The sequence below is a fragment of the Pieris napi genome, chromosome 11, assembly GCF_905475465.1.
Source record: "Pieris napi chromosome 11, ilPieNapi1.2, whole genome shotgun sequence".
In the NCBI taxonomy this organism is placed as follows: Eukaryota; Metazoa; Arthropoda; class Insecta; order Lepidoptera; family Pieridae; genus Pieris; species Pieris napi.
The window spans coordinates 12,046,449-12,301,231 of NC_062244.1; the positions used below are offsets into that span (position 1 = coordinate 12,046,449).

The window sequence follows — 254,783 nt, forward strand, 5'->3', positions numbered from 1 at the left end:
CATTCTCAACACGCCATTCTAGTAGTCTGCATTGTACTTGATAAACTACCTAATGAGTGTGGGAATAGCAGGTGTTTCTATTGTATTTTTCAGGTTTAAGAAAAGACCTGATTAATCTAGTAAAATGTTTAGTAATAATAAAAGCCTGTTTATTTTCCAATTAACAAAACTAGAATATACAGCTTAGATTTGTTAAGCACTTTTTTTATCCAAAATCCTAGCTTTCTTCAGTACCATTTATCGGAACCCCTTCATGGGTAAACCCTCTTCCAGCATTCTCAGTCCATGGCTATCTTTCTCCTATTGTTTCCTGCTGACTCTTCTATTTCTTCTATCCACCTTTTAGGGCGCCATCTTCTTCTTCTTCCGCTTTGTCCTTTTCAAATATGTAGTTTTTTAGAGTATAGTAACTTTAAAGTATAGTAACTTCTGATAACTAATCCTGAAACTGATAATTATTTTGATCGCATTATGGGATTGTGATTGGATTACTATGTCCATTACGTAATTCTTTCATAGTTTTGACGTTTCTTTTTGTTAAATTCACGATCCAAATACATCTACTTAAAACGGGTTCGGTTTATGAAATTACACATTTATCAGATGCTTATTATTAGTATCAGAATAAAACTACATACGTACAAATATACAGCATTTTTAATTAAGAATATTAACCAGTAGCAAGTAATTATTATAATTAAAAAAAAAATGAAATTTAAAAAGTTGGGTCCCTGTGGCAGCGTAAGGTACACTGATAAGGCGGAATTTTATTGCGATACTATGGAGCGAGGAAAGCACCAGCTCTGGGGTCACCGGTATTCTCTACCAGGCTTTTTTCTTCTTTAATTAGCGCTTGTGCACTCGAATCCCACGGCCCAAGAGTCTACTACTCCAAAGGGAACAAAATCAAACTTTGAGGAAAGATATATTTGTGCCGTTTATTATCTTCCGCCTGCTCTCCGGCCGCGCCAGCATTTTTGCTTTTCCAAGGGAGGTAACACACATACAAACCTTTACGTGAAGTCCTTATATTATTGCATATTTCATTGTGCATTTTCTTTATACGCGAGTTGATTAGACTTTCAGCCAATTGAACATATAATAGAAAAACTGTGGAATGTTTCACTAGAAGTACCAAGTTAGTAGATTATGCATATGAATGTTATCGCAAAAAAATAATAATAATAATAAGCCTTTATTCATCCACATCTTATTAACATACATTTAACAAAAATAGACATAAATAAAATCGTTACTATTCTAAGATGCGACCCCTGTTCGGGAGAAAGCCTCCTTTAACTTTCCACCCTGTTTTATTTCTTGCCATCGTCATCCAATTTATTCCAGCTCGATCCCGTCAGACCACTCGTATTGGTCTGCCCTTGTTCAACTTTTGGACCAGTCCATTCGGTTACTATTTTAGACCATCTGTCATCTGTATAATATGGACAGGATGCCCATCTCCATTTAAGTTGAGAAAAACAATATTTATTTTTTATCTGCGAATTTGTTGTCGCGTAATTGTATTCCAAGAAACTTTCTATCGCACGCTGAGAAAAAACGTATTTTATTTCTAAGACTATATAAAGCGAATAGCTTTATATGAAAATGAAGTAAACGTTTACTGTAAATACTGGCGATACAGGGTGTTCGGGCGATTAGGCCGACCACAATATTATTACGTGACTCGTTCCCGAAATGGACAGGCTGGCAATCTCTATAAAGAGGTGTTTGGGACCCTAATTTACACCCCCTTCCGTAATATTCGTTTATGAAGGTCCGGTATTGGACTTTGGACCCTCTTAAGCTGAAATTGTGTATTCGAAAGTACATCGTAACGAAGTATAGAGACTATTCAATACTCTTTCTTTTCGATAAACGTATATTGGTTTTAGAGAAATATTTGAAAGTTTTGAAAGCTTTTTAGAAAACTTTATTTGATCTATCTGTTATAAGCCTTGAAGTACTAGGGGATTCCCAAATGATGAGGATTTTCAAGTAACGAAAGTTCAACCAATATTAACTGAGCTAGGGTATGTGGGTAGGGTTACTGCATGTCCCACATTATATGTGGAGCGCAGTAGCACCAGAGTAGTGCACCCCTAAGTAAAGAAAAGGGGGGATGAGAATGTAACACAAAAAATTAAACAAAGTTGCGTTTCGTTTAATTGTGATTGGACGTATCGTTTGTCAATGATTTACAACTGTTTCGTCTTTTGTTTTACATTAGCCACCAAAGAACGATTGTTTGCGAAACGGATACAATATAAATAAATTATTACAATTAAACAAATGATAAAATGATGATGATGATGATGATGATGTTGATGAATAAAATGAATGCAAAATTACAAAAACCTAATAATTTATGTATACTGTAGTATTTATTACACTATCAAGCAGTGGCATAGTGCAGACAGGAATGACGGGATTAGGAGGAGGAAAAGTGTCTGAAATATAACGCTATTATTATTATTACTTTTACCATGTCATTTTACTTGTAATTCCGACATCGAATGAATTTACTTTCGAGTTTTCGTACCACGTAATTTGCGACAGCATCGCTACGGATATTGAAGAAACTTCGCATTTATAGAACAAGAGGCAGGAGTATCACCTGGTGTTAAGTGAGTCAGTGTCAGCTCATGAGTGCGTTGCTTACCGTTGAAGAATTGGTTCGTTCTTTTCTTGAAAGACCTAAAGTAGAATCGTTTCGGAAGTACTTCAGTGGGTAGCTGATTCCACATAGTGGTAGTTCGCGGTAAAAACATATATATATACAAAAATAAATAAAGCTCAGTTGTGGAACGACAGGCGTCGAGGTGATACGTGTGGTTCTTAATCTGCCTCGACGTAGACGGTAGAAGATGCAGAAAGATCCTACAAAACGCCAAAGGATCATGCCACTTGGAAAGTGATCGGTCGTCGATGATACCAACCGCTCTTCGTTGAATACGTTCAATTAACAGGAGCTGGTACTCGAAAGGCTCCCGTCCAGAGGTTAGAACAGCCTTGCGATTCTGTAACTCACTTTTCAAACTCGCACAGCGGTTTTCGCAGCGGCGGTCGCGCTCAAATCAGTCGTGAAGCAGTCGTTTTACGATTTGGCATTCGACATCATAGGGTGAAAGATTATATCGTGACGAAAGCGGCATGTCTTTTACCCTAAATGTCTACGTACAGGCCTATTATGATTTTTTTTTTCTCAAACACAAATCTGAGGCCAAGGCCGAGATTGTAGCGCATCTCGGTATTTGTAGAGTAGCCGGACAGTCCTTATCCTCCTCCTCCGTCCATGTCCTCCAAATATATTATGTATCTATGCGTGTGTAATGTTGACAGATGAGTCTGCGGATATTGAGATTCGCCACCGGATATTAAGAGAACATGATGTATGTAAGCTAAATGCCTAATACACGTAATACGATTCCAGTAATTTCCTTTTAATATGTCGGAACTTTATTGGAATTAGAACTTCACTCAAACTCAAAATAACTTTATTTATATAGGTAACCAAGTACAGTTATGAACGTCAACAGAAAAGATGTTAAATTTATTCTAAATTTACATTCACTACAAGTTCGCATGTCAAGGGCGTAGAGTGGGCAAAAAGAACTGGCAAGAAACGCTCCACCACTCTTTTTGATCGCCAAGTTATGAGTCATACCAATTGTTTGTAAGGCAGCCATAAATATTTGAACTGGAGAAAATCAATCCCTAGGATTAGGATCATTTAAATTGTCACCAAATTTATAAAAATAGCTTTATTGATTAATTTACGTTTACGTATTAAAGCTTCGTCTAAGGGTTCGTATCTTTGGGTCTACGACTAGTATCCTCACAATGTTCCCATTAAATGTAGGAGAGAGTCGCTCGTAGAAAAAAATGCAGTGTATGCATCCCGCGCTTAAACTAACCCACTCATTAACGCCCGAACCCAATAACCTACCTCAATCCATTTTTGACCATCTGAGATAATAATCTTAACCCAAATGTTGTAACAAGTGCGCCAATAACCAATCGACGGATTGTAATAGCCATCTGTCGATACAAGGTATCCATGGGAGGATCGGTGTCTTTGTATGAAAATGACAGTTGACGAAAGCTCGATTCCAACAGTTAATTATTTTAACAGATTTTATCTTACACCAGTTTTTTAAATAATTTAAAAAACTGTTTGTTATATTTTAAACATAGACATGTAAATTTTAATGTTATTTGTACGGTTTTATTTGGTTTACATTGATTATCAAATATGAGTGTAAACTCGGTAAAATGGAACGACAAAGAGCATTTTATCCGTCGCCAAAAATGGATTGTCTTCGTAGGGTTTGGTTTAAGGATGCAGATAGGAGATCGATCGACTGTCACGGTCTAATCTTAGTTTGTTTTCAATCTGAGATTGTGGATTAATTATTGGGTTTGGGCGTAAAACAGTCCACCATTCGCAGATACGATTTATTACACATTTTATTATTTGCTATTAAAAAATGTTAACACAGAAATATGACATCGACTTGGCACCAATTTCGATCTTAAATCTTTCACCGTTATTTGTCTTTTGACATTTATGTTTTAATGTGTTATTTTATTCAAAAATATAGGCCGCTAACATTTTTATTATGACATAAGCTTTCTTATCAGTAGCCATTATTATACGTAGATATAGATGAGAAATGACTGATAACGACACAGCATCCGTGGAGACCTCATTTCATTGATTTATGGCTTTCTTTCCGACAGCTATGCAAAACTGGATTATTTTTGCGTTTTTTCGGATTTCAGTTATATTGCTATAAGTAAGTATGCTATAGTAATTAGTACTATCATAGCGTAATAGGTTTTGGGGATAAAGGTGCCAATTCAATTGTGCGCATCATGACGGGTGTGCCACAAAGTTAAAGCAATCAACGCCAGCGCAGCGTAGTTAGTTATGCATATATATTATATATAAATCCCTTTACATATAATAATATTTACACACATAATAATATATATAAAGGTTGTCAAAAAATAAATAAATTAGTGGCGCTACAACCATTTTATGTTATTTTTTTCTCTCTCTCTCTTTTTTTTCTTTATCTATTTCATGATCATTTGTCGATCTAATGTGCAAGTAGGTGATTAGCATCCTGTGCCACAAACGCCGCAGACTTTTTGGGTCTAATGTTTTCTGTCACCGTTCGAGCGAATGTTAAATACGCTCTCGTCCATTGGTGCACGGGTAGCCGGGGACCGAACCTACGACCTCAGAGATGAGAATCGCACGCTAAAGCCACTAGGCCAACACTGCTCTTAATGTTTTTAAAGATCACTTTATTCAAAAATTAATAGTAGGCCAGCTATTTATTAATGTTTAATTTTATTAATTTACAATTTTCTTAACCTACAAAGTAATAATGGAAATAATTAAAAATTTCACAAATTTTACACACATACACATCAATTATATAAGAACTTAAAAATTTCAAAGTAGGAAGGAAAATTAAACAAGCAACCACAAAAAAAAAAAAAAACTAAATAGAAAATTAAACCTCATTCAGAGCGTGATACACAAAGTTACGATAAGTATGAATATTGTAAAATATATCGATATCTTCATCAATGTTAGTAATTAAGTTGTAAGACCAAGACAGCCTATTCACTGGACCATTAAGGCTCGATCCTAGTTCTAAAACTCTTGGGTTATCCAAGAGTTTTAGAAAAAAATTTGTGTGTTATAGTGCAAAAAGGAAAATTTTGCACTATAACACACCGTTCTTAAACTTCTGATTTACCAAATCTTTACTTTGATTAATCAAAATTAAGCTCAAAATTAATAATTTACTCGTGTAGGAACGTTCTCATACAATTTCGCTTAACACAAATAACAAGTTCTCAGCCAGAACCAAAACATACTTGCCTGTATTTAAGTTCACGAAACATTGAAACAACACGCCGTGTTGAACATAATAGACGAACCGTACCGATAAGTAGGTTACCAAAATATGAATTATCTTACTAAATTATTAATGAAATTCCTTCGTAATTTTTTGCGTAGAAATACTAAATGTGAATACTAGGATAGAGTAGAGTGTAGACTGTTCGGCCTGGCCAGCGTTTCACTTGAACTAATTGTTAAAGGTTGGTGGACTCATTTCCGCACTTGAAACAGCTCCTTCCAAAAGTCTCGTGGGCACTTCGCAGGCACGGAGCGATCTCACTGTTCCAAGGATTTCTGTACGTTGTTTAACCACAGCCACGCATTCCAGGACTACGTGGGTGAGTGATTCCTCTGCGCTGAAACAGCCTCTGACTGAAAGGTAAGAAAGATAAAGATATTATAATCATATATATTTACATATTCGGTAGTGCACTGATCAATTAAAAAAAAAAACATTGTTAACCGTCTATCTGATACCTAATCCCCTCTCTTACTAGTAAAATCTAAAATTGGAAGTGTAATAATAAATATTTTTATTGTATTTTTACTTTTTATAACATTCCTATTTACCATTATTTTCATGTATTTTAAAAATGATATCTTGTAAAATATACAGATATATATTTATTTATGATGTGGTGAACCTTAAAAAATCAATAAAATCTTATATATTCATTATAACCGCGAACGTAACAAAAGTAGAATGAAAAGATGGCTGAAAGACCCTACCAATTTTTTGGCTGTTTCTACTATTCTTCAACATTCCTAAAATGTTACCACCTAATTCATATAAATAAAAAAATATAATCATATATTTAAAAACACGCAAATTTATAAAATAATTCGCGACCTTCTATTCTGTTTACGGTTCTGTTTACGGTTTTGTAAAGGGAGAGAACAATGCTTTTGTTAAAATGTAATTAGAGTGATTTGGTTTTGGGGTGTTGTTTTATTCACGTACAATTTTTTAATTTTATTACTTAGACATAACAACTCCAAACACCGAGTTTAGAGCAAAGGAACTTTTGTAGCGCAAAATGAAATTTTCACTACATATTGTAAGCCGGTCTGAAGTGTTTTGCGAAGTTTAAGCTGCATGTAGTGAAATTCTGGAGAGAACTTTAAATGAAGTCAGTAACACATTTAAAAGAACTGATTCTGTTCTTTCCAGCACTTTAGGAATTCCGAATTCTTTTCTTCTGTTTTATTTATTTTGCGTCGAACGATGGTTTATTTGCCAACTTTTTTATTAACTATCGTACGATATATATTGTACGCGGAAAATATCTTAAAATATTCTGTATGGTTGGCATAAAATAATTTTTATGTAAAAGGTTTTAATAATAGATTAAAAAAACCAGTCGCGCTACAAGTACCTTGTTAGGCCTGGTATTATTTCTGTATCTGTTTCATGATATGATGATGTTAAATGATGTCAATATAATAGGCAAGTAGGTGATCAGCCTCCTGTGCCCGACACTCGCCGTCGATTTGGGTCTAAGTCAAGTCAGTTTCCTACCGACGACAGAATGTTAAATGCGCACCTAGACAGAAAGCTCATTTGTGCACTGCCGGGGATCGAACCTACGACCTTAGGGATGAGAGTCGCACGTTGAAGCCAATTGGCCAACACTGCTCTTAAAGGTTTTCAAAGCTCACTTTACCATTTATAATAATATTTTTCTTCCGATATAATAGTGTAATTATTCTTTAGGAAGCATCTCATTTCTGTCTTGGATGGATTTTTTGTATACGTACAACCTTTATCACAGGCACATGACAGGATTTAATAATATAAATGAGATTGACAGATTGCAATATTTCTATCATAATTTATATAAAATAAAAATATTTTCTTTCTTACCGAGATTTTACGAAATTTTTTTTTAGATGTAACGGGACCCTATGATGGAATTTGTTTCGTTTTGGACAGTAATATTTCTCTTCATTTGCATTAAAACTTTTAATTTAACTATACTATAACCTTTAATATAACAACCGATTTTTATGAATACCATTTTTGTGTATTAGCAAGTCTGATAAAATAGCGTAAACGCTTTACGCCTAAATTTCAAGGGTGAAATGCTGAAAACATTTAAGATTTACAAAACCTTACTGATAGGATAGATACACTGCCACAGGGACCAAACTTTTTCAAGTTATTCTTATTTTCAATTATTATTATTTTTATTATTATGTAGGTATGTTCTTAACAACCGCATTAAGAATATTTTAAATACTGTATAATTGTGTCGGAAATTAATATCTTTTTACCCGATATTCTAGGGTTTGTTGATCATCGACAATAAACATCTACTACATGAGGCCTTTTAAATCTGAACGTATTAATACAAATCCAGTTATCAACCGCATTAAAATTATATTAATAAAAAACTAATAAATAATACCCAAAACGTAACACCCAGTTAACCGTCAAATTAACTTAATTGCACTTGTAATTGCTTCCAGCCGAGACACGCAATAAAAAGAAAATATTGTCAGTCTCTCCGCCTAAATATCGGCTACAGCAGTGATTCCCAAAGTGGTCTATATCGACCCCTAGGGGTCTATGACAACCCTGCAAGGGGTCTACGTCAGCGAAAAAAAAATTTGGGGGTCCATGAAATGAAAATGAATTCAACACATACACTGATAGTACCTATTTACTTACATCATACTATCTTATAATATCAAAACATATACATTATATTGACTTATTGCTTATGTTATTTTATTTATAGTTTATTTAATGCTACGTATATTTTACATAACAGATACAAAATTTTATTTTGAGTAGTTTTAATTTAAATTCAATTAATAAATGTATAAATTAACATGTGTTTTACTTTAAGTTTTTAACACTAAACTTCACTACAGTTAGAAATTTACAGGAAATCAATATCAGGTAAGTACCCCCTACTTACCTGATATTGATTGATTCTACCCAACACGGAAAAACATGGCAAGGAGTCTACGACACCAAAAAGTTTGGGGAACTCTGGGCTACAGTATTGGAGTCCTAATATACGATTCCCTAATAATAGTACGCGATAATGAACTATATATCTTTAAAAATAGGGGCGATAGTTTGGGAACGAATTAATAAAGTTGTTCAAGTGATAGTGATTATTATTATGCTATTAATTTAGTTAAAAGCTCATATATTTCCAATTAATCAACCTTACATATAACTAGATAAGAGATAACTGTGTAGGTAAGAAAGCTGTAGATCGATAAATACAGTTTTATAGGAGTGTTAGCCTAGCTCCAGCGTGCTACTCTCATCCCTGAGATCGTAGGTTCGATCCCTGTCTATGTGCGCGTTAAGCACTCGCTCGTACGGTAAAACAAAATATCTTGAGGAAAAGGCATACCTTAGACCTAAAAAGTCGACGGCGTGTGTCAGGCACAGGTGGCTGCTGTCATAATTTTTAAGTAAAATTTTATTGTAAGTGAAAAACTTTAGTTCAAATTATGTATTGTTGTTGATTTGTTTATTGCTATTTTTAATATGACCATTATAGACCTCTGGGGGTCAGGTGCTGTATTAACTAATTAGTTACATCAAAAAAACAAAACAAAATTTTGCCGTATTGTCCCGAATAAAATTAAGCAATTACAATACAAAGATGTAAGTGTTAGATTTTTACTAAAATATAATATGTATTTAAATTATTAGTATGACTAAGCAGGCTGACTCTGTAATATCAATAGCTATACAACCGTATTACAATGTTGTGACGTTGTACCATGTAATTCCTATATAGAAATAATAAAAGTAATTAAAAATTAAAACAAATTTAAAAAGTTTGGTCTCTGTGGCATACCTTTAACGCTGGCTGGAAAAGCACCAGCTGTGGGGTCACCGGTATTCTCGACCAGGCGCCAACTTAATTCGTAGAAATTTCGTTAGGAATTTTATTAATAAGTATCAATTCAATCAAAAACCCAGCTGTTAAACCTCAACCCTGTCTTGGACCCTTGGTTTTTTGTCTTTGTATTAAAACAATATAAGAACTGGGCTGACTGATTAAATTAATGGAGTCTGAAATAAAAGAAAATATTATCGTTGGCTGAACAATATTGTCCGTGTTAATAGGCTATCTGAGCATTCTTAGTGATGTGCTGCTTAGAAGTATCGATACTATAAAATCTATGGTGACTTCTTAAGATTTTTTTTATAGAGCAAAACAGATGTTTAGTGATACCTGCCGCTCATGAACTGTCAATGTCAGAGGGCTAGCGAGGTAAGAATTGATATACTATTTTCTTGAAGGAATTGGTTCAGTCGAATTGGTTCGGAAACACTTCAGTGGGCAGCTGGTTCCACACAGTGGTGGTGCGTGGCCAATACTTCCTTAAAAAAACGCTCAGTTGTGAAAAATTGGAGGAATCCCGGACAGATATTGTTATCATATATGATATTATTATTATGTATTTTTGTACAATAAATGTCCTGTGCCAGATGCAGCAACAACAAAATTCTCGCGTACAAGAAATATAAAGTACCCTCATTTCGTATATTTAAAAACTACCCGCCTATTTTACTTTAGAGATATAGATGTTGTGAAATGCGGACTACAGACAGTCGAAAATGGCTCCGCTAGTAGTTAACCCAATAATGACTAAGTAACTTCTAAGCCTAAACAGAACTACACTCAAAATCTCGACATCGAAGGGACTACTCATATTTGGTCGTAAAAACCGATAGTCGTAACAGCCGATTACTTTGTTATTAAGAACCTAATACAATAGAATTCAGCCGGGAGCGTTGATTGTAGTCAATATAACCGGTATGTTGTTCTAAACGATGTCGTCGTAAGCGGTTTTCAAGGAATCAGTCACCCATGTAGTCCTAGAATGCGAGGCTGTGGCTAAACATGCATCTTCGGAGCAGTGAGGTGCCCAGGAGACTTCTGTGCTTCTAGAAGGCTGGCTTTGTTACCAGGACTGTACGCACAATGAACCGAGTACGAGTCTAAGAGCGGAAACTGAGTCCACCAACTATAAACAGCAAGCATTGTACTATTGAGTTCCAAAAAGGTGAATAGCGACTGTGGAAAATTGAATTGTCCCATCCCTAGATAATTCTATCAAGACATTATTTCGTTAAATTACCAGATTAGACATAGATTGAACGCTCGTATAAATGATTTCAAAATTCGTGCTTTGGGGGATCCAAATTGTTATAAATAAATTATAAATATTAATTAAAAACGTATGTTTGTAGATGTTTAACACACAGGCCCGGTCTGTGCAATAAAAAAAAGGAAATCATTCAGTTGGCTTAAACATTTTGCGCGAAAATCTAATAGCTTACAGCTATAACACATACAAAGCATGAAATATAAGCCTATAATACACAATATTTTTAATTCAAATAATATTTATCAAATACATTAACCTGCTTTCCACACACATTCGTTTGCACTACACGATTTGTATAGTCGTTTCTTGTAAAAACAGGGGTGGAACTCCTTCAATCTTCCCAAAGAGATTCATGCTTTCATTCAAGCGGCAGCTAAATAGGCATCTCCTGGACAGGCGTGCACTCCAATAGGCCGCATCTCACTTTTTGATTTACACATCAGGTGGAATTGCCGCCAGACCAGTTCTGTATAAAAAAGGCAAAATTTGTATTTTTTTTTCAAGAAAAGAGTGTACCAATTCTTAAGAGCAGAAACTCGCGAACAGCCCTGCGATTCTGTAACTCACTTTTCGAACTCACACAGCGGTTTTCGCATCGGCGGTATCAATAAAAAACAGATGAGCCTCCTGACTGTTTGGACTCTGTTCTATAAAAATATATATATATGTATATATAGTTTTGATATGAATCCTACATATTTACAACGTATTTAAACTAAATCGTAAATCGCCTTCTCACATAACTCACCTAACTTTTATTCGTATGAAATGATCACTTACAGAAATCTTGAAGAACGTGCCCAGTCTAAAACAACCAAGAAACCAAAACCTACTTTAGATTCGAGACTTCCGAGTAAGTCTTAAAATTTCGACGCAATCTCAAATTCACTAAAGATATGTTTTATGGCAAAGTTCACGAGATAAAAGTCCAGTGAGCTCTGTATTTCATGTTATCACGAAGTTTTTACGAGTTTTATGGATATTTCAGGCTTATTTTGACCTTAATAATTTGAGTTTCTGCTGTATTTACAAAAGACGATCCCGCATGCAACGCAATCCTTTTGGGATTTAGATATCTCATCGAATTGTTTCTTTCTTGAGGTGTTAATTTCAAAGCCACATTTGCGAAGTAGTCGATATTTGAGTTTCCATTTGCATTAAAGTTTAGTACATATTTTGTTAACTTACTTTTACATAATTTGCACTATCTGGGGGCTCGGCAAGCCCGACCAAAGCCGCCTCGTCAAGCAAAAAAGAACGGCCGTATCATTCTTTCTCGAAGTACTTCAGGCCATTTTCGACCTCTGTAACTACGTTGTGGATAAAATTAGAAGCCTGAACTTTTAGTTACTCAATATTGTATAAACAGATTGTTTAGTGCGATTGCTAAGTCAATGTATGTATTTGAAATATAAAAGAGTTGTAATATTGACATGGTCACTATAAGATGTTGTAAGGTTAGCTAATTACGTCATAACTTGAGACACTTAAGTAGGGACTGAAAAAAATTCCGACTCGGATCTCACAAGACCGTAGAACTTGATTTTTTACAAGGTATGTTTTTGATAGTATAGTACTTATTTTCATTCCTTACTAGGAATAAATAAGTGTCAATAAATATCTGAACGAGTCATAGTTGGTATGAAAAAATAAACGGCTGTGGTGCTATGAAAGATTTACAACAAGTACCAAAACGAATTTGTTTCGTATTTTGTCCAACCCAACTATCATGACGTAATACCGGTATTACTGATTTGCAAAACCCTAAATTTGTACAGTGCCGCTTTTTTCATTTATACAAATCGGGGGTTTTTCGTTACAAATGGAGTAAAGTCCTTTCTAGAAAAATATTTTGATGTTTTTGAAGTACGAAATTACAGCGTTTTATGGGTTAATTTTTTTAACAATAACTTTACGGAATTCGGAATTCAAATCAAACAAGACAGTTTTAACTAAAAATAATATAAGTAAAAACGTTTATTCTCTTATTATAAATACAATTTATCGTATATTAACTATTTGAATTTCATTTCAACATGTTAACCAAGTTTGATTGATATAGGTAACATTGTGCTATACACGATAATCTAGAACGCAGGACACAAAACATAATATATATACTTCCGTATGCTCTGTTATTGATATGATAAACAAGTAAAATAATAAAAGAGCCTTTTTATTTTTTGTATAAGAACAATGTAAACTTCATCCTATTATAAAGTTTGTATATATTTTTTATGAAAATAAATTACACTATTTTTATATCTATTTCCTAATTTTGCAACCACTCTTCCACATGTGAAGGCCTCCTCCAAGGATCTCCAGGATTTGGGTGAGTTGCATCCAGCTCGAACCGCCCCATCTCGTGAGCTGTCTTCCTCTGTTTCGTTTCCCAATAGGGCCTCCCCACTGGGTCACCCTTATGGTCCATCAATCGTCAGACAGTCTTGCTACATGCCCTGCCCATCTCCATTTTAGCTTTGCAAAGTTTAGGGCATCAGTAGCTTTGATATGATAACAAAATCAAAATATCATTATACCTTCACAATATTAACTTTGTAAGAGAATTCACATAATTTTATTGCCTATCCATTTAATTCACTTGACTCTTTACGAACTGAATTGCTCAGAATTCCAACGGACTCACCTTGCTTTGTCCGTGATGCAAATCAATTGAGAATGCCTTCATAAAGCTCCAATACGTTTTGAATCCGTACTTTCCTTTATTTGCAAGCTATTATGCGATTGAAGATTCTCTAGGCATTAGCTTTTTAACTATCAATTTACGTAAATTGAACTTTTATAATTCGCAAAATATGAATACTAATGTCTAGGATATATGGATGTATATTTCCTTAAAACAGCCCTGTAAAGAAAAAAAAGCTACTGACATTTTTTTAGGGAAATTTTTGAAATCCGAAAAAGTGAGAACCCGAGTTTCACATATTCTACCCACATTTAATGTACTTTTTAATATTTATTGTATTACGTAGTATATACGTTGGTAATTCAAATTGTATGATATGACGAGATGATATATTAAATTCATTACAATTTCCATGATTGTTTGAGACACACAGCAAAGTTAAGGTCAGACAAAATATCTCATATTCAAACGCACATTTCATTAGTTATAATAGTAATATTGTATAACAATAATGAGACATTATTCAGTATCCTCATCCCGTAAAAGAATTTCACTATTCACAAGTCGCAACCATGTAATTTCTTTTTCGCAATTTCATCACAGAATTCGGAATAATTTATCAAATTGTGCGCTCGGAATGCACATGTAGCCGTGTTGCTCAGCTGCGCTCGGTCACAGTCGCAAAGTAATTTTTTATCTCCCCTTTCCTACGTCAGCATTGCGGATCCTTAGGGAGCATATCACGAGGGACGCAACGTATCAATCTAAAGCGTGGTAGACGGCAATTTGGAATGCTTAGAACGGTCTAATTTATGTGGTTGCTTATGAAAGACTATGTTTGAGGAAAATTTTGTGAATTTGTGCGAAGTAATTTATAGAACTATTAAAGCGTTTTAGAGCAGTGTTGGCCTAGTGGCTTCAGCATGCAACTCTCATACCTGAGGTCGTAGGTTCGATCCCCTGCTGTACACCAATGGACTTTCTTTCTATGTGCGCATTTAACATTTGCTCGAACGGTGAAGGAAAACATCGTGAGGAAACCGACATGTCTTAGACCCAAAATGTCGACGACGTGTGTCAGGCACTGGAGGCTGATCACCTACTTGCCTATTAGATTGAAAAATGATCATGAAACAGATTCAGAAATCTGAGGCCAAGACCTAAAGAGGTTGTAGCGCCATAGATTTTTTTATGACAGCGTTTAAACATTAGTTATCAAAGAGACCGTGGTGATTTTAGTGTTCCCGAATCCATTCTAAAAAAAATCTTAATGTCATAAGATAGGAATTTGATTTGTTACATTCGGGCGGCGAACGGGCATTGTTTTCGGTGTTTAAAACACGTTTTATTTATTTCTACCGAATTATAAAGACTACTCCGCCAAGTATGTACATAGGCGGAGTATTCTTTATAATAATGCAGAGGTGGTCCCTAAAGCTTAGTGGCTGATAAGAGTTTAATACCCTGATTCAAGGCATTTCGTCATTGGACTGGTTTTTTCCGGAAATTGTAGTAATTTAACTGTAATTTGTAATAATTGTAATTTGATATACTCAAATGTTTCTGAAGAATAGAGGACGTTTAGTAGTGAGAAACGGCCCGTTGCAAGATGTATTTTTTTAAGTTCATTCCTAATTCTTCATTGTGTTATAAAGTTTAAAAAAAATATAAATGTTGATAAGTTTGGTACGTAGCAGAAATTACCACCGGAGTAATTAAAAATATTACACGGTATTTATTACTGATGAAATTAACACTAATTTAATTAATTAACGCTTATTATAAAAACAATTTCACCCGGTGATTTCCGTTAGATCCGCTAGGGAAATCGAGAGGAAATCCAGATGGTGAAAAACGTATAAAAACTCCAATTAATTTTCTCAATTATAGCGAAAATATACGGAGTCTGATAGGAAAAAAAACAGCTATTGATTTTCTAATTGTTTACCTCACTGTTTTCCTATTAAGAAAATTCCTTTTTCTTATTTCTATTAAAATGGACTTCCAGTAATCCTTTAATGGTATTTTTAAAAACGTTCGTATTTCAACACAACTTGTATACAACACAAAATATAGACAATGAATATTTATCTCAAGTTTTGATCAGTTCTCTAGATAAGTAGTGTTGGTCAAGTGACTGGAACGTGCTACTCTCATACATGAGGTCGTAGGTTCGATCCCCGGCTGTGCGCCAATAGCTTTCTTTCTATGTGTGCATTTAACCACTCGAACGGTGAAGGAAAACATCGTGAGGAAACCGGCTTGCTTTAGACCCGTGGACGGAGTGTGTCAGGCACAGGAGGTTGATCACCTACTTGTCTGTGAGATTGACTCCAGAAAATCTGATGTCCAGATCTAAAAAGTTTGTAGCGCCACTGATTTATTTATCTCAGGTTTTGGATTGGGATTTAAGTTATTGCTTCCTATTTTCTGTCATAAAATATATTTACAAAAAGATTCTTAAAAATCTTATTAAAATAAGCAAAACTCAATAAAGTAAATCAACTTTAAATATATGTATGTATTTGTATAATATGTGCTGTGGTGAAAAATAATTTTTAGAGAATTTCTGAGTCATTTTGTTAATTAGGAGGGCAATTAGTTTGGTTTAACATTTACAAATAATTTTGGTTCGTAAATGGGTACCAATTTTGAATTTACTCATTCGCGTCATTCAATGCCTAACTTTAGTGGAAATCGAAGTACGTAAAAGCGTTTCCAGCGAACCACTCGTAGTTTCACGGTTGAAAATACTACGAATAGTAACGTATCACGATTCATTTTCCCTTTAATTGAATACTCACAAAAAGAGCCAAGCAAAAATGATTTTTTCAACTAGCTTCAGTTTTGCTTCATTTTTATAGTTACAAATATTTATTCAGGATCCCTTTTTTACGTTTGTGACGGGATTAAAGTATTCGGGATTTTAATTTGTGCAACGTTTCTATTTCCATTAAATGATGCATGTCAATTTGGAGGAAATTTTTACTTTTCAGTGAATTTTTCGAGTCAGTTAGCAGTCCTAGGAGCGCGACAATCAAACCCGAGTTCCTATTCGAGCGATATCAATAAATTTTCTTTATTTAATTAATTGCTCGTATAAATAAATAAAGGTGAAAAGGTCAAAATACCTCGATAAAGACCCAAAAGTGACTGTTCCCGTGTTGTTAAAGAAAAATGATTAAAAAACTCACAGGCTTTATATTTGTTAATCGAGCTGTGTAATATGTAATGTGACAATGGGCTGTTTGACAATATGAAAAATAATATGTTATTGAATGTAATCTATATAAAAAAGGTTGTAAAAGCTTGATACGTCAGTCTTGTGACAAAACGGTGCGTTTATTCATAATGAGTATGCATTACAATGTGTAAGATTTTGGAACACTTTTAAGTCCCTGTGTGGTTCCTAGCTCATCCATAACAATTAATATAATATGAATCATAAAAAGGCCGGCAACGCACATGCGAGCCTTCTCGCAATGTGAGTGTCCTGGTCACTTAACATCAAGTGAGCTACCTGCTCGTTTCTGCCTATTACATAAAAAAAAATTACGTATAGTTTTCAGTATATTTTTAAAAACTGTTTTTCTTCTCCTATTTTTTAACAGCTTAAAGGCTCGTAACACGTATGAGTGTGTGGTTACATATGAGTGAATATGTATGAATCAACTAGATTAGGTCTCAGCAGCTTCTCCACTTCTGTGTAAGGTGTGTACAGAAGCCAGTCCTTTATATATATTTAACTTATGGTAGACATGTTTACTGTCACTCCCTAAAGTTGCGAAGTCATGATTTTTTCCTTCTACCAACACCTTGTTTGCCCCGTATTTTACCCATTAAAAATAATTGAAGGAGGTGGTTGCGGTCGTAGTTCGGAGTTTTGTGTAGATATGTATAGTGGTTTAATATACAACGTCAACGGTGTTTCTAGACACAGAAACGCACTATCATCTTTATTCAATCCGGCTAAATTCGCTTATCTCAGAATAGGAACTTATTTGGATATAACATTGATCTTCTTAAAGAAAGTATTTTAGTACGGCAACGCAGTTGCGAGCCCTCTGGCAATGTGAGTGTCTATGGGCAGCCCGTTTCTTTCGTTTTATAAAAAAATATAATAATATTAAATTTATATATATATAATATATTATTTAATCAATTACCCTCTAAAATTCGTAATATTAGCGTGTTAAACCAATTCAAAAGGGCATTATACATATTAGAATGAGCCTAATAGACTAAAATGGGTATAGCTGATGGCGACGCGTATCTCGTTCGTTTATTATATTAAGTTTCTCATTATAAAAATACATTTTTTGTAATGAGAAATAAAGTTCTTTAAACATTTTCATTTATAATTTCTCTTGAGATGCTTACTTTACGTAATACAAAAAACGCGAGCTATATTTATCTCTTTATTGGACTTTGTGTATTTTTTTTATTTCAAACCTTTGCTTAATACCATCCCAGCGATTGCATCAATGACGTGAAATGGCACTACGTACTTCCGCTTAGCTTACCATTGATCGTCGTATGAAACTTTGTAAGCGTATTTCCCGGAAACGAAATAATTTTTATTCGTTTTACAAAATGCGTTTGTGAATACATAAATTAAGCAAAATACTTTAAAATCTATTAATAAAATATTTGGTTAAATGTATTATGTATACAAATAAAAATCCCGTTTCACGGTGAAACGCACTCCTTTGAAACAGGGTGACTGATTTTAATAAAAAAGTGCGTGCGTGCAAAGTACACATGTGAGAAGTGAAACTTCTTTGGCAAACTAAATCTTGTTCATATTTATACAAATCTAAAACTTTAGATTTCCGAGACTTAGAGGGAGGGAAAAAGGAAGATATGTTAGGAATTTATTAAATTTAACTGTCATTAAGCGTCGAAAATGAATATAAATTATAAAAAAAAAAATTTAATTTATTTCTTCGATAATAAAAACACGTGGTATTTTAATTAACATTTCGTCATTTGAGATTTCAATATTCGCCCCTCTCACTGTCTCTCAATCGGTCTCAATCGCTCTCTCCCTTTTCTTCGACAAAAACGCTGCACATCTTCGTGACGTTTCCGTAAAAATTACCCTCATGCGAGTAAAGAAGTTTCACTTCAAACATTTTGAAGGGCACAGCTAGTTGTTCATAAGTTTCTTATTGAGTTAACTGGCTCGCGTTAATAACAGCGATAACATTTTTTATTTGTGCTGTTAAACATGCTAAAATAAGCAAAATTAAATACGTATGATAATTTGCTATAAAAGGATATACACGTGTGAAAACGACATGAGAACTTAAGAAGGCCCAGCACTAACCAGCCTTGCGATTCTGTAACTCACTTTTCGAACTCACACAGCGGTTTTCGCAGCGGCGGTCGCGCTCAAATCAGTCGTAAAGCAGTCATTTTACGATTTGGCATTCTGATAAGGAGGGAGATTGTAGTTTATTGTTTGTGAGTTACAGTGAGTTACAGAATCGCAAGGCAGGTCCAAGCAATTTCCTCATAATCGAGTAGCACGCAACTCCCAAGGGGACTCTTTGTATCGAAGAAGTGGCATGGGTGTGCTGCATCGGCGAATTAAAATGTAAATACTAATTGACTGTAAGGGGCCATTCAAGTATTACGTAAGCAGATTGACTGCAATATATCCCCCTCCCCTTCCCCTTGTCAGCAAAAGTAAGCAAAGCTCTCAAAAATAATAATACATAAATGTATTAGTTTTTTGTAAGAATCCTCGAAAATCTTCGTTTTCAAACATAAACAATGTGTGGGTAATATGTGTAAGAAAATCAAAGACCCCCTTCTCCCCCTACAGTGCTTACGTAATAATTGACTAAATGTAATTTTTATTTTTAAATTATATCTAAGTATAAAGTGTACTAAAGCATAAAAATGAATTATTTTTTTCGTATTTTACAACGTGTCAAACAAAAAGACATTGTATACGAATCTTTCATTTTATTAGCGAGTTTTACGAGTGCTCCTAGATAAAAGAATCTTCATATGGTCCTTTTGTCATTTTACGGTGGACGAAAGCTTTTACGATACACGCGCCGGACGTTATCCGTGATACCTGAGCGGAAAGAACAATGAATTTCACCTTTTTCGATTAAACCGAAACCATTTTTGATTTTTTGGTTAGTAATTTGCGAAACGTAATAAAATTCGAAAAATGGACAATAGCTTGCGTTTTTCTAGTGTTAACTTTTTAAATCTAATTTAACTGTTATCCCGCCTAAATCTATTTGGGCTCTAGCATAAAGTGATTAAAGCCTAATATAATATAAAATAATGTATTGTACTTAATTTAAAGCCCACTAACAAGTATATTTATAGAACTGTCTTATAAACCTAGCACTTATGTTCAGAAGCACTTAAGCTTTTCACTCTTTACACTACGTATAGTTACTAAAACCTACCTAAAGTTACTAAGATACCTGATAGTATGATACCCTCCGCTATCATAATTCGACGTATGCTTAAAATATCTTGGACAGACCGCATACGAAATACAACCGTGCTGGACAGAATGCAGAAGAACAAAGAAGTGCTTATGACGGTTAAGAAAAGGAAACTTGAGTATTTCGGACACGTTTTACGCAACTCCAAAAAATATGAGCTCCTTCAACTAATCTTACAAGGCAAAGTGGCAGGTAGAAGGAGACCTGGCCGCAGACGCACGTCCTGGTTAAAAAACTTGAGACAATGGTTTGGTCAAAGCACCAAGTCATTGTTTAGAAGCGCGGCATCCAAAATTAAAATAGCCATGATGATCGCCAACCTTCGGAAGGAGATGGCACTATAAGAAGAAGAAGATCATAATTCCTTGGCTTATATTAGTCTTAAATTCGATGCCCGGATGCAATTATTTTGTTGGCTTGTAGCTTGTAGAATTAAATCAACGCAAAAATCCCTTTGAAGCTTCAGTTTCATTATGTTATACTTAGAATAGAATATTATGATTTTTATGATTATGAACGAAGGTATAATTTTTTTTTTTTTTTTTTTTTTTTATAAAACAGGGGGCAAACGGGCAGGAGGCTCACCTGATGTTAAGTGATACCGCCGCCCATGGACACTCTCAATGCCAGAGGGCTCGCGAGTGCGTTGCCGGCCTTTCAGGAATCGGTACGCTCTTTTCTTGAAGGACCCTAAGTCGAAATGGTTCGGAAATACCTCAATGGGCAGCTGGTTCCACAAAGTGGTGGTGCGCGGCAAAAACTGCCTTGAAAAACGCTCAGTTGTGGAACGGCGGACGTCGAGGTGATACGGGTGGAATTTCGTACTCTGCCTCGACGTCCGATGACGAAACTCAGCTGCAGGTATTAATCCGAACAACTCCTCTGAACACTCTCCATGGTAAATGCGGTAGAAGATGCAGAGAGACCCCACATCTCTACGCAACGCCAAAGGATCAAGCCGCTCGGAAAGGGATTGGTCGTCGACGATTCGAACCGCTCTGCGTTGAATACGGTCAAGTGGAAGGACCTGGTACTGGGGAGCCCCCGCCCAGAGGTGAGAGCAGTACTCCATGTGGGGCCGAATTTGCGCTTTATATAGTTGCATGCGGTGGCCCGGAGTGAAGTACCGTCTCGCCTTGCTGAGCACACCAAGCTTTTTGGAGGCTAATTTAGCCTTTCCCTCCAAGTGACCGCGAAACTTAACGTCGTTCGATATGTCAACGCCAAGTATTCCAATGCTGGCTGTGGCTTTAAGAAGAGTGTTTTCGAAAAGAGGAGTAGCGACAAAGGGTGTTTTTTTAGCGGAAAACGCGCAAACTTGTGTCTTCTTGGGGTTAAATTGGACTAGGTTTAGTCTGCCCCAGTCTGAGACTCCACGTAGAAGAGTTTCGACTTCAGACACAAGTTTGTTCCGGCTCATCGACAACTGCCCGAGAAATACCTGCCCGGCCAGTGTAAAAAGTATCCCCAGTGCTGTCATCCGCATAGCAATGAATGTTGCTAAGTTGCAACATATCATTGATATGCAGAAGAAACAAGGTCGGGGATAGAACACAGCCTTGTGGGACCCCCGCGTTCACGGGTTTAAGGTCGGAGCATGCTCCGTCGATGACGACCTTGATGCTCCGATCAGCCAGAAAGCTGGAGATCCAATCGCATAATTTCTCGGGTAGCCCATAGGCTGGAAGCTTCGAGAGCAGTGCTCTGTGCCACACCCGATCGAAGGCTTTCGCTATGTCCAAACTAACCGCCAGCGCCTCCCCCTTGGACTCAATTGCCTCTGCCCATCTATGTGTAAGGTATACAAGAAGGTCACCAGCCGAACGACCACGACGAAAGCCGTACTGATAATCGCTAATCAGCTGAGATAAAACTTTCAGCTGAAAAATCTCAAGTGATGCGTAGGAGTGAGGGATAACTGATTCGAAGCTATTAAAGATTAGGGTAAAAAACCGCCTTCACCGTGGAAGGCGTGGACCTTTGTTTCGTAAATCGCTCACTCCAGTGAGCTTCAGTCCTACATTTCAGGTGATTAACCACTCGGCGACGGCTCAAGCCGAGGTTCGAGTCTCGCAGAAGACGCCCTTGCTCTTGTCGTGGGAAAACGCCAATTCCGGCCGAGCTACGATCGCCAAAACATTCAGAGCTGATCCGTCAAGGCCCTTGAGGCCAACAGCGAGATAGACGAGATAGTGTTTGTGTTGTTTGTAAATTAATATATATAGTGTGGTTAATTTCATGTAATCTTATTTGTGTTTTTTAGTAATTTTAATTGTTAATTGCTAACTCGTTATGCCTAAATGGACATAATCTGTGAATCAAACAGACCAGGTTACGCGCACTGATACAACCAAGTCTAAACCAGATACAATAAACTTAAAAAACTTCTACTACTTTTACTATTCATGAAAACTTAGGTAAGAGTCGAGACTGACTACCTTGACTAGCTCTCTTTGTGTTAGTTGAGATTTAACAAGTATAATATTGTCTGAAGCCATCGATATTCTCCTTATTTCTTAAAAATTCAATCTGTCTGATTGCACCGCTTTCACTAAAGTCACTCTTCTGTCTTCATTAAACAAAAATTAAACAGAGACAAAAGAGTAAAATTTAGTACTAAACATTGCAATGACAGTTCGAATTGTGCCTGTTGATAAACTGTCATTTGTAACCTTTATATAAAACCACATATTTTTGGTGTATTTCAATTAATAATTCTTTATTCAAAACAAATCTGTGACAAAATTTACTAATGCTAGTCCCTACACTAGGAAGCCCTTGTGTTGTGGGTGACCATGTTACAGTTATCCCGTGTTTGTTGCATGTTTTAAACCAAAGGAATATCAGCTATGTATAAAAGTATTTTTTAAGAAAAAGTAGTTTTAATGTTAAATCTAACCAAACAGATAATTTTCTAAGACGTTAAGTATGTGTGAGTGTACGAGTATTGAGTATATGAATGTGAGTGTGTGCGTGTCTGATTTTTGTAACCTCTGAGTTATGCCAAAACATGTAGTAACGCTTCTGTATGTGTGGCTAGCATAGTTTTTATATATTTTGTGGGTTCATATCTGGATAGTTGGATTTTCTGAGAATCTGTAGATAGCGAGGTTTTATTATAAAGAGATTTAAAAAAGCGTTGGCCAAACACAGTCCGTCGTTTTAGCGTTGGGAATAATAATCGTCAATCAATATACAATTGTACTGTTTGATACTTTTGTAAGCGAACTTTGTTAATCCACCATAATGAGACAACCAACAAGTAATGTCTAGAGAAGAAGTATCTGATCTAAAATAACATCGCAAATACCTATTCAATGATAATAAAGATGTTTTCCGAAGTTTTGTCCAACTTCAATCGCTAACTTGGTAGAAGACAAACAAATTTGAGGACGTGCCCCTCTTCGATTATTGAATGCTCGAAAGTTTTGTACAAAACAAAAATTTAAATATATCTTACTTGTAAAGAATAATGTAAACAATATACTTACTATTTAATGAGATCTATAATATTGGTTAAATCCAGTATTTATAAGTTTTTTTAATAATTACAGAAATACAAACATTATCTTTACAGGCCATGCCAATAAAATATCGAGAAACAATAAAATATGATATTCTATATATATAAAAATGAATCCCTATTTCCCTTGGTCACGTGAACGGCTGGACCGATTTCGCTAATTCTTTTTTTGTCGTGTTTGTTACTGTCAGGAGAAGATTCTTATGGGAGAAAAAAATTAAGATAATTGCTCGGAAACTTAGAAAATTTAAGAAAACTTTACCACCATATTAAGTAATCCTGACTTTTGTTACGATAGCAAATATTTTTTTTAGTGAATAGCGCTTTTACAATTCAAACTTTTTTGATGTAACCTTATGGCTACATCAAATGCTGCGATCGGAGTTATTAATTATTGTACCAATTCGAAATCAATATTCATAGTTAAGACAGGACAACGTCTGTCGGCCCAGCTAGTTCATAATAAATTATATAATATTAAACAGATAATATACATACATATGTTATGTGATACCGCCGCTCGTGGGCACTCTCAATGCCGGAGGGCTCGCAAGTGCGTTGCCGGCCTTTTAAGAATTGATACGCTTGTTTCTTGAAGGACCCTAAGTCGAATTGGTTCGGAAATATTTCAGTGGGCAGCTGGTTCCAATTATTAAAATATTGGCAATACACTTGCGAGCCCTCTGGCATATGAGTGTCTATGGGCGGCGGAGCGGTGATCACTTAAGATCAGATGAGCCTCCTGCCCCTTTGGCCCCTGTTCTACGAAAACAATTATAAAAATCAGCTTTGGTTACATCTACTTTCATAGTGGTTTGTCGTTCTTTGTAGTTTTCGTTTATTGTACAAATTCGCAAAAATTTAAACCAGTTTTTAATCAAATTTATTTATTATTAGTCAACAAAGAAAAATTACCAAAAGAAAATTTTAAGTATAAGATATACGTATGGATGTGTCCTGTGCTCACACACACACACACACACACACACACACATGCAAACGTTTACGTACATGTTATACGAAAGTGCGCACAAATTTGTTTTAGTACTGTATCTTCGTAGACTTACGCACCATATTCCTACAAAATAATCAGTCAATAACAATAATAGTTATTAAAAACAAACGTACCCATAATAGGCCTGTGCACCAGCACCTCATACTGCGTTTTATGTTATTAAAGTAAAGTAAATATATACTTAACTTTAAGATATCTAAGTTCTTAATAAAGTAATCGAGTATAAAATAGGACCCTCCAAACTTGCGACTACTTAGAATTCAAAGCCTGTACTCCATTCAATTTACATTCAGCGGACTAAACTAGTTATTTCAATTGAAATCTATTTATTTACGAATAATTATTCCTTTAAATATAAACTAGCTGAATATATAACAGTTTGGTAAATAGAACAAATACTTGCCATACTAATAAATTCAGGTCATATTAAGTAACTTATTGTAGCAACATAAAAAACAAGTAGAAGAATTATTATATTTATTGGTCGCGCTACTAACAATACTGCTATTGTTTAACCAATAGATGTCGCTTTGTTACCTTGCATCGCTGTATTGTTCAAAGGATTTTTTTATATTATATTATCTCAGCCATACACGCGGTGTAAATTAGTACAGCTATATATACAAAGCTATTGTATAAGTTCAAACAGTGCTAACCCGTAAAAAATAGTTGAAATAAAATAAAAACTTCTATAAAAGATATTAGATTTTTTTATATAACATTTTTTAGGCTCATGCTTATCTGATGGTGATATCACCCATGGATACTCTTTATGCCAGAGGTGAGAAGGCTTTAATTGGTATGCTGTTTTCTTGCAGTTAAGTCGAATTGGTTCCGAAATACTTCAGTGGGCAACTGGTTCCAGAAATGTTGGTGCGCGGCAAAATCTACCTTAATCATTGAAGATGCTAATAAATACTAAATAATTTTGCCAGCATACTTACTCAGAGATGGATCCTGAATAATTTTATTAACTGATTTCCAAAATAATCAAAGGTTATCATTTCGACGTAGTTTTTCTGTATGCAAGCTCTTCCGTCCATCGACCGATTTGGATATTCAATGTGTTATATGATTCAGCTTTACAGCGAACAGATCTCATAGTTAAATCCGACTTTTAAGATATCCATAATAAAAATATAGTTATTTGCTGCATTGTTTTGCAACACCATGCGCCTATTTAATTTTAGTATTTAATTTTTTTTTCTACATGGTCTGCACATAAGTATAATTATCAAATTAATGTACATTTACAAAATATTGTAAGAGCTATTTTAAAAGAGTATATACTGTTTCTTGCACATTCTTAGCCGCATGAAACTACATTTAGGAAGTGGCAACTAAAGTATTTGTTTTTAATATTTTTGACTTTCCGAAGTGCTTTTTTAATGGGCCTAATAGAAATAATTTTTTTTAATATGATTGGACAATTCACACCAATTGACCTAGTCCCATGCTAAGCTGGTGAAGCTTGTGTTATGTTGTAAATGACTTGACTATGACTTTGATTTAATTCTGTACTACATTTAATACAAGGTCAATCAATAAAAATAATTAATATTATTTTCTAATTCCGATTATTTTTAATTATTCCGATATTGTTATTGAATTAATACCATATTATCGTTTCTGGATGAGAAAGGTGAACACGGAAAACATGGAGTTACGTACACTTGCGGGAATGGGGGAGGAAAATTTCGATAAGAACCTTACTGATAATAATTTATTGGCAAATATTTTTACCATCAATTTCTCAGTCAAATAAATTTTATAGTTTTACTACTAAATAACCCTGCCCTCGTAAAGAATTGCTAATTTATTATACAACCTCATATTAATAATCTGAAATATAGTTACTAGCAAATAGCCGCAGTTCACCTGTTTTGTTAAATTAATATTAGCTTATGACTTTGACATTATTATTAGATTAACAAATATACATTGTTTTGTAAGGCGCTCGAACACTGCGTACTTTTAAATATCCAATTTAATTATACAAATATTATATAGAGGATCTTTTTATTTTTGTATATTTTTAACGAATAAGCTGCATTATCCCTGAGTAACATAGACTATGTGTACTATATATGGTATTTATAACATATTTGACGCTTTGTAGCGCTATCGATATTTTTTTTAACAATTATTTTTTTATAGGATAACGCAACGAGACTACGGGACTTGGGACTGTCAAATCTCCCAGGGAAGAATTTACTCCCATCGAGAGTAAATTCCACACTACGCTAGTTTCCAAAAGAAAATGTCTTATGAAGCGGACTGTGGAGACTTCCAGGCATCAAACCGATGCTGATTAAATTTTAAATTAATACACTATTGGCCATAATAAAATGTTATTATCTCGGTTTTACATGTGCCCGAAGGCCCAATAAATCAAGTTCGAACATTCCCGAGGATTTTCCTACATAAAATTCTTATCGTATCATATTTTTCAAAGTGCTTGGACCTCCTAGAGCAGAGTTGGCTTAGAGGCTTCAACGTGCGACGCTCGTCCCTGAGGTTGTACGTTCGATCCCCGTCTGAGCACCAATGGACTTCTTTCTAGGTGAGCATTTAACATTCGCTCGAACGGTAAAGGAAAACACTGTTAGGAAACCGGCTAGCCTTAGACCCAAAATGTCGACCGCGTGCGTCGGGCACAGGAGGCTCACCTACTTGCCTATTTGATTGACAAATGGTCATGAAACAGATACAGAAATCTGAGGCTCAGACCTAAAAAGGATGTAGTTTGGACTTGCTAGATTGCTTGATACTATAATTCGATGAGATCGCTAATCATAATAAATTTTATCGTGTGTACGGTGAACATAACAAACCATTGTGCTTACTTAATAATTATTATTTACAGTGAGACTATTCAGTCCGAATAGCTAATATTGCGGCATAAAGCTTTTATATAAATTGGTTTATAGCGGTATGTTTGTTTTTAGAAAATGATTTCAAAATTTAACAAATACCGATAATTTAAATCAAATCAAAATTTATTTGATAAAGAAGTCTTGCACAAGGCAAATTGACTAATTTGATGTACTGGATAATTGTAGGATAAGCATGAAGATGTTTACGAGCCAAGGCTGTTTTGCTCACTCAGGCTCAGGGTCAGATTTAGAGGTCTGGAGGCATAGGGGCAACAAAGAAATGGAGGTTCGCTTATTTTCAAAGCCACTTTTCAATTTTCTTTAAACACTTCAAACATTTTAAATTAAGAATGTGTATCAAAAAAACTATTTTTTATTACATGACGTCATTTCCTGAAACGCGCTAACGCCTTTGCGCCAGTCTGTGTTAAGACTGGCCGAGGATCCTCCCTTAAGTTGAAATATTGACCTCACAAATTTTATCAAAATCAAATTAAGAATATAATACTGTATAAAAAATATACATTAACGGTGATACAATTGATACACTGGACACCCTAATAAATCCGCAGCTCTTCATTAATTTAAGCCGTCAAGTATCTAAAATTATTGATGTTTTGCGCATGTTTGGGCCAGAACTTATTGAACCAAATCACTCCCGGGTTTAAGGGTAGATTGATGTAATCCGAGTCGTGATTACCTAATTGTGATGGAATATTCAATAGATATCACAAGTTCTTTGTATAAGGGTAAAAAAGGAGATCTTCATTTGTTTGCATCTTCCTCAAACATGTGGCGGTGATTTCATTAGTCTTTAGAATTAAGAATTAATTATCCATGGCAGTTAAATGGCTGCCAAACTGAGTTGGATATGAATTGCTTTAACTGGTGGTGTATGGCGTTGGATGATCCATTACCACGCACCACCAGACATTCAGGCGTGAGGAAACCTTGACTTAATGTTAAAAAAAAAGCGTACCAATTCTTAAAAGGCCGGCAACGCACTCGCGTGTCCTCTGCAATTGAGAGTGTCCATGGGCAGCGGTATCACTTAACATCAGATGAGCCTACTGCCCGTTTGCCTCCTGTTTAAATAATCTTAGATGCGGCAGAGTCTCCGTCGCGTTCGGTCCTGAGCTCCCACTCTTTCCGACTCTCTTTGGCTCATCTTAAACCACGTTTGCTTGGTACGGCCATGCTTCTGCTTTACTTACAGGTTCCAAGCAAGCGCCAGATTGAGGACATGATTGGAATCTCTTTGGAGTGTATGGCCTATCCATTTTCACTTGCGTCGCTTGATCTGCTGGCTAATTGGGGTTTATTTCGCTCCCAAAGTTGCTTGTTAGAGAGAGATCTCTAACGTGAGGACAAGTTTTAATAAAATTAATTTTGGTAGATAACTTTCGAACATAATTTATTCAGTAGAAATATTTTATAATAAATTATAATAATTATTAGAATAATGTAAGTAAACAAAAAAGAGAGAAAAATGAAAAATTATGATTGCATATAGTGATTTTAAGAGACCGTTTTAGACAGAATCAAATTCACTAAAGGTTTTTCTTTAAAAATTTATGAAAATTTCCGGTCATAGAATAACAGACGCAATAAAAACTTTTCAAGAAAAATATCTCGAAGGACTGTCGAGGGCGGAAAGTAAGAGGAAACTAGTTTTATTAATTTCGGATACAGAAGAGGAAAATATTTTTTTTATTTTTAACGGGATCCACGAAAAGAGGTTATAAGTTTGAACTTATATGTGATATTATTGGATATTTGAGTATGATGATATATTTTCAAGCATGTGTTTCGACTTGAATGTGTTTACTCGTCACAAATAGGTTTCATCAAATAAGTTGGAAGGTTTTTCAAATTTCCACGAATTTCTAGGAAAAAAAAAATTTAGTGTTGATTATACTTTTATCATTTTTAATTGAAAATGGACATGCGAAAATAATGTTATTGAAATATATTCATTTAAAAATCTTATTAATATGTACGACGACAATATTTTTTATATTTTTCTGTAGTTATAGTATCTTATGTATTTCATATAGTCGGGAGCGGTGCCAGAGGTCGTACGTTTGAGTCCTGCTTTGTACATTTTTAACACACAGGAGCCATTCTTAGAAATAGTCTTTGCTCTGATGACCCTCTGAGACCGCATTACATTTAATTCTATTGACTCTGTGTACGACGATGTGATTATACAAAATAACTGGAACTTTTTGATCAGCACAGTAAAATGCAGGAATTCAAATTAAACGTGTAACTTTGTTCGCTGTCAGGATTATTTGTGTAATATCAGTTGGCTGATTTAGCGTTTCAATTCTGAAACTCGTTTTAAACTAAATGTATTTGTTAAATGAATGATTTCTGCCATTTTTAAACGGAATATATGAATGAGGGTTTCTCGGCTGTACGCTGTTCAGTTCAATAATATTAGACTAATATAATCACTCTACCAGATTATTGTATCTATAAATTATAAATGTTCTAGTTCGTTTTATAATGATTTATATGAAGTAACATTTTAATATATTGTTTGAATATAAATGTTTTTCGTAACATTTGACCCATGATAATATATTATTTCCCACCTGGTAACCCTACTCAGATAGGATGTGGTTTCGCGATTGAATCGCCTAGCGACAATGTTCGGTTGGCCTCAAATTACATCAATGGCTTTTCGATATACCGCCCATTCGGTTCTCTTAAGGTCGACTTCTAACCGCTGTAATCACTGTATTAGAGACAAAACCTTTATCAGATAAACGAATTGTCCCAGGGGATGTTTACATCTTTAATACTTATTTCAACAGTACTTTAAGAGTAATAAAATTAAATGTATTGATTTTTTATAATTTATTTACTTTTACACAAGACTTAATTACTTACACTGCTTACTTTTACTATTTTTTTTCTACTAAGTATTAGTATTATTACATTTCCTAGTGGGAGTGCCATGCTGTTGCCTTCGGGCTTCAGCCAAATGGGCAGGCACGACCGGGGCAGTACCACTGTCTCTCAGAAAACCGGCGTGAAGTGATGCAATAAGTTTGCCTTATTGTACTCGCGTTTCGTGCGGTGAGAGAGACTCCCGGAGCCCATTTCCCCCCCCCCCCCCCTCTACAAGAAATATGAAGGTGCAGAAAAAAAGACAGAATCTACCCCAGGGGGGTACCACACGCGCTCGCGGTGGAGAATCCCCCTCTGGGCGTCCAACACCGGGACACTCTGCGCCCGGTGGTGGACGCACAGGCTGCCCTTCGTATTCTGGGGGGGGCAATTCTGCGCTCGGAAAAAATAACATAATTCGTTCTCGGGGCAAACGGAGCAAACCTACAAAGGCACCCCCGTTCACACTCGCCGTGGACTTCACAAATGTTAGGGGGCTCAATACCAATATCAACGCAGTCCACTACCATTTAGAGACTGCGAAGCCGGCCTTGCTCTTTCTTACCGAGACTCAGATTTCCTCCCCGGCTGATACTTCCTACCTCTCCTACCCGGGGTACAAATTGGAACATTCATTTGTGCCGCGGGCGGGAGTTTGCGTGTACGTCAGAGAGGATATCTGTTCTCGTCGCCTCGGGACGCTTGAAGGAAGGGACCTATCTAACCTCTGGCTGCGCGTAGACTGCGATGACCATCCGCGATTCTACGCATGCCTGTATAGGTCCCATAGCGGAAATATCGAAACTGACCGACCCATTGAGCACATCCAAATGGCTACAGATTCCCTGCTCGAAAGGGTTCCTACCGCTGAAATCGTGATACTTGGCGTTTTTAACGCCCACCATGCCGATTGGCTCGGCTCTGAAACTACCGATCACGCGGGAAGATCCTTTCACGACTTTGCTTTAGCCTACGACCTGACACAAATGGTCCCTGCGATTACGCGAATACCAGATGTGGATGGTCATAAACCCTCTTTGTTGGACCTTCTGCTGACTTCACATCCGGAGAACTATCAAGTCTCTGTTGACTCGCCATTGGGTTCATCAGATCATTGTGTGGTCCGGAGTACTGTGCCATCTACGCGCCCTTCACGGCCCCGCTTTATGGGTTGTCGCCGTATTTGGCACTATAAGTCAGCAGATTGGGACGGGATGCGGTCTTTCTTTGCGTCCTACCCTTGGGGGCCTATGTGCTTTTCGCCGGAAGCTCCAGATTCCGTCGCCGCCTCTGTCGCCGAAGTGGTTCTGCAGGGCATGGAACTCTTTATTCCATTTTCTGCGGTGCCGATCGGTGGCAAGTCTCAGCCCTGGTTTAAACGTTCTTGCAAGGCGGCCTCGCGTCGAAAGCGAGAATGCTTTAAGGCATGGGCGGAAGCGGCGAAATCTCGTGATGCCAATACCAGCGAACTTAAAACAGCATATAACTCAGCCTCCAGGTCCTTCAAACGAGAAATCACTAAGGCAAAGTCAGAGCACATTGCCAGATTTGGCGAGAGATTGGCCCAACTCCCTTCAGGGACTCGAGCCTTCTGGTCTCTCGCCAAAGCTGTCCAGGGGAATTTTTGTCAGCCCTCCATTCCGCCACTGCACAGGGAGGATGACTCTCTGGCCCACACTGCGAAGGAGAAGGCCGACCTTTTGGGCTGTCTCTTCGCGTCCAACTCGACTTTGGATGACCGAGGGAGATCACCACCGACCATTTCGCGGTGTGATTCCTCGATGCCGGAAATCACATTCCGGCAACGTGCTGTCCGCAAAGCACTGTCTTCCTTGGACATTCATAAGTCGAGCGGGCCGGATGGTATCCCCCCAATTGTGCTGCGTACTTGTGCTCCTGAGTTGGCTCCGGTCTTAACGCGCCTTTTCCGGTACCTGTACTCGCTCGGCACTGTCCCGAAGTGCTGGAAGACCGCTTCGATACATCCGATCCCAAAAAAAGGCGATCGCTCTGATCCGTCCAACTATCGACCAATAGCTATAACCTCCTTGTTCTCCAAAATAATGGAAACCATTATTAATTGCCAGCTCTTGAGTTATCTAGAAGGTCACCAGTTGATTAGCGATTCTCAGTACGGCTTTCGTCGTGGTCGCTCAGCTGGTGACCTCCTTGTATACCTTACCCATAGGTGGGCGGAAGCAATTGAGTCCAAGGGGGAGGCGCTGGCGGTAAGTTTGGACATAGCGAAAGCCTTCGATCGGGTGTGGCACAGAGCACTGCTCTCGAAGCTTCCAGCCTATGGGCTTCCCGAGAAATTATGCGATTGGATCTCCAGCTTTCTGGCCGATCGGAGCATCAAGGTCGTCATCGACGGAGCATGTTCCGACCTTAAACCCGTGAACGCTGGGGTCCCACAAGGCTGTGTTCTATCCCCGACCCTATTTCTTCTGCATATCAATGATATGTTGCAACTTAGCAACATTCACTGCTATGCGGATGACAGCACTGGGGATATTCTTTACACTGGCCGGGCAGGTATTTCTCGGGCAGTTGTTGATGAGTACCGGAACAAACTTGTGTCTGAAGTCGAAACTCTACTACGTGGAGTCTCAGACTGGGGCAGACAAAACCTAGTCCAATTTAACCCCAAGAAGACACAAGTTTGCGCGTTTTCCGCTAAAAAAACACCCTTTGTCGCTACTCCTCTTTTCGAAAACACTCTTCTTAAAGCCACAGCCAGCATTGGAATACTTGGCGTTGACATATCGAACGACGTTCAGTTTCGCGGTCACTTGGAGGGAAAGGCTAAATTAGCCTCCAAAAAGCTTGGTGTGCTCAGCAAGGCGAGGCGGTACTTCACTCCGGGCCACCGCATGCAACTATATAAAGCGCAAATTCGGCCCCACATGGAGTACTGCTCTCACCTCTGGGCGGGGGCTCCCCAGTACCAGCTCCTTCCACTTGACCGTATACAACGCAGAGCGGTTCGAATCGTCGACGACCAATCCCTCTCCGAGCGGCTTGATCCTTTGGCGTTGCGTAGAGATGTGGGGTCACTCTGCATCTTCTACCGCATTTACCATGGAGAGTGTTCAGAGGAGTTGTTCGGATTAATACCTGCAGCTGAATTTCATCATCGGACGTCGAGACAGAATACGAAATTCCACCCGTATCACCTCGACGTCCGCCGTTCCACAACTGAGCGTTTTTCAAGGCAGTTTTTGCCGCGCACAACCACTATGTGGAACCAGCTGCCCACTGAAGTATTTCCGAACCAATTCGACTTAGGGTCCTTCAAGAAAAGAGCGTACCTATTCTTAAAAGGCCGGCAACGCACTCGCGAGCCCTCTGGCATTGAGAGTGTCCATGGGCGGCGGTATCACTTAACATCAGGTGAGCCTCCTGCCCGTTTGCCCCCCGTTCTATAAAAAAAAAAAAAAAAAAAACATTCTTTTTCAACTTTGCGACTGAGGCGCAAACTAGCTGCTGTGGTCTCTGGCTGAATGACCAGCGCTGTGGAACAGTCTGGTCCTCAGCATATTGCTGAGCCAGGGCCAGTTACAACCAAAACACACACTCATTACACACTTGAAACGTACCTTGTTCTTTAAAAGAACAAAAATTATTTTCTCTTATTCTTGTTTATTATTGTTATTTCGTGTGTTTCTGTGTGTGCGTTTTGTTAGTAATAAATGTTACGTCTATGTCTAAATAATTTTATACCTAAGACTGATGTCACATGTCTTTCATTTTTGTCATAAACATTCCGGTTTCTTTACTATGTTAAGTTTTACTGTTAAAGTAATTTATAGATATAGAAATAAAAATCTATTTGTGAACCGGGATTTGATCCTACGACCTCAGGGTTAGGTTACACACTACAGGCCAACACAAGTTTGGTAGATACGTAAATAAAACGAAAGTTTAAACTAATAAATTTTTCAAATGGTTGCAGCTCCTTACAAACATTTTATAAAACACCTGGCGATTAAAACCTCTTTTTAAGGAGAGTTTATTGCCAGTCTTCTCGACCGTTCTTCGCCCTTGATTTTAGAACTGGCAGTTAATGTAAAATAAGAAGCATTTAATATGTATTTCTTTAACGACGTTCATAAGTGTACATTGTGTTACCTTAATGAATAAATGATTTTGAATTTTGACATTTGAACATTGTAAGCTTACAACAATAGGAAATCGTAAAACGAGCTTCTTTAAATCATCGACCGGAACTGTAAGGAAAACTAACACGTTTTATACGCACCGGATGATAAAAATGTGTAAATACCGCCCTAAAATAGAATAATAGGAGAATAGGAGGATTTCAGTTTACTGACATCGTAACAGCTTATGACGCTTTTAATGATCCCTTCGCTCCTAAGGTGAGACTAGTGATGTAGCAGTGATTTAATTATTGCTATTCACGTGTTTAAATAGCAGTTAGCAACGTCTTGTTGCTATTGCGATTGACGGAGGACATATACACGAAAGGAAGTGAGCATTCCCATTGAAGGCATTGAGCTTATTCTCTTGTGTATGTGCTAAAGAATATGTTGTATGATGTTTTGACGTAACAATATATAATAGTGTGATACAAGTTGATTAAAATATTAATTTATTAGTTATACATTTCGCTGTAATATAATATTAAATTTATAGAACTGGGGGTAAACTCGCAGGAGGATCACCTGATGTTAATTTTACCGCCCATGGACACTCTTAATGCCTGAGGACTCGCGAGTGCGTTGCCGGCCATTTATGAATTAGAACGCTGTATTTTTGAAGGTCCCTAATTCGAATTGGTTTATAACTGAAGATACACTCGCGATACAACAGTTTACGCTTGTTTTTACCAGTTACCGGTTCCTGCAAGTTTGTTTACTGAATGCTAGAGTAGTCATTTTAGGAAACTGAATTTTTTATTTTTACTAAGCATACTTTGAAACAACAGCAGCATCCCTGAGGTCGTAGGTTCGATCCCCGGCCATGCACCAATGGACTTTCTTTCTATGTGCGCATTTAACATTCGCTCGAACGGTGAAGGAAAACATCTTGAGGAAACCGGCTTGCCGTAGACCCAAAAAGGCGACGGCGGCAGACACAGGATACAGGATACCTACTTGCCCATTAGATTGACAAATGATCATGACAGAAATCTGAGGCCCAGAGCGTAAAAGGTTTTACCGTTACTGTTGTTTCTTTTATCCTTTGAAACAAGCATATAAACAGTGTGTATTTCTGTAGCAAGCATTGTACGAGTTAATTCACTGATATATTTCCATAAAAAACTGTGATAGCAACAGTCTCTAAGCACATCCCTTGAGTCGTTAATTAAGGTTATTAATCCGAAGGCACATCTACCTTGTTTTCCCTAATTGGTAGCAATTTTATTTCAGTCAGCGAAACCCAAGCCTCAGTTTTCATAATGAAAGATTAAATTATAAAAAATATACGCAATGTAAGGTTCATAATTAGATGAGAATTTCTTTAGACCAATTTTTGAAAAGCATTTTTCCAAGAAATGTAGGAATTTTGTAGAAATTCAACTTTTTATTTAGAAATGAAGCTTTTTTGTATAACAATTAGGTGACTTCCCTATGTAGGTAACCTTATTATAGGCACAGACTACTTCGTTTTTATGTTAAATTATCTTTTTAATAAATTTTATAAATTTGAGGACTACTTAAATGATCCTAAATCCTTGGGATTGAATTGCTCCAGTTCAAACAATTTGTATGACAATACTTGGCAATTAAAAAGAGTGACGGAAAGTTTCTTGCCAGTTCTTCTTACCCGCTCTACGCCCTTGACTTGCGAACTGGTAGTAAATGTAAATTTACGATTTATTTAACTCGACGATTCAAAAGTGTACTTGGTTACCTACTTGAATAAAGATATTTTGAGTTTGAGTTTAATTTCAGCAAGAATTTCCGGTAGTATGTCTTCTGTCGTTCGTTAAAAAATATTTCGCTGTTGTATGATAGAAAACTATAACCAGACATGATTTACGATATTCCTAAAGTTTTAAAGTGGATTTTTAAAAATGGAACATTTTATTCCAACTTTAAAATATCATACAATTCTAAAATAAACCGAGCGTATTTATTGAAAGGAAAAGGGGGCGGAAGGAGATCGTAAGATAATAGAATTATTTTTCCGAGCATCCGGCGCGGGGTCGTTATTCAATTACAAGAGAGCGAAAATGCGGAGCGATGTTTACCTGCGTTGCCGTGGGCCATGCAAAATCTTTTTCTCGTAATTACCTTTATCTATTTCTATATTGAACTGACGGACAATGGCAAAGAATTGATTCTGACGAAGGTATTCATTTGCTGCCTTATTATTCCAATATTGTTGTTCGATTTGAATATTTGTAGACTGTTCGTCCTTAAGTATATTAGTGCTACTAAATTAAAAATAGTTCTTAGTTATTGGAATATTCCTTACTACAGTAGCTTACTACTTACATGGCACCAATTAAATATACACGATTACAAGATTCAGTATGCGACGGTTTTGTAAAATATCGTAACGTATTTTACGCCAATCTAAGTTTTTTACAGCTATGTATCGTTTATACAAAGTTTATTCGAACGTTATAAAAATATACACGTCAAATTCTAACTCATCTCTTGATTTTGAAGTCATTATATCATCATGCCAAACCATAATTATAATATTTACACTAAATTATTAAGTTCGTGCTACGGGTACCTCACTGCACCTTTGGTCAATACGATCTAAATTCAGCTTTCTCTCCCTTATTTATAAAAACGAAATCAGTATCATTGCATCGTTTTTGCTAAAGTTCTTTTCTTCATCACAGACATACAAATACAATTTGACGGAAATAGACAAAACTTTAGTTAAAAGACTCAACAAAGTTAAGTACTTTAAACACACATAGACTCTATCTTTTTTTTTTTTTTTTTTTTTTTTATATACATGTGTCTTTACTAAGACATCATGGAACATTACAATCTAGCCTAACTTGAGACTAATAAGTAATTTAAGTCTAACCTAATTTATTACAAAGGATATTTAACATAAGAAAGTGTCCAATAACACTACTTACAGTCTCTATTAAAGGGAAGACACTTTGTTCTTGTGTTCTATTTTTTTTCAATCACTGTTTAGCACTTAATACTAACGTGCACTAACACTAATTCACTAGTTCAAACGGTTTTGTCCTTTTCAATCTTCTCACTAGGCCCGTGGTGTCAAGGAGTTGAATAGCCTCGACATTCACGTGATGGTGGAGCCTATGTTCGTGGGCTCCGGCAGTCTTTTTTATTACTGTGGCGACGTACTCTACATTAAGGTCCCGATGGAGGTCGTTATTGCGAATATACCAGGGAGCATTGACTATTCCCCTGAGCACTTTGTTTTGGAATCGTTGGATTACTTGGATGTTACTATTACTGGTACAGCCCCACAGCTGGCAACCATAAGTCCATACAGGTGTCAGGACTTGTTTGTAAATCAATAATTTATTTTGAACTGATAGCGCGGAATGCCTGCCGAGCAACCAGTACAATTTAGTGTAACGGAGATCCAACTCTTCACGCTTCTTTTTAACATGGACCTTCCATCGGAGTTTGGTATCCAGCGTCATACCTAGGTACTTAGCTGAATTTTGGAACGGCACTTTGACGTTATCAATATATACTGGCTGGTAATTTGATGTTTTGTTGGTAAAGTTTATGTGAACTGATTTAATCGTATCCGCCATTTTTTGGTCCACACGGCAACAGTATTTATGGCTTTTTGTAGTTTTACTACCGCTTCCTTTTCAGTATCTGCCGTAGACATGATAGCAGTATCATCGGCAAAGGTAGCGATTACGTTATCTTCTAATTCAGGAATATCGCATGTGTATAAAAGATACAGGACCGGACCTAATACACTCCCTTGCGGCACCCCAGCTTTTATTTCTTTCAGTTCTGAATAATCATCTTCTTGTCGTACCCTAAACATTCTTTGTGTTAAGTATGACTCAAGGATATTTGAAAATTGACGAGGCAGTAGTTTCTTTAATTTATAAACAAGTCCTCGGTGCCACACTTTGTCAAATGCCTGAGCTACATCCAGAAAGACCGTGGAGCAGACTTTTTGTTCTTCTAGTGCTTTTTCTATATTATTTGTAATTCTATGAACCTGCTCTATGGTAGAATGTTTTTCTCTGAAACCAAATTGGTAATCCGGTATGAGCTGCTTTTTGGCAATAATAGGGTTAAGACGTTTGAGAAATAGTTTCTCAAATAGTTTCGCTATAACAGGTAACAGTGAGATTGGTCTGTAAGACGTTACTTCGTGTGGTGGTTTTCCTGGCTTGGGAATCATTATAACTTCTGCAACTTTCCACATATTGGGAACATATTGAAGTCGAAATGAGGCATTAATTAAGGTTGTCATTTTAACTACGGCTTTACGGGGAAGGTGCTATAATACCTCACCCGTAATTAAATCAAAACCTGGCGCCTTTTTTTTAGTCAAACGTTTAATTTCACTGAAAACTTCTTTTGGTGTGACTAGCCGGATGTTTAGCTCTTCTGGCGATATTTCCCCGAAGTCAAGTAAATCTTCTTCATCGATTTGAAATATATTTTCTAGATGTTCAGCAAACCTCCTAACTTTTTGTATGTTACTTGCAGCCCAATTCCCATCAGACTCTCGCAAGGGAGGAATATGTTTAGTAGGTTTTTTGATATTTTTTATCGCTTTCCAGATGGAGTAATTGGTGGAACCGTCAGAAGTTAATTGGTTTAGGTATCTCTTTATTGAAGTATCTTTATGTTTTGTAATCTCCCTCCTCAGTTGTTTAGTGAGGTTATTCAGACGTTTTTTGTCTTCAGGACATCTTGTGGAATGCCACCTTTTTCTTTGAGCTCGTTTTGTCTTTATCAGATTTTTAATCTCTTCTGACTCTATCTTAAAAAATAAATTAGAACCTCTAGGTCTGGGCCTCGGATTTTTGAATCTGTTTCATGATAACTTTCAATCTAAGAGGCAAGTAGGTGACCAGCCTCCAGTGCCTGACACACGCCGTCGACTTTTTGGATCCAAGACATGTGGGTTTCCTCACGATGTTTTCCTTCACCGTTCAAGCGAATGTTAAATGCGCACATAGAAAGAAAGTCCATTGGTGCACATCCGGGGATCGAACCTACGACCTCAGGGATGAGAGTCGCACGCTGAAGCCACTAGGCTGACACTGCTCCCAGTATTTTCTCTTAATTATTCTTAAATAAAAATACCCAAATGTGTATCCAGAACTCAACAGGTGGGAACAAACGAATATACGTGATAAAAGGATTCCCTGATAGGAATTAAAGATGAGGTAAACGGGAATGGCTTCTAAAAGGTGATTTACTGTTGCGAATGGACGTCGGATTTCGGTTTATCGTAACAATTTTTGTCATTTATTCGAAATAATCCAATATGGGAGCGCCCGCGCGTGATCTCATTGACGCTAAGCCGTGGCTCCATTATTCATGGTCCGAAATCATTTGCTTTTGAATTTCTGCAATGATAGCGATACTTTTGTGATGCTAATAATGTGTACAATGCGGTGGCTTACCATTTTATGAAGATGAAAATTCTTTTGAACGAATACTTTGCGAGGGATAAGTTTGTTTAAGCGCTTTGTTTGTTGCGCGTTTAGATTTTGCTATACTGAACAGTGTAACCATGTAAACATTGCTTCTCTTCATATAATACAATATACATATCTTTTAAATATATTAGATTTAAGAATCTTTATCACAAGCTCTGAAATTAAAATGGCAATGGGCTGGTCATGTAACATGATACCTGGACAATGGAACGGAAAAGAAGATTGGGCAGGCCAAAAAGACGGTGGGCTGATGACTTAATAGAAATAGCGGCAAAGAGACTATTGGCAAAGATAGAGCCATCTGGAAAGGGTTGGACCTTCACAAAAGAGGGGTCCATATCCACTGGCGACTAACATTTAGCTAATAGGCAATACTAACAACAATAAAACAAGGCTTTATTATTATTATATAGGTAAAGAACCAGTTAACCCACCATTATTTTACGCTGTTTATTGACTAAATTTATATAATAATCTTAATTTATTTATACCCATCATATATTAATCTGCAGTCATAGCTGCTTAACGTCATTGATCGATTGATAACGGTATAAACGTATCGACCAAAATTAATATTATAACAGGACATTAATCCAAATAGTGTTATAAATGATACGATCGCATGTTGACAGTCGCGTGAAACTTCCATTTTTCCACAATAACGAAAAATGAAAGTACGATATATTACGCTCCTCGTTCTCATTAATTTTAAGTTCATTCACAATACATTTTATCAAGTAAAACAGAATATAAATAATAGTTAATGCATAAATAATTTTTTAAGTTTCTTTTTTATAGTTTAGTAAATTTTAGATTAGTTAAAGATTAATTTAAGGATCATTATGTATAGAAACCATAATTTTGATTAAAGGGTTTATCTTTGAACCGTAAATCATTATCGACTCTGAGTAACATTTAAAAATATGTACAGTCGCGGTCCACCGCGTTATAGGAAATCGCTTTCTAGGCGTATTCTCGTGAACATATTTTTTTGAACAATTAAAAAACTAGGAATATGAATTTAATAAAGTTATTTATTTTAGTTTTATAACAACACAATTAAAATTAGTGCAAATCTACGCAAAACTAATTATGGACTTGACAAATCATTAGAAATTTCACACTTTATAATTTGTGCGTTGCGTATCTGTTTCATGAACATTTGTCAATCTAATAGGCAAGTTGGTGATCAGCCTCCTGTGTCTTACAGACGCCGTCCATTTTTCGGTTTAACGGTTTCTCCACGATGTTTTCCTTCACCGTTCGAGCGAATGTTAAATGCGCACATAGAAAGAAAGTCCTTTGGTGCACTGCCTGGGATTGAACTTACGGCCTCAGGCATGAGATCCGCACGCTGAAGCCACTAGATCAACACTGCTCAATATACCGCGTTATATGCAGGAGGAATATAGCGTTATACGTAGACGTGTTATATGGGTACCGCGTTATAGGGGGGATTACTATAATATATTTAACTACAGCTGTAACTTATTTTGTAGACGGTACAGTAATCAATATTTCATCGAACTTTAAAGTTCATCACACCATAACGCATTGGGGCGTTTTAAAAGTCGATAAAATACGGATTTTAGGTTTCATAGCAGGAAGTTGTCTGTTCACGTCTGCGGTAAACTAGCGCGTCGCAGACAACGCTCAACTTATTTGCCGAATTTTGCATTCACAATTTTCATAGCGTCAAGCCAAACAATTTGAAACTCGCCGTATATTCAGTCCAAATATTTACACTGTACTATCGTTAGGACTGCAATTTTAGATATTCTGAATGCCGATTGCGTTTAATTAAATGTCGATGCTGAAAACAAATATCGATACGTACTTTCAGTTCATCAATACAAATGTTAAGAATAAATGATGCGGTAATTTTTGTTGGTGAGACATTGATGCCTTCAAAAGACAGCAGCCTTGCGATTCTGTAACTCAGGAAACAACAAACTACAATCCTTATCAGAATGCCAAATCGTAAAATGACTGCTTTACAACTGATTTGAGCGCGACCACCGCTGTGAAAACCGCTGTGTGAGTTCGAAAAGTGAGTTATAGAATCGCAAGGCAGTGGTAGTTGTATCAGCGAAGACAAAGAAAAGTAGACCTAAGGGCAAGTGGAATGTGGCGTAATATGGAAACACCACTCACCGATAATCCTCCGTATCTTCACCAGTCTCCGTAGGAGAAGAACACAAATAAAAGTGTAAGCACAAGTGTAGGCGTGACCTCGCATCGGCGGTTGTAAGTCTTCTCTGCTCCTCGTTGTCTCGTCTCTCTTGCCATAGCCAAGACTCGGACTCTTTGGCTGTTGGGCTGTTGTTGGCGAACGTAGATCGGCCGGAATAGGCGTCTTTCCGCGACTAGCGCAAGTCTCGGTATTCGGACCTCGGCTTGGGCCGTCGTGGGGTGCCCAATCGCCTGAAGGGTAGGACAAAAGCTCCAGTGAGCGAAGTACGAAGTAAAAGCCAACACCATCCCCGGTGAAGGTGGTTCCTAATCTGATTTTGACATATCTTTTCCGCGCCGGCTTTTAATTTGTCGTTAGCTATCGTGAATGGATTATCCGGATCCGAGACACCGAGTGGTGTTTGGGGAATGGGTGCGATAAGGACAGAAAACGAGAACAGAGAGGACTATAGGTACTGGATGGCGTGAACGGTAGTTTTGTACTTTGCAAAAAACTGCCACCTAAAGAAATTTACGTTCTATGGTCGCAGTTCAGTCTGTCGTAGTCTGAATACATATAATCGTGTAAATTAATACGCGAGTAGTGAACTCTGGTAATTTTTATGTTTCTCATGTTTTTTTTAAACCGATCCACGGCCAAATAATAAGAAACAATTTAATGTGTTTAATATTGTGTAACCCCGTTAAGAGACACAATTCCACAAGGCTTTAATTAACGGTTTTACTCTTCAATTAACAACTAATTTTTATATTTAGTGCAAAATGAAGTTTGATACAATGTTTACGTAATGTTTTCGTTCATAACTCGTTGGCATTGGATGCGCAAAAATCCAAAAGTGTGTGCAGCAGTATTCTTCGTGATATACTATATATATATATATATAAACTCCGAACTTAGCGCTTAGTATTAATTAATTAATTAGAATCGAGATTGACTCGTTATACGTCCGCCGTTCCACAACTGAGCGTTTTTGCCGCGCACCACCAACTATGTGGAACCTAGCTGCCTACTGAAGACGTATTTCCGAACCAATTCGACTTAGGGTCCTTCAAGAAAGGATCTTACCAATATCTGAAAAGGCCGACAACGCACTCGGGAGCCCTTTGGGATTGAGAGTGTCCATGGGCGGCGGTTTCACTTAACATCAGATGAGCCTCCTGCTCGTTTACCCCTGTTCTATAAATCAAAAATATTAATAATATTATATTCGCAGCGTAATTCTATAAATCGATGAAACGTAATAAATAATGCAAGTGAGTTGACTCATTCATGTATTCCAAACGTTGATTAAATGTTGAAATTGATTCGAGATATTGATTTTTACAATTTTAAAAGATATTGGTCCTATAAATTCGAGTTCATTATGTTTAAATATTACAGAACTTAATTGGTTCATAAGATTTGCACTTAAAAAGGCTTTTAATAAAAGCTTTTACTAAATTAGTTTAAGCCATTTCAATTCGAAATATTTTCAATGACCTAATGCTGGATTGAATACAGGTTTCCGAATTACAGAAATGTGAGGGCAAAGAAATATTCAGTTTAGGTTATTACTTCTGAGTAAATATTAAATCGAAAATCCGCCTCAAATTTTAAACTTGAAATAGATTAAAGTGACAAATTTCACATAATATATAATGCATCAATGCATTAGAATTAAATTATATGGTATTACTAGTTGACCGGGCAAACGTTGTTTTGCCATGTATGTATTATTTCTAGGAAACTTTTTTTTAGTTCAATAAAAAAACCTATCTACTGTAATAAAAAAAAGAGGGTTGGTCGTAGAGGGTTGAAAGTTAAGGGATGTATGTATTTTTGTGTCATAAAAAAACAAAAATTTTTGTCTAAAAAATAAAAAAAAAGTTTTTGGGGTGAACACCCCATATCACTAAAGGGATTGAAAGACATATAGTAGCCGATTCTCAGACTTACTGTGCATGCATAAAAAAATTAATAAGAATCGGTCGAACCGTTCGGAGGAGTATGGGAACGAACATTGTGACAGAGAATTTTATATATATAGAGATAAGTAAATTGTATGGTATTTCCACTAAAGGCCGATTTACATTATCTTAGTGTTTAGGAGAGTGCTTTAGGATAGTACTTTAGTTGAAACATGTAAACGCTACTTGCTTTAGTAAACGCTACGCTAAAGAACTTGCCTTTCAAGTTGTACTAAAGCACTCTCCTAAACACTAAGATAATGTAAATCGGCCTTAATGCGGTGTTAATTCTGCGAGCGTCGCAAATACCACTCAATGGCCTGTTGCCATTCGGTAATGTCGTTCCCTTGTCAAAACATTCCTGAATCCTGTCTGCATTTAAAAATTTGTCATAGCCGCCTCATTGATGATGTCATGACGACTCATTGGTCTAGTGGTTAGTACCCCTGACTGCGAATCCATGGGTCCCGGGTTCGATCCCCGGCTGAGACGAACATCGATGTGATGAGCATTTGGTGTTGTGCTTAGGTCTTGGGTGTTTAAAATATGTATTTATATGTCTATCTATCTATAATATGTATGTATACCCTTTGCCTAGTACCCATAACACAAGTTTCACCAGCTTAGCATGGGATTAGGTCAATTGGTGTGAATTGTCTTTAAAAAAAAAATGATGTACCTTAAAATTATGATGCATAAAATCATGGCTCTAATGTAGATTAAACTAATAATAAATACTATGTAGAATATGTCAGATTTACAAATAAAATATTCTTACTTGTTCATTAGAGTCGAATTATTAAAAACCTGTGCATTAAAAGTCTGCTGTTTTCCATTTGAGCACTCACAGCATCTGTTTGTTTATTCTTAAGAACATCTTTTTATTGTTTTTAAAATTCTATCGAGAGAGCTTTCTTTCTAGCACTCAAATTATTTTTTTAGACATTTGATCTTTATAAACCACTTTGTTAATGTGAAATTACAAAATTATAGAGTAATGAAGTGTGTTATTGTTTGATAACTTATGACAATGACAATTAACATTTCACCCTCAATATCTCAATTTGCTTGAGTTGAGATTTTGAGTTACGATTTGTGGGTCGCAGTCTGAGTATCGTTTAAAAATCAATGCAGCCCTGCGATTCTGTAACTCACTTTTCGAACTCACACAGCGGTTTTCGCATCGGCGGTCGCTCTCAAATCAGTCATTTTATGATTTGGCATTCTGATAAACAATAAACTACAAGCTCCCACCTTTTCAGAATGCCAAATCATAAAATGACTGCTTCACGACTGATTTGAGAGCGACCGCCGATGCGAAAACCGCTGTGCGAGTTCGAAAAGTGAGTTACAGAATCGCAAGGCTGTACTTCCCATATTTATAAACAAAGCTACGCTTGAGCGTAATTATGGAAAATGTTCCTCAGTTTGCTTTGGTGTTTCCTTCACCGAACGTGGGAAATGTGCATATAGATTTGTCTATTGGTGGTTTACCGTGATTCGACCATGACCCATGCATTGAAAGTCACCTTTAACCCATTAAGACTTCTAAGTATATATAACAAATATTTCGTAAAAAATATGTAAAAGGCGTAAATGATTTCCAGCGGATCTCTCGTATTTACTTAGCTCCGAATAAATCCACGTGGGTTAATTGGATAGAAAGAGCGCGCCTACTAACGAACTTTGCTGATTATAATTAAGCTAAAGCCTTTAAACGAATGAGTTTTTAAATTTATAAAGTCCTACATTTAGTACAAACTTTTATATGACATGCGCATTAAACCATGTTATCGTTTGATATTAAAAACGGAAACTGTAATATTTTTGATGCACAAATCTTTATCGACATTGAATGATACAGAACATTTGGTTCCCAATATATATATAATGAAATAAGTTTTGGTGGGTTATCAGTTAGCCACTAAATGGTTCATCTGCTATTAAGGAGGGCGTAGTAAAACTACACTATTACATCAAAGACTTTTGTTGAAGATTTTGGTGGTATTGTGTTTGTGACAGTTGTTTCGGGTGAGGTAAAGCGTATTATTATATGTATTCAGCCTACATACTGTTTTATTACACCATACCAATGGCGCTACAACTTTTTAGGTCTGGGCCTCAGATTTCTGTATCTGTTCCCTGACCATTTCTAATAGGCAAGACCGTCGACTTTTTGCATCTAAAGCCGGCTTCCTCACGATGTTTTCCTTCACCGTACGAACAAGTGTTAAATACTTCAGCTGCCCTCTGAAGTCTTTCCGAACCAAATCGACTTAGGGTCCTTCAGGAAATGAGCGTCTTTCTTAAAAGGCCGGCAACGCACTTGCGAGCCCTCTGGCATTGAGAGTGTCCATGAGCGGCGGTATCACTTAACATCAGGTGAGCCTCCTGCCTGTTTGCCCCATGTTCTATAAAAAATGCGCACATTGACAGAAGGTTCAATGGTACACAACAACAACCTAGGATCCAACTTACGACCCCAGGGATGAGTCGCTCGATGAAACCATTAGGCCAACACTGCTCATCATTAGTACGTACAAGTTTATTACAAAATATTATTTAATCGTCAAAACTTTAGTTAAAGTGTACGCTCCGACTGGAATTCGAATCCGTTCGAACCGTGTTAGAGCGTTCTACGCCTTCCATCTGAAACAAATACCTATTATTTCACAAATCCAAGACCTCAATTAGAACGGGCATGTATTACCAATGAAAAACATAAAGTTTTAATCACCCGCTTATGGAATGAAAATCCAGATTAAAAATTATCAATTTAAAAAGCTTTTGCCATTTTCCACGTCCTTCAACGATATTTAACAAAGGCAACCTACACAAAGCGTATCGTGTTATGGCGACACTCGTTAAAATTTAAATCTTTCTCGATATAATTGGGAGTTTTAAATATATAAAGTGTTAATAGGATTGGTAGGATATTTAGTCGTATGCAGTGGTATCCTTCTGTGAGCATGTTATGCTACAGAAGGAGAGAACAGGCTACTTTGGGACGAATCTTAGGAGTAGAACGGGGAGTAAACAGGAGAAGATATGCCCATCTCCTACCTCGTTTTTGAGTATAACATGCCATTGAGGTCCCGGCTTGTAGGAACTACTCGAGATGGTTTTAGTGGGTATTGCTCACCCAGTCTCTGAATAGCTGAGGTTTTAGCGTGGGGCGAGTCCCACATACCCATGCAACTTTTGAGGGCAAGGGATGCGCAAATGCATTTCCACCTCGGATATTAAAAAAAAGGATATTTAGTCGTATTTACCCAAAATGTATATACATATATATAATATATGTGTATATATATAATATATATTCTTCATCCTATAATGTAAACTTAAGCGAATGTCCGCCTTTTGTACTTACACGAAACATGTTTCGGGAATAAACCAAAGACCCATGGGTTTTTGTCATGTAATCATCTGCTACCTGTTCTGTGTCAATTATATTCATGTGTTAAGTTACAAATAAACCGTCTCAATGAGCATAATTAATTTGATTTTGTAACATAATTATAATAGCGCACTGTATAGTTTAAATATCAAATTGTATAGTTTACGAAACAACGTTTCCATGTAAATTCAATATTGTGCCAGTACAAAAACAATGGTATTATTTTTAAACCCACTACTATTTCGGTAACATGCAAATGGATGTAAACAATATCTCAATTTTCGTGTTTTCCCTGTGAATTTTCTACATTTTGTAAAGCCCGGTGCTTCAAAAATATAAAGACGTACTAAACGTGTCCAACATTTGTTTATTATCTAATATAAAATTCTCGTGTCACAATGTTCGCTCCCATACTCCTCCGAAACGGCTTGACTCATTCTTATGAAATGTTTTATGCATATTCAGTAATCTTTCAAACCCCTAAATGTTAAGGGTAACATTTTAATTTATATTTTGCAAATTATGAATGTTGGAATCTCAATGATAAACCAAAGCAACAATAAATATTCAATCAATTGACTTAATCGTAACATCATATTAATTGATAATCAAAACATTCCTTGACATTGACACATGCCCCTATTTGCTGTCGTTAATTCCTCTAAGAATCCCTCTACCGTATGCGACATGATACTCACAATCCAAGTGTTCCATTCGCCTTGTACAAATACGAATACTGCATAATTCGCCAATGTTTCGGGTTCTATCTGACTATGATACTAATTATGAGGATGTTGTTATATTCCACCTCACCAAAGAGGATGTAAAGAAATTTTTGATGAGGCGGGAATTTCACTTTGTTTAGCAGTAACAATGAAGTTTCTTCTCTGCAATATTAAGTATTTACTGTCATTTGTTTAATATTAAAGTTTAGTTTACTTTGATTTTTTTGAAGTTATAGGTACTTCATTAGGCGCTTGAGGGTAAAATTTTTACGGAACGTCACCAAGATGTGCAGCGTTTTTGCCGAAGAAAAGGGAGAGAGCGATGTAGACCGAAGGCTCACTCTCTCTCTGTCTCTCAAATATTCACGAATTTCCTAATAGAAATTCTATTTTTAAAATTAAAATTTCGTAAAGAGAATTTATGAAATATCAGTATTTTATATTTTATTTTATTGAAATCTCAAACGACGAAATTGAGAACGAAGCCACGTGTTTTTATTATCGAAGATATAAATTTAAAAAATTAAATTTATTTTTATTATTTGTATTTATTTTCGACACTTAATATTTAAATGGAAATTAAATTCCTAACATATCTTCCTTTTTCCCTCGCTCTAAGTTTCGGAAATCAAAAGTTTTAGAATTGTATAAATATGATCAAGACTTAAAATTAGTATGTTATAGTATATTTCATTACGAGTGCGGAAAGCTTGTCATTGCAAAGAGTTCCGACAAATGTCTACCCGAGCCGAGGCGCAGCCGAAGGTGAGGGTTGACAGTCGGAACAAGTTGCAATGATGGTTCCGCACGTGTACTGAACGACTATTTTTAATACAGTTGCGAAAAAATTAAGCAATTTAATAAAATATTAAAACACAATAACCTCAACTAACTAATCAATTATTTCTTATAAAAGGTATAATTCACATATTCATCGAAATTACAGTTTTTTTACTAACTGGGGAAGTTTTAGGTTTCATATTTACTGTTTGAGACAAACTATTATTAATTTCGTATGATTGTTCATGTATATTTAATATATAATATAACAAACAACTAAACTAGCAAAGAACATTTTTTGAAAATGGCGCCAACTGTAAAAGAATATGAGCAGAGATTTTTTTTTTCTTCACCCATTCTGGGTAGGCAAAGGGAACTATGCCCATACAGCCAAATCTTCAGTAGAATTTTTTTATTGATATGAAATTTAATGAGATGAAATGAAATGAAACCTAACCTAAAACTCATTGAATCAAATCATTAAATCTGATATTAAAACAAATGAGTAGCTTCTTTTTTGAAATATTTGCATGAATTATAAAAACTTATATGATTTTTTTTAGTAAAAACTTCGTGGTTGTTTTTTTCTTTTTAATAGACATTATCTTGACAGTTGGGAAAGAAAACGCACTAGTTCGGAAAAGGTAAAGAAAAAGCACGAGTGTGTAATAGCCCACATCCCGAACGCTATACGTCCCTGCAATACGCCACTTTTTGAGCAACTGTATTAAAAAAGAAGTTTCACTTCTGACATGTGTACTTTGTACGCACGGACTTTTTTTTCTTATGTTTTCTGTTTCATATATATTGTTTATCTATGATTCTTTTTTGTCTGTGCATATTCTCTAAGTGTCTGGTGTTATAATATGTATGTTAGCTGTAACATTATAAATAAATATTTTAAACATAAATATCACCTAGTTATTTATATGTGAAACAACACGGGATAAGCTTAAAATGATCCGCTTGTTATAACAAATTGCAGACGTGGGAATCGCTACGATGCAAGCGTTGCTTCCACAACATCACCTCCGTCTATATAGCCTTTGTTTCATCTCAGTTCACACAATATAACAAGATACCTTCAAATATCAAATAGATGACATCAATCGATATTCTAACTGCCTTATTCTTACACAGAACTCTGCGATATTCTTACTTAGAACTCAAGCCTTTAAACAGATTCAAAACACACATAAAAGTTTTTATCCACCCAAAAAACAAAAACAAAAAAATATCTTCTTATCTACAATTATTCTTATTTTTGACTTTTAATTTTATTTTATTTATTTTACATCGTTACACACGATCTTCATTACTCACACTTCTAACTTTAATTTATTATTATTATTTTCTACTTGGTATTATTATTATTTATTTTATTTTATTAGAGGTGCAAACTAGCTGCTGTGGTCTCTGGCTGAATGACCAGCGCTGTGGAACTTTTTGCTCCTCAGCATAATGCTGAGCCAGGGCCAATTACAACCACAGTACACACACATTGCACACTGGAAGCGAACCGAATGGCAAAAGGGAATTTTTTAATTTTAATTTTTATTGTTTTTGATGTCTTATTTTATTTTTTTCTTTAAGTATTGTTATTTTGTGTGTTTATGTGTGTGTGTTTTCGTTTGTAATAAATGTTATGTCTATGTCTAAAAAAAACAATTAAGTGTCATGGTTACTTTTTGTTTGTTATATAAACAGTTAGTTGGAACTTTGTCTTCTTATTAAGCTCCAGATTTCCATTATGAAAAGAATTACAATGAAGGTTCTTAGCTCCCCTAATAATATGTTTTTTAAATTCTATAATAACTAATAATAATATTTAAGCCTCATTTATTCCTTGAACATTTACATAATATACAGACACTTAAAATAAATAAATAATATATTTTTTTAAAGGCCTCTTAGAGTATAGGCCTCCTCCAATTGGCTCCATCTCTCTCTGTCATGAGCAGTTTTCTCCTAATCTTCTCCACCAACTTCCTTGAGCCCACCGTGCAAAAGTGCGACCTCACTGTCTTTTTCCTAATCGCCCTTTCCACTTTTTTTTACAAAATTTACTTAATAACTTTCCGTAATTTTTATTAATAAAACCATCAGTTCTTGCCTGGTTAAATATCATAAAAGAGTACGAACAGTAATGAATTCCTTTGTTCATAATATTATGCTGAAACTTCAATTGCTGACTTTTTCAATTCACACCAATTAGTGGAACACGTGGCTTATTATCTTAAGATTAACACTAATTAAGGCTTCGACGCAGGCTTACGGGGACCTCAAAGCAAGTGCTTGCTTTGATATCGTCGCTACTTAATTAATAGTGACGTTTAGTGCATTTTAAGTTTAAGATGTTTTAAAACAAATGTCTCAGTAACTATGGAAAAGTCGTTTTTAAATCGGAATACTGTTTTTACATTTATACGGAAAATAATTAAAACATGTTAGTAATAACGGTTAAAGTAAATTTATAAAGAATAATATTAAACTAGCTGACCCGGCGTTTTGCCATGCATATTATTTCTAGGAAACATTTTTTTAGTTCAATAAAAATAAATATCTACAATATTAAAAAATAGGGGTTGATCGTAGAGGGGTGACAATTAAGTTGTATGTATTAATTGAGTTGTATATACTCTAGTAACAAAGTAGTGTATACTAGTGTATTTTTATTTGATTTTATACACTTAGATACGACTGTTTTCAGTAGTGTTGTTTGACACTTTATTAGATACGTTGTTATTTTTGATTAAATAAGGTTAGATTTAAATTACTTATTAGTCTTGTGCAGAGACAATTTATAAAAACAAAAAAATATCCAAATCAGCCATTCTCGAGTTTTATCGAGACAAACGAACAGCAATTCATTTTTAAGTATATGGAAAAATAAAATCCAAATGTTTTAATGAAAGAACATGTTTGCCTTTTTATTTTATTATACAATAGAAAACTAACGTAAAACATAATATAAACATAACAAATAAAAACATAAAAACCTAAACCATTATTGATTCATTGGTTGTTGAAGCAAGTTTATCTAATTTTCTAATTTCGATTCGTACGAAGGCTGAAAACTTATCACAAACAGTGATCGCGGAATTGTAATTGTTCTATTTCACATGGATACTGGAACCTTAATATTAAAATACCGAAAACACAAATTAAACTACACGATGTTTGAGAACGTAAGGGTGCGTCCACATCACGCCACCGTTTGGTATGATTGATCAACAGTTGCTCTAGTCTAGTATGCCATGATACGCGACACGATACATCATAAGTTATCCCATTGAACAATCTTATTAGATAATAATTATCACTGAATAAATTCATAACTCTCTTTAAACGTAAATAAATAAAGCTTATTATAAATTTTACGATTATTTAAATGATCCTAATCCTTGGGATTGATTTGCTCCAGTTTGTTTGACTCAAAACGTGACGATTAAAAAGAGTGGCGGAGAGTTTTTTGGCAGTTCTTTTTGCCCGCTCTACGCCCTGGAATTGCGAAATGCAAATTTAGAATCAATTTAACATCTTTTCTGTTGACGTTCATAAGTGTACTTCATAAGTGACCTACATGAGTAAAGTTTTTGATGTGAAACATCTATAGCCGTACGTAAAACCGATTTCTGGCGTGGCGACGCATGCCGTGGCGAAGCATCGCCACGCTATATGATGGTATAAATATACAGTCTATGTGCAGTAGTGTGTACGGTGTGTGTATTTCGAAGTCACTGATTAAACGAATTAAGAAGTCACGACTTGAAATAAATTCGAAAATTTTTGTATTTAATGAAAATGTTTATTCAATAAATAGTCATCGTTATCTCGAAAAAAAATCGTGATATTTTATTTTATCATTTTGACATATTTAGTTCCTATCACAATCTGTTATTTTCTGCATATTACTTTTACAAAATAATGTCGATGTTTGACATCTGCCAGGCGTCCCGTGACGGCTCACATTGTTTTTCCTTTTACATTCTCATCATCGTAATGATAATAAAACTCCTTTCACGAAAACGATAATTAAAAATAGCATTAACGTGAACACACTCGCATTATATGACTTTTCTCATTAATCGTAACGATCGAGATACTCAGCACTCAGTATAGAGGAAATTACATCTGTAATCTGCTTATTCCAAACGAGTTGCGTCTTGAATCGATGTAAAGTCGCTCTCCTTGGTAACGTATAAAATGTTTTAAGTCGTGGAAATATTGACGTTCGTGGCTGCAATTTATTACTGATATGAAGATTTCATTGGTTTATGTACTGTACTAGATACAAATAAAAGTAATTTAAACGCGGAATTATTTATGTAATTCGGTGTTTATCGTGTTTTGCAAGTGGTCAGTGAGAATTCTTTTTTTAAGTAATAGGAGGCAAACGGGCAGGAAGCTCACCTGATGATAAGTGATACCGCCGCCCATGGACACTCTCATTGCCAGAAGTCTCCCAAGTGCGTTGCCGGCCTTTTAAGAACTGGTACGCTGTTTTTTTGAAGGATCTCAGTCAAAAAGTTGAACAGATTTTTAATTTTTTTTTGTCACTATGTAACATAAGATATATTTATGTATAATTTTATATTCATTCAATAGTTATATTCATGGCTTTGCGTGGGATATGCTAGAGCAGAAGCTCTCACACAGCCTTGGCGTTGCGTAGAGATGTGGGGTCTCTGTATCTTCTACCACATTTACCACGGAGATTGTTCAGAGGAGTTGTTCGGAATAATACCTGCAGCTGAGTTTCATCATCGGACGTCAAGACAGAATACAAAATACCATCCTTATCACCTCGTCATCCATCGTTCCACAACTGAGCGTTATGTAAGGCAAACCACCACTATGTGGAACAATTGAACTTAGGGTCCTTCAAGAAAAGAGCGTACCAATTCTTAAAAGGCCGGCAGCCTTTTGGCAGTGTGAGTGTCCATGGGCGGTGGTATCACTAAACATCAGGTGAGCCTCCTGCCCGTTTGCTTCTTGTATCATAAAAAAAATATTTTGTAGGTAAGGCACAAAACACTGTGGGACCTCCCACAGTTGTGTGCCTGGTACACGATTTTTGGGTAGAAGACTCCTCACTCATCCAACGATGTTTTCCTTTACCGTACAGTGTAATTACGCACATAGAAACTAAAAACTCATTAGTGTATAGGGTTCGAACGCCCGACACACCGCTAAACTACGCTGGTATTATTCTGAATTTTTATTTATCTATAAATATAATACTGCTAATGCATGAATTATTAAATTTACCCATATTTCTTCAATGAAAAGAATTACGTTACTGTGTCGAATAAATTGCTCGAAAAAGTTAAATCGCAAATAAATCCTTAATGTAGGCAATACGGAGTATATTAGCATAAAACTGATTTGAAAGCGAATAAAAGCCCTGAATCCATTTATACAGCTTTGAATCACTGAATTACCTACGATTTAAGCTAGACTAACTCAATTTTATTAAGCGCAACCTAGTTTTCAACTGATGTACCTAAATTCCAAGAGATTCGAGTGAATGAAAATTTACTAGAAATCGGATTAACAAGATACTTGTTTATTATACAGGGAATTAAATATATACAGCGAATTCTTTGCGATTATAGCGCATAAAAGAGTACTTATTCGAGCTGGATATAATCTGTATTGGGCTGATCAATTTTAAAGAAAGCATTGTTTATTGCCTATCTCATACCTAATCCGCTGTTTTGCTGGTATTTTTGCTCATTGTTAAGTAAAAAAATACTAGTATATTTATTATATAATATATTACATTTTTTGTAACATTTATGTTAACTAAAATTGTCATTTATTTTAGAAAAGGTAGCTTTTAACATATACAGTAGATATAGCATTATGTATGATGTGGTAAACATCAATAAATAAATATATAATAATAATAAAAGCCTTAATTGCTGTAATTACTTATACCTATTAGTACAAAATACAAAAGTGAAATACAAAAAATTAACAATAAAATTATAAATACTAATAATTAATCGGCAAGCCGGTTAGTTGGTTTCTGTTCTACAGCTTTTGCTTGGACATAGCCCTCCTCTAAGGGCTTCCTCTCTTCTCTGATTCTAAAATAAATATATAACGGCGCAAACGGGCAGGAGGCTCATCTGATGTAAAGTGATACCGCCCACAGGCCATGGACACTCAATGCCAGAATGCCGAATGCGTTGTTTTAAGAATTGGTACGTTTTTTACTTGAAGAACCCTAATCTATCGTGGTGATGCTAGTGAGTTTCGTAGTGTAACGGTGTGATATTTTTTTGCGACGGCGGAAGGCAGTTACAATTAAGTGCGTACTACAGTCCATGAATATCAGCTTCCGGAAGGCTTTTAAGCGCATTGCTGGCTGTTAAGGATATGCTACATATTTTCTTGCAAAGATGATGTATGTGCGAGCTTTTTTTAATGTAATTGTAATGCAATGAACATGCGTAACTTTTATTCATAAGTTTTGTTATGTTTAGTATTTTTCTTTATTCCAGACACTCCTGTTAACAAGTAGTACTACTTGGATATGTATTTATTTACAAATGCATGCCTATACTGATACATTGGTACTTAAGAAAATAAAATACAAGATTTAATGTGACAAACACAGGCAAACATACCAAACACGAAGAGATAATAAAAAAAACTAAAGGAAAATTGATTTCAAAGTGTGAGTTTCAAACTATGGATATCCAGACCTAGCTTGTTTATTAGAATGTTTAATCTGGATATCGGTGAGTTTTGGCCAAAACGCGTTCATCTGAAAGGCGGGACAAATTGAATGGCTGGGGTATCTAAAAGGGTGCACGAAATTTAAAACGACAATATATCAATTAATTTTTTACCATTCTCTAATGACAACATCTTAAAATGAGCTTAGCCTTATTTCGGTATAAATACAAATAATTTAATGTAGAGGAATACTTTAAAGCTTGATGGAATGAAATGTATTTTGCGGCGAGGCCTCCGTTGCGATTTAGCTAATGTAATTGCTACAAGATTTAAAAAGCCTGAAAGTAAGTGATAAGTAAATGGTCAAACGCATTGCACGATGTCTAGTCCGAAGCTGCATTTGATGTTTCTAAAAACGACACTGCTTGTTATCAACGTCGATATACATTTAAACATTTGTGCGTGCGTAGAAAGTACACAGAAGTGATACTTCTTTGTAAATTAATTATTACTAAGGTAAAAGCCCCAATAGATGATCAAGTACCAATATGATCACTCCGTGTATTTGTATATCTATATTCACACTGTTTACACACTGTATACGTGCTACTGATTATATAAATAAATACAAAATTTGCGTTTACTGCACAAGACGTTATGCGACAGAATTGCCATCTAAAATTCTAATATGTAACTACTAAACGAATACATCAATCAATAGCATGTATTTTTTCTCGATCTCCCTTACTCTCTCCCACCTCTCGCTCCATGGCACTGTGATGAGACGTTCGCTCTATCTCACTCTCTCTCTTGATCTTTCTCACTTGCTTGCTCCCTACTCTCGCTCCAAGGTTATGTTCTTCATGCTGCGTTCGCCCATTCTCACTCTTTCTCAATCGGTGTCGCTCTCTCCCTTTCCTTCGACAAAAACGCTGCACATCTTCGTGACGCTAATATACATATTAGGATAAATTATTGCATTTCATCCGTTAAAAAATTACCCTTATGCGCCTAAAGAAGTTTCACTTCAAAAATGTTTTTTGACATAACCTTACTTTCCGTCTGTTACGCATTGGAAGACAGGTGTTGACACTGTTCGCAAAGCAAAGGGTAGAGGGAGCAGCCCTCACCCCTTTCGAATTATTAAAAGCCTACGCAATCGCCGCGTAACCTTTAGGTCTTAGCTTTTAAAAGCTCATGTTACATTATTTCTTTAAGCCTACCTCGTAATGGCTTCGTTGCTTGAACTTTTGAAGGCCTTTTTGCCTTAAAATTTATGTGTCATAAGGCTGTGTTTTAGGTTATTATTTTACTTTTCTTCTTGTTTCTATAAATAGCTGCCCAATTTTGGAAGTAGTTTCTGGTTCCACATAGTGGTGGTGCGCGAAAAAACTGCCGAATCGCTCAGTTGTGGAACGACGGACGTCGAGGTGATATTATTAATGCTAAGAGACTTCAACTGTATAATATTACGCATAGATTAGTATTTTTTGTACATTGTGTTACCTTAATGAATAAATGATTTTGACTTTTTGACTAAGTGTAAGTGTTTGTGAAGTAACGTTTAAACGTAGTTTCCGCTATTTAAAATAATACGATAGCGCGTTTAATAAGTCCGTCAGCGCCACCTAGTGGTGCATTTGAACTGATTTAAGTCAGTTTCTTGGTAGTGTTTATTTAGGATAGCATTCACTCGTTTTATTTGATACAGATTCTTGTTTTTGTGCCCAGCATTTCGATCTGTATAGTTTCAAACGGATTGGACTACACTGAAACAATAAGCTGATATGGAAAACACGGTGATGAGCGCTGGTTCTAACAAACTATCTTCATATTCAATTTGCCCGGTTCTATCGGGACTGGAATTTTTCATCGGCTTGTAATCCGGCGCCCAACGGATCTACGGACGGGTCGTGTTCGATTCACAAAGCCTTTGGCACAGGCTGAATATGACAGTTGGGAGACAAAAACGTTCCTCAAAAATTATTTTGATAAGAATAAATTGAATGAACTTCGACACGTTTCTTTATGTTTGATAATAATAAAGCCTTTTTTATTCAGATTAGAGCAGTGTTGGCCTAGTTGCTTCAACGTGCGACTCTCGTCCATGAGGTCGTAGGTTCGACCTCCAGCTGTGCACTTGACTTTCTGTCTATGTGCGCATTTAACATTCGAACGGTGCAGGAAAACATTGTGAGGAACCTGGCTTTCCTTAGACCCAAAAAGTTGACGGAGTATGTCAGGCACAGGAGGCTGATCACCTACTTGCCTATTAGATTAACAAACGAACATGAAACAGATACAAAAATCTGAGGCCCAGACCTAAACAGGTTGTAGCGCCACTGATTTTCTCCTCCAGCTTTTTCCAACTGATTCTGTCTATGGCTTTCTTTCTCCATTAGTTTCCTGCTACCGCTTATATTTCTTCTATCCACCTTTTTAAGGTACATAAACATAAATTATCATGTCTTTTTGTGTGCGTCTCGTGTTGGTTGATTTTTTCCATTACTCTGTCGATTTAACATTGAGGCATTGTTTTACATTTGAAGTATTCAGGAAAATATATAAATGGTTTCATTTATTATACACCTTGGTATATAAAAATATCAAAATCTTTTTCGTTGTGTGTGCGTTTCATCGGCATTTTTATTGTCTCGAATTAATATATTTTTTTTATATTATCCAGGCAGTCTAGTTAACTCTTTATAATTTCAAGATGCTATGTTCACGTGGTATATTACACTAGATTCGGTTTTTTTACAGAACAGGGAGTATACCACCGGCAGCAGTGGTGCGCGGCAATAACGGTAGAAGATTCAGAGAACATCACATCTCTACGCAACGCCAAGGGTTGAAGGTGAAGATGTAACTTTTATTATTGTTCTTTATGCATAGTGAAAGATAAAGTGTCAATCTGAAAATATATCTTTTACTTATTATATTATAACTGAAATTAAAAGGTAAATTCCTTTAAAATAGTTGCACACTTTGAAATCAATTTTTTTTTAGTTTTTTTAATTTATGAATCAATGTATTTTTCTTTGTTTGCCAATGTTTATCATATTAAATCTTGTATTTTATTATTCTTGTATCAAATTCGCTCAATGTATCATACGTTGGCAAGCTTTTGTAAATAAATAAATCCTAAACATAGATAACATTCTACAGCTTACATTAAAACAAGTTTATCTACGTTTAATACGTAAAAAGGTTACTGTTCAAAAGTATTCTGTACATCTGATGCACAATCGAATCGAATGGACGTGCTTTGAACGCATGAAATTTACCATAGATTTGTCAGTGGGAACCGTAGCTTTTTCACTAAGTAATGACAACTTCCAAAAGAATTGCTTAGTGTTAAAGTTTACTTGGCTTCATTTGTTAAACCTTAAAAAATGGCAATAATGTTTTGTTTAATTGAATATAATTTTTACGTAAATTTGTTGTACAATGTTAATATAAATAATTGTTAATACACTTTTACAAGTTTTTTACAAATTTATGTTAACAGATTAACTTATTTCATTAAATTCTAATTTACTTCGTGTAGTCCTACCGCCAACATAAATTATATATAAGAAAAAACAATTATACTTAACATAATATTATAGCCAAAGTGGAATACATAATATATAAAAAGGTAATTTACGAAAGGAAAAAATAAATATAAATTATTAAATACATTTAACTAAGTAATACCTGATTCGGCTGTGTTGTGTGATAGTGATACATAACTTTCAACTAAAAACAAAATTAATAATAAAACATGTACGAAATTGTATCTATCAAAAATCTATGAAAAACTCTTTGGGAGCATTACACTCTTAAAATAAAAGCTTGATAAAATAAATTAAATTTATATTAAAATCTCTGCATACAAATATATAAAATGTTTACGTGGCTCAATTCAATAAGGTTCCCATTGATATGTCGTAATTTAAAAAATAATCTTCATGAAAGGGCAACCCTACCCGTACGACGAAATATCTTCGTAAATTTCATTAAGGACAACGCTCTACGGTAGGGTATTAAAAAAGATACTGACCGGGGAAGATACTGGAAAAGCTCTGATTACCGCGTACAAGAAAATTATGTAAGGACGTTCTTATTAACGTGAGAGCCTCACAATTTTTCTGAGGACGTGAGCCTTTTCAGAGAGCTTTAGAAAATGTACGTATATTTTACTAATTATCCTATATGCGTATAATTGAGCGTTTGCTAGTCACTTTAGAAATTGTGTTTTCATTAAAAATTTAATTTTAGCTCTCATTAGCTGGAAGTCGTGTACTTGTTATTTAATTAAAAATAAACTTTTATGACTTGATCGTATTCTTAGGAACAAAATAATTATTGGAAGTTTTTTCCAATAATGGAGTAGTGTTGGCCTTCAGCGTGCGACGCTCATCCCTGATGTCGTAGGTTCGATTCCCGGCCTTACTCCAATGGACGTTCTTTCTATGTGCGCATTTAACATTCGCTCGAACAGACCCTATATTTATCCAATTTCGTTAACTTCAGTCTCAAGTCTCCACGTTGTGTTATATCCAGCCGATTTCGATTGCCCCCCTTAACTATTAAATTACCCCCCTGTGGGGCGTGGGGTCTACGTTGGGAAACGATGGTCTACACGAATTTTAATAGCAGTCCTATAGTCGTTTATATACATAAAAAAGTTTTAAAAGTATGTTATTTACACTAAGTGACGTCAAGAATAGATTTGGGATTAAATTGGGACATTATCTTGTTAAATCCGCCATTTACCCCAACAAAAATACTATTTTTAAACACAGACAAAGTTATAGTTGCAGTGCAGCCCTGCGATTCTGTAACTCACTTTTCGAACTCACACAGCGGTTTTCGCATCGGCGATCGCTCTCAAATCAGTCGTGAAGCAGTCATTTTATAATTTGGCATTCTGATAAACATTAACTACAAGCAAAAGTGAGTTACAGAATCGCAGGGCAGAGATCTTTCAATCGCTTGTTTTAAAAGTTAAAGTGTCTATCTCTCAACTGAAAGACTTGCAGAAAACTAGGTTAGGAACCTGATTTTAAAGATTTAATGATTATTTTTCGTTTTTTTTTACAGACGTTTGGCCACAATAGTTCCTTATGTTAAGTGAGATGTGGCCTATTGTAGGGCCTATTGTCCAAGAGATGCCTCTTCAAACGCCGCTTATTTGAACCCATATTGTTTTTATAAGAAACGAAGAACCAAATTGTGCAGTGGGGATGTCGACAACAAAGGGATAAAACTCTTGCGTGGGTTTAGATGAGCGTTGTTTGAAAGGGGATGACCGAATAATATTGTGTAGTTCTATGGAACATTAGTTCTCCATATTTTAATTAATTTTGTATAAAAATCGTAATCGGTTCGCAAAATACATTTCGTCGCTGTAGAATGATAACTTCGTATGTCCAGAGAACCAAACATTACAGGAAACGAAAAAACTTTCTTTCATCAATGTTCGTTAAATAATAATGCGTCCATAGTTATGGATGGTAAAAAGGACTTATTTATTAATAACACAAATAAATACTTCATGATTATACCAATTAAATGTTAAATGACATAAGAGTCTAAGAATAAAAAAAAATGTTTTTTTGTCATACGAGGTTATGATTCTACAGAGACTATTTGCTTGCTGATTTGTTCTTGCTTTTACTTCAAAATTGGAATAACAAGACTGTGTCATACAGAGAGACACACAAACATTACGAAACGAATCTATAAACGTTTTTTTGTCAGCTACCTTAAAAGCAAAATCTTAGATGTATATAACCTTACTTCGTCGGTTAAAACAAACGTATATTATACTTCAATAAAACATTAATAGCGGCCCGCCTAAGTGTGGATCCTGTACGCCCCATAAACTTCAAGTTCGCTGAATGAGAAATAATCAAAGTATTATTGAGTTATAAATCTTTATCACTGCTCTGAACGATGCCACAACGACCGAATATGTGAATATTTAGATAACTTTTCTATTGGCTTATAGGAAGTTTAATAATCAAGATCACAAATATTACGCTATCATGAGTTTTTACGAGCGCCACCTAACAAGGGAGATATGGGGTGTAATATGCGTTATATTGTACTCATTTTAGTGCGCAGTTTAGTGGGTGGCAACTATAGACAGTACTGGTTCTTATCCCGGATGGGTTTGAGAGATTTTGAGGGATTTGATTGAATTTTAAATGTATAAGTGTCATTATCAGTTGCCTATTTAAAACGGTTAAGCATTTTACTTTAAACAAATGTTGCTACAAACTCTTGTAAATAGATCGTATGTTGTTAAACTATTGTGTATTTCTTATAAGGCGTTTTTTAATCAATGTTAATTAAAAGAAAATAAAACAGTTATTATAACTATATTATATTTCATCAAATTTGTTGCATATTTCAGAACAACACGTTTTGGCCAAAAGTAACCGATGTCCATATTGAGCATTCTGATACGAGCTGGGTCTGAATATTCATAGTTGCTCCCTTCACACTTTGAAATCAATGTTCCTGTAGCTATTTTGTTTTTTTTATCTCTTCGTGTTTGCTTGCTTATAAGTGTCACATTAAATCCTGTATTTTATTTTTCTTGTACCAATGTATCAGTGTGCCGTTTGCTAGCTTTTATAAAGAAATAAATAAACTTTTACGTTAGATTTGCTTAGAAGATATAGGCCGATCGTATGGGGGAATTGAGTTTTTATCTATGTAACTAGTTTTTAAGCACTTTGTTAATAATCTTTCTTGCGTAAAGAATTTTTCTATCTATTTCTAAAATTAGAATTTGTGCTGCGCCTGATATTGGTAGCATGTTTGCTAGACCTCACCTTTCTTCACAAGTGCAAGCATTATAATACTAAAAGTCTTAATAGAGTTTAGCAGACAGATCGGTCTTACTAACTTTCTGAGTGAAGTAAGTAGGAAATTTCTTTTAACTTTTTGAGTTCTTAATATACCAGCGACCGAAGATCAATAATCACCAATTGTAAATTATAATATCATGTCAAAGCTAACAAAACTTAAAATTGAAACATAGTTGCTAGGGCGAACTAATCTTGACATGACAGGTAAATAAAGCGCCTACTATAAATTTCATAGCAAAGTCAATTCAATTTAAACAGAATTAAATTAATTAATTTAAAACTTCGTTGCAAATTCAGTACAACTTATAATAAAGAAATTATTAATTTAATATAACATTAAAATTGAAATATATACGAACTAGACCCTAAACGGCATATTAAAATGTATGCATTTTAATCATTGTTTTTTATTATTCTAGAACAGATACAGAGATACCGCCGTTCATGGACACTCTCAATATCAGGCTCGCGAGTGCGTTGCCGGCCTTTTAAGAATTGGTACGCTTTTTTCTTGAAGTCGAATTGGTTCGTAAAAACTTCAGTGTGCCAGCTGCACATAGTCGTGGTACCAACACATTTTATAATTACAAAAGTCACGAAAACACATGGAAAGGACATAGTTACGAGGTGTTTATATAGAAGTATCTTACCATGTATGATAAAGTTGTTACGTGGAAAGGAAAACAATCCTGAGGCATCAGGGTGCCTGTTATCTTAGGAGGCGACATCGACCGCCGTTACTATTCGAACCCTCATTCACCTCTCGAAAAGGGCACACATGACACAATGTATGGAAATAACGAACTGCATAGATTAACAGACATAGGGTCTGTTTCACAATGTACGGATAAGTTCTACATAAGTTCCAAATTAGCTATTTATTACTTATAGGTAGGATAAACACTATTGTTGCGTTTCACGACTGTCAGATAGCGCTATTCGTCACATAAAGTCCATCATAAGCTATGAGTCCGATGAATGTCAAATAGCACAATTTATCTTCCACATAATTTATGTGTTGCATAGCTATTTGGTACTTTATCCATACATTGTGAAACAGACCCATAATATTTTTAATTGTCCGTTGAGTGAACTAACTGAATGTTAGTTCAAAAGGTTTGATACATGTCAGTATTTTATTTTGTTGTTAAATAAATAAAGACTTTTAAAAAACATAAAATGGGATCAGCGAGTGTATTCCATAGCTTTATGGCAAAGATACTAAAAGAATTGCCTACGAAGGATGAGCTGTGAGAAGGAATTTCTAAGATACATATAACAGAGAAACGTAATATATTGTCAAGGACTAAAAAAATCAATTCCTTTTTAAGATAAGAATTATTTTATAATTTTCTTATTTCAGTAGTCATTATTTGTATATATTTAAGTAAAAGTAAAAAGTTTCCAGTAAAAGGGGCAAAAAGGAATCAAAAGACTTTTAAGTAATAACTACTAACATGCATTATAGTAAAACTAATTAGCCCATAAATGATTTAAAATAAACACCATACACAAAATGTATGTAGCATTTAAAATAAATTAGCCATAAAAATACACAACTCAACGTTAAAGTTAACTAAATTAATGTTTAATTGAGCCATAATTAAAACGTAGTATTTGTGTTTTATCTAAATTGAAACGTGTAATTAATGTCTGATTATGTTAATTTAATTTTCTTGTGTTATTCTCGTTTTATTAAATGTTAGGCGAAATATGTAAATGATAATTAATTGTCCCAATTGACAGGTCTATAAAAATGGAAAATAAAATGGAAATCCGACTCGACTGGAATCCTCAAGACACGTTGCCGTCCAGACCTGGCAACGAAACATAGTCCAGTCAGTCAAGACAATTAATTCATTATAATTCCAAAAGTTTTCAAATTTTGATGTAAGGTCGGGAGTGGTATTAAAACAAACTATAAAATTTTGCAACCTGCTCTGCGGTCCGGAACATTGTTAAAAATAAGTTTTGGTCGTGAAAAAAATTCCAAAAGTTCTGCAAACTTGGGGAAGTTTTCGATATAATATTTCATATCACGAATAAAATTTGCAACCAACCTAAGTGTACGGAACATTTTTTGTTATTAAAATTAATGTTTTTCTTTATTAAACTGAAGGAAAACGTTCCAAAAGTTCTGCAAATTTGACAGATATATCGAAAATAAAATAAATAACAAAAAATGTTCCGTACACTTAGGTTGATTGCAAATTTTATACGTGATATGAAATATTATATCGAAAACTTCCCCAAGTTTGCAGAACTTTTGGAATTTTTTTCACGACCATACAGCAAAAATTAATTTAATTGCAATTTTAACAATGTTCCGGACTGCGGACAAGGTTGCAAAATGAGATTTATTGTCGTCCCAATGTACCATTCACTTGACCGAAGTTTGAAAACTTTTGGAATTATTATCAAATTTTCGATTTCGAATGTCTATAATGACTGGTCTAACAATCATTGCAGAGGCGAGGGAAGCTGGAATGACGTAGAGTCAAGAGAGCCTAGGACTGATCAGTCTAGTTTTCTACGCTGGATACCTTCTGCCCCACTTCGGCGATATAGAAGAACTCTTTCTTTGCGATGTTTATCTTTATATGAGCAATTTGTCAATATAAGACTCTATTAGTACACAGCCGTAGTCCTCAGAGTTGAGTTTCCCATCTAGCAGTTCAGAGATGGGGATTCAGTTTCTAGTCAAAGTGAAGTCAAGTCAAAAATCATTTATTCATTCATATAGGTTACACAATGTACACTTATAAACGTCAAAAAAGAAATATACATTAAATGCTTCTAATTTTACAATTTACATTTACTGCTAGTTCTCAAATCAAAGGCGTAGAACGGAATAAACTCTCCGCCACTCTTTTTAATCCCCAAGTTCTTTGTTTTTTCACAACGTTTGTAAGGAGCTGCAATCGTTACACCATGTTCCACGCGACATCTAAAGTAATATATTATCATAAAATAAATTTAAAACAAAGATTTGTCCTCGAACAGCAGGAGGAATGGTGAAATAGGAGCACGCACTTACATTCTCGTGGGACATAGCAACCCACAGGACTTGAGTGGGTGACACCTACTCCCGGAAATCCAATATTTTTATTGAATGAAAATTGTACAATTTATTAGGTTATTAATTTTTTTTTAAATATTATGTTGTGCAAATAACTGTAGGTAAATAACTTCAAAGGTTAATAACCTCAGATTTATTGACAAATAAACGAATAAATTTATTATGATTTAAATAGGAGTCGTAATATTAACATGATTCAATTGGTCGTTTATTGCTAGCTGCCTGACCCACCGTTAGGGCTGACGAACTATGTTTGAAAGTGTTCTTTCATAAAAGGTATTCAAAGCTATCTGGCTATAGTAAAAAATAATGTCTAACATTTGATGATTTAGTACGTTTATAATAAAATAAATTGTATTCTAATTCACAAGAGTTAGATATATTTTTTACTGGTTGGCCGATGTAGGTAGATACTATGTATTTATATGAAATAAATATATCACTGTCCCAATTCTTTCAATTCTTTCAGCTTAATATTTTTTTAAAGGACAATTATTGAATCTGATAACACACCAATATACTGTATTTACAATTTTCTTAACATACATAGTAATAATAATAATTAAAAGTCAATAGTAAATTAAAACAAATTTAAAAAGTTTGGTCCCTCTGGCGTGTATCTTTTACGCTGGAAACATTTCCTCGCTGTATTATTTAGTTGTTGATGTTTCATGTTTTACAAAATGATTTCACATATCAATATTGTGTTCAGGTGAAATCGAATTTCATAATGAAAATGCCATTAGTTTATTAATTTAATTTTATATAATATAAGATTAAGACCTCCGATATTCTTTGAATTAAGTCAAGGTAAGTAAGAACGGACAGCCCTCACATGTAATGAAAATTTTATTACGACGTATTTGCACTTGAATTGATGCAATGGCCCCTTATATACCATTCGATCAAATTACTTTTTATACTTTACATATAGTAATAAAATTTCTTTTTTAAATTGTAATTTCGTTAATGATGACATTCCATGGCTCAGTTGATCGCACTCGGACTTTTTAATGCGTTTAGCGACACGATTCGATTTTTTATTAATGTTATAGGAGGCAAACGGGCAAAAGGCTCACCTGGTGTTATGTATGATGTATACGGCCGCCCATGGACACTCACATTGCCAGAAGGCTCGCAAGTGCGTTGCCGGCCTTTTAATACGATCAAGCGGAAGGAGCTGGAATACATACAAACAAGGAATAGCGATAGAGGAAACGACGTCCCATTATGTTTGATTGTGATTGGTCAAAAGGTTCACACGTATTGACACGAGAGCTTCTCAGTAAAGTCGGTCCAGATGCCTGCGAACCAACTTGAAGAAATTGAGAACGAGTTGATGTTTTGGCCTTGTAGAAAGAAGAGTGATAGAGAAGCGGCTTGTAGGATATACAAGGCAACCTTGGATGATGAGGTCAAGTCGGGTAGGCCATGTCGCAGAACCTGGACCAGGACTTTACTAGAGAAAGGACAAGTCTAAAGTACCCATAACCGACAAGCATTGAATATCATGAAAGTGGATATATCGAGAGAGGTATGTCAGGCAATTGGAGGTCCATGGTATTTGCATACCCCTTCGGGAAAAAGGAGTGTACAAACAAATAAATAAATATTCTAACGATAAAAATATAACAAATTATTCATTATTATTATTATTATCATATCTTATATTAGTCTGAGTATACAAAAATACATTTATTATTATAACACAAGGAACAACACAAAAAAGAACAATAACTAACCTTAAAATATAATAACTAAAATATGTTATTAAAAGGAGTCCCTTTAGGCAAGGTTCCGAAGATACTGGCAGCGTTCCCCCTTGGAATAGCTAGACTAAATCTTTGTCCGAGGTAGCTGCCAGCTCTTCGGTCCCCTGTGATGTCGACTAACATTTTTGCTATTTTCTTAAAAAGCCTCATAGCGCTAGGATCAATGGTCTCGACACCGTACAAAATCATATTCGGAGCCTAGAATCCTGTAATGTAGGCTTTAGCTTTTTCAGCTGCATCACAAGCCGCACCAGCTCTGTATTATAATTATTATTATATCTAAAAAGTTAAACTAGGTGAAACTACTGTTTAAGTTTTCTATTAGTTCTACATTTTAGCTCATATTGCTTCCCAGTACTGTGAAAGGCTCGTGAATAATCACATCGAATATTAATCACAGCAGTGGCATATAATACAAACAACAAGCATTGTTAGCACCGAACTAAGCAGTTCGGAGAAAGCGCGTTGATGTAAACACAGCCGTAGTTTATCTGCATAGACTTAGATATCTAGAAAGTAACTTAAAATTAGATTAGACTTTATTGGAATAGAATAATTCAAATCTTATATTACACAGTTAAAATCACCATAGATTTAAAGATTTATTACTAAATAACACCTTTTTTGTTTAACCTAATACTTTGATTGTACCTACTTATAAGTTTCTTTAGAGATTTATGCTAAATCTATGAAACTATTAATAAAACTAAATATCTTTCTTATAAAGCTACCTAATTAGAGAGAAATTAAAAGAGATAGCTAAGTAGCTATCTCTTTAATAATATAATATATATTTCTTTATAAATAAAGCCTTGTGCACTTTTAGAGATCATTTCCTTATTTATTATTTTATCAGGAAACACACAGATACATCACAATAATAGAAACAGAAAAAGGTCATATAAAATATAAAGTTATAATAATCGTTCTACCATATAACAGTTACACAGAAACAAAAAGATTTTTTTTAAATTATATACAGACATGACAGCAGGACGGTGATAGGAGACACAAGACGACAAAAATACGAATCACTATTAATAATGCCACACATAATTTTAGTATAAAACGTCCATTCCAGTGAAAGTTATTCAATGTCCCGTCTTCGCCGGTCCAATAATTGATGACCTGCAATAATTCATCGTTTGCACCGATCTCACGGTCCAACTGGACGTGGGCTCGCCTCTTTTCCGAGTGACAAACACGTACGTATTAAGGATATTTATATCCTCGATATTCTTTAAAATAAATTCAGGATATGGTGTAAGCATATTTTATATTACATGCGATTTGTAAAGATGGACCTACTAGTTTAAGGAAGGTTTTTGAGAGCGTTTTTGCGCCGTATAATCATTGAATATTCAAAATTGAGCAGTGTTGGCCTAGATTTCAGTGCGATTCTCATCCCTGATCGTAGGTTCGAGCCCCGGCTGTGCACCAATGAACTTTCGGTCTATGTGCGCATATAACATTCGCTCGAACGGTGAAGGAAAACATCGTGAGGAAACCGGCTTGCCTTAGATCCAAAAATTCGACGGCGTGTGTCAGGCACAGGATGCTGATTACCTACTCGCCTATTAGATTGACAAATGATCATAAAACAGATACAGAAATTTGAGGCCCAGACCTAAAAAGGTTGTAGCGCCACAATTTTTTGTTAGGTTTTAATAAACGATTATAATAATTAATAATTGTTACGTAATAAATTATGCTCTATCCAGTTCACATTGGTTCGTTGTAATATTTCTCTCGCGTTCAACCAGTGTTATTATAGGACATGTCAAAGTAAATACAGCCAAATTGCAATGCGCAATTTAATTAAAACTGATAAAATAAATAGTATGTCGATATTCAGTTATTTTTAACGTATTGCATTTTTAAATTTTAATTAAATGTAGCGAACGTCATAATATTTCTTTTTACGCTCACAAATAACTGTGTCATCAAGAATAGTGTCAACAGTTGGTATATTCCGTATATAATTAAAGGTGTATTCAATCAGACTGTTGTCCGTATTCTGGGGGAGGGAAACTCTGCGCATCAAGAAAAGAGCGTACCAGTTCTTAAAAGACCAGCAACGCACTCGCGTCATTTAAAGTGTCAATGAGCGGCGGTATCACTTAACATTAGGCACACCTCGTGCCCTTTTGCTCCTGTTCTTAAAAAACCCAGACTAGTATATAAACTAGGCGTTCATCATTGTTACGCCCCGAAAGTAGAATTATTTTTCAGCATTCAAATTAGCATTCATAATCCCAGGTTTTGCGTTGGTTATTATCTAGCATCGTCTACTATTCGTGATAATTTGTTTCTTCTAATAGGCAAGTCAATCAGTCTTCCGTCTTTGACACGCGCTGTAGAATTTTCTATAGAATGCCGGTTGCTTCGCATTTATTTCCTTCAGAGCTAAATGCGGACAGACAGAAAGTAGAATCTACTAGGTTTGAACCTACGAACTCAGGAATGAGTAGCACTGATGCCACTGGGCCAATACTGCAACACAAACTCCACAGAAATAGTATAGTTTAAATAAATATTCGTCCATTACCAGAAAAGCCTGGCTAAAAACTGCCAATAAATTCAAATTGCATTTCACGAAGATTAAAGTTGTAAGCGTGTTAAATCCATTTTATAGTTGTTAACTGTTAGATTTAGTGCGAGAGATATTTTTAAAACAATGGACGCGTGAAATGGACTCTCCATGTGCGAACTATTTAAAGGCGAATAAAAAACGATTTTTACTATAGAGCAAAGATCAATGGTGCGTAATGTTAAATTAAATTGAAGTAATTGGAAGTGTACAAGCTATTTCAAAGTCAAATTCAAAATAATTTTTCATTTAGGTACCACAATATACACTTATGAACTTCAATAAAGAAATAGATATTCAATGCTAAATGCTTCTAATTTTAAAACGCCTAGAACGGACGAGAAGAACTGGCAATAAACTATCCACCACTCTTTTTAATCGCCAAGTTATTTGTTTTACACAATATTTGTAAGGAGCTGCAACCATTGCACCATGTTGCACATGACATCTTAAGTAATCAATAGTTAATTAATCATAATAAAATAAATTAAAAACAAAGATTTGTCCTCTATCAGCAGGAGGCATGGTGAAATAGGAGCACGTACTTACATTCTCGTGAGAACAACACGTAAATACATAGTCGAAATAACTACCATCACCGCGTACACGAATTCAAGTACGACCAGTCACCACAAGTTAATTGCTTTAGTACATAAGGAAATCATTAAATTTTTCTTCTTTTACAAATCATGTATGTTTTGTGGTTCTATAGAATATAATTCTTTTTTGATACGCGTCACATTTCTGTACCAAAAGTTTAGGTTTTATGGTAATCTATTATTGTACTATATTAGTCTAGTCGACAAGTTGAAAATGGAACAAAATAGAGATACTACTCCTAAAATTATGTGCGATAGCTCATTGGATCCGGAATGACGTCTAGAAAAATGTGCTAAAAGCGTGTATTAGCACATAAAAAATTGCAAAAGTTATAGACCATTAAAGATGAAAAAATAATGGCATTTAGTTTTTTGCCAATATTTAATAAACTATTAATATTTAAGAAATTTCAAATAAAGATTCTGAAAGAAGAGGAAATTTCCAACAAAAAACTCTTGACTCCCGGAACTCTATCTCCATTATTTATAATGTTAATTTAACGCTAAAAATAGGTCTGCGGGTGACATTTTTAGGATTCGCGCGTGGCGTCAAAAGCGACTACGGCACATTAATTAATTTATTTAAGGTATTGAATATTTTTTTTTAAATTTGAAAAAATTATGGTGTGTTCTGAACACTATAATTAATTTATTCCCGTTGAAAATTTTACTGAAAGTTAATTTTTCAACAAGTTAAATAATTGTTAACTAACGAAATTTTCTCGAACGACCGTCTTAATTGTAAGTGAAAAAAAATGTTTAAATAATGGTCGTAAAAATATTTCGCTTCGTAGAGCCTTTCTTACATACATACTTAACAAGATCGTACCATAAAAGTTAAAAAAATATTTATACTTTGTTTATAACAATTTTTTTACTTAAACAAAAACTTAAAAATCCATGTAATGATGTTAAAAAAAATTTTTTTTTTCTCAATCATTATATAATCGTTTTTTTATTAATACAAGATATTTATTGATTTGCAAAAAAAAAATTCCCGCCATTTGTTGATAATTTTTTTTTAAACAAATTGATTAAATCAATATTTTAAAAAAAATTTTTAACACAACTTTATTACATTAAAATTTTTATGATTTTTAAAAAAAAAAAATTTCCTTAATAACAATTTTTAATTGTTTATAATCGTTTTTTTTAATTTTCTATTGTTTAAATAATTAGTTAAGAAATTTTTTTTTTCCTAAAAATCATAATTGACAGTCTTCTATAAAGTAACAGAAAATTTTTTTTTTTAATCAACAATTCTATTGTTTATTAATTTACCAATTTGTTATAAACAAATATTCAACTTTTGTTTATTTTTTTTCTAAAACTTCTAAAATTAACAAAAACAACCATATATAACAAAGTAAAGAAAAACAATTTTTTAATTTTAAATAAAAGTAATATTCATGATAATCAAAAAATTTACAAAAAAATTTTTTCTATACTTTGTTATATATGGTTGTTTTTGTTAATTTTAGAAGTTTTAGAAAAAAAATAAACAAAAGTTGAATATTTGTTTATAACAAATTGGTAAGTTAATAAACAATAGAATTGTTGATTAAAAAAAAATTTTTTCTGTTTCTTTATAGAAGACTGTCAATTATGATTTTTAGGAAAAAAAAAATTTCTTAACTAATTATTTAAACAATAGAAAATTAAAAAAAACGATTATAAACAATTAAAAATTGTTATTAAGGAAAATTTTTTTTTTTAAAAATCATAAAAATTTTAATGTAATAAAGTTGTGTTAAAAATTTTTTTAAAAATATTGATTTAATCAATTTGTTTAAAAAAAAATTATCAACAAATGGCGGGAATTTTTTTTTTTGCAAATCAATAAATATCTTCTATTAATAAAAAAACGATTATATAATGATTGAGAAAAAAAAAAATTTTTTTAACATCATTACATGGATTTTTAAGTTTTTGTTTAAGTAAAAAAATTGTTATAAACAAAGTATAAATATTTTTTTAACTTTTATGGTACGATCTTGTTAAGTATGTATGTAAGAAAGGCTCTACGAAGCGAAATATTTTTACGACCATTATTTAAACATTTTTTTTCACTTACAATTAAGACGGTCGTTCGAGAAAATTTCGTTAGTTAACAATTATTTAACTTGTTGAAAAATTAACTTTCAGTAAAATTTTCAACGGGAATAAATTAATTATAGTGTTCAGAACACACCATAATTTTTTCAAATTTGAAAAAAAATATTTAATACCTTAAATAAATTAATTAATGTGCCGTAGTCGCTTTTGACGCCACGCGCGAATCCTAAAAATGTCACCCGCAGACCTATTTTTAGCGTTAAATTAACATTATAAATAATGGAGATAGAGTTCCGGGAGTCCGGAGTTTTTTGTTGGATATTTCCTCCTCTTTCAGAATCTTTATTTGAAATTTCTTAAATATTAATAGTTTATTAAATATTGGCCAAAAACTAAATGCCATTATTTTTTCATCTTTAATGGTCTATAACTTTTGCAATTTTTTATGTGCTAATACACGCTTTTAGCACATTTTTCTAGACGTCATTCCGGATCCAATGAGCTATCGCACATAATTTTAGGAGTAGTATCTCTATTTTGTTCCATTTTCAACTTGTCGACTAGACTATATTGACGTAAAAGTGTTGTTTTACACAAAAAATAGTTTACACAGTCGCGACCTCAAATGGGATGTGATGAAGGTTTCTCTTTCCGCACAGATGCAAACATTCACAAAAAACTATTTTTTAAAACACATTTTATAATATGCGTTTATATTAGGCGTGGGTAAAGTGCGAGCACAAAAGACACGAATAATTATCGTACAATATTTAATTTAGATTGCTTCCTTTTAGCTGCACTGAATACTCAATCAGAACTACGCGGCCTTCCCTGAACGCAGGTCGTAACAATATTCGTACTTTTATCGTTAAGTTATGATTCTAAATTACGAAACAGTTAAATAATAACAAAACAAATCTAATCAAATTAAATTATTACTCTTAAAAGTAGAAGGAATCTCAATTATTAACCTAAGTAACAATAATAATCAACGGTCATTTGACTCGATCCGAACATTCCCCGACATATTTAACACTATGCAAAATAATAATAGTTATACTTAAGATAAAATATAGTCCTGTATATTCGCAATAATGCACAGATTAATATTTCATGTCATATGAATGTGTAATATAAGTGTCAGCGGTTGACACGTTGGTCATAGACTGCGCTATATGGCTGATGCACTTAACCCCTGTCGCCTTGGGACTCTTGACATGCATTAAAGATGCATGCAGCATTAGCGTTCTTGCGTTCCAATAACGAAACGGGGTAATAACTTATTTAAAATTAGACCAAGTAGACTTTTGAGGTTATCATACTAACCCATTTTGTCCAATGTCATCTTGATTGTCATGATTGTTAGTAAGAGATTTTTGAAGTGAAATTTTCAGAGAGTAAAATTTTTACGGAACGTCACGAAGATGTGCAGCGTTTTTGTAGAAGAAAATGGAGAGAGCGATTCAGACCTATTGAGAGAGAGTGAGAAGGGCGTTTTCCTTATAGTAATTCTATTTTTAAAATTAAACATTCCCGTTGGTGCACAGCTGGGGAACGAACCTATGACCTCAGGGTTAAGAGTCGCATGCCACTAACACTGCTAACACAAGCATTACGCAACACCTGAAAGTCATGATTCATGATTACTCATTCTCAGTACATTTTTTAAAGATAATTAATGGGAAATCGTTATGTTGGGTTCGTTTCGTGTTACACTGTTTGGCAGTACATTGCGAATTCCAGACAAACATAGTCGTGACGTGGAGAAAGGTCTCCGTAACTGGCTCATATTCCTAACACCATAAATCCAATTTAAGCATTTTGTTATTACAAATAACGGCAAGGCTTCCTATAGATAAAAAAAAATAAAAAACAAAATAAAAAAAATAAAAATTAATTAATTAATTAAATTAAATATAAAATCGTGTATAATAAATATATGCGTCTTGGTAGTGAAGGTTAAAAAACGTTTTTAGAACGTTTTAAAATATCTTCGCTGAAATTAGTGGAACCAGCTGCCCACTAAAGTATTTCTGAACCGATTCAACTTAGTGTCCTTCAAGAAAAAAACGTAAAAGTTCTTAACAGCCCGGCAACACACTTGCGAGCCTTCTGGCAATGCGAGTGTCCGTGGCGGCCGTATCACTTAAAATCAGGTGCCTATTTGTCAAAATATTTAATAGTTTTTGATTTATGGATTTACTTTAAAATAAATCAAAGCACAGGGAACTAATTGCGTCACCATGAAACTGAGGAAAACAACAAAAGTTATTCGAAATCAACTTTTATTTATCATATTTGCTTCTTAATATTATTTTGTAATTAATACTATGTGTAAATGTAAATATGTTAAATTCTCATTGTTTCACTTATAATCATAACACTTTTCCCCCTTAGAACAATTTGATTGAATTTTGAGTAGTCAAATTTTCCAAAAATTTATCGGGAAACATAAAATAACTCATAGAATATAAAATGGATATACAAAAATGGTAAGTCAGATAAATCCTTGGGAACACACAGACCTAATTAACTGCGAGCTTTATCTCCCAAACACATCGAAGACCCAATAAATAATAAGATAGCATCATTTTAAAATAGGTATGCAAAATGCTGATATGAAAAAGTTGCACCGCAAAGGAGCTTGGGTCAACAAAGATATTTTGCCACAATAAATCGGTTGAGCGAGCGACGCGTAATTACAGCTAGTATCTGTTTACAGAAGATATTTTCAGGCTTGTGACCCTAAACATTATGAAACAGTCTCTTCAAGAAAAGAGCGTACCAATTCTTAAAAGGCCGGCAACGCACTCGCGAGCCCTCTGGCATTAGTATCCATGGGCGGCGGTATCACTTAGGCGAGCCTCCTGCCCAATTGTCCTCTGTTTTATAAAAAAAAAGTGGCCTTTTATTTAACTAGAATACAAAGACAGTTTCAGTGTAATGTTATTAAATACTTTTATTTCGTGTACTATGAATAATAATGAAATCCGTAAAACAAAATGAAGATTTAAACCGCGTCAAGCAATTGTTTGGATGATGGGTAAAATACAAGGGCGTGTTGGTAGAAGGTAGAAATCGTGGCTTCGCAATGTTAGTGGACGAGTGTTGCGACTGTGGAAGAGTTGCTGCATCTGGCACAAGAGACGCTTCAAGAGATTGTCGGCCAACCTCTAGTAATAAAGAGGCTAAAAGAAGAAGAAGCCATTGTTTCTGTAATTAAAGTGTAACGTTTAGTATGAAGAGTGTTCTGAAGAGTTTTTTTTTAAGTTGATCCAGCCTCGTTTCATCACCGTACGAGCCGTACTAACTTAAGATTTCATCTGCATCACCTTGATGGCTGGAAATCTTCCACGGTCTGCTTCACTAGACATTTTCTTTTGCAAAAAGCGAACTGTGGAATCGACTCCCCTTCTTTGGGAGAAACGACCTCCAACTGTTTAAGGAGCATACTCCTCCCTCAAAGGCCGGCAACGCAATCAATAAAATGGGTGTCTATGGGCTGGTATTGCTGCGTTTTTGCGCGATCCGTTGGGTCTTTTGCCCCCCTATGCTATAAAAAAGTAATTGAACGGGGAATGAAAACTTAGTATGGAAAGTTCTTAGGTCAATGAACCAAGTGTAAGTTATACAACTTTTGCACATCATCTGCCAAACCAAGGACTTCATATTTAACTCTTTTAAGTGTTTTTAGCACGCAGACAAAGACCATTTGCTAGGAATATTTTTTCATTAGGCAGAAAAATATAACGCATTAATTAAATCTACGATATCAGAATTTTAAATTACTGCATATAATTTAATGAATTGAAAGTAATGCGAACAATAGTAATCTACATAACCATTCCATTAATGTAGGGAATATAGTAAAAGAAACGTCATTATGTCGTCTAATTTTAGGAGCTTTTCAATTTCGACGTAACGTAAAGCGCATTTGTTAGGGTTGTCACAATGCTATGTAAATCACTTAAACTTTCTATGCTTATTTATTAAAGTTCACCACAATATATAATGCCATATCTACAGTATATGTTACAAAATATAATTTCTAAAATACACGCCACTTATGGTAAACATAAATGTTACAAAAATCAATAATAAAACCATTGCAACCTCGGATTTTACTAATAATTTTTGCTTATTGTTAAATAACCTTAGCAAAACAGCGGATTATGTATAAGATAAGCACTTAATGATTTTTTTTACATCAATACTTATATAACATAACCGACGTGGCGCGACAGACAGCCCCACGTGCAGATACTGTTTCAATGCAGAGGAATCAGTCAATCACGTAGTCCTGGAATGCGGCTGTGGCTAATGACCGTACAGAAATCCTCGGAGCAGTGAGGTTGCTCCGTGAAGCCTTCGAAGTATTTGAATGATTTTTGAATTTGAATTTGAATTTGAAAAGGAATTTACGCACAACGGACCTAGTGAGAGTTAAGTAAAGTCAAATAAAGTGCGAAATATTTTTTTATAAAGTAAAAGTCTTCGTTTGATTTATTTCTTTCAAAGGCCGTCTTTTCGACTTTTGACGTATACTGGGTCAGCTGAGCAATGCTTACCACATTATGGGGGCAGACCAGAGTACCAGCGCACAAATGAAACAAGAATTTTACTCCATTTTATGCGTAGTAATTTCCTTACGTCTTCATTTCTTTGAAGATGGAAATGTCAAACTTCTATGTTGTATGATATACATTTACCCTAATATCAATTATATTAAATGAAAACATAATTTCACATAAACGTCATAGCTTTTTCTATCAATAGTTTCAGACTCAAATACACAATAAATGTAATTGTTTTAATATATATTTATTAATATTAATATATTTTTTGTTCAACCCTCACGTGCGGTCTACTAATGCTAATTCTCGATACCAGACAAAGCGTTGCGAAGCTCATTGATATACGCTTCCAGTAATTGCAATTGGACATTCCCCTATTTTAACTGCAAAGTAGCCTTTATTAGGAGACTTGTTTTTGTAGACGGCGTTGCTCATATACCCAATAAATACATTTTTTAGGACACAAAATCAACGTGACGTAATCAATATTTTATTTTGTTTAAATTTGTCTCATAAATATATAGTCATACCATAGCAACATAGACTTCTTTAAGAAAAGAGCATTCCAATTCTTAAAAGGCCGTCAACGCACTTTCAAAGAGAGTTTAAGGCTTTAAAAGTGTCACTTAACATCAGGCGAGCTTCCTGCCCATTTGCCCCCTGTTCTATAAAAAAAATATAATAGCGAAAGCTAGACGCCATCATTTGAAATCGGATACTTTTAGAGGTTTTTTATTAAACAATACTTACTTTTTTAATAAACATCGAAAGACTGCAGCAATCAGTATCATTTACTCATAGTCTTTTTCTTTAGAGTTCTTCATTACTCTATTTCCCTAGTCTTCGGTAAGCACTTCTGATTCAGTGAGAAGGGGAACGTCCTTGGGGTTTCGTGCTACTCTACCGGTTACCACAAGCTTCTCTAAGTTGTCGGGACCATTGCGTGCTATATGTCCAAAGAACCTCAAGATCCTTTGGTAACAATGAAGAAAGATCGGTTGGTACTTGTAGTTGTCTGAGAATTGACAAATAAGAACTTATCACTGTCCAGTCCTGAGCGACTGACTCCAGCACCACATTTCAAGGGCATCTAACCTTCTGCTTTCGCATGGCACAATCCCAGTTTCAGCGCCGTATAATCTGATAAAAGCCATGATTGCAGATGGTTTAAAAAAAAAAGCGCCGTATAAGAAAAAAGGGTCTTCTCTCTAAACTATAGTGTCTCAAGCAATCTTCTTTTAGTTTCTACCAATATAGTGCGATCTTCTCATATTCGCAATAGTTTTATCATGGCGTCTTTTGTTATTTGTGTTCATTTTTGCTGAATTTCCATAGCCTCCTTGTTCAATAATTTTCGCCAGTGCGTGTAAGTTGGTCTTGATCTATTTATCATTAAGTTGAAATCAATGTATTAACTGTAATCTCTAATGTAATAGAATTTTTGATACTCTTTATTGAATCGCCTTTACTCGGGTTTAAAGTATGAAAAGAGTTATTGAAAACTGGAATTTCAAAGAGTAATGGATGTGATGTTATGGACATCGGTGATCGAGCAGCGTCAATGAAACCGAGTGATGCATCATAATCGCTTAGCAAGTGCCTGCTTAAATAGTATATTAGAGGAAATATTTATAAAGATATTTATTATGATATTATTATATTCTGAAGGACTATACGAAGTACCTACTACAGATCTTTTTTTATAGAACAAGATGCAAACGGGCTCACCTCATGTTAAGTCCACCGCCCATGGACACTCTCAATGCCAGAGGGCTCGCGAGTGCGTTGCCGGCCTTTTCAGAATTGTTATGCTCTTTTCTTGCAGGACCCTAAGGCGTTGTATTTGCTATGGCCCAGTTTGCTTTGTCTTTATGACATTAAAAAAAACCTCCTGACTGAAACTCCATATACCTTAGATATAAGTCGAGCTCAGTCATTAAATTTATGTAAGAATCTTCTTTTTGAGTATTTATCTTCTGCTAGATACTTATTTATAAAAATAACAATAAGATAAGCTTTTTAATTATATTATTGTTACTATTATTACTTTATTTTAGATTAGTTTAGTTTTAGTATTGTGTTGCGAGTAATTTTGTTTTTTTTAATTATTTATGCACTCCTTGTATTTTACCCTCAGTTAGTGTTTCTTTTTTATTTTTCCATACTAAGGTTGCTGGAAGAAATTAGCGATAAGCCGCCCGTTGACTATTAACTTATGTAACCTGTTTTATATGTATATAACAAATTGTAAATAAACATATAAACGTATTGAACTTATGAGTTCTTCTTGTTTCATATCCAATGTACGTATTTATAAAGTAATTAATTTCACAAGGGCCTAAAAGTTTAACAATTATTAAAGTTACATAATATAATTTACCATTTATTTATGTACTAACATTGAAAAAAATTCAGAGGTGCTACAACCTTTTAAGTTCTGGACCTGTTCTGGTTCTAGGTTATACACGTTGATGACTTTATGGATTTAGGGCATACGGATTTCCTTACGATGTTTTCCATAACCTTACGAGCGGGTATTAAATTACCACATAGATGGAAAGTTAATTGATCCTCAGTCGGGGACCGAACCTAAAACCTCAGGGATAACATTCGCATGTTGAAGCCACTAGGCCAATTCTGCTCTATAAATATAAAATTAAACAATAGAAAACAAATTTATGTACTTCTATAATTACACGGTACGAAAATAATATCGAAATCATATTCGCCATTGAATTCACGTTATAGGCTTGCTAAAAGAGCCGTTCAAATTGACGTAACAAAAAGATTGTTCCGCCCACACATTAACTTAATGGGCGCTAGGACTAAGTGCGCCCTTGACTTAACGATGCGGCGAAGGCACGAAATAAATTTAAATTGCTTGACCAATCAAGTGCAAGGGTTAACGGACGTCGGTTGTGTTCTGTTGATACCGTTGCATACATTGGAGATCGTTAAAACGTCGTTAAGTAACGAAAATATTTAGTCCCTTAAAACACAAAGAAATTACTACTTCAATGGTCTTGTGATAAACAAAAAATTATTTTATTGTTAATATTAATCATTTAAAAAACAATACTAGAAATCTCTGATGGATTAAACATAATAAGCGACATTACTGATTATTTCATTACTTCAAATATCTAATTATTAATAATCATGACGATTTTGATACAAATGGTGACTTTCACCAGTATAATACTCGATACAGAACTAATTTAAGCGTACGACCAATCAGACTCCAGAACATAAACCACTCTTGGTATGGAAATTGTATTCGTTTTTACAACAAACTCCCAAGCGAAATAAGAGAATTATCACTAAATAAATTCAAAGCTCTCGTTAAATGTAATTTAATCAATAAAGCTTTTTATAAATATTTAAATTATCCTAATCCTTGGGATTGATTTCATCCAGTTCAAACAATTTGTATGACTTAAAACTTAGCGATTAAAAACAGTGGTGGAGAATTTCGTGCCAGTTCTACTTGCCCGCTCCACGCCCTTGACTAGCGAACTGGTAGTAAATGAAAATTAAGAATTAATTTAACTTCTTTTCTGACCTTCATAAGTGTACTTCTTTACCTATTTCGACTTTGAATTTGTTATGAAACATGAACAGAAAACTGAGACCCAGACCGAAAAAGGTTGTAGAGCCATTGATTTAATTTTTTATGCGTTTAATTTTACATGGATTTAATCAACTGGTGCTTGCCACTGTAGACTTTGGATATCTTGAAGTTTTAAGACAGAAACATCAACTTATTATTACACGTTAGTCCACGGTTCGGGTACTGTTGCCTACAATGGGTATCAACAAAATAAAATAGTCATCTATAGTCAAGAAGCCTTATAGGGGATAATAGCCCCATTATATGATATATATCATGATATATATTTATAGAAACATGGAAATAAATTTTGTAATAATATAGGGCTTAAAGAAGTGGAAGAGAAGAAAGAGATGGAGCCAATTGGAGAATGCCTATACTCTATAAGAGGTCCTTAAAAATATATATATTAGGTCCTTACATATGAAATTGGCGTTTTGTCGTACTGGCTACTGTGACTTCAATATTTATTTAATTCTTGAGTTGAATATTTAGAAGTTACCCAAGAGATATTCAAATAACTTGCAAGATAGATAATCTTACTTAAACGGTATTTTATTTATAATTATTTCTGTATAACATTTTAAATGTGCGTATATTTTGTAAAGTTGAATGTGTCAAGGAATAAATAAGGCTTAGTTACTATTATTATTATTAATTAGCAAGTGAGCGTTCGTAACAAATTCAAATATCCACCAAAGACAAAGACAATATAATTATGTTTATTCATTATTAAAAATACATTAAAATGTGTAAGATTTGCGAAGTAATAATACCAATATTACAATAGGAATTCGTTCATCGGCCAGTTACAATTGAATATACAAACACCAGAGCTTATGTTTGTCCTAGATTGATTGCATCTACTCTTTTCACAACATAATGGCTATGTAAATTTCCAACAAGCCTTTTCGATCACACGGATGCGTCCAATTCGCTGGAATGGAACTGAAATTGGAAAATTGCTTGGAGCGTGTATTTTTAGTTCGTAGCGTCTTTACCTAGTTGAATTTGTAATGAATTTAGTGTCAAAAGACAAATTATTTGTAGTTTCAAACGTCCTTTTTGTATGATGTAAATTTTCCAACAATTTACATAAATATATAATCAAGCATCGCTTTGTAGTCTTTTGGGTTCTTAATTTATTTAATAAAAGCCCGGCAACGCATTTACGAGCCCTTGGAAATCTTTGATAAGTTTTATTTTAAATGATGGCTAGTGATTGACATGTCGTAATTTTTTTGGTAAAAGGTGTCCATATAATAAAATTCCTTGATACAAAGTCGGGATTTAAACTTCCGGGCTCCAAGTTTAGTCAAACTTACCACGAGGGTACTCGCATTGACTCCCTACTGTTACGCATACCTATAATGGATTCAAACTTTATCTTATATTAATATTGTTAACAATAATCATAATCATACATATACTTGGGCCGTGGGGTTCAAGTGCAATTTTATTACTTACACACACTAATAAGTTATAATTTTTCAACCAGTTTTAAAAAAAAATCTCAAGCTTCAGTACCAGGCCAAAAATCATGAAAATTAATTTATTATATTATTAATTTAATTGTATATATAAGGTATTCATCTTATACGTATAATTAGAAATTTATACGTATAAGATAAATACCTAGTACGTAGACGACCTACAATGTCTATGGATGAGACGTTATTCCCTCGTATCTCGTAAAAATACGACAATCAATTTTCCCAGCAGTTTTTATGTTACACATCGCCGACGGAAGTTTATTTTCTATCACATGCATCCATATAGGAACATAGACCTCGCCTAGTACGAGGTCCCGTCAAATAAACGTCATACCGCTATGTACAAAATATTATGCGCTATACAGGTGTAAATACTTACATACATCGTTCGACAGAAATGTTCGTTAACAAAACAAATTGTTTGGACAATCTGTGACATACTTGACGTATCGTAAAATTCATACAAAACAGCATAGCCAGTCATAGCATTCGCCTTCCTACTTAAAAGACGAATCGTCGACGACGTGTCACTTTACGAGCGGCTTGATCGCATGGCGTTGCGTAGAGATGTGGTGTCACTCTGCATCTTCTACCGTATTTACTATGGAGATGATCAGACGAATTGTTCGGAATAATACCTGCAGCTGAGTTTCATCATCCGACGTCAAGGCAGAACATAAAATACCATCCGAATCACCTCGACGTCCGTCGTTCTATAACTGAGCATTTCTTAACGCAGTTTTTGCCGCACACCACTACTGTGAAGAACTAGCCACTGAAGAACACAATTTATTATTAAAAGGCCGGCAACGTGAACCTTGCGGCAATGTAAGTGTCCATGGGCGGCATTAGGACTTCAGGAGAACCTCCTGCATGTTTGCCCCATTGCGTACAAAAAGTAAGAAAGCATCTGTATAAAACTATATCATTTTCGATAGTTATATTCCGTTCATACGATGAATCGTTTGCTATCTCAGCTTGTACTAGGCCATCGGACAACTGAAGCATAAACCGTGTTGAACTAATATCGAATGTCAGCCGATATTTAGATTTCCTCTATGTAAAAAATCTAAAATAAGCTAGTAACCCTTGGCTGGTCTTTGTTACTATAAAATTGATATTACTATATACTCACTCCCAGTCCCTATTCGCTTAGCTCCTTCTCTATTTTCCTTTGAATTTCTTCTTTACAAACATTACCTGTCCACATCGTATCCCTAACTTTAATAATAGGTACCTACCAACTGTCGTGAGACTGATCTTAATTTAGGAAATTGAAAATGATTCATGTGCACTTTTTATTATTATTATTATTTTCATGTATTCTTTATTAGTTTAGTTTGTTTTTTGTTCCTGATAAGTTTCTTTTCCTAAACAACTAAATGTAATACATGTATTTTTGCACTTCTTGCCTTTCTTATGTAATTTAATACTTTTTTTTTCTCACAGTGGTTGCCTGGAAGAGATCGCTCGAAAGCGATAAGGCCGCCAGTTGCTCTTCTTTTTATATAATTATGTCAATTGTACTATATTAATGTATATGCAACGAAGTGTTAATAAATAAATAGTTTGATTTCATATGTGTGAGTCCAAATTTTGTAAAGTATAAAAATACGTTCAAAGATGCTGTAGTTCCTGGGTCATCTGTGCTTTAAATTATTAAGGATTTTATTTTAACTCTATATTAACCACTCGCGTACAGCAAAAGAATATAAGCGAAATAATGAAATGTTAGTTGCTATGTACCGAATGAATGCAATGTAACTGTTGAAGACATACGTCTGGCTATTCTCTCGGGACGTAACTCCGACGATTTAGGAAATCGGCTCAAGTCACGCACAGTCAAGTGGAAGGAGCTGGTACTAGGGATCCCCCATCCAGAGGTGCGAACAGTACTCCATGTGGGGCCGAATTTGCGCTTTATACAGTTGCAAGCAGTGGCCCGGAGTGAAGTACCGTCTTGCCTTGCTGAGCACAGCAAGCTTTTTGGAGGATAATTTAGCCTTTCCCTCCAAATTTGTGTCGTTTACCCTGCCCATTTCCATTCAAGTTTATTTATTTTTATAGTAACATTTGCTATTGGTTCTTTTTAAAGATGTAGGTAGGTACTCATTATTTTATCTTTTCATTTTCTTCCCTATCATACATCGTTCCATCGATTTTTGACATACCAGTAGCTTTGTATACTGCGCTTGAGTGAGGCTTTTATAATGTATTAAAACCATCTAAATAAATTGGAATATCATAAAATTAACCTTATACACTTCACTAGTTCAAGTCAGTAAGCCGCGTAGGGGGTTATTTTTCAAAGCCCATTCAATGAAGCCAGTTATGAGGGGTTAAGTCACTAGTTAGTCAAGTGTGAACCCATATGAATGCAGGGGTTATTCATTGAATTATTATAACAAGAGAAATAATTTAATTAGCTATAAATCGTTTCTAGCTAAGAAGCCCAGTGTTAAGGATAAAAAGCATACCGTAGGTTAATTGCCCCAGATCTATTACATTTTAAGTTTGTTAGGTAAATCTTTTCTTGTAACTGATGTTCGCTCAACAGTGGATTCGGAAATCCTGTAATATGAATTTTCCTTTCCTTGTAATCCTAGAGTTACTAGAACTAGAAGTCTTCTATACTTCTCGCTCTTACAACTTAATTACTAACATTGATGAAAATATTAATATATTTTAACTTCAAACATACCCTAACTTATCATGCTTTTAATGAGGTTAAAGTTTTAGATTTTTTTTGTTATGTTGTGGTTGCTTGTTTAATTTTTTCCTAGCTTAGGCTAGCTTAAGGAGAGGTCGCTAGTAATACATAAAAATACGAAATAAGTGCAAAAGAGACGTCTAAGTATTTGACGATTTCTACTTGAAAATGTTCAGTATTAATCCAGCTCTCCCGTACTTAAAGTAAAAGCTCAAACTTTGAGCTCGTGGTATTAGTTAGAAACTTAGTTGTGGTAGTGTTTATTGAATTTTACAATTACGTTTAAAAGGAAAAAGTAATTTAAACTCATTTCAAACTCGCATCCGCACCTCGGCGTCGTGTAGTATTAATCTTGTTGCATGTCCAATTTTAATCATGGTTAGAATATGCAGGGCGTAGAGTGTTGCTTGCGACTTTCTGTATAGTAGAAAATTTGCTTGGTGTAAAGCACAATTTAGCATGAATTAAAAATTATGTGAAACTGTAATATTTAAGTCAAAATAACTTTATTCATATAGGTAAGTACACTTAAGAAGTTAAATTAATTCTAAATTTACATTTACTACCAGCCTCCAAGTCAAGGGCGTATAAAATGGCTTTTTATACAAATTGGATTTGATCTGAATTATCAATGTATTACCTTATTGTATGGTATATTTTTATAGTGCTAGAAAGGAAATTATAATTGTGTAATGTATCTTTTTTGTGTAACAGGGGCAAACGGGCAGGTGGCTTATCTGATGTTAATTGATACCGCCGTCCATAGACACTCACATTACCAGAGCGCTCGCAAGCGCGTTGCCGGCCTTATAAGAACCGGTTTCAATCGATTTGGTTGCTTTCTATTTATCGTTCATACAGAAAAATCCGGCCAGACCTTCATTTCATAATATTAAAAAATATACCTGTGCATAATGTTAAAAAAAATTTCTATTAACAGTGTGAGGTCACGGTCCAAATCTATAATATTTTGATATCAGGTAAACACGTTGAAATGGCAACGATCTAATATTCATTTAATGTAGAAAGGGTCTCATAACGGCAATTTGCTGAGGCACACGGTTGTCGTAAAATAAATTTCATTTTATTTAGGCATCGCTTCCTATTGGCACCGACTCGGCGCTTCCGGTATCGTTCAGTTAGAGCTATTGATGGTATTGACTTATCGGGTTATTTTTAATAGATAGAACCTAATTTACAGGATTAAAAAATACATTTTCCACGAAGTCCAAAAATTCTCGAACTTTCTTAGTCAAAGAGCAAAATTGCACGATGTATGATACAAAGGTATGATACAGATTGGGTTCCAAATGCGTTATCTTGTCCCAATATACGTAAAAAAAACTATTAAATAATATATTCGTTTCTTAATGTTTCAATTCCCGTTCAAGTGATATGACATTAATTATCCATATAAAAACGAATAAAAATTATATATATCTTATAGAGTAGAGTTGGTCTAGTGGCTTCAGCGTGTGACTCTTATCCCTGAGGTCGTAGGTTCGAACCCCGGCTGTGCACCAATGGAATTTCTATGTATGTGCGCATTTGACATTCGCTCGAACGGTGTAGGAAAACATCGTGAGGAAACCGGCTTGCTTTAGACCCAAAAAGTCGACGGCTTGTGTCAGGCCCATGAGGCTGATCACCTACTTACCTATTAGATTGACAAATGATTATGAAACAGATACAGAAATCTGAGGTCCAGACCCAAAAAAGTTGTAGTACCACTGATTTATTTATTTAATAGGACTATTCTATTACTAAATATTAGAACAAAAGGTGGGAAATCTCACTTGGTTCACTGCTGGCAGAGCCATTTTGGACTGTTTGCAGACCGCACTATGCGACCATTGTTGTTGCTGGAGTTCAGCGGATCTTTGGCGAATCCAGGTTCGCACCAGCGAGAAGGGCAAGGGGAGGAGCGGATACGGGCCAGCAGGCATCATTCCGGAGCCTCTTCTCGCAAGTTCGTCAGCAGCATCATTGCCGAGAGATGCACTGTGCCCCTTTACAAGGTAACCCTATTGGTTCGGGTTATGGCCTCCAGTGCTTCATGACACTCCAGTATTAGTTTGCTGTTGGTTTTTTTGTTTCCAAGCGCCATCAGCACGGATGCACTGTCGGATACGAATTTAATGCAAAAGTCATTAATCCCCCGACGTTGTACGGCTCTGAAAACGTTAACCAGCCCTTGTCTCAGAGCAGTAGGGAGGAGACCAATAAGTGTCATAATTTGGTCAGACCATTGGGTTATCGATAATACTTCTCCAGCCATCACTCTTCCCTACCATTACTAGTTTCCCGAGAATTTCTCTGGCAATATGGCTAAAGTAGTTTAGCACTCGTTTATAATAGAATAACAGGACTAAATGACATTTATAATTTGTCCGTTCGCACCGGATATTTAAAATTAATTCGCGCTAAAACTAGCTAGTAGTCAATTCTAATAACTCGTTACTTTAAATGTCTACTAATTTACCGCGCTAATTACGCGTGAAGAAGACGTCGCATGCGCAACACACGGATGCATTATGAGAGCATATATTTCACTGTCATTTTAGAATTGATGTTTTTTAATTATGGAATTAGGTTTAGAGCTCACTATGTTGCAAGACAAAAATAATTGGAAAAATAATAATAATAATAAACGGTTCAAATATAAGAGTCTTTCCTCCAACTTCGATTTTGTTCCCGTTGGAGAAGAGACTTTTGGGCCGTGTGGTTTAAGTACATAGGCGCTTATTAAAGATTTAAGTTGGCGCCTGGTAGATAGTACCGGTGACCCCAGAGCTGGTGTGCCTTCCTCGCCCAACAAATAAGTATCTCAATACAGCGAGGAAATTCTGCCAGCGTTAAAGGTACACTGCCACAGGGACCAAAATTTTAAATTTATACATACAACAATTGTTTGTGTAAAACTAAACAAATGTTGTATGTTATTAATAAAGCTTTAATATTTTTTATTTATTTATTATAATAATAATCATAATGACGTATGACGCGTTAATAATGAATTATGTTTTTCATTAATCTAGATGTAATTTTTATAATATCAAGTTTTATTATATTATTAATTATTACTTCATCTAACTTTTTGATTCATATGATATGTGGCAAGATACGCCAACGAATTTTAAATCAAAATTCTAAAGTTTAAAAACGAAAAATTTACATCGACTAATAGGTTATCACATAATATACAAGAACAGTATTGACTGAGAATGGGAACACTTTGAAACACTACGGGAATAAAATGATACCCTATAATAAAAAAAATATCACATTTTTAATACGAGTATATACGTAATGCCCTTGGAGTTTGTTTGGTTTTAAAATTACTAATTATTTTTGGGTAAATTACACATTACAACAAAATAATTAATTCAGAATGTTTTGTTTACGTAGATGAACATTTAAAAATAAATGCATCTACAAACACAAAACTAAATAAACTCGTGTAATGTCTTAATTTTTAAAGGAAGTATACGCCAACCTCTAATTATGTGATGCGTAACACGACAGGGCGGGCGGCATGGGCGGGCGGCCACACGCCGACGTGTCTAGCAAGGCAAGGATATAAATATCTTTGTCATTAGACTTCTTGTGAAAATGAAACGTTAATTTCATTGAAGTTTTCGTTATTTAAATCAATGAAAAAGAAAAATAATAACCACCGTCTTTATGTATATTTTTACGGGTTATACTCTGTTTACTGATATTTGTGCTTCTCTTCTGTGTTCTTCTTCATTCATACTATCAAAGTTTCAATACAGTCTACTCTTCCTTTACTTCGGCTACATACCAGATTACTGTTATACTGTTACTGTCAGGGAAGAGGTCTTGAAGCAAAAGTAATAAATATTTTTAAGTCCACGGGAATGTACAACTGCGTTGTAGACATGAAGAGAAATTGGTTATACCAAAATATAATCTGGAATTGTATAGGAATATCACTTTTTGTATAACAACAATAATTAAAGAAAACATTCAAAGACTTTCCTACTAGAGTTTTTAAAAATCGACTATACTACTTTTGGAAAAATATGTTATTCTAATAATTATTATTTGAGGAAAACATTATAATTAATATTAATTTGATAATGTAAATATATATATGTATTAATAAAGTGATAATGCAGTGATAAAATAATATAAACTTAAGAATTGACTATGATGATATGATTCTAACTTATGCGAATATGCAAAGTTTAGATTGTACCACCATGTTATTTTTGAACCATATTAATTATTATTGTTATTGATAACGTATGAAGACTTGCACAATGCTACACAATTGTGGTTTAATAACTTTTCCAGATTTATATTTATACAAACGTGTTCATAATTTAACGATGTTTTAAAGCTTTACGTCAATCCACATGATTGAATGGTAAAAAAATATTTCAATCTATATTAAATCCCCTAGTATTTTAAAACAAAATTCCAGGAAATATTTGCGCGAGTATTTAAATGAAACAAAGAGTTTTACGTTTAATACATATAAAATCTCCAATATAGGTAATACACAATACTAAATAAATATACAATATAAATAACCGAACTTTTTTCCCCCATACCGCACCGGCTCAGTAGTTGCACGTGGCGTATATCCTAGTTGGCTCCCGCTAAAACAATATTTATTTGGTCCTCACGAAAGAAAGTCTATGAAATTTGATTGCATGAGATCTATCCTATTTGAAGGCTACGTGTAATACTGTACTTATTTGAAGGAAGTAAGATGGAGAAGTATGTTGTCTAGACCAGTGTTTCCTAATCTTTTTTGTGTCATGACCAACCTTACCCAACCTAAAATTCTTAAGCCCCCCTATGTAACATACATAATTTTTTATACAAAAAAATTGAATAGTTTAATTTTAAGAAATTTAAATGACTTGTTTTAGGAAGAAATCGCTAGGAAATTATTAACGAAAATTAAGAAGATTTGCGCTTGATGCTTGCTGCACAGAGATTTTATGTTGGATTCCAATTTGGTTAGGTTCAGTCTCAAGTCTTCACGTTCTGTTATATCCAGCTGATTTCGATGGCCCGCCTTAACAATCAAATTGCTCCTTGTAGGGCGTGGGCCCCAAAAAAAACACTGGTCAAGGCCAACGCGTTAACAAAACCAGCGGTCATAAACATTTTTGAGACTGAGACTTCACGTTTGTCGAGTCTGCTTTTAATCATATTAAAAATATATTTCGTTGTCGATTAACTTTTTGCCTAATATGTATCGCCGTCGTGTATCGGCGCAATATCTAAGTGGCGGTGGACAGGCCACATAGCTCGCATGGCGGCCGCGCACCAACGCGAAGTGGACTGAAGACATCGTCAAGGAGGTTGGCTCCCAGTGGATGCGGAGAGGAGTGCGTTGCGTTGCGTTGCTGGAGGAAAATGGAAAGGAGACCTACGTCCAGAATGGACCAAAAATATATACTTAAGTTATTTTCTTAAAAGAAAAACGCTTTTTACCGGATTAAAGTTATGTATTATTATAAATTTACAACCTTCACCTTCGCTGAAACAAAGGCTCTCGCGGAGCTAAAGGCGAACGAAGATTTGGTAGTACTCCGAGCTGACAAAGGGAATGCAACCGTTGTTATGGATACGTCGGAATACGAAAGCAAGATGGCTCTCCTCTTAAACGATGTCAATACCTACAAAAAAGTCGATAAAGATCCCACAAACAAGGTAATAAAACAAACATCTAGCCTCCTTACTAAATATTCTGAAACACTGTCATTAGACGTCAAATCTTTAACAACAGCCTGCGTAAAACCTCCAAAAATGTATGGATTGCCAAAAATACACAAACACAACAATCCTTTAAGACCCATAGTCAGTCATATCGACTCACCCACATACAAATTAGCCAAACACTTAGTGTCAATATTATCCCCTCTCAGGGGGCACACTAGTGCTCATGTTAAGGACTCTTACCATTTTGTGGAAACATTGAGAGATCTCAAATTACTCCACAATGAAACCATGGTGAGTTTTGACATTGAGTCACTATTTACAAACTTACCACTAAATGACTGCCTAGATATCATTGCAAAAAGACTTAGGGAACAGAACATGTCACCAGATTATGTAGATATTGTAAAACACTGTCTCACATCAGGATACTTAATGTGGAAAGATGAGTTCTATGTGCAGGTTGATGGAGTAGCCATGGGTTCTCCAGTGTCACCTATAGTCGCTGACATCTTCATGGAGGACTTTGAGGAGAGAGCTCTGGCCAATACCCCGGTTAAACCTCGACTGTACAAGAGATATGTCGATGACACATTTGTAGTACTCCCCAATGACAAAATATCTGCATTTCTAGCACATTTAAATTCAATACACAAGAACATTAAATTTACTGTTGAACAAGAAAACAACAACTGTCTGCCCTTTTTAGACATTTTAATTATACGCAAAGCAGATGGCACACTAGGTCACACAATACACAGGAAGGCAACCCACACAGATAGGTACCTCAATGGTGAATCCCACCACCACCCTTCACAACTGCTTTCTGTCGGTAAATGTTTGTTTCAGAGAGCCCAACGTCTTTGTGATGATGCCCACCTCGAGGAGGAACTACAGCATGTCAAACAGGTGCTACACCGAAACAAGCTGCGCATCCCCCGGCTACATCACAAAAACAAAAACAAGACACAAACAGTTCCCCGCCAGCCAGCCTACTTGCCATATGTAAAGGGAGTTACAGATAGAATTAGCCGGATCCTAAAACGAGCTTCTATTCATACAATTTTCAAGCCGCACAAGAAGATTCAGCAATTCCTAAGACCAATCAAAAGTAACACCCCATTGCAAGATGCAGGTATATACAAACTGGATTGCGACTGTGGCCTGTCTTACATAGGGCAAACTAAACGCAATATGTCCAGCAGACTCAAAGAACACATTGCAGACATAAGACATAGACGACACACAAAATCAGCAGTCTGTGAACACATACTAGATAGGCCTAATCACTACATACGCTTTGACCAACCGAAAGTACTTGCGAAAGAGAAAAGATTCTTCCCAAGATTGGTACGCGAAGCCATTGAAATCAAAAAACACCCCAATTTCAATAGAGAAGACGGCCTAAAATTGTCAAACACCTGGGATCCAATAATATCCAAATTAAAATCTCAAAAAGAAAAACAATCCGCGAAAATAGAGGACACCGTGAGCCATTTTTGCCAAAACCCTCCATCTTTTAGTCGATACCAACTCCGGGGAAATAAATACAGATAATGCAACTTTCTCTGCAGCTGTGATACTTTTTGACATTCAACATCTTTTGTCTTCAGTCACCGTGACCACGCACGCTGTAAAGCACGCGAAACGTCGGATAAATTTAAAATTATGTCAAATAGTTGTAAATTTATAATAATACATAACTTTAATCCGGTAAAAAGCGTTTTTCTTTTAATGTTATGAGTTATGTTAATCAAAGACAATACTAAGTTATTTTCTATTATGTTCAAGTTCATGTTAATATTAATTTAATAATAAAAAATATATTTTAATAATCTGATGAAGTAGTGATAAAAATATTATAATATAAGTATTGACTATAATGATATTAATCATAATGTTGTTGTAACTTCTATTCTACCTTTTAAGACAAATTTGCACGCCATTATGTGTGGCAGAATATGCGAATTTTAGATTGTACCACCATAACATTTTTTACCATTTCTTGCAAATAAATTATTATAATACAAACCTTCGAAATCGGATTCCTCGGTCGGTCTTTGAAATACAGTTTTTGTCAGACACGATCAATCAATAAAAAAGATAAATATTTTGTTTACAAAGAAGCTTTTATCTGTATAGTCCATTATGAAAATCCTTAGAGCATCCAGACAGTCTAGACAATTTAAAAACTATCTTTCAATAGCAGAGATATATAACATTTTATTCTCCATTAATAAACATCCGTTGACGTATTTTAGTGGAATTGCCGAACGCATGTGATATTTTTCTCACATTCTATAAAAGTTTATACTTATATTACAGAGCCTTAATAATTAGTTAATAAAAATAAATCAGTGGCGCGTATGTGATTTCTGTAACTGTTTCATGATCATTTGTCAATCTAATAGGCATCACCTGATTAGCCTGCTGTTTGACAAACGCAGTCGACTTTTTGGGTCTAAGGCAAGCCAGTTTTTGACGTTATCCTTCACCGTTCGAGCGAATGTTATATGCCCACATAGAAAGAAAGTCCATTGGTGCACAGCCGGGGATCGAACCTACGACCTCAGGGATGAGAGAATCGCACGCTAAAGCCAGTCCAACACTGCTCTAATTGGTTATTTCATTACATAATACTAAAAACTTTATAGTATATAAACAGTTGAACCTTTTTTGAATCTATACAATATTTCAATATTCTATATTAATTACTGTACTGTTTGCTACACGATGGTTTCGAACGTTAAGTAACTTTTGCGTGACAAGAATCTTGATGGGTAACTTATGAGTTTACGATATTTAAAGTTCTGAAACCCTTCAATATATTTACCTTAGATTCATGAATCATTTTAAGGTTACAAACAATACCAACTATTTTGACGAGAATTGTATCTAGGATTCTACTATGTAATGCGTAAACCATCAGGCGTAAAGCATAAAAAGCTCTATATAAATTTAAATTACTTGAAATCATTAAAACTTATTCTGGTAAGAGGGTAGAACTTTTTCATACTTCGATACGCACTCGACCGTTTTCATTATTATGACCCTGCGTCCTTTAACAATTGGATAAAAGAGCTTCTTGAGCGGAATCCTTTTCAGACCTTTCTTTTCGACTTTGAGAACGACACTCAAATGTAAAAGTATGTTCCATGCCCTGAATATTAAAAAGCGTGACTTGTTTCATGTGGTAAAATATAATTATACAGTGTAGCTATCAGTAGAATATTTCGCCTTTTTGACTGGCATTGGGCACTTATCCAACGTGTGGCAAAAGCTGTCTTATACCACGGTTTTAAGGTGGTAAATCGTTTGAACGTTTCACTTGTTATGATTGCTAAGGGTAAAAAGCAATAGAGCTAAGTGTCGGAAAATGAGGTGCGACGTTTGGGAACGAGGAGTGACGATACAGACCACAGCTTGACCTAAATTTTGCCGTCGACTTTTATGTTGAAGAAGTGGATTTCGTAAAAGTACAAAGGAAATGCCTTCGTAATGAAAGTCCGCTACTTGATGAATTATTTAATTTAGGAATATTTTTTGTATACAATAATTGCCTCGTTTTCATTGCTTTTACTGACCCGTAAATTTAATAATATAAATGTATTATTGGCAAGTTAATTAAAGAGCATATAGGTCTGCTCTTGTTTATTATATTATATAGAATTTATTCACAATGGAAGTTTTATAGAAAAATTTATTGAAACGTTTAGATAAGTGTATCGGACCTAATTAAAGATTTAAGTTAGCTGGTAGATAGTACCAGTGACCATAGAGCTGGTGCTTTCTTCGCTCAACGAATAAGTATATTATTAAGCATATCAGTAATACAGCGAGGAAATGCCAACATTAAAGGTACACAGGGACCAAACTTTTTAAATTTGTTTTAATTTTCTTTTTATTAATTATTATTTTTTTATTATTTTTATTATTGCTATGTCGGCTAAGAAAATTGTAAATATTCTATATTTAATTATAATGATTACTAATAAACGTTATTTATTAAAAAGATGTTGTATTTTTCACTCATTAAACATAGGTACACAGAATTAAACCGAGTTTAATAAAGACAATATCACAAATATTTCAATTTTAAATTGTAGTCTGAGGTTTCTCTAAGAATTGTGTTAAATTAATTAACTTAATTTATTATTAAAATAAATAATTGCGAATTTATTGACTACCCAAACACCTTTAATCCACTAAGTCTATAGATAATACGATTATCATTTATACCAAATTTGGGAGTTCCTTTAATTATTACTCTGAGATGTTCAAGACCCTTGTTCAATTCTTGTAACTGCTCCCAATTATCACGATTTCGAATGAATTATTAGAACCGTTATAAACTTTGATATTATTTTCCCAGATAGCGGTTTCGTGAAGGATTTATACAAGTAGGTCATATATGAATAATTGGGTACTTTCAAATTTGTATAATAATTTTATAAAAGACGTTTTATTGCCAGTTCTTCTCTTCCGTTCTACGCCCATGTTTTGAGAACTAGCGTAAATGTAAAGTATGTATATCAAGCGTATACTAACTAGCATATACTAACTAGCGGTCTCTTCCAAACAATCCTTTTATGATAACATAAAATAGGGAATAAGGGAAAGTACAAGACGTCTAAGCTTAGGTCTAATACACTAGTATAACATAAATAGTGATACATATATCTAATTTTATTAGTTTTTATTTAAGCTTTAAAACATCACATAAGGACAATCAAATATTTATGAAAATATGTTATAGAAAGGATATATGTGTGGCTATATGAAAACTTAAGAAGGCGCAATGCTAACATCCCTGTAACTTTCTCAGAATCGAGTAGGCTGCTATATCTTAGCACATAATTCCCGAGGACTTTTGTTTCGAAGAAGTTGCATCCGCAAATATACTACGTAAATACATAAATAGTAATAGGCAGGAATATAACAAGGCAAAAGAAAACAACAATATGTACGAAGTCATTCCTTTTTCATCACAATTTTTATTACACATACATACGAACAAACCCGGCTATTGAAATAAATCCACGTAAGAGACAAATATCACAGATCGCGATTTCAAAATCAATCTTCAGTTCACCTTGAGTAAACTCACTCGTCACATATTCGCTGAAAAGCCTTAAATTTATGTCTCCCATTTCGTCCTACCTTACCAAAGTCGCTATTTGCTCTGGCACCGCGCCAGCAATATCTTCAACGTACGCGGACAAACTAGGCATCGAATTTTTACAACCTAGATAACTTGCACATCAAAATAGGTATTTGCTGGATTTTCCCAGTGATGCTTTTTTAAAAACTCTACCGATAAAACTTTTAGAAATATGGTGCTTAAATCTACGAACATGATAGGTGCATCAAAACAAATTTGTTTGCTCCTTTGTTGTGTATGTATGTAATGTTTGCGTCTGTGTGTGTGAGCTGCGAACACGAGCACAAACATAATGTAAACTTTAAATTTGCTTCCAGTGTTCTTCGTCCTAATAATAATTAAATTTGTATGTCAAAAAACACAAAGTATTTTAAGTGGCAGCACTAACTAACTTGTATGAGCACTATTTGTTTAACTTAAACTGCTAATTTATGAAATTGGCTTATGAATTTGAATTTTCCGTTAAAGTTTTAGTTATAGAAGAGAATGTTCTGAAGGCTGACTAGGAAACACATGTCCGGCATACATAAGCCTTTTCAAACTTTTTATAGTGGAAAATCTTACATTAAATTATATCCTATATGTCCAGTTCTACTATTTTAAGAATTTCGGCTGTGAAATTACTATAATTTACTTAGTTACACCTTAGTTACATTATTTATGTAAGGATTGATTCCTTCGTTTAAAAATTTGATTAATTTTTAGTTTTAAATAACTTTAAAAGACAGTCTCGATAAAAGCTTTCGGTTCAAAATCTTTTATCGAGACTGTTTTACACTTTACATCTTCCACTGCATACTATATCTCTACCTAATATGTTCTTACCTAAATGTTAACCCTTCGGTTTTATTGATGTGCCTCTGGCCTATGTACCAAACGATTCAATATCGTGTGAAAAAGCTCTTCGATATAGGTAAGGAAAAGTGTACATTGCAGTGTTATATGACAATTCTTTTGAATCGAAATATTTACACGAAACCCGTTCCACCCTATCACCTCGACGTCCGTCGTTCCACAACTGAGCCATGTTACACATTTCAAACAACATGGAACCAGCTGCCCACCGATGTATTTCTGAACCAATTCGACTTCCCCCAAGAAGCTTACCAATTTTAAAAAGGCCGGCAACGCACTTGCGAGCCCTCTGGCAATGTGAGTGTCTATGGGCGGCGATATCACGCCGTACTCGTACCCTCAGCGGAAATCAACCTCTTCAAAATGGCACACATAACACAATGTATGATAATAATTATCTAACTGCATAGAATAACTGATTTTTAGTTGGCCGTTGAGTGTATTGTTTTGTATGTGATGTAAATAGTTACCGCATCGGAGTAATCTGTAATGTAGTTTTTTGTTAACTGAATAACCTTGAAATAACTATTATTCTATGGCTATATAGTATATATCGTCAAATAATAAGTTCGCCATTATATTATATTTAGTTTTTATAAATAATATTACAACTACGTTTTTATATATAAGATCTACTGTAATAAAAGTTAAATTACAATAACAAGAGAGTCATAAATAATATTATCTAATCTCTTCAATAAGAGATTGAAAAGTTATGTTAGCGTTATAAGAAACCACTGTAATATGACTGCATTGAATATGCATTTTAATCTTCAATATCCCAACTTGACCTCTTTACATGGTAAACTAGGTCTCTCCTACAATATTGTGAAGGCAACTTGCGCATGGTGTTACTAAAATAAAATTTGTTTTTGGATTTGGATTCTGTTGAACTAATTTGTCTTTCTATGTGTGCAAATAACAGTTACTTAGGTTTGTATCGCTAGGACCTTCAAAAGATCGTCAGAATATGTTGCAGGCTGTTGACATATGCAGAGACTGATCAAGAGTTCTGACCGCTCTAGGCTATTTATCAAAATGCGCCCCTGCCAGCTGATAGGTGTGTTACGGTCGGTCTAAAAAGTAGTATATTAGTTTTGACTTTGTTTACTAGTGTGAAAATTTTAACATGGTTCATACTATTTATAAAAGTTTACAGATCGATCTGCAACAAATCGATCGATCGATCTTCTAACTCAAGTGCCCCGTCTTAACTTCATTAAAATTAAATTTTGGTTTCTTTCTTCTTACATCTTTTTTGTATGTGGTCATTTCGCATCTCTTGATTGCTTCTTATTCAAAATTTTTAAACTCTTTTTCGTCACGCATCGTATCAAAATAAGCAATGTCTCATAAAGAGTAACAACGTCAGATAAATCAACTGAACTTGCTTGTAGCTGTGTACTAACGATTTGTAACTTTACAAGCACAGAGTTCCAAAAGCACAACATTATTGCAATTTCTAGAGTTTGAATTTTTTCTAAAACTGCTTTTGCGTCTATTTTGGTCTCTTTACTTTGATTTTTTTCGAGTTTTTGACAGATTTTTTAGAACCGTAGATCGTTCTTCATCTAATTTAGATACTATAATTTGCCATTTGCTTGTAAACTCAGTTCACAGTACATTTAGTGTTTCGTTTCGGTCTAGTTAAAATATGCAGGGGATGATGGAAGCTAAGACAAGATTTCAGCTCGCCCGCGCCCCCCAAGATCGTCGCGCCCTAGGCTGCAGCCTAATTAGCCTAAGGGTTAATCAGGCCCTGGACATATGTTACAGGCCGATCAGCGGTCGTTCAAGTATTACATAAGCAGGCAAGCACTATAGGGGGAGGTCTTTGATTTTTTTTTTGGTGATTACGTCAACAGTAATTATTAACTTTTTACACATATTACTCACACATTGTCTATGCTTGGAAACGAAATACATTTTCGAAGAGTCCTACAAAAAATTAATACCAACGTATTGTACGTACTTATTTTTGAGAGATTTGCTTACTTTTGCTAACAAGAGGAAGGGGGGGGAGAAAAAATTGCATTAAATCTGCTTACGTCATACTTCAAAGGCCCCTAATATACTTGTTTATATTTAATTATTTTGTTAAGATTGAATACAATTCATCAGGTATTGTACAATCAACGGTGTGTGTCCATTTTACCCACTCAACTCACTTTCAACGCAGTTAGAGTGCGCCGATAATTTGCGATTACCATGTATCTTATAAAGTTGTTACGTGGAAAGGAAAACAATCCGTAATCCGTCAGTGCTCCAGTGCCTAGGCCACAGTTGTGCCCGATGGTTACGTTAGGAGGCGACATCGACCGCTGTTACTATTAGTATCCTTACCTTAATTTAGCCCTCTCGAAAAGGGCACACTTGACACATAATAAAAAGGTGCATAGATTAATAGACGTTTTAATTTTCCGTTAAGTGAACTGACAAAATGCCTGCTTCAAGTCGGTTCATATACAATAATAAATAGTCATTTTATATATTTTAATCTATTACTGTTTAATGTTGTATTGTTGTCCGCATTTGGTCATCTGTAACAGTAGATTAATTTGTTAAAAATACAAAAATCATGATTTTTTTATCCTTATTTATTTATCTACTTACAGACCATGCATAACCACAAAAAATTACAATTAAGTTATTTACAAAATTGACAGTAAATGCTATCCTCTTATCCCCTCTAAATATACTCTCAAATCACAGTATACTCCCCCCCCATATGCTTATAATTGCAACTGACAGAGTTCATTCTCTAAACCTTTAAAAACTTATTACTACTAAGTTAAAAAGTAAGTTATTCTTCGTAAATCACATTCGTAAAAGCTAACATTTATGTACGTATAAGGAGGAACCATGAATAATTCAGATTGACAACTAAATGGCGTCATGATGAAGGTAAAACGTAGCTATAAATAAATGCGGATTTCTTCAACTAAAACAAATGCGCTTTTTAATGTACAGTAAACAGTGACGGTTTATATTCTTTAAAAACTAAAAGTAATTTCCGAACGAACGGTAACGAATATATAATATATAAATAATTAAATAATGTATACATGTTTCTGTGCAAAATAAATTTCAAAGTCAAGTTTTTATTGCATTCCTTATGTTCCTACTTTACAGGTGACATCTTATGATTTTGTTACAATAAGGACCTTGGTTAGGCCCAACAATGTTGTGAGAGGGCATGCTTTATTATAGTAAATTATAATCTTATACATTTTTAATCTTATAAGTACAGTAGAACCTCGTTAAGTCGAACCTCGATAAGTCAAAAACCTCCAAATCTCGAAAAAATGTTTTGTTCCCTTCCCTTAAAACACCAAAACCTCCATTACTTGAAATCTTGACCCTCTGTTAATCGAAATAATCACCGAGTCCCTCCAAGCCATTTTGGTACATATTTTCACTCTATAACTCGAAAAATTAAATTTGACCTCTGTATCTCGAACATAGGAAATGACATGACGATGAGGACATTATCTGATGCCGAAATTATCGATTCAGTAGCTCAGAAAACCGATACTAATGATTTAGATGACATAGAAGACGTGAATAGTACATGCGCTCCATGGGTTTCCATCAAAGAGGCGCGAACCGCATTGAATACCTTACGTAATTTTATAGAGCAAACCAGTAACTCTGAAGAAGAAGAATTTTTTGCTCTTTATAGATTAGACAATGCTATAGATAGAGAACAACCAAATTATCTAAAGCAAAAAAAAATTACTGACTTTTATTAATGCCATATTTTTTATTTTAAAATGATTTGAAATAATGTTGATTTATGTTTGAAATATGTTTGTCACCTCTGCAAGTTGAATTTTTATTTATTTTACCTCTCTAACTCAAAATTTATAAGAATAAACCTCAAACTCTTTATGTCGAATCAAAATCCGCCTAAGTCGAAATCCTCCATAAGTTGAAAACTCTATAACTCGAATTTTTTGGCGTCTCCCTTGATGTTCGACTTATAGAGGTTCTACTGTATAATACATTATTTTAAAAAAAGTGCGTGCGTGCAAAGTACGCATGTCAGAAGTGAAACTTAATTATTACTAAGGTAAAAGAACCAATAAATGATCATGTATCAGTATATTATAATCCCTCCATGTATTTGTATATCTATATTCACACTGTTTACACACTGTATACGTGCTAATGATAATATAAATAAATTAAAAAATCTGCGTTTACTGCACAAGACGTTATGCGACAGCCATAAAAAATTGCCATCTAAAATTTTAATAGGTAACTACTAAACGAATACATCACTAATATAAATAAATACCAGTAGGGAAATATAATCTCTTTCTCAATCTTTCACACTATAGCTCTATCCCACCTCTTGCTCCATGGCACTGTGCGTGATGCGACGTTCACTCTATCTCACTCTCTCGCAATCGGTCTCAATCGCTCTCTCCCTTTTCTTCGACAAAAACGCTGCACATCTTCGTGACGCTAATATTATTATTAATGCGTTTTAATTTAACTTTACCCTCATGAGCCTAAAGAAGTTTCACTTCAAAAATTGTAGTATAAGATTCTAAAAGCCAAAGAATAGAATAAAAAACTTTTAATTTTCATCGCAAAAGAATTCAGTCACCCACGTACTTCTGGAATACGTGGCAATGGCTCCCCTACAAACGTTCGAAGACTGCGAAGTGCCTAGAAAACTTTTAAGGTTGTGGAAGGAGCTACGCTGGCTTATAGTCTAGTCGACAAGTTGAAAATGGAACAAAATAGAGATACTACTCCTAAAATTATGTGCGATAGCTCATTGGATCCGGAATGACGCCTAGAAAAATGTGCTAAAAGCGTGTATTAGCACATAAAAAATTGCAAAAGTTATAGACCATTAAAGATGAAAAAATAATGGCATTTAGTTTTTTGCCAATATTTAATAAACTATTAATATTTAAGAAATTTCAAATAAAGATTCTGAAAGAGGAGGAAATTTCTAAGAAAAAACTCCTGACTCCCAGAACTCTATCTCCATTATTTATAATGTTAATTTAACGCTGAAAATAGGTCTGCGGGTGACATTTTTAGGATTCGCGCGTGGCGTCAAAAGCGACTACGGCACATTAATTAATTTATTTAAGGTATTGAATATTTTTTTTTAAATTTGAAAAAATTATGGTGTGTTCTGAACACTATAATTAATTTATTCCCGTTGAAAATTTTACTGAAAGTTAATTTTTCAACAAGTTAAATAATTGTTAACTAACAAAATTTTCTCGAACGACCGTCTTAATTGTAAGTGAAAAAAAATGTTTAAATAATGGTCGTAAAAATATTTCGCTTCGTAGAGCCTTTCTTACATACATACTTAACAAGATCGTGCCATAAAAGTAAAAAAAATATTTATACTTTGTTTATAACATTTTTTTTACTTAAACAAAAACTTAAAAATTCATGTAATGATGTTAAAAAAAAATTTTTTTTTCTCAATCATCATATAATCGTTTTTTTATTAATACAAGATATTTATTAATTTGCAAAAAAAAAATTCCCGCCATTTGTTGATAATTTTTTTTTAAACAAATTGATTAAATCAATATTTTTTAAAAAAATTTTATCACAACTTTATTACATTAAAAATTTTATGATTTTTAAAAAAAAAATTTTTCCTTAATAACAATTTTTAATTGTTTATAATCGTTTTTTTTAATTTTCTATTGTTTAAATAATTGGTTAAGAAATTTTTTTTTTCCTAAAAATCATAATTGACAGTCTTCTATAAAGTTACAGAAAAAAATTTTTTTTTAATCTACAATTCTATTGTTTATTAACTTACCAATTTGTTATAAACAAATATTCAACTTTTGTTTATTTTTTTTCTAAAATTTCTAAAATTAACAAAAACAACCATATATAACAAAGTATAGAAAAAAAAAATTTTAATTTTAAATAAAAGTAATATTCATGATAATCAAAAAATTTACAAAAAATGTTTTTCTATACTTTGTTATATATGGTTGTTTTTGTTAATTTTAGAAGTTTTAGAAAAAAAATAAACAAAAGTTGAATATTTGTTTATAAAAAATTGGTAAGTTAATAAACAATAGAATTGTAGATTAAAAAAAAAAATTTTTCTGTTACTTTATAGAAGACTGTCAATTATGATTTTTAGGAAAAAAAAATTTCTTAACCAATTATTTAAACAATAGAAAATTAAAAAAAACGATTATAAACAATTAAAAATTGTTATTAAGGAAAAATTTTTTTTTAAAAATCATAAAATTTTTAATGTAATAAAGTTGTGATAAATTTTTAAAAAAAAATATTGATTTAATCAATTTGTTTAAAAAAAAATTATCAACAAATGGCGGGAATTTTTTTTTTGCAAATTAATAAATATCTTGTATTAATAAAAAAACGATTATATGATGATTGAGAAAAAAAAAATTTTTTTTAACATCATTACATGAATTTTTAAGTTTTTGTTTAAGTAAAAAAATTGTTATAAACAAAGTATAAATATTTTTTTAACTTTTATGGCACGATCTTGTTAAGTATGTATGTAAGAAAGGCTCTACGAAGCGAAATATTTTTACGACCATTATTTAAACATTTTTTTTCACTTACAATTAAGACGGTCGTTCGAGAAAATTTTGTTAGTTAACAATTATTTAACTTGTTGAAAAATTAACTTTCAGTAAAATTTTCAACGGGAATAAATTAATTATAGTGTTCAGAACACACCATAATTTTTTCAAATTTAAAAAAAAATATTCAATACCTTAAATAAATTAATTAATGTGCCGTAGTCGCTTTTGACGCCACGCGCGAATCCTAAAAATGTCACCCGCAGACCTATTTTCAGCGTTAAATTAACATTATAAATAATGGAGATAGAGTTCTGGGAGTCAGGAGTTTTTTATTAGAAATTTCCTTCTCTTTCAGAATCTTTATTTGAAATTTCTTAAATATTAATAGTTTATTAAATATTGGCAAAAAACTAAATGCCATTATTTTTTCATCTTTAATGGTCTATAACTTTTGCTATTTTTTATGTGCTAATACACGCTTTTAGCACATTTTTCTAGGCGTCATTCCGGATCCAATGAGCTATCGCACATAATTTTAGGAGTAGTATCTCTATTTTGTTCCATTTTCAACTTGTCGACTAGACTATTAATTAGACAGGACATAACGCACAAAGGCCCAAATGGGCGTTTAAGTGCCATTATGATGCTACATTATCCTTAATAGACTATATTTATTTCCAAAATATTTAAGAAAATGCGAAGCCGGGATAAGTACATATAATGTTTTTATTTCAATTGGTCGTATTTTAATAAAGCACTATTGATTAAGAAGTATTCAAAAATTCACGAAGATGCTAAGTTTTAGAACCTTACAATTAGAATAGCTGAACCATCATGTAACGGAATCATCCAGATACCAAAGAATGTGTACAAAAAAGAAAATTCATAAGGAATTGTAAATTTTGTTACCATCAAAACAATGTTCCTGTTTTGTCTCCAAAAAGTTAGCAAAGTTCGTAAATCGTTTATAATATATACAACATCTCATTATAACAGGATTTACATCAAAATAAAAACCTTCTTTTCAAGTACACAATGTTTTTTATTAAGCCATTAAAGCAAATTAATTATTCAATTATCATCGTGTAATATATCTTTTTCCAATACATTATGCCCTTGCGTAAGTAAAGAAAAACCAGTAATTACATATTAATTGCTTGTAAACAATTGAAATTTAAAAGTTCTTTTATGTGCAAATATGCGAATGTTCAGTGCAGTAATTGGTCCCGGCTGGTTAGACGTTACGGAGCCCTTCAGAATGCTAATTCGAGTACTCATGTCAAAGGTCATGCATATTAATGGAAGGTTAATGCAATTAAATCCCGTACAGGAGTGAAAACGAAACATTTTTATTAAGCGTTATACGTGTACTTCATGGTCCTTTAATTTGCACATCATTTATTTTAAGAGTGGGTTTAAGGGTTTTTATATAATAACTTTAACTTTAGTACCTACTTCAGCACGAAGCAATAGTGGCTTCAGCGAGCGACTCTCATCCCTGAGGTCGAGGTTCGATCCCGGGCTGTACACCAATGGACTTTCTTTCTAAGTTCGCTCGAACGGTGAAGAAAAAACATCGCGAGAAAACCGGCTTGCCTTAGACTCAAAAAGTCGATGACGCGCTTAGGCTGATCACCAACTTGCCTATTAAATTTACAAATGATCATGAGGAAACTGGCATGTCCAGAGAGCAGATCAAAAAAGTCAGCAGTGAGTGTCAGGCACAAATTACCTACTTCCTTACTTATCCCTACTTTTCTTTTAGAAAAAAACAAATGATCAAGAAACAGATACACTAGAAAAAACACAACTAAATAACATCAGTCTTATCATATCATCGTCAAGGCTGAATACAAAATACCATCCGTATCACTTCGACGTCCGTCGTTCCACAACTGAGCGTTACTAAGGGCGCTACCACTATGTGGAACCCGCTGCCCGCTGAAGTATTTCCAAACCAATTCGATTTAGGGTCCTTAAAGTAAAGAGCATTCTTAAAAGGCTGTCAATGCAATTGCAAGTCTTCTGGCAATTAGTCTAGTCGACAAGTTGAAAATGGAACAAAATAGAGATACTACTCTTAAAATTACGTGCGATAGCTCATTGGATCCGGAATGACGTCTAGAAAAATGTGCTAAAAGCGTGTATTAGCACATAAAAAATTGCAAAAGTTATAGACAATTAAAGATGAAAAAAAAATGGCATTTAGTTTTTTGCCAATATTTAATAAACTATTAATATTTAAGAAATTTCAAATAAAGATTCTGAAAGAGGAGGAAATTTCCAATAAAAAACTCCTGACTCCCGGAACTCTATCTCCATTATTTATAATGTTAATTTAACGCTGAAAATAGGTCTGCGGGTGACATTTTTAGGATTGGCGCGTGGCGTCAAAAGCGACTACGGCACATTAATTAATTTATTTAAGGTATTGAATATTTTTTTTTAAATTTGAAAAAATTATGGTGTGTTTACTTTTATTTAAAATTTAATTTTAAATAAAAGTAATATTCATGATAATCAAAAAAATTTCAAAAAATTTTTTTCTATACTTTGTTATATATATGGTTGTTTTTGTTAATTTTAGAAATTTTAGAAAAAAAAATAAAAGAAAGTTGAATATTTGTTTATAACAACTTGGTAAGTTAATAAACAATAGAATTGTTGATTAAAAAAAAAAAATTTCTATTACTTTATACAGGACTATCAATTATGATTTTTAGAAAAAAAAAATTTCTTAACTAATTATTTAAACAATAGAAAATTAAAAAAAACGATTATAAACAATTGAAAATTGTAATTAAGGAAAATTTTTTTTTTTTAAATCATAAAATTTTTAATGTAATAAAGTTGTGTTAAATTTTAGTTAAAAAACATTGATTTAATCAATCTGTTTAAAAAAAATTTATCAACAAATGGCGGGAATTTTTTTTTTGCAAATCAATAAATATCTTGTATTAATAAAAAAACGATTATATGATGATTTAGAAAAAAAAATTTTTTTTTAACAACATTACATGGATTTTTAAGTTTTTGTTTAAATAAAAAAATTGTTATAAACAAAGTATAAATATTTTTTTAACTTTTATGGCACGATCTTGTTAAGTATGTATGTAAGAAAGGCTCTACGAAGCGAAATATTTTTACGACCATTATTAAAACATTTTTTTTCACTTACAATTAAGACGGTCGTTCGAGAAAATTTCGTTAGTTAACAATTATTTAACTTGTTGAAAAATTAACTTTAAGTAAAATTTTCAACGGGAATAAATTAATTATAGTGTTCAAAACACACCATATTTTTTTCAAATTTAAAAAAAAATATCCAATACCTTAAATAAATTAATTAATGTGCCGTAGTCGCTTTTGACGCCACGCGCGAATCCTAAAAATGTCACCCGCAGACCTATTTTCAGCGTTAAATTAATATTATAAATAATGGAGATAGAGTTCCGGGAGTCAGGAGTTTTTTATTGGAAATTTCCTCCTCTTTCAGAATCTTTATTTGAAATTTATTAAATATTAATAGTTTATTAAATATTGGCAAAAAACTAAATGCCATTTTTTTTTTCATCTTTAATTGTCTATAACTTTTGCAATTTTTTATGTGCTAATACACGCTTTTAGCACATTTTTCTAGACGTCCTTCCGGATCCAATGAGCTATCGCACATAATTTTAAGAGTAGTGTAGAGTAGATCTCTATTTTGTTCCATTTTCAACTTGTCGACTAGACTAAATGGTCGGCGGTATCACTTAACATCAGATGAGCCTCCTGCTCTTTTGCCTCCTGTTACAAAAAAAATATATTGCGTATATTTTGAATGAATCCTCAGAAAGGAAACAGTTTCAATTAGTAGAAAACCAAACATACTAAGCCTTTTTTCTACGAAGTACCAATTTACCGTGAGTTTTATCATCACTACTAATTCGTTATTCAAATCTTGCAACGCTCCCATAACGACTTAATATTCTGAAAAGTTTTAAGGGGGACCTAGGTGTGATCTGAGTTTGCAATTACGGTCGAAATTCGGTTGTTGCGAAACAATTTTCATTAGAGAATATTATGTGACTGTAATATTAAGAGAACAACATGACCGCTGTGAACAACTTTGCTATTATTTCACAAATTACATACTTGTGCATTCATACTTAGTTTGTAAACACGACTTTCGTTTTGTATTTCGTTCTTCATTTAACTCGGGACTTTGAATTAAAAAGTTTAAGCGTTTTATAGTGGATTGCAGGAGCAAATAAGGTGCTTATTTTTGCGTCACGATAAGTGTTTTTGCGTGTATAGGGGAAAACAGAGCGTTCCACCTTGACGTTCCACGACAGCGCTTTTTAAGACATTTCTTGCTGTGATCCACTATTTTATGGAACCAGCTGCCACTTCAGGTATTTCCGAACCGATACGGCTTATGTCTTCAAGAGAAGAGCGTACCATAAAGGTTGGTAACGCACTTCCTAACGCTTAACTTTAAGTGACATGTCAAAGATCGATGGAACGATGTATGTATGTGAACAAAAGAATAGAACAAAAAGAATACAGCTTTAAGAAAAACAACTACCGCAACCTCTGCAACAACAATAACATAAACTCAAGTGGAAATGGGCGGGGAATATAGCAAGAGGAACAGAAAACTGGAGCAAAAATGTACTAAACTGGTGCCCAAGGTACAGCAAACGACAAAGAGGGAGACAACATAGAAGGCGGATAGATCAAAGTAAAGAAACAGCAGGTGGTACATCAGGTACGGCAGATAGTGGCAAATTGCAGAGACAGGCGGAATTTGGAGTAGGCCTTTTAAGCTAAAACAAGATTAAAATAGAAACGTGTTTAAATATTAATGTATCTGAATTAAAGTATATTATTATTAAGTGACTCCTGTCCCATAAAAAAAGTTAACATTCAAGATGTATCCTAGTAGATCCTGAGATTTGTAATATGTGTTTTTAAATTTTTCTAATCTAATGGCTGTTCTGTAGGCCTACGAGTGTATTAAAACAGTTAAAAATGCTTGATGACTAAAAGTTTATCAGACTCAAGACGTACCTAAGCTTTAATTTCTTTATGATTGCTCTCGAATTTTATTATATTTTTACCCCTATAAGGAAAATAGCAATAATATTAAAATACACCAATAGGCAGCGACTAACCGCCGGGAGCGTTTATTATTACAATCTCGTGGCTATATTAATTTTGTTTCGTGGTTTAGGACAAACCTTCGTCGGCTTATGCTAATGCCCAGGAGCTGTTGTCTGTTTATTAATCTCTTATGTTTTCGTACAGCAAGTCTTAATTTTACCGAGTTTTAAACGAATTATGCTCGAATAATCATGTTTGTCTTCATTTGCATATTGTTAAAGGAAGCGCGTAATGTGAGGAATATGCTGCAATTTCTCCGGCTTTTCATTAAATTGTTTTTTATCACGGAAGGAAGCCTAATCGAAATGCGTATTATGTTCACGGCAGGTTAAATTTTTTATTCAAATGACCGCGTTTGTTTCAATAATTTTCCTAAATATATTTACTAACTACATTGCATTATAAGTACACAATAAATATTACTATTTATTTATTCTTAAAACAACATGTGTGCTCAAAATTATACAAGAAAATACCTACCTAAAAACCACAAAAAAAAATGTAAACCTCGTTGAAAAATATATCAATATTTTAATCAACGTTATTAATTAAGTTGTAAGAGCAGATAAGCGAGCCGTCGTTTTGTCTCGAAGACTTTTAGTTCTAGTAACTCAAGGATTACCTACAAAGAAAGGTAAATTTAGCCAGAAGGTCAATATGAGTAATAAAGTTAAATATTTTACACAAATAAACAAAGTTAATGAAGTAACGTCGGCGTTTATATTTTACTTGAAAGAGATCGTTACTGTTCGTGGTAAATCGTTAATTTCAATGGTTAACCTACCAGCTATTGTGTTCCCGATTCCGATGTTTTAAAGCCATCCCTATCACATCAGCGATATAAAGAGCACTTCATTGAAATTGCATTCAGAAACGGCGACAACAGTATTGCTATAGAAAATTACTGAGCAGTACTAGCACCCATTAGCACGAACGTTTTAATGGGTTGGTATAAAATTCGTATGATTAGCTTTTGAGAGTTGAGAGTATGAGAGTTTTGCCATATTTTTTTTGAGAGATAGTGCGACTTTGCATTAATTACATCTAGCCTATAAAATAATATGGCTAATAATATTATGTTGACTTAATTTACAATACAAGTGAATAGTTTTAACTAAGGTAATGTTCATTAACAGTCTTAGTATTCTATAATGTTTTGACACTATATTCGTGTGTCCGACATACCGCACTTGCACTTATATTTACTAAGTTTATTACCTCAAAAGATTTAGTTCTTTTTAGGCGTCTTGTTTCTGTTGTATCAAGTAGTTGGATTGCCTCAGCATTCACATGGTTAAGACTTTCAAAATATTATTTATATAAATAATATATATATTATATATATAAATATATACATTCCAAGGATTCTTTGAATTCCAATTCCTTACGCCCACGGAAACGCCTTTACAGTACGAAAACGTAACTTATATTACGTTGACTTTCGGATTGAAAGTAATATTCGTGCGTTGCGAAGGCGTTTAAGTGAAATGAATGATACATCATATACTATTAATATCAAACGTGAATAAATCCTACTAAATTCGTCCTATTGTAAGGATCTTTCAATAGCCAGGCAATTTTATCATATAAACGTGGTTTATTTCTTTGTCAGTTTTCTAACGGTACTCTCACTTATCACAGCGCCTCCACAAACACAAAAACTGAAGGTAAAACATGAGGAGAGCAGCATGTCTTAGGACTAAAAATCGACAGGAATAGGTTAATTTACTTGCCTTTTGAGCATTGTTTCCCAATGTGGGACGCCTCGCAGGGGGGGCAATTCGAAAATGGACTCGAAGTTTTTCATTTTATTTTTGAAACAGAAATTTGCTAGTAATTTATTTCCTAAATTCTATCATTTAGGTTTTTTATGTGAACAATTCGATTTTTAATTTTAAAAATTATGAATGTTGCATGAGACAAAAAAGGTTGAGCAACACTGCTTTAGAGGGTAATTCTTTAATATTGCCTTGAGAAGCTAAAAGCTATTCTAAAGTAATGTGATAGTCGTTTTCGTAATTTAAAATCCACTTATTGGTAAAATGTGTAATATTTAAATCTATGTACACTTGCACTAATGATTTAGTGTTGAAATTGTAATAGCTACAAAACTTGAACAAAAAACCATAATATACACAGATATCGACTTAGGACCGACTTCAAGAAAAGAGCGTAAAATTATTAAAAGGCCGGGAACGCATTCGCGACCCTTCTGGTATTAAGAGTGTCCATGGTTATCACTTAACATCAAATGAGCCTCCTGCCCATTGCCTTTCTATAAAAAAAAGCAACATACCCCTTAAGGTACGACTCATTCACTATTAGGATAATATTATATATGTAGGAAGGGAAAAATATATAAATAAACACCCCAAAGCTTATTTTCAATAAATTGAGTCTGATATAGCCAATTAATTCGTTAATAAAAGCTTCAATTTGTACGTCTGTCCATAGAGACCGCATATTTGACTCTAATTTATTGAACATTCGCTATTCGTTTGACTTGTTCAAACACGGTATTTCATTTCTAAGGATAGGTTCACATTGAATTTTAAATGTATTTTACTTTATAAAGTGTAGTATGAATATTTCCCAGTGTTATTCGAATACATATTTAATTTATTGTTGTTAATTAATAATTTTAAGTATGTACTACATTGAATAGAAAAATGTCAATAATGTAAATTATGAATTAATAAAATACATTCATAATCCGGATGGTAAATTCCACTTTGTTGTTGACCATCCCCTGGTGACGCAATCCACGATTTGGATCGTCGTTTCTTGTAAACACAACAGAGGACTAGAACTCTTTGTCCCCTTCCATCTTCTATAGACAGCATCTTCTGGACAGGCATACCCAATAGGCCACATCTCACTTAACATCAGGTGGGATTATGGCCATACGTCTATCCAGTTCTGTAAAAGAGTACCGAGAGTTTTTTACGCCGGCTTTTTCTCTCGGCCTACACCCTCTGTCTTCTTTGCCGATGAGTAGGGATGCCTTCAAATTTAATGACGTGGAATAAGTGATACATGTATCTTATGTTCCATAATAAACATATTTTATTTTTTTATTTTGAAGTTGCGAATCAGTTTTTAATGTTCAATTTATTAGCATATTACGATCTATTATCGCTATTGATATTAATTAAATTATAATAATAAAAGCCCTTTATTCGCTGACCTTCTTAATATACATTCTATTCTTATTTAACAGTAGTATTCTTAAATCTAATTTACATAGCGAAAATAATAATTTATTAGCAACTACTTTGGTCAGGTTGTCTGTCGACATATGCCCCCAATTGTTTCCACGTCTCTCTATCCTTGGCAGATTTTCTCCATCCTTTTGGTAGATCGTCCTCCCATCTTTTAATTTGATTGATATGAATTATATGGATTTGAATGTCGCTTACTCTACCAATTACTGACTTACGCACTTAAGTAAGCACTGATTATGTTTCCTAAATCATTTTTATAGGCAAAATATGGTAAATCAGCCTCATCTGTGCACACGCCGTCAATCTTTGATTTTACACGTACCTATGTGAAGGTATAAAATGTGCACATACAAAAAATCTAATAGGCATAGCCGTTGTTTGAACGCACTTCAAGGTTGGAGTGGCGCGTTAACTACACTGACGCACTCATTTATGGTAAAATATCGATAATTGGCAATATCATCATGCATTCTCATTATCTCGACGGCGTTTCACAACCGAGCGTTTTTAAGTTTTTGCCGTGCACCACCACTATGTGGAACCAGCTGCCCACTGAAGTATTTATCAGTATCGAATATGTAAAGAAAAGGAATACTAGACTATATTATTGTAACCTAATATTTGGAATATAATATAATAGCAGTGTTGATTTAGTTGCTTCAACGTGCAAATCTCATCGTTCGATCCCCGGCTGTGCAGCAATGGACTTTCTTTCTATGTGCGCATTTAACACTCGCTCGAACGGTGAAGTAAAACATCATGAGAAAACCGGCTTGCCTTAGACCCAAAAAGTCAACTGCGTGTGCACACCTACTTGCCTATTAGATTGAACAGTTACAGAAATCTGAGACCCAGATCTATTGTGTTTAATATTTGGAATTATCGGTAAATATAAAACCTCAGAGGCAAAAATAAATATTTAGAAAAGTCAAAAGGTCATTTACATTATAGAGCAAGCTTGATTCAATCCTCTATGGTATTGTCATGGGTCCAGACGCTATATTCGTATTAATTGGACAGTATGGGAACGAATAGCAGATTAAAGCTGACAATTGTAGGAATTTCCTTTGTGCCAAGGTATGTCTAACAAATCCCGGCGATGAGCGGCAGATGAAAAATAATATGGATTGTTTGTGTCGCGAGGACTTGTGATGAATAATTGGGGTGATTTTTATTTGCCCTTTTATATTACGCTTTTTATTCCAAGCCTTTATTGAGGGATATCATTGTTAATGTGGTTTTAGAAAACTTTTGATAATTTATAACAAGATATTTTGTATTATAATCTCGTAGGATTTGATTTTCCGCTTCTTTTGATGGACTGGTGTATATATACATCATAGAATTCCATCTATTGTTTTTTTAAAGAAGTTAGATGCCGACTAATCCGAAACTATTACTGTTCACAGGGAGGTGCGTTCAAGCTCAAGGCAGTATATCTTTATTTATTAATTTATTTACACTTAATTACCTTAAGCATACATATAGAAACCAGTTACATAAGTTATTAGGCAACGGGCGGTCTTATCGCTAGCGATTTCTTCCTGGCAATCCTAGTACGAAAAAATAATATAAATAAAAAATAAACACCTATATTGGGCTAAGTACAAGAAGTGCATTACAAAAACTAACATAAATAACATGTAACGCTAACTAAAACTAAATTAAATTAAAGTGTAAAAAAAATAATGTAAAACCCAATCTTAGTAATGTGTTACAATTAATATATATAAGTAACTAATTACGAGGCAGAAGAGAAATACTCGAAAAGAAGATCTTCTTTGTATCTTAATAGAATATAAAAAGCTTTTTCATTTAATCATCTCTGTATCAATTTTATTAGTAACATCATGTGTAGATACAATTTTAATAGTAACTCCCAAACCTAATTAAAGTTCAGTGGTTAAAGCAAAATCACAAGTGACCCCTTTAATTGCAGTCTGATAGAATCTAGTCTAAATCCCCCGTAATTAAGCGGCATTTTTCAGTTCAAAGTACCCGTATTCAGGCTATAATCTAAAACACAGCCAATTTAACCTTGATAGGCTACTTTTTAAGCTTGCAAATATTCCTTTGTACGTAACAGCAGCTGTACATTCATCGAATTCTCGGCTGAATAGCTTTGATTTTTATTTTTATTGGTAATTAAACAATTAAAGTGGTAGGTACAAAGGCCCTGTACCCTTTTGATAGGGAGAAATTTTATCCCCATTGAAGGCATTGTTGGATTTTAGGTCGTCCATTCAGTGTTGGAACGCTTCGTACCTTATTTGGAAAAATAAAACTGTTCGGGTATTGAAATGTGTTTTCACACCATACACTAGGAATATTCCTAGCCTGTAGTATGGTAGGTAGACTCAGTTTCCGCAAATACCTATACATTAGTCCGTTGAGCGTATAGTTTGTAGTATATTATTGTATGCAATGAAATCTTTTTGAAATCGCATTAGTGGTTTTTGAGGTTACGAAAATATAAATAATTCTTTATAATAATTTTAATATGTTTTAATAATTTTTATTATTGCTTTGTAGGTTAAGAAAATTGTAAATACTGTATACTTGATTGTAAATAAAATATTTGTTGATTAAAAATTTAATTCTTTATAATATTAGTATACATAATAAGAAAATATTAGGAATTTTTATATCTAAGACGCGACGTTTGCATTGCTTAAGAGAAAAGAATGGCAGAGAAATTTCTATATAACCTACTTAAAAAAAACGGAATTTAATTTTTTGTGTATGTTCAAATATAGCTAGCTCCCCATTCGAGGACCTATAATTTAGGTGGGATCTGGATAATCTAGGTGGGATCGACTTCCATAAAATAGCCAATAGAATCTCCATAGTTCTTTTATATAAATAAACTAATTAACTCTTTACACATAAATCTTACAAACACCAACCAATACAAATAAAATATTGTTATTTAATATTTTAAAGACTGCTGGAACCCTCTAACAAATGCATCACGTGAATGTCGAGGCTATTCAACTCCTTGATACCACGACCCTACAACCTCTTTAGGTCTGGGCCACAGATATCTGAATCTGTTTAATGATCATTTTTCAATCTAATAGTGCCTGACACACGCCGTCGACTTTTTGGGTCTAAGACATGTCGGTTTCCTCACGATTTTTTCCGTCACCGTTCGAGCTTATGTTAAATGCGCACATAGAAAGAAAGTCCATTGGTGCACAGCCGGGGATCGAACCTACAACCTCAGGGATGAGAGTGCCAACACTGTTTAATATAGATAAGCCTAGACAAATTTAATAAAGCATTATTATTATAATACAAAGTGTTGTAAATCTTAATTGTATTTTATTGTATTGTTTATTGTTTTTTAGTCTAAGTTTGGCCATTGTGCTGTTATTAAATAAATAAATAAATAAACAAACTAATAACATACTCAGCACTAATTACTGCTTAATCGATGATGACGTGCATGACGCAATTTCGCATCTTAATTGCAATAGAAATTGTATTGTTCGTATAATTAGAAAATGCATACAAAATTAAGCCTATGAAATTGTGAATACATCGTTACAAATATTAAACATTCGTTATTACGCAAGAAATTTTGGGATTTAATGAATATGATGTGAGATGTCCAGTTTTGAAGTATTTGAAGAAAACCATCAGCAATTTGGACTCGTAACTCGTCTGGTGTGCCTATCTCTCACAGTGGAACTATTTTACAAAAAGGAGCTACAAAGACTGATTTAAAACTTATAAGTAAAAGCATTCTTGTTTTTTTTATATATTTTATAATACGCTGGCTACCTCCCCCAGACGGTTAAACAGGAAACATTTCAGCATACCTTCTCACATCAGATGAGCTATTACGTCTTCACCTCTGTCGAAGGAACATAGAAGTTCAAGCGTATTGACAGCGAAGTACAGGCTGTACGTGGTCACTACAAAGGACAACAAGTTGGCATACTAGAGCAGATGCACAGAAAGAAATTTGTTGTCTATATTTATTTCTTACTCCTTACAGCTAACATAAATGATATATAACAAAAAAACAATTATACTAAAAATATGGCCAAGGGGGGATAATATTTACCAAAAAGATGCAAACATTTACGAATCTTAGAAAGTAAAATCTATAAAAAATATTAAGTACGTTTAACTAAGTAATACCTGATTTGTCTGTGTTGTGTGATGTTGTGAAAGTAAGGGTATGTACGTAAGGGTTTGTATGTGGGGTGAGCTCATGATAGTGGTTATTTAACACTATGAATATTCTTAATTTTTTTTATGTAACAGGGCAAACTGGCACTCACATTGCAAGAGGGCTCGCAAATGCGTCGCCGACCTTAAATACAGTTAATACGTTGATAAGATTCAGAGAGAAAACGCTAATTGATCCTGTGTATATGTCGGCAATCACACTTTAAAGTGTCTTATCGTTAAACTTAAAATGAACCAATATGTCCATTTTAGACCGTAGACCGAAGAACAGATTTGCGGCACTTAGCAAAGATACTGAAGATACTGCCACGGCCGTTGAGACCTTGTAAACATAATTTCAAATAGTTTTTTTAGCTATCCTAATATAGATTAACCTAAAATCTCACTCTCTCATCCTTAACTAACGAGTCTGCGTAGGGATATGCTATGACCAGTATTGGGGATTTAAATGAAACCAAATTGATTTTTAATATTTAATAAAAATCTCTTTTGACTTGAACACAATCACTAAATTACAGACAAATGTGTAACATTGATTATTCGTTTTAACATCAGTCGAGCTTACAGTACGTACAAAATAAAAACTCGCTGATTAGAACAATTATAAATACTATAATACATTTTATTATATAAAGCGTGATAAATAAAATATTTACAGTGTTTGATCACATTGATAATTTCATAGTGCCACGCCTTCTTAATGCTATATTGGTTCAGCATTATATGAAAGCGTAATATTTTTTACATCATAATGTCGTGTGTATTAATTTACATAGTATTTATATCTAATGTTAAATCAAAATAACTCCACTCAATTTATACCGCTTTGGGCGAACTATTAAACGTGGACCCGCGATTGTTACCATGAGTTTTATTATTTTTATAAATTAACAGGAAATCCAGCAATACTTTCATATTTAATCAAATTTCCGTGTAAAATGGTTACCATGGTGACAATGGTTGTTTTTTGATCCACATTTTATAATTACGTTCACTTTCGTATTGCATATATAATTTTATTTAATATATTTTAATCTGCTTCATTCAATACAAGATTAAATTCTCTTGAACTATCGTCTTTATTTCTTTGCAATAAGGAGTATTTTACACGAATAACTTAATATAAAACACGAAGTTTTATTCGTATTGAGTAGGTTTATAAAATAATAAATAACTTTATTCAGAACTACTTCACACCAAGAGTATTTAAAATGGCAGCAATTGTATTTACATAACCATATATCTATTTACATAATATACAAGTTCCAACAACTATAAACAATTTCTGATACAAACTACTTATGTTTAAGGTTTTGTTGGACCATAAGGTTTATTAAAAGTGCAAGCCTTAGTCAGGTAAAAATTACGCTTCTTTTTTGTTTCAGCTAAGATATTCCAAGTCTCTCTTATATGTTGACATTATTAATAATTTATTGATTGATGAAAAGTTTTAGGTCGTCATAGAAAAACAATTCTCCCGAATAGTCTTTCTTTTATGATGTTTTTAGAACAAACTGTTAATGGGCATTGTCTACGACGTTATCTAGTATCTGTCATTTTTGTTGGACAATTTATTTAAATTAACTTCACGATATATAAAAACTATACCGATCTTAGTCAATTACTTAATATTTTTTTATTCAAAAAATTTTATTACTAAAACTGTATTTGTTACCTGAATGCGGCTTATATTTGTCAGCAAAGCACCAAACATATGTAAAAAGCCGAAAATAGTAACGTGATTATATTTGTAGAACTATAGAGCCGTCAAATGAACTGAACAAATTAAAGGTTCAGCCTTTCTGGTTTATCAACAATTACTGTTTCTATGAAACTTGCAATGGTTAACGTATACTTGCCTTTTATTTACAATATTTACACGGTCTTTAAGACAATGTTAGACATATTTTCGCTACTTGTTTGGAATGTCTATAAATATATACTAATGTCCAAATATATTTAAAAGAAATTTAACCGCCCGATAAGATAGTTTCACGACGGTAGATACAAACCTTCTAATGGCTATCAAAAATTATCAATGATACAGAAATATCCCATTAAGAGTATGGAGGATTAAAAGGAAATTAACTAATAATTTAATTTTTAAAAAGCTTACAATTTTGCAATATTATATACCAATGATAACATCAATTTGCCCGCGTATATGTTTTACAATTCGCACTTATCTCATTCCGAAATCGATTTAGCGACTCACAGACCGTAACCTATTTTTTAAGTTTTTGAATCCAAATGTTATTCAACTCTGTGCTAGGGAATCCAACGGCACCACCAGTTTTCCGTTTGAGTAGCTGAAACAAAGACTAATATTAATTGATTGAAGATAAAAGTCATACCTTTAGTAACCTAGACGATAGTAAAACAAAGAACGAATAACGAAATTAAATTACCTAACAATATGCAAGTGTACTTGTGCAAAAATTTAGGAAAATACCTGTAAGGTATAGCTGTTCTGGATTTAGCTCTGCTTGGCCTACAGGCTTCATCTGCAACCAAGAGAATTCTACTTCAGTTTAACAAAAGATCGACAACTAAAGCAATGAAAAATCAAATGAAAAGTATGTGTATGAAAGTTGGAGAACATTTACTGTTTATCGACAGGGATTAATTAACTAGAAGTGCATGCTTCATTGTAGAGTAACGTAACAATACTTAAGACAAAGTTTGCAGAAGTAATATCTGCGATACCTTAATGAGAGAAGTTTGTATGGACTTTGTAGCGGTTCCTCCCACCGCATCTTTGTTAGGATTCGCTTTGGTTCTCGGGAGAATCAGCCAGTTTATGAGTTGATATAATGGATAGATAATGAAACAATCCATAATTTTGTTTAAAATTTAGGGCGGTGTTCCATTTACGGAAAGAATGACCAACGTGGACGCGCTCTGTTTTACATTGTGTTGATGTTTTGATTTTATATGAATCAGTTTCGGCGTCTACAGCTATGGAATATCTTTTAGAGTGGAAGTGAAGTGTTGCCTTACCATTGACCGGCTAACATCGTTGGGAGAGGCACGCATCGCATTTGACGGGCTCAGGTCTTCGCTTGCCTTGAGAGCCCTGCGATCCGGATTTACGCCGGAAAGTGTACCTAACGAGCAGACCTGCAATAAAACGGCGTACCGTTAACAAAACAAACAAAATAGAGCGAGCGCGTCCAAACGAAATACGCCCCTGGGCAGACGAAAGCGGACGAAAAAGATTTCATGACTCGATACCACTAGGATTCATTTGCGTTTGTAGGAATGTAATGTATGTGGGATTTTTCGAGTAATTGGAGTGTTACTAAGTATGTACTTGAGCTAAATACAGAATGAATGAAATGTTTATGAACAAAACAAAATAATTATGATTTACGCTTGTAAGTATGATTAAGAGAAATTAAAATAAGAGCAAAATAAAGAAATTGGATGAAATCGTTTCAACTCACCAGTAAGGCCGGCTTTGTTAATGCTGTTAGAACTTGAAAAACCAGATATCTTTTTCCATGCTTTCTTATTCCAAAAGCCTGTTGACTTTGCGTCACCACAACTTGAGCTACGAGGTGAAGGAATTTCTCTAGGGCATCGTAATTGACAATCGTCAGCGCCCAAAATCCGAACTCCTGCTCCGCGGGTTCCATAGGCCACAGCAGGTAAATGGGGAACAGAGCCAGTGGGTTTCCTTCGCAAGCTACCTACATAACTAGCACCACTACTACTTCCACTAAAACCGCTGTCTAAATCTGGAGGATTACAACTTGCTGGTGATAGTAGTTCATCCGTAGGCCCCACTCTCAATAGTTCCTCTATATTGTCTCTATCTTCAGCTCTTTCTGAGTCAGGTGACTCGCATTCAGGCATAAGCATAGCTTCTACACTTAAGTTTAACTCCCCTAATATTCTTTTATGTCTTGATTCTACTCGACGTACTTCTTCCTCGACAACACTTCTGTCAAGAGAAATAAGAGATTGTCTTGGAGCGTGTCTATGTTTTGGACATGTTCTTGAACCATCTGTAATTTCTTCGTAAATATTTTCCTCTGTACCATATCGTGTTACGTAATTATGGCGAGCGGATCGCTCTCTCGGTAAGCCGCGTCCACGCTGTCGATTCGCTTTTCTCGACGACGATGGCATTGATAAATGATGGTCATAATAGGCGTATGAATAATCGACGGGCTCAAATCGCTCCATAGTAGCAGCAATATTGCTACGGTTCCATGATTGCGATGGTTGATCACGTAATAAATTTATACCGGCGAGTCGGGCGGGTAAAATTTCATCAAGATCACGTGCACATCGCTCATCGAGAGATTGCGCACCATCGTCTTCTTCTCGCCTGTGTTTTCTATGCGGTCTGCGAGTTGTTTGACTACAGGGATGTCCTCTATCACTATCTGAGCCATGCTCATGATAGTCTGGTGTATGACTCCGATGAAATTCAGAACGATGCTTATTACAGTCACTTGTGTGATTAAAGTTATGTCTCAGACTGTAGCTGGAATTACCTTCATAATCTGAGCGATCATAACAAGGGCTATCGTCAGCATTGCTACTATGGGCATGTGGACAGTCTGCCGCAATGCCCGATTCTGATGAGGGATAGTCGTGTACTTCGGCCGTAGTGAAAACTCTTTCATCCGGGCGAGCCGGTTCTGACACTGCATGTCGATGATGAGGTCGGGGCCTTGTGTTTTCTCTGCAGCTCGCAAAGGTCCTCTGCAGAGGCGTTTGATGAGAATATTGTAGACAACGAGAGTTGAACACCGCCTCCCCAGACTCGTCGGGGCTCGGCGGCGCACTGCGTGATTCCATGGCTCATCCTCTCATGTCAACATGTATACCTGTAAAAACAAACAACTAATCAGAAAAATAAACAAAAAAGAAAATGTAAATAAAATTTTGCAATACTGTAAGTAAAAGCCCGGGGGCATTGAATCCGAAATTACAAGCCCCTGATAAGGGTAGGGTAAGTGACGATCAACACGGCAGCCGACGTCGATATATCATCATCAGTCGCCGCGTAATAAATTGGGGCTTTGCTCCGTGTTTATTGTTGCATATTGTATAAATAAAAATATTGAGATTGAGATGTAACTATGTTCGTATGCCTCTATGTGCAATTTTTGTTTGATATAAAACAGACAAGAATGGTGAATAGGCAATTAAAATACACGTAAGTCAGTAAAAATAAATAAGAGGGGTTTATGAAAATTATGCAAAGTATAATGATAACAAATCTTATCATAAAATAATACCGCATTGCATTTTTATTGCGATCTCTCGAAATTTATTGTACGCATTCCAGACCAATTTATTACGATAACGATAATAAGTGTCCGTGAACTAGACGCCGAGGGAGCGGGGTTTACCCTCGAGTGTCGCCCGTTGTCATGACAACGGATCTGTTCCCGTGGTATTGTGGCGCTTCCGCCCAATATTCCTTGCATCTAAATCATCATCAACGTTGGGAATAAGGGCCCGTTGACCGCTCGCAATGACAATTTGTTGTAATACACTGAGATTTCTCAGCCCAATGAAGACATCCTATCAGGGATATGGTACACTTTCTAGAACTTTTTATGATCTTGTCTTATTATTTATTTCTCAACAACACCTTTACTTAGAACTGTTAAAAATTATAGGAAAGATTCAAGTTATTTTTGAAATAACTAAATTGAAAACGTTACTTAAAGCAGTCGTTTCATAATCTTTTGTTTTACATTTTCGTGGTAATTATTTAATTTTATTGCGGACTTTATAGCTCCGTGCCGCTGAAGACCACCTTGGTTAATTTGATAATATTAATTTATTCGTTGGCTTCCAAAACCAGCTACTTTGGTAAATGTTTTTATTGAATTAAGCATGATCTATAATTAAATTTTACTATTATTAGATACAACATTGGGGACTTATTAAGGATTCGAACGAGAATGTAAGTGCCTGCTCCTATTTCACTATGCCTCCTGCTGATAGAGGACAAATCTATGTTTTTAATTTATTAGTGTAATGGTTGCTGCTCCTTACAAACGTTGTGTAAAACAAAAGACTTGGCGATTTAAAAAAGTGGCGGAGAGTTTATTGTCAGTTCTTCTCTTCTGGTCTACGCCCTTGATTTGAGAACTGGCAGTAAATGTAAAATTAGAAGCATTTAATGTATATTTCTTTTTTGACGTTCATAAGTGTACATTGTGTTACCTATATGAATAAATGATTTTTGACTTTGACTTTGAACGATATCTTTATAATATACATATATGTGTATATATTTTTAATAAAATAAATTGTTTGATTGATGCTTTACTTAATTTGCATAAGGAATATACGACTAGTACGTTGATCGTCGCTCTCCTCCGAAATGGCTTAGCCATTTGTTGTATATTTGATAGGCATGAGAATAGGCCAAAGACATACCAGGTGATTAGAGAGCTGTTTATTTTTATTTATTGAAGAAGGGAATGAAAACTTAAAATTAACGCGTCCAAAACAACGATGCACAACGTTTTAACGACATCAAAGGGACTACTCATATTTGGTCGTAAAAACCAATTTTCGTAATCCGATGTCGTTGTTATTAAGTACCTAATACAATAGAATTCAGCCGGGACCTTTGATTTTGGTCAATATAACCGGCATGTTGATCTAGACGATGTCGTCGTAAACGGTTTTGACTATATATCTAGTAACCTAATACAAAAATTAGGCCTTTGAGTATATTAACATTAAAAAAAATCCTATTTCGCGACAGCGACATTGTTCATGTATATTAAACAAAAAGTGCGTCCGTACAAAGTACACATGTCAGAAGTGAAACTACTTTGGCAAACTAATTTTTAACTCTTGTTCATATTTATACAAATCAAAAACTTTACTCCGAGACTTATAGGGAGGGAAAAAGGAAGATATGTTAGGAATTTAATTAACTTAATTGTCATGAAAATATTAAAAGTGTCGAAAATTAATACAAATAATAAATTTCATTCTTTTAATTTATTTCTTCGATAGTAAAAACACGTGGTACTTTAATTTACAATTCGTCATTCGAGATTTCAATAAATTATTTTGCATAAAATATGATATTTCATAAATTCTATTTTCGAATCGCTCTCTCACTTTTCTTCGACCAAAACGTTGCACATCTTCGTGACGTTCAGTAAAATTTTTCCCCTCATGCGCCTAAAGAAGTTTCACTTCAAAAAGAATACTAATTTAACTGACAAGATGACTTATGAATCATAGCGTTGTAATAAAAGTATGTATTTGTAAACACAGAATATTATTAGAATGCGATATCAGCACATTTCGTCTCCCCATCCACCCTCGCCATATAGACAAGTTATGAGACTGGTTTGGGGTAAAAATATGCAATATTGCTTTTCAAGTCACATTCACGATCGAATATATTTTAAACATCGCTTGAACTTTCTCTTATTCAATTCTACGGATTCTAAAAAATATTGCTTAGGAGAGCCTTAAAAAAACGCCTTGTAAAATTTACGAGTGGTTACTAGTTACCGGTTAGTATCGATAATTTCAGATATTTTAGGTTTGGGCCTCAGATTTCTGTATCTGTTTCATGATCATTTGTCAATCTAATAGGCAAGTAGGTGATCAGCCTCCTATGCCTCACGCACACTGTCGACTTTCTGGGTCTAAGGCAAGTCGGTTTCCTTCACTGTTCGATCGAATGTTAAGTGCACACATAGAAAGAAAGTCCATTGGTGCACAGCCGAGGATCGAACTTATGACCGACTACGTCGCATGCTGAAGCCACTAGGCCAACACTACTCTACATAATGTTTTACTAAAGTCGAAAATAAAGTGTATGAGCAAGGTAATTTTTTAATTTATAGAGAACAGCGGGCAAACGGGCAGGAGGCTCATCTGATATTAAGTGATACCGACGCCCGTGGACAGTCTCAATGGGACTCGCGAGTGCGTTGCCGTCATTTTAAGAATTGGAACACTCTTTTCTTGAAGGACCCTAACTCCAATAGGTTCGAAAATCGAAACCTCTTACTATATACAGAACATTTTTATCACATTCGAATTTCACCACGATTTTTGAAAATCGCTTAAAAGCGGCAAGACTTAAATATTTTACTTAAGCTTATTCCTTCGGGATTTTACCGCTATAATAAAAAAACAATCAATCATAGCTTGATAAGATAATGAGGCGCGTTTATATTTTTATGCACCCTCCGTTTATTTAATGAAATGGGAATTTGGGGCACGCAATGGTCTATAAAATACATATTTAGAATATTAATAATATGTTTAAACATATATCAAAGATTATATTTCGTGTTACACTATTACTGTTTATTTTAACTAGTGTTGCCTATGCTTTGGATTATGGTAACGCGGTTCCATAAGAAGTTATCACTTCAAAAAACATCACAAAGAAATACGCGGGCTGGGATTTCTTATTAATGTGTGTTTTATTATACACATACACATTTAAAAGCCTTTTATTGTTTTGAATTAACCATGGTTGTGAATTTATAATTATTATGTTAAGTATTATCAGTCTTTTATAATGCTATTGTTTCGCTGAGAGTCGAAAGAGGAAGTGTCTGATAAATTGTTAACTATTCACATATTTATTACATAATACCACTATATTGAGCAGTGACGACCAACGTCGGTTGTAATGCTCCTCTACACAGAAAAAAAAATATTTGTTTTTTACTTTATATGTTAAAATTATTTTCTCTTTATCATTGTCATGTTTCCCTCTAAATGTTGTGCACACTAGTTATTGATGCACATGCATGTATCTTGTTTCTATGTCATGTGTTCTTTGTAAGTGTTTGTATGTGTTTCGTTAGTGTGCCTTTTAAAATAAAATAAATAAAATAAAATATTGTCTGAAACAATTTCCAGTAAATATCAATAAAAACTTATAATGAGCCGGTAAATAATATGATACGGTCGAGAATTGTATTTTTTACAATGGACGTAATGAGAGCGTGCGTGTCGAATGTCATCTTGCTGACTCACTGATTGATTTCGGCTCTTTTGTGTTGGCTTTTGTGCCGAAACCATCATTATAAAATGTTACTAGTATTATATATTAGAAACAAAAACCTCGGCGATACTTTTATCGTATTATTTGAGATCGAGGAAGCCGAAAGAATAAAACTTCAGGATATATTAAATTCGAACGCATTATGAACCACAAGGTCAGTCGTTAAACTAGTATAAACTATAATACTAATACATCTCAAACTAATATGCAATATACACACACAATTGTGTCCCTACAATTGTTTATAAATGTAAATAGGCATGATTTTATAGATAACATATCCCATAACATTATTACTTGTAATTCTCGTTTATTAAAGAATTTCTTTTAAATGATTAGAGTCTAGTACAAATCAGAGACAATAATTGTCTATGAGACATAGTATGTTATTATTATGGAATGACTTTTTTATACTTGTATAGACATCTTTATTTCGTAAAATAGGCTTAAGCTAATAAATAAGCACGGAAGATACTTTATTATAGATTTGTATGTACTTTAATTTGCTAGGACTATATTTAATGGGATGCCGAACCACCTGGTGTCGGAGGCTGGAAAAATGTTTCATTTTCTACTTAATAAAACAAAAAAGAGCAGTGTTGGCCAAGTGGCTTTAGCGTGCCACTCTCATCCCTGAGGTCGAAGGTTCGATCCCAGGCTGTGCACAAAAAATTTCTTTATATGTGCGCAATTAACATTCGCTCGATTTTCGTACTTTGAATACGCAAAAGCCAGTATGTTTTAAGTTTATTATTCATTTATTTTTTTAATAACAGACTCCCAATATGCCACCATTTCCAGACGCAGAAGTTAGCTAAATTGTATGGCATCTATTGCGTTCATAAATTAATTTTATCGACTTTTATTACATGGTAACGTTTGTACCGTTGTTGTCACTATAGTTACGATACTATATGGTAACATTGTAACCATGGTAACGTTAGTAGGTATATCTTTATATATATAATTCTACTGTACGTGTGTATGTCACTGAACTCCTCTTAAATGGCTGGACCGATTTGAAAGAATTGATTTGTATGCGTTTGGGTGGCGCCCTAGATGGTTTAGATTCACAAATCAGACGATAGATGGCGCTGCAGTCGGTATCTAGTATCTATCTATACAGCAAATAAACAGCTAGTATTACTACTAAACGTCTGGACAGATTTCTATGAAATTTTTTGTGTTCAAATGGAGTTGAGAATGATTTACATTATCATTATTTTTTTGTATGTAAGAAGTGTGACATGACAACGTCTGTTGGATCTGCTAGTGTTTTATAAAGTTTAAGTTTTATTTACATTATTTAAATCAGTAGGAATTAATGAATGAAGGAATGGTTTAATAGGAAACGTAAGTATATGTTTTATAAAGGCAGTTTATGTTTTATTTAAATGTATATAAATGGTTTAAAAGGAATAAATGTGGCAAGATAAAAAATAATAACATGGCGGTTAGTTAAAAGCCTCATAAACAAACGCTACGGCGAACCAGTTAATTTAGTACTAAAACGTCTATTCAAAGAACACACTGGGGGCGCATTGACTGGTTGTAGCTATTTCAGTGTTGCCAGTATTGAATAGTCTTTAATGAAATTTATCAAAACAATTTTAAAATTGTATTTATAAATCGTTAAAAGTATAATAAATGTTAATAATAATACACATTAGGATTAATACCTGCAGCTGTGTTTCATCATTCAAATTTCATCCGTATCACCTCAACGTCCGTCTTTCCACAACTAAGTGAAACCATTGGCCACCGATGAATTTTCTGAACCAATTCGAATTAGGGTCCTTCAAGAAAAGAGTGTACCAATTCTTAAAAGGCCGGCAACGCACTTGCGAGCCCTCTGACAATGTGAGTTTCTATGGGCGACGGTATTATTTAACATCAGATGGGCCCCCTACCCGTTGGCCCGGTTATATTTATAAAAAAATCATGAATGAGTTCATTAATAAAATAATTTGGTATTTAAAGCTATGTTACTCAATTGCGTGTCATTAAATATCCCTCCTAAGCTATAAGCAAATTTCCGTGTCATAATCCAAATTAATATTCATAACAGTTAAATTAAGTCCGTTAAAATATAGAATCCAATAGGATTTGTCTTTGAAAGGTTCCTTCCCAATCAAAAGTGGCTTCTCCTCTTGATAGAAGATACAACTGAAAATCTATTTAACTATGAAAATTACGTAATAGTGGATGTCGCGAGAGCGCCTAGCAGAGGAGCGATTCCGAAAGCCCACTCACTGATGTTATGGCAAATCTTGACCCCACATAGCGTTGGCTGTAACAGGTAACATGGATATGACAATAAAAAAGTATATATATGCAATTTGATTTGGTGTAATCAACAATTTAGCATATTTAAATATATATCGTGGCAACGTCAGAACGAAAGGGCGTCTATTGGAGTATTATAAAATCAATCACCGGTTTTACAGCTTCTGTCTCGGGACTCGTCTAGGAAAGCTGGGCTTAGGGCACAAAACGGTTTATATTTATTGGCGAAGTCGACGTTCAATTTATAATAAAGGTTTTTATGTGACCATACAATATTTTAAACATACAACAATACAAAATATTTTTTCTACAGTGTGACCTGGGACATGTAGGCCTCTTCTAGCTCTCGACACTCGATTTCTTTTCCTGGCAAAAACAGACACACATAACATTTATTGATAACGAAACACACAAATTAATAATAATAATAATCAAAACTTAAATTAAATTATGGAAAAAAAGGAATAAGGTACATTTTAAGTGCGTAATGTTTGTGTGTTGTGGTTGTAACTGGCCCTGGCTTAGCATTATATGTTGTATATATATAACAGGAGGCACAAGAAGAGGTAGAAGAGGCATTAGAAAAGAATGGAACAGCTAGAAGAGGCCTATGTGTTACAGTATATAATATGTATTCTACTGGGTGTCAGCAATAAAGGCTTAATGTATAATAATAGTAATATATAAGGTCGTATAAAGCCTGAAATGTCCATACATCTTATTAGTATTATAATTGGTATTATATTGAAAAAATAAAAGACAAAACAACTGTATACGTATTGGTCGAGTACAGATTTAATTTGATCGAAATTCTACATATTTTCTTAATATTTTGGTCCTCGGTGGCAAACATTTGTTACTAGATTAGTGGTATTTGTTCTCTATGAAATAGAGCACAATTTTTTAGAAACTGTAAAATTATGAAATATATACCTTTCACCAGCATTGATTCAGTCGAGTGCGATATTATAAAGATGAATGGACTATCCAGCACAAAAGCATTTATTCAAACCGATTTTCCTGTGATTTATCCAAATAAATCGGGAATAGCGCAGAGGCGATGAGAACTTGGAGAAACTGATCGTGGTTGGTATCAGAAGGCAAGAGATCACGCAGCTGTTCACCAACCAGATGGACCAATCAAGTGAAAGACTCATCGTCCGCAAAACTATACATTGTTATAAGAGAGACACTGGACAGAAACCTATGGAAGCAGATTGTCCGCTCTAGATGCTTCCTTGCTGACCACAACGCTCAGACATGAGCTACACCACCGAAGAGAGAGAATATCACTATAATAAATTACGACCTTCAGACTAACACACATACAAAAGGAAGGTGGAAGGAGAATGTGACACTAGAATTATATAGAAAGATTTTCATTTTCCTTTTCTTTTTCTTCACAAAAGAATAACTAAAAATAAACATGAGTATATTTTCTTTCATGAGATAATTAATGAAAAATTTGCGGATGTCGTTTGTACGAAATGACCCGACGAATTGGCCAAGCTATAAAATGTACAGTCATTTGCAATTCAACGTTCATCACTTTGTGTTATGCCTAATAAAATTTACATATTTAAATTAAACAGGAATAACAAGATTTAGACCGAGCCTATGTCGACAAAAAGCTTACTTTTTCACAAGAGATACATGATATATGTATGACTTTAAAGATAACTTAGTGAAAAGGAAGCGAATGGAGAAAGAAAGCCATGGATACATATATTTGGAAAAGGCTGAAAGAGGCCTTTACCCGTGAAGGGTTCCCATCAATGGTACAGAAGGAAACTAGGATATTGAATAACAATAAAAAAATGTATATAACAAATGTAAACTATATGCAACATTTGTAAAGATAATAAACGGGCTTTATATATTGTATATCGAATATATAAAATTCTCGTGTCACAATGTTCGTTCTCATACTCCCCCGAAACGGCTCGACCGATTTTTAAGATATTTTTTATGCATTTTCAGTAAGTCTGAGAATCGGCTGCTATCTATCTTTCAAACCCCTTAGTGATAAGGGGTCCTCCAAACATTTATTCACAGGACACGCTGATAACCTAAAACGGGTCATATGATGTAGGTATTAGATGAAGTTTTATTATGTAACTTAAATAAGTGTTAATATATTATACTGGTGTCAGCAATAAAGGCTTAATAATAATAATTACTTTTTGAAGCAAGTGAGCATTATCTGACGTCGTATTGGGGCATAACGTGATTTTAAACATTATTTCAGTAAGTCAATAAAAACAATATTCAACTCTTAAAACAAAGAGGATTTAGACAAGTTGCAAACTAAAATCTTAAATTTTAAAATTATCACACTGTTCTTTGAACTTTGTGATAAGCCACTGTCAATCTGCCCTTCGGCACCAATCAGTCTACGATAATAAATAATAGGCCAATTATCTTTGTACATTCAGTTGTAAAATACATTACATTCTTGCTGTTATATTTTCTATTAAGAATGAGAAAATCATCTAGATAGGTATATAATTTTAAAAAGGCATCTGTATTTATTATAAAGAGGAAATATTTGTGTTGGTAAAAAATATACACAAAAACTACTATTCACAAAAAAAATACCTATTATTAGCATTCATACATAAGTGATCGTGATTTTTGATAGGCTATTTTCAAAATGTAACAGTAAATAAAAGACTTTAATGAACAGTAATTATAGCCAATACTCAGAAATAATAAAATTAGTTAGACTTATTAATTAGTCTAGTCGCATTAAGACTTTCTAAGAAAATCTCTAATAGCGTGTCATGGCAAGACTATCTAGTTATTTTAATATCATTCCATTTGTCCCTCCTTTCCAAAGAACGCGTTTTTTTCAAAACTCACTGATGTCTAGATTTAGCATTCTGATAAACGAGCAAACCATAGTTGCTCCTCTCACACTTTAAATTCGATTTTTGTTTAGTTTTTGTAATTTTAATTGTTTTTTTTTATATTTGTATTATCTCTTTGTGTAATGTGTATGTCATGTTTGCCTATAAGCGCTTGTGACATTAAAAATTGTACATTGTGGTTCTTTTACCAATGCATTAGTGTGCCGAGCGTTGGCAAGCTTTTATCAATAAAATAAAAAATATCCAGTATCAGTGTACGGGACACTGAAACTTCTAATAGGGATACCAATATCGACGTGTTAATGCAATTTCGATGTACATAGTTCTCTGAACATTCGAAGCACTACTCTGGCAACCTTGGGATCGCGCGGTGCAAAAATATAACATCAAAGTCGAGATCACAATTGCTGTTGTACCTAAAAATATGATTTGTTTTTATTTTTTTTAGCTTTGGATAATGCCTTCAAATTAGTTGCCCAATTATAGGGTAATAAAATAACAATTTGTGTATGTGGTAATTTTTACCATATTTTTTGCAAATTTTTACTTATCTTGATCAAAAAACTTTTTTTTTAATTAATTTTATTTAATTAAGGTAATTATAAGATTTAGTTCATATATCAGATATTGTATTGCGGTATATATTGATTGCGGTTGCTTTTATAAATATCCAGTGCTAATTTTGTTTTATTTTACAAGAATAACTTGTATCAAAACTTTGTAAGACGTGGTACGAAAACTCATTCTCCCAATCGCTATTGAGGTTATATTCAATAGAAACCAATGAATGACTAAAAAGGCCAGGTTAAGATGGGTCAAGACAGTAATAACCGCGTCTGAATGACATGGATTAATCTTTGATCTTATTCGTTTGAGTTGTTAATCTTGACGTTTACCTGATTCTGATATCTTTGGCAATCTCGCAATAGATTTGCCCAGTCTTTTTTTGGAATTAAAATTGAGACTGAGAAAAGTCTTACATCTTAGCCAAAACTTACACTATAGATGGACAATGACCATAGAATTTCGGCGAGTTTCTTTAGTGATTGGAGAACCTGTATAATGGTCAAGTCTATGGTATATCTCTTTCTATCTCTAACAGTCTTACAAGTCTTATCGTCAAGTATTTTGTATTACAAGCTCGTACTAACCTGTAACCTGTTACACCATGTTCCATCATCATCATCTTCCTTCATTTTTTTATGGGTAAAAGAAGTTTTTAAGTTTCAAGTGCCGTACTGCCGTAATATCATTACGTTATCAAATGAATATTAAAACTCTATTTCGATTTTTAAAAACTCTAGTAGAAAGACATTTTAATATTTTTCGATCGATCTATGGCGTTTTCTTTTTGAATTGGAGGGTGTAAACGAGCCTACGGGATGGCTAAAAAGGGCAGGCATAGACACCCATTTTAGTGGATGTGTTTCCGGCCTTTTAACACCGATTTAACACGTGCTCGATTTAATAAATGCTGTCTAAATCGTAATTCGTTACGTTAAGCTGTGTAAATCTGAACACATTTTTCCAAAATCGATTAATAATGTTACACAAACATTTACTACCGTAATCAACTAATGCATTATGTAAAGAAGGGTGGTGTTCCTGTTTAGGGTGCGGCCAGTGACATACACGTCACTGTACTAATGACCCACTCTTTTTTGAGTGTTATACTCGTAGAATCTATTAAGTTTGTTTAGTTTTTGAATGGTGACGATGTATGTATTTCTAAAATCCGTTTTTCACATAGGGTGCACCACATCCCATGGACACCCATTTTAGGGGGTGCATTGCCGGCCTTTGAGGATGGAGTATGCTCTCACTTTAAAAAATTGGTAGACGTATCTCTTAGGGAAGACCCCCACAGGGATTCCAGTCTACGGTTCGCTACTTCGCAAAAGAAAGTGTCTAGTAAAGCGGACCGTGGAAGACTTCCATCGATTCCATTCCAGCCATCAAGGTGATGAAACGAGGCAGGAGGGGTCAACCCAAACAACTCTTCAGAATTGTAATTTTGTGCCTAACACCGGTAGTAGACATGCAGCTTAAATACTTATTTCAAAATACATCTTTACGTAACTCCAAAAAATACGAGCTCCTTCAACTAATTATACAAGGTAGAAGGAGACCTGGCCGCAGACACACGTCCTGGTTGAAAAACTTAAGACAATGGTTTGGTCCAAGCACCATCTCATTGTTTAGAAGCGCAGCATCCAAAATTAAAATAGCCATGATGATCATCAACCTTCGCAAAGAGATGGCACTATATGAAGAAGAACACCTTTAAAAGGAAACTTTTCAATGTACATGCAAGCGTTAATTGCGCAATAAAAATCTATAAGTGCTCAACCGATCGGGCAAAAATTGCACCCTGTCCATAACAAATATAAAATAAGTCATTTTTACACAATTTCTTAAATAAAGGTCCTATAAGTTATCAGCAAGATTCGCTGTTTGACAATATATTCAATTCAAAATTGCGTTTAAGTTTGCGATTTCTTGTGAGACACTTCGAACTGATAAAATTCATGAAGCCAAGGGTTAGGATGCGAAGTGGGCAATCAATCATGTCCCATCAGAATTTGATGTTGACATAAAATGGACGAGAAAATGATTGATGCATCGCAGAAACGTCATATTCTAGGAATATCATGTTAATTGAATAACTTACACAGCTAATAATTATCTCGTCTTGAACAATGAGCAGTGGTTTCAACGAACCTCATCCCTGGGATCCTAGGTTCAATCCCGATTCCACTTAGTGTTGATGTGTGCATTTAACACTCGTACGGTGAGGATAACATCATGAGAAAATCGACATGTCTTGGACCCAAAAAGTCGACAAGTGTCAGGCACAGAAGGTTGCCCATTAGAAACACAGATACAGAAATCTGAGGCCCAGACCTAAAAGGTTGTAGCGCCATTTAACGTTACTCAACTTTTACAGTGATATTCAGTGAGTCTGCGAGTCATATAATGTAAATTACAATGGTTATAAATATCTATATTTATAGACAAAACAACAACAAATTTTAGTGTAGAAACCATAAAGCAGTTCATTTCTAGATCTGTTTAACTTATTATTGTTTATAACAATTGTAATTTGGAGTCAGTTTGATATTTTACTATATAAAATACGGTTCATTGGCCTGTTTGAAACTAAATTGTATTGAAAGTCGATTGATTATCTTATTTATGATTTACAATCATGGGTGCAGTGAATTCTTTCTAGCATAGCACCTTACTAAAACATACGGAGTAATCTACAATCATATAGATTGTTGGATTGTATAGGTATATTACCTGCCGCAATCACTGACCCATAGCTCGTTTAACAGCAGATCAGGTGGTGTCATATGGGGCCAAAAATAAAATACTGTTGTTGTTCACGTTGGAAAAATGGGAATTACATACACAATGATATGTAAAGATTACGCGTAGGTGAAGGTACAAATTACGCGCACTCTATTGTTAAGTACTATAAAGATAAAACCACTAAAAATATGTACTTATCTTAACGTTTATATAAACTTAGCACTTAGCAGATAAACTCCCAGTCTGTCAAATGAAATTATAATTTATTCCGTTGTATTAACTCAAATTTAAATGAATTAGCTCAATCGTTCGGAAAGTTCACTTGTGTTTACTATAGATTTAAATAATCAGATAACTATTGGAAATAATAAATAATAATTCAGTGTCAGTAAAGCTGTGGTGATCTTTTTGAGATTCTTTCATCATCTTTATAGACGTTGTCATCGATTTTTGGAAGACATGCTGTTTCCTAAGGAAGTCTGCCTTATGAGCAAGATAGAGCACTTATAGATTACTCCATGGGTGCAATAATATAATTATAGTTTTTCGAACGAACAGTCTCAGGGTGGAGCGTCGCATCCTTAAGCCACTAGGCCAACATTAACTATTGTGAATAATATTTAAAATTTAAAAATGTTCTTATGTCCCGAGCTTTACTCGAGATTGGCTGGACTAGTTTGGCTAATTATTATCTCGAAATATTTGTGGAAGCTCAAAGCCAAACGTTCAAAGTTAAGAAGTAAAGAAAAATACTAAAAACGACATTTGAATATTCCAATAAAAAAGTTCCTAGGTGTGAAATATTAGATGTTTTTAAAATTTATGTATTATTTTTGACACATAAATAGGTAGGTGATACGAAGTTCACCAAGTCTCTAGTATACATTAAAGTAGCCTTAAGAAAAATAATTAATATAAAATTAATTGTAACAAGCGCACTTTGAAACAATAAATTGTAACTGCGCAACAACAAATGTTGCCAGAGTATAGACTACTATGGTTAGATGTTTCTTCTTAATTTAAACAAGATTATTGTGGATCATAAACAAAAACACTATGATTTGTCATTTATACTGATTGATTCTTATTGTGATAGTAAAATCCCAGCTTTATTAAATTCATTAAAAATCTGGAAGACTTGTAAACACGTTACTAGTAAAATATAATTTACTAAATCAGTAACCACAGGCCAATGCAGGTATAAAATGGTCATTTTCAGACAGTGGACAAAATCGCTCGAATAGTCACGCCTTTCCGGAAAAATGAACTTCTCATGAAATTTAATGTGGAAATGTCTTGAAACGAAGCCAAACCTTCGTCTGAATTATTTATGTGGCACTATTTTAATAGCGTCGCTGTTCATTACAATAGTGTTTGTTAATTTTATATGCAAACGCCTTGACTGTTTTACAATTAAAATTTGTTTTTGAGTAGTATTTTTATTTATCGTTCGCTACTGGAATTGTTAAAACAGTAATATCTGCCATGGCTTTGATTCGTTAACTTTATACGTCATACAACAAAGCTTTAGATGGAAACTAGAGGTTTGATTTATTTAAAAAAAACTATTATCTTGGGGTATACAAACCCCAAGACTGCTGCCTAAGAAAGTAAAATGAAAATGAAATTATTATAATTATTTTCTACTAAGTATTATTACATTCCTTTTTCTTCTTTTTTTGTGACTGAGGGGCAAACAAACTGCTGTGGTCTCTGGCAGAATGACCTGCGCTGTGAAATATTCTGCTCCTCAGCATTATGCTCAGCCAGGGCCAATTACAACCACAGCACACACGCATTACACACTTCAAGCGAACCAAAAATAAATAAATATAAAAGTAAAAAAAAATTTGTTTCTTTAATATCTCTCATTATATTTTTTTCTTTGATTATTGTTATTTCTTGTGTTTATGTGTGTGTGTTTTTGTTAGTAAGAAATGTTATGTCTATGTCTATAAAATCCTCCATACATACATACTTAACTTCAATCCGGTAAAAAAGTGTTTTCTTTAAACTTATGAAAAGTACAAGAAAAAATCATCTGTATTATTTAATCACGTATATCATATCGATGATAGACTTAATAGGTGGTTAAAAAAATGTCTCACATGAAATAGTTTCTAAGATTCATATCACGTATAAAATTTATTTTTGCTGGTGGTAGTAGGTAGAGACAAGGGGGCGTAAGCACTATCGATGTAAATCAATCGCCTACACAAGGATGTGCAGCGTCTTGTCAAGAACTATAAAGAAACTCAGTGGCGCGGGCGTCGATGTGACGGTAATGTAGATCTGACAAGAAATATATTTTGCGTGCACATTACATATATGTAAGTACAATCTGAAAGACTTTATATTGCGGGCTTTGAACAGTTTTTATACAATCATTAATCATTATATTAGAAAGGTCATTAGTGCATCTGTTTGTATATTTAAATATCCATAAATCAACGAACGAAAACCTTGATTGGTCTGAATCGTGTAATTTAGTCTAAAATATATATTTTTGTATTATTTAATGATACGAAACAATTTTAACTAGCAAACGTAATTTTTTATCCTTCCGAAGGTTGGCGATCATCATGTCTACTTTCTCAGCCATAATGATATCCTGGGGAAAATGTGGTGCTTTTCCGTTGCCTTCCACATCGCTATTTGCTGGTCCTACCAACAATATAAATGACGTCTAAGGCTTTCTAAACTCAATCATAAAAATCCCTGAACTAACATTTAATCATAGGAATAATATTTATTTAAATAATAACTTAACAAAAAAAATTACGATTTTCTTAACCTACAAATAATTATAAATTAATAAAAAGAATATTAAAACAAATTTAAAAGTTTGGTGTCTGTGGCAGTGTACCTTCAATTACCACCACATTTCTATAATAGAGCTTGTAACGAAAAACCAGTAATTTTATATATAATAAGAAATATCTGTAACCGCCAAGCTTTAAAAATGCGACCACTTAGCGGTTAGAGCATTGTACATTTTGCTTTTAGGCATCAGGTTAACGCAAAATTCAATAGAAACGGTAAATAAATTCGAGGTTCGCAGAAATATCGGTAAGTCAACGTGAACGCAGACGAAAATGTTATGTAAACATCACAGTATCTCCACTCCCTGGCCTCGGGTCGTTCTACTGAATAAATAACGTTATAGCGAAAGCAAACTCAAACAAAAGTAAATTTATTCACCAAATACGACGATTAATACACGATCTCGGACAGATTTATATTTCTACAGGATCACCGACAAACCGGTATACAGTGTTGGTACCGCTTTAGTATAATATTTTTACTGAAGCGAAAGTAATGTTCAAATATCTTCTATAATTTTATTGATTAAACCCTTTTAAGTGAACTTAAAACAATTCTTTACGCTTTTTTCCTATGTCATATATCGCTTTCATTTGTTTAATTGAACTAAGATTATGTTTAAGACATACGGTAGTCGAATTTCGAGATAAGATCTGAATATTCAGGATGTACAGTGAATACAGTATAAAATAAAAATAGCCTTTATTGGAGTACTACATTAGATTAAATCCATGTTACTTTTAACATCAGTACCTGACCTCGACGGAGTCTCCTCCAGATTCTTCCACTTGTCTCTGTCTTCCCAAAAATTTTATTTAAATTAATTAACAGAATATTACCGTTAATTTTAGTGGTCCTAAAATTAGATCTTTACCTACAGCGAATCCATAAAATTTCGTTTGTTTTGACTTCTCTGAATCCGATACAGAGCGGTATCCAAACCGGTTTCTCCCTACGGCTATTTATCCTCGGTATTCCTTATTTATGTGGGAATTAATTTTGACGTTACGTTAAAATTAAAATTGAAGATGTACCTTTTATTATTTTTAAAAATATCCTCTGGCAGTTAGATCAAAGCTGTATTTGTATTGTAACTTCAAAGACACGTCGATAAGTTTAGATAGTTCGTTTTTGTTCAAAATTTGTTGTTTCAAGTTATACATTATTTGCAAATAAAATAACTATTTTGTGTTTTGCTGATATAATAAATATCTACACACAGAAAAAAGTTCATTCAGTATTGTAATCTTAAAAATTTAATTGTCTCTTAGTTTAATTGTTCACTTAACTCTGAGTTCGAGTATTCGAATCTCGGTAAACCATTGGATGCAATTAACAGTCCTGCAAAACTGGCATGACTTATCCTCAATGCTGATCAAACATGAGACTAAGAAATATTCGTATAATTCGACGTAATGAGGGCTGACGGTAATTCAATGCTACAAGTTGTTATATAGTCGAAAAATATAATATTTTGCATAATAGAATTGAGTTCAGAAATACTAAACTGAAATAATAAAAACCCAATATAACCGCTCTTTTAAAGGTGCTGATAGAGTGGCTATAAATAAATGGAGTAAAAGGGATATAAAATCGTATGTATTTGTATTTGATTCGAGCGCACTCAATATAGAGATGATAAATCTATATTGTGCAACTAAAAACTTACTTGTTTCATGAATGAAATTTATTTTTCTTTGTTTAGTATATCTCAGTTGAATTTTCTCGTGATATTCATTTGTTTCATACCTTCATACATACGTACCGTCCACCTTAAAACCAAAACACTTTTAAACTCCGGGAATTTATAACGTGTATTTAGAAAAACCATCCAAGCTTTTCCATTTAAGCAGATATGGACAGAAGACCCCAAACCTAATCTCTAAGAGGCAGACTCTTTTTGTATGTTTTATAAATTATTTTAAGCACCAAGTTCAATAATTTCCTCCCTCCCTACTATTCTTCTACTATGCTTCCTACAAACACATCCTATATATATGTATGTTACCACCACATAAATAGTAAACCTTTGCAGAAATCCATCGATCTTAATTAAATTTTCCGATATTCCATTAAACATTTTCCATAACCGCAGCCTGAGTGAAAGAGTAAATACCGTGTTACTGTCATAAAGGAAAATCAGCTTTGGGCGGAAATTGAAGTTCCGTGGCCCGGAGCGCGCGGGCGCAGACCGGAACCACCGCCATTAACCTCACTCCTAACAGTGTATGCAATTACAGCAATTACCTTACATTATGATATTTAAATTAAAAGGCAATTTGCAATGTCCGTCACTTTTTTATAAGGGTTAAAAAGCTTTTGAATATAATATTTTCTATGAAGCAAGTACCAGCTTCACATGATTGGATATTTTTGAATATCTTGAAGTTAAATATAGCCAATGTTACCTTAGAATCTAAAGCACACAGACCTCGTTGGAGTGGTTATCTTGGGAGAGTAGGAGAAGAGAGAAGTATTAAAGAAACCAGCCAGCCGCCACCCTCCCAGATATCGCCGTGGTGTAGGACTTACGTGAGCGCCAAGTTTCCGATTGGCAATCGGTCTGGCGTTCTCTACCTCCGGAGGGCACTTTGGGCCAGAGGAGGAAGTAGTACCTCAAGAAGAACTATTGAAATCAGTCCACTAGTTATTGAGTTTATTAATTACAAAAGTACAAATCTTTCGTATTATAATATTAGTATATAATATCTGTAATAAGAACACACTTCTTAAGAAATTTCTTAGATGGACCTGTTGATTTATTGTAATTGTATAATATCGTTTATTCTTAACCACGGCAAATGACTTAAATTTCAAGACAAAGCTTCGATTTGAGGAGAAACCTACATTTTCAGCACCAGTTCTTTTTGTATGAGCATGTGACAAATGCCCACATAGAAAGAAAAATTAAATGTTACTGTTGAAAATTACATGAGGCATAACGAACATTCTTTCTCCATTGACATATATTGCCAATTAAAAATAAGAACTCAAAAGGATTCGTAGAACCGTTAACAAAGCTAATTTCTACGTATTTCAATAAACCGTACCAAGCTTTTATTTACAAACCAGCTACTGAAATTTACAATAAAAATATTTTCCCACATTTAAATTTTACCCTTTTACGGGCTAAGATAAATAAATTGTGTGCATGTGGTATTTGTTATAAACAACCGAAACTTGTGTTACCATGTGTGATGTTCAAATTTAAATTGTTTGTATATAGTTTAAAGTCGCCAGCCGGTTTGACATTTCTTTAGACAAGTTTAGTTTATCGAGAAATTTATATTATTATTATTTTTTATATTACAGGAGGCAAACGGGCAGGAGGCTCATCTGATGTTAAGTGATACCGCCGCCCATGGACACTCGCACTGCCAGAAGGGCCACTAGCGCGCTGCCGGCCTTTTAAGAAATGGTACGTTCTTTTCTTGAAAGACCCTCAGTCGAATTGGTTCGGAAATACAGTGGGCAGTTGGTTTCATATAGTGGTGGTGCAAGGCAGAAATTGCTTTAAGAATCGCTCAGTTGTGGATCGACGGACGTCAAGGTGATACTATAAGAACTCCTCTGAACACTATCCATGGTAAATACGGTAGAAGATGCAGAGAGATCCTACATCTCTACGCATCTCCAAGGGATCAAGCCGCTCGGAAAGTGACTGGTCGTCGACGATTCGAATCGCTCTTTATTGAATACGGTCGGCTTAAGAAGGTAACATATGTTTTAGTTTACTATGTATAGTTACCAAGAGATTGAAAATTATTAAACGATTATTATTTTTATTCGGGGTTTAAAGATCCCATATGACACATCGTCGAAATTCTGAGATCGATTCTTGGACGGAAGAGTTATGCTTGAACTCCTGTTTTGGTTTATTTGAAGTCCGATATAGAGCCTTACTGTGCATCCAAGGCTTAGTGACTAAGTGTGCGATTTCTAACCCTGAGGTATAACGGTTTAGGAGGCAGGTCTGTGTGAGGCTGGATTATTATTTGGGCGTACACTTCTTCGTACAGAGAAGGAAAAACATACAACATATGTTTATTAAATATATATAAGTGTTCAGCTTTCTGACACCTGTTTGATTCATACCGATGTTTTCCATGAAGCATGAGTTATGAGCAAGAAAAGTTCATAGGTATACCTGTGTTTCAAACGCACGTCCTTAGGGTTGAGAGTCGCCCTCTCAGCAACACAGCGCTTTTAGTCTAAAAGAGTAATAATATTGAAGTTTTTACAAAGTTTGAAAAGGTATAGAATTATGTAAAAAATATTATATAATCAGATCAGTTTCACTCTGTTACTAAATAGATTAAAGCCGTGACGAAAAATTCGTTTTGGATAAACTAATTTAGGTTTTTTACCTATTCTTGGAACTTGAAGCTGCAAGGTCTCTCACTATTCAATTTTGTCTTTTTCTCGTTGTTTTATTAATCATGCTCTCAAATAAGATTATGTCTAATCAAGATAACATTATCACCGTTATTAATTAATGTTAAAGTAAGTATGATTACAAAAAATCACTGATTTGCCTCATTACATATCATAACAGTGTAAATACATGATGACAAAGATGTACCAGTACTTTAGTTAGTTAGAAGTTACCTAGAATTGTTTGTTCTGATTCAGATACAAATTTTTTGTATTAAAAATATATCCGATTATTTTAAAGAGCATTATTGACGTTAAATCGTTAAAGAATTTTTTAAAATTAAGTTTTGTTTATTAAATCAATTGCACTGTTTATACAAATATATTTAGGAATTTGGATGTTTTTGATTTTTTTATGTCGTTGTAATACGAGTATAACAACGCGTTGTTGTGGAATTTTTAAAAGATATTAGTAGATTATATTCAGATAAATCTGGTTATATGCTACATCGGTCAAAGTCAACCCATTTATTTCAATTAGGCTTATTAAAAAGGCACTTTTGAAAGTCAAAATTACAAGTTAAAAATATATAAAAAAATACTCTAGCTAGAAACTACATACTTACCCTTTTAAAACTACTAAAATATAATGGGCGCATGGTGTTATAAAAAACAATGCAGCTATATCTATTATGTAGATACATAGTGCTCACATATTTCCAAAAATACATCCATATACAAGAAATACATATTAGAATTATTTATTATATAGTATATTATACTGTTCTCAGCTCAGCTGGTTAGCGCTCGTTGAAAATTGTCTGAATTTTAAATACGACCTAATATCTCACTAGATGCACAAGCTCTAGGTTTTACTTAGAAATCCGTTGTACCGCCGTAAAGTAATTTCAGGTCTGTTATTAATTATTTATAGAACACAGGGAAAGCTGTGTGTACCCAATGTTAAATTATATCGCCCATAGACATAAACTACCTAAATATTACTCTCGTATATCAAATCCTGATGAGAACATAAAGTAAAACGCGAAAAACAAAAGTTATGCATTAAAACAGAAGTGCCTATGCGCGGGGCATATAGCAAGATGCACAGAAAAAATAAAATGGGCAAATAAACAAGAAAAATAATTTCTGATCTGGTAGCCTAATGTCTAGGCTCCGAATGATTTTGTCCCATTCGGTGTCGAGACCCTTGGTCCGTGGGGTCCTAGCGCTATAAGGCTTTTTAAGGAAATATCAAAAAGGTTAGTCGACATCACAGGAGACCGAAGAGCTGGTAGCTACCTCGGACAAAGAATTAGTCTAGCGATTCAAAGGGGGAACGCTGCCAGTATCTTCGGAACCTTGCCTAAAAGGACTCCTTTTAATAATATATTTTAGTTATTATATTTTAATGTTAGTTATTGTTTTTATTGTTATTAAAAGTATATTTGATTAGAGATAAAATGAATTTTAAAGACAACTATATGGATAGGATCAACGAGGAGAAGATGAGGGCGCCCTAGAATAGAAGATATAGAAGAGTTAGCAGGAAGCGAATGGAGAAAGAAAGCCGTGAATAGAGATATTAGGAAAAAGCTTGAGGAGGCCTCCAGCCGTGAAGGGGTTCCCATCAATGGTATAGACGGAAGTGAGGATATCAAGTGACACGAAAAAATATATATGTATATAACAAATCTAAACTGTATATTCAACATTTGTAAAGATTGGAAATAAACGAGCTTTATTAAATTACTAGCTGACCCGGCTAATTTCGTTCCGCCTAATTGTCTAATAATATCGTTAACTTTAGTAAAACTTAATTTAGGATTTCATTAATAGAACTTTTTTTGCAAATACAGAAATGTTCTATTGCTTGCCATTGCGAAAGAAGAATGACAGTTTTACACATGAGGCCTCTTCTCTCTAGCCAATATTGCGATACTGCATGTTAAAGCACTTTCTGATATACACCATTTTTTGATGAGGTAACAAGATCGATCAAGATCAAAGCCTGGTTATGCATCTCCTCATTCACTACCAGATCGGAATTTCTTGAACTGACACGAATTCGATGTAAAATGGTGCGTAATTTTGTCAACAGATGACACCACACACATTGTTATTCGATAACATATCCGGTATGTTACTTATTTTGCTATTCGGAGCGTTGAAGAATCCGCCAAAAAAGAGATAACTAACATCGGTCCAGCCGATCTAGAGTTATAGTGGTGAGTTGAGTTACTAACACGACTTTGTTTTATATATTAGATTATTATGTCAAATCTAGTATGTTTTTAACATAGGGGAGTGATAGTTACCCCTCGACTATATACTCGTATCTACATCTATAGGTACAAGGCTACAAGGCTTACAAGTTACCGGCCATTTTCAAGTTTATCAAAACATTCTGCCCGCAGTTTTTAATCACGAAACGCCAAGAAACCTTACGCTACCGAGTGTACGCTTTCGTTAGTTAGGTCGAGTTAACGGTCGGTTTGTCAAAACAGATTTAGGGCGCAGTTGGCGGTCTTCGCGACTTCCCGCAACACTAAACCGCGGTAATGCCCTTTATATTAAGTCGGATAATCTTTTAAGTTTCGCTCTAATTTCGGGGAATGACACTATTTTGTTGTTCACGTGTAGGTTATACAAAAATATAAAAAAAAAAATCAGTGGCGCTACAATCTCTGTAGGTCTTGGCTGGATTTCTAAATCTTTTTCATGATCATTTTTAAATCTAATAGGCAACTAGGCCTGCAGTGCCTGACACACGCCGTCGACTTTTTGGGTCTAAGACATGTCGGTTTCCTCACGATGTTTTCATTCACCGTTCGAGCAAATGTTAAATGCGCACATAGAAAGAAAGTCCATTCGTGCACAGCCGGGGATCGAACCTACGACCTCAGGTAGTACGCTGAAGCCACTAGGCCAACACTGCTCATGTTATATTACAAAAATATATCTAAATAGAAATATTGTGATATAACACAGGATAAAAGGGCAGGAAGCTCACGTAATGTTGGGTTGACTGATGGCGAGTGCGTTGCAATAAACTTAATATCAATTTGCATACTTAAATCATCGAACAATCGTTATTAAGTTCCAAGAGTATTTAAAAATCGACTTAATGTACTACTTTAGAAAAAATGTATACTATTAATTATTATTTGCGTGAAACATTATATTTCTTACCATTACTACTACTATTATACATTATTATTTCCCGTAAGACTTTTGCCGAGCACTATTAGTTCTCGTTATAAACATGAATGAGTTATCCTAAGTATAGGTATTTCAGGTGTAATAGTTGCAGCTCCTTACAAACGTTGTGTAAAACAAAAAACTTGGCGATTAAAAAGAGTGGCGGAGAGTTTGCCAGTTCTTCACTTCCGTTCTACGCCCTTGATTTGAGAACAAGTAAATGTAAAATCAGAAGCATTTATTGTATATTTATTTTTTGACGTTCATAAGTGTTACCTTTATGAATAAATGATTTTGACGTTTGACTTTTTTGACTTTTGATTGTTAAAATAATACAATTTTTTTTAAATAACTTGACTATGCTTAGTATGAGTTTTTATATTTTAATGATTACCATACTAAGTTTCCATAGACAAAGTCAGTTTAATGCTTTATAACGTACATCATTGCAACTACAAAAGGAAAGAAAATCGTCGGCTCAGACCGATTTAGATATGAAGAAGGTGGATTATTCCGTAATCTCGAATGCCGATGCCCAAGCACGTCTGACTCGAAGGCTACATTAAAGGCACATTAGTGTGAATCGATTATTTTATACCTATACTATTGCTTCACAACGTTATACAATCAATTAGGTCACGATTTAGAAATAGGAAGGCAACTTAAGGTTTCATATACTTTTGTTTTGGTTCGGTGGCCGTCGATACACAATTTTATACTAAATGAGTACTACTGAGTACATATCTCTTGACGATGTATCGTTACCAAGAAGAAAGGCACACAATTGTCAACAATTGTTTGGGAATAAAGAGAGGTTAGACTGGTTCTGATACCTTGTCTCACAATAGTTCACAAAACGCACAATACACTCACTATAAAGTTATAAATTGAGGATTTAACTATTAACAAAATATATAATTAACAAAAAGGTGACGATCGGCCGAGTCAAAATATTTTGGATCATCAAATTTTATTAAATTAAAATTATATATTTCGAACAATGGTTATTATTGATTATAGAGATTTATTTGGGATTCGAAGTATATTAAATGAAATTGAGACTTTCTGATACACAACGTTACACTTTTTCACAATAAATGGATACAGATAACACAAAATAACATACTTGTAAGTGCTGCCCTCTGACAGATCAACTGAATCTTATATCATCTTTAATATGTTAAATAAAATAATGTATTTAACAGTTCTGGTTTATTATTATATATCTTATACATTAGAATAACAGGCTATATTATAGAAATTGGACAGAATTTAATAATAAGTGTCAAGTAATTCGGAAAGATTCCTTTTGGGAGACATTCTGGCGTGAGCTGTAAATACTGCTAGAGTTACACGAATATAATGTATCTCTTAAATAGCTTTACGTAAAGGCCGCGACAACATTTAAATTTTGTGTAAAGTATTATGACTACTAATGGTAATCGAAAATAAAAAAATTAAAAATTTGGGACATGGGAAAAAATTTGGCTACTAGAAATACCTACTAACCTTGCGCAGGCGACATTTTTATTAAGTTAAGGAATTATGGTGAACTGTTCCTTCAACTTAAAGGGAGGATCCTCGACTAGTCTAACAGGATTATTATTATATGTAACATAATATTTAGAGCAGTGTTGGTCTAGAGGCTTCAGCGTGCGACTCTCATCCCTGAGTGTGTAGGTTTCGTGCCCGGCTGTGCACCAATGCATTTTCCTTCTATGTTATTAAAAAGTTGACGGCATGTGTCAGGCACAGACGGCAATCACCTACTTGCCCATTAGATTGACAAATGATCATGAAACAGATACAGAAATCAGAGGCCCAGACCTAAAAAAAGTTGTACCGCCACTGATTTATTTTATTTTTTTAACAAAATATTTAGTGAATACAGTCAATACCGTTTACGACGACATCGTTTAGAACAACATAACGGTTATGTTAACCAAAATGGAAGGTCCCGGCTGAATTATATTATATTAGGTACTTAATAACAACGCCATCGGGTTTTACGACCAAATATGAGTAGTCCCTTCGATGACGTTATTTAACAGATTTTGACTGTAGTCACACAAAAACTTGAAGCATTAATCTGGAGACTAAGACTTCTATTAAGTTGCGCCAGGCTAATAATCGTGTCCTACTTAAAATAATTAACTAGAAAACGTTTAGGGAATGAGATTTAGAGCACACTTGACAGGCATCGGCTAGTCTCAGCACAAAGCTATGAAAGCGGCTTACTAGAGAAAGGGGATTAGGCCATAATCTGCAACGGAACGGTTGACATATGCCTCAAGCGAACTTCCCTGTTTACCAACTGTATATGTATACTATGTTGCGAACCGGTTCCGAGAAACTGCTTTGGTTTATCGAAATTTATCGGTAACGGTATCTAAATGTAGCCTGGGTCATCGGTTTAAATAATGGAGGTTTTTATTTTTACTTTATATTAAACCTTCTCGCGTACAACAATAGAATATAAGCGAAAATGAAATGTAAATTGCTATGTAATGAATGAATGCAATGTAACAGTTGATAGAATAAACGCTTATAAAACTAAGAAAGCGTATAAACTAAGATTACTGTAAATATTCTGTGAATATGTCTCACACTCGATCAGCAGCTTCAATAATACAAGGACACAATTATATTCTATTTATTTGTTAATTGGAACCAATTTAGGTGTATTCTAAGGGATTATGACTAAGTGTAATGTGGATGTTGGGCAACAATAACTTAAGGCCCTATCCCAGCACGAATTGCTGTGTCAGTGGTGAACTGCGGGGCGCAGTGGTGAGCTGGAGCACTGAGGCGCGCCGGCCCGTAACAACAATTAGTTATTTTTTTCTGAAATGGATTACTTGGCTTGCGATAAAATATATCGAGTAAATTTCAAAATCATGTTCTATATACATTTTCGTCATAAAATGAATTCAAATTGTCAAAAATTAGCCAATTTTTTTTGTTTGGATTTTTTTCTATCAAGCGAAGTTATTTAAATCGTGAATCGATCTTTCAAAATGGATACATGAACTATTCAACTCCACCATTTTTTTCCATTCGCTTTTTACTTCAAGAAACGATGACGAAAAATGGAAAGAAACAATGTATTTTTTTGCTTGTTTTGTATTGTCAAATTACTTTTATAAGTTATTATAAATTACATTTTTTATATAACAATGCGATTATATATATTATTTGTATAACCGTAATCGGTTTTAATTAATCGATACCGGTTTCTCAGACCCCCCTAAGTTCATGGGTCTCCAAACACAAGGCTATTAGACAGGTTGATCCAGACTGGTCTAACCGCTTCCTTACTGATTCTAGAAATGCTTTTACATGATTGCGCACTTACTATAAATTTTTATTAGGTGATAATGCGACATTCACAGTACCAGCGATTTGCCGATAGCGATTTAATGGTCTAGGTTATATTTTATCGTTTAAAAAGCATGTTTACGGTATTTTTATGCCGTTTAATAATCTTAAAAGCTTGTAGCATACATTGTATTAGTTTGTCGAGTTGTTAGCAGTTAATTTCGTAGACTACGAGTGTCGCGAATCGTAACGGAAATTACCAACGTTCGTTACAGCGGATATAACGACAGTTTAACGGATTATATTCTGTATGAACATGCATTAACTTAATCAACGCTCGTAATGTATGGAATTTATTAGCTCTACTTTGAAACACTTTTTACCAAGTGTTCTCTTAAATACATATATCTATTAATATCGACTTTGGTTTGAGCTAGTACTACACATCTCTAAAATAACTTTTGTTTCCATAAATCCTTTTAGTTTTATTGTTTGTAAATAGATTCTTCTTATAAGTAGCAAATACAGATAGGCCATTAATTGGCTGTAACCAGACGATTATTCAAAGACTAATGAAAACCAGGTGAAGGAGCCATTCGAAATTCGAATCTATTAAAAGAGTGGTGGAGAGTTAATTGCCAGTTCTTCCCGTCCGACCTACGCCCTTGATTTGAGAACTAGCTGTAAATGTAAAATTAGAAGCATTTAATATTTCTTTCTTTATTGACGTTAGCTAGGTACAAGTGTACCTAGTTACCTAAATGAATAAATTATTTCGACTTGACCTGACTTTTGACTTTGATTCGTAAAACAATATATTAATTGAAATTATTTAAGTTCTAATAATTACCTTACGACATTGTAAGCCCAGCGGTCTGTGTCAACTGAAACAAAAAAATCCAATTAAATAATAATAATAATAAACTAGTCATTTATAAATTACAAGTTAACAAGTGACCAGTGGTCAACGTTGCCCAATTGTTCGATAATTCACCCACACAAGGGTATTGACTGACAATAAATGTCACATTACTCTTAATAGAGCAATGATGGCTGACACCTTCAATTGGTAGCGTAGATGCTATCGTTAATAAATTTAGCTTTGTTGTTTATTCAACTTATAAATGAATACTGTCTCTGGTTTCCGCTAAGAAACTGCTTCCGCTAACTATTCTAGTTCTAGTATATTTAAGTCAATCATCTCAAATCAAATTAATTGCAACTGCTAGAAGAATTGCCTTTCCAAGTTCCTGTCTACCAGACTCGTAATCGTTTCACGTTCCTCACATCAACACTAACTATACGAAAAATCAGTTTTGTATCTCGCAGGGCGGACATACAACGACCACAGTTTAAGCTATCGCGGAATATGCTTAAAAGGAGTATTAAGAATATCTATAGCGCTCATGGCCACTTTACCAGAAGGCTCGCTAGTGCGTTGCCGGCTTTTTACTTTTTTTCGGTGCACTCTTTTCTTGAAGGACCCTAAGTAGAATTGCTTCTAAAATACTTCAGATGATTATAGCATAAATCCTATACAGAGGTGATAATAATAATTCTGACATAATATATTTCATTACATGGCATTATTCTATACAGTACACGTTGTGAATATTAAAATATATTGAATTTTTCCATGCATTGCCTTTTCAATCGCCGAACTGGATAACTACAAGTTTCATGAGATAGGATCAGAGATTTGCATACAATATTACAAAGAGCTGTACAACCAGATTTGCAATTTTCTACCTTCTTTAATAAATAAAATTGTATTGTATGTTGGAATCTAAAAGTATTTATTTATTATATACTTTATCGTGAGTGTAAAAAAAAACAATAAACATATTGTTGTATCATCCATTTCGTAAAACGTAAGCAGCAAATGGAATTTATAATAAGATTTTGTTTGTCGTAATACAACTGCTCTAGACCAATAACAAACACGCGACACGAGCTGTCGTTCCGTTTGACTAATCACAATCAATCGAAACGCGCCACCCATTCGTCTTTTGATTCACATTCTCACGTCTCACGTTTCCAAATCAATCGCGAATTAGCGTTGCCATAGTCTGGTTAAAGATAAGGTCTAAATCTAGTGTATCTTCATGATAATAAGTCAGGACGAATCCATAGTCTTAAGCCTAGATATTACAACGTCGCCACACTGTGCGGCATTACCGCATGCCACAGGCCGCATGCTAAAAATGATCGTATCTTCATGATAAGTCAGGACGAATCCATAGTCTAAAGCCTATATTACACTGGGGCAACACTGTGCGGCATTGCGGCATGCCACAGGCCGCATGCTACAAACTTAAAAATGTCGCACATTGTGGCAAGAACCGTGCGGCATGACAACACCTTACGTCATATGGCAGACTGTCGAAGCTTGGATCCGAGCACAATGGATTCCATGCGACATGTTGTTTTTGTTTGTATTTGTTTTGGAAAATGAGAATAATCGGTCACGAAGTGGTGTAACGAAAAATATTTAGACTTAAAAAAAAAAGTCCCCAAAGTCCTCAGTTGACATTCTGGTAAAGTTTTTAAATAAGGCACTATCGTCTGCCTTAATTTTTATAGTAAACTAGTCCGTGGGCCATACTGAAGTAATCTTCGTTCCCACCAACGTTTCTTCTTGCGTTGTTTAGCTGCATGGCTTAGTAGTCAGCTGCTGCTAAAGTTACTTGGTAGACGAGTAACACTCTACAAACAGCACAATTGGAAATTATCCAGGCACGATGTTGCCTCGGCGTAAACGCCTTCACGCGACGTCAACATAACAAGCGAGAATATTAAAATGAAACTCGTAAAAACTAAGAATTCAATAAAGGATAATGACGAGTACCACATTATTATTTATACCACAATACATTCGTTTCCGCCCTTTAATGAGATATGTTCACGAAATGTGTTAAATAATGGAAAGGAAAATTTAATGAATGTGTTTTGGTACAAAAATTCACGTTTCGTCTCGAATTGAAGGCTTTTTTGAATAATAATACGTTATACTGAACAAAGTTCAAAATCAGCCTTCTGTGGTCGACTTTTGAGGTCTAAGGCATGACTATTTCCTAACGTACAAGTAAGTTTTAAATGGGCACATAGACAGAATATCCATAGCACAACCGGGGTTTGAACCTACGGACCTCAGGATTGTCGCAACAAACGTCGCCGCGCATATTTCTTTATTATGAATCCTATTTTATTAACTTAGCAGATAAATAAAGAGGTACCAACTCTATATGTCTCCTAAATGGGTAACTGAAATCATAAAAATATATTAATTTGTAAAACATTTATTTCCAACACACAAATATACAGTATTTTCAATTGTTACAATTTTCTTAATCTAGATAGTAATAATAAAAATAATTAAAAATTAATAAAAAGATAAATAAAGCAAATTTAAAAAGTTTGGTACCTGTGGCAGTGTAATCTTTAACGCTGGCAGCATTTCCTCGCTTACTTATTCGTTGAGCGAGGAACCACCAGGTTACCGGTACTATCTTCCAGGCGCCAACTTAAATCTTTAATTAGCGCCTGTGCACTTGAACCCCACGGCCCAAGAGTCTCTACTTCAATGGGAATAAAATCGAAGTTGGAGATAATACTTATATATGAGCCGTTTATTATTTTCCGCCAGATTTGCGGACTCCCCAGCTTTTTTGCTTGTCCGAGGGAGATGAGACGGGGCTAACGTAAGTAGCATCCCATACCGAAGCCCGTCCCATCTTCCAAGGGATCAACAACATCGCTTCGGGCCTCTTCCCATCATCTCTATCAATGCCTGTTGGCTCTAAAATTACTGGAACATTGACGGAGGCAAGAGAGCGGCGTATGATAAATACCAATTGTATTATACATTAATTTGATATATATATCCATACCTGCTTATTCTAGAAGCGAATACACAACACCAAAAGGTGATTATTCAAATTGTAAAGGATTTATATTAGTAATAGTTGTCTAGTATTACTCACTAAATAAATAATGAACACCAACGTCGCATTAATTCAAAGTTGTCTTATTCGAGCTTAGCTATTGTAGTCCTATAGGATTAGTTCATGAATAAATGACGCTACGAATTAGTTCCCTGCATGCCTTCAAAGATATATTTCTGTGAATACTGTGTTTATTAATAGTGATTAAGTATGTATTACATGATACATAATTACATTCTAATATAATATTTATTCTATTATAAATATATGTTTGAAGTTAAACTATCGAAAGATAAATTAGAAGTGGTTGAAAATTTAAATTTGTTCGAATGTAACTCTTAAGAGAAAAAGAGTATTATTTTATGTATGTATTTATCATATACATAGTCCTCGTAATGTTCACGGTAAGTAAAATTCTATATATCTTAATTTTATATCCTATCAACGTTCATCAATTGTGTTGTTACACAACTAGGTAAAAATGTCAAAGTCAAATAGTTTATTTCAATTAGGTCTATTAAAAAGGCACGTTAAGAGTTAAAAATATTTAAAAAAAATTACTCTAGTTGCCCCTTCCAAAATGTAGTTTCATATGAAAAAGAATGGGCAAGAAACTCCATACTTTCTCTTTAATTATAGTTTTTACAATATTTTAAATACATTGATTTGCTTTATATGTGAAGACCATGTACCTACCCAGTACAAAAAACCACTATACTAAAATAAAATAAGCACATAACGTTATATAAAACTGCACTAAATTATTATGTGTTATGCTCACATATTTACAATCGATTCTTTTGATATCCTCTGATATACTTACTAACTTACAAACTTAGCGATTCTATAACGCTAACAATATTAAAACCTTCTAATATATTATACAATAAAGTCGTAAATCTAAGTCAACCCCATGAAAATTCACCATCAATCCGAATAGAAATTAATGTGCCTTTAAAGACGCTTAAAAGGCATCGGAGCGTATAATGATATATCCTGTTCGCTGACCGATGGCATTACAATAAGCCGGTAATAGATAAACCTTTTTCCATTTAAGCGGTGATAAGGCCCTTTTAAAATGTTGCTCTTCACCCACGCGAGGCGCTAATCGCTCATTTCGATTATGATGGTCGCACTTATCTGCCCTTAAAATGGGATTAACTGTTGAAATTTATAGGTCTGTATTTCGTAAGCTTATGTCAAAAATGGGTTCAATATATTTGTGTTATTTCTCTGTTGACATCTAGGCAGGTATAAGCAAGTCGTTTTTAGGTTAAATGTTTAATACAATTATTTCATGTTGTCAAATTAACTAAACTAACCTAGGGTTTCTTTATGAATGATATTCATAATTGTATATAGGTAATATATTATTGATTAATTGATTATACATCTCTTATATTCCATTCTGTTCAATCCTAAAACTCCTACTTCTATCTGAAAACCGATTTCAAATTTTTGGAAGCCCATAGCTATAGCTTACGCTCTTCCGAAAACTATATCCTTGAAATCCCATCTCATAACTCTTCTTTTCTTGGCGAATCTCTCAAGGTCACTTCAGTGAGGCTATGGAATTGACTTCCCGTCTCTATTCGCTTAGCTCCTTCTTTATCTTCCTTTAAATCTCTACTGTACAAACATTACCTGTCCACATCGTATCTCTTTATATTATTATATTAAGAAAATATATAAATTATATTTTTATATCTTTCGTACTAACTGATGTAAAACTGGTCTGAAATTATCGTGATTCATGACCCCGTTTTTTTAATATTGTCCTGATCACTGTTTACATATGTTTATTTTTTTTGTACCATTGTATTTTTGCACTCCTTACCCATCCATCTAATTTATTATTTGGTTTTTTCTCACATTAAGGGCGCCAGTTGCCCACATTTTCATTTAATTATGTCAATTGTATTATATTTCTGTATGAAACGAAGTGTTAAAAAATACATAAATAAATATTAGTAGTTACATATTTTTGATTTCCTAGAATAAATCCTCTATTATATGGTATCTCTCAACAATCATATTAGCAATGACGGGTACGGAATTGTTCACACTCTATACCGAAGGATCTCAGCGAACCGTTAAGGAAACAATAATCTAAAAGGAACGTCTATGAAAAATTATATCAATTATTAAATATCTATGTATATACTAGCTGGCCTGGCGAACATCGTACTGCCTAACAGTCGATTCTTTATTTTTTTTAAATACTTATTCTGCTATTCGGGACACCGGTCTACATCCTCGTACTTCAAGGAATATCATAAAAAAAAATCAGACAAATCGGTCAAGCCGTTTTCATGTTATGTCGTGACAACGGAAAACGGGTTTCATTTTTATATATATAGATAAGGGAAAGGTACAATGGTTCTTCTTTATAATGAGAAACTACCTATTTAAAACAAAACAGTGAGTCAGTCTAATTAATTGTGTGCGAGGAAACCGCAAGTCGATATTTAAATAAATGTGCATTGTTGCGGTTTAAGGAACGTTCGCCTGACACGACTGAGGCCTTGTGGCCAGATAATTTATATTCTATGCGTTAACGAAAACTGCTACTTTATTGGTTTTAATATACTTAACGAGTATTCTATTGATAAAAGAATAACGATACAATTACTGGTACAAACCCTTTTTACCGGTTACAATAATGTATTTATCACACATTTAAATTATTTTTGTTAAGATTTTTGTATTTATTTATTGGAGCTATATTAATGAATTCATACAAAAATTGGTTTGTTAATTTTTTTTAATATAGTTGTGTTAGTTGTAAAAATTTAAGATAGTTTTTTTTTAGGTCTAGTATTTGTATGGCCCTTTTTAGGGTAAAAGCCTCCTCCATATTTTTCCATTCCTCTTTTATCTTTTTTCATTGATTTTTCTAATTGTATTGTTAAGATCTAATTATCTTGTTTTGATGATCTTACGTTGAAAGTGCATCATTTTAATTGTTACGTAAGCATTTTTTTATTATTATTATTATTGTCCTATTCTTCGTTTTTCATCTGTAATAGGTAATATGTGTTAAGGTTTTATAAATATAACGTCTAAAACTAGTCTGAAGCTTCCTCATAACCCTTCTAAGCTATATACCGCCAGATTGAAGGTTGTACCTAATTGTCTTCCGTGTAAGCAAAACTAACGGAGAATAATGTAATATCTGGATTTATATGTAATAATATCTAATACATTTTTAAAATTCCTTATTAGTTCCAAAAGACCAAACAAAAGTCTTAATTATAAATACATCGAAAGTAAAAATGTTGTTCTTTTAAATTTATAATACCTGCTTTATCAGGTAACCTATCAACAATCTTCGTAAACGTAAATGGCCAATGATTGTCACATGTTTCGTTTATAAATTAGCATCACGTGTGAAGGGTTCGTGATAATTTTATTCGTTGTATCAAGAAACACGCTTTCACTTAAGTGCTGAGTGCACTTTGTTGTGTTCGGTATCGCTGAACGTTTATATATTTTATACTAAAAGCTTGCCCTGCTTTCTCTTCACATACAAAATAATATAAACTTCACATTAAAAACATCATTCTGAATTGAACACAGATGTGGTGTGTTTATAGTTTATCTAGTAGTTAGTAATTTAGACCGCCACGAGTAAGAATAAAGAAATTTCTATTCTTAAAAGGCCGGCAACGCACTCGCGAGCCCTCTGGCATTGAGAGTGTCCATGGGCGGCGGTATCACTTAACATCAGGTGAGCCTCCTGCCCGTTTGCCCCTGTTCTATAAAAAAAGAAAAGAAATTGGTATAGTCCAAATGTAACGACCGACCGCGTGTTTGTGATTCGACAATACTATTGACAAATCACGATCAAGCGAAACACGCCATCGCTTTGTCTTTTATTTTACATTCAACTTTAAGATATATTCAACTATAAGTATATCAGAAATTAAATATTAATTTTAAATATTTGCAAAACATGGTAATTTACATAAAGGTTTTACAAACACCCTGTGTTAGCTAAGGGATAACGAAAACTGTCAAAAATAACCACGATGCAAAAATTTAAATATTTTTAAATTGAACCAGAAATTAAACAACACCGGAAAATAAACAATATCTGCATTTTTTATCAATATCAAAAGAAGATTTGTATTCCTTTATTTATCGACAATGTACATCGTGAACAATTTTAACATACGTATGGATCTTTTTTTACGAATTTCGAGTGATCATGTCCATAAAGGTGATATCAGACGGTTCACTCGAATGATTGTTCACTCGAGTGAATGCTTCATTTTTTTTCATTCTATGTTCACACGGCTTAGACGAAATGATACAGAAATGAACATTAATTGTTCTTTCTTTTAAATATGTCATCGAATGAAGTCGTACGTCTTGGAGTTAGTTTAATTTGTGATCATTTAATCAAAGAGTTGACAAAAAAGAAGCAAAGAAAACGTCGACGGTGGTGGGTGCGACCATGGATTGAAAGAAGAAATTGATTAGGAGCTTCCAATACATTGTTGAGAGAACTAGCCGTTGAAATCCTGATTCATATTGTAATCATCTTCGAATTGATGAAAGTAAATTTGAAGAAAAGTTAAAAAAAGTTATAACTTCGTCGACAATGTGATGTCCGTCGGCTACAGGACTCGTAACAAAATGGCCGAATCCGAATGAACGTTCTCTCAGTGTTCAGACCGTTCATTTCTCGTTCATTCGGAGTGGGAATGAAAGATACCGGATGCCAATATCCAACACTGTTGGATCGGTTCACTAATGAATTCATTCGGCACTCGTGTTTCATTTTTTGTTCAGACATTTCATTTCGAGTGAAATGTACCGAATGAAAGGTGGAAATGAACAAAAAATGAACCGTCTGATATCACCTTTAGGGTAAAAGTACGATAAGGTTGACAAGTAATATCGGAATTGAAAGGTACCGGAAGTGTGAATTTTATTTTATTTAAATTTCGAATGACAGACGTGATAGGACAACTGATAACGCACTCAAGTATATTAACCATGAGTATTGAGTAGACTTCGAATGTATAGACTTTTCTTTTATAATTGATGTTCCTAAAACTAACGCGGTCAATTAAACAAAGTAGCTTTAAATATTAGTATGGAAAAAAATTACATTGAATTGTGATAAATTATGCTTAAATATATTTGATTTATGATTTGCGTAAATACAGAAACCACGAATCTTAATTGCTCGTAATATCAAAATACCTTTTTTGACTTAAAAAAGGTTTCCTTTATAATATTAATACAAATTGCTTGTTTTCATTATCTTCACGGAAAATGGTTAAATTAAGTCGAAAGCTCCGTTTAAGTCACGAACTTTAAAGAGAAGATGAAGAAACAATTGTTTTCATGAAAATCACACATTTTTAAACGAATTTTTCTAATTTTGATAGTTGGTATAGGTATTTTTTACTTATATAATTAAAACCGTAACTAGAATAAATAATAACAAAATGTATTTATTTGTTATCTACCATCTTGACAGTAATTTTTGCGATTTACAATAAACATTGGAAAAGTAATAAAAGTAATAATAAAAACAATTCATGACATGTATTTGAGGGTGAATAATAAAAAAAATTTAAATACGCAAAAAATATTTACGAAATGTATTTGTCGCTGACCAATTGTTGAAAACACGTCGAGTTATGTAAATAATTAATAAATTCACACTTGTTTATTTGCTTTTAAGTACAAGACTTCAAGTAATCATGATGGGCAAGGTCGAGGGGAAAAGACGCGCTAGCAGAAGGAGGAAGTCGTGGCTCCGCAATATCAGAGAATGGACGGGAGCGGCCAGCGTAGAACAGCGCTTGACGAAGAATAATAGGAAGTATGACGAGCTGACCGCCAACCTACGAAATACACATTTAAACATAAACATAAAACATAGGTAACAATTATTACCTATTTATACAAAAAATACATACAAATACATTAAAGAAGTTTTATCTTTAAAAAAACGAGAGTATCTCGTGTCATTCTTTAAACATTACAAGACATTCTTCAACTAATTGGTGCTTTTATTACGCTTCAATGAAACCATAAATAATGATTACACAATAGGCCATTAATAATCCCTAATTAAAAATATATGGGTCATTTGTTTGCGTATTAAAGAAAATCGATATTACCAACAAGTCATGGCAGATTAAAAATTCTTTGTGAACGCTTCATTTAAACCAAAAGGTGAGTTTAATTTAAATTAAATGAACAGGAAATCTGGGTTCTCTGTATTAATTAGGAAATCTATACTTTGATGTATTCAACAGCTTTTATATTTGCCATTTTGACGGGGATTCCAAGCAGATTTATTTTATTTAATTAAGTGTATTAGGCTCTCTAGCCAACCTCCAGTAATGGAGTTTTTGACTGAGCCATGGCGACTACGGTGTCGAAGGACGGGAGTTCGATCCTTTACGTTTTAATGATATACACTGTAGACGTATTATAAGAAATTCGTTGTAACAATTGGAGAAAGAACAAATGGAATCCAGAGGCTCAAACCCATAGTCTCTGGATTACGTAGCCCGCCTTACCACAATGCTAACACAGCTATCAACGTTAATGAGATATTTTTTGCACCAGACATTCGCAATGACGACTTCCATCGGGACCTTAATGTAGACCTCACCACAATAATAAAAAAGATTGCGGGATCCCATCAAAGGCTCCATCATCACGTGAATGTCGAGGCTGTTCAACTTATTGACACCACAGACCTAGTAAGAATATTGAAAACGACAAAAACATTCGAATTAGTGAATTAGTGTTTCCCCCTTAATAGAGACTGTAAGTAGTGTTATTGGACACTTTCTTATATTAAATATCCTTTATTTAATAATAAATTAGGTTAGTTTTACATTTCATATGAGTCTTAATTTATACTAGATGATAATGTTTAATGTCTGTACAGAGACAATTTCTGAAAAAATATATTTTTTCGTGTAAATATGTTTCGAGATAATTGATATAAAATGTGTGACATTCGCTTTCGTGTCACGCGAGTTCGGATTACGGTGACTTATTTTGTAGTAATGTTCTGAATAATTCTAAAATATTACCTTTTTTATTCGCTCCCTAATGATTCAGCTTATCGTAACGGGGCCAGTGAATATAAAATATGACCTAAATAACAGGGTTTTGTTAAAAATAAGTAGGTTCAATTTATATTTTGTAAGAGTTTAACAAAGGAAATTTAAAAATGATAATATTTAAAATAACTATTGTATGTAGGTATCCTACATTTATTTATTTTATTGTGCCGGAGTCAATATAGAAGCAACATACGATTTTACAACTTACGAAATTTAGGCGCAATTCAGTGGTGAAGTTTATGAAACTGAGGTCACAAAGAAATCTTTTTTATATTTAAATACTTGATATATAAAATCTACCTGTATCAAATATAAATTAATGATTTATTATAAGAGATAAAGAGTGGAGGAAGAGTTTATTGGCAATTCTTCTCCTCTATTATACTTCTTTCTTTGAGAACAATAGAAAATGTTGAAAACATTAATAATATTTGATGTTCATTCTGTTACCTATATGCATTAATTTATAGTTATGATTAAATATTAGGTCCTTACATATTAAATAGGCGCTCTGTATGGGAGGAACAAAAAGTAGCGTATATACAAGCCACTATTGGCTAAAATCTATTATATCCAATATCCATAACTATATTTGGTCACTAAACTACATTTCTCATATTCGCAAATTACTCTATATCGAATCGAAGTAATTTTCTCTTAGCATACGACTTACTACGTTCAAATTATCTGGTCGAGAAAGGATCCTACAAACTAAATCCAATTCGAAAATTCGTCGAAGCCAATATGCGGAGACCTCATTTGAGTTCCCCCAAGAACCAGGAGTGAACCAATAATAAAGTCTGCGCCACTCCACGTTTGATGGCTCTTCAGGACTTCTTTATAGAGAAAACGTATTATTACTACCGGAGGGCTTTCTTTTTTGCATAGAAGTAAGATTAACATTTTTAATCACCTTATTTAATACAATGAGGCGAATCTTTCTAATGATTAATGGGAAATCGTTCTGTTTTACTTAAGTGAAGTGATTTTGTCCTAATGCATGATATAGCTCATAACAGTTAAACGGGAATTAAAAAAAAGAATTTAGGCTGTCTTTCACGTAGGCTCAGAGAAGGCTTTTTTAAATTTACATTAATGAACCGGGCATTATACACGGGTAACACTGAAAATGTTTAGAAAATGAAAAACGGCTTATAGTAGAAAGTTGCCAATACGTTAAACCAATTGTAAATAGTGGCACGAGATGGGGCTTCATAAAGAAATGCTAATCGCAGCCTATCATAGCTTTGTTGTTGAGTAAACCCACAACGGTAGTCATAATAAATCATTGACCGAAAATTTTCTCGCGTTAGGTTCATTTTCACGTGTAACAAGAGTGCTGCTAATTCAAAAAAAACAACTGACAAATGAATGCAATATACTACATTAGGTTACCAAAGAGTTCTAAAATTAAAATTCAAAAAAAGTTTTCATTAGCAATGTTTTTTAACTGGCCAGTTCTGAACATTTTCAGTGTTACCCACGTATACCTACCTTATAAAAACTAGAATTTAAAACTGTGTTTTCTATTTTTTTACAAGAACACTGATTTACAATGTTCAACCTTAAATAAACGGTAACATCTATTCGAAAATTATAACATACAGTATTGTATGTATTTATTTAAATTTCACTAAATAAATTAGGGTATAATTCACCGGTTACGAGCGATGAACACAGCGATACGAACAAAACACTTCCTAGTTCACCGCTTGCCCACGAAAATTATGATCAACAGCCAACAGTTAGATGAAAACGATAAGCTGTTATTAAACTATTACAAAGAAATAATATTAATGTGGAATTAATGAAGATACGTTCACGGGAAATTAAGCTTTATGAGTCAAACAATTAAAATATTGTCTTTGCGGTTAATGCATTGGAATCTTTATTTTTGTTCATTTGAAAAGTTACTTTATCTAGAATCATTATAACGGCACATTCGACTATAACTACGTTGTGGATAAAATTAGAACTTTGAGATTAAGCTTGACTTGGCAATTGCACTACACAATCTTATTTAATATAACATGTATTAATTGTGAAATACACTGTGTTTCCAAGTCAATGTACTTATTTAGAACAGAAATGATTTGTAATATTGATACGGTCAGTATACGATGTTGTTATTATTAGCATATTACGTAATACCTTAAGACAGAAAGTCACTTAAGTACTAAATAAATTAAACGACTTGGTATTACATAGATCTCACGTTTAACGGTGGAACTCCGAAATTCTCCAGTTCAAAGAAATTGTATGACTCAAAAATTAGCCATAAAAAAGAGTGGCGGAAAGTTTCTTGCCAGTTCTTCGCTCTACGCCCTTGACTTGCGAACTGGTAGTAAATGTAAATTAAAAATTAATTTAACTTCTTTTCTGACGTTCATAAGTGTACTTGTCTACCTCTATGAATAGAGTTATTTTGAGTTTGAGTTTGAAATGTGTTGTGATCCTTGGTTTTTTAAGATATGATTCGATGACATAACTATTGTCTATTATTCTTTATGTAACTTTGTTCTGAAATAACGTTCAAACTCTTCAACTTTATAATATTAGTATAGATTTGGATGTAAACGCAGATTCAAAGTTCGTAACAATGAAAAAACCAACTTTTAATACTTGTTATTTTCCCCGAACAAAACCCCGACTTCTTAGCCGTATTTCACTTAAACATATTCGTTTAGCCCCCGGCATTAGGGAAGATGATTAATGAAGCGTTCCTTAGGTGCCTGATGGCGTCTGCTCCTGATTCGTGCATAAATAAACAAGATTTAAAATTATAACTGGATTATGGCTGCGTCTTGGGGAAAATATTTTCTTTACGATAAAGAAGACAGATGATACGCGTTCGAAACATATTGAGCGTTATGTTAATGTAAATATTTTTAACAGGTTTTTTGAACATAAAATGAAAATTGAATTTTATATTCTACTGCTAGCTAGCTGACAAGGCGAACTTAGTACCTCCTAACAGTCAATGATAGAGGATAAATCTTTGTTTTTAATTTGTTTTATTATCATTACTCAAGATGTCATATGGAACATGGTGTGATGGTTGCAACTCCTTACAAACATTGTGTAGAACATAAAAACTTGGCGATTAAAAGGAGTGGCGGAGAGTTTATTGCCAGTTCTTCTCTTCCGTTCGACGCCCTTGATTTGAGAACTGGCAGTAAATGTAAAATTAGAAGCATTTAACATAAGTATATTTCTGTTTTGACGTTCATAAGTATACAATGTACATTGTGTTACCTATATGAATAAATGATTTTGAATTAATTTGAATGAATGTCGTGTTAGAGATTAGCTGAACTTTACTTATTATATAATGAAAGCAATACAATAAATATATAAAAAAGGTGTTTTTATTTCACTTAATTTTTTCACAAATTTTTATATTATTAGTTATTCTGCTATTCGGGGCGGACACAAATACATAGACAAAGTCGGTCCAGCCGTTCTCGAGTTATAAGTGTTCGGAACCCCTACTTTGTTTTATATGTTAAGATACATGGCGATATCTGTGTACGTTTATATTTTGTGAGACGATGCGACATTGACATAACATTTACCACCTTCATATGAATTACGAACATTAACATATGAATTTATGTTACAGATTAACTATGATAGACAACTAGATACTTCTGAAGTAAAAAAAATATACAATAAAGATTCAAGCACTGAAAAACTAATTAACTTGTCATGTTGCTTGACTGTGATTGGTGAGTTGCTGGTGACCAATCACAATCAAGCGATAGTTGTCCCGTTTTTCAACTGTACATTCTAACTCTGATTGTGTTCTATCGTTTTTACATTCGACATGTATATATATAGCAGTGTTGGCCTAGTGGCTTCAGCATGCGACTCTCAACCCTGAGATCGTAGGTTCGATAGCCGGCTGTACGCCAATGGACTTTCTTTCTATGTGCGCATTTAACATTTTCGAACGGTGAAGGTAACCATCGTGCGTCAGGCACAGAAGGCTGATCACCTACTTGCCTATTAGATTAACAAATGACCATGAAACAGATACAGAAATCTGAGGCCCAGACCAAAAAAGGTTGTAGCGCCATTGATTTATTTATTTTTAGACATGTAAGCGAAGCAATTCAATTACTTTTAAAAAAGTAAATTATTAAAATGATATAAAATATCTGGTTACATTGTCTATGTTATATAATATGTACCTTCAAGAGATGCATGGATATCATAGCAAAACTACTGAATGGATTTTACTATTTAACATTTTACAGACTTTTTGTTTTGGCTAAATACGAGTTGCCTAGAAGAGATGTTGCTCATAGAGGCTTATTGTTTATGTGTATAATAAAGTGAAAATAAATAACACAATAGGTATGTATGATAATATTAGCACCCAAGCTGTTATATAATTTTATATCGCGTGCATTGTAAGCATATTCGTAAGCATTTGTTACCCAAATGCTCTGCTTGGCGGTTGTCAGTTGGCAAATTGAATACAATTTATCATGCGATACGCTGGTATTTTTCGCCGACAAAATATTATAATCTTTATTTATATTTCCTACGATTATTTTGCGGGTTTTAGATTTAGAATCCAGCCTTGAAATGTGTATAACTAACTTAAACATATAACTCAAATAAACATCTAATGACAAATAACTTAACCAATTTGTTAATGACACTAGAAGGAACTAGCGTTTAAGATACAGTTTAAACGCTAGTGCTCATAGAATTATTTTATGTACGATGTTAACCAAAATTAATACTGTAACTCAACGGTTTATTTATTTAATTAGTTCGGACAATACGGTTCGTTGACAATAGGCAAAGGTTTATAAACTTTAGAATGTAAGTACAAAATGTAATTGTTTTTGCGTCAAATAAAGTGATTTTTAATCATTTTCTATTAATTAGTTACGGTATCATCAAAAGCAATACAAAAGATCTCTAGCTAACCAGTAGCACTTAAAAAAAATATAATTTGGGCACATATGCAATTTGATTGCGTGTGATTATGGTGTGTGTCATTAATACTTATTGTCATATAAGACGTGAAGTAAAATAGGACCTTGTTTGCGTCTGTAAATAATAAAATACACAATTTGCTTATACATCTATCGCCCTCAAAAAGCTAGGCAACGCTAGTTAGCCCATAGGTAATATATCCCTAATTACGAGTTTCACCTGTAATAGGTTTTTTCACAAAACAAGTAGTTTTGTGAAAAAAGCTAGTCCCTATTTGTTTTATCAGCACAGTGCATATTACGCTCACACTAGACTAATTTCAAATGGCCAAGCTGATAGAGCTACAAATTGTTCTTGGCGTAGAATGTTATTTCACGAACAGTAGCTGTCTGTGTTCTCAGATAACATCGAAAATTTTCTAGTTCTGTAAAATTCGCAATAATAATATTATCTCCAACGAAATGCCGTATATTATGTTGCCTCCGACAAAATGAAACTCCACTGAATGTCTGGAGAAATTAAGCTTAAGTATTTCGCTCGAAGAAAAATATCAAATGTTGCCTTTTCTTGTGTACTGTGATTTTGTTAAATTATTTTTGTCAACATTAGGATTCAACGGCTAACGAAATTGTCTCAGCAATAGCTTTTCATTATCCTGTGCGTGTATTTGTAATTGTGAAATTAATTTTGTAATTCAATAAATAGACCACAGACAAAATTATTAACTCCATCATAATAACTTAATGGTGGTAACGTACTCGTATTTATAATTTTAAATAAAAATTTACTGTTATTGATTTTGATCTATAGAAAAATAGTGCCTTATGTAAGCAATGCTTTGACGCTTCATTATAGCAAGATAGCGTGTAATATTATTTATACATATTATTTGCCAAGTTTAATAGTGGATTGGTTGATTAAATATAACTTTAACACATTCCTGCAAAGTACTTGTAAACTTGCACAGTTAGAAATCCGATGTATTCTCAGAACACGTCGAAAAGAGCAAATCGAAATCAAATTCTTGTCTCATTTAATTGACTGAAAGTGTTTTATGGAATAGTTGCGTTCACAATAAGAAGTCATTAGGCACTAGGGAGCAGTTTAATGGACCATTAAACGAACCTATAAATTAAACTTAATCATGACTAATTGGAGTAGCACAAAAGGGTACACATATCGGCATTAGTTTTAAAGCGTCCGGGTGGTCCGAAACTGGCTTTTGGATAACATAAAAATTTTGATAATACAATTTATTGACAATATATAAAACGTGAAATTACTCCGAAGCTATTAGAATGAAATCTCATTAACGAAGCGAGGCAATCACCAAACAACCCGAAGGTAGGTTACTGTATTACTGTAGGTATGTATGCGTAGCTCTGTGAAACACACACACAGGTTTTGCTTAGATTTTTTTTTTAAATGTATGGATATGGTTTCAGGACATTAGCTGAAATGTTTCGAGTCCGCTGAAAATTTGGAGACGGTTTTATGTATTATTTGTAATAAATTAAAATTATATCGCTGCTGAACGATTTGACATTTCTTTGCTTCAACATCCAAAAAATATACGAAATAAGTACAAAGCCCTACTTTTTTTAACATTGTGTGTGTTGTGGTCACAAATTTGTATATAAATTAAGGATTTTAATTTGAAATATATTTTATTTAAATATGCAGGTCATTTCTTCGTGCAATAAAACAGTTCAGTGAATACGCTGGGCGTTGAATGAGGGGACTGTCATGAAACACTTTGACAAACATGATGGCGCGTATGGCCACTTAATGAAATTAAGTAATTCGTCAATTGCTTTGCTTGCACCCTTGTGGATATAAGATGGGGTGACGAAATTGCAAATCTTTACTATTAAGCAGGCATGTGTCACACTAGAATCATACCAGTAATACTACGTAACTTCCAATAGAGATTGTAGTATCGTGTATCGGTCAGGAGGATCACCACTCACATTGACAGAGGGCTCGCAAGTGCGTTGCCAGCCTTTTAAGAATTGGTACGCTCTTTTCTGAGGGCCTTAAGTCGAAATGGTTCGAAAATACATTTGAAGGCAGCTCCTCCACATAGTGGTGGTACGCGGCAAGAAACTCTTAGTTGTAGGACGAGGTGATACGGATGGTATTTTGAATTCTGCCTTGACGTCCGATAATTCTGGCGTTAAATGTAAAATTAGAAGCATTTCATATGTATTTATTTTGTGACGTTCATAAGTGTATGAACAAAACAAAATGTGTTTTTAATTAGAATAAATGATTTTTGAATTTGAATTTAGTTCCGTCACCATCCCACTGTCCTATTTTGAACTACTTTCAAGTATATTCAATAAAAAGTTTGTAAATTACAAGATCCCGAACAGATATAATTAAGACATTAACCGTTTTATACCCATCTAGCACTGACAGTCTAATTAATGGGTGCAGCGATTGAAGCGCGGTGTTAAATCAATCCCCGACTTTAAGGGAGAAATGATATTTGTTCTTGTTGCTAATAGCTCGTAAATATTTCAGCGTTAGCGGACATATGCACTTAAGACAAATGGCGGTTGAAATATACATGCACCGCCACTTTGAACTTTTCACATTCGTTATGTTACCGAAGACTGAAATAACAATAGCATTATTGAGTGAGGGTTTAAAACTCAAACGGAAACCGGAGCCATCAATTATTCCGCGGCTTGACAAATATCGCTCTTAATTTCTGCAGCACTGAATTGCTTTTTCTGTAAATTAGATTTTCGTAATTTAGATTATTATTTAGACATGAACATTGAGCACTCTGACGTGTCAAAAGTTTAATCGTTGATTTGATTTTCGAAGTCGCTGGATGATGCTTTAGAATTAATTAATTCTGATTTTATATTTCGATTTACAAATACTTATTAAAAATATTCAGTCCGGTAATCGTTACATTCTACATTTATTAACTCGTTTTACAAGTTTTTAGGTAAGTAGGTAATATAATAAGACAATAGTAATATTAAAACGGTCTGTGAACTTACTAAGAATAGGTAGAAAATCAGATCAGAACTGAAAATATGAACCAAATTGTGTTAAATTACATTGAAGAGTTAACTCGAGAAAAGTTAACGTCGGAAGAGGGATTTATTTGTCAACTTTTCTTAGATAAAACTTCGTTTGACAGTTGATTGTAAAGCCTTTTAGCTTTTTGCTGTTCGAAGTATTTATAACTGATGCTCTCGAATGGTTTATAAATAATCAATCTCATTAATATCTAATACATTTTAATTGTGTAGTGTTGGTATAGTATACTACTAGTCGTTCCAAATGGACCAATAGATTATTGTACGTAAATAATAGTAGCACGTAGGATGAACCTAAAATTGAAAGGCAACCGGTATCACATACTCAAGAGAAGAGAGCAAGAAACAACCGTAAATGCGCGCTTTCAGGCATAGTAAGTGTCCATCTCCAAGTTTGCAGGTAGAAGGAGACCTGGCCGCTGACGCACGTCTTGGTTGAAAAATCTAAGACAATGGTTTGGTCAAAGCAGCAAGTCATAGTTTATGAGCGCAGTATTGGAATTAAACTAGCCATGATGATCGCCAACCTTCGCAGAGTGACGGCACTATGAGGAGAAGAAGAAGTGTCCATGGACTGTAATATAAGCCTGCTGCCTCTGTGCCCCCTGTTCTATAAGAAAAGACCCAAAAAATGGTAGTTGAGGCAGCTCTTCTGCTTGCAAAACAGAATAATGTAAGAGATGCAGAAATGTCTCTCATATCTTAGACCCAAGAGAAGAGAGCAAGAAACGAGCGTACCAAATGTAAAAAGCGCGCTTTTAGGCATCATTACTTTCCTTAGGCAGCGGTATCACTTAACATTTTCTTTTATATAACGGAAAGCAAACGGGCAGGAAGCTCACCTGATGTTAAGTGATACCGCCGCCCATGGACACTCACATTGCCAGAAGGCTCGCAAGTGCGTTGCCGGCCTTTTAAGAATTGATACGCTCTTTTCTTGAAGGACCCTAAGGCGAGTTGGTTCGGAAATACTTTAGTAGGCAGTTGGTTTCATATAGTGGTGATGAGCGGCAAAAATTACCTTAAGAAACGCAAAAACATCAGGCAGGCCATTTGCCCTCTGTTCTATAACAAAAGACCCAAAAAGAGAGGCTGCTCATCTACTTTCAAAGAAACTATTACAGCTGCAGAACTGTTTCTGACTCTCTGACCAATGTTCCCGGGCAATTATTGTCTAATAAATCAAAACGAATAGTCGAATATAAAACTTGTTTGTTCTAAATGAAACTATAAAAATAATGCTTGTTTATTTTTAAATCAGATGTTGAAATGTGACATAAATATGCCGCGGAATTAAGAGGTGAAACATAAAACCGTCAACAGATCGTGATTTCTATAAAATTTCAAAACAAATCGCTAAAAATGATATTCAGACCACCCCAGTAAACGATATTTCACAGATGCTTAACGTCGCATTTACATATAATCTCGGCTCAAAGGAACGCCATGAGGCTCGGAAGTTGACAAATCTTTTGCGTTATTTCTGTACTAATTAGAAGCAAACGTGGGTGTCGTATGACAAACGCAAAGACATCCGAAAGTGGGTCCGAAGATAAATCTATTGTTGAATGTTTGGAATAACTTGTCTGTTATTGGAATGTGCGCCCGAATATACCGTTATCGGAAGTAACGTTATTAAGATCGACATTACATTGTGTGTAAATATAATGACATGATAATATGTATTACATGTATTAATGAATACGAGTGAATTAATGTGAAATTGAGTTTTTAAGCCTGCTTTTTTGTATACACACTACACAGGCTTTTACGCGTGTAATACCTGTATGACAGTAATTTGTATAATGCTATTGTAACGCTATAGCGATTAGTTTTTTAATAAATGTAACAAATTAAGTTTTTGAAGTCATACTTCTTCTGACGCTTTGGAGAAAAATGATGTGATTTAATTTTTATCATGCGCGTGCACACCGTCACAAAAAAACCGACACCCTTAAATTAGCTTTCGTCAACATGTTAGTTTTTTCTATTGTTAGTGTAATTTTTTCAACAAACGTAGAATATCATTTAAGAAAAGATTTTTTTCTTGTTACGCCCAAAAAGTATAACTTCTAACGCGTGTACATAAGTACAAACTTTTTTATGTAGTATATAGGTTAAGAACACAAGAACAGAGTGTGTTGCCTTTAATAGAGACTGTAAGAAGTGAAGAACACTTTCTTATGTTAAAAATCCTTATTAGGTTAGGACTAGATCGTAATTAACCATGATGTATTAGTAAAGACACATGTAAAATTCATCTTCATAACATAGTGGGATAATTTTTTGTTACGAAATTTTATTAAATTACGTTAATTTTCCATTCAATAAATATTAATTATCACAATACTTACGAATTCTCCATCAATAGTTTATTCATCCTTCATTATGTTTGTCTTATATAAAGTTTTTACCTGAAACAATAATAAATATAAGGTCTAACGTTAACTCTTTTATGCAAGTTTTAAAAGTGCTTTGGAAAGTTAGTTATCTGTAATACACAAGGACCTATGATGTTTAAAAACCCGTTTCCTACTTCGCCTTTAGGGTCACATTTGCGTGTCGTCTATATTTCCTTTAGGCAGGCTTCTGTGACCGACATAATATATATTTTTAATTGTATACAGAATACACACGACAATAGCTCCGAGTTAAATAAAAATTACTATAGTAATGCCAAGATACCCGTGCAATTAAATCCCAACAAGTACAAACTATTCAGCTACTTTCATACATTCTCCTAATCCTTAAACAGATTGTAAGGATATCTGATACGGACCTGCTCTAATGAGAACGCCTTAATTGGATCTTATACTGTATAAATGCGTACCAGTGTGGTGATAGAAATGCACTGCATTTTGACACACAGTATAAAACTGACATTTCCACCGTTTGTTTGATTCGATTTTTGAAAACACCCGAAAGTATTTTTGACAAATGAAGGAATGGATAGAGTAATATCTATATACATATATATAATCAAACCCGTTTTCCGTTGTCAAGACATAACATGAAAACGGCTTGACCGATTTGTCTGATTTTTTTTTATAATATTCCTTGAAGTACGAGGATAGTTCTTACGGAGAGAAAAATTAAATTTTTTTTAGTAAAAAGGTTTAAAACAACACTTTTCTATATTCCCATACAAAATATTCGTAATAATACTTAAAAGGCAATTTGAACTTTAATACCATATCATAAAGTTCAAGTGTTAGTGGAGAGGTTCCGGGAAGGTAAATTTTTATTTTTTGACATAATGTACGAGTAGCAGAATAAGTATTTAAAAAAAATTAAGAATCGACTGTTAGGCGGTACGATGTTCGCCAGGCCATCTAGTAGGTTTATAATAATCTGTATATAGTCTAAAACAAAGCTGTCAACGCTTTATCTTAAACTCCGCGCAAGCGGTTAGTAAAATTTAAATAAAACATAAAAAATGCACTTCCATACACTATAAATAACTCCGTTTGAGACGAAATGGGTTCGCATACGTAATTAATGTTAAAACAATGCATTCAAATGGAAATAAAATGCTAATATAGGTTTAAAATTTATTACTTTCTTTGAGGTACAAGGAGGGATTTATTGTTATGTTTGTAACACGAGTGTTTTAACATACAACAGCTTTTAAATAAAAGGAAGCTAAGCTTTGTCTAACGATAGGAAAATTAATTTATGTGTGTTAAGTCCCGTATCCCCGGGAAACATTACTCAATGGCTTCGAGGCATCGACCATAGCACAGCTTGCTGCTGGTTCACAATTTACGTAATATACAGCAAATCAGCTATAAAAGTTGTTTCAAAGTTCAATGAATAAAAGTAATCTATTCAACATACATTACATAGATAAAACTGGTATGTGGGTAGATTAGGATTATAACGAAGAATAACTTACTATAAATAAATAATAATACAATTAAATTTTTCTTCTGATAATTAGTTGATTTACAACAATTCCCTAATACAGACACAAAACATAGATGCGAATGACCACAGAACATAAAGGTGAATGACAGATCGCGCGATGACAGATTAACATCGCGCCATAAATACCGCGGTGCACAGAGCAGGTAAGCGCATAAACACAGTGTAATAAAACCGGTTTAGTTACTTACTTGGTTTATCCACCATAAATATTCACCATAATCCAATTACTTCTTGAACAATACCATCAAAAACAATTAAACACTGCGGTTAAAACAAACTTATTATAATAATCGTTTAAGTATATCTCCAGTTCCCTTTGTCTTCAAACCATTTTCTTCCATTTCAATGGATTTCATTATAAATACATAAATTGTGTCGTTGATGTAATTAAGGGTTTGAAGATAAATATTATTATTATTTTAGCCCCTTTTTTGTAAACAATGGTTTTGAGGGCGGATGACTGTCTAACTCGTTTTAATATTTTTCGTGCTTTTTCAGACAGCTGCTATAAAATAAATCAATCAATGGGGCTACACTTTTAGGCCTGGGCCTCAGATATCTGTTTCGTGATATTTTTTCAATCTAATAGGCAAGTAGCTGATCAGGCTCCTGTGCCTGATACACCGTTGACTTTGCTGGGTCTAAGGCACGATGTTTTCCTTTACCGTTCGAGCGAATGTTAAATGCGCAATAGACTGAAATTCCATTGGTGCATGGCCGGGGATTGAACCTACGACGTCAGGGATGACAGTCTCACGCTGAAGCCACAAGGCCAAAACTTCGTAGCTGCGTCCATGAAAATGATATATATAAGAACGAGATAGAACGAGTCCAAGAGTGTGGTCAAACAAGACTGAACCAAGCTGATTGCCACAAAGAAAGCATATTCTTCTATTAAGTCTCACCTTTGTGCGAAGCATGGATCAGATCATAGCGTTCCATTTTATATTCACCTTTGTTATCCATTGTAGCAACAGGGAGCTTATTAGGCTATTAAGCGAAAATATAACAGATAATTATCATCCTTAATTCGTTCTTTATATCAAATTTATTACGATCCATGGAAATTTTACCGGCGTTGTAATTAAAAAGCTATTAGTGTGTGTAATCGAAACAGTCGGGAGAGCTTGTTGAAATAAATTAATTAGGTAACAATATAATAAGAAATTAATCAGCGTTTAAGCAGAAACTGCTGATTTGATTTTTTAAAGGGCCTCAATGAAAGAAAATTTATAAATACGTTATAGGCATTTCCACAGCTGTATTTTTATCCGTCAACTACCTATTCCTCGACATGTTCTGTGACAATGTCAACAAATACAAATATGAACAGTGCCATAATCGACCATAATATAATTTTCTTGGCCGGCGACTCAAATTGGTACTACCGTCGCCATTTTTAATGTCAGACTCAGACAAACAAAATGGCGAAGGTAGTACCAATTTGAGTCGCCGGCCAAGAAAAGTATGTGGCACTGTTGCACGGAAAGATTGCCGAAATTTAACACCAAAACCTGGTAAGGGCCAATAAAGCCATTTATTTATTTATTTACATTTTGTTGCTTTATGATATAAATATTTAACAAAATTACAAGTAAAGGAAAGGCAACTGGCGGCCTTATCGCTTTCGAGTGATCTCTTCCAGGCAACCACTGTGAGAAAAGAAAAAAGAAAATGTATTAAATTACATAAGGTAGGCAAAAAGTGCAAAAATACATGTATTACATATACTTGTAAAGAAAAAGAAACTAAACAGGAACAAAAACAAACAAACATTTATTTAGGCGTTAACGTAGGTATTCCTTGACCGTTGTTAATCCGTAATTAAATTTAAATACACAATAACAATAATAGAACCTTGTCGTTTCTAGTTGAGCCTAAGCGTTTGATTGCGGTCAAGAGGCTTCAAGTAGTATATATTATATTAGCAAAGTTATAGAGGTTTGCAATTTGTTCGGATTATAATATCCGTTAGATATTAATATTCAGAATTGGAGCTAATATCGAGGTATTCACAGACTTTTATTAGCTATCTCTTTTCATAAAAACCTTAAGTATTTTTGGGTATGGAGCAAAAAATGAGCTACACTGGCCAAGGTACAAAATAAACAGTAAATGAAAAAGAGGAAGAAGAACTTAGAAGGTGGATAGACCAAATTAAAGAAACAGCAGGTGGTACATGGCAGAGAGTGGCACAGTGCAGAGAGGAATGGAGGGATTTGTAGGAGGACATTGCCAAAAAAGGGCCATTGCCACTCAGATACCTAAGAGAAGTTTGAAATAGAAACGTGTTTAAATGTAAATGTATCTGAATTAAAGGCTATTCTTATTATTGTGTATAAAAATTGGATCGTTCGTTTTGTGGATAGCGGTGCGCAGATACTTCTTGCCTGTTTATGAGATCTGTACTATTTATAAGTTTTTTTTTGTACCTAAGTATGGCAATCAAAGCAATACAATGTTTCATATAATAATTCTTAATTTTTTTCCCATATAACATTTGAAACAGTTACGATTACAATTAAGTCTCCAGTCTCAACCAGTCTCCCAATTAAAAGAAAAACCAGTCTCCCAATACCTATTGGGAGACTGGTTTCCAAGCTAGGTAAGAACCTGTGAGGTAACCAGGCTTCCATTCCACAGCAAAGTCATACTGAGTCATGACAAACAAAAAGTACATGTATAAGTAGGCAACAAATTATAAAGTTTCTAAAAAAGGAAAGAAAAAAAACTAATCAACGTCAACTAGATTCCTACAGAAATAAAGTTGTTTGGGTGTATGTGTGTGTCTATGTGAGTGAGCGTGTGTGTGTATTACTTCTTATCTAAGGTAGGATAAAGTAAAAGTAAAAAAAATCATTTAATCATATAGGTAACATAATGTACACTTATGACTCGTCAGTAAAGAAATACATATTAATGCTTCTAATTATAAATTTACTGCCAGTTCTCAAGTCAAGGGCGTAGAATGGAAGAGAAGAACTGGCAATAATCTCTCCGCCACTCTTTTTAATCGCCATTTTTTTTACACAACGTTTGTAAGGAGCTTCAACCATTACACCATGTTCCACATGACATATTATGTAATTAATAATAATAACATAACTTTAAAAAAAGCAAAGACTTGTCCTCTAGCAGCAAGAGGCATGCTGAAATAGGAGCACGCACTTACATTCTCGTGGGAGCAACACTCAAACACATAGTCGAAATAACTAACATCATCGCAAACACGAATTCAAGTACGACCAGACAAGTAAGACCACAACTAGCACCCGTTCACGAGTATGACGCATGGCCAGTCATCGCCCCCCTCGGTTAATACAGTCTATAGGGTGTCTCAGTAAGAGTGCACTTTTTAAAATTGTAATATTTTTGTTTTCCTGCAAGTGGCAACTCTGAAATTTGACAGGTGTCACCTCTGTTTGTTCCGATTATTAAAAATGGAGCACTTTTTGAAAGAACAACTCGTTATAATTGTGAAAACTCATCACAAAAGTAACGCTGAAAACGCTCGCAAACTTCACCAAATTTTCAGCCGAGAAAGTGCACCTAATGTGTCAACCAATCGAAGAGTGGCCAAAAAATTTGAAGAAACTGGGTCAATAATGGATTATAAGAATCCTTTGCGTCAACGTACCGGTCGGTCCCTTGAAAACATTGTTGCTGTGAACGAGAGTGTCGCCGAATACCCGAAAACATCAATTCGACGCAGCAAATTTTGACTAAAGACCTCCACCTTCATGCGTACAAGATTCAGTTAACTCAGGAGCTCAAACCAGCAGACCAAGGAAAGCACCGGCAATTTGCTCAATGAGTAATGAAGCAAAGGGAAGTCGATGCCAATTTTTCGAAAAAAGTCTTTTTCTCCGATGAACAGAACACATTATCTCACGAAATTTTGATGTCAACTAGCCACCAAGATCGTGCAATTTAACGCCGTGCGATTTTTTCTTTGGGGTTTTGTGACATCTCGAGTTATATGCAAATAAACACGAAACCATTCCTGAGATCCAATCGGAAATCCAACGCGTCATCGGTGAGATACAGCCACATCTCTGTGCAAAAATCATGGAAAATTTCATGAAAAGTGTAATGGCCTGTCATCAGAGCCGTGGAGGTCATTTGCCGGATATTTTATTCCATACTTAATCGGAACATGTCTTCTTTACAATACAATAAAAATATCAGAACTCTGTCATAAAATACTTGTCTTTATTTAAAAATGAAAAAGTGCACTCTTACTGAGACACCCTATATAAGCAATGATGCGGTAGATTTTAGAAAAAGAATTGAAATTTAAAAAATAACTGGCCGTAAAGACTTTCGCTGTAACATGACAAAAGAGGTTCGATCAAAAACAATGAAACTACAGATAAAAAATGTTCATCCGTGGCTAGAGAGCAATCCGTTTAGCCGTGTAATTGCTAATTAAGTAAGTGTATGCTCCGTATTTAGGCGCTCAATTAGAATCACATTACTTGGAGCAATTTACCGCTAACCGGTCGGCGCCCGATGCGCTCAGAATAACAAAATGGCTATGTTGCAGATATTATAATTTTAGACGCGAATTTATTTCATATTAGTACAGTATGAAATTTTTTAATTTATGTATTTGTGGTTTGATTCGTGCATAGTCTTTCTAATTAGTAAATGTAAAAAAGATATTCATGTTTATTTTTAGCATTTAAAGAAACTATGATGGGCGTATTACGAAAAAAAGGGTCCGTGTACTTATGTACGCGCGTAAGAAGTTTTACTTCTTTGGCATTATTAAAAATAGTTTTTGATTGCATGCAAATAATTAATTACAATTAAATAATCAAAGACTGGAAAAGGCGTCATTATAGTCAATAAAGTTCAGTTTACATTTGAAAAATTAAATAAATAAATATTTATTATTATTCTCTTACATTAGGTGTAACATAAATTCTATTATTATTCGAATGTTGTTTTTAACTAATTATGTCCAATGCCGTAGGTAGCATCTTCCGTGGGCAACTTCATTCTGTTAATTTTGTGTCAATGTTAATTTTTCATAACGCGCCTAAAGAAGTATAACTTCAAAAAACAAGTTCTGGACCCTTAAAAGTGTTTAGTTTTTAAATCTAAATACAGACATTTCATCGCACGCTTTGTTACGCAAATATATTGGTTTTACTGGACACCTATTATTCATACACATACACTAACCTTGGCAAACAATGCTTTTGTTGCTAGATCAAATAAGATAGTTAAACGAACCCTCAATTTGTAAACATATTAAACATATTCAATTTCGTATTCAAGACCCGCTTTCAAAGATGGTATATTGTTTAAGTTTTGATAGGTACTAAAGTTATTTAATACACTTGCGTGAATTACGTGTCAAGATTTTTAGCAACCTCTTCGACAATAATCCTTATATTTAATCCAATAAAAGTTGACAATCTATGTGCCTCAACAATTTAGTATGTTAAGATACCTTATAGAACGATATTTAATATACATATTCATCTACGTATAATTTGTATTTACAATTTTCTTAACCTACAAAGTAATAATAAAAATAATTAAAAGTTGGTCCCCCCTGCGACAGTGTACCTTTAACGCTGGCAGCATCCTCGCTGTATTGCAGTACTTATTCGTTGAGCGCGGAAAGCACCAGCTCTATGGTCACCGGTACTATATGCCAGGCGCAAATTTAAAAAAAAATTAAATCTTTAATAAACGCCTGTGCACGCCACGGCAAAGTCATTAATCCAAAGGGATAATAAAACAATCCAATTAACATAAAACCTTAACAAATATACGACCACATAGAACTTTATAAAAAATTTAATTTATATAAATTAATTAATATTTTTAAATTATAATAAACATCAATTTCAATTATCTTAGGTGTTGTGATATACGTTGGCATTATAATATGTACTGTTAAATAAATATTAGATAGTAAAATAAAATAAGACACAAAGATGAGAAGCATTACTATACGTACCGATGCCCTAAACTGCTGGAATTACGGCTGGCTCGAGCTGGATACACCTTGTATATGATTGAGATACATAAGATCCTTAGAGGAAACCTTCACCTGCTGAGGGGTTCTTGCAAACCAACTATAAATATTAGATTTTATATAGATAAATTTTGGTGGAATTTACTTTCATTTAAAAATTATAAAGTTTACTTTGATTTTGCCAAAAAAAAGGCTTTTTTAAGATAAGATAACACTGAATAGGTAAACTGGGTACAACTCAGTGAACGTCTAAATACGTCCCACAAAATCATTCAATAACTCTTGTTTATATAAAATGTGTTATTACATAATTTTTGTTTTGTAGATACTATGTTAGAAGTGATTTTGATAATGATACATTGAATTATAAATCAGACCTATTTAAATAACTGTTAGAGTAAAAACGATATTAACCGTTTATCAATTCGTAGTTCTATGGTACAATCAGTGGAACGTATTTGTGAACTGCGTCCAGTAAATCGTGATCGGACCACCCACCGGCGCCGAGGCAAATAAAATAAAACGAATAAATAACAGTGCTCACGCATAATTGATCACAAATTAAAACTCGGCTCAAAACGCCGAAAGCGAAATTAGTACGGCATTCGCGAAGCGGTCAAACGAGCTCTTTTAAATGCATGTTAGGCATATGCTTGATAAGACGCATATGCCAAAACATGTCCGGTTAAATCTGGTTTGAGAATTGAACAACGTTAATTTAATAATTGTGCGGTGAAATTAAAAATCAGGCATTCATAACATTTAAATTTCTACGTGCGTATATATTTTTTCTCTTTGTGTCAAAGAGACAGTTGAACACATTAGTTATGATAATTACTGATTCAGTTTTTATGGTTAATTAGCGTTAATATAAATAGGCTTTTTTTTGTTTTTCAGTTTATTAAGTCCTTTCCTTTCCAAGGATCAAGGAGAAGAAGGAAAAGAAGGCGCCGCAAAAAAGGAGGTTAGAAGAAATAGAAGCGGTAGCAGGAAGCGAAAAGAGGAAGAAGGCAGAGACAGAGTCAGTTGGAAAAAGCTGGAGGAGGTCTTTACCCGTGATGGGGTTCTGATCGACGGTACTGAAGGTAGCTAGTATATATAGGATAACAAGATAAAAATAATGTGTAAAATGTAACAAATGTAAGCTGTATTCTAAATGATTAGAAATTAAACAGGCATTAATATTAATAAGGCATTTAAAATTTGGTTAGTGGTTTTTGGTGTGTTCTATATTAATAAAAAGAAAAAAATTCTTCATAATTTTATAAAAGAAACCTTATAGCAAATGTAATAAACAAAAACATGCACGGTCTGTCTCACAAACCTCCAAGGTGCCATACATTATTTAGTTAATCTGATTTAAAAGGGTCTTCCAGTGGCATTATTTGTTTTAAACGTAATAAAACATTCACTCAAAGTACACCGTACAAATTATGAAAGGGTGAAGCAAGAATAATGTTCCTAATGTAATCGACAGGAGGAATTATAATTGCGAATTTGGAAGCTTAGACTGGAAAAAAATCTTATTAAGTAAATAGCTAATTTGATTTAAATTATGTTAGACAGTATATTAATTGAGAAACGCGGCAATGTCGTAACAAACTAAGTTCATATGAAACTATGGACCAATACTAGTAAGTCATATGCAAAAACAAAACATATTGATATTTGAACAGATACTAGGCACCATACCGGTGTTATGGGTGAAAAGAGAAATAAATCTGTGGCGCTACAACCTTTTAAGTGTGAACCTCAGATTTCTATATCTGTTTCATGATCATTTGTCAATCTTATAGGAAATCAGCCTCCTGTTCCTGACACACGCCGTCGACGCGAACAGACGAGCATCGAACCTACGACCTCAGATTTGAGAGTCGCACGCTGAAGCCAACACTGCTCTGTGATGCGTGAATAGATGTTATACAAAAAAATGTACTGGTGTGTTTTGTGTGTATGTGTGGTAAATACAATACTTTAAGTATTTTAAAAAGGATCTCTAAAACGTGTAAAACTCACATGTTGAACATCCGCTGAGATTCTTCAAACAATAATCTTTGTTCCAACACTTGTGTGACAATAAATTATGTTTTATGACAAAGTACTCGGGGGGAACTATTTATTATAACGGCTATAATTATTTCGACGTATAACAAAAAGGTCTGTGATGTTCGTAAGATTTATTGTTCCCGTAATAAGAAAATAATTGGTTTTATTCAAAAACTTCTAATTAATTGGAAATTGTTTATAACCTTACTCAATGTATAATATAAAATAAAATAAATCAGTGGCGCTACAACTTCTTTAGATCTGGTCCTCAGTTTTCTGAATCTGTTTCATGATCATTCTTCAATCGAATTGGCAAGTAGGTGATCAGAATCATGTGCCACACACGTCGACTTTTTGAATCTAAGACATATCGGTTTTCTCACGATGTTTTCCTTCACCGTTCGAGTGAATGTTAAATGCGCACATAGAAAGACAGTCCTTTGGTACACAGCCGGGGATCGAACCTACGATCTCAGGGAGAGTCGCATGCTGAAGCCACTAAGCCAACACTACTCTATATATATAACGATAACTATGTCTTTTACATGTATCTTTTTGTTATAGGCTATTGTGTTATTAGCTTGCCCTTGACATACTTTGTTAGACCCGAATTCCTTACACCTCACCATAGGAGCAAGTGTTAAGTTCGTTCAAAGAACGAAAACACTTGGGAAGTTGCAAGCTTAATTTATACTTTCTTCTAAATACAAAAAGCCTAATAGCAAAGTTTTTTCACGATAAATATTAATTTATTTATGAAAACACTCCTGCCCTAACAGGCGACCCTAAATAGACAAGAGTGCACAATAAGTGAATAAAATTTACAGACGAAACAAATATAAGAATTTAATTAGGAATTAACCTTTAACCTTTCTATAGACACCAACAAATAATAGAACTTTTGAAAAAAATTAATACAACGAAACATATGTGCCCTTTTCAGAAGGTTAGTCCTAGCTGTGGGCACACAAAGTAACGGCGGACGATGTCGCTTCCTGACGTACCCATTAGGCATATTGAAGCCAAGGTACTGAAGTACTGTCAATATACTGAGAAAGCGAAACAACAATGCAAGAAGTCTTGGCCAGAGCAACCGTGACCCGTAAACCTTGAAAATTCTACACCTAAACCTCATGAATCATTGTAGATATTGGTGAAAACCACAATATCAGTTTTTAAGTTTATCGTGAATAGATTTTAAATAATATAAAAGTTGGACATAATATGCTGACTCTTTTGTAGTCATTATCAACTTTAACTTTTCTCTAGAACTCAATTATTTATCTGTCATCGTTAAAGCGTTCGTAAGAAACGGTTTTGTTCGACCGTTTTTTCTCCAACTTGGTTTTCTAACCACAAATTTTCGTTTTCCGGGTTAATAAAGAATAGTCAGGATAGTAGAAAAATATAAAAAATACAATGTGTTTATTACAATTCATTATAATGCGTTAGGTTTGAGAACACTTTGAAGTATAGATATATCTATGTCTGGGTTTCCAGCTCTTCCATACTTGTACAACTTGTACAAACCAACTTGTACAAACTTAATAGTAAATTCCATAAAAAAGATATATATGTATACTATATAAAACAACTGTTTCCAACACGCCTGAGTGTATGAGTGAGTGTGTAGGTGCGTGTGAGTAAATGAGTAAGTGTAACTACGTATTAGCTCTCAGGAGCATCTCCAACACTGCGTAAGGTGTATTCATAAGTCAGTCTTTTAATCGTATATATAGATAGTAGACGGTGAGGTATCTACCCAGATATTGCCTATTTAATCTATTATAGATATATTCTGCCAGTGTAGCGGTCTTACGGTCTGACCGACATTCCTATTTCTTTTTAGGATAAGCCGACTTTGAATAATAATACATTGTATATTTCTTATATTATATATATATATACATGTGTAGCTGTATGTTATTTACATACAGCATATTAATAATATAACATAGTTTTTTGTTTTATAAGACGTGACTACGAGTATCTAAGGTTATATTTTGTATGAAATTTTTCCTACTTTCTTGTAATATATATATGTATACATTCTACCCAAGCGCTAGTTAAAAAATACGGATTCAACATTTTTTAGGTCGAGGGACAAAAGTTGCAAGTGAAGATGTGTGGGAATCGGGTTATGGAACGCAACATTCTTAAATATTTTAATAAAATCAAGAGCCTAGTAAAGATTAAAGTATATTAATATATTAATAAGTCGCAAAATTTAGCTCATTGTCTAACGAGTTACTTTACGCAAGTTACGAAGAAGGTATCAAATAGTGGCTATTCTGTCATTCGAATATAATATAATATATCTTCCTAACTCCTTGTTGTGTAACATTTCATATTAGGTTAGCTCGTCCTCATATTTTTATATTCCTCTGCCTATTATTATCAATAAAAAAATACGAGTTACGATGTCAAGTAAAGGCAAAACATATATTTCAATTAGGCCTATTAAAAATACACTTTTGAAAGTCAAAATTACATAGATTTTTAAAAAATTTCTCTAGTTGTCTCTTCCAAAAGGTAGTTCATATGGAGAAGAATGGGCAAGAAACTCCATACTTACTCTTTTAAATTTTTTTACAAAATTTTGTATACATTGATTTGATAATTATATGTGAAGACCATGTTCCTAGAACATACAAAAAACTACTGAACTAAAATAGGATGTTATTACAAAAAAAATGCAGCAGATAACTATATCGTTATGTAGATATGGTGCTCACATACAAATTAACAAATATTGCAACTATACAATAGATACTTGAGTGAGTTGAAGCTCTTCATCTTCAAACTAAGCTTTTTATAACTTGTAATGACCCGCCCTACATAGACATAACCATTGTTATATTTAAATATTTTTCAGGTCAGTTCATAAAACTTCAATTTTTTTTCTTAGACGTGCCAATTTCGTCAGAACTTTAACCGCACGTGCATGGTTTTGTGCAGAGATCCTTATCAGAGGTACATTGGACTTTGTAAGATTTAAACCAAGGACGCCTACCAGGTAGGTACTATGAGTAATCAAATACTGCAAATTTATGACTATAAAGGCACATTAAACGCAGATATGATCGTATAAATAAATTTATATTACGTTAAATCGCTGGTGCATTCAATCAGTCACTCACACGTATTCAACAGGCGTGATTCTGAGTCGCGATTTCATTAAAATTCATTGAAAACTTGTCTAATATGGCACTACGTGACGCGCTTACTTGGGCGTGTCTTCGACGGAATACGAAAATCTTTTACGAATAGATGTCATACGATTCTTATATTCGAAAAACAGTAGTGATAATAATCTAATATATAAAATTCTCGTGTCACAGTTTTCGTTGCCATACTCCTCCGAAACGGCTCGACCGATTCTCATGAAATTTTGTGTGCTTATTGGGTATGTCTGAGAATCGGACAACATCTATTTTTCATCCCCCTAAATATTAAGGGTAGTCCACCCCTAAATATTTATTTTTTAATTTTAGACAAAATTTTTAATTTCTATTTTTTTATGATACAGCATTAAAAAATACATACAACCTCTAATTTTCACCCCTCTACGATCAACCCCTATTTTTTATTATAAATGATATACATGGCAAAACGACGTTTGCCCGGTCAGCTAGTATTTTATATATATATGTATATGGAAAAGAGGGCAAACGGGCAGGGGCTCATTGATGTTAAGTGATCACTCAACGCCAGAGGGCTCGCGAGTGCGTTGCCGGTCTTTTAAGAATTGGTACGCTCTTGTCTTGAAGGACTCTAAGTAGAATTGGTTCGGAAATACTTCAGTGGGAAGCCGGTTCCACATAGTGGTGGTGGTACCGATTCTTAAAAGGCCCGCAACTCACTTTCGAGCCCTCTGCCTATGTAAGTGCTCATGAACGGCGGTATCACTCCACATCAAATGAGCCTCCTGTACATTGCCTACTGTCCTATAAAAAAAGAACGTCGTCAAACTTTGCGTAGATAACAATTTTCGCCTTTTTTTGTCATACCACACAGAATAAACCATAACCTGGCCAAGCTACGAATGCGCAAGCTTAGGGTTAAGAATCCCACGTTTACTATAAGAATAAACTATTAATGTATTTAAATTTTATACGCGACCCTCACTACAGAATAAAAGTGATAGGATACAATGATCTAAATGAATTAAAAATCGTGACTTTTCTCAAGGAAGCTAAGTTCCGTTTCCTTGAATATTCATGGTATCGAATCACTGCTGCAAAGGAATTTACAGGTTCCAGACAGGTTTAAATGTAACTTATAGAACAAGACAAAAATGAAATTTTATTCTACGTTTGTAGAAAAAACGACACTAACAATAGAAAAAACTAAAATGTTAACTACAGCTAACTTCAGGGTGTCAGTTTTTTGTGACGGTGTGCGCGCGCATCGTACAAATTTACTCTCATCATTTTTCCCTAACGCGCCAAAAGAAGTATAACTTCAAAAAATTGGGTCTCCAAAATGGACGAAAATGAGTTAAATGACTAATTATTTTTTATTTCTATTGATTTTCATCGTATTATCAAGATTTATTTATATACGAATTGGAAAGAGTCAAATTTTTTGGCGTCTGTTAAAAAAGAAGGCAGATATCATCAAATCCCTATGATTACATCCGTTAAATATCTTTACATAATCCTTGTAATAATAAAACAAAAGTTATGCAGTCCCATCACCGCGTCTGAGAAATACTATTTTGTTATTTTTACAGTAATGCAGATGAGGGAAGAAATATTACGAGGTTCGCCATTAAGGCTTTATTTATTACCAAGCTTCCTAGATTGTGTTGAAATTATTTACGATGCTTTTCAATATCAGAGGAAGAAATTATAACGCTTATTCAAATACCAACCCATTTAAATTTTAAAATATTTTCGTTCATTTAAGGCTTTAGAGGTTTTGATTATGTACATAATTTATAATGAAGTCTTTCCACGAAATCGCTATTGATATTTGTAGCTATCTTTATTTATTAAGTAATGAATGAAGGAGTACATTTATTTAAAATAAACCAGATATAGTTATATTTTTTATTAATTAACAACATGAAAAATGTAGTGGTGCTACAACTCTTTGTATTCCTGTACCTCTTTCATTTATTTGGTCTTAATAGGCAAGTACGTGATCAACCTTTTGATCTTAAGACACCGTAGATTATTGGGTCTAAGGTGTACTTATAGATTGAGTCACATAAATAATGACATCGACTATTCATTTACAAGAAAGATCTTCTTTTAGAAAATTTATAATTAAAAGAAATGAAAAGATTACTTTCCGTTTTATTACGACGAACTTCATACCATGAACAGCACTTAAGTGAAATTAGGATAACAAGTAATGCTCTTCCAAGAGCGTGATCTATACGTATTGTTATAATAAAATCGCGGAAAAACGGCCCCATTTAAAGAAGAAAGTATTGTTTCAATAAGACAAAGCACCATGTCACAAATCAATGTAAACGATGCCATAATTCCATGAATTGGGTTCCAAATCGCTTCCGTATCCACCGTATTTTCCAGATTTCGCCCCCAGCGACGTCGACTCAGACCTCAAGAGAATTTTTGCTGGACAGAAATTTTGCGCTGAAGGAAAACGTTATCGTCGAAACTGAAGTCTATTTTTAGACTGAAAACCAATCGTACTATAAAAATGGTATTGGAAAATTGTATGACCGATATGTCGTTGTATCGATAGGTATATTAAATAATCTAATTCAAATTCTATGTTAGCCTACGAACTTTTAAGCCTATACTGAGACTATAGCGTCCTTCTTTCTTCTATTAATTATTTTTTACCCCGAGGAATCTTGCCACCAATAACTATGTGTATTGAGACCAGTCTCTTAATTTGAATACCGCAATTGAAATAAATTATCGTTATTGTACCTTTCTAACCAACTTAAGGAAACCCAAAAGAAGTTTATGTTTCGATGTGAAAGTTTTCCATTGTCTATTCAGTAAGATCTAAACTAATACCAAGCATCTACACGCGTATTTTTTACTTTATAAGTCAGTAGTATTTTAAATTTTATTCGTAAATCGTGTTTTTAGTTTTCCAAGATGTCAGATAAAACAGAAACGTTTATGTAAAATGGCAAGTATAACAAAAAGTGACTTTTCCTGAATATATAGTGATCGCTTTAACTGATGACAGCGCGATGAATGTACTGTCGTAACTACATCAACACAGCTATTGTACGTCCATCAACTTTTTTATTCAAGCTAAAATAGCATTCCGTGAGTCATGAGACAGGAGATTGCCATTGATAGAAACAAAAACTCGACATAGCAAGAACTTTTTGCACTTAGAGTGGGAGTTTTTTAAGTATCACGGAAAGAGTAGCTTCCAGTAGAATTGTCTCTAATATTAGATTAACTTGTTCTTAAAATTATAATAATTGAAGAATGATTATTATTTTTGAAGTTAAACTTCTTTTGCCGCGTTAGAGAAAAATTATGAATATACGATGCGCGCGCACACCGTCATAAAAAAAACCGACACCCTGAAGTTAGCTATAGTCAACTTTTTATATTGTGTATTTTACTACATAGACTGTATTTAACTGGATAATAAGTTATAATAAAACTTTCAATGTATTAAATACCTTTTTTCTATTGTAAGTGTCGTTTTACGTAGAATACATTTTTTTTAATGATTTTGATCTTGTTACGCCAAAGAAGTATAACTTCTAACGCGTGTACATAAGTACACACACGTTTTTATTTATATAACAGAGGGCAAACGGGCAGGAGGCTCACCTGAACTGATGCCGTCCATACATTATCAAAAAAGCGTGTTTTTAACATATGATACGCTTTTGTCATGCTCTCTTCTCTCTAGTCTAATTTACCGATTGCCTTTCTAGTTTAGGTTTAGGAGATAATACATTTGGAATGACTAGGAGTAATAGACACTTACAGTGCCAGAGGGCTCGAAAGTGCGTTGCTGGCCTTTTAAGTTAACTTTCATCATAACACTTATTCATACAAGTTTAATAAAATAACATTTAACTTCGCGCTTTCCTTGTTTTTGCTGAATCAAATTTGCAACTATTGGCTGAGGATATTGGAACTTTGCCATTGGATTGTGGCTTGGCGAATATTCTTAACCCTTATTACTGAGTGAGAAACATCGCATAATTGTCTAACAACTGGAATAATGTGCTAGTGTTTTATTAAAGTCACTATCTGTTATCTGTACATGAGAATTATACAGCCTGAATAAGATATTAAAAAAATTAGTTAGTTGCGGTTTATGCTAGAGATCATTGATTTATTATATATTATATATATATATATATATGTATATATATAATATATATATATATATATATATAGGCGTGTTGGCCTAGTGGCCTCAGCGTGCCACTCTAGTCCTTGAGGTCGTAGGTTCGATTCCCGGCTGACTTTCTTTCTATGTGCGCATGTAACATTTTTTTTATGTATCACGAGGCAAAAGAGCAGGAGGCTCACCTTATGTTAAGTGATACCGCTGCCCGTGGACACTCACATTGACAGGAGGCTCGCAAGTGCGTTGCCAGCCTTTTAATGGTACGCTTTTTTTCTTGAAACACTCTAAAGTCGCGAATTAGTTCGGAAATACTTCAGTGGGCAGCTGGTTCCACATAGTGGTGGTGCGCGGCAAAAACTGCCTTAGAAAACACTCAGTTGTGGAACGACGGCCGTCAAGGCGATACGGGTTAGTTTCGTATATAAAAGTAGAAATATTTAATCATAATTTTCTGACGCTTATTTCCATCAAATTAATGTTAATCGGTATAACTAACGACATGAATTCAATCAATATATTTAAATATATAAAACCTCCAAAGCTTAATTGAATATTCTCAATAAATTCACGTATAGTTAGTAATAACTCAAATTATAATTCTCATAATGAATATTTTTGATAGGCCGTGGCTACTCAAAATTAATGACTCAAAACTCCCTCATGAATTTACATAATAAAGCAAAGAAAATGAACTACTTATCCTCAATCTACATTGAACTTTGATCTCGAGATAACATCGGCCGAGAGATCTGATTTATGCTAATAGAATCTAAATTAAAATTAATTCAGAGAATATTAAATGAGAATAATGATTGTAATTTTTTTTACAAGTGGGAATCGAGTTTTAATATTGGGCCTTCTATACATGTGTGTCTTATATTTCCAAACAAATTCTGTTTGGAAAAAACCTGCTCTTAGTATTTAGACTGATAAGACGGGTTTCTTTTTGCATATAATACAGTATAGGTAGCTGGTGAAATAAAAATATGAGCTATATTGTACTGGGTCAAATAGGTCCGTAGGAATGGTACAGTGGGCAGAAAAGGATCGCCCACCAGAAACCTGGGATAATTAAATAAAATAGATAGCGGGAAAGTTTTTCTTTAGTTTTTACCACTCATTAATTGTATTTTAACATTCTCGTTTCCGATAATGTCCAGTAACATGTCTCACTTAGATTTACGAACTCTTCAATAAGTCAAGTTAGTTTTTTGTTCATCCAGCGTCGCAAACCCACACCTCTAATGTAATCTTAGTTATAAGCTCATGTTATAAACAATTGAAGAGTTTTACGCAGCTTCAAAGTGTTTCATTTCATATATACAACCGCCACCGAACTTAACTTTAGTATAGTTCAAATTTCGTAGCGAAAACTAATTAATGTTCAGCGATGATTTATAACTTTTGAGGTATCATGAGCCTATCCGATAACATATTCCCTCAACGTAAACTTCCTGACCTGTATAATTGTACCGTGGACGAAGCGCACCACTACATCGATCCCGGCATATGGACTCACCTGTTTACCATATGCTGACAGCGAATTGTATCTTATTTCGGCCATACAATGCGGATGAGAACTTGGAGGAGCTGATCGTGGTTGGTAACACAGAAGGCAAAAGATGACGTGACCGTTCACCAACCAGATGGATAATGGATATAATTTAAAAATTAAACAAATTTAAAAAGTTTGGTCCCTGTGGCAGTGTACCTTTAAAACAAGCAGCATTTCCTTACTGTATACTTTAATAAATTAATATACTTATATTGTAATGATACTAAATCACTTATTCAAATTTCCTAAGTATGTCCAGTACAAGCGGCTGTACATGTATTTTATCGACCGACAAAAAATCTAACATCTAATTGACTGTCATGTTTCGTAAACACTTTTGACCTACGACCTTAGATATAAAATCTTTACGGCTTAAGCCACTTTCACACTAACCGTTATGTGAGACGTAACATGCCAAGTGTACACGAACAAATTATTTGAAAAATAGCTTACAATGCATCACTGGTAAATGATTCTGATTGGTCTAGACTCTAGACATTGAATTAATCATGATTAAGGGACGCGATCTATATTTTCATTATTTTACAACGTGTTAGTTCTTTTAGTCGATACCAACTCCGGGGAAATAAATACAGATAATGCAACTTTCTCTACAGCTGTGATACTTTTTGACATCCAACACCTTTGTCTTCAGTCACCGTGACCACGCACGCTGTAAAGCACGCGAAACGTCGGATAAATTTAAAATTATGTTAAATAGTTGTAAATTTATAATTATACATAACTTCAATCCGGTCAAAAAGTTTTTTCTTTAAACGTGTTAGTTGCCTAATGAGAAAAGAGCGTATCAATAATTTAAAGGCCGGCAACGCACTCGCGAGCCCTTTGGTAATGTAAGTGTCTATCGGCGGTGGTCACTTAACATTAGGTGAGCCACCTGCCTGTTTACTATAATAAAAAAATATTAAAGAGGAAATGTCTGTTTATAAAGAATAAATTCAAAAACTAGTAGACTGGGTAATATAACACTTTTTTTTAATTAGGTAAAAATGCGCTTACGCAGGCCAGCGCTATGGATATCTAGCTTGACGCGGGACCGGGGCTAGGACTGCTGAAAGCCTTCAGCTATTAAGAGGGGCATCGAGATCCTACCCACTTAAATCTCTTCAGCCCTCCACACGCCCTAAGAATAAGGGGTTTGCCAAGGCATTCAACGCAAGAAAAAGAAATGTTTCATTGTCAACCACTTGCAACTACCATCCTCAGCCATATAAACCATACAGTCTACTTTCTAAGGTTAGATGCCCTCTGCGTGGCTTAGAAACTCGACCGTGCCCGCCATGTGTATTTATCGCCAAACCAACCAAAGTCAGATAACAAAATTTAAAATTAAATAAACTTGCACTCCGACCGGGAATCGTAATAAGACCGGTAGTCTACGGAGGAGCCCTTTGGCAATATATTACTACATTATCCTTGAGTAAGCTATATATTCAGCCGTGCGCAGCCAGTACTTCCGCTAAGTGTTCTGATGTTCATAAAGCGATAAATACTGTCATTGTTCAACGCTATGCATATACTAATAAACGAAGTTTCCACAAATAGAGTCAGTTATATTTGTGTAGCTTAATCACAGCTAAAGAACCACGCTCATATTAATATACTTTTGTGAATTTGATCACAATTGACGATTTTGTTAATTACTTAACCTATCTAATATATAAAACTCTCGTGTCGTGGTTTGTAGTTAAACTTCTCAGAAACGGCTTGACCGATTCTCATGAAATTTTGTGTGCATATTGGGTATGTCTGAGAATCGGATAACATCTATTTTTCATCCCCCTAAATGTTAAATATTTATATGAATTTTTTTTAATTTTTTTATGATACATTAAAAAAAACATACAACCCCTAATTTTCATTCCTCTACGGTCAACCCCTATTTTTATAATAAATGATATACATGGCAAAACGACGTTATACGTTATTAGTTGACGCCAGGTCAGCTAGTTATAATATAGAATTAGATTCATATTAGCTGGAATTCGTTTGGTTTATTCGCACGAATTCATTCCTAGTTAAAATATTAAACCGAAAGTTTTGTGAATGTTAAACTCACAGTCGAGGTACAGTTTAATGCCCGATGGGACGCTTAAAAACCGGTTACTGGAGAAATAGTTTCGTCGGCATATAAAGGTTGATAGTTATGGAAGTCAGACCCGTGACTAAATGCGTACGCGCATTAAAATAACGACTCGAAAATTATTTCTTGTCTAAACCATAAAACGAATGGCTTTCGGGAGTCGTGTTTTAATGATATGTAGTTAATAACGAGTCAAAATTTAACTGGAGTACGGATACGTCAGCCGACATCACCACATTTATTTATTTTCGCCAATTCTATCATATGTATTACAATTGATTTAATAGAGAGTTCAACAGAAATAGGCTTTGCGTTTAATACTGCGGGAACTTTTTGGTATTGTTAACTGAATAAACAAAGTTATGGAATCAGAATTATATAATTTATCATTAGCTACGTTATCATGTGCTTTGAGACCATGCGAAGCTGATTTATTCTATGAGTCTCCATGCTGCAGCCATTGCTCCGTCAAAATTTTAAATTGATATATATATATATATATATACTAGCAGACCGGCCAAGCGTTGCTGTGGCTAAGGTTTTAGTTATGTTACATAGTAGTAACCTATTCAAGGGAAACGGTAGGTGAACACCAGTCATGGGGACCAACCATGCTTTTTTGCTGGTAATGCCATTAAATTGTAGCTTATGTGAAACGTTGGTACTTTCAACACAGCGCCATCTGCTAGAATTGTGACTATCAAATAATAAACAAATATTTTGCAATATAATTAAAATGAAACGCAATCACTTTCAGTGACAAAGAACGACGAACGACTAATTTATTTAAGCACATCACAGATACAATAGACCACAGTAATACATTTTTATATAACTGTCATTAGATGGCGTTACTAGTACCATTTCTATATTTTGATATTTTCAACACTCCCACTCAAAATATAGAAAATTACAAACAAACAAAAATAATTCATATTTCAACAATACCTAGAGTATTTAAATGTTTGTAATGTTTAATAGGGCCTAAGCTCTTTGTGAGCAAATCTGCTGGCATATCTGATGTACACATATATTCAACACCAACAATATTTTCAGTTATCATTTCTCTACAATAATGATATCTGACATCTATATGCTTCGTTTTATTATGAAAAACTGGATTAGATAACAATTTCTGAGCACTCATACTATCATTGAATACAGTAATAGTATACAATTTTTGTGTAATTTCATTCTGTAAATTCCTTAAGTAAACTGCCTCTTTACATGCTTCTGAGATTGATACATACTCAGCCTCTGTGCTAGATAAAGCAATACATTTTTGTTTACAACAGCTCCAAGATATTACTGATCCTGACAAAACAAAACAATACCCAGAATATGATTTCCTATCATTGATATCATTACTCCAGTCTGCATCTACATAACCAACAATGTTATTATTGTTGCCTTTACAATATTTTAAGCCTAAATCTTTTGTTTTATTTAAATATCTTAACACTCTCTTTGCATACTGCCAATGTTCTTCAGTATTACAATTATTAAATTGGCTTAAATAAGACACCGCATATGCTATGTCGGGTCGTGTAAGAACAACTAAATACATTAAGCTCCCTACAAGCTGCTGATAAGGATTTTGGCTACTACCAGTAGTCTCCTTTTTACATTTTAAATTGACCTCCATAGGAGTATTTACTGGCTTACAATCAGTCATACAAAATTTAGACAATAATGTAACTATATATTTCTTCTGATTTAATGTAACAGTGCCTTTCTCCTTATTAAAACTTACAGACATTCCTAAACATTCCTTAATAATACCTAAGTCTTTCAACTGGAAATTTTTACTTAACATGGTTTTAAGGTGTTTATTTTCAGCTCTATTGTTAGAAAAAACAAACATGTCATCAACATACAGAGCTACAATAGTTTTTCTATTACCAACAATTTTAATATACAAACATGGCTCAATTTTTGACTTTATATAACCATCAACTAACATACAAGAATCTACCTTCTTATGCCAAACCCGGGATGCCTGCTTGAGACCATATATAGCCTTTTTTAATTTAAGCACCTTACTATTATCTGAACAGGCATAACCAGCCGGTTTCTGCATATATATTGTCTCAGCCAGGTCCCCATTTAAGAAAGCGGTTTTTACATCAAGGTGAGTAACTTCTAGATTCAACTGTACTGACAAAGCAAAAAGTAATCTAAGTGTTGTATGCCGCACAACAGGGGAAAAAGTTTCACTGTAGTCCACACCGTACTTTTGAGAACACCCCTTAGCTACAAGCCTAGCTCTATAACGCACATTATTTTCTGAATCACACTTCTTTTTAAGAACCCACTTGCACTTCACTATAGTTTCACCATTCATAGGCCTATTTACCAGCTCCCAAGCATCGTTGTCCTTAAAACACTGAAGTTCTTCTTTTACCGCTGACAACCACTGATCCTTTTCTTCTCCTTGTAAAGCCTCTTCTATTGACAAACCACTGGCATCATCAAACTCCTCAGAGACACACATATTAGTCACTTTGTACTTTTCTGGCTTTTTCTTTATCCTGGTAGACTTGGGACGTGCCGGCAAATCAGAAGCATCTTCGTAATCACTTGGTATATAGTCTTCATCCGATAAACCTAGTGTTTCATCAGTTATTGTGGTTTCATCCGCACCGGTGACATTTTCTAAGGTTGATGCCTCCTCATCCTCTATGTCTCCCACTGAACATGAGTTTTCCTTTCTCTCACTCTCAATAATTGGGATAGTGATATCTGGATGTTTATCCTTTTCCATGACAATGACCTCTCGGCTAGTTGTGATACACTTTGTCCTTGGATTATATATCCTGTATCCTTTGATACCATCTGGATATCCGACAAGAATGTGTTTTTCAGCTTTCTTGTCCCATTTCTGACGTCTTGCCTTTGCCACATGTACCATCACACTGCTACCGAAGATCCTGAGATGACTCACATTTGGTTTATGACCAAACCAGACTTCATATGGAGTCTTATCATTCAATGATGGAAGTACTGTTCTATTCTGTAGGTACACAGCAGTATGTGTCGCCTCTGCCCAGAACTCTTTCCCTAACTTCGCATCAAACAATAAGCATCTTGCTTTTTCAACCACAGTACGATTATTCCGTTCCGATACACCATTCTGCTCGGGTGTGTACGGATTACTTCTTTGGTGTATAATACCTTCATTCTTGAGAAATGAGTCAAATTCTTTATTGCAGTACTCACACCCATTATCGCTTCTCAAGATTTTAATTTTCTTGCTCGTTTGCTTCTCCACTTTGGCTTTATATTCTGCAAAACATCTGAGCGCTTCACTTTTATGCTTTAAGAAGTACACTGCTATCATTCTGCTGAAGTCGTCAATGAACAAGATAAAATACCTCGAGCCTCCCAACGATTCATGCTCCATTGGTCCACAAATGTCAGTGTGTACCAAACCTAGCAACTCATTGCATCTAGAACCACTTGGGAATGGCAGACGACACTGTTTGCCCTCACAGCATACAGGACAAGATGACTTATTTATGTCAACTTTTTCTTGGAGATCCATTCCTTCCACAGCAATTGACATTTTATTTAAATAAGTGCTATTGACATGACCTAGTCTTCTGTGCCAGACATCTCCTGACACTGCTAAACTTGTCACTTCACTGTCAGCAAGTCTCACCTTGTACACTCCGTTACTGAGCACAGCCATAGCCACCATTTCATTATTTCTGTTGAACACGTTACAGCCTTCTGACGTAAATTGAACTCTGTTACCAGTCTCGATCAATTGGCTTACTGACAATAAATTTGTTGTCAATCCTGGAGCACACATAACATCTTTCACTGGTATCTCATATTCACAATGATCAGTTTTCGTCACAATATTTACGTCGCCGGAACATAATACTTGAAGTTTCTCGTTGTTTGCAACAAATATCTCCCGCATATCGTGGTATGTTGCATCCTTTATCCACTTTTCATTGGCCGTCAAGTGCATACTCGCGCCAGAGTCGATGTACCAGTCGTACTTGTTGAATTGGCCACTCATAAACACTGCACTGAATGCATTACTCTGTTTACGTTGCAATTCTTTCGAATGATTACTTGAATTATCATTATTTGGGCATTGATTCTTGTAATGACCCGTTTGTTTACACCGGTAACATTTGACATGACTTTTGGCACCACCACTGACTTTGACATTTGACTTAGCTTGACTTTGCGCACCGGCTGACACATTTTTATTTTTCTTAGGTTGCCACTTCTGTGCGCCACTTGCAAATGCACCACCAATTTCACTAGATTGAGAACCCCGAACTTCCGTTTCCATATCCATCAGCTTGGTTCTAATGGCGTCCGTTGTAATTTGGATACCTGAATGCTCAATGGCCATGATCATCGGCATGAATTTCTCCGTCAATCCAGCTAGTAAAAGACAGCCGATCCACTCGTCACTTATTTTAAAACCTGTCCCGCTCAACTTTTGACCTGTCTCGACGATCTGCGTGACGTACGCCTGCATGGAAGCACAGTTTTCCAACCGTATTGAAATAAGATTTCGCAAAAGAGATATTCTTCGCGAAAATCCGGAATCATCAAATAATGACTTAAGCTTGTTCCAAAGTTCTGACGATGTTTTGACTTCCTTGATATGCACGTACAAGACGCTGTCTATAGTCATGATAAGCTTTGCCTTTGTTTTCGCATCTTCTGCAGCTTCTATTTTCTTCCCAGGTATTGGTCTGATGCAATGCACCATATCCTCCAGGACTAGAAAATTCTCTGCAGCGAAAACCCATTCTGTGTAATTTTCTCTGCCTTTCAGTTTGGGCACGTTGACTATGTAATTCGATGCCATCCTCGTTAGTTAATTTTCTGGATAACACGATCGATACAATTATAACTTCAACAAGTCCGAAACTTACTTCTCGACACAAAATTACTACATTTAACAAAAGTTTAGAGGTGCGCTGGGCACATAACCTAAAATGAAACGCAATCACTTTCAGTGACAAAGAACGACGAACGACTAATTTATTTAAGCACATCACAGATACAATAGACCACAGTAATACATTTTTATATAACTGTCATTAGATGGCGTTACTAGTACCATTTCTATATTTTGATATTTTCAACAATAATAATATTGCGGGTATAAATTGAGATGTAAGCTATCCTATCTTTTAAGTTAGATCAAACTGCACACGGTGTGCAAATTTGTTTTGTTTTTCGGTTCAGTAGCTTAGGAGTCCATAGCGGACAAACCACGTGACACGTAATTTATATATATTAAGATATATATTTGTATTTTTTAATTTATTGTCATTTATTTCATTTCTCTTTTATAAATGTCATTGTGTTTATTGTATGTCGTGTGTTCTCCGTAAGTGTAACACATACTTGTTTCGTTAGTAAGACTTTTTAAATAAATCAATTTTAAAAAAATCTGTGGCGCTACAACCTCTTTAGGTCTTGGCCTCAGATTTCTGAATCTGTTGCACGATCATTTTTAAATCTAATAGGCAAGTAGGTGACACATGCAGTCGACTTTTTGGGTCTAACATGTCGGTTTCCTCACGACGTTTTCCTTCACCGTTCGAGCAAATGTTAAATGCGCACATAGAAAGAAAGTCCATTGGTCCAGCCGGGGACCGAACCTACGACCTCAAGTATGAGTATCGCACGCTGAAGCCACTAGGCCAACACTGCTCAAAATAAATCAATTACAGATAATATTAGTAGATGATGTTCGTCTTTTGCATATGTAAAAAAACGAAATCTATTAATATTTCAATACTTAAAGCGCCATGAATGTTATATTAAACATTCAAGTTAGGATGGCTATACAAGTTTTTACAGCCAATATGACAGTCCACTTATAAAACATACGGACTTGTTTTTATCACGGTTTTTTAGCTACAGGTGAACACTCAACCCACACTTAGCCGGCGTAACCTGTAATCTAAATTCATTTCTCGGCCCCATCGCCATATCTCTGTTTATTATAGCCCCAAGGTCCATTTGCAGGTTTTTTATTTGTTACAAAGTTGTTATTATTTTTTGAGCCGCGTTTACAAATTAAATTCGTGTTACCGCCTCAAAGCGTCCCTAAAATCAGTGGGGATATCGGTAATGAAATCGGCTCGAAGTTCGAATCGGCAGAAGCATACTCAAATTAGGGTACGATTTCCTAGGGAGCGATCTAGGGTGCTCCCCACCACTTCACCACCATATTGCGTCTGATTTCAGAGCCGTGTAGACGCTTTAAGTTCGATAGTATACCTACTCGGGTAATAAAAGATGGAATGATAAAACTGACCTAAGAAATACATTATATTATAAATATACAGAAATGTGAGGTTTCCCATAATATCTCAAAAACTACTGAAATAATTTTTATATAACCTAGACGGTTTCCTAAGATAGAATTTACCGTATCGCACACTTAAAATTCCACAACACAGCTCTTTTTAATTCGATTTCTTCCGCGCATCACCTCTGTGAAACAGCTCCCAGCTCGCTTCCAGCGTTTATTTCCAAACGGATACGATTTAGCCTTCAAAAAAGAGCATGCCATTCTTTGAAAGGTCGGCAGCACAACCGCTAGCCCACGGCGTTGCAGGGCGGCGGTTTGCTTCCAGTCATATAACAATAAATATGAGATATATAATAAAAAAATTACCATCTCAATATGACTTTATTTCAGAAATTGGTGGACACAAACTAATTACAATTATACACACATGCTTGGGCGCCTTAATTGATCATTTATTATTGAATTGAATTGCAAAAATCTGAATTGAATATCAAAAATCATTTACATACAAGTAAGCGAGGTTAGAAAAGCAACAAAGTATGAAGCTGAAAGTTGTTTTTACAACAAAATATAAATAATAATAATATATTTTAGTTGTAAAACTTTTGTTTTTTCTGTTACTAATTAATAGATATAAAAAAAAGAATATTTTGAAAATATACATTGAAGATTAAATTTTTGTAGATACTTAACTTTTAATTCAATTCATTTGATTGAAAATTTTTCAAAATGAAACCTCCCAAATTCGCATTAAGGTTCGACATTTTTACATTCATGGCGTTGGTGAGCAATTCTATTGATCTACTCAGGAATGGCAATACCAAAAAGGAATTTTCGTTAAGAAATTCTTTGATTGTCTTTATCATTTCGGGTGAAGGGTTATTTACGAAAAGCGCAACTCTAGTCGCAACCCAACCTAAAAATATAACCAAATTAAAAATCACTCAACACACACACACTTAAAAAACACAATGATATATATTGTTTAAATTTTTTACTAATAAGACAACTAATTGTTTTTTTAATGTTACAGGAGTCAGACAGGCAGTTAAGTGATACTGCCGCCCATGGATACTCGCACTGCCAGAAGGCTCGCAAGCGCGCTGCCAGCCTTTTAAGAATTGGTACGCTCTTTTCTTGAAGGACCCTAAGTCGAATTGGTTCGGAAATACTTCAGTGGGCAGCTGGTTCCACAGAGTGGTGGTGCGCGGCAGAAATTGCCTTAAGAATCGCTCGGTTGTGGAACGACGGACGTCAAGGTGATACGGATGGTATTTTGTATTCTGCCTTGACGTCCGATCATGAAACTCATCTGCAGGTTAGCCCGAACAACTCCTCTGAATACTCTCCATGATAAATGCGGTAGAAGATGCAGAAAAAATGTTAAATGTAAATGTTAGCCCATAAAAATGCTATTGCGTAATTTATAATTATTGTACCTTTAGTGTAATAAAATTTAGGATCAAAGCGAAATTACACGCATACAAAATAGACACGCTATTGCAAACTGCACTGAAACTGAAATTTAAAACATCAAACAATAAAATTAGTAATTTCATTTATTTTCCATTTATATTGGTCACTCAATTTACGAAAGTATTATACAGACGTTACAATTTTATTGCATGTATACTGAATGAATTATTTAAATATTTGTAAAGATATTCTTTTCATATTGAATTTTTATAGGGCATAAGCACTTGGAAATATTCTGAATTGTAACGAGTTAGAAAATCCGTCGCATAATTTTGTATAATGCTTTTAAGATATACAGAATGTATAATTTATTTTACCGTTATATGAAAATTTGTGTTTTGATTTGTATCTCGTAAACCGATAGGCCATCTTGTATATTTTACCGGGATGTGAAAAATAATAATAATAATTCGGTAATACTGTTTTACATAGGTATGTATCATCGAAATTAAAATAACATGACCAAGCCCTACCTCAGGTTGGCGATTAAAACTATTGGTGGAGTTTTTTGGGCTCCTCGTACATTTTAAGCCCTTGGACTGTACATGCAAATTTAAAGATACAGTCAAATCCGTTTAAGATGACATCGTTTAGAACAACATACCGGTTATATTGACCAAAATCAAAGGTCCCGGCTGAATTATATGTTATGGTACTTAATTACAACGTCATCGGCTGTTACATCTATCGGTTTTTACGACAAATGAGTAGTCCCTTCGATGTCGGTATAATAGATTTTGACTGTATTAATATAGACATCAAAACGAGGAGAAATTTTCCGACCCAAATAAATTATATTTTAATTTATTACACACTTTATATTAGCTTCACCTGTATGTATGTATGTATGTAACCGACTAAGGAGTCGGTTACATACGGACTCGATTTTGACCCACTTTTAACGGACAGATTTAATTCAAACTTTGCGCACCTGTCAAAGATCGATGACAATGCAATAATCCGAAAAAAAAATTAAAAAATTAAAAAAAATTTAACTAAAAAATTAAAAATAAATAATAGTTTAAAAAAACTAGAACACACGCTTTTAAAGCACATCAAACTAAAAAGTGAAAAATAATTCCTAATTTAGGCTAAAAATGGTAATGAACAAAAAATACTGGTATTATTGTGAAAAAGCGTGGGGCGCTCTGTGTGTATGTCCATATTTTTCGTCTATCGAGCAACCCATTTTTAGCCTAAATTAGGAATTATTTTTCACTTTTTAGTTTGATGTGCTTTAAAAGCGTGTGTTCTAGTTTTTTTTAACTTTTATTTATTTTTATAATAAATTCAATGTAAATGGGTTGGAGACTAATGTGACTAACTTCTTACACACTTATAAAACTACTCTAGACTCGAAAACTCACAGTCCACCCGAAGTAAATTGATTATCAGTTATTCCAAAATATCTGTTACTCCAATGTTCTAGAATGATTCCGTGACGTTTAAAGACCCACTTGGCGTGTCGAGACTACTTACCGTGAACCCTTTCCAACTATTCTTTGATCTAGAGAACAAAGTCTTAAACAAAGCTCGCACTGATACAAAGCACCCTAGCGTCATTTTGAAGCAATCAGCCCTTTGCGATTGCTGTGTCACGCGGGAAGTACGTACCTGCAACAGAGGAAAAAATATAATTAATTTTTAAATATTCAATTTATTTACTTATAAGTTCTAAACATAAAATGCATAATAATTATACAATAATATATGATATCACAATTTTACACACATACACATCAATTATATTAGAACATAAGCGAACTAGCAAGAGAACCACAAAAAAAATAAAAAAAATAAACAGTCTCAAAAAAAATAAGAACAACTAAATAGAAACTTAACACTCAGAGCTTTTTAGACAAAGTTACGTTAAACCTTCTTACACTGATTTAACTAATTCTCGCTTTCTTTCAAATCGAGTATTTTTCATTAAAAAAAAAGAGTGGCTGAGAGTTTACTGCCAGTTCTTCTCGTCGGTTCTACTTCCTTGATTTAAGAACTGGCAGTAAATAAAAAATAAGAAGCATTTAATTTGTATTTCTTTATTGACGTTCATAAGTGTACATTGCGTTACCTAAATGAATAAATGATTTTGAATTTGAATTAGATCTAATTATTTGTTGGGTAGCGGAAGTTTTAACATATAATATATTTTGAATTAACGTCATAGCTAGACAAAACGTTGCATGCTAGCACTCATTATACTGCATTACCAAACGCTTCGGCGGCGTGAGAGCAAGTATTCGTTCACCTCAGTGAACCTGCACTAAAACTAGCATGTCATTGACCTCATATAAAAAATACCTAATTAAGCATTTTTGAAATACTTCATTCAAATTCAATTAAATTAGGAACGTAGTAAATGGAACACCAACATTTCACCTTAAATTGCTTACCACACCGCTGTATTGTAGTTAACAGTTGACATATATAGCTGGGGTTCGATTCCCGGTAGGTTAATATTAGGCAATTTTATTTATTTTGTAATCCTACAACTACGATAAGTAATATATATAGATATACAACAAATATTTTTTAAACATGAGTTAAAAATGGAATATAAAATACCTATACAAAAAGGTTAAATAATCAACAATGATTAAATAAGTAATACCTAATTCGGATGTCCTGTGTCATGGTATGAAAGTATTTTTTTTAATAAAAAACCAAATACTGTAACGTAAAGTACCAAAACCGACCTAAGGAATGTATATTCCAAAAAATATCTAAATAAAGTAATATTTGTTATTTACTGCCGTTAGGTATAGTAATAAAACACACCCGATACCTAAAATTCCACTAAAAAGTTAAAACTTCACTTTAAAAATAACCTAGATTTTTCTAACATACAAATTCCCCCAGTTTAATATTCAGCCTAAACCGGCATAGACTGAAAAACCGTACAGGAAAAATGAAATAGGTCATAGATGGAGTTACTAACCGAGGATATTTATATAGCCACTCACCAACTAAAACGAATCGGTATAAAGCTATCTTTAAGATTTAGCAAGTATTCATTTACATGATATTTTTATTTAAAAGGCCGGCAACGCACTCGCGAGCCCTCTGGCATTAAGAGTGTACATGGGCGGCGGTATCACTTAACACCAGATGAAAAAATCTTATATACGATGTTTATTCGTACACACGTTTGAGAGTAGAGCATTGTTGGCCTATTATTGGCTTTAATGCGCGACATCTATCTCCAGGTTGTAGGTTCGATCACCGGCTGTGCACCAATGGACCTTCTTTCTATGTGCGCATTTAACATTCGGTCGAACGGTGAAGGAAAACATCGTGAGGAAACTTGCCTTAGACCCAAAAAGTCGACGGGGTCTGTCAGGCACTGAAGTCTTATCACCTACTTGCCTATAAGATTGACAAAAGATCATAAAACAGATACAGAAATCTGAGGCCCAGATGTATGTTGTAGCGCCATTGACTTTTTTTGTGTTTGAGCGTTTATATAATACAACATAAATACCAAATAGATCTTAATATGGTCTTAAATAAAAAACAATGTTTAGTATCATATTCGATATTTTTAAGTGACATGGTAAACACAATTTTTAAGTATCTATGATAACTGAGTCTTACCAGGCTGTTATGGCGGAAACCAAACCCAGAAGCTTCAAATAGTAGTACTACATAGAGTTTTGTTTGCTTGATAATAAAATAAATAGGGTTGTAAATCAAAAGGAAAATCATGCAGCCGTCGTTCTAGCGTTGTAGGAACAAAATATTAGAGAAATAGTATTCCGAAATCGAATCACTTGTTGCGTTTAAAACGAGTGGTCTCAAAACTCATTTACACCAAATGCAAGAACCTTTTAAACTCTAAATACAACACTCTTACTCCTAATGAAGAGATACAGCGGGAATATTACTTCGTAAAAGTATTTTTGCTACAATACTTTTTAATAAGAGCGAATAAAAGTAATTGAAAAAATTTGTATGCACAGCCTTATTTGCAGTGCTACTGTTTGAATTTTAAATTAAGAATCTGAATGAAATAAAAGAGGGAAGATTGAGTGTTACCTGGATTAGAAAAATCATTTAAAAATGAAATTTTTCTGTGTTGAGTTGGTAAAAAAATTAAACTTTAAAATTGAAAATTTTGCCAAAGTACTTCATTACTATTCCAGCAGTCAGTCATATTTAAAAGTCCTAATTTTTTACCTATTATTTACTCCTTACAAACATTGTGTAAAACAATAAGCTTGACGATTAAAAGAGTGGCGGAGAGTTTATTGCCAGTTCTTCTCATCCGTTCTACGCCTTTGAGAACTGGCAGTAAATGTAAAATTAGAAGTATTTAATATGTATTTCTTTTTTGACGTTCATAAGTGTACATTGTTACCTATATGAATAAATGATTTTGATTTGATTTGATTACGATCTTATTACGGTACGGTGATGGCTGACATCAGGAAACCAGCACGAACCGGCATCATTAGACAAAACTGATATTTTATATATTATGTCACCCTATCTCAAATTTACTTCATTTATACAAAACCAATTAAAACTGTGTTTATCATTTGCCCGATGTTAATAAGTTTCTGACATAATTTCAAGTATTTGCTGTGCATTGTATAAAACTATAATAAACACAATTAAAACCAAATTTTATAAAATTATCGGCGTCGTAGACTTACTATGTTTATATAAGTCGTCAAATCAAATGTATTTATTACTTATTTATTTATTAACACTTCGTTGCAGAAAGATAATACAATTGACATAATTAAATGAAAAAATGCAACTGGCGGCCTTATCGCTTTCGAGCGATCTCTTACAGGCAACCATGTAGTATGTAACAGCGATGTTTAACAGTACTATGTGACATTCTTGTTCGTACATACAATTGTAGGGTAATCTTACCATTTCCGCGTCCTTTTATTACAATTCCCAAGTCGTAGCACGCGTGTCGCACGCACCCATTTAAGCCTGTAGCCTTGTATCTTCCATAAAAGCCTTTCTGCTTGACCCAGTTTCTACTCATTTGATGAACCACTTCTCAAGAGCACTAATACGTTAGTTTCACTTGTAATTAAAAGTTCTTGTTTAAGTACTGTATTGAACATCGAGGCTTTCAGCGAGTAGTTTCTCGACTTTTTAAGAGGTACTTAAAAAATTTCAGCGCAGATAATTATGTTGCATTATGTGGCCTATTTTCTATTTATAAAATGCTTTAGAATTTTTATTTGTTTAGTCTATTATTCGATTTAATTATAAAACATAAGAAATGTTCTGAATGTTTTTTTAATACAATGTGCAACTTAATTAAATAAACTAATATTTTTTATAGAACAGGCGGGGAACGAGCAGGAGGCTCATCTGATGTTAAGTGATTCTAGAGGACTCGCGAGTGCGTTGCCGGCATTTTAAAAATTGATACGCTCTTATCTTGAAGGACCTTAAGTCCAATTGGTTCGGAAATACTTCAGTGGGCAGCTGGTTTCATATAGTGGTGGTGCGCGGCAAAAACTGCCTTAAAAAAACGCTCAGTTGTGTAACGACGGACGACGAGGTGATACAGGTGGAATTTCGTATGTATTTATATGGTTTTTTTGTCTTCTGACAAATATTGGAGTTCTATTTTACATCAAGCACGAATATTTACACCTAAAGTATGTCAAGAATATATAGTAGCAGTTAAGCGACTTGTATGCTTGTTGGTTGAGGTGTATCATTGATATATTACGTAGCAAAGTGTAAGGGAGCGATCAGAGCAAACAGAGACTGGTCATGTGTAAAACAAACAAACTTGGCATACAACTGCCAACTGCTCAACTGTATTTAATTTGTTGCTTAAACTGGTTAATATCGCAACGAGGTCTTCATATCCCTGTCCACATCGTATTCAACTTCGTACTAACTGATGTGAAACTGATCTAAAATTATCGTGATTCATGTGCCCTTTTTCTTTTTCATGTATCCTTTTTGAAGTGAAACTTATTTAGGCGCATGAGGGTATAAAGTTTACGGAACGTCACGAAGATGTGGAGCGTTTTTGTCGAAGAAAAGGGAGAGAGCGATTGAGACCGACTGAGAGAGAGTGAATTACCGTATAAACATTCTATTTTTTAAATTAAAATTTCGTAAAGAAAATTTATTAAATATTAGTATTTTTAATTTTATGCAAAATTATTTATTGATACCTCAGAAGACGAATTATAATTTAAAATTCCACGTGTTTTTATCATCGTAGAAATAAATAAAAATAAAAAATTATAATTTGTATTAATTTTCGCCACTTTTAATATTCTAATGACAATTTAATTCATGAAATTCCTAACACATCTTTTTTTTTCCCTCCCTTTACGTCTCGGAAATCTAAAGTTTTTAGATTTCTATAAATATGAACAAGAATTAAAAATTAGTTTGCCAAAGAAGTTTCACTTCTGACATGTGTACTTTGTACGAACGCACTTTTTTATCACTGCTTACATAATTGCTTTGTTTTCTTCCATTAGTTTTGTCTAAATAACTATATGTATTATGTACTTCTTGTTTAACTTATTTTTTTTTCTAATAGTGGATGCCTGGAAGAGATCGCTCTTTTTATATAATTATGTCAATTGTATTATATTTCTGCAACGAAGTGTTAATAAATATTAACTTAAATAATAAATATACTTTTCATAATTATCTTAAAGAACATAGGACTAGACTCGAATAAAAGCACTATATTATAAACCTTGGTTCAAATGTGATTACAGTTTTAATTTATCAAGAAACCTACGAAGATTTATGTTTTGCTTTCATAAAAATTTCTGAAGACTGATTATGTTTCTCTCAGTACATTAGTTTCTATTTAATATAATTATGGTAAATATTTAATTAAAATAAGTTATATTGCAGTAGTTCTAGTTCTAGGGAAATACCCCTCACGTCCAGTTGCGTTTTTATGCAAAATACTGGCCAATTTTGACACATTGTCCTATTTCATCTAACTATAAAAAAAAGTTTTGCCGTATGTCCCAGCACTTATAGGTTCTCAGTGATATGTTCTGTCAAGTCCGCACCATATACGCAACCATCCCCGTACGTCCACAACTCCAAAAAGCCTAGAAGTTGTACCTACATGGAGACCATACGTGGATTGTGAACGTGTTAATGTAGTCATTAAATATAAAGTATTTTATTTTCATCAATTTTTTTTTATATAATAGGAGCCTTTTTTATACAATAGGCTCGCAAGTGCGTTGCCTTTCTAGAATTGGTACGCCCTTTTCTTGAAGGACCCTAAGTCGAATTGATTTGAAAATACTTTAGTGGGCAGCTGGTTCTACATAGTGTGCATCATCATCTACTTTGCACTTTTCGACTCTTATTTGTTTTCTTATGCCGGTGGCTAATTTAAACTAATGCAGAAATAAGTAAGACAGAAATATATCCACTGTAATCTTAACATATCAGACTGTCTTTAATCTACAAAAGCAAGTCAAGCCATTATAACCGCTAAGGTCGAAAATCCGATAAAAATCTAACCCCAACATCGCGGCAAAATCATTGAATCACAATGGCCGATATAAGCTCTTTTAACCAGTAAACGCTAATTTGAATCGTAGTTAAATAAAAGCAATGCGGTACTAACGAGCTGTGTTCCGAACCAATCAAAATTTACTTTGATTATTGGGCGTGGCGTCCTTAACCTCAAACAAACAAAAAGCTATACAAATTTAGCTCGGTACCGGTTTTTTATCTTTATAAGATATCGTTTTACTGGAATTTTCTGGAGCCTTTTTAATCTACAGAATACCATATAGTGTTTTTAGAATTATTAGCATGAATTTAAATGTGCACGTTACCTTCTAGAAAGCTTAGAAGGTTCATCAGCTACTGCTCAGAGAAAGACACAGAAATGTTTTTATAATATTAAATATGTATACAAATATTTTAAAACTTTTTTTGTTTGGTTACGCTATTCTTAGATAAGGTTAAAATTAAAAAAATATATTTTAAAACATACTAACACATGCATACTAGTAAGTACATATTAATATATTCGCAATGTAATTCTTGAGTTGGTTTTTACTTTTAATAACACAGAAAAGCGAAAGAACTTTGTGACATTTTAAATTTGGAACAAAATAGAATAAGGAAATGATAAAATTAAAATTCGTTTGTTATATTTTAATAGCTACTTGTAATTGCCACACCCGTCCATTCAAAATTAATTTCCAAGAGCAGTGAACCGATGGGCGGCGTAATATAAGTTAATATTAGAAGATAATGAAGCTTCGAGCAATTAGAACCGGGTTCCGTACTTGTTCAACTTTAACGGTTAATAATAGGTAAGCTCCACATCATAATCTGATTAAAAGTTTTAACTTTCTAAACGCCTGTAAATTGAATATTGATTATAGTATCAATTTTGTTTATTTTTTATCTCATGACCACGGTCGCTTAGATAGGCGTGACCTCGCCTCAAGGCAGGCTCAAAATCTTCCCATCTAACATAAAGACCGCGTTGCTGTATGGTTGCGAAACTTGGATAGTTACAAAGGGCAACTACTCCAGATCTTCTGAATATTCTGGCCCATGTGACTCTCCAACCATCAGCCATGCGAGCTAAGCAATGAGGTGCCAAGCGACAGGTCTATAAAACGCGGAAAGTGGAAATGGGTGGGCCATACGATCCGGTCCGCAAGCCCAAAACAGATCTGGTAACAAAGCATCATTGCAGAGGCAAAGGAAGCTAGAATAACGTGGAGTGATATCAAGAGAGCCGCCCAGAACAGATCAAGCTGTTTTTTTAAGCTGGATACCCTCTGCCCCACTTGAGGGACATAGGACTTTAAGTCATGACGAGTCACCCAGTCACATAGGCGTGACCCCGAGGTCATAAATTAAAATTCCGACGGTACAGCAGACATCTGCCTTAGAAGATTATTATGGGTCATTGACAAGCCATTGGGTATTTTTAAATTTATATAAAATTATACTGCGCCTGAATTTAACTAGTTACTTATCCAAGATTAATACTTAACTGACTTATCGGTAAAAACTTTTTTTTATGTCTTCTTCTTCTTCTAAGAAGAAGAAAGCAGTATTGTAAAGCCTAAAACAGTGTTTTACAGCCTTTTTTAGCCTTTCTAAAATATTATAACATACTTGATTTTCCCTCTATATGAACAATTTTAATTTTTTAAGATACTTAAATACTTAGGAAGAAATCACTAGGCATTTGTTAACGAAACACAATAAGTAAACTTTGAAACATATAATGAAAAACGTCGAGTCCATTTTCGAATTGTCCCCCTTAACAATCTAATTGCCCCCCTGCTTGACGTGGGTCCCAAGTTGGGAAACACTGGTCTAATGTAATGAATTCAAATATCAAACAAGCTTAAGAAAAAAGAAAAAGAAATAAGAAGGCTAATTAAATATCATCTTGATGTACTTAACATTTGTTTGTCGAACTTGATTGACAATAAATTTAAAAACCACTTTCATCGATTTTTTTATTATTTGATCTATATCAAGAATAATCTCAATATAACCGTTATTAATAAAGGATATCTAATACTTTCACTATCTTATTCGCGATCTTCAGAAGTCATTCTTAATAAATAAACTTTATTCATGTCAGAAATACGGGTGTGACAAAATTCAAATTCATCTATCGCTAGTTCAGTAGGGACTTCTATCTTCTTGATTTAGTAAAAAAAAGTGCGTGCGTATAAAGTACACATGTCAGAAGTGAAACTGCTTTAGCAAACTATTTTTTAACTCTTGTTCATATTTTTACAAATATAAAACTTTAGATTTCAAAGACTGAGGGAAAAAGGAAGATATGTTAGGAATTTAATTTATTTAATTGCCATTTAAATATAAAAGTATGGAAAATAAATACAAATAATAAATTTAATTATTAAAATTTATTTCTTCGATAATAAAAACACGTGGCATTTTAATTTACAATTCGCCATTTGAGATTTCAATAAATTATTTTGCATAATATATAAAATACTAATATTTCATAAATTCTCTTTACGAAATTTTAATTTTAAAAATAGAATTTCTGTAAGTTAATTCGCCCTTCTCACTCTCTTTCTCTCAATCGGTCTCAATCGCTCTCTCCCTTTTCTTCGAAAAATACTCTGCATACACATCTTCGTGACGTATTCGTAAAAATTTTACCGTCATGCGCCTATAGAAGTTTTACTTCAAATATTGCTTGTGTCCAAACTCGAAGTTCCTAATATCCCAAAATACGTAACCTATGATGGAACGTTGTAACCTATTCCGTGCCCCACCGGGTTGTAACTTCAAACGTATTACGATTATTAAATTACTTGAGAAACTCACACAACAGGTGGTTGTAATACATGAGTCTTTTGAATTGAATTTTAATGATAGGTTAATGCTTTCCTGACGTTAAACTTTAATGCTTCATGCTTGGCAGAGTGACGTTCAAATAACATTAAAGATAAAAGCGATACCAACTTAATATACGGCATTTAAACATAATTAAGGTATGAAGTCTTAATGGTGCATGGGGTATATTTCTGCGTTTAAGTAATTGAAAAGTCTGACATGACATCTCTTTGAATCTTATTGATGTATTTCTTTATATAAGAATCCTAACTATTACTTAGAGTTTAGACTAACTAACACCATCCTAAACTACTGATAGACAAAAATTTTGTAGATACTATCATCCCACAAAAGTAAAAAATCATTTATTCATATAGGTAACACAATGTACACTTATGAACGTCAAAAAAGAAATTTATATTAAATGCTTCTAATTTTACATTTACTGCCAGTTCTTAAATCAAGGGCGTAGAATGGAAAAGAAGAACTGGCAATAAACTCTCCGCCACTCTGTAAATTGTCAAAAAGCCTTCCCAAGCCTGTTGCAAATATATTATGTGCTGGTGGAGAGCTACGGAATTTTTTCACTACGAAACGATCCTTTGATGAACCTTCGAGAACCCACGAGGCAGGAACCCCTCGTCTGAGGTTATTTTAGTGGGTAGGGCAACACTAACGCTCTGGCTAGCTAGGCTTTAAGGGGGCCCAGCCTTACAGTCCGACATTCGTGACTGTGTAAGCGAAATTTCACCTCTATTAAAAAAAGCTTATTCATTGATGCATGCCTTGGCTTTTATAATGTACTCTTATCTCAAGAGATACAGAGTACATTATAAACTTGTAGGTAACTTTAATTTTATCATACACATTTACACAAAAACAGGTCATAATAAAAAGTAGCCAGAAGTCGTAAATTGTCTCATTGCCAAGAGCAGTTTCATCCAGATATCTTTCTTTTAAACTAGTTAGCTTAGCCGGGTTTAAATTCTTACCCATTTTGATAGATACCTACGTTATGACTCTGAGTACTGTTGTCTATAAATTAACGTAGAATACCAATGACTAATACCCATTTTAGCACACATTAATAAAAAATTAATTCCAAGACAGTATTTAAAAATAAACACTTTTTGTTATTTGCTACGGTTAATGCATAGTCGACACGGCAAGAGTGAATGCCTCTTAATGGGCTGAGTGCATATTAAATAAATTATATCTTGCATACCATAAATAGTGTGCGTAGGAGTGCGACACTTGAAGGGGTAATTAATTCTATGGTGAACAAAATGTTTTGATGCAGATATTATAATTGTAACAAAGATTTCCATTTGCGTGTATAAATAATATTTATATAATATTATAAACGTTTTAATCAATTCGTTGTTTCATGGGTAAAAGCATAGGGTAAAGAAATTGTTAATGGAAAAATATCACGGATTAGAAGTATGAAATAAAAAAGAAATCTGTGGCGCTACAACTGTTTTCGGTCTGGGCCTCAGACTATATTTGTTACATGATCATTTGGCAATCTTATACGCAAGTGGGTGATCAGCCTGTGCCTGACACACGCCGGCGATTTTTGGGTCTAAGGCAAGCCGGTTTCCTCACGATGTTTTCCTTCATAGTTCGAGCGAATGTTAAATGCGCACATGGAAATATAGTCTATGACCTCAGGGATGAGTTACACGCTGAAGCCGTTTTAGTAGTATCCAATATTAATAAATTTTCGTCTATACATTAAAACTGCTTATTAAAATGTCATGTAAAATATTTTTGTTTCGTCGTGTTTTGTAACTAGAGTAACCGTACAAGTTGTGGATTGTCATTACCACACATGCGGGTGTTCTGTTATTAACTACAATGGTTTATATGTAGGGCATTCACACCTAATGAAAAGGACTATCTGCTTCCACTGGTTTCGTTCCAGTGCCTTTCTTATGACAGTATACAGTTTTGAGGACGATGAGTATTTCACTTGATCGATCCATCTGGTCGTGATCGGCCACGTGATCTTTTGCCTTCTGTGTTACCAATCACGATCAGTTTCTCCAAAATCTCATCGCCTCTGCGCATTTATTCAGTCATAAGACATCGGTTTTATAGAGTAGCCCTGCAGATCAAAAGAATGTGGTTTATCCACCAAACCACATTCTCATCTATTGCATCTACCTACCACTCTCGGACAGGCGTGAGCTCATAAATAAAACACTAAATACCTTGTTAGAAATCTAACAGTAACTTGCTCCAATAACTATGTGTGGTCGCCAGAACAATATAAACAATCCCAATTGTAACCATTCTTTGCGTATCCATTGTATGGGTTAACACGTCATGTCATGTTGGACTTTGGCCTGCGTTCACCATCGTTTAAACGAGCGTTTTATCTTAAATGGATGAATTGATTAGTCTTAGTTATACTTCGAAAAATATTTTAGTACCTACCGGAATAATGGAGAGTTATAATTAATAATATTCTTCCAAAACCTTTGTACGAGTGTATACGCGTATCCGTATATAAAAGGAAACTACGGTCTACAACACAAGAAGATAATAATGGATTCAAATATTCTACCTTGTCTGACATACGCAAGTCAAATGTGGGTTTTCAACAAAAAAACAATAAGAAAAGTCCTGTCTTGCCAGCATGCAAAGGAAAGAAGCATCTTATAGTTAAAGAGAATAAACAAGACAAGAAATGTTGACATTCGTAAAAAAACAAAAATTACAGATGCACTAGTACAAGCTCTAAGGCGTAAATGGAAATAGACACTAGAAATAACAAAATGGGCTGGACCTACTGGTAAGAAATGTATAGGACGACAAAAGAAAAGATAGACAGATGTCATTATAGAACTAGCGGGGAAAAACTGGATGAATATTGCTCAAGACAAAGAGAAACAGAAAAATATGGAGGAGATTTTTCCCTAAAAGGGACCATACAAAATCTAGACCACTAAAATGAAAAAGATATCTAAGTTAACATTTTAAAAACTTATACTAATATTAAGGAATGTAAACTAACCAATTGTTGTACGGATTAAGTAATAAAGCTTTTATAATACGCGTATCCAGTATAATCTTTGTTTCGTTGGAAATAATCCGGTAGAAACACCAATCCCGGAGGTAAACAATACTATAACCGACCGTTTAGCTTAACCTTGATCGAGTGATCCGCATTAAAAGATCCGAGAGCTTCGGCACAAGTAACTGTATGCAAATCGCATTGCTGATGAAACACATGTCCGCGGCTCTTGTGAATGGAATTAATAAGTGAATAATCGATAAACAAGTTCCAAGAATGGAGAATTATACTTGGTATCAATGATGATTTAGAGTTTGGCAAAGTAATGCCATAAATATACTTATCTTAGATCTTGAATGACCTAGTTTATCGACAGCTTGGCATAATTCCATAGCGGGCATATTTTAAATATTTGTATAAAAGGGTTATTTTGCTTTTATGATTTACCAATAGACAATTTGAAATTCTACATATATTTTAAAAACTTGACACTTTTTAAAACTTTATAGAATCGGCTGGAGGCATTTGGGAACCTAATTACTTGAAGCACTTCAATGGGTACCTTAAAGGCTGATAAAGCTTGTAAATTGCAATACTTCCGGTGTTAAGTGTACACGGCAGTCTTAAATTATGATATGAATCATTTTAGTCACTTTGAAAATAATTAAAGATTATCGATTTGAGGCTGGTCATTATCATACCCTGCACATCCTTCATGATTCTTCTAGATTTAATATGTAAAGCATTTAGTAGCTTCACTTACGATATAGCTTATAAATAAAATTAATACCGGCGGAGATTTGAATTTAATCCACGGCTGTAAACGTGAGTTGTGCATTTTATGCAAAATATTAAATATAAGTTTGTAAAGCAGCTTACGTTGTAATTCAGCAGCAATTTGCCGAATATTTCTTGTTAAATAATTACAAAGTATGAAAACCAACATCATTAAAACGTGTTTAAAGATACGTAAGTAACTTTATTAATTTACATAATAAAACGAGTGTAATAATAGTTTTAAATTTTTTAAGTATTTAACCAAATACTAGAAACAAAGAAAATATTATAGAACATACTACTTAACACAACTGTCAGCGATAACCTTTAAAACTTCTGAAGGTATTTTCATGCGGTTTTAGCAATAGATACACTCATTATTCAGAAAGGTTTAGGATTATATTTTTTTTTTCGACAAATTACAAAAAAAATACGTTTTAATGTCACGTGTCACTTTACGAACGATTTGTTAAGAACACGGTCAAGCTGCACCAGCTTGGCTACCTACACATTAAATTATGCTAAATAAAGCCTCTACGTGTCAATGGAATTGTAAAAGAGAAGAATTGCTATTTTTTTATTTACAAAAGCTTGCCACGCTCGGCACACTGGTACATTGGAATATAATAAAAAACTAAAAAAATCGTTTTTAAACAATTTAAAAACCGAAGAAAAGGAGATTTTAAAATGTTCATTAATCAGAGTACTTAATCTATTCATCGGAAAGTGGTCAAAACGTGTTCTTCTGAAAGGGTCAAATGGGATGATGATGCTTTGGGTATGCAGAGGGTAGTCGCAATTTAAATTTATTTAAAAGATCATTTTTATCAGTAGTCGAACATATGTGCTAAATAGGCTACATTTATGTAGATTTTGTCAGTGCAATGCATTCGCTTCAATCCCAATTCTGGTGCAAACTTTCTTAGTCTCCCAAAAAGCTACGAATTTTGTAAGTTAGCGTGTACGAAGCACTCAGTTTCCACTTTTAACTAAATTGAAGTTGCTCAGTGTGCACGTGACTGCCTCTCTGTCTGTACGTGATTGGATTTAGGGTTAGACTCCACATTTGACCGATATTCAGGAGATCGCGGTTTAGAGAGAGATAGCTTTCTTTCTGATAGCTTTGGCCTTCTATCTGTATCACACTGGCATTTAAACGCAACTGAGATAACGCTAGACAAACTAGTAGTAACTTTTTTGTTATGATCTGTTATAACGTTATTAAAAGTAAAATAGTCTGTGGAGTGAAGACAATAATCAGTGACACATGCTTTTTATTTAATCCTGGCCATTAATAATTCTTTTTAAATTCCAAATTTGAAATATCACAAATAAACCAGCGTTATGTGACCTTTTCGATCTACAGATGTAAAACTATTGATTTTCATACGCGTAATATTTGCTAGCACTATTTGACTAGAGATGATTTTTACTTGATGATTTTGAGGAAGTCAGACCATTCTTATTCAATACGCAAAAACAGGATATTGCGTGATTGTTATGGCATATGAGTCAGATAAGGGATGTTAAAACAATAACGCACGTTTGCGCAATTTCTTCTATTATATTCAACATATATTACCGACGTGCATTGTATATCTAATTTTGCTTAAGCGTTCTTTTATAAATAAAGGCATCATCATCAAACCGTCGTTTCTATACAATAGTTTAGTTTACATATATCACTTGTATTTATTAATAGGTATACACACAGCAACACTGCAAGATTTTTAACTGTTATTACAAATAAAAATTAATAGACTGTCTCAAAAATATTTTCTCCTTAAATATAGAATACCTATTATATATATTTTGTCAATAGATGAAAATTAACGTATTATAATTTTATGTAATCCGCCATTTTGTAGGGGCCGCCATCTTGGATTTACACCGAATAAGTTAAAGTATTAGTCATTAGAAATAAAGGTGCGTACCAAATTTCAGATCAATTTGTCAACATGGGGTCAAATTCCAATTGGTACATTTGACCCAAAGGAGTCAGCTAAACAAAATCGTTTAAAACCGATTTAAAAAAGGATTGAATAATTTTTTTGTAGAGTTAACTTTAGAAAAATTAACTGCTTTGTGCAGTTAATATCAAATAACAATAAAATTCGTATTAAAAAAAAAATTACCATATATTTTATTTATTGAAAATGTGCTATTCGGGAGCGCGAATGCTCCCGAATAGCACAGCCATGTCGGGATTGACCTACACCAGATTCTCTGCTATTCAGAGATTTAAACCACCACGGGGAGATCCTACAAGGCCGCAGAGTTTGAAAGATATATCTTAAGTGACGGTAAAAAATACAAAGCAATTTGGTGATAGACGACGAAGTTGTAAACAATGGGAAAGTTTAAAGAAACGAGCAGCCAATTTACAATGTTTCTTTATATTCTCAAGTAATATTACATTACTTCCACTCAAGGAGCCACGGTTATCTTCACATCAAGTGGACAAAGTGCCCACGCAGGAACGTGTAAGAGAGCGCAACATCTGAAGTATGTGATAAGAAACTTTTTTCAATATCTCTTAGACCCGTTTTCATCATCAAGAAGATGTGTTTATTTTTTTACAAAGCACAAAATTGTGGCATTGGTACAGATTTATATTATACACACTTTGAAAATAATCATTCATTATCTGTTACAACTTGCATTCTTGTCTTGACATAAAACTGGACAGTGACTTAATGTTGACATTTCCTTAAATATTCAAGTTACTTATTAACAATACAATAATATAAATTGGGGGCCTCATAGCCTAGCGGTCTTATTAAAGTGGCAACTAGATGAGGGGTACCGGGTTCGATTCCCGGTTCGAGGGCAAGTTTTAATTTAATTTAAATTTGTTCTCGGCCTTTGGGAGGGTTGTGGGGTACCGGGCGAGTGTTTAAAACCGTACATAGAGGACACGGTCGAATTTCTAAAAGACAAGCACGAATTATAAAAAATCCTATACTTGACGCTGGCTAATGCACAAATCGTGCCAGAGCCATAAATAAATAAAAAATAATAATAATAATAATCTAAAGCTCTTTATTTACTTAAAAATACATCCGCTGTTAAATACAGTAGTGAAGTGCACAATTTTTATCGTTTCAGTGTATTTCCGAGTTGAGATTCTGACGTGCTGTACGAGATGCGAAGTGCTTTACTAACACTATTGTGTTACAATGAAACTTGGCGTGAAAGTTACAGAAACGTTGCTTTCTGTGAATTTAAATTATTAGTCCTGGTTTTATTACACGCAATTAAACGCGCCTTACAATTTATATCCCATAATTTGTATTTCTTTCAAATGGAGTTGGCATAGATAAATCAACTGCAAGGTTTAAAGTCGAGCGACATTGATACTTTGAACTAATAAAAACAGGTGAATTAAGTTGACATCTGTAGTAAAAATAGAAAAACAAATCACTGAATTCCGACGATTTAAGTGAAGTTAAATACATATTTTTTTAATAATACAATAACAATAGATAACTCGTAATGTCACAGAATAGAAAAAGAACAAAGCACAGATAATAAATATTGATTTACGAGAGCGAAGTTTAAAAGGCGCGAAATTAAATTGATATTAAATAACCTTTTAGACATTGTACATTTTTAATTGCACTTGTAGATAAATCTCGTCTCATTATTGAGTACTGTATAAAATATTTGAAGAGCTAATTATGAAGCAACAATAGAATGTTTCGATTTCCACAATATATTGTTGTCAGTAACAGGCTCGCCGTCTGCAATGGACACCAGTTAATTGACAGTTAGTGCATCGGATATATGGTTTTTAATACTGTTATTAATTGGAAAGGGAAGCTGTAATATTCTTGTTTCATACTTGCGATTATTAAATCTGGACATACCTGCAACAAATAAATATCATGAAAAAACACATCAACAAAAAAAAATACATAAAAGTCAATTTAAGCTAAGTCACTACAAGTATATTTTAAATACCTAGAAGATTATATTAAAAGTTTAACATTTTATTTCAAAATTGGTGTCTTTATCCGGTCTGGGTAAAAAAATAACCAAAGAAATTTAGAACTGAGACATAGTGTAAAGTATAACTTTGGTATATACAGTTACAATACAGTTTTGACGTACGAGAGACAGACTTACCGCTAAATCTCGTTACTTAAGCCTATTCTTAATAATCGAAGAAATAAATAAAATATGACAAAATTGTATTTGCCAAGTAAAGCAATGCACCACAAGTAGCATTCAAAAAGACAAATTTTGGTTGCGGCGTTTTGAGAGACAGAAAGTCTGTATATAAATGGAGATATATATATATATATTACTATATATATTATGCTAATGGAGAGACTGGGTCTACGGGTACCAAGCAAAAACTTGAGGCGGAATTCTCAACTTTTGGGTGCTTGCTTGGCATTCTCCAGCTTGGTTAGCGAAGCGCCACTCACCCGAACAATACATATAATAAATAGAATTTCTATCGAGGTAGACCTATTTGTTGGTACACTGGCTGAGTTCACAAGAGTTACTAGCTATATTATTAGTTATAAGATCTAGGTATATATATATATATACTTTTTAAATGTTTTTTGACTGTAGGATAATCGGTGTAGGTATTACTGTGTTGTTCTATCGCATTTAGATATAAAAATGTGGAAATAAATATTGCAAAAACATAAAAGCGTAATACATATCACCGCAGTACTTTCCAAATTGTTTATTTTGCAATATTTACGCTGATTAACCGACAATGGTCCCACTCGAAAAGCACGAAATCGAAATGAAATCTGCACGCTTTTATAAATTGATTTCTTTGTGGCTCTGTAAAAGTATGTAATCCGTTTAAGGGCCGTTAGACTGTTTCCATAAGCAAATTTAAAAGTATACTCAAATGGATGAGACGAGAATGTATTTTAACTATAGATCAATATTGCCCATTAAATTGATAAAATCAAGCTGAAGATTTTAAATGGAAATATCTCATAATTAAGTCTTCTAGAACAATTTTCTTGACAAAGTACAGGCCAATATTACACTTGATCAATTTACAATAAATATTAGAGTTTAATAAAGTTAATTTGGAAATAATAATAATAATAGTTATGAGTGTAAGTAAATTGATTTATATTTTACAAATGCGTTAAAAGTTCAATTAAAATAAATCAATGGCGCTACAACCTTTTCTGGTCTGGGCCTCAAATTTCTGTATCTGTTTCATGATCGATTGTCAATCTAATAGGCAAGTAGGTGATCAGCCTCCTGTGCCTGACACACGCCGTCGACTTTTTGACTTTCAAACCGGTTTCCTTACGATGTTTTCCTTCACCGTTCGAGCGAATATTAAATTCGCACATAGAACCTAGGACCTCAGGCATGAGAGTCGCACGTTGACGCCACTAGGCTAACACTGCTCAAAGTTCAATTAGCTGAATGAATGAATGTGTTAAAAATATTAAATCTTTTCACCTCATAAAGGGTAAAGCTAACTGAAAGATGTATCATTTAGAGCTAAACGACCTGTCGTAATTTGTCTCGCGTGTAACGTTCATTGAAAACTATTATCCATTACCATTACAACGAAGGACGTAACAAATTTTGATTCTAAAACTATATTATTTTATCAGGGCTGTTATATTGAAAGAATAATTATTAGAATTTAAAAAAAAATTCTTTATAGGCAGATCCTATGTACTGTAAAACCAATATATATATACATATACCTATAATATAGTCAGCTAAGATACAGCAACTTTTTTCTTTTTAAAGCAGTTTTTGCAGGGCACCACCACTGTGGAACCAGCTACCCACTGAAGTATGTCCGAACCAATTCGGCTTAGGGTCCTTCAAGAAAAGAGCATATCAATTCATAAAAGGCCGGCAACGCACTCGTGAGCCCTCTGGTATTGAGAGTTTCTTTTAGTATATTTATTTCTTTTTTATATTGTATTTAAACTAGATGTGAATAAATAAAGGCTTATTATTATGATAATAATTATTTAAAAGGCCGAAAACATACTCGCTAGGCCTTTGGCATTGAGAGTCCATAGGCCTTTAAATATGTATCACTTACCATCTTGCCCGTTTGCCCCCAGTTCTATAAAAAAACCTTGCAACGTTTTCGTTCGATAGGCTCAAAATAATACATTCTCAAATACATGTGATTCGTGACACACAGTTCTTATCGTGACCCGACCGCCTAACCTCTATTTATCAGTTGTAAGGAAAAGTAAATCGAGCAATATTGCGTGAGTCACTCAAACAATTATGTACTTCTGTTTGCATAATGCTTATCGTATTACACGAGAAATTGACAAAGCAAAAGGCTTTCTGGGCTCGCGTGATGGGACGTGTTTGCATCGGTAATTTGTTTGTTGGCAGCACCACGCTTGGCTACATTAATGGATGCTTATGCACGCGAAAGGAAAACCTTTTCTCTACTCTTTGTGATTACGAGCGATTAAGAAGACTTGTCGCAGTACATTCGTACTAGTATTCTTCAATTGTTTCTTGGACTCATATTAACAAATGAATCATAATAACGGAAAAACTAGCATATCTAGGAACACAACAACTATACGGAAAAAGAGTATTCACATATGTCATGTGGTAATGGTGTAATGGTTGCATCTCCTCACAAACGTTGAGTAATACAAAAACTTGGCGATTAAAAAGAGTGGCGGAGAGTTTTTTGCCAGTTCTTCTCTTCCGTTATACGCCCTTGATTTGAAACTGGCAGTAATTGTAAAATTAGAAGCATTTAATATGCATTTCTTTTTTGAAGTTCATAAGTTTACATTGAGTTACCTATATGAATGAATGATTTTTGACTTTGACACAACAACTATACGGAAAAGAGATTACACATTGCAACACTCAATACAAGATCATAATATTAAGAAGAAAAGTTAACAGAACTAGAACAAGCGTTATAAGATCTTTGTGGAGAACACTTGGGGAGGCCTATGCTGAAAGACAAAACGATCAAGAAACCGGAGTCTAATAGGAAACAATAAGATAATATTTACATTTACTTTAACTAAATCTCGTTAATAACTAAGTAGAAATAAGATAAAATGTAACTTACAAGATTGTCAATAAAGGCTATATTTATTTATTAAACAAATGAATGCGTATTATGTGTCCTGCGGGCGAAGGAATCCTCCAACCGAACTACACCGAATCGACAAATCTACACCGTCACATTAACACTTTTTGAACTAAATTAGTGTTAAAATAAAAAACAATAATTAGTATTAAAAATGCTTTAAAGGTAGCAAAAAGACACAGATATCTGAAAACTTCGTAAAGTATCGATCTGTTCTATTAATTACGCATACATTGCCGTATGGTTAAGAATCACATTTGTAATTTGACAATATTTAACTGCATTGGAGAACAAGTCGAAGATTAAAAAGAAACCAGTGCAGCGTATATTCGATTTGTTAACTAGCTCACTACAGCCGTCTAGACAGATCCATTAATTATTGGCCGACGAAAGAATTTACAGTTAAGATTTCTTAGATTAAACTTTGACAAAGCCTTCGGTACCTTTTCATCTCAAAGTATCTTTAACAAAGCATTTTTTTGTTACTTTTGACCTTTTGAAGTTCAATTAGAGCATTTTTGTAGCTAGCAAAACGTTTACGAAATAATTGTATACTTTTACGACTATGTTGGGAGTAATATATGATGTACAGTGCCACACTTTTATTGAAATGTCTTAATAAAACAATGTATAGTAGTATCTAGAAAATACAGTTATGATATGATAGGTTTTGTTACCTGTACTATTAATATAATATCTTTTACGATAGCTAACAATTAGAACCTTTCGATGATTAAAAGTTTGCCATTGTAATTAATAATGCAAGGAATAAAATAAATACATTTTAGTTGGATTATTATTAGAAGTTACCAAAATGGTGACGGTACCAATATCAGCCGCCGGTCAAATAAATAAATAAATAAATAAATCCTTTATTTGCAATGATAGTGGTACAAAATAAAATAAAAACAACAACAAGAAAAGTCCGCACAATCAGCCATACAATAACAGGCATGCAAATGTCATAATAAGATGTCATTTATGAGTAATTGTTAAACTTATATTCTAAATACTCGGTTACGCTGTAAAAGCACCTTGACTTTAAAAGAAAAGTATGTGGCACTGTATAGTACTTCTAAATGTGGTTTTTAATACGTGATCACTTTATCTGTAATGTCACTAGTTAATTATATTTCCTAGTTCATTGTGTTGACGTTATCTATGGTTTAGTAGTACAGATATAAACGCAAATAAACAAAAGGATACTAAGTTATTTTTTTTAATCTGTGGTATGTTTGAAATAGTAATTTCGCGACTATAGATGCCCGTTAACAAAGCACATTTTTATTTATAAATCCTAAAACAACATGTATGCTTAAAATATACAGGAAAGTATGAATTTTACATACATATCTACACATTATACTAAATAAAAATTTCAAACGAGCAAGGGAATAATTAAACATGAAGACACAGAAAAAAAACATTTTAATACTCTATGGCAAATAGTTATTTGTCTACTGACGCGGCAATCCAAATAGCCGTCTCTCGCTGACCACGCTTACTGAAATGCACTTGAAACGTCGAGATATGTAAATTATGTTCAAATTAAACTATATTGAACTATTCTCTAAAGTATTGTATTAATATGTATAGTATACTTGACAAGCTTTGAGAAACCAAATTTGATTTAATAATGGTACGTATTTTGCTATCACTAAGCCCAAGCAAAAATAATACGAATCTAATAGTAACTCTTCAATAAACATACTATTAAATATTTTGGCTTTAAATTTTAAATATACATTATTTAACATTATAAGCAACACACACATATAAACAATTTTCCTAACCTAATAATAATAATTAATAAATAAAAAATTAAAACAAATTTAAAAAGTTTGATCCCTGTGGCATGCTGGCAGCATTTCCTCGCTGTATTGCGATACTTATTCGTTGAGCGAGAAAAGCACCAGCTCTATGGTCACCGGTACTATCTACAAGGCGCCAACTTAAATCTTTAATTAGCGCCTGTGCACTTGAACCCCACGGCCCAAGAGTACTCCAAAGGGAACAAAATCAAGGTTGAAACATTATTTAGTTTATTTACTCTGTTTTAAATTTATTTACGTATTTACCAGTACGAACTGAGTGTAATGTGTAAGTTTAATGAAAAACCATAATTTATACAGCAGAAGTTGAAACTAGTTTGGTAATGAAGTCGAGTCTGTGCAATCGACTGAATCTAACCTATGTCTAAGATAAACAAGCCGCAACTATCTTCCATTCCACTTTGCTAGGAGATGCCTACATTTGAATACACTTTGAACCAGTTCCATCGTTATTACAATTCTGATAATAACAGTTATCTTGGATATTAAGATTATTATGGCGCTGTATTTCAAGTGGAATGTGTTCCGTTTTCGAAAAACTTGTGTTCTTTGTACCGTGTATGTATCTATCGATATATATAAAAATGAACATCGTACCGCCTAACAGTCGATTCTTTATTTATTTTTAATACTTATTCTGCTATTCGGGACACCGATCTAGCTAGTAAGATAAAAAAAAGAAAGTTGATAATACAACAAATACATTATGTCAAAAAATTAAAATTTACCTTCCCGGAACCCCTCCACTAACACTTGAACTTTATGATATGGTATTAAAGTTCAAATTGCCTTTAAATATTATTACGAATACGTTGTATGGGAATATAGAAAAGTGTTGTTTTTTCGACTTTTTCACTCAATTTTTTTTAATTTTCTCTCCGTAAAAACCATCCTCGTACTTCAAGGAATATTATAAAAAAAGAATCAGACAAATCGGTCAAGCCGTTTTCATGTTATGTCGTGACAACGGAAAACGGGTTTCATTTTTATATATATAGATAACAATGAAAATTTAATAATAATAAAGTTTATTTGGTTCTTCACAATATTGCATTTTACAGGTTTACATGCTGCAGATATTGACCATTTTTGTGAGAGGCTGGTGCCTATAAAAGGACTAAAGTCACGTGGTAACAGGTCACCAGCCTTCCATCGCGGACATAAAATATACAAAGAGATGACTACATACACGAACTTGTGTTCTATATGTCACCGAAAATTGTAAATACCGTTAGTTTGTAATCTAATCTAATCGTCAGTTCACAATCTCGCGAGTTAGATTACAATATAGCGATATTTACAATTTTACGGTGACATAAATACACTATGATATTGTATATTTTTGCGTATTATATAGCAATGTACTACAATACATCAGAGTTGCTAAATTCTATGTCAAGTGTTAGGCCTAGATTAATAATTAAGAAAACAATTCAGAAATCTAATCTTAGGACTGGTTCGAATTGAATTAAAAATTGTTATCCATTTAATTAAAGGTAATTTAAGTATGTTTTAATAATAATAATATAAAAAATTGATAAATATAAACTTAAAATAAATTTAAAAAGTTTGGTCCCTGTTGCAATGTACCTTTAATGCTGGCATTTCACTGTATTACTTAAATTCAAATTCAAAAATCATTTATTCACGTAGGTAACACAATGTACACTTGTTATGCGTCATTAAAGAAATACATATTAATGCTTCTAATTTTACATTTACTGCCAGTTTTCAAATCAAGGGCGTTGAACGGAAGAGAAGAACTGGCAATAAACTCTCCGCCACTCTTTTTAATAGCCATGTTTTTTTTTTTACACAACGTTTGTAAGGAGCTGCAACCATTACACCATGTTCCACATGACATCTTAAGTAATTAATAATAATAACATAAATTAAAAACAAAGACTTGTCCCCTATCAGCAGGAGGCATGGTGAAATAGGAGCACGCACTTACATTCTAGTGGGAACAACACCCAAACACATAGCCGAAATAATTAACATCTTATTCGTTGAACGAGGAAAGCACCAGCTCTGGGGTCACCGTTACTATCTACCAGGCGCCAACTTAAATGTTTACATATTATATGTTCGATAAAATATGTTGACTTTATTTCTTTGAAGTCAATTGTAATTTGCCTTGTAAAACATTTTAAATCTATAGTCTATAAATCTATGAACAAATTTACCTGAGTTAAAGCAGTACAAAAATGATAGGATCTTTTTCTTTATTTTTCTGTATTCTCTAATTTTATTCTTAAAACCCGTTACCCGCGGGACACAAAAATCCGCCGATACTAAAAGGTTTCAATGACAGGTGGTAAATTCACTTAATTGGCAAGACTCGACACGAACCGCAACCGAGGCAGCTGATAACTTTTACAGGGTGTCACATACCATTACTAATGGATTAGCCGGGGGAATATTCTTATCTCGTAATCACCAGTGTCGCATCTTAAAACCTTCGGGATTAATAGGCTTACATATCGATTTTAAATCGTGGTAAATTCAACAGCCGTTTCTTTTTATGTTGCTAGAGAATATTAGGAAACATTTATATTGAGCTCTGATATCAGCCAAACGTAAGCTTGTTATTGTCATAAACCTTTACTTCATGGGAACTCAACATGCTTTAACTTAGTTTGGTTAATGTTCTTATTTTAAAATATTCAATACTATAAAATATGTAAAGAATAAGTAATGATCTGTTTTTAAGAACTAAGTTAAACCTTAAAGTTGGTTTTCACTTTTTTAATTTTCTGTAACCAAAAAATACTAATCAAAATGTATGATGTTTATTTATAGATATCAACTGTTGCAACTCATCCAGGTATAGGCCGTTCCTCGAACCTCATATTCCTTTTACCTTCCCACCTTGAGGTTACCAGTGGTAACTTACCACTCTGTGATCTTTAATATAATTTCACTACAGTATATCTCAGAGTTCGGTGTGCTTCTTGGCAAAGGTTCCATCTTCCACTGCTCTCTATTCTTTGCGACTCTTCTCCAGTTCTGGCCTACTGTTAATTTGAGTTCGTCCTCCCACCTTTTGCGTTGTCGGCCTCTTCTTCGTTTCCGTCTCATTCCGTAAATCATTTTTCATTGGGGCTCCGTAGCATATGACCCGTCCATCTCCATTTCATTTGGTCTATTAATGAGAATGTTTATAATAGTAGATATTGGTATAAGAATTGTTGAAACAATTTCGAATCGATTGTCAAATAAGGTTAGATCGTAAAGAAATTTTGTTTTTCGTGTCGCGTCCCGGTATCATTGTAAATAGAAGTGTGAAATGCCCGTTTAATTGGCTCGGTACTGCACGACGTGCGAGGCATGCTCAGATAAGAATGGCCACAGACTATAATCATGAGTTGCTTTTGGTCCAATTATTGAAAAATTCACCATGATTTATTCACATAAAATAATAGCAATTAATTTTATCCTTGAACACTTTTAATTGGAGTGTTTATGTTTTCGTGTGCTTGTACCTATTATTAGTACGTTTTATTTGTGTTTTAAAGAGTAGTCTTTAAAAACATTTTTCTTAGTGAAGCAATTAAAAGCCACTTCTCCAAATAACTTTTATTATTATATATCCTTTATTTTTTATGTCTGTTATGTTTCTTCTTTTCTTATTTAATATTGAAATATTACAAAATTTAAAGATGTTAATTGTTATAAATTATTAAATCATTTAGCATTAAATTGAATTGAAATACATTTATGAAATCCGCATACAAATCGCAGCTATGCAACTCTTGTTGCTAATTTTAATAGCAACTCTTGCTTGTACATTAAGAAAACAGACGTTTCTCAGGCACCTACTTGCCAAAAGTAAACTTTATAATAATAATTTCATATGCTACTATTTTACTATATAAAGCGCAAATTCGGCCCCACATGGAGTACTGCTCTCACCTCTGGGCGGGGGCTCCCCAGTACCAGCTCCTTCCACTTGACCGTATTCAACGCAGAGCGGTTCGAATCGTCGACGACCAATCTCTTTCCGAGCGGCTTGATCCTTTGGCGTTGCGTAGAGATGTGGGGTCTCTCTGCATCTTCTACCGCATTTACCATGGAGAGTGTTCAGAGGAGTTGTTCGGATTAATACCTGCAGCTGAGTTTCGTCATCGGACGTCGAGGCAGAGTACGAAATTCCACCCGTATCACCTCGACGTCCGCCGTTCCACAACTGAGCGTTTTTCAAGGCAGTTTTTGCCGCGCACCACCACTTTGTGGAACCAGCTGCCCATTGAGGTATTTCCGAACCAATTCGACTTAGGGTCCTTCAAGAAAAGAGCGTACCGATTCCTGAAAGGCCGGCAACGCACTCGCGAGCCCTCTGGCATTGAGAGTGTCCATGGGCGGCGGTATCACTTAACATCAGGTGAGCCTCCTGCCCGTTTGCCCCCTGTTTTATAAAAAAAAAAAAAAAAAAAATGCTAAGGTATAAAGCGTAAAACGTATTTTTGCTATCAAACAAAGAATGCAGGATGTATTACTCATAGCCACGGTGAATAATGAAAATCGACAGGACTGCACCGTGCGCGGATAAAAATAGTATTTTTAATCAAAACTCATCGAAAAGATATTCCACGTTTGGAACTTGCAGGGCTTTTTGTTAATTATAAATTTCCAATGAAATATTCACATTGTAAGACTATTTAGGATGCTTGAACAGTTTACACTGCGAAAATAATGTTATAGTAAAAAGATGGCGATTTTCTTTGCTAGATTTATAAATACTTCTGTTTCCCTCTCGGGAGTCCTAGATTTGAATTCCGGGGATATATACTGTCTATGTCCTTAAATTATAGTCTAATTACAGTCAAAACCATTTACGACGACATCGTTTAGAACAACAAACCGGTTATATTGCCAAAATCAAGGGTCCCAGCTGAATTTTATTAGACCGCCTTATATAAAAATAACAGATTTTGTTGAAAAGTGTAGAAAAATGATAATTATTTTACGTAACGTCTTTTTAGTATAATTTTCATGTGAAATAAATAAAATGTAGTTTTATTTTATTCATGAGTATATTGATCACACATTCAATAATTAGTATGTATTAGGTACTTAATAACAACGTCATCGGCTGTTACGACTATCGGTTTTTACGACCAAACATGATGTCGTTATAATAGATTTTGATTGTAATACCTTAAAGTGCTCCCGCTTCATCCCAAATACGGAATCATCCATATAAAAGTTTAGTGTTTGGTTTACTGAACTCATTTGTAAGTTCGTGCTTAGTGAGTAATCTTATGTACAAATGAAGTACAAATGACATTTGTAAGACAATTTTAAATTCAAATTTGCATTGTGTATTCATAAACAAAACTAAGAGGATTGTTGCTTGGGGCTTAATTGAGAGTTGCACTATAATCTAATAAGCTGGAAACATCAAGTTTCGAGGAAGCATTTTGGTCGTCTTGAAGAATGTTTTTATTACTAATACACCACGGGCCTAGTAGGAAGGTTGCTGAGAAATAAGTCATTTGAATTAGTGTACGTTTAAGTGCTAAACAGTGGTAAGTGGAAAAAGTAGAACACATGAACAAAGTGTCTTCCCTTCAGAGTGTACGTCGTGTTATTGGACACTTTCTTATGTTTCATATCTTTATTAGTAAATTACTTATTAGTCTTAGTCTTAGTCGATTTATTTAAAAAAACTAACCCAGTATTTGATTACAGGAATTTAAGATTTCTTACGTAATTTTGGAGTGAATAAATAAATAATTTAATAGACAATAATGTAACATTGTTTATGGAATAAAATGATTAAAAATCGGGGTTAAATTCAATTCAATGTACTTTTTCTTTTACGTATAATTGTTCTGTTGGTGTGCTATCTAAAGATTTGTCCATAGTACGTCCAATCGTTGACATGGTAGAGTGACACAGTGTTTTATGCCTATATAGAACTGTATTTCGAATTCAAAAGAACAAAGAAAATAAGGGAAAAACGAGATAAACGAAATTAGGTTATTTACAAAATGCGTCAACAGCCTTAAAGTTCGGAACACGTTCAAAGCCTATTCACGTGTCATTCGAAATGAAATATTGGACGTCAGTATTTTATACCCAAATTATTGTGCAATATGTACGTGAATTTGGAAAGTCAGTGATTACTCAGCGCAAAGTGTAACAAACACACGTAAAAATTCGAATCTCGCTTTTATTTGTTTCATTATTAAAAAAAAGGGTTATCAGTCGGTAAAAACTAACGGCCTCCCAGCTCCATCAAGCTGGAACCCGCTTTAGAAAAAACTTGATTTTTCTAAATTTACTTTTATCTACAAACGATGCTAGTGAATGTAGTAAACTTTATTTTTTTGTAGTATCATTAATTGCGCCGAAAAAATAATTAATACCGCGCAAAGCAGGAAATATTACAAATAATTCAATAAAAAACTTTGAAACGGGTGCTAAATTGTTTGTAGTTTATTGTAGTGACAAAAAAAAAATTTTTTACCCCACTTTATTAAAAACTACGGAATAAATGCTAAAATAACGGAACTATGCAAAAAAAAAGACACCGACTCAAAAACTATAAACGATGCTCATAAATGTAGTATACTTTATTTTTTTGTAGTATCATTAATTGCGCCGAAAAAATAATTAATACCGCGCAAAGCAGGAAATATTTCAATAGTTCCGTTATTTTAGCATTTATTCCGTAGTTTTTAATAAAGTGGGGTAAAAAAAATTTTTTTTTGTCACTACAATAAACTACAAACAATTTAGCATCCGTTTCAAAGTTTTTTATTGAATTATTTGTAATATTTCCTGCTTTGCGCGGTATTAATTATTTTTTCGGTGCAATTAATGATACTACAAAAAAATAAAGTATACTACATTTATGAGCATCGTTTATAGTTTTTGAGTCGGTGTCTTTTTTTTTGCATAGTTCCGTTATTTTAGCATTTATTCCGTAGTTTTTAATAAAGTGGGGTAAAAAAATGTTTTTTTGTCACTACAATAAACTACAAACAATTTAGCACCCGTTTCAAAGTTTTTTATTGAATTATTTGTAATATTTCCTGCTTTGCGCGGTATTAATTATTTTTTCGGCGCAATTAATGATACAACAAAAAAATAAAGTATACTACATTTATGAGCATCGTTTATAGTTTTTGAGTCGGTCTTTTTTTTTGCATAGTTCCGTTATTTTAGCATTCATTCCGTAGTTTTTAATAAAGTGGGGTAAAAAAATTTTTTTTTTGTCACTACAATAAACTACAAACAATTTAGCACCCGTTTCAAAGTTTTTTATTGAATTATTTGTAATATTTCCTGCTTTGCGCGGTATTAATTATTTTTTCGGCGCAATTAATGATACTACAAAAAAATAAAGTATACTACATTTATGAGCATCGTTTATAGTTTTTGAGTCGGTCTTTTTTTTTGCATAGTTCCGTTATTTTAGCATTCATTACGTAGTTTTTAATAAAGTGGGGCAAAAAATTTTTTTTTTGTCACTACAATAAACTACAAACAATTTAGCACCCGTTTCAAAGTTTTTTATTGAATTATTTGTAATATTTCCTGCTTTGCGCGGTATTAATTATTTTTTCGGCGCAATTAATGATACTACAAAAAAATATAGTATACTACATTTATGAGCATCGTTTATAGTTTTTGAGTCGGTGTCTATTTTTTTGCATAGTTCCGTTATTTTAGCATTTATTCCGTAGTTTTTAATAAAGTGGGGTAAAAAAAATATTTTTTTTTGTCACTACAATAAACTACAAACAATTTAGCCCCCGTTTCAAAGTTTTTTATTGAATTATTTGTAATATTTCCTGCTTTGCGCGGTATTAATTATTTTTTCGGCGCAATTAATGATACTACAGAAAAATAAAGTATACTACATTTATGAGCATCGTTTATAGGTTTTGAGTCGGTGTCTTTTTTTTTGCATAGTTCCGTTATTTTAGCATTCATTCCGTAGTTTTTAATAAAGTGGGGTAAAACAATTTTTTTTTTGTCACTACAATAAACTACAAACAATTTAGCACCCGTTTCAAAGTTTTTATTGAATTATTTGTAATATTTCCTGCTTTGCGCGGTATTAATTATTTTTTCGGCGCAATTAATGATACTACAAAAAAATAAAGTATACTACATTTATGAGCATCGTTTATAGTTTTTGAGTCGGTGTCTTTTTTTTGCATAGTTCCGTTATTTTAGCATTTATTCCGTAGTTTTTAATAAAGTGGGGTAAAAAAAATTTTTTTTTGTCACTACAATAAACTACAAACAATTTAGCACCCGTTTCAAAGTTTTTTATTGAATTATTTGTAATATTTCCTGCTTTGCGCGGTATTAATTATTTTTTCGGCGCAATTAATGATACTACAAAAAAATAAAGTATACTACATTTATGAGCATCGTTTATAGTTTTTGAGTCGGTGTCTTTTTTTTGCATAGTTCCGTTATTTTAGCATTTATTCCGTAGTTTTTAATAAAGTGGGGTAAAAAAATTTTTTTTTTGTCACTACAATAAACTACAAACAATTTAGCACCCGTTTCAAAGTTTTTTATTGAATTATTTGTAATATTTTCTGCTTTGCGCGGTATTAATTATTTTTTCGGCGCAATTAATGATACTACAAAAAAATAAAGTTTACTACATTCACTAGCATCGTTTGTAGATAAAAGTAAATTTAGAAAAATCAAGTTTTTTCTAAAGCGGGTTCCAGCTTGATGGAGCTCGGCCTCCCTCCAGTTATCGAGAAAAAAGCCGATTAAGTAACCCTTATCTGATTGTCATCATCATTAACGCACTTAAGCAAATCAGACCTTGGCCTGGTCAAGCAAGCACCTCCAGCCAGTTCCATTATGTGGTTTTAGCATCCAAATCTGGATTCCCTTAGCTTGAAGAAGGTACACTCAAGATAGTCACACAATCCAGCCAACATGGCCTGCCGAGGCTTTTTATCAAACAGCCTTTGTGTATCTATATCTAATCCTTATGAAGATTTTATTAATTAAATGATAAGGTAAAAGCAGGATTTGGAGCTACTAAAAAGCTTACAAATTTAGTATTTATAGATTTCATCTTCATCAATTCCACCCTTATCACCTCGACATCCACAACTGAGCGTTTCTTAAGACAGTTTTTGCCGCGCACCACCACTATGTGGAACCAGCTATCCACTGAAGTATTTCCGAACCAATTAGACTTAGGGTCCTTAAAGAAAAGAGCGTACCAATTCTGCTTCAAGAGAAGAGGGAGTGCCTCGCTATATCGCTTAACGTGAGTCTCCTGCCCGTATTACGCCTGTTATATAAAAAAAAAATGTTTGTTTGTAAAGTCGGGTTACGGATGATAGTTTAACGTGACAACGTCATAACAAAACAACGATGAAATTATTATTTTATGTACATAACATCGAATAATTTTTATTGAATTATCAGTATTTTGTTTGGATACAAAGGAGTAAATCTTCAGACGCATAGGCCAATCGAGTGCACGAGAGATAAATGCGGCGCAAGCGTACAATGATCGTAACGGGACAATGAGCGTAAATGGTCAAAGAGCGTAACGAGACAACGGGCGTAACGGGACAATGAGTCGTGTATTTTTGTGCATGCCGGCTGCATGCATCAAATAAAATAAAGAAAATTATAGTACGACAGATATCAATGGCAACAAAGTATAGAATTGCGTATAATAGAGTCCACGTCCCACTTTATTGTGAGATAAGGCGAGTTAAATATGGCAATTATTCAAGGCACAAGTTTCATTGTACGTGCTCATGTCATAACCGCGATTTATATTAGGTTTTGAAGATTCCTGCCGACTCGTCCGGTTGGACAATCTTTATTCAACACAAATTTATTTTTAAAACAGCTTTAAAATAATAAAAGATGTGAAGTGTCTATATTAGCTTTATATAACACAAATTTATTAATAATTAATTTAAAAGGACAGCAAAATAATACAAAACTGTATCTTCATTATCACTTCATCGTGAATTTGAGCGTTTCAAAATTATAAACAAATATTTCTCTTGGGTTTCTGTGTGTATTAATCAGATCTTGAAATATAAACAATAAATAATTAGGATTCGATTACTTTTCTACGATTTAAAATCATATACATTTCAAAAATCATAATATCGTATATTTAATACACAGCTATGTATAATTATATTACATACAAAAGAAACCGCTACGTCTAATATTCCAAAGATTTCAACAGAATTGGATATTTCCCTTTGATCGACAGAGATAAGAAGTTACTAACCAAAGTCGTTACCGGCTCTTAAGCTATCTCCGAGGCAATATTGGAATCAGACAATTCACAAAAAATGAGCACTGATCCCCATCTAAGAGATGTTTATCGCATTAATATAATATGGCATTAAGATTACAATGGACCGGCTTTATGGCTCAAGGAATATGGAGACCCCTCTTTGTTGTGAAAATAACTTTATGCCTCTCGAATGTGGCATCAGCAAATGCTTTTCATTGGAAAGCATAATTCGATACTTCGCTAGACCCTCAAGATATATTTCAAAGATAAACTCAATTGTGATTTAATAATAATAATAAATCCCATTTTATTTCTAATAATGTCAAAAAAAATATACAGCTTAGCTTAAATTTTTTTACTTGTTATCCTATATCCTAGCTGCCTTCAGTAGCGTCGATGGGAACCCCTTCGCGGGTAAAGCCTCCTCCAGCTTTTTCCAACTGACACTGTCCATGGCTTTCTTTCTCCATTCTCTTCCTGCTTCTATTTCTTCTTTTCTTTTTTTTGATTGTGATTTAATAAGCCCAAAGAACATATCACTAATTACGTTATTTATATAACTACTTAATACTTACCTACAATCACCACTCTGTTCGTTACCAGTAGCTACGAAGACTTTATTAAACTTAGTTACAGAAAACGGTGTTATTTTCTTAATAAAGTAGAGTCCAACTTTAGGTTAAAGTACTAAGTACAAGAAATATTATTAGCTTAAACTTAAAACAATGTAAATAAAAAAGTTAAATCGACAATTTTGCTGATAGTACAATCTAAGCCCTCACGAAGTACACTTTTGTCATTCACATTTCTTATGCGGAATTAAATCGTTTGTGTTTCTTTGTGTGCGCCGTTTCTGGGTTAAATTGGTAAAGAAAATGTTTAGAAAGATTTTGTTTGTAAAGTAAGGTATGTTTTGAGAAATATTTTCCTGTCATTAGGTAATTTTGGTTCGCAAAACGGGCGAAATGTATGCATTAATAAGTTCTATACATTCCCATAGACTAGTCTGACTTTTATCTGTAATAAATAACTTTTACCACAAATAGCGCTAGGTCCCTTCTTCACACAACAACAGATATTATTATTCTTTTAAAGGAGGTTTTTATTTGACGACTACATTTTCTACTTTTATACAATAAATGGTATGTTTATTCTTTTTAGAGGAGTGTTGGCCTAGTGGCTTTATCGTGCGACTCTCATCCCTGAGGTCGTACGTTCGATCCCCGGCTGTACACCAATGGACAGGACAGGACATTTTTTCTATGTGCGCATTTAACAATAGTAAGCTCGAACAGTGAAGGAAAACATAGTGGGGACACCGGCTTGCCTTAGACCGAAAAAGTTGACGGCGTGTGTCTGGCACAGGAGGCTGATCACGTACTTGCCTATTAGATTGACAAATGACCATGAAATTGACCATTCTGTATAGAAATCTGAGCCCCAGATCTAAAAAGGTTGTAGCGCTACTGATTTATTTTTATTTATATTCCATCTCGTGTCTGTACATTCGAAAAACGTAATCAAAAGACATGAGGGCGATGAAAAGAGGAATGAACGCCCTGATTTCAGAGACAGAACCATTGTTACGCTTACCGCCGATATATCGAAAATTATTGTCAATAATAAAATTTATCGACGTCAGAAAATATTGTAATACATAATTATTTAGCTTTTTCAATGTTTTACTAAATAAGCATAAATTCGAAATTAGTTAATTAAGGGTGTTTTGTGGTTTAACGGGTTCTTGGCTCACCACACGCAAAATAATTTTACTGTAACCACTCAATAAACTTTTGATTTATTAGGCGCCCGGAGCACAGTAAAACTTATCGCATAAACTAAATTACTATCGTGTAATTACTTTTAGTTATAGAAATTGTTTATTTTTGGTTATTTGATATCTTAATGTCAAGTAAGGTTAAAGGGTAGTGGGTAAGGGCTTCATAGCCCAGCGTTCTTATTAAGTGAACCCGTCGAGGGGTGTATCGGGTTCGATTCCCGGTCGGAGCGCAAGTTTTTTAAATTTATAGAAATTAAAATAAGAAATTCATTTGCGATCTCCGCCATTAAGTTGTGGAATACGCTGTCCGCGTACTATACGATTGGCTACCTCTCTGTCATCTTTTAAAACTCTTCTGTATAATCATTTCTTAACCTTATCCTATCCTCATCAATCGTGACTTGTATAATTCTTATGTTTCCTTTTACATCACTATTCGCTGTTCATGAATTTGTAAGATTAGCTTTTAAGTTTTTAAACTGTTATTAATTTTTTTTGTACTACTTTAGATTAAGGTTATATATATATATATATATCTATTTTATATAACATTTGGTTCTGCACTTCTCGCACGCATCATGTTTCTTTTTTTTTTAGTTTTTCTCTTTAACTAGGGTTGCCTGGAAGAGATCGCTTATTAGCGATAAGGCCGCCCGTTGCATCCCTTATAATTTTTTTGTATTGTGTTTCTTTTAATTGCAACGAAGTGTAAATAAATAAATAAAATAAAAATAAATTCGTGTTCTGCCTTTAGGAGAGTTGTGCGGTACCGGGCGAGTGCTTAAACCGTATATGGAGGGCACGGTCAAATTTCTAAGAACAACAGTAACAACAACATCCCTTTTTTTTTCTTGGGTAGAATGCCAGTAGAACCCCTAGGGCCCATCTTAGGGGGAAACCCCACATGACACCCAAGAAGAGTCATCGCAAGGGCACCCATTTTAGTGGGTTTGTGCCTAGGCCTTCAGTTTAGCAATCATTATAATGCAGACATAGGGGATGTTATTAATTCCTATATACAGGACTAGCTGCCCCCGCGAACTTCGTTTCGCCTTAATATCTTTTTTTTACTTAGCCCACCTTCTAGTACCTATATATACGTATATGTAACATTTTTCTATGCCCCATAGAGACTGTTCACTTTTCCGGAATAAAACTTAAGTACAAAATAAAACTAAATTTTCCATTTTGTGTCAATTTATATTCCTGAGAGTTCAAGGAATTAATAATAAAAAATACTGTTAAAAACCGTGGCTTAACCGGTCTACCGTCACGCAGCCCTAGCTACAAATAAGCAAGTATAATTAGTCGCAAGTCTAGAACGACTATTTATAGCAGCCTAGTATTGATTACGAATAAATTATGAGAGGAATGTAATAGATAGCGCCCCAACTTGTTGTTAAGGCCTATAAGGAAAATAATTTGTATAATTAATTTTTGAGCATTAAAAATATATTATTTATACGTTGTATTGTATTAATTTAATATATAATAATAAAAAAAAAAAGTGTGTGCGTACAAAGTACACGTCAGAAATGAAAATTCTATGGCAAATTAATTTTTTAAGTCTTGTTCATATTTATACAAATCTAATACTTTAGATTTCCGAGACTGAGAGGGAGGGAAAAAGGAAGATATTTTAGGAATTTAATTGTCATTAAAATATTAAAAGTGTCGAAAAATAATACAAGTCAAAATTATTTTTTTTAATTTATTTTTTCGAAAATAAATACGTTTGAGAATTTTTCATTTGTGATTTCAATAAATTATTTTGCATAAAATATAAAATACTAATATTTCAGAAATTCTCTTTACGAAATTTTAATTTTAAAATATAATTTCTATAAGGTAATTCTCTCTCTCTCTCAATCGGTCTCAATCGCTCTCTCCCTTTTCTTCGACAAAAACGCTGCACGTCTTCGAGACGCTAATATTATTATTATTGCGTTTCATCCGAAAAAAAATTACCCTCATGCGCCTAAAGAAGTTTCACTTAGAAAATATATGATACTATTTTATTATCTGTACTAAGTACACTTCAAAAAAATCTATTGATATCGGGATTCAAATCCACGACCTCGGGAACAGTAAGCACGCTCAAAAATAGCTGAGCATAAAAAAGCTTTGTAAGACTTAGGGTCTGTTTCACAATGTCCGGATAAGTTCCACATAAGTTCCAAATAAGCTATTTATTACTTATTGGTAGGATAAACACTATTGTTGCGTTTCACAACTGTCAGATAGCGCTATTCGTCACATAAAGTCCATCATAAGTTATATGTCGGATGAAGTGGCAAATAGCACAATTTATCTGAAACATAAGTGTGTTTGACTGATGTCAGACAAGAAAACGTTGTGATTCAATAATATGATGGACGTTTTTGAAACTCTTGAAGATGAGTTTGATGAATACTTTGATCGCATCACAACACCGCGCAGGAATCCCGTATTTCAGAATAGAACCAACTATATGCAGACATTGGACGAAACGGACTTTAGGACACGGTTCAGACTTACTAAAGAAGCCGTGATGTTTGTTTATTCAATGATTGAAGAAACAATTTCTGCTCCTACAGAAAGGTAAGTACCTACATACATACAACCCGCAATGATTGGTTTAGCTACCAGATAAGCGCTGCTGGATCCACTTAACAATAGATTTTCTATTGTGTCTGGTTTTCCTAGAAAAAATAAGTAGGAATAGGAATCTATTTACCTAACCAACGAATTCCTTATGTACCAAATCTAAGCCATGTTTGTTTCAGAAATCATGTTATAATGCCGATTACTCGTCTACTATTGACTTTGAGATATTATGCAACAGGAAGTTTTCTCACAGTAGTCGGTGATTTCTCTGGTGTCAGCAAAGCTTCTTCTTCCCGTTTCATTACAAGGAATATTAAATGACCAACAAAAAGGTTAAGGTTCTATGTTTTTCTATAGAATTTTGTAACTTTATTTGTTCGTAACAAAAAAACGGAACATACGAATTTGGTGTTGCTACCACAATCTTCTTTATGTGTCGGATAGTTATGTGCCGGATAAAATATGATTGTGAAACGCAAAGTTTCTTATTCGGAACTTTTATCTTCCAAATAATTTATGTGTTGCATAGCTATTTGGTACTTTATCCATACATTGTGAAACAGACCCTTAACAAGATTAAATTTCGAATAACGTTTTATACAAACCAAAATGGGCCTGTCTAAATCGTCATTTAAATCCTTTTGAAGATATCATTAACAACCGGATATCCGTTGATTGATTTTATGTAAGTTACTTACTATTTGTATACGATGATGAGTCCTTACACGTAATTTGATTATGGTCATCTGTTTAAAGTCAAGACAGGTATTACAAATTATATAATACAATTAAACAATACGCTTTCTATCTCTCATAATCTTATGAACGTGTTTTTTTAAATATTTATAGGCAGTACGCCAATCATTTTCAATCCGACCAGTCACTGAACAGTCATTTCGCATGAAGCAAGGTATGATCGTCGCAAGTCCGAAGTCCTGTCTACCTCTTCGGGAAAAAGGCATATAAAAAGGGTATTTTCAAGTGCCCTGGTTATGAAATAGAGGTTATAGCTTCATAAGTCACCAGAGCTAAATAATAATCGTTGACAATGGGCCATAAAGATTTTATAGGCGGTAAAATTCGATCCTCCCGCACGTCGTATCCCGAACCAAGTTGTTAAATACACGCTATCTTAAACTCGATTTTGTTCTGTAAATAAAATCTCTTTAATGTTAAAGACATACTTTGAAATAATTTACGGGTTTTATAAACCTACGTACATATAAGTATATACGTAACAGTAGCTAATAAGGTTGTGTACAAATTCTCCTATTCGGTAAGAAATGGCCGTACCTCGCAATGCGTATTTTTAAATAAAATCTGTTTAGACTTAATTAAAACTATAGTTACTAATAAACTAGAACGTTTTATAAAAGCCAATATTAACGAAAATATGTATGTACTTATAATTTTATATTTCACTAGCGGCCCGTCCCGTCTTCGCACGGGTGGATAGGTATTTTTTTTTATATGTTCTTTAATATTGTGGAACATTTTTCATCATCAATAGTTTTCGCAGCGCATGCGATGAAAGATATTTTAAAGGCATTTTTTACACCTTGGGTAACATTATTGTAGTTTAAGTAGGGATCCTTATTTTTTTCTTGCAATAAAAATAGCATATATTATTCAGTGCTAATTTAGCATTCAAAAGGTGAAAGAATTTTTAAAATCGGTTCAGTACTTTTTGTACCAATTCGCTACAAAAATACTTACATACAAATCATTCCTCTCTATAACATTAGTATAGAAGTACAGATATTAGATACGTTAAGCCAAAAGCCACTTGTTGGCTAAAAAAAACAACAGAACAATGAAATATACGTAACAATTCGTAAAACGCTCAAATCACAAGTTAAATACTATCCGTACAATATAATGTATAATTTTAATCGATCACAACACTAGTGGAATAATATTCACCTGCTCCACACTAACTTCCTACAACGCAGCTGTCGGTCGTTTAAATAAACAAAGGCCTGTCGCCTATCATAACACAATTGTTATGATTGTCCGAGGGTTCGGTTCTAAGAAATCCGGGAAACTTTCCCTATAGCTATCTCTAATTAATACATTGTTTAATTAATTAATTTGGTATCTGTTTACTCTCGGCTCATCCCACGGACATATTTTTTTGAAGACATTTTGGAATAAAATATCCTTAAGGATAATGTTTTTTATTCGTTGAAACGTTTAAAAATACCTCCTGTGTTTATTCTCCATATTAAATATAAATATTATGAAAAAGGTATTTTTTTAATTATAGTGATTGTTAATATGTAATAATTAATTTGTCAAGTCAGTGATCAATCAGACCGGACATACACCACAAGGAAACTCATAAAATATTGAATTTGTTTTCTTTAATGTGATTTACATTACGTAATACAATTCGAAAATGCTTTTCGGCAGTCGTAGTTAAAGAGATTGTCATCACGTTGACAGAGTTTTTTGATATTATTATTAAAGTCTCATATAATGTTAGGGTATTGAGATTCGCTGGATTTTTAGATAGTTGACATGCTGTATCTATATTGTTTTTCTAATATTATTTTAACAAGTGGTAACTTCTAAAACAACATGCATGATTAAAAAATACAAAAGATGAAACAGATATATATCTATATAGAACAGAAATTACAAACTTGCTAAGAATAAACACAGAAAAAAAGGTAAAAATAATAATCACAATAATTTATTACATAATTTTTTTGTTTCGTAAATGTTTGACCATACACATGAATTCTATCTTTGGCTATATCTTTAGTGTAATATTATTTGTTATATATATAATTTATTTTAGCTGTAGGATGACGAGATAAATAAATTAATTCATTAACTAAAACTAAATAGATACTTACAAACTTAAACCTCATTATTATGCAGTGTATGCTAGATATCGGCAAATGTTGCGGCTTTCCTATTTATATATATATGTAATAACATCTGCATACCATGTAGGCAAATGAAAGATTTGGTTTTCGATAAATGTTAAATCAAACAATTAACAGGACGGGGTACAAATGAAAGATTGTAGTCGCGATTTTAGCTAAATATCATATACTACTACTATTATTTATTATATTACATTAATATGTATTATGATATTGTATAATTTATATATAAGTATCCATAATACATATAATATATATATATATGTATAAGTTTGGTAATTGTATGATTTTTTTAAAGTTACTATTTTATTTTTGTTAATTGGTTTATGCACTTCTTGCATTTTACCCTTAGTATTTCTTTTTACATGCCGCTAGTTGTATTCCTAATATTTTATGATACTTGTTTTTATTTGTAATGTAACGAAGTTTTCATTAATTAATAAAAATAATCCAGGGAGGTTAAAAACAAATCGTTTGGCGATGGATCTATTTATCCCGGAAGCCTATAGTTTATAAACAACATCACTCACTACCGAACTTAAATAGGAAATTGCATTCTATTGTATTTTAGAAAATATTTCATAAATTCTGTTAATAATACATGAAAATAATCATACACTTATAATAATTGTGTTCCCACACTTATCTAGTCATATTTTGTATTCAAATAAGTCAGCGTAATCATTTAAATGCCGCTTGCACTTGGTCACGAAATATCACACCCTTTGCCCAAATTACGTTTGTCACGAGGCCTTTTTTCTCACACTCTGATGCGCACCGTCCCTTCTATTGTATTTGACCGATGGAATGTTAAATATTTATCTATTAACAACCTATAACAGATCAACTTTTAAAAATAGACCACGTATTGTTCTAAGAATTTCTCTTTGGGTCATCTTAAACGTTTATAGTGATTTATTTTATATAATGCGTCTGTAGTGTTAATGTTATATGAACAGGTTTAATGCTCTCAATCTAAAAGGCTAAATTAGTTGTGAAATTTCGCTAACAAATGCGAAAATTATTTAAATATGTTAATCATAAAAATAAAATTAAATATTATAATATTAGTCATTACAAAATATGTTTTAAATTCTTTGTGCAAAGCCTGCGTACCATGAAATTCTAAAACAATTTCTCAGACTCAAAGATTGTATTCACATGGCAGTTGTAAAACAGATAATAAAGCAGAGTAGCACATGTTCGTTGAAAAAGCGGTGTAAAAACTTTTTACCTGATACAACACTGTTAAAGGGGCTGAGTTTTTTTTACCACTCCATATTATGTGGGATTTTAAATGGATTTAGGCACGTTCTTTTCACAGATGTGTCGCAGTTGTGCATTTGGTACTTTCGCAAAACGGTAAAATCACAAAAGCAAGCTCTCCAAATTTGTCCGGCGCTAACTAAGGAATTTAGATTATTTTGGGCATGGTTAAGTATTGAATTAAAACCAATCAAAGATGAAATAACCGGCACAATAAACAAATGAAAAATATGTTTTATACTCCGTGGTTCTAATTAATCTCAACACGGAAGTACAGGTAACACCTTTGGGAGCTATAAACCATAAATTAATAAATAGCCCACTGGTACTGGTCAATAAACGAGTGTTTTCGTTATTTAATATCCGAAAGCAGCTGCATGTTTTCAATTACCAAACAGATGATTGATGTTTGAGCCTTTCCACACACCGACAAATTTATCGCAGCCATCGATACTCGACAACTATTAATTTTATCGAAGTGTAGGCTCACAGCCATAATGCAAAGTCATTCTATCTATGGGCGGCTTCAAAGTCCTCAATCGTTCAAAATAAACATAGATTTCTTCGAAACTGGCGTTCGTACAATGAGTTTGATTTATCGATACCGGCTTTAGCACCTTCAATTGTTTACTTTTCGGTTTGACAATTGACATTTAGTTTTTTTTTAATTGACATTACGTTTATAATAATGGTAATTTACGACTTCAGTACAATTAGTATATATAGTAATCAAAAACTATTGATTTTTATATTTAAATCTAGAAAGTCTAATAAATTATAGACAGAATTGTTTATGATATCTTATAAACAAAAGAGTCAGATATGTTTTTTCCTATTTATACAAAAAGTACTTGTGTTTTGATCGTGGGATTCAAAATTTAATTTCCATTTGTAATGGACTAATAAGTAATGTTTAAACCAGCTGGAATCCTAGCAAGAAATCCGACGTCGCTCAGCGGGACACCTCGACAATAGCAACCAAATTAAAAAGGAACTGTAAGCATCGGCTCGAGGCTCGCTAAATTTATTACTCGGAGTTTTTACTCTTTGTTTCGTTCACTAATGAGATTCGAATTAAACTTTTTGACCGACTGCGCTAAACCGGTAAGGAGCGTTCTGTGACGGCCCTGACAATTCTACTATTTAACAAACGATGTGATCTCCGAAGTACAAACCGTGAAGCGATTTTAATAGTACACGCTTGTAGGAATAATGAAGCTTTTTTGTACCAGAAAGATTACGATTTGTGATTACACTAGATTGCCACAATGATGGCGTCTGTCAAGGCTTAATGCAGGTGGTCATTTATGAAATTATTTACGCAAGTACCTACTTACCCTCCGATGATTATAGAGAATATTGCAATAAAATAGGAGGCAATTTCTACACAGGAAAAGAGACTGTATGTCTAGATAATAGAGTTCAAATCAATAACACGTTTGAAGGCTTCGCGGGTGGTCCTAGCGTTGACTAAAGAACAGGAACAGAATTGCAAATTTCGCTGTTTCTAATCACTTATTAGTAGATCTTGATTGTTCGATTCTTTGAGATGTTTGATGAGATAAAATGAAGATCCAATTTCGTCATTAGGAAACGAATTGATGTACAAAGAACCTGTCGGTATCCAACAGAGCAGTGTTGGCCTAGTGGTTTTAATGTTCGACTCTTCCTGGGGTCGTACTTTCGATTCCCTGTGCACCAATGGACTACTGTAGAGCATTTAACCCTCGCTGAAGGAAAACATCGTGAGGAAACCGATATGCTTTGGTTCCAAAAAGTCGACAGTGTGTGTCAGGTACAGAAGGTTGATCACCTACTTGACTATTAAATATGAACACGGCAAGATACATCTGAGGCCCAGACCTAAAAGGTTGTAGCGCCATTGTATATACGATCACCATCTCCATTTAATGCATTTCAACTAATTATTATAATTGGTTTATAGTAATAAATTTAAGTTCATTTGAATTTGTATATATATACTATTTTTCATTTACTTCCGCTGTAATAAATGTTATTATATATTTCTTATGTTGTATTTATAGTAAGGACTGTAACAATATTGAAACACGATAATTAACAACAAATTTGATTAAATCCTTAATTAAATGAGTATAAAGAATCTAAATAATTAACACGAAACAATTGAATTACTTCGGACCCGTGTCACTTCCGCCCAAAGGTAAACTTAACCCATCCTGAATTCTGTTCATTAATTGAATTTCAATACAAAATCGATAAAACACTGGCCCAAGTGTTGTGAAACATTTAACCAAACCGATGCTTGATCCGGATTGTAATCCAGCTTCATTGAAACTAAATAGGGTCATCGAGTATATTCTGTCACTTTTCAAACATTGCCATTTTTGTCACAAAGATCCCGAAATCATAAAAGATTTAACTGTCAGTAGCTAGATTTAAAAGCAGCGAATATTTACACTTGAGAGTCTTGCCTTAGTAACTTCAGCGTGCAACTCTCATCCCAGAGGTCGTAGGTTCGACCCCCTCTCTGCACCAATCGACTTTCTTTCTATGCGCAGATTTAACATTCTCTCGAACGCTGAAGAAACACATCGTGAGGAAACCAAAAAAGTCGACGGCGTGTGTCAGGCACAGAAACAGATCATGAAACAGATACAGAAATCTGAGGCTCATCTATAAAGTTCGCGACTCTATGTATATATCTGTAGGTTGAGGTTCACCATGAAAGGATAATTGACTGACAACCCTGGCTGAAAGTGCGTACTTGCCTCCGCCATGCAGCCTTAACAATACTTCATCAAGTGAGCTTCGACGTGTCATTTCACGGCCCATCGAATATTGGTCCGTTTAGCACTTCTATTTCTTCTCCGTTAAGCCTTGACCTATACTTAAAGAGCTATACATACAATTTTATACAGCAACTCCATTTACTGTTATCATTCTAATCGTTTTCAGGGAAGCCGAAATTGTTTAGCACATTCATGCTTAAAAATCCTTGATTTTTACTGAACATTATAACAATTATAATTCTACCTAATTGCATACTTTTTCGCGTCACTAATATAATGTCTATTATCTTTGTTCCATGACATAGACTAGACATATATATCTTAAAGACAAACGTAGACTTTATAAAGCTATGAAGTTACGAATATGCAGACCGTAATTTGTCTAATTAGTTTCTCGTCTTCGCTTTCAACAAAAGGCAATTGGAGTACGTACTTAAAACTTAGAATACCTACTTTAGTTAATGAGAACTTCGTGTAAATGTTTTATATAATTTAATATCCGTCTCTCATATGTTTCTAAACGTATTATTGAAAATCTAATATAAATGATATACCAAACAAAAAATCTATTACGGAAACTTCACAGGTCATAAATAAGGTTTTTAAGTTTACCTCCTAAGATGTTCATTTAAAATTTAAATGATTGGATTAAAAGGTTACTTGGTATTTACATAAAATTCCCATAGTAACTTGGAGACAAGTTACACAACTTTATCGGATATTTTAATTGGTAAAATGTTTAAAATTAATTTATTTCTATGACGTATTGATTAGGTATAAATTTGACAATTAACACATTTATCTCGAGAAGTTATAATAACTAATTATAGGCCAGTAATTAACTATAATTAGGCCAAAATCGTCTTCGCCCACGTATATGGACTATAAAAGCGACCGCCGACTTCACGAAAACAGACGAGATATGACTTAAGACTTTATATTTTCCGCACCATTGATTGCAGACATTAGATAAGAAACTAACTTCACTCGTATGCCAACAACCCCAGCAATACTCTGGAGTAGGGAAAGCATGATTTATTGAGCAAAGTTAGACCATTATTCATCTCATTCGTTACTTCAATAAAAATGCTTTGATATAATTTATTGGGAGCGATATGGATTTTTTATTACTGTCTATTTCAAAATACGACATTACGGAAACGTTTGATGAACCATAAATTTATAAATAAATTGTAAACTATTTCAGGTGTCGAATTAAACTACTTTTTGTAGGTTACAAAGTTTAAATACACTTACCTTTTAGTTTATGACAACGAGCAGTCAGCTTAATTGACGCAAGTTCAAAAACTGGTTATTCCACAAATCGCAGCAAATGTATCTTAATTTAACACGTCACAAACACTTTAAAGTAATTCACAAAATTCACTTCACGAAATGTACACGCACTAGTTAAGTTTCAGTTCACAAAATAACTTAAACACGTAGCGAACCGGTTTCCGAACAGTCCGCACGGCGGGCGTTCGTTCGATGCGAACGCGTGAAGCTCTCTGCATCGGAAGCCTGGCGGGCGAGGGGCGACGGGCGAAAATGGCTTCACAAGTTAATTTTTTTCTCTTTCTTCCTTGAATATTCCGCATATGCCGAGCGCGGTGCACACGCATGCGCTCCAACCCTAAGGGTTGTAATGCATTCGCGCTTTACATAACTTTTGGGACTATCGGAACCACTGTTTAATACCCTTTCTATGTCGTCTTTGTGCATCGCTTCCTCATACCGCGTTAGAATATTAATTAAGGTTGTGAATACTTTAATCCGATCGAATCCATGCCATTAATCTTAATATACGATTAATTGGTATTAGATACGGGTAATTGATGTTTATGACAGCCGAATTTCTTGTTTATATTTTCACACAGTATTTCACACATTTTGTAATAATAATACAGTATCGAAACATTCCTTGTCTCTGGTTAAATGATTTATAAGCAAGTATGTAGTTGGTTAAACTTTTATAGCTGACGGTTTGCCAAAAGTCGGTATAGGACACGCCGATTTCCTTATAAAAAATTTATATGAACGTCTTTTGTAAAGAATAATTTTACACACCGAGGTTATACCGCACGACAATTTAACTAATTCTCTTGGCTGTTGAACGGTGTTGATGAACTAATTGGAACGAAGAAATAGAAGCAACTGCCACAAAATAGAACTGGATATTTTGTTCAAGTAGGCCAAAGCTCAATGGGCTGGACGATAGTAGTAGGATCGCATCAAATCTTTTGTAAACAGAGAATCTAGAATTTAATTCTCTTAACAGTTCTTCTCAGTGTCATACATTTAAAATATAAGCACTACTAAAGTTTTCATTTTAGCCGAGAGACTGTTTTAAGGGTTTTTTTTTAATTAAATAAAGAGTAAGGTACATTTATTAATAAAAGTCTAATCTCTTTTCTGTTAAAATTATGTTGATTATACACACTCTATAAATACACAAGCTGTGGTTATTATGTTACACTCTTTTTTAATAATATTTAAAATATCTGATAAACACATATGCTATAAGCTACTTATTATTTGTATGGGTCATAAAACTTACTTGGTACATAATTTCTCCTCTACCACCTCCGGGGGCAAGGGGCAACAACAATGTCTTTACCTCTGTTACTGGGTTTAGTCTGCAAAACCAATAATCGTTACTGGTTTGAAGCCACAGAATGGGTCTCCAATTAATATGACAGAAGCTGAAATAAGCCTAATAAAAAATTATTCCTAAATTGTAGGATTCCGACGATATTGCAATAGTTAATTTAAATAAAACAATCCACATGTGAAACGTTTATTATTCTGTAATATGATGTCCATACTGCCGGGAATATTAAAACAAAAAAAATTATTTATATTCAACAAAGTGTGCTATGGAGAGTGCTCCGACTAGTTGTTTCGGTTGAACTCTCCTGCCTCGTTTCATCACCGTACATCAAAATTTCATCCTCATCACCTTGATGGCCGGAACTCTTCCACGGTTGCTTCACAAGACAGTTTCTTGTGCGAACTAGCGACCTGTGGAATAGACTGGTTCTTCCAACTGTTTAAATAAACCAACCTACTAAAATAGTTGTCCATGGGCTGCCCTTTTTGGTCGCCCCGTAGGCTCGTTTGGCTATAAAAAAGGGTTTAACATTATTTGGTATCAATTGGTGTGCATACATTTAAACTCGTAGTCGATCACCGCTATCTCAATTAAAATCGCAATGAAAACGTTTCTACGAAAATATCGACCTTTGTACTCGACCAATGACTTCTATAAGTCAGTTCGCAAAATCATCAATTTCTTTTTTTTAATAGGTCAGTTGTTTCGTACCGTGCTAGTTAGGGCAGCGGATCGTATTTGGATTCCTACAGTGAACTTTCTTTATTGTATTTTGATTTTACTGGATAATGAAATAATTATGATTCTTTTGTAAGAGCTTATTATAGAACGGGCAAATGTACAAGAAGCTTATCTAATGTAGGTGATACCGCCGCCCATGGACATTTTCAATACCAGAGGGCTCGCGCGTTGCTGGCCTTTTGAACTTAACTTTACAATTAGATTCTGTTATTTGCGATTGTATTTTTGTAAACTTCGTTTCGCACTTCTCGCGCTCTTCCTTAGTCTTTCTTCTTACATTACGATTAGGTTTTTAAAGTCAAGGTGCTTTTATAGCGTGAGCATTTAGACCATAAGTTTAACAATTATAAATGACTTAACTTATTATTATTCCCACAAGTTATCAAATTCCGCGGATAGCATTTTTATAAGTACCTTTTGCGTAATGATTCCTTTAGACAAAGATCTGAAGTGTGTGAATTTTTAGTTACATCCTGTCCGTACATTGCTTTCGGCCGAAACGGAAGTTGTATTTTGAAGTGCTAAAACACAGTTTTGATGTGCATTCATCGGGCTCGCCGTGATTGTCGGTTTGCGTGTGCCGACTTGATAACGAAGCGAAATTGGGAGCTCTTTGTGGATACGCCATTTCATCAATGTGGATTTAAAGATTACTTTTAATATATTCGTATTATAATAAAAACCAAATAACATACATACTAGAAGCTAGTTCCAAAAATGTCTAAGGCTAAGCGAGAAATAAGTCATATCTATATATATAAAAAAATGAAACCCGTTTTCCGTTGTCACGACATAACATGAAAACGGCTTGACCGATTTGGCCAATTCTTTTTTTATAATATTCTTTGAAATATTTTGAACTGAAATAAAATTGAAAATACATTTTGAACTTTAATACCATATCATAAAGTTCAAGTGTTAGTGGAGGGGTTCCGGGAAGGTAAATTTTTATTTTTTAACATAATGTATTTGTTGTCTTACAACTTTCTTTTTTTATCTTAGCTAGACCGGTGTCCCGAATAGCAGAATAAGTATTTAAAAAAAATAAAGAATCGACTGTTAGGCGGTACGATGTCCGCCAGGCCAGCTAGTAATAAATAATAATAAACCTATTTGTGATGAATATAGTCATCACAAATAGGTTGTGACAAAATTCATATATCGCTAGTACCCACACTAGGGAGTCCCCTGTGTGGTAACTAGATAACAATTAGTTAGTGGTGCATGGTACATGTTTAAAACAGTTTTTTGAAAAAAAGTAGCTTATATATACAACTAATCAAACACAAAGTCTTATAAGATATTAAGTATGAGTGAATGGGTGTGACAGACACCCTTGCGCTAGTCGCGGAAAAAGCCCATTTTGACAGTTCAATGTTCCATATTCAAAATATTGTTTATTAATTTATTACATGAATGAATACAAGTCCATCGGTCGGTGATATATTTAGATAATATGGCATTTTAATAGAATAAGTAAAAATCTAATTATGTTCATTAATTATAAGTATACATTGAAATGTGTATGATTTCGGAAACCTTTTAAATAAAAAATATATATGTCCCAGCTCTTCCATAACAAACTAAATACTAAATTCCATACAAAGTATATATATTTATATATATTTTTTTTTAAACTGTTATGAATTTTTCTTAACAAACAGCATTACACGATGCGTGACACGTGTTAGCGTGTGAGTGATTGAGTGAGTGTAATGTGCCTGAATGTATACCTAAATCTTAGGTCTCAGTTGCGTTTCCAAATCTGAGTAAGATTTTGTCCAGCCATTCCTTTTTTAAATTAAGAATATCCTTAACATTCCTATCCTTTGTAAAAACCGAATCGACCAGCTACCACATGAACACGAAGTACGAGCAAATTAGTTCTTTATTTGAAAATAATTTTACATTCCTTTAAACATCTTAATTTAACGTGCCTTCAATTTTCCTATGAATTATTACAAACGACTTCATTGAAAACAAATCAAGACATTATTTTCGCATTTCAGACTTGCTGCATGCCATACAGTTTGGGATTATACAACATTAATTGAACTATTATTTCATATATATGTAACTGTACAAGTCGCTTCAGCGTGCGACTCTCATCCCTGGGGTGATAGGTTCGATCCCCGGCCGTGCACCAACAGTCTCTCTGTCTATGTGCGCATCTAACACACATATGGTGAAGGAAAATATCGTGAGGAAACCGGCATGCCTTAGACCCAAAAAGCCGACGGTGTGTCAGGCACAGACGGTTGCCGATTAGAAATGATCACGGAACAGATCTGATCTGATCACGAAAATTATTTGGACTACGAGATACGCAGGGCTCCATACTTGGTCCCTTCTTATTCCTTGTCTATATAAATGACCTGCCATTTCTTGTAAAGGAGCTTCACGAGATAGTACTGTTTGCTGATGACACTTCGCTTTTATTTAAAGTGAAACGACAAAATCCATCACTTGATAACGTAAACAGTGCCATCTCCAGTGTAGTTCACTGGTTTAATACAAATAATCTTAAGTTAAACGAAAAGAAGACAAAATGTGTTAAATTTGTAACTACAAATGTAAAAAGTAGTCATTCTCAAATAATAATTAAAGACGAGGAAATAGACTTTGTTGATAATGCGGTGTTCTTGGGAATTACTTTAGATAGTAAACTCCAGTGGGGCCGACACATAGAAGGTCTTTCGAATAGGCTAAGTTCCGCAGCGTTCGCAGTTAAAAAGATACGCGATCTTACGGATGAGAACACAGCAAAGCTTGTTTATTTCAGCTATTTTCATAGTATAATGTCATATGGTGTTATTTTGTGGGGTAGTGCAGCTGACATTAAATCGATATTTGTAGTGCAAAAGCGAGCTATAAGAGCGATCTGTGGGTTGTCCCCACGGGAGTCGGTCCGAAGCAAATTTAAGGAATTACATATTTTGACTCTAGCAAGTCAATACATTTATGAGAATATTTTGTATGTGCGGAAAAATATAGATATCTTTAAAAAGAATAGTAGCTTCCATAATTATAGTACTCGTAATAAAGACAAAATTAGCGCACCAACCAGAAGGCTGCATAAAACGAGTAATTCTTTCCAAGGCAATTGTATACGTTTTTTCAACAAAATCCCTAGTGAGATACAAGCGTTGTCAATAAATAAATTTAAATCGTACATTAAAGTAAAACTGCTTGCTAAGGCTTATTATAATATAAATGAATATTTAAACGATCCTAGTGCTTGGATATGAGTTGCTCCAGTATATATTATAGGTAACACGACTGAATCTCTCGGCTGCATTTCCAGACTCTGGGGCGATCGTCAACATCCACGACTGTTTTAATGTAAAGTGGGAACAAACCGTGATCCATGTGGTATCCAATTATTTCAGTATTATTGTTATTTTCTTATGTAGCCAAGTCCACATTTCAAGGATCGTCATGCTCGCTTAAATGTCATTGCTTGTGGCGGCGTCCATGCGTCGGGTTGTCTCTCTCCCTAAAATATGGCGAGGGGGCCGATGGCTGGCCATGCGTCATACTCGTGAACGGGTGCTGCTTGTGGTGACTGGTCGTACTTGAATTCGTGTATGCGGTGATGTTAATTATTTCGACTATGTGTTTGCATGTTGTTCCCACGAGAATGTAAGTGCGTGCTCCTATTTCACCATGCCTCCTGCTGATAGGGGATAAGTCTTTGTTTTTATTTATGTTCTTATTATTAATTACTTAAAATGTCATGGAACATGGTGTAATGGTTGCAGCTCCTTACAAACGTTGTGTAAAAAAAAAAAAACATGGCGATTAAAAAGAGTGGCGGAGAGTTTATTGCCAGTTCTTCTCTTCCGTTCTACGCCCTTGATTTGAGAACTGGCAGTAAATGTAAAATTAGAAGCATTAATATTTATTTCTTTAATGACGAATCACAAGTGTACATTGTGTTACCTACGTGAATAAATGGTTTTTGAATTTGAATTTGAATTTGAACATATTTAAATAAAACTACATATTAATAATTAATTACGTATGTAGTAGGTATCGGGAATATATTAAATTAATACGTTTTATAATTTGAGAATTTGTATATAATTATGTAGTTCTACTGAACAATCAAGAATTATTTCACCAATAGAATGCTTTTTTTAATGAAGTGCATTCTTGCGCTTACGGATGTCGAGTTTGACGCGGGGACTGTCGGACTGAATCTACACTCTAAGTCCTCTTCTAGGGGTAGCGAGACTAAACTAAACCTCTCCCCTCCCTTAAGTTGGGCCACCGGGGTTCGCCAAGGCATTCCAAGGACCAATAGTATGCTACATACTCATGGTAACAGACTATATTTATTCTCAATATTTAAAAATGGAACGCCAAGTTACAACTCGATGTTTAGATTGCGTTATATATATATATATTATAGATAAGGTAAAGCTGATACCTATTATAAATACAGAGGAAATTTATTTATCGACTATCTTTCCTGCTTAAGGACTCCCTTTTAATTCGCTTCTCCTCCGAACTTGTTATCTTAAGATGGTCAATACCAGTATAATATTAACAGTAATACTGGGTTAAATATTTCATGTACTGCAGAATTACCATAGACACAATTAGACTCTGCGTCTGCTTCACCAATTTCTATTTATAACCGAAAAAAATCCAGGTGTATTAAAAAAAATAAACAGGCAGTACTTTAGAAACACATGTACATAGGCTACTGAAAATTAGTTTATCAAATAAATTCTTATTTTTCAGACTATTGTCATATGTCATCCTGACATTATCTCGCTTCATCCAATTTCACCAGGCATGCTCATTGATTATGGCATGACTTATCCTTTTTGATTTTGTCCATGTATCTATAAGTCCTAGCTGACCCAGCCTCATCACGGTTGCCTTGAATATCCTACACGTCAACCGCTTCTTATTCTTCCTTTCTACATGACCACATAAACATTCTCTTTCGTATCGTCACTACGTCCTCTTGTATACTGCTCACGTGTATCACTATTGCTTATCTGATCACGATGTTAATTGTATCAGAAAACAGCAAAAAATTGGCATTTAATTATATAAAATGAAACTGTCAACATTATCCTGTTCAAAGTTTTGCATAAAGCAACCGATGTCACAGTCTCGTTGAAATTCATGACGGCTCCGAACCGCGGAGCCACTGCGCTGAGCTACGTCAAACAAATTGCTTTATTACCTTACTTGGTAAGGAACAACATACCTATCTTGTTACACTACAGATAGTATATTCTATTTTAGGTCTTGTTTATAAATTTATGATGAATGAAACTAAAATGTGTTACTGCAATATGTATTTTAAGAAACAACAACAATCACTTCTATCCTATTTCATTATAATCCAAGCTGTTACAACAACAAAAATCTTCGAGTTAAAATTTAAATGACAGGCCAAAAATAGCGTCTTTTCCACAGACTAATCACACATTAAATGAAACATCAGAACACATAATAAATAACTAATAATCTAAAGAATGTAATCTAATTATTTCTTTACAAATATATAAATAAATTACATAAAGTGCTCTAGTATGTAAACTTTGATTATGTTTCCTTTGGAGAAGAGTCTCTTGGGCCGTGAGGTTCTAGTTAATTAAAGATTTAAGTTGGCGCCTGGTACCGGTGACAGAACTGGCGCTTTCCTCTCTCAACAAAAGTTACTACAGCTAGGAGATGCTACCAGTATGCCATATATAATAATTTCAGATTATAATTTCAGGTCAGGTAGTACGAAAGATAAGGATATGATGTGGTAATGCTTGTAGCAAATAACGATGTAATAAATTTGTATGAATGAAAGAGGTTTTATTTGTACGAAAATCAAAGACTGTGAAAACAATCCCTATTCCCTATTAATATCATTGACCTGGATAATATGGTAGGCCGTAAATGTTTAATTTCTTATAAACATAAAAAACCGAACGTCGTAAGCATTTTTCATTAATAGTATTACATTATATAGTCCAAGGGGCATATGGCTGACAGTTCTGCATCAATGGGCTATTTTTATTTGTATGTGCCTACTACAATTCATTATTGGATGTCTTTTATTGTACAAGAAATTTTTCCGTAGTAATAATGATTGCTTAGAGAGCAGTGTTGGCCTAGTGGCTTCAGCGTGCGACTCTCATCCCTGAGGTTGTAGGTTCTATCCCCGGCTGCGCACCAATGGACTGTCTTTCTATGTGCGCATTTAACATTCGCTCGAACGGTGAAGGAAAACATCGTGAGGAAACCGGCTTGCCTTAGACCCAAAAAGTCGACGGCGTTCGTCAGACACAGAAGGCTGATCACCTACTTGAAAATACTTCAGTGGGCACCTGGTTGCACATGGTGGTGGTGCGCGGCAGAAACTGCCTTAATAAACGCCCAGTGGTGAAACGGCGGAAATTGAGGTGATACGGGTGGAACTTAGTCAGATTAGGGTAAAAAACACCCTTCCCGCGGCGGGGTCCTTTACTTCGCACTTCGCTCACTCCAGTGAGCTTCTGTCCTACCCTCAGGCGATTGACCACCTCGCGGCGGCCCAAGCCGAGGTCAGAGTCTCGCAGGAGACGCCCTTGGGCTCGTCGCGGAACAAAAGAGCGGATTGCTCTTAAAAAGTTACTACTACATATACGGTCTTTACAATGTGTGCTTTTTATGTAATTTAAACTCACTAAAATAATATTTAAGGAGACACAAGGGACTTGTAACTGTCTTATTAAATACATTTCTTTTGAACAATAAATTAGCATTCAGTTAAAAAGGTTTTATTCAACTTTAATAGAGTGTATTCCAGCTACAATAATATTTTTCCGCGACGTAAACACGAAAAGGCAACAAAACAAAATTGCAAATAAAGGGAAGTGTCTACAAAACTTTTGTGTTTTTATTAAGAAAACAATGAAATAGCTAAAGTTTTGAACGTGCCGCTTGATCCTGATAAAATTACTAGATAATTTATTTATAAAATCTACGCTTGAATAAGTTTGCTAATCTTCTATCCAAACTTATCAGCAAACACAAAATCTCATTCAAATATCATTTGTAAACGTGATTTGATACTGTGGAGGGATTTAGTAGTAAACCCAAGGCATCCAATGTTTTGTAAGTTCTAGTTTAATTAATAGATTATGTATATCTATCATGTATATCTATGATGGAAAGATATGATGCGACCAGTCTCTCACATACACTTCCAAATGTTATCATCTTAGTTTAATCGTAATAAACTTGTATGTATATGTGCGAGAAGAAATAAAGATTATTTATTTTATATGATCTAATATATAAAATTCTTGTGTCGCAGTTTTTGTGGTTAAACTCCCCCGAAACGGCTCGACCGATTCTCATGAAATTTTGTGTGGATATTGGGTATGTCGGACAACATCTATTTTTCATCCCCCTATATGTTAAGGGTAGTCCACCCCTAATTTTTTTTTAATTTTAGATAAAAATTTAATTCTTTATTTTTTTATGATACAGCATTACAAAATACATACAACCCCTAATTTTCACCCCTCTAAGATCAACCCCTATTTTTTATTATAAATTATATACATGGCAAAACGACTTTTGCCAGGTCCGCTAGTTTTCATGTATTTATCTAGACTGAAATACAAAGATCATAAGACTTTCCACACCAGCGAGGCTACCACATAACTTCCAACAGCGATTTCGCACATCTACGCTGAGTTGTACCACACAATTTCAAGTTTGCGACAGTGGCGTTTGGGATATTTAAAGATTAACATCAAAATCGATATTTCATGACAGACAAAGTTGGCAATTTCTAATCAAATATTAACTAGCTATTATATCCATAATTGCAGTTATTATTGATTTATAAAGTCGCTGATTCCTTAATAAGTTTGTGACTCTAAGAAGTGGATCTCACAAAATTAAGGTTTTAAGACAAGACGACTTTCTGATTGACTCACACACTTGGCGCACAAATATGTGTTTATCAAGTAAAATTTGTATCGCTATTAGTAATACCGTAAGAAGAGTGTGGTACAAATAAATGAATAATGTACATAATAATTAAAATTTACTAACGGCTTAAATTTTGGTTAGCGATTCTTAAAATAGCATATGTTTCTTAGCACATGTTAGGCATTTAAAAGTATACTATTGCTGATATGTTACCAGACCATAAAATCTTTAAAAAAAATTACACAATCCGCAGTTTAGAAAAAATTACACATGTTTTCATAACATACTAGTACCACATAGTTTTTACTTATTTCTTACCGTAAGATTGAATCTAAGTACAGAGCAGTTGACTTAGTGGCTTAAGCGTGCTCCTCTCAATCTGGAGGAGGTTCAAAGACGGCTATGCACCAATGAATATTTTTTGCATATAAGTAGTTAACACTCAGTCGTACGATGAAAAAAAAACATCGCGACACACACAACAGGCACAAGTCACAATCCCATCTGCTGTTAAGTGAGATTAGCCAGTAAAAATAAATCAATTAATTTACTCGAAATTAACTGCCACTGCTGACACAGTTTGATATTGTTAAGCGTTGAATTCCTAGAATACATTACATATTATACAAAATTAGCCAGATTTTGGGTGTTTAAAGTTGGCATTAATTACAAAAAAAAAAAACGATTTCTGCGCATTCCTTACTAACGTAGTTTCCGGTAACTTTACCTTAGCCTACCTCTGTAAATACGAAACCAAAAGCACCCGAAATCTCTATTTTGCAAGCAAATTAATAGAACTAAAATGTATTTGCCAAATATATATTTCCAATTCCAATATCTTTCTCCGTAAGTAAGAGTTTATTAGAAGCATTACTTGACATAAATTGGAGCCTAAACGTCGTCTATTTGCTAACTATATTCAACGAATGTCACTTAGCCGGGTCAATGATTGAAATGGTCCGTTTACTTAACGGAGATCCCACTTAATTCAATGGCAGATTATACAATACGATGTAGGTTCTATTGTCTTTTATTATGAGTATTGACAATTGAACGGGGCTTGATAACAACGTATCTGTATAATGTAGGTGGTGGAATTATTATAAAGAACAGGTTTTTGTAATTATATAGTCTCATAATGGAGATTCCTGATGCTTAGTGGTGAACATTGAACCAAAAGACAATAGATTCCTATTAATCATCATCAACATCAGCCTTTTTTTTGGTCCATTTGTGGACGTTGGATCATTTTCCATTTCTGTATCCACTGGGAGCCAACCACCTTGACGATTTCGTCCACTTAGGCGGTGGGCGACCGCGCGGTCTTTTGTTCTGGTGTGGTCTCCATTCAAGGAGCTTGCGTAATCATATCAAATATATGCGTAATCATCGATAGCTGATGATTACTGTAAAAAATCAACTAAAGATATGTGTACTTATAAATAGTTTCGGTATTTGAATAATATATTATAATATTAATACACAACTTGTTTATCGCGAACCAATGAAGAACGAGCGTACAAATTCTTAAAAGGCCGGCAACGCACTCGCGAGCTCTCTGGCATTGATAGTGCCCATATGCCGCTCACTATACATCAGATGAGCCTCTTAACCGTTTGCCACCTGTATTATAATAATACATGAACCAATAAGACTTTAAGAACGATCGAACAAAGTTTTAAAAGGCCGACAACGCACTCGCGAGCCCTCTGGCATGGATAGTGTCCATAGACGGCTCTCCTTACAACAAATGACTGTGCGTTTGGCCCCTGTTCTATAAAACAACACTACCTGGTGTACAAAATATTGCCTATTTAAACAAATGTAACTT

At 34.0% G+C, this 254,783-nt stretch overlaps 1 protein-coding gene across 5 annotated transcripts; it reads right to left on the reverse strand.

Annotated features, from left to right (window-relative positions):
* Positions 1–118,288: 118,288 nt before the first annotated feature.
* Positions 118,289–243,180, reverse strand: LOC125053721. Of its 5 annotated transcripts, XR_007117617.1 has the most exons (6): positions 242,917–243,178; positions 148,119–148,152; positions 119,500–120,894; positions 119,054–119,173; positions 118,506–118,557; positions 118,289–118,362 (listed from the first exon to the last, which is right to left on the reverse strand). XR_007117617.1 is itself a non-coding variant. In XM_047655229.1 (5 exons), the coding sequence occupies exons 3-5, from the start codon at positions 120,863–120,865 to the stop codon at positions 118,322–118,324; spliced, it is 1,503 nt and encodes a 500-aa protein (XP_047511185.1). In that variant the 5' UTR covers positions 120,866–120,894; positions 148,119–148,152; positions 242,917–243,180; the 3' UTR covers positions 118,289–118,321. The 5 variants fall into 5 exon arrangements, 4 of the variants coding, with proteins under 4 accessions (XP_047511185.1, XP_047511187.1, XP_047511186.1 ...); XM_047655229.1 differs by lacking the exon at positions 119,054–119,173 and having other exon boundaries at positions 118,462–118,557; positions 242,917–243,180; XM_047655231.1 differs by lacking the exon at positions 119,054–119,173 and having other exon boundaries at positions 242,917–243,179.
* Positions 243,181–254,783: the final 11,603 nt, after the last annotated feature.

Excerpts from the sequence above, each read along its gene's own strand:
- LOC125053721 (XM_047655229.1), bottom strand. The coding sequence starts at position 120,865 with ATGGAATCACGCAGTGCGCCGCCGAGCCCCGACGAGTCTGGGGAGGCG. Across the intron at positions 118,558-119,499 it reads TAACAAAGCCGGCCTTACTG|ATGAAGCCTGTAGGCCAAGC; the intron begins GTGAGTTGAAAC and ends TCTTGGTTGCAG. Across the intron at positions 118,363-118,461 it reads GTACACTTGCATATTGTTAG|CTACTCAAACGGAAAACTGG; the intron begins GTAATTTAATTT and ends TCTTTGTTTCAG.